At 35.6% G+C, this 288,358-nt stretch overlaps 3 protein-coding genes across 41 annotated transcripts in view; 2 read left to right on the top strand and 1 right to left on the bottom strand.

Moving 5' to 3' along the window:
- Nucleotides 1-3,422, bottom strand: part of TMEM71 (transmembrane protein 71) — a 61,597-nt gene extending 58,175 nt beyond the window's left edge. The window contains exons 1-3 of one of the 3 annotated variants that reach the window (XR_008917496.1): nt 3,217-3,384; nt 2,911-3,034; nt 792-867 (exon numbers count right to left, since the gene is read on the bottom strand). Coding sequence is in view for 2 of the 3 variants with exons in the window: in XM_007488352.3 (XP_007488414.1) it covers nt 792-867; nt 2,911-2,976 (142 nt within the window). In the remaining variant the exon portion in view is untranslated. Of the gene's footprint in view, nt 1-791; nt 868-2,910; nt 3,035-3,216 lie in introns of all 3 variants that reach the window. The other 2 variants (XM_007488352.3, XM_007488353.3) reach the window with 2 other exon arrangements.
- Nucleotides 3,423-80,936: 77,514 nt separating this feature from the next.
- On the top strand, nt 80,937-189,736 carry PHF20L1 (PHD finger protein 20 like 1). 37 transcript variants are annotated; one of them, XM_007488354.3, is made up of 21 exons: nt 80,937-81,075; nt 83,347-83,465; nt 108,782-108,953; nt 109,095-109,179; nt 110,973-111,061; nt 111,304-111,381; nt 120,675-120,882; nt 121,526-121,651; nt 128,676-128,761; nt 132,321-132,573; nt 135,001-135,186; nt 135,393-135,596; nt 143,075-143,131; nt 144,804-144,911; nt 158,684-158,848; nt 166,496-166,677; nt 170,795-170,894; nt 173,221-173,416; nt 178,113-178,476; nt 186,004-186,166; nt 187,769-189,736. In XM_007488354.3, exons 2-21 carry the CDS (start codon nt 83,383-83,385, stop codon nt 187,909-187,911), a joined length of 3,048 nt encoding a protein of 1,015 aa, XP_007488416.2. In that variant the 5' UTR covers nt 80,937-81,075; nt 83,347-83,382; the 3' UTR covers nt 187,912-189,736. The 37 variants fall into 37 exon arrangements, with proteins under 37 accessions (XP_007488416.2, XP_056679021.1, XP_056679017.1 ...); XM_056823043.1 differs by having other exon boundaries at nt 121,523-121,651; XM_056823039.1 differs by having other exon boundaries at nt 120,675-120,918; nt 121,523-121,651.
- Nucleotides 189,737-205,966: 16,230 nt separating this feature from the next.
- The window catches only part of TG (thyroglobulin), a 384,892-nt gene continuing 302,500 nt past the window's right edge, over nt 205,967-288,358 (top strand). Inside the window, exons 1-20 of the mRNA XM_056821020.1 lie at nt 205,967-206,030; nt 206,888-206,996; nt 210,000-210,097; nt 213,265-213,468; nt 214,031-214,190; nt 221,077-221,183; nt 221,966-222,109; nt 222,796-222,981; nt 228,433-229,521; nt 233,839-234,426; nt 235,792-236,031; nt 239,738-239,875; nt 245,494-245,571; nt 246,420-246,532; nt 248,352-248,463; nt 251,013-251,213; nt 262,881-263,090; nt 264,710-264,864; nt 269,435-269,591; nt 282,145-282,369. Coding sequence (XP_056676998.1) covers nt 205,967-206,030; nt 206,888-206,996; nt 210,000-210,097; nt 213,265-213,468; nt 214,031-214,190; nt 221,077-221,183; nt 221,966-222,109; nt 222,796-222,981; nt 228,433-229,521; nt 233,839-234,426; nt 235,792-236,031; nt 239,738-239,875; nt 245,494-245,571; nt 246,420-246,532; nt 248,352-248,463; nt 251,013-251,213; nt 262,881-263,090; nt 264,710-264,864; nt 269,435-269,591; nt 282,145-282,369 — 4,378 coding nt within the window. The remainder of the gene's footprint in view (nt 206,031-206,887; nt 206,997-209,999; nt 210,098-213,264; nt 213,469-214,030; nt 214,191-221,076; nt 221,184-221,965; nt 222,110-222,795; nt 222,982-228,432; nt 229,522-233,838; nt 234,427-235,791; nt 236,032-239,737; nt 239,876-245,493; nt 245,572-246,419; nt 246,533-248,351; nt 248,464-251,012; nt 251,214-262,880; nt 263,091-264,709; nt 264,865-269,434; nt 269,592-282,144; nt 282,370-288,358) is intronic.

Below are 288,358 nucleotides of genomic sequence, written 5' to 3'. Positions count from 1 at the left end.
ATATTCAAAAGAGGAAAAACACACCAAAGCAGATGGTATTTACTAATTGCAGCTTCGGCAACTTGGACATCAACTGGCTTCAATCTATAAGATTCAAGACAGAAGACTGGATCGGAGGAGCTCTGGGATCCTTGCCAGTTTTGTGATTATGCAAAAGATGTTCATTCCACTATAACTGCAGATAGAGATTGTTTATAGGTATAAAGTGATTTGTAAAGTAGCAATGAGGAAAAAAAAGAGAGAGTGAGGTACATTTTAGGTGGAGTCAGAGTAAATTTCTTAACTTACTTTCAAGGTTTAACCTGCCAAAGAAGAGAATCTGAAGACTCAAATAAGGCTGGTTAAGTTGGAAGGAACAAAATTGGGGGTGGTTTAAGGGAAAAAAAATAAGAGGAAGGAAGAGAGAAACTTGAAACAGCCACCATGTGAACAACGCCCTTGTTTTTGCAAGTAGCTATCAAAATCATTCATCATTTTCCCCATACTTAGAGTTTTGCATCTTAATTGTTGCTGATAAACAATCTCCTTTCTCATTTTTATGCACAGACATGTAAAAAATAATGATTTTTTCATTGAAAGCAAAAAAAAAAAGAAGCACACCCCATAACAACAACCAACCAACTTGCATTTCTTTCAAAGAAAGAAATGAAGTCAGATTCATTGCCAAAGCATACCCAGGCATTTAAGAAATGCAAACCACTGACAGATGGTTAATGGCACAAGTATCAGCAAAATCAAAGCAAGGAATCTTTCAAGAGGTAATTGTGCTGAACAGAACTAAAGACGTTTACTTGCTACTGGTGTGGATGTGAGTTGAGAGATTCGGTACATGCTGGGAAGGCCACTTGTACAAACTTCGCAGATTGTCTGCAAAAGAGGTTAAGAAAAGGTAGATCTACATTAAAAATAGAACAATCCTTAGAAAAACAGATGGCCTTTGCTAATTGCTTTAGAGTAGATTTGGACATACAGTAATAAATATATGACTGGCAGCTAGGAATGGACCTGGAGGATGTCTGTTGCAAACTTTGCAATTCTATAATAAATTTCCTATGGCTTTGCCCAATTCATGAAAATGTTGCAGATTTTTTTCTTTAAGCGATAGGCTGATTCAAATTGTGACAGCTTCTCTAAATGTATTCACTAAAATGACTCCATGCAAGCCCATATGATATGATGGACAAATATTGAAGATGGTAAACAATACCTGAAAAATATTATTTTTTTCAGTACATCCTCGCTATAAACTGTCAAACTGTATTTGGATATGGGCCTGTGTTGTTTGTACAGCAACCCAGATCATGCATACTTCTATATCAGAAGATGCCAGGGCCATCATGTATTTTGTGTCAACACAAACATTCATAAGAGGCCTGAGCAATGCTGTCCTCCTAAGAATAAGGATGGACTTGATACATGTTCCAGGATGTATTTATAAATCTGGTTCCTACAGGCTTATATTTTATTTTTTCAATCATTTCAACCACTACTAAAATATCAGTAAAAGGATATAGATGATAGGAATTTGCAGTGATATTCATATGGCAAACATTTCTACATGCTGTTGGCTGTTAAATGTAGTATACTTTTACTGTCAAAAAAAAAAGGCTGAGAAATAGAAGGGGCTTTAGGGATTAATTAGTCCAAGCCCCTAATTTTATAGATGAAGAAAGTGAACTTCAGAGGGATGGTATAATAATAAGGAGGAAGGAGAAGAGGAAAAAGACAAAAAGGAGAAAAGTTATAGGTTTCAAGTGGAATGAAGCCTTGAATGTCATCTAGTCTAATTCCCCCATTTTAACAAGGAAGAATTGAGGCTTTGGTGAATATTCTATTCAGTACAAAGATAATAAGCAAGATACGACCCCAGGTCCTTTCCATAGGGCCATATTAGTTCTGGGGAAACATCTGTGTCATCTCTTTGTGACCCCATTTGTGTTTTTCTTGGCAGAGATACTAGAGAGGTTTTGCCATTTCTTTCTCCAGCTCATTTTATAGATGAAGAAACTGAGGCAGAGTATTAAGTGACTTGCCCAGGATGACACAAGTAATATTAAATACCAGAGCTGAAATTTGAACCTAAATTTTTTAGTATTTGTGATTTCAAGTATATGAAGTTTCTCAGTAACAAACTTCATCCTGCAATGAAATTTAGCAACTTAGCTGTCCCTTATCATTTTTGAGAATTGCCTACTATACTCAGAGGTTATGTGACTTGCATCAGGGACAGAATTTGAATCCAGAATTTCTTCACTCTCTATTCACTTTGCTACCTTGGCTTTCAGTGTAACATTGTAATAGTATCAATAGTTTATTTTTGTTTGTGTGACTGCAATGTATGAAAACAAGCAAAGCCCAACAGTACCAGAAATAATGTTTTGAAAACAACAATAATAGAACTAACATTTATATGTCTTCATATTTTTTATCTTTAAAGTTTTCTCCTTTGAGCAAAGCAAGTCAAGCAATGTAAATGCAAACTTCTAATTAATTCCAACAGTAACTGAACCCCCTGAAATTCCTTTAACATATTTTCAATTAAAATCAGACATTAATGAGTTTTTTAAAATGCTGAATATAAAAATAAAGCTATCATCTTGGTTTTGGAGCAGCATAGTTCTAAGCATGCACTTTTCAAACTGTAGCGGCTCTTCCTCATTAATAACTCATTTGAATTTTAAGGTAACAACTCAGCAAGTAGCTAGCAAGCAAGCTGCTCCAAACACTCCATTCTGTAGTCATGAAGTTACACTGACATACGTTTGATCTAGAATTGGTAACCATTAAGTCTTCATTTCTAAATTCATTCAAGTCAAAAAAAAAAGAAAGAAAAAAAAACACCCAGCAACCTAACATCTAACGGGCTCATCAAACAATTAAGCCTGCCTCTAAGAAAGAATTGTGTCATACGTTGTAAGGCTGAAGGGGATCCCGAAGGTCTTCTTTCCACTGAGAGTGACAAGAGATTGACTGCATTCAAAACTTTCCAGATCTGACTGTCAGGGAAGAAATCCTAGAACTGGCTGTTTCTCTGCTGAAAAAAGCATCAGAATGTCAACAGGTGCCGACATTTTGCAAGCAAGATAAATGCACTCTTCTCTGCTATTAAAAGAAACACACACACACACACACACACACACACACACACACACACACACACACATTTCGAGGCACTAGTGCATGCCCACTTGCACACACACGTACACGCACACGTACACTAGAGCTTTCCTTTCCCCAAAAGCTTCTCTTGGGTCTGTAACATTGTTCCCTCAGTCGCTTCCTCGGACAGAACAGCTTGAAGGTCTTGGGAAAGGAAAGAGAGTTCTCTGACCCCGCTTGTTTTCTTTCAAAAACTACGCAATCACAAGGCAGAGAGACAGAATGAGGTCACATTTCCTGTCAGGGCTCACATCACAAGCATTGGCTTTGAAGAGCACACTCAAGTTCATTATTACGTTCCTGAACAACCCAGAAAGAGGATGGAGTGGGGGATGGGGAGGGATACTGCCCAGGGACTGGGAGGGGGTGGGGTGGTGCTGTCCAAAGGCTAGGCTAGCTAGAAATAGATAGAACTAGAATTCTCTCTAGCGTATAGAACTAGAAATACAATCCTTCTAATTAGTGGTTTGGGAACGAATTCATCATCCCTTCCACTTAGGATGCAATAAAACGGACATCTCATATTTCTGATCCTCTCTACTTACTCTGATTGTTACTAGCCTTCAGATAATTTCACAGGTTTTTGTTTTTGTTTTCATTTTGGAAAATACTGAATGAGGCGGGCTGGAGCCTCACTAGCTTGGTCTTTTGAAAATCCTGATGACCATTGACAGGATTGAGCCACACAGCCCTGAGCTTTACAAAGAAAACCAGATGCTCATGTTTTTATATTTCCATAGTAATTCCAATTAACACCTCGATGTATGTCAAATAATTAGGCAATCTCATTTTTGTGAACAAAAAAAAAATAAAACCTTCATTTAAGATTTCTAGAATAAAATACTGAGGTAGTTGCTAATTAATGAAACATACAGAATAGTAAACATTTGGGGTGGAGGCGAGTGATGATATAGATGTGTGATTTTTGTCAGTTTGGGGGATTCTGTGTAGAAATGTCCTCTACTAATCCAGATTGTCAACTTTTTAACCAATTATTCAATAAGCATTTAATAAGTGCCCAATATATGTCAGTCTCTTCCCTGGAACTTACATCCCATTGAGAGATCACATGTACACATTTAAGTATAAACAACATTAATTACAAGGCAAATTTTGGGGCAGGGGCAATTGAGTAGTGAGTGGTATAGAGAAAATTCTCCTATAGTAGGCAATGTATGAGTTAGATTTAGAAAGTAAATAGGGATTCTAGGAGACAAGAAGATGGAATGAATTATTGGCACAGGGAAATAGTCTCTTCTGTGATTTATACTCTTAGAAAGTTTCCAGGGACGACTAAGATGATATGTCACTTGTTGATGGTCACGTATGTGGTTTATGTCAAAGTCAGAACTTGAATTCATGTCTTCCTAACTCCATGGCTACGTTGCTTTACACTGGACTAAGCTACCTTTCATGTATATTAAAACTGGCAAATATTGATTTAATAATACCTACCCTGTACAAAGTCCTATTCTCATTATTTTGAGGTATACAAAGATAACAAATATTAAATGCCATTTGAACATAAACCACTATGCTAAGGCACTGAGGAAGTTATAAAACTGAAATTAGATGTGATCCCTGCCATTGAGGACTTGATAATAGAGTAAAGTGATTAGAGGGCAAGATGGATAGTTCTTATACAAGTGTATAAGTAAATTACAGTATTATAGTACAAGTATAAGTATATTACAGTAGGACTTTGTTTTACATGACCAATACATTTTGAGACCCTTCACATAAGTCGAACATTCATGCATAATAGCATGCTCCATAATTCAAATAAATTGGAGCATATGGTTGTGATGGAATATTACTGCACTGGAAGAAATGATGAGCAGTTTGCTTTTGGAAGAATGTGGAAATATCTACATGAAGTGGCAAAGAGTAAAACCAGCAGAACCCAGAGAACAGAATATACAGCAACAGAAATATTGTTTGAAGAATGACTTTCATATGTCTACTTCCAGAGGAAGAAATAATAAATAGAAATAAGAAATAGTTATATATATATATATATCTTTTGTAAAATTGTGCCTTATCTAATGGGGGAAGATCGGGAGGGACTTAACTGAGTATTTTAAAGTAATGAATAAAACTTAAAAAATAAGTATCTCTTATATGAACATATCTTCATACTTTTAAAATAAAATAAATGCAGTAGTGTTAATGAAACAAAAAGAAGCACCACTCTGACTCTGAAACAAACTATTTATAAGTGAGAACTCCAAAGACTGATGTAGTAGGGGCTAATGTTTTGGAGCAAAACAGTGTAATGACTCACACTAATGCTTCTTAGAGTGAGAATGAGAGTGACTGGATGAGATACTGTGAGACTTTCAGATTTAGTGCATAATTAGACTTTTAATCTTACTTATGTTTTGTTACTAATGATGTATACTTGAATTCTCGTGTGTTGAATTAGTGTAAAATGAGGTCCTCCTGTATATAAGTATGAGAAATAGTTCCGAAGTGTTGTGTGGGATGCTAGGGGAATCTGGAAAAACTTTCTGATGGCCATAGCTTTTGAATTGGATTTAAAAGGAAGGGTGAGTTTTCAACAAGTGAAATGAGGAAGAAAGGACACTCCAAGCAGAGTGAAATAGTTGGGGAAAAAAGCATAATGGAAAAAAAATTGGTGCATGTTGGGAGAAGAGGGAAAGAGGCAGAAAGTTATCCTGTCTGGCTAGAGCATAGAGTGCATGGGAGGAGGGGAGGCAGATATAGTGGGTATCACATAAAATAAATCTGTAAATGTGGGGTGGCAAGATAGATGGCAAGTTAGTTGGGGAGGGCCTTGAATGCCAGACTGGAGAGCTTGAATTTTATTTGGTAGGTGATAAGGAGCCATTGATATTTTTAAGCCAAAGGTTGAAAAGTAAATTAATCAAGGAATGTTTATTAAGCATTTACTAAGTGCCAGATGTCATATAAGGGATAATATCTTTTCTTGAGAAGCATTAGACCAGCTGGGAATGCAGAAAGTACACACACAGAAAGATATCTAACATTATATGGCTATATAAAGCTAAGTCCCAAATCAATGATACAGAGCACTTTAGGAGTTTAGAGAAGGGAGATACTGCTCTGAGCTAAGGTGGTTGGGGAAGAATTAACAGAAGAGGAAGTAAGTGACCCAGTTCCTGAATGCAGTAAAGCATTCAGATGGGAAGGGATGGGGGTGTTACAGATTTCAGGTAAGAAGAAAAGAATATGCGAAAATAGGAAAATAAGAGCATTAGGTACATGGAGGGAACGAATGATACATAAGTACAATAGTATGACTGGAACAGAAGATTCATATGGGACAGAAATTTTGGAGGAGGTTAGAAATATAGGTTCGAGACAGATTTTGGAAGAACTTGTATTCCAGGCTAAATAATTCAGACTTTATCTTATAGTCAATAGAGAGCCATTGAAGCTTTGGGGAGTGATAGAGCATTATAGCATTATAATCATTAATACCAATAGCATTTAAAAGGTTCAACTTTCTGCATTACTAAAGTAGAGTAAATGCTAAACATGTGGAAGAAATTGCAAGCTATAAATGGACTTGCAATTGTTTTAACTGGCAAACTATTCTCTTTTATTGGAGATTGCTTAATCCTAGTTGGGTATAATCATCCCTATGCTTTTAATGGGAAAGACTGACTCTAAAATTCCATGATGTCAGATTGGCTCTTAGAAATTATCCAGCCCAAATTCCCATCATAGGGTTAACTCATCCTCATCATAGTGATCTAGAATTTCAATTTGTAGTTTCTACAATTGATTCCATAAGTTTACTCCCTATATCATAATTTCCCAGATGCAATCCATAGCATTTTCTTCCTTCTTTTCAATTCCAGGTCCAACTCAATGTAACCTGAATTATCTGTCTAAGATATATGTATGGGTGGACTAACTCAAAGACTATCTGTCCAACAGTAGATCATAATTTATATTTTCCAAGTGTATACAAGATGATAAACTGCAATATAATATAATTAGACCTCAAGAGATCATGTTTAGAAGCAGCTAAACCAGTTAGCCATGGTCTTTCCTGGGACACCATAGCCTCCTTTCCTTCTACCTCTCCAACACCCCATTTTCCACTTCTTAGTCTGAGAATTGTAAGAAAGTCACACTACCATTACCTCTCAAAAGGGTATGCTATCAGTTGACTAATTGTTTCATTCATCTTGTTGGTCACTTCTTATGTCATATCTCTCTTTCTTGAGCACCACCTCTCCTTATATGTGATTTCTCTTCCTTAAAAATAAAATAGCACATGTCCCAAGTCCTTATATATGTCCACATCTTGCCCACCTAGCCAGAAGACTTCCTATATGGAGATAGGATCTTCCAGACTTAAGTCTGGTAGTATTTAAGTTTATTGAGTATCCTTTATATACTCAGGTAAGTCAGCTTTCTTCCCTTAACTACTAGGGAGATAAAGACTGAGTGGGATGGCAGGTGCCTTTCACTACTGCTGGGGAGGCCAATATTGGTGGATTACTTGAGTTTAATAATTCTCAGCTGTGATAGGACTAAAGTGATGGAGTATTTGCACTAAATCCAGCACAAAGACAGTGAGTCGGTGTGCATGAGTGTGGGAGTGCTGCATAAGGAAGACCAAACTGTCACAGGTTGGAAAAGGAACAGGTTAGTCTTCCTGCTGATGAGCAATGGGATAAGACCTATAAATTGACCACTTCACTTCCAGTCTAGATGAGTCAGGACTCTGGGGAGATTCCAGTCTAAGGAAAGAAAAGAAATAAAGAAGAAAGGGAGGGAAGAAAGAAAGAAAGAAAGAAAGAAAGAAAGAAAGAAAGAAAGAAAGAAAGAAAGAAAGAAAGAAAGAAAGAAAGAAAGAAAGAAAGAAAGAAAGAAAGAAAGAAAGAAAGAAAGAAAGAAAGAAAGAAAGAAAGAAAGAAAGAAAGAAAGAAAGAAGGAAAGAAAGAAAGAAAGAAAGAAAGAAGGAAAGAAAGAAGGAAAGAAAGAAAGAAGGAAAGAAAGAAAGAAGGAAAGAAAGAAAGAAGGAAAGAAGGAAAGAAAGAAAGAAGGAAAGAAAGAAAGAAGGAAAGAAAGAAAGAAGGAAAGAAGGAAAGAAAGAAAGAAGGAAAGAAAGAAAGAAGGAAAGAAAGAAAGAAGGAAAGAAGGAAAGAAAGAAAGAAGGAAAGAAAGAAAGAAGGAAAGAAAGAAAGAAGGAAAGAAAGAAAGAAGGAAAGAAAGAAAGAAGGAAAGAAAGAAAGAAGGAAAGAGAGAAAGAAGGAAAGAAAGAAAGAAGGAAAGAGAGAAAGAGAGAAAGAGAGAAAAAGAAAGAAAGAAAGAGAGAAAGAGAGAAAAAGAAAGAAAGAAAGAGAGAAAGAGAGAAAAAGAAAGAAAGAAAGAGAGAAAGAGAGAAAAAGAGAGAAAGAGAGAAAAAGAAAGAAAGAGAGAAAGAAAGAGAAAAAGAAAGAGAGAGAGAAAAGGAAGGAAGGAATGAAGGAAGAGAAGGAGGGAGGGAGAAAGGAAAGGGGTAATGAGGAGTGGAAGGAAGGATGGAGGGAAGTTTGCCCTGTAGAAAATCCTATAACAAAAATATTAATGAGTGGTCAAGTTTTGTCAGCCAACAAGCATTCATGAACTGTATGCTATATGCCAGGCACCATGCCAATATTTGGTGATATATTTTCTATTTATCAAGAAGAAAGAGTACATGTATATGCACTTTATCTCTTCTACCGTCTGTCTATAGCATGTCTTGCACATAACAGGCTTTCATTTCAGTATGTGCTTGTTGAAGATGATGATAGTGAGTGTGATGGGAGTGGGACTTCTTTTATATGGGCTACAAGGTCCAAGATCCTGGGCTAGGGCTCTTTGTCATGAGTTGCAGAAGGTTCATGCTGTCCAAATGATACACTTTCCTTCTGTTGCTGCTGCTGTTGTGGCTTCTCATCTCTTTTCTCTTTCTCTTTGATCCCTTCCCCTAGTTTGATAGAGGCCAACAGAAGCATGTACTGGGGAACATATACTGCCTCTTGAACCTTAAAAAGACCCAGCCAAATGGTAATTGATTTCAGAGAGCATATCTGAGTTTCAGGGCAGGTTAGTAGGAAGATGGAAGGGAAAATAGGGGAAGAGAGAGAGGAATGTTTTCTTGAATTCTTGTCTTCATGACTATATGCAGAAGACACTAGTATTTTATATCTTTTTTCTTTTTAAATTTGAAGTTGATTCTTTTAATCTCTAAATTAGTGAAGTGGTTTTTATTTTATTCTACGGTTCCTGAGTGTCTCATGACATATTAATTCCTGAGGCTGAATCATTGGATTGGTCTAGTTTAGAGCTGGGCCCAGAAAAGGGAGGAGATGGAAGGAGCGCTATCAAAATCATACTTCTTCCAGTTCAAAACCCAAAAGATGATTCAAATCACAAGAATACAAAACACTCTTCAGAATGCATCCTGGTCCCAATATAGCCCACTTCCCATCTACCATGAGGATTTTGCCTTACCCCAAATCAAACTCAGAATATTCTTGGACTGAAGGAGTGTACTAACCAAATTTGACAGTAGCTAAAGTTATAAATGCCCATTGGGAATCATACAGAGCAGAAGTGAGTGCCCCATTAAGATCTGGCACTTCCTAGAGGATGCTGAATCAGCAGAACCCTTGCTCTAAAGATATCCCAAGGATTACTTCTGACTCCATTTTGGTTCATGTCTTGCTGATCTTTGGGCTTTTTCAGTTCTGCTCTTATTTGGTCACCAGACCCCCCAAATTCCAGAATCCTTTCCTTTAAACTTGGTTCTTTCATGTGAATCCCCTTTTCTTTGTTCAACTTTCCTGTTTTGATGAGGAGCCTTGGACTGATCTTGATCTGGAAGAACACAATACTATGACTCTGAGTTTGGGTCATCAGAACTAAAGTAATTATAACCTAGTATCATAACATTAGAATTGGAAGGGGAGGCATCTAGGTGGTTCAGTGGATTGAGAGCCAGGCCTAGAGATGGGAGGTTTAAAGTTCAAATATGGTCTCAGATACTTCCTAGCTCCATGTCTCTGGACAAGTCACTTAACCCCATTGCCTAGTACTTACTGTTCTTCAGCCTTGAAACCAATATACAGCATTGATCCTAAAACAGAAGGTAAAGGTTTAAATTAAAATAAAATGAAATTAGAATTGGAAAAATTCTTAAAGATGAAGAATACACCTTACATTTTATATATGAAGAATCTGGAGTCAAGAAAAGTTCAGAGACTTGTCTAGGTTCACATAGCTAATATCTGGATGAGATTTGAAGCCTTATATCCCTTGCTCCAAGTCCTGTGTACTATTTACTACATAATTCTTTAATTCTGTTCTTTGGATCACTGGGGATCCCTGAGAATTCTAGTAGATCAATGAGGTCAAAATAATGCTGAGATATTATTGTCCATTAAAATATTCCTCCTTTTTCCAATTACATATATGTGTGAAGCCAGATTTTCTTCATATGCTTCAACCAAAATAATATATCACAAGAGATTAAAAGAAGAATCCAGTTGTCTTCTATTAAGGCAGAGATTAAAGAATATTGCAAAAATAAGTAAAACTGTCACTCTTATCACCATTTTTTAATTTTGTAAAATACTTATTTTCATAAAAATATATTAACATGCATTGAGTTTATTATCATTTTAAATAAAATTTTAAAATCAATACTCAACTTTTATTATTTTTAATTTCTAATATGATAAATATTAATAGATATAAATGACATAAACCAAAGGTTTACAGTTCCTCAATAATTTTTTTTAAACCCTTACCTTCCATCTTAGAATCAATACTATGTATTGGTTTCAAGGCTGAAGAGTGGTAAGGGTTAGGCATTGGTGGTTAAATGACTTGCCCATGATCACACAGGTAGGACATGTCTGAAGCCATATTTGAACCTAGAACTTCCCATCTGTAAATCTGACTTTCAATCCAATGAGCCACCTAGCTGCCTTCTGTCCTCAATAATTTTTAAGAGTATAAAGGGGTCCTGAGACCAAAAAGTTTTAGAACTGCTGGACTATACTTTGCTGCTTCTCAAAATAATGCAAATATTTGATCAGATCTGTGAATTCATTAATATGGTGAACCAAACTTTCTACCATGCAGATCAGTTCTTATCCTTAAACAGTTGTCTAAGTACTGAAAAGTTCTATCAATGAGTCAATCAACAAGAATTTTCTTTAAACTCTTTATTTTCTGTCTTAGGATTAATATCAGTTCCATGGCAGAAGAATGGTAAGGCCTAGCAATTGGGGTTAAGTGACTTCCCCAGAGTCACACAGCTAGGAAGTATCTGAGGCCAGATTTGTACCCAGGACCTCCTTTCTCCAGGTCTGGCTCTCTCTCCACTGAGCCACCTAACTCTTCCAATGAATAAGAATATTTAAGCATTTTTCCCCTCTTCAAAACCCTTACTTTCTGCTTTAGTATCAAGTCTAAGACAGAAAAGCAGCAAGGGTTAGGCAATCAGGGTTAAGAAAGTGACTTGCCCAGGGTCACAAAGCTAAGAAATACTTACCTAGTTGCCCCAATTTTTTTAGCATTTTGTATCAGGCACTGTGATAACTACTGCAGATACAAAGAAAAAAAATGATTCCTGCTTTCAAGCAGTCCCCATTCTAATTTTGGAGACAACATAGAATTCATTGTAAATATTCAGTGTATACAGTGTAAATGGAAAGTAATCTCTGAAGGAAGCCACTAACATCTGGGGGGACCCCTCCTAGATCTCCAGCAAAATGTGGGCCTTGAGATGAAGTCATCAAATTTAAAACCCTTATTTCAGATACTGAGACTCAGAGAGCAGGTGATTGACCCAGAGTCACCTAGCCAGGATAAGCAGAGGGTCTGAGCCATGTTGCCCTAACACTTAAGATGAGATCTCTGAATATTCAATTTTTTATCACCCAAGCCCTACCTGAATGTGATGGGGATGCTCTTGGATGAATTCTGCCATCTCAGGCTGTCTAAGAATTTACTATCCTTCTTTGCATTGCCTCCCTTTGCCTAGGGACCTGCCATGGTCCCCAAATCTGAACATTTATAACCAATCATTATATATATATATATATATATATATATATATAGTTGGCCTGGTTGCCTATAATTTTCCCATCTGGCCAAGGAAGGGAGCTAGAATGACAGAGATGGCTGCTCTGATCCTCCTGGTACTCCCTTCTAGTTCATCCGAGTAAGCATCTGACAAAGCAAGAATTATCCAAATAGCTCTAACACCTGTAGCCTGGCCTTGGCCTTGAAGATGCTTTTCTTTCAAAACAATAATAAAAGCCTTTTAGCCTAACCATCAGCCAACCCCAGTAGAGTAGATTCTCAAGCAGATTCCAAAGACCCCTCAGTCAAACCTATCTGAATCAGATTTAGCTGTCAAAATGAGGAAAGAAACATATACTTTACTCGATGCTGGTAGACTTCAGATCTCTATTATGAAATCCTATACGCCATACCTGTTAATTTCTCCGTAATTTACATTTCCCCAGAATTTTACATATCTCCTCAAAGAAAATGTAATGAAAAGTTTGTTTTGGACTGTATTGTATTACTGTTTTTCCCCAATAAATTTTACTGTGGGGTCTGTTTTGCACAAATATTAAAGAGGAAGCAGCAAAATATGGCAATCCTCTGTAATAATTGTTGACTAGGGCAAAACTGAGGTCACATTAATGTGGTTAAAACCCCAGCTTCACACACTGTAATCACCAATTCTCTCATTTTATGATTTATTTTTCTTACATGTTGATACAATTTTAATAGCCATTTTCAGACATTTTACAATCCATATTTTCTCTCTCCATCCCTCTTCTCTCTGCTCCTGAAGACAGCAGGTAATTTGATATAGGTTATACATGTACTATCATATAATATCTATTTTCATGTTCATCATGTTGTGAAAGAAGATACATATTACTTTATAGAAGAAAAAACTCATAAAGGAGATAAAATTAAAAATGGTATGCTTCAACCTGAATTCCGACTCCAGGAGTTCCTTCAGTATGGTGGTAATCTTTTTTGGTCATGAGGCTCTTGGATTTGTTATTCATAGCTGATCATTGGACATTATTTCCATTACTCTACAGTGTTCTCTGATTCTTCTCACTTCACCTGGCTTCATTTCATATAAGTGTTTCTAGGGTTTTTTTAAATGATTGTTCTCTTTCTCATTTCTTATGTCACAATACTATCCCATTATAATCATATACTGCAACTTGTGCAGTCATTCGCCAATTGATGGACAACCCTTCAGTTTCCAATTCTTTGCTGCCACAAAAAGAGCTACTATAAATATCTTTTACAAATAGGTCCCTTCCCCCCTGCCTTTGATCTCTTTAGGATACAAACCTAGTAGTGGTATTGCTGGGGCAAAGAGTATACACACTTTATGGCCCATTGGGCAAGGTTCTCCAGAATAGTTGAATCATTAATCACTACTTCTCCACAGAATATGCAACCCATCTAGCTTATATGTTGTAGACTTAAAATGCAATTTTTTTGCATTTATTTACACAATTTCATATAGTTATTAAGATATTTCATACCTTATAATTTCACATAGTTATTCTATACTATAGTTTCATATAGTTATTAAGATAAAATGCAGCAAATAAAGCCACAGATTTAGACAGATAGAAGAAACATTGGAGATCATTTATTTAGGAAAATCAAAATTTTGAAAATTTTCTATTGATATTGCCTGTTTTTATTTTACCTCCATTTTCACAAACTTCCCTTGGAGACCTCCCTTGTAACTATTTCAATTGAATTTGAATAAAATGTTAAACTGAGGTAGATCTCATAGCAATATGACATTTATTAACAGGAGTGATTGTTTATTAATAGGTGTATATAACCTGTCAATAAAAGGGCCACTGGCTTTCCTCTATTCAGGCCAAAGACCCTCAGCAAAAATCTAGGTCTCTTTTTGCAGGTTTTTGGAGAATTTGTTTAGTAAAAAAGTAAAATGCATGGATTTAATAGGACTTTGAGGCCCATGTATAGAGAAGCAGGCAAGAGTGGGAAGATCCTGTGCTGGCAGTATCCAAGAACACTTGGAAGTTACGACAATTAAATGAATGTGTTCCTCGAGTCAGCATTCTTCTCTGGTGATCTAGTAATGTCTCTGGGAAGAATCATCCTTGCAGACAGCAGCTAACCTCTTCATTAGCCTACCTTCATCATATTCCAAGCAGACTTGGTCCTCAATTCCATGATGTGATTTAAGATTCTGTTCTAGCATCCCTGAGGCACTCCAACTGACCCAGACCAATCTTGACCTCCCTGGGTGACTCCAGTGGCTGGATACTGTCATCCTTGTCTCTTGACAGGGCCAGAGGTAGATGTCATGTTACACTATTTCTCCAGCTGGGAAAGGGGCAGTTGGATTGAAGGAGAGAAAAGCATGTAGGAAAACCCAGAGGGCCAGAACCAGCAGACAACCAAGCTTTGGAAAGGCAGCTTCCAAAAAAGCTTTTGTCTCTGTAGATACCACAGTCCTGAATTTCACTTCCAAAAATAAATCCGAAAGCATGACATCAACCTGAGAATATAACTGGAACCCTGTGCTTCGGATGGATGTTTATTTATCAAATCTTCACCTCACAAATCTTTGACTAGCTTTTAAAATTAAAAGCAGCTTCTATATCTTCACATATGTGGGTAAAACATATTGTACAGAAAACTGTCCTTTAAGATTTTTAAAATTGGAAACTTTGGTCAGCATTTGGTACATGAATAAATTACACTTAAACTGAAAATCTCCCCATAAGTTTTGAAAATCTGGAGATAATTCATAACTTGAGATATTTTCACCTTAGAATATTACACAAAGAATGATTTTGTCAATGAATACAGAAAAGTGGCCATGTCTGATGGTTAGAGTATAATAACATACAATACTATTAGCTTCTGATATTGGATAAAAGTAAATCATATTTTCAAAGTCCATATTATATGTGGCATTCTGCAACCTAATTAAAAATTTATAAACCCAAAATTCTGATAATATTTAGTTTGAATCTCTTCTGAAAGTAACTTCAAGCTTTGGCAAAAATGTATTCATACCAGCCAAAAGGATTTGAGGATTGTCTGTGTGTGTTCTTATATGGAATTCCATCAAAAATGGTGACCTGATCTGCTAGATAAGTGGCCATGATAAAGGATCATGCTTGCTTGATTGCATAAAGATATTAGGCCCAATTCTATCTCCTTCTTACACAGTTCACAAGGTTAGTAAAATTTCTTGAAACAAGAATAGATCAGTAATTAGCAGGAGAGCCAGATAGCTAAACTTAACCCATTGAAGACCAGCTGAATTCTGAACTAAACTCAGAGACAATGAGCCATGACTTAAATAGTTAGAGAAAAAAAAAAACAGTTACAGGATAAAATCAATTACTGTGAAATAGGATTAATAAGAAAATGAAACAGGACCAATTTTAAGCCTCTTACAAAAGAAATAAGTAAAAAAAAAAGTTGGCAAGAGGGCATATCATTATAGCAAAATTAGCCAACATATCAACTATATTAGCAGAAATATATATACTATTTATGTGGTCAATATAAGTTAAATATCAACATAGTTCATTGCCGGTGGTTCCTTTAAGTACAAGCTCTTTTCCCTTTTGAGCTACTTGAGGGCAGAGATTTTCTTCATTGTCCTTTTATATCCCAGGTACTTAATAAATGTTTGTTGTTTGCTTGATACATTAATTTCTTTTTATTATGATGATGATTTTTTTGTTTTGTCTAATAATTGAATCTTCTTTTTAAAAAAAATTCACCTTTTCATAGTAATATTGTTCCAGCATCTCATTTTCAGTTATTGTTTTCTTCACAATACAATAGATTATTGAGTTTTATTTTCTTTTACATTTTGTCATTCTCCTAAGTTGTTTAATTCATTTAGATTGAAAGTTATTATTATTAGATTTGTAAGCTTCTCCATATATTTTGTACTAAATTTGCATTCTTATTCTTTTAAGTAACTTACTTTGTGCCTGTGATTAATTTTGCTCACACTATTTTAACTTTAATTGTTCATCCCGTTAGGTTCTCCCCATTGTCCCAGCTATTGTTTGACCATCTTATCTTTGAATTTTTTTCAATTATTCATTTCTGTCTTTATTTTACTTAATTTTGTTACCGTTTTCTACCCTTTCTTTTGTCCCCCATCCCCACCTATTTAAGTTTAAACATCGGCTCTTTTCCCTTTTGAGCTTCTTGAGGGCAGAGATTTTCTTCACTGTCCTTTTATATCCCCAGGTACTTAATAAATGTTTGTTGCTTGCTTGATAAATTGGTTTCATTTTTAAACTCTTACCTTCTGTCTTACTTTCAGTTGTAAGACAAAAGAGGAGCAAGAGCTTTCCAAGCAGTGTTAAATGAATTGCTTAGAAAGCTCACAGGTAGGATGTATCTGAGATCAAATTTGAACCCAGGTCCTTCTGACGACAAGCCTGGTGCTCTAACCCCTGTACTACCAAGCTACCCTCTTATTTTGTATAGTTTCTTTTGGCTGTTCTTAAGAAGTTTTTCTTTAATTTTCTATATTTTTGTCTATTCTGAATTTTTTCTCATGATATACCTTTGTTTATTTCTTCCTAATTCTCTCTGCATGTACTTCTGGATCACATAAGCAACAAAAAGGTGGACTAGACTTTTTTATGATTCATAATATGATATTATATGCTACAGATAAAGTAATTTCAGCTGTCTCCATGATATGACACTAAAAACCCAAAGGAAAAGATAATATGAACAAAATGTACCTTCAAAAAGACATCTCAATTTCTATGCAACAATAATAAAATCCAACAAGGAATAATAGAAAAAATAAACATCATTCCAAGTAACTACAAGAGGCATAATGTTTTGGGGATCGCTCTACCAAAGCACACAAAAGATTTATTTAGATTCAATTACAAAATGCTCCTTAAAAATAAAGACAAAGATCTGGATGAATATTCAATGCTTATGGTTAGGCTGTGCCAACATAATAAAGATTAACTTACTACTAAAGTTAACATACATTTTAATGCTCCATCAATCAAATTACCAAGGGGATGCCGGGTAGAACTTGATAAAAGAATACAAAATTCATCTGGAAAAACAAAAGACCTAAAACATCAAAGGAAATGATAAAAAGAGAGAGGGGCAAAAGGAGGATAGTACTTCCAGACCTCAAAATATGCTCTAAAGCAGCAATTGAAACCATCTGGTACTAGTTAAAAAACAAAGAGATAGATTAATGAAATAGACCAGAAAAAGAAGAATCAGAAACAATGAAATTCATCAACCCAGTATTCAATACTTTATAAAAAATAAATTACTTAGGGGAGAACTCCCCATTTAATAATAATGGAAAAACAATAATGCCCCCTGGCAGAAAGAAGCCTTGCACCAACATCTTACACAGTATCAAACTTTCCATTCTAAATGGATACAGGACCTTAATATTAAAGATATTATATAAAAGCATTAGAAGATAAAGTGATCATATATATGCATCTTGCTGATATGGAAAGGAGATGTATTCTTAAACAATAATGGATAAAGAACATTGCAAAAGATAAAATGGATAACTTTTATTACATAAAACTGAAAGGCTTCCCCACAGACATTAAAATATCAAGGAAAAGAAGGGAAGAAGTCAAGTGGAAAATAACCTTTCTACAAAATTTCTCTGATAAGGATTTGCTTCCAATACATATAAAAATTAATAAAGATAAAGTAACCAATGGATATGAACATAGTCCTTAAAGTAACTGCAATGTATTTATAACCACATGAAATTCAATCACTAAATAAAATTCAATTGAAATCACTAATAACTGGAGAAATTCAAATCAAAATAATTGCAAAGTTGCACTTCATACCTAGAAAATTGTCAAAAATGTTTTAAAAAATAGAACTAAGGGGCAGCTGGGTAGTGCTATGAGAATTGGGGTATTTGGTTAAGTTTAATTTAGTAACATAGTTAATATAGTTTAGTTAGTTTTTAAGAATAAGAATAAGCATATCCCTATGCCCTTATTCCTTTCCCTTCCCAAACAATAAAGCAGAAATATTTATATGTTTCCCTCTTGTGATTGCGTTACCCCAAATCTTACCCAAATAGTTTCTCGGTGTATTGAAAGCCAGGTCTAAAGACAGGAGGTCCTAGGTTCAAATCTAGCCTCAGATACTCCCTAGCTGTGTGACTCTGGGCAAGTCACTTAACCCCCATTGCCTACCCCTTACCACTCTTTTGCCTTAGAACCAATATACACTATTTATTCTAAGACAGAAGGTAAGGGTTATAATAAATAAAAATGGAACTAGTCAAGGGATAATTGAATGCTTTTATTCATAGATCTTTGAACTGATACAAACATTTTGGAAAGTAATTTGCAATTATGTAAACAAAGTGACTAAAATGTATATATACTTTTGATCCAGATATTCACTTACTATACTTCTATCACAAAGAAATCCATTGATAAGAAGAAAGTCCCCATTATATACCAAACTATTTATAGCAGTATATTTTGTATAGCAAAGTGAATGCCCATTCAGAGGAGAATGGCTAAACAAATTGTGGTCCATAAATGCAGTGGAACAATACTATGATGTATGTGATGAACACAGAGAAGCATAGAAAAATCTACGTGATGAAAAATGAAGTAAGCAGAACCAAGAAAAACAATATACACAATGGATTAAGCAATGTAAATGGAAAGAACAAACACATACAATTGAAAAGTGAATGTAGCCAAATTATAAAGATCAAGCATGACATCCCAAAAGAAAGAAGTAAAAGGAAACTTGCAACCCACTCCATTATGGAGGTGAGAATATTGTATCAAGCTGTTGCACATGCTTTTGTACTTTTTCAGCGTATTAATCAGTTGTACTGACTTTTTTTCTTTTTCTATAAAAAATACTATATTTATCATATGGAAAGATTCCCACAGATGGCAAAAGATCCTGGGGAAAACTATGAAGTTGTAAAAATTTTTGAAAATTAATAAAACCTTAAAAAAATCTACAATCATCCATCTTGTGGATAAAGCTTCCTTCTTCTATACAGCTCCTTATTGGTTTTTAATATCTTACTCCATTCTCTCTCTCTCTCTCACTATCTGTGTGTGTGTGTGTCTGTGTGTGCGTCTCTCTCTGTGTCTCTCTCTCACTCTCTCTCTCCTCTCTCTTTTTGTTACATCTACCTAACTCTAAGAAGTATCAATTTAAGAGGAAATTTCACTTCTCCTCCATTGATATGGAAATCTTTCACTTCTGCCCTCTTAATTTCCACCTTGATGTAAACTCTTATTCTGTTATCTCCTCCCACAAAAACAAACAAACAAACAAACAAATAAACAAACAAACATTTATTTCACCTGTAGGTGATCAGGGAATTTAGTCTGTGTTCATTATTTCAATTTCTCCATCTTCATTTCTCCTAATCCTTCCTTTAAATATTTAGCTTGTTAGGTTTTTATAAACAAATATCCTAATTGTCCCTCTTTACTATGAAATGATCCTATTTTATTTCAATTGTCTTTCCTTCATATTGAAAGGTCTTTCTGATCCTCACATAAATTAATTCTTTTTTTAAAAGACCTATCAGTATAAATTCTTTTCCTTTCTTTTTTTAAAATGTATATCTTGTCTTGGAACTGATACTAAGACAGAAAAGTAGTTAAGGGCCAGGGCACTGTGGTTAAGTGACTTGCCCAGAGTCACAAAGCTACAAAGTATCCAAGACCAAAATTTGAATCAAGAACCCTATCTCTAGGCCTGGTGCCTGGAGATTGTGCCATTTGGCTACCCCTTAAATTAATTATTAATTTCTTCTTTTATGAATTTCATTTCCCTCTTGAACTATTTTGGATATCTGAAGAATCCACAGAAGTCTGCCTTTCATTAGTTAATATTATTTTACTTTCTTTCTTATTTTATTATTTGTTTAATATGCTTTCCTTTCCTTTATTTATTCTTCCTTTTGTATTTTTGAATTCTTTCTGTATCTGCTTTTGCGCCAGGCTTGTTCAAACTTTTATTCTTGATAATATGGTTTGATAATCATTCCCTCATATTTCTTGTTCTTTTCCCTCTGCCAGTAATTGCTAGACTACTTCAAGCTTATGTCACTGAAGGAATTTGGGTCGAAACAGGTCAAAGTCTCTGCACTGAATCCCCCAGGGGGAGCATGCTAGCTCCGGCTGAGTTTCCAGGTCTCTTTCTATCATGTTTGACTGGTCAGAGTGTGGTAATTCATGAAGTTTTTATCTTGTTTTATGGTATTCTGTCTTCCTATCTTACTCTTTATCTGGCCCATAATTCTTTTTGTTTTGTGGTTTAGATTCAGAAGCAACTTGCACAAAACATTTTTAATATGATCTTACTTTTTTAAAAAATCCTTGCCTTTCATCTTAGAATTGATACTGAGTATTGAGTCCAGGGCAAAAGGTATGGGCTAGGCAGTTGGGGTTAAGTGACTAGTTCAGAGTCTGATTTGAACCCAGATTTTCTCATCTCCAGAACTGGCTCTCTATCCACTGAGCCATCTGGCTATCCTTGACTTTACATTTTAAAAAAAAGAGATACATTTATATACCATAATTGCATGACACAGTGGAAAGAACTTTGAAACTGGTTCCAGTTCCTGGCAGTTGCTACCAGTATGACCTTGAGCAACTCATTTTATTTCTCTAGGTCTCAGTTTCCTCATCTACTAAAAGGGGAGATATTTTCCTGGATAATCTCTTCCAGATACATTTTTTATATGTGGTATGATATGATAAAGAGGTGTTATCAGAAGGAGAATGAAAAGAATAAATTGGGGGCTGTTGGGTGGTTCAGTAGATTTAGAGTCAGGCCCAGAGAGGGGAGGTCCTGGGTTCAAATCTAGCCTCAGACACTTCCTAGATGTGTAACCCTGGGCAAGTCACTTCACCCCCATTGCCTAGCCCTTACCACTTCTGCCTTGTAACCAATAACCAATTTTGATTCTAAGACAGAAGGAAAGGGTTTAAAAAAAGAATAAGTAAATTTTATTAACAATGTTTAAAATTTGCATAAGTCTTTTGTTTGAGGTAGTTATTTCACTATCTTTTGTAAATAACACTGATACAAATATTTAACAATTGTACCATTTTGTTTGGGAATGACTGGAAACATTGCCATAAAACCATAATACATTCAAAATTATTGTGCAATACTTTTTCTCATTAACATATGGGTGAATTGACCAGATACTCCTTCTTAAGGTAAATTACTTTTTCCACAAAATATCCTTATTAGTATCTCAGTAACAGCAAAGGTTATACTTTGTAGTAGTGTTGGCAATTGTGACATCGTTGGTTACTAGTTTTTGACAATGCCTAAAATTCTGGCACTTGCTACCATCTGTTGGGCCAGTTAGTGAACCCATGTCTAAGGTTTTAAAGTCTTGTCTGGCTTATAAAAACACCTTAATATCACCAGTCCAATAAAGGATACCTTCCAGAATGATAGCAGAGTGTTTTAGGAGGAAATAACCTGCCTTCTAACAGGTTACAATTTTAGCCTCTTTTCACCCCAGAAAACCATCTTGACAACCAGGTTAAACCAGGTTGAAGGTAACCGATAAGCCATTGGTGAGTTAGGGGAATGTCTACTCTAAGCATGTGAAGACTTCTCAGGGCAGAATAGATTTGGATGAAAACAATTTGTTCTAAAGGCTATGAAGGCACCTGAAGCAGGAGCTGTGGACTGCTTAGAGCCTAGTCAGACATGCATGATGCCAATGTCCTCCACGGCATTCTGGGCCATTGCCAGTCATCCCAACATCTAATCTTGCCATTGGACTTTGATGACTAGTTGAGGGTGTGAGGATGACTCATTCATGTAAATCTGCTTCTTAAATATAATTCATGTGCAAATCCAGACTTCCTCTTAATTAAAAAACCCTGTGATGTTTTTTGGTCCTCTTCAAAAATGAAGGATGAATATTGTTCTATTATCTTTTACATATGAAGAAATTAAAGTCCAAAGAGAACTTTTAGGAGGTTATACAAGTAGCAAATGACAGTCAGAATTCAATACTGGGTCCTTGGATTCATCACCCCTAATTACCCCTGAAGACTCATCCTCAAAAAAAGCAACCCCAGATTTGCTTCAATCACTTTTCTCCATCCAGGCTTTTTCATTTTGTGTGGTGATGCAGACTTCCTGATCACTCTTCTTGAGATCAGTAGGTTCTTAATTATTTTTCATTGTATTGGGAACTCTTTTTTTTTTTACTTTCCTTGGTCCTCTGGTAATCATTTATTTGAACAATACTTCTTTTCCAATCTCATTGTTCTTTATTTCTTTTTTTTAAAATATATTTTATTTGATCATTTCCAAGCATTATTCGTTAAAGACATAGATCATTTTCTTTTCCTCCCCCCCCACCCCCCATAGCCAACGCATAAGCCCACTGGGCATTAGATGTTTTCTTGATTTGAACCCATTGCTTTGTTGATAGTATTTGCATTAGAGTGTTCATTTAGAGTCTATCCTCTGCCATGTGGGAACTCTTTTTGAATGACCTCACAGTTAAATTCTTGTTATTATTGGAAAAACACTGGTATGATTGCCTTACACCTAATTCCTAACAACAAAATCTTTGTCCCAAGAACACTGATCTTGCTGTTCATGAACAAGATACACTATCTCTCAGTTCTGGGCATATTCTTTGGCTGTCCTCCATGCTTGAAATATTTTCTCTCCTCTACACCACCTAATAACTTCTCTGGCATCTTTTAAGTCTCAACTAAAATCTCATTTTTCCACAGGAAACATTCCCCATCTCCTCTTAATTCAAGTGCCTTCCATCTCCTAATTTTTTTTCCCCTTTTTATCCTGTAAGTAGATTGTTTCTATGTATTTGCTCGCTTGTTGTCTCCCAATTAGATTGTGCTCTCCTCAAGGGCAGGAATTGTCTTTGTGCCTTTTTGCATCTTTAGTACTTATCACAGTGTCTAACACATAGTAGTGTAAAATGGAGATTTGAACCCTAGAATTCAATCCCCAGAAGTCCTTGGTATTTCCCAGAATTCCCTGTAATCTCACCTGAGTCTCCACCTGGGCGAGATCACAATTAGTATTTAACTGGTGGTAATGCCTATCTCTCCCTCTTCTCCTTCCTGCTTTTGCAAGATGTAGTAAGTAAGCTTTGAATGGGCTAATCAGCCCTAGGTACATGGTTTTCTTGTTTTGTATTTTTTTTATTCCTTGATTTCTAATAATCTTTAATAAACCTCTTAAAATATAACACTTCTATTACTAGAACTAATTTAATTGTTATAGTAGGTACTCAATAAATGTTTTTACTTTGGTTATCCAATGCCATAAGCTGTAGACAAGTCTATCTGTCTGCAAACTGAGTTATGGGTCCTATTTCTATAGCAGTAGTAAGTACCCTAAGAGAGGAAGTCCAGATACTCTGTTCTGGGCAAGTTTTCTGATCCATAAGAGCAGCAATTTCCCTTACATTTCTACCACCCTCTTGAATCCCTCCACAATCACAGAAAGAAAATAACTTCTTTCATGAAATTGCTGGTGATATATTATAGACCCTTATATAGAGATATCACAATCATACTAATCTCTAAGTCCATTTGCTATTCTCATTCAATGTGGTATTTTGTTTTCCTATGTGGAAACTACAAGCTGTAGCAAGCAAGTTTGCCATTTAGACATTTTATCTACTGGAGGGTCTTCATTATTCTGTGGATAATAGAATCACTTTCTGAGGAGGAGAATAGGACCTAGCAGGCATACAGTCTGATAAGTTAGCTGCACAAAATGGTGAGAGTCCACTTCCATGTGTTGTCCTAAATCGACACTTTTCTCATTCTTCTTATTAAGTTTACCAAAGGAGCAAACCCAACTTACTATGGATCTGCAACCAGAAACAGTCCAAACTGCATGGCCTCTACCATCAAACACTTCATTGACTCATACTAACTCATAGGCACACTTACCTTCTCTCTCCTCTTCTGACTCATAACACCACTGCTTCACTGCTACTGAATGTAAACTCTTCTTCCAGGCTCCGTTTCCTGTATGTTTCCTGTCTGTTCTCTACATACTCCATCACAAAAAGCCAGAAGCTAGATCTCTTAATTCCACATGAAACAATGATTATCCACACCAAGCAAATACCTTAAAACACTCATGATACCTGGGAAATTATAGATGTCTGCATTCTGAACCATTATTTAGTACAAGACTCTCCTTTTCAACTTTGTGATTCATAGAGTCTAAAACAAGAGAATGGCAATTTTAGAGAAAGCATCATTCAGAATATCACTTGTCCCAGAAAAGGGCAAGGGCAGAAAAGTGGCTATTGTCTTTAGCAATAAAGAGAGTATTGGGGAACTTGGAGAAAATTCTTTCACTTTTAAGCAAACCTACTTTGTCTACTACTTAGAATATACTTAAACATTCTTGCTAAATTGAAATGAAACAAATGCAGCTAAAGGTACAGATGAAAAAGTTAATCTTAACAAAGAGAATGGTCACATATTTCTCTGAGACTGAAAGAAAGGAGAAAAAAGGATGCATGAGGAAAACTGAGACTATCAGGAGGCAAGTTAAAGGGACATGTGCTATGTTTACTTGGGGGAACTGCATCTCCCCAAAACCTGTGCTCAATCTAAATAATTGCTTATGTGCCCAGTTTAAAACAATGATGGAAATTTTATAGAAGTAGGTGAGATGTGGGAGAGTGTATTAAAGGAGAAGTCAGGCACCTGAATAGGGAAATCTAGAATCGAAGAAGTAAAAATCCCAGTTATGTAAAGGTTGAACTAAGAGGTGATGTTCTTGGTTCTTGGTTCTTGGTTTTATTCACTTGTCCCTAACATGGCCACTGTGACTCCATCACTATTGAAGGTGACAGTGACATAAATTTCTGCCTATGAAAGTCAGGCCAATCCATTTACTACCAAATTATCATACATTGAAAACCCCAGAGCATCCCTTATTTGAAGAGATTCTCTTAGTGAAAGAAACACTTTTAATTAACTGTAGTGTATTCTAACTCTTTCTGCTTGCAAGTTAAGAATAAGCCATTATGAAGGGCTTTGAATGTCAAAACAGAGTCTTTAGCATTTGCTCTTGGAGGCAATCAGAGTTTATTCAGAAGCAGGGGTGACATGATCAGACTTACATTTCAAGAAAATCATTTTAGTGGTTAAATGGAGGTTGGTTTGGAGTGGGGAGAGATTTGAGGCTGGCAGACCTACAAGCAAGTGATTACAATAATCTAGGCATGAGGTGATAAGGGTCCGCCCTAGAGCAATGACGGTGTCAGAGGAGAGAAGCTAGCACATTGGAGGGATATTGCAAAAGAGGAAATCAACAGGTCTTGGCAACACATTAGATAGTGGGGTGAGAAATAATGAGAAGTCCTGGATGACTCCTAGATTGTGAACCTGGGATACTGGGAGATGGTCTTGCCCTTTACAGTGCAAAGAAAGTTGGAGGCAGGGAGGCTAATGACTTCTGTTTTGGACATTTGAGTTTAAAATGTCTGCAGGACATCCAGATCTAGATGTCTGAAAAGCAGTTGGTGATGTGAGATTGGAGGTCAGGAGAGAGATTGGGGAAGGATAGGTAGATCTGAGAATCTTCAGCATAGAGGCGGTAATAAAAATTCATGGAAATGAGGGATCTGGGAAGGCCAGGAGAGATGCAAAGAAAGAGCATTCTAAACACAGGGACCAATCAGTGAAAAACCACAGTGAGGAGCCTGAGTGTCATCTGGGATAAAGAGCCGACAGACCAGTGTGGATAGATCAGAGAGCACATGTACAGGAATAAAATATAAAGAGAATGGAAGGGTGGGAAGGACATGGTTGTGAAGGACTTTATGTATCAAATGGAGGATTATATAGTTAATCTTAGAGATAATAGAGAATCACTGAAATTTATCATCTAGTGGGGATAATATGGCAAGACCTGTCTTTCGGAAAATTACTTTGGCAGTTGAGTAGAGAATGGGTTGTGTAATGGCAGAGATTTCAGAGGATGATCTTTTAGAAGGAGATAGCAACAGTCTGTGAAGCTGTTTCTTTCCAGACTTCTCTCCTGACTCTGAACTTCCTCCATCATACTGGAGAAGTCTCTTCTCCCTAGAAGTTCACTTCACTCCTGGATTTCTCACATTAGCAATACTTTCTACAACCACAGCCACTTCCTCTGATTTGTTGCTTTCTCTCAGAACTACCATTTTAAGGAAAGTATGCAGGCCAGCCATGTCTTTGTTTCTCCATAGGGTCTACTCTTGACTCTGGACTTTTCTACCATGTCCCCAAATCTTCTTCAACCTAAAATATTTTTTTCTTTAGCAAACAATATTGGTTTTATTTCCACACTTCATGATGAGAAAGGATAGCATTTGCAGGTATAAAATTCTAAGAAACATAACTATGTCCTTATGTACATAATAAGAAGTAGTTATGGAAGCTATAGAGGTTAGACATTATGGAAAACATTGCTTTATGGACCTTACCATAAATGTTCTGGTTCAATGTTAATAACCAATGTGATTTTCCTGGTTCTGCTTTTTTGGAGCTTAGATTGGGTATCCCTTGCAGCATCAAACCATTCCATATGATCAGAAGTGGTCACTTGAGCTTAATATGTTTTTTTTAATTATAATAATTTTGTATTTTTTCCAGATTACATGCCAGTACAATTTTTTAGTATTTTTTAGGCTGTACTTATATTATCACATAATATATATTTCTGTATTCAACATGCTATGAAAGAAGACAACATATTGCTTACCTAGACAAAAATTCATGGTGGAAATTAAGTAAAAAATGGTATTACATTCTGTCTCCATCTGTTCCTTCTATGGTTGTGAATATCCTCTTTTTGTCATGTGTCTCAGAGTTGTCCTGGATACTTGCGTTGTTGAAAATAGTAAAGTCTGTGGTTTGTTTTTAAGGTGAACTTGATTAATCAGTTTTTATCTTTTACAATTTTCTTGATATGTTTTTTATATTACAAAAATTTGCAAATTCTCCCACTTCATGAGAGGTCTTTTGTCACAAAATTTAAAAGTTAATTACATTTAAAACTGATTCAACATTTCATCTGTTTTCCTCCTCTCTATTTTAAGAAAACAGTAGAAATCTATTTTCTCTCCTCACCCTCTACTCAACTGAAAAAGAAAAAAGTGACTTCCTTGCATCAAATATTTATTGTCAAGAAAAAGAAATCTTCCCCAATGGCTATATATGCAAATATGTATATGTGGGAACATATATATACACACACATGTGTATATATACATAACATATGCACATATGTATACATAAAATACATTTGTAGAACAAGACATATGTGTGTATGTCTCATTCTACACCCTAAATCTATCACCTCTTTGAAATGGATAGAATATTTCATCATCAATATTCCACATTCACAAATGGTTTATGTATCGGTCATGGCCTATATATTTCAAATTTATTTTTACCATATTATTGTTGTATTATTCTTCATATACTGCAACTTATTCAGCCATTCCTCTAATTGTTGGGACTCCTTGCAGTTTCTAGTTTTGTGCCATACAAAAAGAGCTACTATAAATATTTTGTACATATATGAACTTTTTTTCCTTTGATCCCTTTTGGGTATAGATCTACTAGTGTTATATCTAGGTAAAAAGAAAAGCATTGTTTAGAAACATTTTGTGTATATTCCAAATTGCTTTCCAGAATGATTGTGCCCATCCATGGGTCCATCAATAGTACATCAATATGGATGTTTTTCCATGCCCCCTCCATCATTTATCATTTTCCTTTCTTGGCATCTTTGTCAATTTTATGGGCATGAGTTCTTAACTTGGAACATTCCACTCCTGAAGCATACTTCTTCTGATTAGCTTCTTCCTCTCAGAATATGCATTTTAAGGAAAGCCTAATGGTCAGCCATATTTTTATTCCTCTTCAGGCTCTGTTCCTGAATCTCTGGACTTTTTTCCCTGCATGGGAACCTTCTCAACTTCACCTTGCCCAACCCCTTTTCTGCTTTCTTTTATGTTTTATATGCCCTCATTAGAATGTAAGATCCTTGAGGGCAGAGATTGTATTTCTTTCTACTTGTATTTTTTGTCATCATATAGAACAATGTTGACACTTAGCAAGAGATTAATAAATGTTTATTGCTAGTTAACGTAATTTGAAAGGTTATGAGAGCCTATGCTAAGGTGGTGGATGGGTGAGTAGAGAGAAAAGTATGTATGATAGATATTGTATGACAAAATACAAGTCCACAAGGCTTCAAATATTTTAAAGATGTCCATCTGTTGACTATACTTCTACACTGTGCTCATGAAGCTGATACTTTGAAACCATATCCAAGATTTACCCCTCTATTAAATTATATCAGATGGGGATTAGGCCAGTGTTTTAGTCTGTCAAGACAGTTTTGGATCCTTACAATCCTTCTTAGCTTTGTGGCATCTGCAAATTTTGTAAGTATGTGGCCTATAACTTCATCTAAGTGACTATCAGAATCTTATTACCAGAAGCACAATACAAGAGGCTTCCTTATCAATTGACATTAAATCATTGAACCAGGTTAGTTAGCCAGTCTCAAATCTTTCTACTTGTTTTATACTCATGACCAAGAGTGTCAAACACAAAGCCTGTGGGCTACATGCATCCCACAATTCTCCTTAACTAAATCAGACTGAGATATAATTGAGAAATATTTAATAAAATAAATAAAACTATAATAAAACAAAGATAATATTAATGTGATTCTCCAAGTGAATATGCAGCATATAATCCTTATTTATAATTTAATTATCCCTGTTTTTATTTGAGTTTGACACCTTTTATTTTGACCACATTTCTCTGTCTTTTCCACAGAAAAAGCATTAGTAATTTTGTCAATTGCTTTGCTAAAATCTTGGTACACCGTATCACAGCTTTCCCCTTAAACTTCTAAACGAGCAAGACTCTAAAAAAAGATGTGAAGTTAATTAATATGGCATGACCTGTTCTTGAGTAAGTCATCTTGGCTCCTTATAAGTATTGTGTCCTTTTCTAGATGGATGAATAAATAAAGCATTCATTATACACTCACAATGTGCAAAGTACTATGCTAAGTGCTGATGATACAAATAGAAAAATAAGACAGCCATTGCTCTCAAGGAATCCACATTCTAATGTGGGAGACACACATGAAAGGTCTCAGCTGCAACTCAGATAGAAATATCTAATAATCCTTCAGGTTCAGAAGAAAAACAAATGGTAAAACCCCTTCTTCAATGTCATTTCTACTGAAAAAAAAAATCACATGAATTTCTTATGTTGAACCGTCTGGCAGTGTCAAGATCTTTGATGATGAGCATTTTCTCTTCTAGGTCTTCAGTAGATGCATCTGTAGCATATGATGGATCAGTTGCCTAACTGAATTTCCTTAGGGGTTGCTTTCTAGGGTCATAACTGCTGGTCACAATCTGGAAGCAATGGTTTGCCCAAGTCTCTTGGGTTCAAAGTTCTAAGTTGTCTCCATAAGGGTTTAAGGGGAAATGATGGTCAATATGATGTTGGTAGTTTGACCTGCCTGGCATAGGCTGTCTCCTATTTTGCCTTCAGGGTGCCATGCTGCTTTATCTAGGCTGGTTTGATAGTCCTGTGAAGAGTTATAAGTCAGTGAACATGGTTGGCTCCTTTTCAAAGGATGCTATATCCCAAGATAATGGCCATGAAGACTTGGCTAGAAGTATGAATGATAGTTATATTCCAGAGGGTGCTGCCACTTTTCTAAAACATGCTCATTTACTTTTTGGTAGCAGTCAGTCAATGCTTGTTGCTTAGGGTGGTGAGTAAAGTGGACCCCTTCTCTACAATGATTTCTCTCTCTTCAATGATGGTACTCTCTTACTATTATCCTACTTGTCTTGGACAAAAACTCCCTATCAGTGTTTCTGGATGTCTTCTTATCCTTGTCATTTAGTCCTCTCTGGCTTTAGATGTAGAATTCTTCTCCCTGGAAGAGAAAAGTGAAGCAAAAAGAAATTTCAAAAGTTATTTCTTTTCTCAATATTCCAACACTGTCATCCTGCTCACCCTAAACACTGGTCCTTGTATTTATCTGAACTTTTTCTTTTCCCTCAATATAATTAAGAACAAAAGCAAATAAATAAAAACATCATTTTAGGTATCACAAAGCTTTGCTTACCAGCTTCAGATTATTCTGAGTTTATTATTCCTTACACTTAGACATTATTCACTGAAATGCTCAGGTATTCACTCTATTTCTTGCCCTTGTTTCCATCATCTTCTGTACACGTCAGTTTAAAAAAATCTAATTTTATTGATGAGCTCCTGTGGATCAACATTACTTTTTTAAGATGATACCATCTTTTTTACCTCATTGGAATTTTTTTTCATGTCCAATTTTTATTTATTTATTTATTTTTTAAACATTATTTTATTTGGTCATTTCCAAACATTATTCATTGGAAACAAAAATCATTTCTTTTCCTCCCCCCCCCCTCCACCTCTTCCATAGCCGGCACATGATTCTACTGGGTATCACATGTTTTCTTGACTCGAACCCATTTCCGTGTTGTTGGTATTTGCTCTAGAGTGTTCATTTAGAGTCTCTCCTCAGTCATATCCCCTCCGCCCCTGTAGTCAAGCAGTTGCTTTTCATCGGTGTTTTTACTCTCACAGTTTATCCTCTGCTTATGGATAGTATTTTTTAGATCCCTGCAGATTGTTCAGGGACATTGCATTGTCCCTAATGGAGAAGTCCATTACCTTCGATTGTACCACAGTGTATCAGTCTCTGTGTATAATGATTTCCTGGTTCTGCTCCTTTCACTCTGCATCACTTCCTGGAGGTTGTTCCAGACTCCATGGAATTCCTCCACTTTATTATTCCTTTTAGCACAATAGTATTCCATCACCAACATATACCACAATTTGTTCAGCCATTCCCCAATTGAAGGGCATCCCCTCATTTTCCAATTTTTGGCCACCACAAAGAGCGCAGCTATGAATATTCTTGAACAAGTCTTTTTCCTTATTATCTCTTTGGGGGTACAAACCCAGCAGTGCTATGGTTGGATCAAAGGGCAGACAGTCTTTTATCACCCTTTGGGCATAGTTCCAAATTGCCCTCCAGAATGGCTGGATCAATTCACAACTCCACCAGCAATGAATTAGTGTCCATACTTTGCCGCATCCCCTCCAGCATTCATTACTTTCCATAGCTGTCATGTTAGCCAATATGCTGGGTGTGAGGTGATACCTCAGAGTTGTTTTGATTTGCATCTCTCTGATTATAAGAGATGTAGAGCACTTTTTCATGTGTTTATTAATAGTTTTGATTTCTTTGGCTGAGAACTGCCTGTTCATGTCCCTTGCCCATTTATCAATTGGAGAATGGCTTGATTTTTTGTACAATTGATTTAGCTCTTTTTAATTTGAGTAATTAAACCTTTGTCAGAGGTTTTTATAAAGATTGCTTCCGAATTTGTTGCTTTCCTTCTGATTTTAGTTACATTGGTTTTGTTTGTACAAAAACTTTTTTAATTTGATGGAGTTGAAATTATTTATTTTGCATTTTGTGACTCTTTCTAAGTCTTGCTTGGTTTTAAAATCTTTCCCTTCCCAAAGGTCTGACATGTATACTATTCTGTGTTCGCCTAATTTTCTTATAGTGTCCTTTATGTTCAAGTCAATCACCCATTTTGAATTTATCTTGGTGTAGGGTGTGAGGTGTTGATCTAAACCTAATCTTTATCACACTGTCTTCCAATTTTCCCAGCAGTTTTTATGAAATAGTGGATTTTTGTCCCAAAAGCTGGGATCTTTGGGTTTGTCATATACTGTCTTGCTGAGGATGCTTGCCCCCAGTCTATTCCATTGATCCTCCTTTCTTTCTCTTAGCCAGTACCAAATTGTTTTGATGACCTCTGCTTTATAATATAGTCTGAGATCTGGGACTGCAAGGCCCCCTTCCTTTGTATTTTTTTTCATTGTTTCCCTGGATATCCTTGATCCTTTGTTCTTCCAAATGAACTTTGTTATGTTTTTTTTCTAAATCAGTAAAAAAAAAAATTGGAAGTTCCATGGGTATGGCACTAAATAGATAAATGAGTTTGGGTAGGATGGTCATTTTTATTATATTGGCTCGTCCTACCCATGAGCAGTTAATGTTCTTCCAATTGTTCAAGTCTAGTTTTAGTTGTGTGGAGAGTGTTTTGTAGTTGTGTTCATATAGTTCCTGTGTTTGTTTCGGGAGATAGATTCCTAAGTATTTTATTTTGCCTAAGGTGATTTTGAATGGGATTTCTCTTTCTAGTTCTTGCTTCTGGGCTGTGTTGGAAATATATAGAAATGCTAATGACTTATATCGGTTTATTTTGTATCCTGCAACTTTGCTAAAGTTGTTGATTATTTAGATTAGCTTTTTGGTTGAATCTCTAGGATTCTTTAAGTAGACCATCATGTCATCCCCAAAGAGTGATAACTTGGTCTCCTCCTTATTTATTTTAATGCCTTCAATTTCTTTTTCTTCTCTAATTGCTACTGCTAGTGTTTCTAGTACAATGTCAAATAATAGAGATGATAATGGGCATCCTTGTTTCACTCCTGATCTTATTGGGAATGCATCTAGTTTATCCCCATTGCAGATGATATTAGTTGATGGTTTTAGATATATACTGTTTATTATTTTTAGGAATGACCCTTCTATTCCTATGCTTTCTAGTGTTTTTAATAGGAATGGGTGTTGTATTTTATCAAAGGCTTTTTCTGTGTCTATTGAAATAATCATGTGATTCTTGTTGGTTTGCTTGTTGATGTGGTCAATTATGTGGATGGTTTTCCTAATATTGAACCAGCCCTGCATCCCTGGTATAAATCCTACTTGATCATGGTGAATGACTCTTCTGATCACTTGATGTAGTCTTTTTGCTAGTATCCTATTTAAGATTTTTGCATCTATATTCATTAGGGAGATTGGTCTATAATTTTATTTCTCTGTTTTTGCCCTGCCTGGCTTTGGGATCAGAACCATGTTTGTGTCATAAAAGGAATTTGGTAGAACTCCCTCTTTGCTTATTATGTCAAATAGTTTGTATAATATTGGGGTTAGCTGTTCTTTGAATGTTTGATAGAATTCACTGGTGAATCCATCAGGCCCTGGGGATTTTTTCTTAGGAAGTTCTTTGATGGCCTGTTGGATTTCAGTTTCTGATATGGGATTATTTAAGAAATCTATTTCTTCTTCTGTTAGTCTAGGCAATTTATATTTTTGTAAATATTCATCCATATCACCTAGGTTGGTATATTTATTGCCATATGGTTGGGCAAAGTAGTTTTTAATGATTGCCTTAATTTCCTCTTCATTGGAGGTGAGGTCCCCCTTGTCATCCTTGATGCTATTAATTTGCCTTTCTTCTTCCCTTTTTTTAATTAGATTGACCAGTACTCTGTCTATTTTGTCTGTTTTTTCAAAGTACCAGCTTCTAGTCTTGTTTATTAGTGTAATAGTTCTATCACTTTCGATTTTATTAATTTCTCCCTTAATTTTTAGGATCTCTAGTTTGGTTTTCTTCTGGGGGGTTTTGATTTGTTTGTTTTCAATTTTTTTGATTTGCATTTCCAATTCATTGATCTCTGCCCTCCCTAATTTGTTAATATATGCACTCAGGGATATTAATTTTCTGGAATTTTTTTTGTATTCAGAATTTTATTTTTTTGGAATTTATTATCTTTCTTGACTTTTTTGACATTTTGTTCATGGAATCTTTCCTGTCCTTTCTCTGAACTCTTTTTTAAAAAATATTTATTTATTTTTAAATTTTATTTATTTATTTAGAATATTTTTCCATAGTTACGTGATTCATGATCTTTTCCACCCCTCTTCCCTCCCCACTCCCGGAGCTGACAAGCAGTTCCACTGGGTTATACCCATATCACTGTTCAAAACCTATTTCCATGTTATTCATATTTGCAATAGTGTGATATTTTAAAGCCAAAACACCAATTATATCCCCATCAAACTACATGACCAGTTATATGTTTTTCTTTTGCATTTCTGTTCCCACAGTTCTTTCTCTGGATATGGATAGCATTCTTTCTCATAAGTCCCTCAGAATTGTCCTGGATCATTGCACTGCTGCTAGTAAAGAAGCCCATTACATTCAATTGTGCCACAATGTATCAGTCTCTGTGTATAATGTTCTCATGGTTCTGATCCTCTCCTTCTGCATCAATCCCTGGAGGTTGTTCCAGTTAACATAGAATTCCTTCAGTTCATTATTCCTTTGATCACAATAGTATTCCATCACCAACATATACCACAGTTTGTTCAGTCATTCTCCAATTGAGGGTCACCCCTTCATTTTCCAATTTTTTTGCCATTATAAAAATATGGCTATGAATATTTTTGTATTCTTTGTAATCTTGAAGATCTACTATCCCGTTATCTAGGGCTCATGTTATAAATTGCCTTTCCTCTTCTAAGAAGTGGTAATTCCTCCACAATGTTCCCAATATTTTAATATCAGCAACAGGATAATAATAACAATAATACCTACTACCTGCTAGGTACTATGGTAAACACTTTGCAAATATTGTGTCATTTGATCTTACAACAAAGTTAAGGGAAGGGCTATCATTATCCCCCTATTAGAGTTAATGAAATTGAGGCAGACAGAGGTTAAATGGCTTGCTCAGGGTCATACAGCTTAGAAATATCTAAGGCTAGGTTTTAATTGAAGACTTCCTGACTCCTAGCTCAGTGACCTATCAATTTTGCTACTTACTTTATACTGTTATTGAGATTCAGATCCAGAAGAGAAGATCCCTTATTGCTTTGGCCACTATATGAATGTTGAATCATCACTAAGAAAAGACAAGAAATTATCTGTTCTTTTAGGGCCAGTAAACTCTAAGTCAGGGGTCCCCAAACTATGGCACGCGGGTCACAAGGCCACAATGAGGCCATTTATCTGACCCCCATCGCACTTCTGGAAGGGGCACCTCTTTCATTGGTGGTCAGTACTACTGGAAAAGGAAAAATATCAGAAATATCATAATCAAAATCAACTTAAAAAAACAATTATTTCAAGCAGTCAGAAAGAAAGTATTCAAGTATCAGAGAACAAGAATCCAGACCATGAAAATTCTGGCAGCTTCTACAATAAACTAGATGAGATCATGGGATAAAGCAATACAAAGAGCAAAAGGCATGATCTTACACCAGGGGTCACCAAACTACGGCCCGTGGGCCACATGCAGCCCCTGAGGCCATACATCCAACCCCCACCACACTTCCAGAAGGGGCATCTTTTTCATTGGTGGTCAGTGAGAGGAGCACTGTGTGTGGTGGTGCCACAAAGCGCAGCATCGCTCACGTATAGCACTACTTCTGGTGACATAATCCTTTGTGTGGTGCCTTTTTTGGAGAGTAACTGAATGAGAACAAGGCTCTGCACAAAGGATTATGTGGCTGCACAATGGAAGATGTCAGCATGGTGAATGGCAATCTGGGGGAGGGGATTCCTCACTGTGTATACTGCTGCCTGGTATAGTGTTGGCAGTGATGGCACTGTCCAAAGTGTGACAGGACCATCACAGTAAGCACTGCAGTCTCTGCTATACCAGACAGCGGGATACAGAATCACAAGCCCAGCATCGCCTCCAATACTGTATACAGGTATGGGACAGCGATGATCTGGCTTGTGACATCAGCGGTGGGCCTCTACTGTGAGAAGCCCACCACTGCCACTGGGTGTTTTATAAGACACTCCCTGTTTTGGGGGGACAAATTAATATAAGACAGTATCTTATTTTCAGGGAAACATGGTAGTATAATGGCCCCCATACTTCCCCAGATGCACAACATAATGCCCCCTATTATAGGAGTCTTACCCATGTGATCAGATTCCTGTGTGAGTTCACAGATTGCAGTGCAGTTCACACAGGGTAGTGTGAACTAGAAAGGGGTGGAGAAACTGGTTCTGTTATGCCAGTTCCTGCACCACACAAGTATAAGCCTGAGTTAAAGTGGAATTCCACCAATATGGCCACTGGTGAGCCTGAAATGATGTGTACTGGCACAGATGCATTGATGGACACACATCAGACTGCATTGATGGGTAGTGCAGTCTATATACCTGTGTGGGCAAAATTATTGTTGGTATATTGTTTTTGTAGGGCTGTATATATATTGTGTATATATATATATATATATATATATATATACATACATATCCAATATGTATGTATGCATGCATTTTACTAATAGCAATTTAGAATCACTAGGAAACAATGACAACAAGAAAGAGAAAAATTGACTCAGAGTGTAGGATATTCAAAGAACAGTGAACTTATGATTACTTTTTCATGCAGTACAAGGAAAGAGCTGTGTGTTTGATATACCAGAATATAGTGTCTGCATTCAAAGAATACAATTTGCATTGACATCAAACTCAACAAAAGATATATGATTGTTTGGTTGGAGATGTGAGAAAAGATAAAATATTAAAACTGAAAAATACATTGACAACTCAACAAATTACTTTTGTGAAGCAGAAGCAGCTAAATATTTCATCCCTACAAGCAAGTTTTCAATTTGCCAAGCTAATAGCAGGTATTGGCAAACCATTCGTGGAAGGAGAATTTGTTAAAGAGTACCTTCTTTCTGTTGCCAAAGAGATGTGTCCAGAAAAGGCAGACTTATTTAGTACAGTCTTTCAGGATCTCCAATTACATCAGAATTGAAGAAATGGGAGTCAATTTGCATCAGCATTTGCAAAACTCCACAAGAAAACTTTCCTATTTTTCCTTGGCACTCGATGAGAGCAATGATGTTTGTGATCCTGAACAACTTCTAATTTTTATTCATGGGACGAATGATAATTTCAAAATCACAGAAGAGCTTGCTGCACTGCAAATAATCAAAGGAACAACTACAGGAGAGGATATCTATGAAAAGGTTTCCCAAACTGTGAAGGATTTGGAACTGGACTGGACTAAACTAACCAATGTGACAACTGATGGTGCTCCTACCATGGTGGGGTCTAAGAAAGGAGTAATTGCTCACATTAACAAAGAGATGGACAAACAAAACCATTCTCATCTAATAGTCATACACTGCCTCATCCACCAACAAGCTCTGCTATGTAGTAAATCACTGAAGTGGGACTCTGTTATGAAAATTGTTGTATCTTGTGTTAACTTCATTAGAACTAACTTTCTAAACCACAGACAATTTCAGGAATTTCTGTCTGAGCTGAATGTTGCCTATGAAGATGTTCTGTACCACACAGAAGTCCACTGGCTGAGTCAAGGGAGAGTTTTGAGACATTTCTATGACTTATTGCCACAGATTACAGCTTTTATGCTTTCAAAAAACAAAGAAGTACCAGAGCTCACTGATGTAGACTAGAAATGGCACCTCACTTTTCTGACAAATGGAACAGAACTACTCAATAGTTTCGATGTTCAGCTTCAAAGAAAAGGGAAGCTCATCTGTGATATGCAATCACATGTGAAAGCATTTGAAGTAAAATTAGACCTCCTTATCAAACAAGTGAAGGAGGAAAATTTCTGCCATCTCCCCTTAACTCAAAATCTATTAGTGGAAAAAACCCTTGATTGCATTCCCAAAAGAAACATGTGTGGATTCACTGGAAAAGTTGCAAAAGGAGTTCCAATTCAGTTTTAAAGAGCTTCATCTCCATGAACAGGACATACAGCTTTTCCATAACCCATTTTCTATTGACATTGAAAATGTGGATACAATTTACCAAAAGGCTGAACTGCAGAATTGTGACTCTCTGAAAGACACATTCAAGTCAAGCATCTTGTCTACTTTCTATCTGAGACATATCCTAATCCCAGGAACCATGCACTCAAAATGGCAACCATCTTTAGTAGCACTTATATCTGTGAACAGACTTATTTCAGAATGAAACATCTGAAATTTCCAACCAGATCTAGACTAACTGATGCACACTTGCATCACTTGTTATGACTAGCAGTGACAACTACGGAACTGGACATTGACCATCTCATTAGCCAAAAGCAGGCTCATAGTTCCCATTGAAATACTGGTCAGTTTGTTGCTTTAAATTAACTTGTTCTTTATTTAAATATTGTATTTATTCCCATTTTGTTTTTTTACTTTAAAATATGTTGTAACAATTAAATTAGTTTCTCTACTAAATGTATTATATTTTTATAAGGTTTATTAAGATTATTAGAAATCAATGAAATAAGAAAATAAACCACATGCTATGGCTGATTTAGCCAAATTCAGAACCCCCCATGCTTAGTTTACTCACTACACCCTTGCAATCTCTGAGTACAGGAAGAGCCCGACATAGGCATTACAGCCAGTTTAAATACAAATTGTGCTCTTGCCCAGGTGGGGATCTCAGGTGAAATTATAGGGAATTCTGAAAAGTACCAAGGACTTCTGGGGATTGAAGTCTGGGGTTCAAATCTCCATTTTTACATTTCTCCCTTTGATCATTATTGGGAAACCAGTTTCCCCAAAAGGATCATGAAAACATAATCAACTTAAAGATTACAATAATTTGGGAATAAGAGGAAAAAAGAACAAAACCAATAATTGCTGGATGCATTGACAAAAACAAACAAACAAACAAACAAACAAGCAAGCAAACAGTTAGGGGAAAATCCCCTTTGGCATGAAAGTATACATACAAATAAATGTTCAATCAACCACACCCAAAGTTCATTCTTGATCTTCTCATGCAGCTTGTGGTCTGGAGGCATCTTCATGGTGTCTTCTCCAAACAGTTCAGTTTCTGGATTCTGAGAGGTAGCATGGTTCTTAACCTAAAATTCTTCTCAAAAGGAATTTAAACTTTGCAATTCAAAATAATAATATTTTTACATTCCCCCCTTGAAGAGAGTGATTGACACAGGGATCATTTAGAGATGCATGGCTGAGTTATGAGGTATATGAATCAATTGGCAAGAGAAATTAAAAAGACATCAGAAAAATCCAAATAAAAAAGATAATTTCTGGATGAAAATAATAGATTATCAATGTCTTATGTGTAAAAATTCTAAGTAAAGGAAAAATAAATTTATAACAGGTCCTTGAATCAGGGCCCTATTAAAATGATATAAGCAACTAAGCATTTACCCAGTCAATAGCCAGGACTACAGAAAGTTGCCACGTTATAAAAGACAGAAAAAGGGAATATATTACAGGAGCCAGGTAGGAGGCAAATTAGGGATACTCATCTGTAAGTATTTTCAGAGTGTGGATACAAGGAAGGCCTAAGCCTTAACATATGTTAAACGTCGCCACCTTGAGTCTTCACATTAGGTTCAAGTACTTTGTATTGGCTTAGAAGTTCATCAATCCTTCCTGGATTGGTTTCTCTGGCCCTGTGCAATGACTCTTTTATGTATCTTGTCTTGCAATCAGACAGAATCATTAAGCAAAGTCCCATAAATTTTTTTAACAATTAGTGGCATCATTTTTATAGTCTCAAGCTTTTGGGGTATGCATTGACATTATAGCAAATGTATTTTAAATTTATATTATTGCAAAATCAAAAAAGCTACAGAAAATCTTAATACTGGTGACATGTGTTTCAAATATAAAAAGGAGAAAAAAATAAAAAACTGAAATAGTATATTGCATATGCAAGAAAAATATAATAAAAGAGTTTTAAAAATAAAAATATAGCTTATAATCATTGACACACTGTGTCAGCTAAGAAAATAGAGAATACAAAGTTTTCTCACCAGAAATGAGATCCATTTCCTCTTTGTGCCTGGCCATGATCTACTGTGAGTACAGGCAAATGAATTTTACAAGGTAACAGTTTTTTTTTATAAAGAACAATAGTAAAAATATGTAGGTATCAATATCCCCAAAATTCTCAATAGTCCAGTTAATTACAATAACAAACAAACCCACTATCATATTTCATATAAGTTGCTGTCTGGCATTTTAAAAAGCCTATGAACTGATGGATATTTGACACAAGTTTTTACAGACATAGCAAATATTTTAACCTTGGAAAACATATTTTTAAACAAAGGAAAACATATTTTGGGTCTAGAACATCATCAAGAAATCTAGATATCATTACAAAAATGTGGCAGAGGAGTCTAGGAAAAACTCAAACCCCTGTATTGTTGATGTTGGGTAAAGTGAGCTGAAGAGTTAGAAATGAGAGATGCTCCTCTTCTGAGAGTGCTCCAGGGGTACTATATGCCCTGGGATTAACTTCCCAGCTCCTTGGTATGAGATTGTAATGTCCCATCCGTTCACATTGTTATAAATATGGGAGGTGAGGATTAAATTTGTATTTCATTTCAGCTACTAAAATGGACCTTACCCCCTTTTAGGGGCAGGCAAAATTACCAGAGATTGTTAAAAAAAATTCTAAAAATCATGTCTAAAGACCCCTTAAAATAAATTTGAGATTCAGTTCATTAAATCTTCCAAAGGTTGTTATAGAATTGTAGCAATGTTCTGATGGAGTCAATCTATCCTCTATGTGACAATTTACAAAGTCAAAAACTGTTTTTACATATGGGCTTCTTCAATAATGTTTGTTCAGTGTAGTTTATAGGAGGAAAGCAACAGAATATAACAGTAGTTATAACCCAGTACATTAAAACAATTCAGTGTAACAGAATAGTATTAAATACATTAACATATGAACTTAAAAGCAACAAAATTAAATCTTAAACAAAACAATCAGCAAAATGCAATAAAATACAGAGATTTTTATGAAACATTGGAGTCCAAAATGCCTTAAAAATATAACCTCCAGTCTCTTTAAAGTTAATTGGGTTTTTAAAAATTATCTATTTAGATGTCTTTTGTCAGAAGACAGAAGATTGATAAGGGGTAGGCAATGGGGGTTAAATGGCCTGCCCAGGGCCACACCACCAGGAAGTGTCTGAGTCCAGATTAGAACCCAGGACTTCCCATCTCTAGGCCTGGCTCTCAATCCACTGAGCCACTGAGCTGCCTCCCCATAGTAAGGGTGGGTTTTTGGAATCTCAAATTGGGCCAAAAATTGCAGGGAGCTAATTTTTTCCCCTGAAGTAACAGAATCAGTGCACTCAAAAGATATCCTTTGAAATACCCCATACTTGTAATCAACTTCCTGTTTGGAAAAGTCTCTTTCTTCTTCTCTTTCTCCCCCTTTGTGGTCCCCTGTCTCCTGCCCCCTGCCATGTAGAGGCTAATTGTAGCCTAAAGAAAAAACACCCCCCGTTTTTACCAGCTGGTTTTTGATCCTGAAGAAATTGGGGCAGCTACCAGCAAGCCTTCTGGGTCGAAGGACAGAATTGCTGGGGCTGGGCTAGGGCTGGGCCAGGTGAGCAAGATGGCTGGAGGCCAGGAGCCGGAGTCAGAGTCAGAGCCGGGGTGGGTCGGGACTGGGAGAACAATCTGGGTCCAGATTGCAGGAGCACAGAAGCAGGCAGGCAGCAGCCGGGCATGGGCAGGGCTGGGGCTGAAGCAGGAGAGTGATCTTAGGAGGAGCAGATGGCTGCAGGCAGGAGCAAGGCAAGCAGGCAAGCAGGCTCAAGCTGATTCAAGAGGCTTTGCTAAAAAGCCTTAGAGAAACATGGCTTAGAAATCATTATCTAGGCTATCTTAAAAAAAAATTTTTTTTTGAGTTCTTATCCAATCTAGTTGTTGCCACTAACTGTAACAATTAAATTAGTTTCTCTACTAAAAGTATTATATTTATATGAGGTTTATTAAGATTATTAGAAATCAAGGAAATAAGAAAATAAACCACATGCCATGGCTGATTTAGCCAAATTCAGAACCCCCCCCCTACCCCCCGCACTTAGTTTACTCACTACATCCTTGCAATCTCTGAGTACAAGAAGAGCCCGACATAGGCGTTAAAGCCATTTTAAATACAAATTGTGTTCTCACACTCAGGTGAGGACTCAGTTGAGATTATAGGGAATTCTGGGAAGTACCAAGGACTTCTGGGGATTTAAGTCTGGGGTTCAAATCTCCATTTTTACAATGTGAAGTGTGCATAGGGATTTGCTCATAGTTTGTTTGATTTTTTATAGTCCAGCCCTCCAATGGTCTGAGGGACAGTGAACTGGTCCCCTGTGTAAAATGTTTGGGGACTCCTGCTCTAAATGATCAAAATCTCACTTCTGCCTTCCCAGACTTGTAATCTGTTTCATAAAGTCCTTATCTGTTTCTTTTTCTGTCCAGGTGGTTTGTGGTATATTCCACTGACAATAATACTTCTCTATCTTGTAGCTATTGAATTTCCCTCAAATGCTCTCCACTCTGTGGATTCTGTATGGTTCTTTGGTTTCCTTACCTGAGTGAGCATAATTTCTTAGGACCCACTGCTAGTAAGCATCCTCAACCCCTCTAACTTTTTCAATTTTTTAAAAACCCTGAACTTCCATCTTAGAATCAATAGTATATATTTGGTGCCAAGGCAGAAGAGTGGTAAGGGCTAGGCAGTGGGGATAAAGTGACTTGCTCAGGTTCACACAGCTAGGAACTATTTAAGATCTGATTTGAACTTAGGACATCCTTTTCCAGGAATGACTTTCTATCTACTGGACCACTTAGCTGCTCTCTTTTTATGTTCCTTATGAATAAGGCATACCTTTCAGAGTCATGTTCCAGCCATAGATCCTATCACATCTCAGTTATACCTCTGAAGTCAACTTTATCTCCTTTTGTTAGAATATCTATTTATTTTCTTGTTATATATACTATTTGCATTTATACATAGATATCTGAAGTCATGGGCTTTATTGTTGAATCTTTTTTCTCATTTTGTTTCTGTGAAATTCCAATCATCTCAATTGCTGTTTTTCTTACTCTCTTTTACTTTTTTTCTATATCTACCTTGATGATTATATGTTAATGGTTTTCTTTAATTCCCTTCCTTTTCTGTTTAAACTTATATTTGATTTTCTGGACTTTAGATAACTATCTTCTAAATAATATGTTCACTTTCTCACTTCTTTACTTTCACATGGAAGCCTTCCTGTTTTAGTTTGATGGGTTTTTGTATTTTCTTTTCTTTTTTTGCTTTTTCTCCCCCTCTGTTGAAGAGCTGGAACATTAAGCACTAAACTCTTTCCAAAGCTTTATTTTATAGATGGCTGGGATATGAACTTTCCACCTTACTATCCCCTTTCCAATCAAATAACTCTCTTTGTTTTGGACTGGACAAAACATCATGCTCTTGCCAGATAGCTCCTGCTAGCCTACTCCAATCCCCAATCCCAAACCCCTCAGTTTGCTTTTCAGCTCTTTTTTTAGCCTGATCTTCATTATTAGATTGTAAAGGTCTTTGAGAACAGGAACTCTTTCTTACAGTAATTTCTATTTCTTTTGTACCCCCAGTACTTAGCACAGTGCTTAACACAAAGTAGGTACTTAATAAATGCTTATTGTACTATATTGCTCTGCATTGTATCGTATTAAAGGTCCAGTTTCTTCTCCCTGATAAACTAGAAAGAAGAAATTTGTTACTAGAGACTCTTTAACTTTTCTTCTGGGAAGGAACCCTAATTTTATTTTTAGTATGAATAATAGTCCCTAAGCTATGGCAGAAATTCCAATCTGACACTCTATGCAGGTTACTGCAAAATTATTCTACTTTTCATATTTGCTGAATGATAAAGCTTCAGTCTAGGGTCCTGCAACCATGAAAATGTGGGTTTCCAAGACTGTGAATTGCCAAAACTGTAAAGGTTTAGGCCAAACTGTAAAGATATTTTTAGTGTCTTGATTTATATTAAAAATAAAAATTTTGCCATGGGAAAATTCCCAAATATGAAAATACCAAGTCAGCTGGGTTTTATGGAGATTTTAATTAATACAAATGAAGGAATTTAAGGGAAGGGGGAGAGAGAGAGAGAGAGAGAGAGAGAGAGAGAGAGAGAGAGAGAGAGAGAGAGAGAGAGAGAGAGAGAGAGAGAGAGAGAGAGAATAGTATGAAGGCCCTAGACCTGAGCCTTAAGAGAAACTAGTCAGTCTTTTATCACTCACTACAAGATCGTCCTAAAGCAAAACTCCAGTCCTTCACTGAAATCCTCAACTCCTGAACTGTGACAAGGAAATCACTTTAAAAGACTGACATATATTAATTTAAGGTCGCCAAGGAATTCAGCTATGTAATTCCTAAATGAAAACTCAAGTCAGCAGTCAACCTTTTATGGAGTTTAATTACAAACAGGATGAAGAAAGGTATTAGAGATAGAGAGAGAGGAGAGAGAAAGGAGAGAGAAGGGAATAGGGCTTAAATACCCCTTCTGTTTAGGCTGGGCCAAAAGGCCCAAGCCCTTAGATAGCTGGGGCAAAGAAAGGAGATCAGTCCCTATTACTCACGTTACCAAAATGGAGAAACAGTCTCAGGGGCCTCCACCTCCAGCTTCCTTCAGAGCCAATCCTCAAAGCACCACCTCTCAGACCAAAAACCTCTCCAACCAACCCCCCTCAGTCCTCAGACCCCTCTATCTTTAAGGAAACCATCCAAGTTCCCTCCCCTCAGTTCTCACATCTACCAATCACTGTCCATGTCTTCCCTGTGCCAATGGTGGCTCTAGCTTAACCCAGGACCGCCCAGAGGTCTGTGGCTTTGCACATGTCTGTTGAAGGCCATATTCTCAAATAATTAAATCTTGATCCTTTGCCGCAGCCCTTCCTAAATCCTGTTAGGTCTGAGTGGGGTGAAAATTGTATTTTCCAAGACCTGGTTCTGTCATTCCAAGTATCTCTATTGTATCAATTCTAAAATCAATCATGACTCAAAGAACTTCCTGTTCTATGCTTAAGCATAGGTCAAAGCCCTTTCCATTGTTCAGCAAAAGGTTTCTGTCCTAAAGTAATCTTAAGAAGGGAGGAGGAGGAACCTCCCATGCCAATGGGGTTCACATTCCAATAGAGTTCCCACTATCAATAGGAAATTTTTCAAGTATGAAATTTCCCAATGGTGAAATTTCCAACATTTATAAATCTAAGAAATTTTTAAGGTTTACAGAACTCAGTTCAGAGACCCAGCTCCTCCAAACTAACTCCAAACTCCAACTAGGTTCAGAGAGCCTGAACTCCTGACCTCCTTTTAAAGAGAATTTTCTCTTATGTCACCTCCCCCAAAATTTCACATCTACCAATCACAGGAGATGCTTTTCCCCAGGACTGTCCATTGTTAGTTCACATCTTCTTTTGTTATCACCTTCTCTGATTAGATTATGTCTTCTGAGTATTTCACATCTCTTTGCTAAGCTTGCCCTTTGTAAGTTGCTTGACCATTTAATGATTAATTGAACCTTTATAGGTACTTATCACCTTTTTGTATTATATCTAAAATAGACCACCTAACTTAGGATTTTTGTTTCACTATAAGTATGAGTTGGGGACTTTTCATTGCACTAACTACAGATGTATACAATATTCAATTTTCTAAGAAGAAATTACAGTAGTTAGGGAGGAATAGAAAGAAAGAAAGGAAAACCAATGTTTTGCCAGGTGCATTGACAGAAAGCCAAATTAGGGGCAGTCCCCTTGAAATAAAAGTGTACATTTACAATAAATGTTCAATTAAACTTTTTCAGTTCACTCAACCACACCCAAAGTTCATTCTTGATCTTTTTGCTATAGTGTAGGTTTTCTGGCATCTTTCTGCAACAGTTCATTCACTGGATTTAGGAGTTAGCAAGCTTCTTCTTTGAAGATCTTTTCTCAAACAAAATCAAAATCTTGGATTTTTTATAAAAACTCAGTCTCAAACAAAAAAATAAAAAATCTTGGATTTTAAATTAAAATACAATCCCCCCTGAAGTAGGACTTAAAATACATCCAGTTCAGCTCAGGATGCAATTTTGAGTTATGGGGGTGTATGAGTCAATTATCAAAAGAAGAGAAAAACACAACCAAAAACACAAGGAAAAAAATTACAAAATAGGCCCTTGGATAGGTCCAATTTGAAGTAATTTCTATACCACAAGTCTGCAGGACAGAATGCAGTAATATTTCACTTCCCATTTGCAGCCAAGACTACAGGAAGTTGCCATAATATAAGAAGGAAAGGAACTAGAATTCTATTTTGATAGGGAAGTGTCATTCCCTTGTCTGATTTTTGACATTCTCGGGGATATAGGGAGACAGCATGAAAGTCAAATTTTGTACTTGTATGAGTACTTCGCAAGGAGAGTAGATACAAGGAAGTCCCACGACTTAACATATGTCAAATGTTGCAACCTCGAGTCCACATTAGTATTTCATGTGTGCTCATTTTGGCACTATTCAGGTTAAGTCTGTGCTTGTTTTTATCCCATTTCCTGGAATCAGATACAAACATTAATCACAGTCCCATAATATTTTATCAATAAATGGCAGATTTGCATAACAAAGCTTTTGGGTATGCATTAATATTATAGCAAGTATATATATATATATGTACATATATATATTAAACTTGTATTACTGCATAAAAATTATATTAATTATATGTACCTTTAGTATGAGAAATGGGAAAAGGGGAAAAAATCAAATATTCTAATAAAAATTTTAAAAAAGCAATAAAAATGAGTGGAAAAATCAGGAATTCAATGTGTTCTCAAAAAAGAGAATCCACTTGTCAATGGATTATTATCTCCAATGCATGTGATAGGGTAGAGTCAACCAGTCTCAACAGAAGATGCTCTCTTTACATGTGAGCAATGAATCCAAGAGTCCTTTTCTCCAACCTTTATAGATATTGGATTAGTTAACCATATTTGGAATAGTCCTTCCCAGGAAGGCTGAGTTGCTCCAGTAGGCTTGAAATTCTTAATATACACTTTGTCTCCTGGTTTCAGGTCATGAAGAGAAAAATCTAGTGGTCCGGCTTGTACTGCAGCTCCAGATTCATGAAGTTCATGTAGTTTGTGCTATAATTCCTGTATATAGGAAGCAATAGTAGTCCCTAATGGTGATGTATATGCAGGGGGAAAAGGTTGAGCCTGTATAGGTGGATGTCCAAAAAGCATCTCAAATGGTGAGATGTGTAGTTCTCCTCTAGGCTTGCTTCTAAGATAAAATAAGGCCAGAGGGAGGATTTCAGGCCATTTTAAATGTGTCTCATAGTATAATTTTCCAATCATAGTTTTAAGTTCTTTGTTCATCCTCTCAACTTGGCCTGAGCTCTGGGGATGATATGGAACATGGAACTTGGGAGTTATCCCCAAGCAAAATATATCTGATTTAGGACAGAATCAGTAAAATGGCTTCCTCTATCTGAATCAATATGTGATGGCAGCCACAGCGAGGAATAATTTCTTTTAAAAGTACCTTAGCAACAAAAGCCACTGTGGCTCAGGTCACAGGAAATGCTTCAGGCCTTCTGGTCAGTTGATCTACTATGACTAGACAAAGTTTATAATGTCCAGCCTTTGGCATTGTTATGAAATCTATCTGTAGATATTCAAAAGGTGTGTAAGCCAGAGGATGCTCACAAAAGGCTTTGCCATGAAATGCATGTTGGTTATATGCTTGGCAGGTAGAGCAGACTGAACACACTTTAGAGGCTATGGTAGTTATACCAGGGGCTATCCATACTCTTTTAACAGAGTCCACGATGCCCTGACTGCCAAAGTGACCATTTTTATGAATAGATTGGAAAATTTGGTTATAGAAACTTTTAGAGAGCAGGGGTTTTCCTTCAGATCACACCGATACTCTATGAATCTGTTTTACTTTGAATTTTTGTTTCCATTTTTCCACTTCCTTTTCATTATTGGAAAATGATAAATTTAAATCATCAGTGGTTGTTAATGTTAAAATTAATTCAAGCCCTTCTATGGCTGTTAGCTTTGCAGCGGCATCTGCTGAATCATTTCCTCTAGAGACAGGGTCAGTGCCACCTGTATGGGCCGAGCAATGAACTACTACAGCTAGGGCTTCAGGCCGCTGGAGAGCAGAAAGAACTTCATTAATAATTTCTACATTAGCTATAGATTTTCCAGCTGAAGTTAAAAATCCTCTTTGGAGCCATAGCATTCTGACTAAGTGACAAATGCCAAAAGAATATCTAGAATTCGTATAAATTGTTGCCTTTTTATCCTTGGCAATTATACAAGCGTGCTTCAAAGCTATGAGTTCTGTTCCTTGAATGTGAATATTAGAGGGTAATGAAGCTGACCACTCAGTGGCAAATTCTGAGACTACAGCAACTCCAGTGTGGCATATGCCATCCCTCATAAAAGAGGAACCATCAGTAAATAATATCAGATCTGGGTTGTCTAAGGGAGTGTCCAAGAGATTATCTTGAGGCTTTTCTGCCATGGACACTAATGTTTCACAACTGTGTAATGGTTCTCCTGAAGTTGGTAAATCTGGAAGCAAGGTGGCAGGGTTAAGGATTGTACAGCATTTCAAAGTAATGTTTTCACTATTAAACAAGGTTATTTCATACCTTGTAATTCACTGATCTGAGAATGCCTGTGTTCTATGCCTTAGCAACAATGCTTCTTTCTCATGTGGGCACATAATTGTTAATGGGCATCCCAATACTAGATCAACAGTTTTTTCACTAGCAAGACTGTAGCAGCTACACCTCTAAGACATGGTAGTGCTCCTGATGCTACTGGGTCCAGTTGGGCAGAATAATAAGCAATTTGGAGCTGAGAAGGTCCCAAAATATGAGTTAAAACACCTGAAGCTACCCCTCTTCACTCATGTACATACAAAGTAAATGGCTTGTTGTAATTTGGGATGCCTAGAACAGAGGCAGTCTGTCTTTTGGACTTGAGTTTTGGAGCAGACACGTATATTCCATGATGTGAGGTGATCCTATCTAGGCCTCTCTGGCCTAGGCATGTGTTTTCTTATTCTGTATTTTCTTTAATCCTTAACCGTTAATAAACCTCATAAAAATATAATACTCCTTGCAGAGAGAAACTAATTTCTTCCTACCTCAGTTTCCCAAAATTTTAATCTTTACAGTTGGTGACCTAATGGGAGAAAAGACTCTCAATCTGCTGATTCTTTTCTGATCTTTAGTTCAGCTTTAATAGCTAGTGCTTAGAATTTTTTTAAGCCATGTTTCTCCAAGATGCTTTTTTAGAAAAACATCTTGATCAGCTCCTGCCACCAGCCATTCAGTTGAGACTTCTTGAGCCCTTCCCTCCCACTGGCTCGGCCAATTCCTGCCTGCAGCCCCTATCCTGACCTCTCTCTGTCCTCACCTGGTGCTCCGGCTCCCAGCCCTTCGTTCCTGCCCCGACCCACCCCAGTGGTCTCTCACCTACCTGACCCAGCTGATCCCAGTCCAGCAAAAACTGGCCTCCGATTGAGCCGGCTCATCACCCAGATCCTTGGAGCAGATCACTCAGGACTGATTTCTACCAGCTGGTAACAGTAATGGCCATGTGGGTGGAGGGGAGAGACAAGAGGGAAAGGAGAACAGGTAATTTTCCCTTAGGTTAAACCTCCACGTGGATGGGGGTATTGACCACAGGGGGATCATAACAGGGGAGAGAGAAAAGGGAGAGAGAAGAAACAGACTTTTCCAAACAAGAACTTAAAAGCAATGGGCTATTTAAAAGGATACCTTTTGACTGTTCTGGTAATTTCATTGATTTCACCTGTGTGTCAGAAGAAAGATTCAGCCCAAAGATTCAACTTTGAAGGGGCAAATGGGTGGCTCAGTGAACTGAGAGCCAGGACTAAAGACATGCAGTCCTGGGTTAAAATCTGGCTTCAGATACTTCCCAGCTGTGGGGCCCTGGATGGGTCCCTTAACCCCCATTGCCTAGCCCTTACCATTCTGCCTTCGGACAATAGACATTTAAATGGATAATTAATTTTAAAAAATACACCTAAGGAACTTTAAATACTGGAGTTTATATAACTTTAAGGCATTTCAGACTCCAGTGGTTTATACAAATCTCTGTATTCTACCTTATTTTATTGTTTGTTTTGTTTAAGGTCTAACTTTGTGATTTTAAATTCATATATTACTGGATTCAATATTATTCTGTTATGTACTGAGTTTTAAAAATTCTGTTGCTTTTCCCCTATAACTATTGAACAAATATTATTGAATAAGCCCATATATGAAAAAAAGTTTTTCTATTTTTGCCTTTGTAAATTGTCACATAGAGGATAGATGGATTTCAGAACTGGTTACAATTGCTATAACAATCTTTGGAAAATTTAATGTGCTAAATATCTCAAATGATTTTAAGGGTTTTTTAAATATGATTTTTGAAATTTTTTTTGACAATCTCTGGTTATTTTTGCCTGCCCCTAACATGAGGTGTAAGGCCAATTCTAGCGAAGTGAAATACATTTTATAACTCCCAACCTTCCTGCATTTCTAAATATGTGAATGGAAGTTGGGGCAGTTAAACTCAGGGCATTTGTACCCCTAAAAGAGCCTCCAAAAAAGGAGCAGCCTTCATTAATACTCTTCAGCTCACTATTTTACTTCCACCAGAATGATATATAGATTTCTTGATTATATTCTTAACCCAACATGAGTTTTACTTTGTTTAAAAATATGTTTATACAACAAGGTTGAAAGATTGCTATGATTGTAAAAAATTGTGACAAATATCCATCAATTCATAGGTTTTTAAATACCATACAGCAACTCCTGTAAATATGATAGTGTGTTTGTTTGCTATTGTAATTAATTGGGCTATTGAGAATTTTGGGGATATTGATACTACATATTTGTACTACTATTCTTTAAAAATGAAAAATGTTACCTTGCTCACTTTATTTGCCTTATACTCACAGTGATCATGGCCAGATAGAAAGAGGAAATGGATCTCATTTTTGGTGAGAAAGCCTTGTATGCTATATTTTCTTAGCTGACACAGTGTGTCAATGATTATAAGCTATATTTTTAAACTTTTATTATTATATTTTCCTGCATGTGCAATATACTATTTCAGTGGTTTTTTCTATCTTTTTTATATTTGAAGCACATGTCACCAGTATTAAGATTTTCTTTAACTTTTTGATTTTTCAGTACTATAAGTTTAAGACACATTTGCCAATGCACACCCCAAAAAGCTTGTGACTATAAAAATGATGCCATTACTTATTTTAAAAATTATGGGACTTTGCTTAATGATTCTGTCTGATTCCAGGACAAGATATACACACAAGAGCCATTGCACAGAGCCAAAGAAAACCCAATCCAGGATGGATTGGTGCACTTCTAGGCCAATAGAAAGGTCTTGAACCTAGTGTGATGACTTGAGGTTCCTGTGTTTAACATGCTAGACATAGGCTTTTGTTGTGTCCACACTCACTCTGAAAACACTCACAGACGAGTATCCCCAAAACCTTGGCTCCTATAATCTGGTCCCTTTTCTGCCTTTCATAGTGTGGTAACTTTCTGTAGTCCTGGCTACTGACTGGGTAAATGCATCATTGCTTAGATCATTTAATTGGGCCCTGATTCAAGGACCTGTTATAGATTTATTTTTTTTTACTTAGAATTTTTACACATAAGACTGATAGTCTATATTTTCATCCAGAAATTTTTCTTTTTCATTTAGATTTTTCTGATTTCTTTTTTATTTCTCTTACCAATTTTGATTCATATACCTCATACCTCAGCCATGCATCCCTAAGTGATCCTATATTTTTCAATCACCCTCTTAATGGGGGAATGTAAAAAATATCATTATTTAAATTGCAAAGTTTAAATTCCTTTTGAGAAGAATTTTAGGTAAAGAATGATGCTACTTCCCTGAATCCAGAAACTGAACTGTTGGAGAAGACATCATGAAGAAGCCTTCAGTCCACAAGCTGCACAAGAATGAACTTTGGGTGTAGTTGATTGAACATTTATTTGTATGTATACTTTCATGCCAAAGGGGACTGCCCCCTAACTGGCTTTTTGTTAATGCGTCTAGCAATTATTGGTTTTGTTTTGTCTTTTTCCCCTCTTATCCCCAAATTGTTGTAATGTTTAAGTTGATTATGTTTTCATGATCCTTTTTGGGGAAACTTCTTTCCCCAATAATGATCTAATGAGGGAATGTAAAAATAGACTTGAATCCAGGACTTCAATCCCCACAATTCCTTGCTCTACTTCCCCAAAATACTTTGTAATCTCACTGAATTCGCACGTGGTTCGAGATCGAGAAAGTATTTAACATGATTGCAAAGGCTTTTGTCTGTCTTTTGGACTTGAGTTTTGGAGCAGACGCGTATATTCCATGATGTGAGGTGATCCTATCTAGGCCTCTCTGGCCTAGGCATGTGTTTTCTTATTATTGGCTTTGTCAGATATCATGATTGTGACTCTTGCCTTCTTTTTATCAGTTGATGCCCAGTAGATTTGGCTCCATTCTCTTACTATCACCCTATGCGTATCTATCTTACTCATGTGTGTTTCTTGTAAACAGCATATGGTAGGGTTTGGGATTCTAATCCACTCTGCTATTCACTTATGTTTTATGGGTGAGTTCATTCCATTCACATTCAGAGTTATGATTACTAGCTGTGTATTTCCCAGCATTTTGATTTCTATTCCTGGTCCTGCCTTTTCTTCTTTCACTATTTCCTTCTACATCAATGCTTGTTTATAATCAGGCCCCCTAGTTCCCACCCTTATTTTACTTCCCTTTCTACCCCCTCCCTTCTTATTCCCCCCCTTATTTTCCCTGTAGTCTTTCTAAAATTTCCCCCCCACCCTCTCCCTCTCTTGTACTGCTTCTCTCCCCACCAATCCGTTTGTTACCCTTCTACTCCCCTATAGGGTGCAAATCTATTCTCTGCCCCAATGGATTGGATTGTTCTTCCCTCTATGGGTCAGTTTCAAAGCACGTATGAGTTGAGTATTTCCTATCTCCAACCTCTTTACCCTTCTGGTGTATTGATGTTCTCCCCCCTCCTGCCATGAGCTTCTTTGTGACATATAAATTTACCCCCATTTGTTTCTTTTTCCCATTTCTTTTAGTATTAACCTTTTTTTTAGCTCTAGTTGTATATATATATATATATGTATGTATATATATATGTAGTCTCTCTCTCTATATATATAGTCTAGTCTAGTCTATATATATATATATACATACACACACATGTATGTGTATTTATGCATGCATATATCTATATGCCTATTTATGTCTTGTCCTTTCATCCTATACAGTTTGTCACTGTTCCCTCTAAGTGTAATTCTTCTAGCTGCCCAGGTGATAGCAACAGTTTTTAAGAGTTACCAATGGCTTCTTTTCTTATAGGGATACATATAATTTTAACTTATTGAGTCTCTTAAAATTTTTTTAGTTGTTCTTTTGTTTTGTTTTTCTTTTCCCCCTCTTTTTAAATTATCTTTTGATGATTCTCTTTAGTTCTGTGCTTGGACATCAAATTTTCTATTCAGGCCTGGTCTTTTCTTTATGAATACTTGGAATTCCTCTAATGTGTTGAATAACCATACTTTCCCCTGTAAGAATATAGTCAGTTTTTCTGGGTAGTTGATTCTTGGTTGTAGACCTATTTCCCTTGCTTTCTGGAATATCATATTCCATGCCTTTTGGTCCTTCATTGTGGATGCAGCCAGATCCTGCGTTATCTTCACTGTGGTTCCATGGTATTTGAATGACTTCTTCTTGGCAGCTTGTAATATCTTTTCTTTGGTCTGATAGTTTTTGAATTTGGCTATAACATTCCTGAGTGTTCTCAGTTGGGGATTAAATACAGGAAGTGATATGTGGATTCTTTCAATCTCCACTTTTCCCTCTTGTTCTAGGATATCGAGGCAGTTTTCCTGAATAATTTCCTGTAGTATTATGTCCAGTCTTTTTCTTTTGTTGTGGTCTTCTGGTAGACCAATGATTCTTAAATTGTCTGTTTTGGAATGATATGCTTCATATTTTCCACAATTTTTTAATTCTTTTCGTTTTGTTTTATAGTGTCCTGCTGCCTTGTGAGGCCACTTAATTTCAGTTGTTGTATTCAGGTTCTTAAAGATTGGATTTCATCTCTGGATTTTTGGTCATCCTTTTCCTTCTGGTCTGATTTTCTTTGGAGGTCATCTTTCATCCTGTTTACCTCATCTTTCATCACCTTTGTCTCATCTTTCATCTTCTTTGCCTCATCTTTCATCTCCTTTGCCTCATTTTCCAGCTGGTTGATTTTGGCTTTCAAGACACTATTTTTATCATTTTAGTTCAAGTGCCTTTGTTTCCAGATGACTTATCTTAATTTTTAAGTTCTTTTCCCAATTGTCTTCAGCCTCTCTTAATTGTGTTTTGAGTTCCTCCATAGCCTGTATCCAATTAGCTGGGATTTCTGATTTATCGTTTGCTGATCTCTCCCCCTCTGTTTCATTTGCTGAATAGAAGCTGTCTATTGTAGTTTCTTCTTTTTCTGTTGTTTGCTCACATTGACCCTTTCTTTACTCCCCATATTTTTCTGTGCTCCTTCTCCTCTCATTTTATTTTTGGTTTTGGGGGCTTCTGTCAGTCTCCCCTCTTAGAGTTTTAATAGAAGATCTCTCGGTGTAGTCTCTGGGGGAGGGTTGTTGGGGGGTTGAGCTTCCTTGCCCTCTGGAGGCTTTTTATTGTATTAAAGTCCAGTAGTCAATGAGGATGGGTGTAGAGCCTGGGGTTCCCTGAGTTCTGGAGACTTTTAATGGGATTAAGTTCAGTTTAGTTGGGCTGGGTGTGCTCTGAGTCCAAAACCTCCTGGAAGGCTGGAGCAAATATGGAGGATCTCCACAACTCTGGCCAGGCTGCCAGCCCTATTATCCCTCTCTAGCTCCTTCCCTGCCATCTGTGTTGGATGCTCTGAACTTGGCATAGCCCTGCCCAGAAGGTACACCCTCCAGACCAGCACCTTTGCCTGCCCAGAAGTTCCTGCTGCCGCTGGAATCTCAGTGCTCTGGGTGGGAGGGGGGATGGGTCCTGTGGTCTTCCTTCTGTCTTCCCCTTAAATCTGAGTGTTCTTGGATTTTGGCTTTTTTTTGGGGGGTGTACCTTTTGAATTAAGTCCAGCAGGAGGGTTCCTTGGCTTTGTCTGGTTGTTAAGTTTGATTTTCAGTCTCTTAGGAGCATTCAGTTTGTGATCAGTAAGGAAGGGTATTCAGAGGTCTGAACTTCTGCTCCTTCTAGGTCGCTATCTTGAATCCACCTCTCCTCATAGCCCATTTTGGAAGGGGGAGATATGTTCAGCAGCTAAGTCTGGGCCTGTTACTACTAGGCCTGGTGCCAGGGAACATGTAAGCTTAAGAAAATGAGAGATGTTAGCAAGGAGTTAATTTTGGGGTCCTGATAGAGGGTAAAAGGATAAAAGAAGTGGGAAGGTGATAGAAGGGGAGGCAAATTGAAGAATGTTGAGATAAGAAGCAAAACACTTGAGAACAGACAAGATGAAAGAAGAGAGAATAGAATAAATGGGGAAATGGGGAAAATAGGATGGAGGATAGTAAACAATAATCATAAAGATGAAAAAATATTTCACATGTTTCTATAATAAAGGTCTCATTTCTCAAATATATAAAGAAATGAGTCAAATAATCATTCCCCAATTGATAAATGGTTGAAGGATAAGAACAGGAAGTTCTCAAAGTAATTAAAGCTACTTATAGTCATGTGAAACTGCTATAGCTGTTAATTAGAAAAATGCAAATTAAAACAACTCTGAGGTACTTATTCATGCATATAAGATTGGCAATTATGGCAGAAAAGGAAAATTATATAAGTTGAAGGATATGAGGAAGTTGTGAACTGATTCAACCATTCTGAAGAACAATTTGAATTTATGTCAAAAGGACTATAATACTGAACATATCCTTTGACCCAAAAAATACCATTACTAGGTCTGTATCCTAAAGAGAAAAAAAAAGAAAAGGATCTATAAGTACAAAAATATTCATAGCAGGGTTTTTTGTAGGAAAATAATTAGAAAATGAGAGGAATCCCATCAATTGAAAATGGCTGAGTCAATTGTGGCATATGATCAAATGGAATACTATTGTGCTATAAGAAATGATGAGTAGTAAGATTTCAGAAAAATCTGAGAGGACTTGCATGAATTAATGCAGAGTGAAGCAACCAGAACCAGGAGAACATTGTACATAGTAACAGCAATACTGTAGGATGAACAATTGTAAATAACTTATTCTCAGCAATATAATGATCCAAGACAATCCCAAAGGACTTGCTTAAAAATGCCAGCTACTCCAGAGAAAGAATTGATGGAGTCTGAATCCACACCAAACTATACCATATTTCATTTTCTTTCTTCATTTTTTTGTTCAAGTATTTTTCCACAAAACGATTAATATGGGAAAATGTTTTATATGATCTCATATGTAAAATCCTTATGCTTTAACAGAGGTGCCCAGTTTGCTTGGGACCTTACTCTACTACCAAGCCAGTGGAGTCACCACAGTAAAAGAAGAAATAATAATGAGTTTGGCATGGTTGTTGGCTAGAAGACAAATGTTTCCTGCTAACACATTATAACCTGGGTTCTCAGCTTCCTCACTTTAAGCTCACTCCTTTCCAGTGTGTTTGGCCCTCCTTCTGCCCCTGCTTCTTTTATCCAGATGGTTGTTCATTTGAACCCTCATATCCTGCCAAGACATGAATGATCAGATGTCATTCTAATAGCCTAATATTTCTCCACTTGGATTGTTTTTAAAACATGTCAGTTGTCACCATCTCTTCCAATTCTAAATGGACATTCATTGACTGAGTTCATTGATAAAGGAAGCCAACAACTTTTTGAGCTGCAAGCCTATGCATGAAAAAATTTTAAAATGTTAAAAAAAAACTCTTGTGCTGAGAGTGCCACAAACTACTTCAGATCTCTGACAATTGTCCTGTCTCCATGAGATCTTAATTAACAGTGGCCCCTCTCACTTTACCAAAAATTAAATATACTTCAGAATGGACCATTGAGAAGCTTCCAGATGGGATTTTTATTATTAATTTGCAGAGGTACAACTCAGGAAGGCCAATGTTCATTACCTATGTTCTAGAATGTGGGAAGAAACCTTTGGTGGGGTACTTCCCCAGCTAGAGTGACACCATCATTGACTGGTCAGATTCTGCAAGATCATCACTGGAGTCAGTACTTTTTAACACTCCCATGTTCCCAAAATAGGACTTGATCAATGAGAATGAAGAGCACCTCAATTTTGCTGGAGAAAAGTTTATAAGACTAGCCCATTATCACCTCTATTATTTAACATTGTACTAGCAATTGTAGTAGAAACAATATCAGTAGCTATTAGAGAAGAAAAAGAAATTGAAGGTATTAAAATAAGTAATGAGGAAACCAAGCTATCACTCGACTACGATGGTCTACTTAAAGAATCCCAGAGAATCCATCAAAAAGCTAGAAAGCTAGTGGAAATAATGAACAACTTTAGCAAAGTTGCAGGTTACAAAATAAACCCACATAAGTCATCAGCATTTCTATATATTTCCAACACATCTCAGCAGAAGAGTTAAAAAGAGAAATTCCATTAAAAATCACCCTAGACAACATAAAATACTTAGGAATCTATCCACCAAGACAAACACAGAACTATTTGAACATAGCTACAAAACACTCTCCTCACAATTAAAACTAGATCTAAATAATTGGAAAAAAATGAATTGCTCATGGGTAGAATGGGTTAACATAATAAAAATGACAATGATACTGTGATATGGAAATCACTTTAAAAGACTGATATATATTAATTTAAGGTCGCCAAGGAATTCAGCTATGTAATTCCTAAATGAAAACTCAAGTCAGCAGTCAACCTTTTATGGAGTTTTTAATTACAAACAGGAGGAAGAAAGGTATGAGAGAGAGAGAGAGAGAGAGAGAGAGAGAGAGAGAGAGAGAGAGAGAGAGAGAGAGAGAGAGAGAAAGGGGAGAGAAGGGAATAGGGCTTAAATACCCCCTCTGCTTAGGCTGGGCCAAAGGCCCAAGCCCTTAGATAGCTGAGACAAAGAAAAGAGATCAGTCCCTATCACTCACGTTACCAAAATGGAGAAACAGTCTCAGGGGCCTCCACCTCCAGCCTCCTTCAGAGCAAGCCCTCCTCTCAGATCTCTCCAGGAGCTCTCCCTCCAGGACCTCTCTCCTCTCAGACTCCTTCAGAGCAAAATCTCTCAGAGCAAAACCTTCTCCTCCTGTCCTCAGACCCCGCTATCTTTAAGGAAACCATCTAAGTCCCCTCCTCTCAGTTCTCACATCTACCAATCACTGTCGATGTCTCCCCTGTGCCAATGGTGGCTCTAGCTTAACCCAGGACTGCCCAGAGGTCTGTTTCCTTTGCACATGTCTGTTGAAGGTCATATTCTCAAATAATTAAATCTTGATCTTTGCTGCAGCCCTTCCTAAATCCTGTTACTCTGAGTAGGGTGGAGATTGTAAGTTCCAAGACCAGGTTCTGTCATTCCAAGTATCTCTATTGTATCAATTCTAAAATCAATCATGACTCAAAGAACTTCCTGTTCTATGCTTAAGCATAAGTCAAAGCCCTTTCCATTGTTTAGCAAAAGGTTTCTGTCCTAAAGTAGTCTTAAGTAGGGAGGAGAGGGATCCTCCCAGGCCAAGGAGTTTCACATTCCAATAGAGTTCTTACTATCAGTAGGAAATTTTTTCAAGTATGAAATTTCCCAATGGTGAAATTTCCAACATTCATAAGTCTAAGAAATTTTAAGGTTTACAATACCTAAACTAATTTACTTATTCAGTGCCATACCCATTAAACTCCCAAGAAACTTTTTTACTAAATTAGAAAAAAAAGGTAACAAAGTTAATTTGGAAAAATAAAAATAAAAATAAAGAGTATCAAGAGAAATATTGAAAAAATATGTGAAGGATGGTGACCTAGCAGTACCAGACCTCAAACTATACTATAAATCAGTGGTCATCAAAACAGTATGGTATTGGCTAAGAGACAGAAGGGAGGATCAGTGAAATAGACTTGGGTTACGTGACCTCAGCAAGACAGTCTATGATAAACCCAAAGATCCCAGTTTCTTGTACAAAAATCCACTATTTGACAAAAACTGCTGGGAAAATTGGAAAACAGTATGGGAGAGACTAGATTTAGATCAACATCTAACACCCTACACCAAGATAAACTCAGAATGGGTGAATGACTTAAATATAAAGAATGAAATTATAAGTAAATTAGGTGAACACAAAATAGTATGCTTGTCAGATCTTTGGGAAAGAAAAGATTTTAAAATCAAGCAAGAGTTAGAAAAAATTACAAAATGTAAAATTAATAATTTTGATTATATTAAATTTTAAAAGTTTTTGTAAAAACAAAACCAAATGCAACTAAAATTAGAAGGAAATTTAAAAAATTGGGGAAAATATTCATAACAAAAAACTCTGACAAAGTTCTAATTAACAAATTTATAAAGAGCTAAATGAATTGTAAAAAATATCAAGCCATTCCCCAATTGATAAATGGTCAAGGGACATGAATAGGCAATTTTCAGATAAAGAAATCAAAACTATTAATAAGCACACAAAAAAGTACTCTAAATCTCTTATAATCAGAGAAATGCAAATCAAAACAACTCTGAGGTATCACCTCACACCTAGCAGATTGGCTAACATGACAGCAAAGGAAAGTAATGAATGTTGGAGGGGATGTGGCAAAGTTGGGACATTAAGGCATTGCTGGTGGAGTTGTGAATTGATCCAACCACTCTGGAGGGCAATTTGGAACTATGCCCAAAGGGTGATAAAAGACTGTCTGCCCTTTGATCCAGCCATAGCACTGCTGGGTTTGTACCCTAAAGTTATAAGGAAAAAGACATGTACAAGAATATTCATAGTCATGCTCTTTGTAGTGGAAAAAAATTGGAAAATGAGGGGATGCCCGTCAATTGGGGAATGGCTGAACAAATTGTGGTATATGTTGGTGATAATATACTATTGTGCTCTGTACTAATGGGGGATCAGGAACCAAAGTTTGACAGGTAATTGAGAGGGAGGGAACAGATAAAGAGACACATAACTTCCCTCCCCAGCAGAGCTGTCACAGAGAAAAATGGAGTTGGATCTCTGAACAAAGCTGAAGGGTAAGAGAAAATTCCCTTCAATCTCTGTTTCCATTATCTTCTTTATCTAATTGTCATCTGTGATCCCCTTAGTACACTGAAGAAGAGGTCCAGTTCCTTAGTAAGTTGAAAGATCTATGTATTAGAGGATGGGTTTGCTATAATAGGTTAGGGAAAAGGGAACAAGAAGTCCCTAATCTATTTCCACCTAGAGTTTCTGCAGGGGTTAAAGCTCAAATCTGGGGACTAAGTCCCAAAAAACTATAAGATCTTTATGTATTCAAGATGATATATTTTCTTGAGACTGAGATATAGCTTTTGAAAGAAATCTTCTGATGGATAGGCTATTTTCTTCCCCAAAAGGAAAAAGTCTCTATCCAACAACTATAAAGAAAGATGGTTAGTCTGGATCTCTTCAGTTCAATAAGGGATTTGAGGCCAAATAAGCTCAGTGAGTTTATGTTCCTTTCTTCCTCAATTCAGAAGGAAAAAAAACGTTGTATCCCCAACTACTCACTTGTTTTTCTTAGCTGGAGATTCCATTCCCATCCCCGTTGGCAACCAGAATTCTATTTCCTTCTTGTATGAGAAAACACTGCAAAATCCAGTATCTCTCTCTCTTCCACAGCTAAAAAAAAAACCAATAAACTGGAGGGATTCTATGTGAACTGGAATGGCCTCAAGGAAATGATGCAGAGTGAAAGGAACAAAACCAGGAAAACATTGTACACAGAGACTGATACACTGTGGTACAATTGAATGTAATGGACTTCTCTACTAGCAGCAATGCAGTGATCCAGGAGAAAGAACACCATCCACATTCAGAGGAAAATCTGTGGCAGTAGAAACACAGAAGAAAAACAACTGCGTGATCACATGGATCAATGAGGATATGATTGGGGTTATACACCCTAAACGATCACCCTTGTTCAAATATCAATAATATGGAAATAGGTCTTGAATAATGAAACATGTAAAACCTAGTTCAATTGTGTGTTGGATATGGGAGGGGTTTGGGAGAGGAAGGAAAGAACATGATTTTTGTAATGCTGGAAAAATGTTCTAAATTAATCAATAAAATAAAATAAAAAATAAATTAAAAAACAACAAAAAAAGACTAGCTCATGTCAGGTGTACTTTAAAATGGAATGGGCTCAAAAGGCATTTCTTAAAGGTGATACTTCTTCTGGACTTCAAGGCACAAAATCATGGAGATGTGTATCTTAATTACAGTGTCCATTATGCCTGAACCTTGGGGTAATTCAGCATTATTACTGTTTTACTTTGGGAAACATGCACTCTACTTGTACTCCTAATTCATTCCTCAGGAGCCAGAAGCATATTAAGGAGACACAAGATCACAAGTTGTGCTGGTTTTATTGCATTTATTGCATAGCTGTGTTATTTTTATTACACTTCTCAATGCAATAGTTTTGTTTTTCTACTTCGCTATTTCTCTTTCCCATCTCTAATTTGATGTGGAATGATAGCTAGTTTGAATACACTAGAAATTGCTTTGTTACTACTTTCTATTGAAATTTGGCAACTAATCACAGCCTAGTCACAAGCAGAACCCCACCCCCCAACCCAGCACACTTTCCTCTTACTTTAGAACAAAAATAAAATGGAGGTTTTAATATCAGACCAAGAAATTCCCACTCCCCATTTTATTCTAACTAGACTTCATCATATATTTTCTTCCTCTGGGTATGCCCAAGGTCCTGCCCTAGACCTTCATCTTTTCTCCTACATTCTTTCTCTTGATGACCTCATTAGCCACCCGTGGATAATATTATTCCTATGTACAGGTTTCCCAGATTCATATATCCAAACATATTTAATCATGATTAGTTATATGAAAGTTGATAGATTAGATTTTTTCCCTCAAGAAGTGCTAGTCCATATCTTTTGAACAGATAGCATTTATGTAACACTTTCTTACTATTTATCAGTTCTGATTATTCATCTATTAATATAGATATCTTTGCTTTACTCAGATTTTATTGGAGACTTCTAGCACTTCTCTATTGCATATAATGCTAACTCTTGGTTTTAGGTAGATACTATTTACTATATTATGGAATGGCATGTGTAATACTATGCTTTTTAGTATTTTCTTTTTTCTCAATTATATCCTAATTATAGAAACAATACAAACATGAGAGCAATGACACTGCAGGAGGAGGAGGAGGAGGAGGAGGAAGACAAAGGGGGTAGTGGAGGAGGAGAAGCATTAATTATGTTGGGAAAAACTTCTTTTTTGACAAGAATTGTTGGGAAAACCAGAAAGATGTTCGACATAAATTAAGCTTTTAGTCACTTAATTTCTTAGCATCTCAATTTCCTTGTTGATAAAATGAAAAAGTTGAACTAAATGATCTCTGAAATCCCTTCCACTTCTAAACCTATGAACTTGTGATTTCACACCATAGTCCACAATAAAATAAAAATAGATAGGAAAACTAAACATTAATTTTTAAGAAAACCTGATCAAATGCCTTTCAGAGCTATGACTACAGAGAATTCTTAGGAAAGAAGAGTTATAGATTACAAAATACAAAATAATCTCAATTACATGAAATTGAAAAGCTGATGCAGTAATAAAATCAATGCAACTAGGTCAATAGAGGAAGGATATATATAGAAATGACTTTGCAGATTTTAAAGTACTATATAAATGATAGTTCTTCTTTTCTTTTAGTTCATTTTTCTCCTCCTTGTTTCTCTTCTTTGCCTTCTATATGATTAAAGGTTCTTCTAGCTCTTCTCATTATTGTTATTACTATTCCCATTGCTAAATGACTTTCCTTTTATATATCAGCTAAATATAGTATTCCTGAAGAGAATAATCTAAACATTTAATAAAAAGATAAGTGACAAAAATATGAAAAAATGTTTTTAAAAGAACTGCAAGTTATTAATGACCACTTCAAATTCTGCTACAATAGCAAATAAAAAGAAAAATATAATTTTAAAGAATCTCTGAGCTTTTACCTCATAGTTGGTAAACTAGCAAAAATAATATGTTGGAGGGATTGTAGGAAAATAGGTACAGTGATCCATTGCTCATGAAGTTAAGAATTAGTCCAACCATTCTGAAAATTGATTTGGAATTATGCCAAGAAATCCGCTAAAATGTTTGTGTTCTTTGGTATAAGCACCCCATTTTAAACATACATTGTCAAGGAGTTCAACTATAGAATTAAAGGGCCATATTTTTGTAGTAATAAAGAATGGAAAACAATGTAGATGTCCATCAATTGTTGTATGTCTAACCTAGGTACTACATTAAGGTAGGATTCAAACTCAATTTTATTTTTTTTTTCAAATAAGTGTAATGAAATGTTACTGAACCTTAAGAAATGATAAATATAAATATGACTTCAAGGTTTGGGAAAAATTATCTGAGAGGATCTAAAATCAATAAGAAAGCAACACTAAAACAACATACACTGTGACCATGGCACTATAAGTGAGAATAACAATTGAAATGCTAATATTAAAACTGAATGCATAACTATAATAGTTAATCTTGGCCCCAAAGAAAAAAATTTGAAAATATTCTTCCCTCCTTTGCAGAGGCGGGAAACCTCATTTCTTTTCTATGCCTTGTGATAAGGAATATCTATGTATTAGAGGGAGAGAAGGAGAAATATGTGGGGAATAAAGTTAATATAAAAGTTAGAACAATCTTTCAAATTCAGACCAAGGTCTTCATTTGTAGCCATCACTATTTTTATTCTCATCAGTTACTTAATCTCTATCTGCCTCAGTTTCATCTATAAATTAGTACCCACCTACCAATATTGTTATAAAGATCAAATGAAATAAATATTTGTATTTTGTAAACATCAAAATGCTATATAAATGCTAGCTATTTATTATCATTATTATTATTTCCATTATTAGGTGACTTTCCTTTTAGATTTCAGTTAATTCTCTTATTCCTGAAAAAAAAAAAGAAATTAGCACTTTCTCCATTCCCTCTGTTTTCTTTTCTAAGGTAATTTAACTCAGCTATTTTTTTCTTTTTCAAAATGCATTTGTTGGGACTTTATCAACAACACTTGAAATAATTTATTAGAATTCTCATATTATCCAAGGAAACAAACAAAAAATTTAAAGATTAACCCCAAATTACTCATTTTACAGATGAAGAAACTAAGGCATAACAAGTTTAAAAAACTCAGCCAGAACCATATAGTCACATATTTGAGGCATGATTTGAACTCAGGTCTTCCTGGCTAAGTCTAGTACTCTAAGTACATTATGCATCACCTGATTATGTTTCAAATTAACTACAGAATGCTGAGGAAAGCATGAAAACTAATTTTCAAATGTATAATTTACTATACATTGCCACATCTCTGAATTACATGTGATAGCTAAAAGGAATTGGGAATTATGAGGAAGTGATAGACACATTTTGTATTAAGAGCAATAAAAAAAGACCCAACACAATCTGAACCTGCTAAAATATACATTCTCCCATGCTTCGTGTTCTATATTAAGCTTTAAGGTCATTCCACAAAATGTAATCGCACATGTGTAATTTTTGACAATTTTTTATGCCACTACCAATTGTTTATAAGTTTTGGCTGAAAGAAACAATTAACTGCCCTGGATTTCCGCATAATAGTAGACCTATAAGAGAATGTCCTTCACTCAAAACAAGAAAAAAGAAGGTCTTTGTGCTCTCTGACAACTGACACATTAGAGTGATCAAATTCTGCAGGGTCAGCTAGCTTGACAATAACATTCAAATAATTTGTCCTAATACAGAAATTGCTTTGGAGACCTTTTTCAGACTAAAAAAACTTCATTGTGTCACAATATAAGATATTATAAAATTCCAAAGCTATGAAAAAAACTGTCAAATTTGAGAAATACGAACTTCTTTTCACAAATTTCATAATGTTTTTAATTCAACAAACATCTAATGAGCACATATTATTTTCAGTGCTGGGAGGTCAGAAAGCTGAATATAATGATCTCAAGGAACTACAGTTTAGTCGAGTAGATGACATAAAATTCAAGTTAAGGAATATTTCTTAAGCATCTACTATGTGCACTATGCTAAGCACTGGAGACACAAAAAAAGAAAAAGAAATATACAGGGATAGATAGATAGATAGATAGATAGATAGATAGATAGATAGATAGATAGATAGACAGACAAAAACAACCTCTGCTCTCAAGGAGCTCACAGTCTAATGGGAAGACAACATGTGAACAACTAAGTATATATCAAAGACAGGATTAGTTGGAAATAAACTCAGTGGAAAGGCTTTAAGATTAAAGAGGGCTAAACTTTCAGAAGGTGAAATTTTGACTGACAAAGTCAGGGAAGCCACGATGCAGAGATGGGGAGAACTGCATTCCCAACAGGAGGAGACAGCTCATAAAAATGCACTGAATTGGGAGATAGAGTGTCTAGTAAGAAGAACATCAGGAAAACCAGTGTCACTGGAAAGTGACAGTAGACATGGAAAGTAGTAAGATATAAGCATACATAAGTGATTTTCTTGGGCCAAAAACTCAAGATGAATCAATGATTTGACATCAGCCAATCAAAACTAATGTAATTGTTTAATGACCTTGAGAGAACTGGTGTGAAGCATAGTGAAGCAAAGCATTGTGATCTTTGCAGATCTAATGTTCCTGCAAGAATGGCTTCCTGAAGAAGTGGAACTAAAAGGCAGATGGGATGTGTGGGTCTGTTTGTTTCAGTGCCATGTATTACTATTATCTCACTGTTGGCATTTTGTTCAATAGAATTCAGATAGAAGTGGTTCAAGGACAAGTAGCTCTCCTAGTATTCTTTTATATCAAATTTTCTTCAGGCTACTGCACAGATGGATAGAATAATTGCTTTTTTATATTTGAATAAAGGCATAAAAATATAAGATCACTTTCTATGGGCTCAATGAAAGCATCCTTTGTACAATTCAAACAGTAGACAGAATAATGTGGATGATGTGCACCTTAATCTATTCTATTTTTTAAAATCTCATCACCTAGGTTTCTTTACATTGATAGCATTTTATTCTACATAACTGGAAGAATATGAATGTTTGGGATATTAAAAACTATTTCAAACACTTTTTCTTATGGATCAATGCTATGCCTGTTTGATTGTAAAAAAGAGTTCAGACTGTTTCAAATTTATTGGTTTAGTTATGTGAGATAATTCGGGGTCCACTATCATAGTCCAGGAAAGGTGTAAAACTGTTGATTTATAATTCTAACCATTAGTCCATATCATACTATTGTAAGGATAGGAGTTTTCATCTCTTCTACCAATTAATTTATCACAGAAGGCTGAACAACTCAATTGGATCAATCAATCAAAACAAACTAAATTTGAAAATCCTTTAATCAATTTGATGCAGAATAAAGAAATACCTTGTGATGATATGAAAAACTAGAGTCCATGTCTCTAGGACTAAGTATAAATAAGCAAGATAGTTTGGAATCTCATTATCCAGTGACTGGTCATTTTAATGGTGAAAGAGCTTCATCCAAAACTCTGAGAGGGGATCACTTGGGAGGAGAAAAGAGTTTCTCACCCTTATTTCCTCCACATATCTTTCTCAGGTAACTATTTGATATGTAGAAACCTCATTAGAGGTCTTTTTAGTGATGAGAGGTTGTGGCAGATTACCAAAAAGGTTGGGGGTGGGGGCTGAAATAATATTATTGAAGGGGCTTTAGGGAAGAAACATAGAAGGAACATATAAATATTTTAATTTTATTAAACAAGGAAGGGGAAGGTAAAAAGGGAAAAAAGGGAAAGGGAGTGATCTTAATTATTTTACCCTCTAAATTATAAGCTATCTGACTACAACTATCTTATTTCTAAGTACTTTAAAGACAAAGTGTTTAGTGTTTAGTGTGCCTTCTTTTCCACAGCCAAAGATATTTCTAGGCTTGTAATTTGAATGATGGTTTCTCAAGCTGCTCCAGGAAAATGTTCCTCCTTCTTTATCCAGGTCCAAAGAGATTGTCAGTTGCTTAACTGTTTCTCTGGGATTCTATTCCACCAGCTCCAGGGAAAATTCTAATCCCATGCCCTGTCAGTCACTCATGTCCTAAGTCTTATTTCCTATTTTAACAGTCCCCCCTTTTCACAAAGCCTAAATCATGTTGAAAACACTATTTTGGCATTTGTGTACAACCTAAATTACTTACAGATTACTTACACTAAGATATCTACCCAAAATAACAAACAACCTACACTCAACTATCTTAAGCTAACTAATACTAACATATTCTAAGGATTTTATCAAGGAAAGGAAAAAAGGGTTTTAAATAAGAAACAAGTAAAATTTCAAACATATGCAAAAGCACAACAGGCAAATAACATCAAAAGCAAAAGATAAACACAACTTCCACACAAACACTAAACTCATAACCACTACTCTTATCAGCTAATTCAGAACATTCTAATACTATTGTAATACACTAACATAAAACTTAGAGAAAAAAATTTGAAAATTACAATAAACACATTGCATAAGTTTTACATCGAAATTAAACCAAAACATTAAACCCACTTATGCAAACTACATGTAACAATAGACATAAGTGAGCTATTTACACACATATATATGCACATAGCACATACATACAATATATTGTAATGATTAAAATAGTGGAAGACTTAAATTGTGGCAGATAAAAGAGTGGATGAGTAAATTGTGACCACAGAAAATATGGTTTCAAGACAGTTTCTTGTTTTAAATCAAAATATATCAGGTTGTCACCAGGGAAATATTCCCAATTATGTACTATACCCAAGTCAGCTGGGTTTTATAGAGATTTTAATTAATTCAAATGTGGAATTAAAGAAAAGGAGAGAAAGAGAGAAAAGGGGAATAATGAGAAAAGGATAGGCCGGCCCAGGGCAGCCCTGGCCAACCCAGGCCTAAGCCCTAAGAGAAAGATCAGTCAGTCTTTAATCACTCACCACAAGATCTGTCCAAGCAAGGATTCTAGTGACACCAGGCCAGCTTCATCTCAGCTGACTACACCAGCTCAATCCTGAATCTGAAACTCAATGTCAATCTGAATCAGAATGTCCCTCAGCTCCCTTTCTGAGCTCCTTTTAAAGGGAAATTTCTCCTATGTCACCTCCCCTAAATTCTTACGTCTACCAATCACAGTAGATGTTTTCCAAAGGACAGACCATTCTTAATTCACACCTAAGTAGACTAAACTTTTGAGTAATTCACTCCTGAGTAAGTTCTCACCTCTTTGCCTTTTGCAAGTTCACAAGTTGCCTGACCTTTATAGGTACTTAGCACCCTTTTGTATTAGTTCTAAAAATAGACACAGCCTAAGAACTTTTTGCCTCATTATAAGTATGGGTTTAAGTACTTTTCATTGTTCAGCAAAGAGTTTACAACTTTATCTTCCTCCTAAAGTATGCTTAAGTAGGGGTGGAGTAGAGGTCTTCACATTCCTGATCTAAGTAGAAGTCTCACATTCCTGATCTAAGTTCCTTCATTGTTTAAAATGGGGAATGGTCTTAACCCAACCTTATGAAGTAGGGTCTGAGAATTTTTAAGGTTCACAATATGCATGTATGCTACACATATGTACATATACTTCATATTTATACATATGGTACATTGTGTTATATACATATACACACTATAACAAAATTATTAACAATCCCATTATACACACTATTTATATATGTTTAGATCTGTATTTATAATTTTGCTTGATATGTGATGTTACATGTTATCTGTGTTATGTAATGTATGTTGTAATGTAAGTAGTATTTAATCTTATTTTATATACTTAATCCTATCTAATTAAATCTCAATCTTCAAAATTCTTCTGTCTACCTAAATTTCTATACTAAAACTAAATATCTAAATAGCTATAACTACATTTTGTTAGTAACTAACTAATCTATAGCTAATGTTAGTACTATAACTATACATTGTTTCACTCATTTGAGTAGTGATTCAATGTAACCTAACCATGTTAATGTTTTGTGTTTATTTTGTTATGTTGTTACTTTGTTATGCCATTTTTTTTGCTAGAGTAATGTCTGTGTTACTCTTATGTTAGTGTTATGTTACTGTTGCAAGCAATATACTCATCACTACTTCAGCTCTTTCCTTCTCTTCTCATCTCATCTTGATTGAATAATTCTTCTCCAACCCCATGGTAGTAAATATATTTATGTCTGTTTGTGTGAATATGTGTTATGTTGTTTTGTGTTATAATACATTACCCCAAATTTTAATTAATTAGTCCATTAATCCTGTGATTCTCTTCATTGCAAATTTTTCAAAGTCTTTAAATTTATAAGTTTCCAGTCTTTTAACAATGTCCATTAGTTTCTTGAATTCTCCTTTTGATCTGCATTATCCTTTTCTATCCTCTTCCACTGGAATTGTCCTTTCCTTACTGATCTTTTTGATGGCAGACTCAATTTCCCTGATGATTCTAACTTTCTATGATATCTTCTTCGTTTTCTTCTTTGATGATTTTTACATTTTCATTATTTATACCATGTGCTAATTTTAAATGTGAACACTGATACCATATTAAATTCTACCAAAAACTTTAACTGAAGATGAAGAAACTAATACAGTGGTGTAAGGACTTCCCCAACTCTCTTATGTTGCTGATGTTTTAACAAAACTTTTGATATATGTAAAATTAATATTAGTCTTTAGTAATAAAAGTATTATGGGTATGAGGTTTATTAAGGATTATTAGAATTAAGGATACAAAATAATAAACCACGTACCTAGGGCTGATTAGCCCATTCAAAACCCCCACATTTAGCTTACTCACTACATCCTTGCAAATGGAAGAGCAGAGAGAGAGCCAGTTAAATACTCATTGTGATCTCGCCCAGGTGGAGAGGGACTTCTGGGGATTGAAGTTTAGGGTTCAAATCTCCATTTTACACATATACCATATCTCCTGGTTTGAAATCATGGAGAGAATAATCCAATGACCAGATTGAATTAATACTCCCATATCATGTAATTCTTTGAATCTTTGTTGTAAAGTACTTAAATAAGAAGCAAGTTGACAATCTCCACCTAAGAGAGATGAATAGACTGTCTTACAAGTTTTTTCTTGTAGTGGAGCATGTCCAAAGAGCATTTTATAGGATAATATATGCAAATCTATTCTTGGTGTCTTATGTAAGTAAACAGAGCTATGGGAAGAATATCTGGCCACTTGAGATGAGTTTCAGCACAGATCTTCTCCACCATAGTCCATAGTCTTGAGTTTCCTATTTACGCATTCCACCTGACCTGAACTTTGTGGGTGATAAGGAACATGATATTTAGGTGTTATTCCTAGATTCTCATAGACTCTTTTCAGGATATCTTGGGTGAAATGAGAGCCCTTATCAGATCTGGTCTATGGTAAGAAGTACTCCAAATCTACGTATAATTTCCTTAATCAACACTTTTACCACAAATCTAGCTGTGTTTGTATTTGATGGAAATGCTTCAGGCCACTTAGTTAATCTGTCTACCATTACCAGACAAAACTTGTGTCTTCAAGTTTTTGGCATGCTGATGTAATCAATTTGCAGACTATCAAATGTACAATATGCTAAATGTCTACCACCTAAACCTTTCTGTCTGAATGTCCCTTGATTGAATTTTTTTGGCAAACAGAACAGCTTGTAAAGATCTTATTTGCTACAGTATTTATTCCAGAAGCTACCCATTGCCTCTTTACAGAGTCAATTACAGCTTGAGTACCAAAATGACTTTTTGTGTGGATGGCCTGACATAAATAGGTATGCAATTCTTTTAGTAACAGTGGTTTTCAAGTATCTGCAACCCATAATCCATGCTCTTTCCTTGCTCCAAACTTCTCCTTCCATTTCTGAATTTCTGAGTCTACATAAGCTTTTTCTAGATCATCAGATTTAATAGTTAACAAATTCATTACATGTACTGAAGCATTTCTGGCAGCAAATTTTGCAGTGATATCAGCTCTATGATTTCTTTTAGAGACTGAATCTCTGTCATAAGTATGACTTCTACAATGGATCACCGCTAGCTGTTTAGGTTTCTGGATAGCATCCAACAACTCAGTTATTATTTCTGCATGAGCAATTAGTTTTCCCAATGCAGTAATAAAACCTTATTTCTAGACCTGTCCTGTAGCAAGACAAACTGAAAAAGCATAACGAGAGTCTGTATAAATATTTACACTTTTACCATCAGCTAGAAGACATACTTGCTTTAAAGCTACCAACTCTGTATCTTGAGCACTAAGTTACTAGGTAATGATCCATACCACAGTATTTCATATTCTGTGACAACTGCAACACCTGTACATCTAATTTCATTACACAAATATGAAGAACCATCAGTGAATAACACAAAGTCTGGATTTTTGATTGGAGTGTCTTTTAAATCCATCCTGGGCTACTACTACTACTAGATCTACTACTTCAACACATTCATGTAATGGTTCACCATTCTTTGGCAAACCAGGAAGAAGTATAGCTGGATTTAAAACAGTATACCTTCTTAACTTTATGTTTTCACTACTTAGAAGTATAATTTCATACTTAGATATTCATCCGTCTGAATATGCTTGAGTATGAAATTTCCTCATTAGTGCTTCTATTTGATACAAACAATATACAGTCAATGGACATCCCAAAACTAAATCAGCTGACTTCTGAACTATCACAGCTGTAGCTGCTACACCCCTTAGACAAGGAACTGTACCAGCAGCTATTGGATCAAGCTGACAACTATAATATCCACTTGGACAATAACTTTGTCCTAAAGTCTGTGTCAGCATACCAGAAGCAATACCTTTTGTCTCATTTACAAACAGTTGAAATGGTTTTGTATAGTCTGGTATACCCAAAGCTGGTACAGATAAAATCACTTCCTTAAGCTTACTTAAGGCTTGCAGATGTTCAGGTTTTAGTTTCAGAGGTTCTGTTTCTATATTCCTGGTTAGATCTGTTAAACATTTAGTAATTTCACTATATCCAGGTATCCACTGCCTAAAGAAACCAGTTGTTCCAAGAATAGCTCTGAGTTGCTTCTTGGTCTTAGGTGCACTCAGTTTCAGGATGTCTGCTATTCTTTTCTGTTTATACTTCTGGAACCCTCTGACAACACAAATCCATGATATTCAATGTGAGGCAAAACCCACTATAATTTTGCCTTGGAGATTTTATGGTCATATTTATATAATTAAATCAAAAGAATCTTGCAATCTCTTGGATGCACTTTAGCAGATGATGATATCATCAACAAAATGTCCTATTTTACTCTCCATGAATGTTATGGTTTTAAGGTCTCTATTGAAATTTGTGGAAATTGGCTTAGGGAATCGGTGAATCCCTGTGGAAGAGGAGTCCATGTCTACTGCATTTTCTCCAGGCAAAGATCTTTTGAGAATCCTTGTGGATCATTATTGAAAAAAAAAAAACACTGAACATAAATCTATCATGGTGAAATATCTTGCCTGACTTGGAATGGAAGAGATTATAGCAGCTGGGCTTGGTACAATAGGATATGTCTTTACCACATAATTGTTTATAGCTCTCAGATCCTGAATTAACCTGTAGACTATTTTACCATTCTGATCAAGTTTTGGCTTTCTTATTGGAAGTATAGGTGTATTATGTTCCGAGAAGCAAGGTATTATTGTCCCTTGTTGGATTAGGGACTCAATAATAGGTCTGATACCCTCTAGTGTTTCTATTTGAACTGTACCACCCTCAGAAGGTCTTTAGAATGTTCCACTCTAACTTCCTTATCTCCATACACCCCTTATAAAATCACTAAGAAAACCATAAAATTTAGGTTTTACAATCTAGCTGACTCAGCCAACTTAAATATTATAATAGGATTGAAGGGGTTTTAGGGAAGAAACATAGAAGGAACATAAATATTTTGATTTTATTAAACAAGGAAGGGAAAGGTAAAAAGAGAAAGAAGGGAAAGGGAGTAGTCTTAATTATTTTACCCTCTAAATTATAAGCTATCTGACTGCAACTATCTTATTTCTAAGTGCATTAAAGGCAAAGTCTTTAGGGATTAGTAATCTTACAACCAAGTCTTTTGGTGTGCAAAGTCCAAAATCCCAAGAGAACTATTCAAAGGTGGTCTGTTCTATCTGTCCAGAATGGAGACTGCCTTCTTTTCCACAGCCAAAGATATTTCCAGACTTGCAATTTGAATGATGGTTTCTCAAGCTGCTTCAGGAAAATGTTCCTCCTTCTTTATCCAGGTCCAAAGAGATTGTCAGTTGCTTAACTGTTTCTCTAGGATTCTATTCCACCAGCTCCAGGGAAAATTCTAATCCCATGCCCTGTCAATCACTCATGTCCTAAGTCTTATTTCCTATTTTAACAGGGCTCAATGAAAGGGAAAGCAGTTACAGATAGATGTGGAATGACAGTCACTCAATAATTATGACCATATAAGGAGGTAAGATTCCTCATGACAGAGAGATGTCAATTCTTTTTAAAAATCACTGATCTTTGGAGTTCAGGACAGAGTTATGCCTAAAGAGAACTTCATGAAACCTCTTTGAAGAGAGAAAACGAATTCCAATCAAGTTTTGAGTTGGTCCTTTGTACACATGTGTGCTCCCCTACCATTGTACATTATATTTCAGTATCTCCCAGATACCCGCTTAGATGTTCAAAGGGAGACTACTCCTGGTTTGGGCAGAAAGTTTTATACCAATTATTCTTACTATGGTACCAAATTAAAACTTTTTTTCCTGAAAACAAAATGAAGCCCTTGTCTGAAAATCAATAGAAGCTCATTGAAGGGGATTTGAAAACAAGAGTATTAGTCTCAATTTCATCACAATCCCTCCAACATTTATCATCTTCCTTTTTTGTCATACTAACCAGTCTGAGAGGTGTGAGGGGGTACTTCAGAGTTGTTTAAATTTTCATTTCTTTAATAAATGGTGATTTGGGAGCACTTTTTCATATGATTAAAGATAATTTTAATTCCTTCAACCTGAGAATTGTCTGTTCATATCTTTTGCCTATCTGTCAATTGGGGAATGTTTTGTGCTTTTATAAATTTGATTCAATTCTCTCTATATTTGAGAAATAAAGCCTTTGTCAGAGACACTTGCTATAAATTTCTTTTCCCAGTTTATTATTTCCTTTCTGACCTTGGTTGCATTGGTTTTGTTTGTGCAAACCCTTCTTAATTTAATATAGTCAAAGTTATCTATTTTATATCTCATAATGTTCTCTATGTCTTATCTGGATATAAATTTTTCCTTTATCCATAGATATGACTGGTAAACTATTCCATATTCCCCTAAATTGTTTAAGGTATCACACTTTATTTCTAAATCATGTATCCATTTTGACTTTACCTTAATATATGGCATGAAATGTTAGTCTGTGCCTAGTTTCCATATACTGTTTTCCAGTTTTCCCAATAGTTTTATCAAGTGAAATTTTTAAAGCAATAATTCTAGCCCCTCAGGACTAGTCCTAGAACTCAGAGAAATAGCAGTCAGTCAATCTCTGGGAATTAAGCTTATGATTATAAGTGTCCAGTTTGGGTAATGGGCCCAGAGAGAGTGCTATATTAAATAAATTTGATAGATGTGAAATTTATACACATTTTATTTGTGTTTTCATTTCTATCATGTCCAAGTATAATCTGTGTTTATCATTAAAGTTCTAACCCCTTAAGGATAATCCTGCTATAATTTCTGGTAGCAATGACCTAGTTAAGGAATTATATCATAAACCCTTCAATTTCTAAATGACTCAGGTATTTGTTTAAGGCTTCCTTATTGACCTATTGTTGGCTGGATTCATGTGAGGTATCACCCATTGAAGGTCTTGATTTACTCTTGGATTTAAGCCCTTATACAGACTTTACTGAAAAGTAAACTACTTTCACTTGCATTCAACAAAACCAATAGTATATATGTGCTATCAATTTTTACTATCAGTGAAATCTTATTACAAAAACATTTCTATAGTGTTTTGGGGTTTTTTTCACTTGTCTTTCAGATTCACTAAGAATTTCAATCTTCTTTTTTCCTTTTTATCAAGTAAATATTCTTTTTTCTATATATTTATTTAAGTTGTTCTAGACATTGGTGGCATGCTTTAAATAGAGAATGTTATTCTACATGGACATCAAATATCCTCTGTACTTGTGGCTGTTTTATAAACCTGAAGAACTGAGTCAAAGATTTTTTGATCATCAAAAAAGACAGTAATAATAATGATAATTAACATTAATACAACACTTATTATATATCAAGCAGGACTGGTGCTAATTTTACAATTATTATCTCCTTTGATCCTGATGGTAACTCTGGGTGTTAGATCTAATATTATTGCTATTTTACAGATGAAACTTGACATTTTACAGAGAAAACTGAAAAAACAGACAAACATAATTTAAGTGATTTGCCCATGGTCACACAGCTAGTAAGTATCTGAGGCTTGATTTGAATTCTGATCTTCTTTACTGTTGGCATGGCACTTTATCCATTACTCTACCTGGCTGCTGGATGTTATGGTGCTTTGGGATAGATTAGTTTTTATATTTGTTTGTCAACCTTTTTTGCTCTTTAGACCATGCACAATTTTTTATTTTTATCTAGTTAATGCTAGAAGTTTTAAATGTTTTGTACAAAGTATACAAAACAAAACAAAATTGATTTATATTAGTTTTGCTCTTCTCGTTTCTTGTGATGAGGTTCAGATGGAACTATTCCAAGGACAATTGGCTATCCTCCCATTAACTTATATTTAATGTTTTACGATCTATTATGCTGGTGGATAACATTGTTTCTTTATTCAATTAGTTAAAATGGAGGGAGGAAATGAGCATAATTTTTGTGTTTACTATGTGCCAGGTACTACACTAAATATTGCTTTCAAATATTCATTTGATCCTTTCAATAGCTCTGCAAAGTAGGTGTTATTACTATCCCCATTTTACAGTTGAGGAAACTGAGGCAAAAAGACATACTCAGGGTCCTATAGTTAGTAAGTGTCTGAAGTTGGTTTGAACTGGACTCTAGGTCAAATATTTTATTCACTGCTTCACTAGCTGCCTCAAACAAAGTATCAGGATATTAGATCATCATTAAAAGTCACATTCAATGTTTCTTTGGTTCAACTGCAACAGAATATATAGTACAATAGGCTATATGTACTTTTATCTATTCTCACATGATTTTGACCTTTTACTAGACCTCTGAAGCTTTTTGCTACAAAGACCTTAAAGATCAAAATTATTTGGAATGACATCTATTAAAATATTTTTAAGATTTTGAGGATCAATTTTATATCCAAATAATTATGGGTAAAAGTTTAGTCTGTTTAGTCCATGATAATGGTTTCCTTATGGAACAATTTACTGGCTAAGTGTTCCAGAATATTCTAAGTCTGTATTTGTAATATGGGGATTTGTCATTTGTCCATGAAGAATTGTGAACATCTGATGTATAATTTTAGTCATTAGATAATATCTTGTTATTTATTAAACATTATTATTATTTTTTTAAACCCTTACCTTCTGTCTTGGAGTCAATACTGTGTATTGGCTCCAAGGCAAAAGAGTGGTAAGGGCTAGGCAATGGGGGTCAAGTGACTTGCCCAGGGTCACACAGCTGGGAAGTGTCTGAGGCCAGATTTGAACCTAGGACCTCCAGTCTCTAGGCCTGGTTCTCAATCCACTGAGTTACCCAGCTGCCCCCTAAACATTATTATTATTAACTGAAGAAAGTAGGATTGGTTTTTCTTTCCTTTTTCCTTTGTTAGAATACATCTCTGTTATTATGTTCAGCCCTGAGTGTCCCATTTAGGAAGGATATTGACAAACTGGTCCACATATCCAAAGGAGAGACTATGATCCTAAAAGACTTCATGATCAAACCAGTTGAGTTCTGGATGAAGAAATTGGCTATATTTAGTCTGGAGAAGAGAAGAGTTGGGCTGAGTTGTGGGAAGATAGTTGTCTTTAAATATATGAAATTGTTTTGTGGAATAAAGAAAAGATTTCACCTGTGTTTTTCCTGTGGGAAGAGCTAAGATCAACAGGTCTAAATTTCTGAGAGTCAGATTTCAGCTCCATGTAAGAAAAAAACTTAGAGAAACCGAGCCAGCAATAAACAGTGCATCCAAATCAAGAGAATTCAAACTTGATACGTGGAGTGGAACCTTTTTGAGGAATAGAGAAGTTTGGTTCCAAACTCTAGAAAGGTACTCTAGGATTTCAGCAGAACTAGGCCTTATGGGAAATTCACAAAGATTCTACAAATCAAAGAGTTTACATTTAGGTCATATGTATTTATTAAGCTGAGCCCACTCTACTTAGCTATCTCTTACAAGTAAGGGGAGATTGAAATAGTGTACTATGTGCTGGGGGTGGGTAGCTATTTCTGTAACAATTGTCCTTGCTAAACCTGTTTAGTAAATCTCCCTTAATAAAATCTAATTGATATCAACTGGTTAATCAGTTTTGGGGAACATACCAGATAGGAGTTCAAGACAGTATTAAAATCTCTCCTCCACTTTCTCAGCATAAACTCTGATGCTGAAGAGAAAAGTAGTCAGTCATTCCCTAGGGACCTAGCATGCTAATCCCATTGAGACCTGGGGAAAGTCACCCAGGAGAGGTTGCTATACAAAGATGAGTCAAGGGGCAGTTTGGTGAAAAGGATAGGTTATTTTGAAGTCAAATAGATAGATTCAAGTACCATTTCTAATTCACACTAGCTATGTGATCATGGGCAAGCCACTTAATTTTTCAATGACTAGCAATTTTCCAAGATTATAAAAGAGAAAATAGTTGTTGATCTGAATTAATGGAGATTTTAAATTAGAGTTTCCTACACTACTGAAATCACAAATCTGGACCCCTTCCCTGAAAAAGAAACATTAGTCATTTAATACCAAACCCAAGTATAATTAACAAAATTTCCTAATTACTATTTATACTTTAATTAATTTTAAAATATGAAACATCATAATTTGTCAGTCACTTTTCCAAAGAATATCTATTCTTTGACCATTCTCATTCATGGTTCCAATTATTAGGTCATAATATTTAGTCCACTATTCTGATTCTGGTTTTGTTGCTATTGTTTTATTTTGCTTTGTGTTTTCTCAAAGAGTTTTTATGATTTTTAATAGTTTTTATGCTTATTCCATTTAGAGCATTATATTCCATCACTGTGCCACAATTTATTTAACCATTTGAAGGGCTTATTCTATACCAACTCTTTTCAGATTCTTCCAACTGCTAGTACCCTCCTTTCCTATAATACCTTGTCATTAATCTGTAGATACTCACATCCATGCAACAGTGGCCAGCCAACAGAGCATGTGTGGGGACAGGCCAAGGAACAGAGTCAGTTTTACATAGAAAGTAGAGAGGTACTCAAAGTAAGTTAGGTATAAGGCAGCTTTTTATTACCTCTATACAAAAGTGTTTTAACACAAAAAAGACTCATAAGTATACACTGACAGGAAAGTAGTAGCAATTCAAAACTATCAATACACCCTTGAGATGATACTTACAATATCTTAACGTGAAGCATTTTGCTGGACTGAAGAATTGGCATTTCAATTTTGTCTCAGATGGGTACTATCACTTTCATGTCCATGTCTATTTTTTGGTAAGCCAGTCCAGAAGTTGGGCTCCTTTTCTTTTCAGTAGTCATTTTTTTTTTCCAACATGTACTCTAAAATTGCTGTAATATATACAATTTAGACAGCAAACAATTGAGCAATCCAGTAACTCCTAAACACTCCCAACCTATTAGCATCTGTTTTAGGATCACTGATCAGCCATCTATGATCAGTGAAAGAAACAAAAAGCTGAAGAGGCAAAGAATGTTGTGATATCCACGATTAAGCTTCTCTAGGCCAGTATAAGTGCTGTGTGTCATGTGCAAGTAGTTTGCCATTTCAGTTGGTGTTCTCAACCATTTTCTAAATTCAGGGAAAAATTTTTAAAAGTTCCAAAATAATCAGTGATAGGAAGAAAGAAAAGTCTACAGGAGACAGTCATTTCTTTCAAGTTCTACAGAGTAGGCAGCTTTTCCTAGTTTAGTGGACACTGTCATGGGAAGAGAGGAACATAGGGACCATCCAGGGTTTGCTATTTTATTCCAAAGGACTAAGTCCTTTAGGCCTAAGCTAGAATTGACCAGCTCAGAATTTAATGAAAATGGCTTAAACAGAATACAGGTGTCATAGGGCCTATTTCCCCGCATGCTAGTTGGGATGTCCATAGGCTCATATGTACATGTTATCCTCTATCAGAACTATGTCAATGATCCTATGAAAATGTTCATGTTTAGTGGGCAGCTAGTTGGCTCAATGGATTGAGTCAAGCCTAGAGATGGGAAGTCCTGGGTTCAAATATGACCTCACACTACCTAGCTGTGTGACCCTGGGCAAGTCATTTATACCCTCCATTGCCTAGCCCTTACTGCTCTTCTGCCTTGGAACCAAAACATGGAATATTGATTCTAAGCCAGAAGATGAGTTTTGTAAAAATCTTAATGTTTAGATTTTTAAATATTAGACTCCCAGGAGATTATAAAAGCAATCATAAATTGATGTTGCCTATCTTTGTCATTCCACATTTGTAATCCTTTTATGTGTTAAATATTTCTTCTATGAAGAGAAACTCAAAAGCTGACCTAAATATTTTTATTTACAGGACCTTGCACATTGCTTGGCAAATAGTTGGCACTTAATGAGTTTGTTCATTCTTGATTTACCTTATTTTCCCATTTGGGGTGGAGTAAGTCTTAGCATAATATCATATGTTTGGAGGATGGTATGTCCTTCAGAAAAAGTTGAGGACCTTGGGAGAGAGTAATCTGACCATTTATGACCTTGGTTTTGTGTTTTTGTTTTTTTTTCTCTTCTCCCTCCTTTGGAATGAAATAAATCATGTCCTATGTAACCTTGAGTGACTGTTGTGGGGAAGCTGAGAACCCTTTTAACGTTTCTGTGAACTTAGGAGCCACTTTCAGATATATCAGGGGTAGGATTCGATTCAAATTCAAGTTTAAGATATCTTTTAGTAAGCAACTCTGCTTTAGTGTCCAGGTCCACAGATTAAATATCTTACTAGGTCATATAAGTGGTGGGGGAGGGCTACAGACGTGGGCATCCTGAAGAGGTGACCCTTTCAGTTGATCCTAGAGAGACGGACCCTAGTTAAGAGAAAGAAGCCCTCAAGATTAAGCCCAGTGTTTCAGTTCTGGGCCCCAATGTTACACTAATATGGGTGGGAGTCAAGATGGACAAGGGCTTATGTATAACAAAATAAGGGTTCAAAAAAAAAATTAGGCTTTTACTGAGCTTGCTCCTTCCAACCGCCACAGTGACAACTGTCAAATCCCCACAGACTAAGCAACGCCCTTCCCACCAATTGTAGAATAGTGACAAGACCTCTCCTCCATACTGCCTGCGCCAATGTCCCCCGCACCCCACCCCTCTGAGCGTCACGTGACCGGGTCCAGACCGGCTTCCGGCGCGGCGCACGACGGTGACATCACGCAGGCCCGTCGTCGCGTCAGGGTCGGCCTCCCTGCTGAGGGAGGGAGGGAGGGAGGCGGTGGCTGAGGCTGTAGGCGGAGGCGGCTGTGGGCTATGTGGGGCTTTGAAGGAGACTGAGCCCGTTTCCCTCCTCCCCCACACCGGACACGGCGCTGTGGACACAGACTCGCCCTGGTTCCTCGCCCCCGGGGCTGAGGCAGAGACCCAGGCAGGCTGTCCTGCTTGGGCTCGGGCCCCGGCGCCGGCGCTGGCCAGGCCCAACCGCTGGGAACGGAACGGAGCGGAGCTGAGGAGGCCGAGTCGGTAAGAGGAGGGAGCGGCGGGGCCTGGCCGGGGCCCAGGTTGGGACGGCCCCCGGCGCCGGGTATCTGTCTGTCTCTCCCTCCCTCCCTCCCTCCTCCGCTTTCTTTTCTCCCTCTCTCCCTCCCCTGTCTCGCCTCGTAACTCTCCGCCCCCTTTGTCCAGACTCAGCCGCTCCCTCCCTTCCCTTGCCTCCCTCCTTTACCCCCTGCTGAGGTCCCAGGGAATGTCAAACCTGGCAGTCTTGACACTGATTTTTCTCTGCCTTTTCTGCCAGCCTCTCTTTCCCTCTTACTTTAGTTGTCATCCCTTATACTTTAATTCCTCGTCCGTCATGATACCTTTTCCTCTCCCTGACACCTTTTCTGTCTTGTCCTTTTCTTTCTTTTCTGACCATTTTTTCCTAGTCTATCCCCTTGTCTTCCGTCCCTCCCCTCCCCAAGCTTTCCTTGACTCTCCTCTTGGCTTCCTTCCCCCAGCTCCCTCAGTTTTTCTTACCTTCCAGTGTTTCTTATAGCCTCCCCTTCTTCTTTGACTCCCTCCCAGTTTGCTTCCCTTCCCACTTCCACTCTTGCTTGCTTGCTCTTCCTTCCCCCACATCATCTTTCAGGCCTCCCCCACCTTTTCCTTAGTCCCCCATTTTCCTTGCCTCCCTTCTCTTCATTGCGGTCAATCTTCTACGATTTTTTCCCTGATTTCCCCCACCCACCCTTTATTCGCTCGTGAGTGTCCTCCACTTAATTATCCCACTCTTACATTCCCTCTTGCCTTGCTCCCCTGCCTATATTTTTTGAAGATTCAGTCACCTCTTGGGGTCTACAAGTACATAATTTCCTTTTTTCCCTCATCGAAATTTTTGTAATTGTTTTGTAACTCCTGCTTCAGTTTTTTTGTATCCTTGACCTTAATTCATCTTTCTCATGACATCTTCCTAATTTCTTCTATCCCTAAGTATTTCCATATACTAGGTGAGTTTTTATTTATTACTCAGCAGTATAGTCTTGTTGTGAGCCTTGTAAAACTTAGCATGCTTCCATTTGCTGACTATTTACACTGTGCACTCTGGGAGGAATCTGACAAAAGGTTAAAAATATGTAATTATGTATCTACTTAAACGTTTCAAATGTTGTCACATATGTAGCCATTGCAACATATATTCTTGAGTCTCCTGTGGCCTCCCTCCCCCACTCCCCGCATTTCCTAGCAATGTAAAAGCAATGTAAAAAAAAAAAGAAAAAGTATCTTTACTTGGCTTTGATCATCCCCTTCTACTCTCCACTAATTTTGAGTATTCAGTTTTGAATTCGGGGCATTTAATTCTGGCATTAAATTTTGTTACCACATATATGATCATTTTTTCTTTTTACTTATTGAAAGTAAGAATGAGAATGATAGCTGATTAGAGATTTTTGCTCATTTTTGGAACTCTTTCCAAAAAAAATTTGTATTTATCCAAAAAGTTGCCATTCAAAATAATAATTGGAAAATTTTATATATTATATTGTAGAGGTTTGTTTGTTTTGGCTATTTTGGCAGAAGTTTAACTTTCTAATTGCATTTTGCTTAGGATAATATAATCTGTTTATATGTCCCTAAGAAGCACATACCAGCCATAGGGAAGAGATAGTTATAGGGAAGCAAGATTAAAATTGAGCAGTTTCCAATACATTTCTTATCTGAATTGAATCAACAAGGCACACTTAACTCATCTCAATTTTAAAAATTAAAATTTTTGTGTTATCTTATATTTTCCACTTAACTGGTAGTTAATGTGAAACTTTGATACAAAATTCTTAAAATTTTTATTAAGGTAATGGTACTGTAGCTGAAATTGGACTACTTTTTAATCAGATAATGTAAAATTTAAAGTTGATTTTTTTTGCATGGATTAAAAACTTTTTAGGGATCAACATAAAGTATTTGGATTTGTTATGGCTATTAAATTCCATTTAAGATTTCAGGTGGTTCATTTATTTCTTAGCAAATTCTATTGGTAGATCTCTTCACCCTTCAACTCAAAATTATAATACATTTTATCAACTTGAATAGTATTTATTATATATACTCTCCCTTCGTCATTCAGTTAACTATAAATTGAACAAATCTTAAGTGTTGAAGTATCTTTAAATTTCCTCTAAATTGTCACTTCTGAGTGGGCAAATATTATAATTTCCAGTTTTAGTTTTAAAATATTCTATTTGAATTTTCTTGTTTATTTTCCCACCTACCCCCAATATGTCATGCTAGAATCTAACAATTTTTTTTCTCTTGAAGTAGTGAAAAGAGAAAACTGAAGAACAGACTCTCAAGATGAGCAAAAAGCCCCCAAATCGTCCTGGAATCACTTTTGAGATTGGTGCTCGTTTGGAGGCACTGGACTACTTACAAAAATGGTATGAAAAACATAGATTTTGTTCACCTTAAAGTATGTGTAGCATGCAGTTCTATGTCTTAACAAATTCTGCCCAAACATATGAGCTTTTACTTTTTTCCTTGAAAATAAAAAGTTGCAGATTTAAAATTTTAATGTAATTTGGTTTTTTGCTATAAAACTATTTATTAAACTTTTGTTTAGGTATCTATGGAATAGAAATAGATACAAAGGATTTGAGGGATTTAGAATACTTTGGACACATGAAGCCTATTTTAGTATGTTCTCTTATAAATATGTAATTAACTTTCTTCTTATATTTTAAATGTGCAGGTATTATCTGATGGTTTTCAGTCATATGCAGCCCATTAATGATAAAAATTATACTTTTCCAAATGAGTCATGTGTTTAAAATTTGCTCGTATTTTATTTTCCTGAATGAACATAATTTACCTCCTCCAACAATATGTCCATGTGGCCAGTGGATAAGTGTCTTATCTTTAGTTTACCAGCATTTAAATTAATATTTTTAGATGATCTAAAAACTATGATTCTTTGCACTGTTTCCTTTTCTGATGCTCTTCTTTTAGCATTGCAGAAACAGGAAAAGGATACACAGGACTGAATGGCATTATGTATTTTTTTTCTGTTTAATTAGTGCTTGTGGCCAAATAATTTCATCACTAAATGACCAGCCTAATTGTACTGAATTTCTCTGATAGCTGGCTGGTACTTGGTAAATATCTTTGATTGGTTGCCAGGACCATACCTGAAGCTATTCTATCATGGTACTGTTAAATTTTATCCTCTTTTGGGCATAGCCTTTGAGAACCCAGGGTTACCTCCACAGCATGATGAGGCATTAGAATATGACTTTGTAAAAGACTAGAAGAAAGAAAGAAGTTGCAACTAAACAAAAGGGTGACTCTCAGGTACTCTTTGAAAAGACAAAGAAAAAAGTATTTTTTTTAGATGACATGAAATTTATTTAGAAAATCCTAGAGATTTAGCTAAAATTAATTAAAACAACAACTTTAATTAAGTAACAGGATATAAAATACACTCACAAAAATAATCATCAGACTTTCTCTATATTATTAAAAAACAGAAATAGAAAAAATTCATTAAAAATGGAATGCATAAAATAACTGGGAATCTACTTAACTATGACAGGAATTATGTGTATATAACTATAAAGCACTCTGTGGAAATAATAGATGACAAATAATTTGAGAGACATTAATTGTTCATATTTGGACCTTGCTAAAAAAAAAATCACAGTGCTGCCTAAATTAATTTTACTGATTTACTGCCATGCTGAACAACCTATCTACCAAAGGATTTCTGTATAGAACTAGATAAAATAATGGCAAAATTCATTGAGAGGAAAAAACTGTAAAGAATATCAAGAAAATATAATTTTTTTTAAAAGTGAGAAGGAAGAGAGTGCATAACAGTAATAGATTTCAAAGCAGTAATGACAAAAATAGAAAAGTTGTTTGATGAGTATACAGTTTGAGTATGTATATAAGACCTAGAAATGATTTAACATGATTACATAGTACTCCATAAACCCAGTGGCACCAACTGCTGAGGGAAGACCTTGCCATTTGACAAAAGCTCCAGAGAAAGTAGGAAAACAGACCAATAGAAATCAGATTTAGACAGAGATCTCATACTTTTTAACACAAGCTCCAAATAGATGCATGATCTAGATCAGTGGTATTCAATTCAGATAAAAACAGACAGTACTGCTCTATATGTAGGGATCCCCATGGTCATATTTTGACTTAGTTTTGAAATGTAATATTATCTGCTTTTTATTATATTTGTATTTATTTTGTAAATATTCCCCAAATACATTGTAATGTTTCCGACCACAGTTGGGTGTTTTGAGGAACACATGTGGCCCATAACTCATGTGTTTAACACCTCTTATTTAGAAATGATAAAAGTTATTGATTATAGATAAATTAGAGGAAAAGGGAAAAGTATTTTTCCAACTGTGGATGGGGGAAGAGTTCTTTATCAAGAACAGATAAGATATAATCACCCAAGAAAAAGTGGACAATTTTGATTATATAAAATTGAATCAGGAAAAGTTAGCTGTAAAAAAATATCTGCAAAAAATCTTTTTATTAAAGGTCTACCTTTCTAGATAGATAAAAAGTTGATACTAATATATAAGAATAAGAGCCATTCCCCAGGAGATAAATGGACAAAGGCTGTGAATAGGCAATTCTGAACTAATGAAATGCAGGCCATTAACATCCATATTAAAACACTCCAGATATCTAATAATATAATTGCAGTTTAAAAGAACTGATGTTCTACTCACACCTATCATATTGGCAAAGATGACAGAAAGAGTAGCAGTTGTTAGAGGTGAAGGGACTATGAGAAGGCAGATACACTATGGTTCTGTTGATAGAGCTACAAATTGTTCTAGACAGTCTTGAAGGCAATTTGGAACTATACCCTAAAAGTCTCTAAATTGTGCCCTCGACCCAGCAATAATGTTATTAGGTGGTATTATTACTAGGACAAAGAATATGCAAAAATGATCTCCCCAGAGAGGTCAAATGGAGAAGGGACTCAAGTGCAAAAATGTTTTTAGAACTTTTTTTGTAGCAAAAAAATAAATACTAAGTGGTTGCCTATAAAAATAGGTATAAATTATACTATGTGAAAATAATGGAAAGAAATGACTAAAGGGACTGATTTAAAGAAACCTGGGAGAACATGAGTAAATTGAGCAGAATCTAGAGAAGAGAAGAGTTTATACGATTATTATGATACTGAAAAGCAAAACAACTTTGAAAGACTTTAATAAAAACACTGATGAATGAAATGATATTCATGATACTTTGAGGCTGCTGAAGTATTCCCCTACCACCTCATATAGAGGTCATAGACAGAATGAGAAATGCATTTTGAGATACCACTAGTGCGTGAATTCATTCGCTGGACTATGTTTGTTCCAGGGGAAGTTTTTAAATTTGGAAGGGGGGCAGAGAATTGTGAGTGGGGTGAGAGTAGTGACAGTACTAGAAAAGAAAGAAAAGAACATGAAAGAAACATTTAAAAGTACATGGAGAGGAAAATGAAGTTCAGAAGAGGATATAGACAAACTGGGAAGTTTTAACATCATGTTAAATTTAATATTAAAAGAATAAGCTGTAGGTAAAAGAGAGTCAGTTTCAGTCCTTTTTCTCTTTTTTATTTTATGGAAAAATTCCTGTTGGATGCTCTATCAAGTTCATAATTTAAAAAAGTTTATTCCAAAAAGGCACAGGAAGGAGATAGTACATTGGCTATATCATATGTCTGAAGGCAACAAGAAACATTATTTCATAGAGCATTATCCATTACATACCATAGTACTTATATGTATTAGCAAAATGACAGCTAGAAAAATAAATGTGGTTGGTGCACTGACATTCAGGAGGTAGAGAAATTCTATAAAGACATCAGTAAGACCTAAATTCAAAAATATATTTTAGGTGGAGATGGTGAAAAAATGTGTCTGAAGGTATAAGTTAGGAAGAAGATATTTGAGAGTACAAATGTTTGTAAACTTCACAGCAGAAGGCTCACACATTTACATCATGGATACTTCAAAAAAGAATTGTTACTGTATCAAGCACAATATGACATCACCAAAAAAATAGTATTTTAATAGATACAAAAGGACTCACTTATGCAGGGAGTCATCCTTGTATTAGCAGTCTTTGTAGTTAAGCAATGACTTATAGATCAAAGATCAGAATTAGCAAAAAAAATTTCTGAAAGAATAGCAAAGAAAAAATATATAGTCTATAATTGACATCACTCAATCTTGAAGTTTTTAAATGAATGATTAATAATGTTATAAATGGGTGATAGAAAGGAAAAGCAGCATCACCATTCATAATTATATATAACTTTTAATTAATATAAATTAGTTGTCATAACAGAGCAGTGAAAGAAAAGTGCCAAACAAAAGAGATGGTGGCCCAAGGCAGCACCAATTAAGGATATAAACTTGTTTATAAAATTTTATTCTGAAGGTATGAAAATAATTATGAGCTATAATCACTCATACAGCAAAGAGAATCATTAGAGGATAAAACTACTACTTTAAGCTTGGTTAAATAGTCAACAAAACAAAATCATACCAAATACAGGTAAGGATAAAAATGAAAGAAGAGAAACAAAAACATTGAAAAGATATACAGTTTTGTTTTTTTAAACTGACTTTTCATCATGAAAAACAGTAGAGCTACCACACTTAGACTCTAGCGTCACAGCCTCCTAATGAACTTATAGAGGTAGTAGAAATGGCATTGAAGTGAATAAATATGGGAATTGAAGAAATCCATCCTGGATATAATAAATATGATTGTCTGGGCATGGAGAGATTTATTCACAAAGTATCTGAGTTAGTGGTATATCCCAAAGGTATAGGGGGAAAAAAAGTAGGATTGAAAAAAGATGACTAAGAGAAAATTAACAACTACTAACCTATATGCCTTTTTTATATAAAATTTTTGATATTCATCTATAAATATTTTGAGGACATTCTTGATGAAGGTATATAAATAGAGAAGAGGCAGGATTTTGCACATGATATTCTAAAAAAGATTATATGTTTACTATTATGCAGTTAATTGACAGATGTAGAGAATACAAGATCCCATTATGCTTATTGTTGATTCTGAAAAAGCTTTTGATTTTGTAGAGCAAAACTCTTAAAGGTGGCTTTCCAATAAAATATCTCCCCTACAACAAAATGTTGATGGTTCCTTAAATGAATAATAGAATGATCAGAATTATCGTGTTCTACAACTCTATAATAAATAATAAAAATTCAGTTGAGGTATAAAACAAGAAGTATTTCCACCAAAATGTGTTCACCATTATGCTGGAAAAGAACCAGTTGCAGAGAATTATTTGTGTATTATGAGGTCCTATAGGTGCTTCTTTTATATAGATGACATTGTGCTGATATCAGCAAACACTTTACATTGCATAGCTTCCTGAAAACACCTATAATCACTCATATAATCACTCAAAAGAATTTGACCTTATTTTCCTTACAGGAAAGGCCAAAAGAGTGAAAAAAAATGTTTATTTCTCAGATTATGACATGCATTTGGATAGATTACTTATAGTGTTTGACTTGATCTATCTACCTACCTACCTATCTATCTATTTGGTACAGACAGTATATGAATAGACAAGTAGTTGAGACCAGAATTAAATGAGAAGAGTAGGCTGGGCTGCCTTCATGAAAACCTCGATTTTTAATGATTCTAAAGTTCTTCCTAAAACAAAGACCCATCTTAAAATTACTAATATTCTACCAATGTTGCATGGTAGACATAGACATATGACTCAAGACATAGAACACAATAGTCTTATAACTGTTAAAAGTGAGTATCACACTGAAGGCAATAGAAAGGTTCATGTTAATGAGTAGGCTGCAATGCATAACCAATAAAAACTTTAAAATAAGAATGGGATTAAGAAATGTCAGGGAAATTTATGGTAGGAAAAGAATGTAGGCTAGTCAGGAATAGTTGAGCTCTGCTGAGTGAAGAAATGGGTATTTAGCATTGGCAATACTTCATTTGGTACCCCATTCCTTGATAGTTTGACTGTGGTTATTTATTTATTTATTTTTTGCATTAACTATTACCTTAATTGACATCTAGGATATATACTATTAATGATTACTTAAAAGTGCTTAAATATAACTAACATTTCAACTTTTTTTTTTTCTTTTTAATTTTGGAAAGCCCTTTGATAGCCAAACATGTGGACACGGTTGCATCAGGAAAGGTTTGAAAGAGGGTAAACCTTGCATCAGTCTTAGAACTGCCATATTCCTTGGAGAAATGGGTTTTAGGGAGCTGTTGAGCAGGGGGAATAGGAAAAATAGGTATCTTAGCTACTTCTGAGTTCATATGTTTTGTTTGACATTAATTCAATCTGTAAGTGCTTTTGTAGCTGAATCTGAATACAGAAACATGTTTGAACCAAATGAAAATGTTTCTTTTAAATGGTCTATGTTTCTATTTTTTACACAGTTAATGAAATTTTGATTGTATTATGAAATATGCTGTGCATGTATTCTCTTGAGTGCTAATTGTATTCTTGCTATTTGTTAATAAAAGTTATCCTATTTTAGATTAGTCAATAATTGACCATCATTGATCTCTCTCTTGTTCAGAGAATGATTTTTTTATCATAGAAGAAACATGTGATAGAAAGGAAATCTATACATATAACAATACTTTAGGTTACACTACTCACTACATGACATTGATAGATTTGTCAAAATTTGCAGACTAGGTTAAAGGTCAGAATTTAAGAATTAATTTAATTTAAAATAATTCATGTTTACAGAGATTTAATCCTGTTACATAAATAGTACAGGTGTTTAGATTTTTGTTTTATAGATAAAAGAACTGAGGTTCTAGAGAATCAGGACTGGAATTGGAGTTGTCTAACTACTGAATCCAACGGTTTTTTTTTTTTTAACTATATGCTGCTACCACTCATAAAAAGTGAGATGATTCTGATTAGTATTATACTTATGTGTGTATATCTATAAAAATATATATATATACATATATATTATATTCTGTATATATGGTATAGAAGAGTGATAAATCTTTTCTCTGGGTATATACTCAGAGAAAAGATTTATCACTCATTCAGTATTATTGCAAAGTTATACTGACTTAGCAACTTAATTAGTGTCTAGTGTTGGGAGAGCATATAGTGTTATTTGTAATTTTCTTTCCAGTACTGTTTATATCATCATTAATTTTGCATTAGAATATGTTCACTTTTGATGTCCAAATATTTACTGAATGAAACAGTTTAAAATTGCTTTATATTGGAAAGATTTTAAAAAGTATAAAAAATAATATATTTTAAAAGCAACTTCATGGGGAGAGGGAAGGGAGGGAAAGAATATGATTCTTGTAACCAAGGAATAATATTCTAAATTGACTAAATAAATAACTTACAATGAAACAAAATTAAAAAAATAAAAAAAGAACAGTTTGCTGCTAAAAAAACCACAACTTCAGAAATCAGTAGCTATTTTATATTTTTAATGGAGTAAGAGTGAAAAAAATTAAACCCAAAATATTGTATAATCTTTTCAAGAAAATTGTTAGTAGATTTTATATAGGATCATTAAAATTTATGAACATAATTAAATTTTTATTCTCTTATCTGCTCAATTGTTTTAACCAAATATAAGGAGCTGTAGTCAGTCATAATAGCTAAGAATTATATAGTGAAAGCTGAATTGCTTTAGTTTTATCTGATCATTTTTTTCTAGTCTAGTTTGAGTTGAACAAAGTAACCTTTCCATAATTGAAAGAGACTTAATATGAGTGTTTTGTTAATTATTGTTAGCAACAACTTTAGTCAACATAGTATTACATATGGCTAACTTTTTTTGCCTTGTGCAGTTATGGATAGACTTTATTATTTTATAATTATTCAATTCATACATAAAGTTGTTTTTAATATTTTATATTTGTAGCATCTGTGAAATTATAGATGTCTTGTTTTTAAACAATAGAGTTCTATATGTAATTGTCTGATTAAAGGCAATCCACTTCCCTTGTTGTGGATTTATTACTTTATATCAGCAATTTGAAATAAAGTGCCTTGAACACAGCAAGCACTTAATAGATGTTTGCAGTATTGAATAAAATAGTTCTTATGCTTAAGTGATAGTAAAGTCTAATATTATATTCTCAGTGTTCCTTTAGTCATTAATATTTGTTATCCAAGATTTGAAACATCAAAGAAGTTCTGTGGCACTTTTTGTATTTGGCTCATGTGGTATGTTCTACTTGATATTAGAAATGTTTTTTGTAGGTAGTTGCTTCACTAGCAATAAAAGTACAAAATATTTGAATCCTGAGTATTTTCTGTCTTAAATGTCTAGAAATAATTACTTTTCTTCATTTTTTTAGACCTTTTATATTCTTTATGATATAGTAATTATTTTAGATTTACTAATTCAGCTCAACAAATATTTTAAAATATCTACTATGTATTTAATACTATTCTAGGTACTGGGGATATAGAAGTTTAACCATCTCTTCAGTGTTTATATTTAGTTGAGGGGAGATAAACTGTGCTAGCTTGTTTTAAAAAAACAAAAACATTATTTCTGGATATATCTTTCATATAGTCATCCTGGGGAAAAAAAAAGATGCAAAACCCTCTAATGATAGCGTTACTGAAGGGTCTAGTATTATTTATCTGGAAAAGGTTTTTATGATTGTAAAGAAGAAAAATGTTCTCCATAAATAAGTTAAATTTTAAGTTCAAAAAGCAGAAAATTTTCAAGTTCTTAAACTTTTCATTTTAGGGTAGATTTACTTTTAAGTCAAATCTGTTTGAGACACCAAGTTGAAAGACTTGATTAACTTAAATTTTTTACCTTATTTCTTAATCTGACTTTAGTATATTTTCTTCACAACTCAGAAAGAGATGTTGGCTTCATCTCCTAGAAGCTACTTTTAAAATTTCAAATAGTGATTTGCTTTTGATGTTGAGAAGTGATTTAACTTCAATTTGCAGGGTTAGTTAACTTGAATGATTGAGGATTTTTTTCTGACTAAACCTAAATCCTCTTTAGAGTGTTTTAATTTATATTCTCTTAATCCATAAATTTGTTCTGAAAACACCTAGTAATTTGACATGTTGAATATTAATTTATTAACAGAAACAAATTACATATAGAAAAATGTTTACATATATATATATATATATATATATATATATATCACCTATCTTTTAATCTTGATTGCCACCTCTGTTGCCACTCATTAAAAATCTATAAAAGAAAATCAGGAAAAAATTTGATATTAGGACATAACAAAGAACTCTGATTCATTGGTTGGAAAACACAGATTTGGAAGCCCCTATTTAGTGAAAGAAAAATCCTTAATTTCTGTTCTCAAATTGAAGTCCCTTTTAGTTTTCTATGTTTGATTCTATAATTCTTTGATTGAGTGAGATAACTTTATGATAAAAATGGATCTCTTGGCTAAAACTCATGTAACATTTTTTGAGTAGAAAAATAATTCAGCATGTTATTGTTTTTAATAATGACTTATATACCCTATACATTTTAGGAGAATTCCATGGTTCTATACAACTTTTACATAAAGAAAATAATTATATTGTCTTTTTTAGTGGCTATTTAAATTCCAATATGTTTTTATTTTAATCAGAACCTTCTTTTTTGTAAGCAAACTTATGATTTAAAAAATACACAAGTGGATTTTAGAAAGCATATTACATAAAATTCATAGAATTTATACTTTTTTTCCACTTCTGCATGAATTTTCCATGTAATTTCCTTCTGATTCTGAACAAGAAAAGAATGAAAGTGACATAAAGCTAGTGGATGTTTTTGAACATTAACAGTTAGACAATTTTGTTAGAGTAATCTAAATTCTAAAGTAGCAAATGCTCTGTATGCATTTGGAGTTTTTGAACTGATAATGAAACATTTACAAATGTGCATCTTAAAATAATTACTTGCATAGGAATGAAAGTGATTTGGACACTGGGGAAATAGTAATAGACTGTGTAGGAATAAGGGACACCTTGTTGAAGTAATGCAAGTATCAGTTATTTGATCAATAGTGAGTGCTTTCTATGTGCCAGATGCTGTGCTAAGCACTGTAGATATAAAGAAAAATCCAAAACAATTCCTAGTCAAGGAGCTTACATTCTAATGGGAGAAGCTGCTTCTACATAGAATGCCACATACAAAATAAAGACCTTCTATTCGTATATGCAGGTATTCTTCCTAGAATAAGAATGTTTTACTTTAAATTCTTCTAAACTATACCTAACAGTGTGGGTAGTAAATTCCTTAGTGTTTTGGATTAAGTCATTGTGATATATGTGGGGTTGGATTATTCGCTATCTGGAGAGTCCATTTTTGAAATTCATAGACTATCTCTCTAAAAGATGAGCTACTCTTTTTTTAAGATACCTTTATGTGGCAAAAACTTGGTTCTTACATTATCCAAGGAGTAAGTTTTTTCCCTTTAAAGAAAAAAAAGTTTAAAAAGAAAGAATCCTTGCAGTAAAGAATAAATGCCAGATTTTCATGTTAAACATTTTTCTATAACTAAAAAATAAGGTTGGAATTAGTTTAGGTGTTAACAAAAACACAATTTTTTTCTCACCTACATTATATTACTTTTGTGACATCCTGTTGATGCATGGTTTGACCGATATTTTTCCTGATGTCTAGTCTCAAATAATTTTGCCATTGTTAAAGCCAATATCCCCTCATCCTATCTTTTTTTTTGAAAGATGAATGACTGAGTACTGTGGAAGCATATGGAACTGGGAGTGAGGAAACCATAATCCAATCTCAGTTTCCTTTAATGTAAAATGAAAGGCATGAACAGTGGTTCTAAATCTTGTGTGTGTGTGTGTGTGTGTGTGTGTGTGCGAGAGAGAGAGAGAGAGAGAGAGAGAGAGAGAGAGAGAGAGAGAGAGAGAGAGAGAGAGAGAGAGAGAGAGAGAGAGATGGACTCCTTTGGCAATCTGGTGAATGAACCTATGTATCCTTTCTCATAATAATGTTTATGAATGCATAAAATATATATGATTACAAAGAAATCAGTTATTTAAAATAAAGGTGTACCCTTTTTTTTTTCCCTTCCAGTGGTCTCTGACCTGAAGTTTATATATGAAGATTTAGGAATCTGAGATTCCCATAGTAAGAACTTTTGGGTTAGATAGTACCTAAGAACCTTTTAGTTTAAAAATTCTACATTCTAAGATCTCTTTAATACCATTATATCAAAAGTTAGCAACATTTTAAATTTTGCCACCAGTGTGCAGAAGAAAGAGAAAAAAGACAGAGTATAGAAGTAACTTATATAGATATTTACTTAATGCCTACTATGTCCTTAGAATCAACTTTTATGCAAAAAAAATGCTTAATGTATAATGAGTATCCTTGAAGAGAGAAGAAAAACAGAAAAAGGAAGAGAAGAAAGACTTGTGGTCAGGAATGGTGCAGTGCCATTGACAATTTCAAGTTCATAGAATTGTTTTCTTATAAGTGGCTTATGTAAGATTCTTAATACACTGGAAGTTAGACTTGGTGATTTAAAAACAAAACCCCCCTTTTTTTCTTTTTAATAATTATTATTGACAGTGCCAATTTGAAAACATTCTTTGATCTATATAAATTTAAAAATAATTGAAGTGAAGTCTAGTGGAAAAACAACATTGGAATAGGAATTGCCTGAATATAAAATCAATTTCCAGTTATCTTGCAAGTGAGTTAAAGATGAAAATGACTCTTGTTCAGAAGTCTTTGAATATATATTTACCTGTGTGATATAATCTGAGATGTACTTACAAACACACACACACATATACATAGACAAATGCTTAAACTTCTGAATGGTCAGTTAATTGATGGTGGAACAATAGTCATTCTCCTGTCTCATTTACATATGTAATTAAATGAGATGTGTTGTCTTTGTACTATGTATGTATGTATTGTCTTTGATTCAGAAAGCCCTGCATTACTTAGTGCAACATCAGATCATTATTGTTTTAGGGAGCCAGAAAATCTGCAGAGAGAATGAAAGGGTAATCTTTTAATGAATATCTTTGGGATAGTTCTAGAGTCAAATGCTCATCTGAGAGATCCTGGCTACTTAGAATCCTCACTAAATTGGAACCATACCACAGTTTGCAGGAATGAAAAAAGAAATGGGATTCTTTTTGCCAAATGGACATTAGGCCTTTTATAGACACAGTATCTTAGCCAATGGCAATGCAGTTTCTCCTTTTTTAACTTTTTCTTGAAATTCTTTTTTTGTCATTAATACAAATACCATTAATCTATTTTATGTCACTACTCCTTTCATGGATGCAAATTTTTATAACTGAATCTTCTCCAGAGTTGATTTGGCCAAAAGATTTGTCACTATAGCAAAATTCATGACCCTTTCAAGACTTTTGTTCCACCACAAACTCATTAACCATCCAAAGTTTAAGCTTCAGATACTGACTCTAGTCAGCATTTTAAGCCCTTTCAGCTTTGTAGGACCTTCCAGAATTCAACACTTATTTGCCACAGCCTATTAGAAGCCAAGGTTGCTTTTATGCCACAGTGTATTCTCATTAAATTTTGGATGATCATATACAAGAAAGAATTTAATTTCTTAGTGGGGAAGAAGCACACTAACAATATTTTCTCTTTGTTTTAGGCAATTATATTAAGAGGAATTCTTTATTTTGGATAGGCAAAATTTATGTCTTTATAGAACAACAGTATTATTTTCACTTTTTGGCTACGAAAAGTATAGTTTTTTATTTTTAAATATTTTTTAAAAGTACAAAGTTTTGTTCTAATTTTGTTCTATTTGTTCTAATATTATTCTAATATTGTTGTAATATTGAATTTACAGGAGTAAAGTATCATGGAAAAATAAAATTTTAAGAGACTGAATTTGAAATTTTGAAATATAATTGAAATTTTGAAATATAATATCTAGGGATCTGGGCAATATCACATCATTTTATAGAGGAACAAATTGAGGCCCACAGAGGTTAAATGACTTGATTCAATGAAAGATCTAGTCAGCAAGCCTGAATTTATCATGTACCTACTATGTGCCAGATGTTGTGATAACTACTTGGGATACAAATTAAAGCAATAAACAGTCTGTTCCCATGGAACTCTTGGCTTAATGAGGAGACAACATGCAAACAATTATGTATTAACAAGTTATCTAGGAGATAAATTAGGATTAGTCTCAGAGGGAAAGCACTGGTAATAAGGAGGCCTGGGAAAGCCTTTTTGTAGAATGTGGGACTTTAGCTGAGAAAGGAAGGAAACCAGGGCAGTTGAGAGGCAAAGTTGTGAATGAGGGAGAACATTTCAGACATGAAGGACAGTCAGCCAAATGGAGTCAGGAAATGGAGTATTATATACCAGGAACAAGGTTACCAGATTGCAGAATATATTAGTGGAAAATATGTATAAGAAGAAAGAAAAGGTAGCAAAAGTGTTGGTAATAGATGGCTTTAAATTCAAATGATTTTATGTTTGACCTTGGAGATAATACTGAACAATTGAAGTTTGTTGAATGAGTTGGGGGATAATTTAGTCAGATCCACTTTAGGAAGATCAATATGATTATTGAGTGTAGGATGGTTTGGAGTGGGGAACTGCATGAGGAAAGGAGACTCATTAACTAGTAGACTATTGCAATATTTGAGGTATGAGATGAGAAGAACTGCACCATAGAAGCTGCAATGTCAGAGAATAGAAGGCACATGTAGGAAGGAAGTTACAAAGATAAAAATGATGAAACTTGCCAGCTTATTGGATATGAGGAGTGAAAGAGTGAGAATTATACCCAGGTTGTGAGCCCAAGTGAATATCCTTGACAGTAATACAGAAGTTGGGAATTAGGGAGACTTTGGAGGGAAAGATAACAGGTTCATATTTGTCCAATAAGGAGTTGGAGATTTAAGAGTATAGCTTAGGACAGAAGTTGGAGCTTCAAAAAAAGATCAAAGAGTTATCTGCATAGAGATGATAATTGAATCCAAAGGAATTGATGAGGTCAAGAGAAATAGTGGAGGAGGAGGAGAAAGGCCAGGACAGAGTCTTAGAAGACCTATACTTTTAATAGGAGTTACCTTGATGAAGGTCACAAGGCAAGACTAAAGTAGAGATAGAATAGAGTTGGTATGCAGGTTTTTGGTTCAGAGATGATTGTGCAACCTCTGAGTCTGAGAAGCAACAGAATATGGATTGATTCTCTGCAGCTTGTGCTAATTTGGGCCTGACAGTTAACACCAAGAAAACAGGTTCTCCACTAGGCAGCACCATACTATCTGTAGTCCAGACATGGAACCATCAGTTATAGCAGATAAAGAAATTTTGAATGTGGTGGATAAGTTCATTTGTTTTGGCATGGTAGTACTTTCTAGGGATGTCCACATGGATGGTGAGGTTGACACATGCATTGCCAGAACTGTATCTTAATGTTTAGGAGATTCCAAAGGAAAGTATGAGAGAAGAAGTCTTAGGGTGCCTATCAAACTAAAGTTCTACAGAGACATTGTGCTGACTTCATTGTTGTAAGCCTGTGAAACCACCATGCCAGGAAATTGAATTGCTTGCATTTGAATTATCTTAGGAAGATTCTGAAGATCACCTGGTAAGAGAAGGTACTAGATATTTAGGTTCTTTCTCTATCTGGGCATTCAAACTCTTCTGCACAGAGCACAGCTCCAGTGGACTGGCCGCATAGACTGAATGCCTAAAAGACTTTTATGGAGACAAGACACAAGACAAGCACTCACATCAAAGTCAGAAGTGAGACAAGGATGATAACAGTCCCTCTGAAGACGTTTGGTATTGATTGTGAGACATGAAACACTTACACAAACCCTCAGGATGAGATGCCTACATAAAAAAGGAACTGTGCTGTCTGAGCAAAGCAGAATTGCAATAACTCAGAAGAAATGTGAGAAGCAAAATTTAAAGAGACATTTCCATCCCAAATATTCATATGTGTTAGTTATTCCCAACTCCTGGTAGAGCTTTCTGAGCTTGAGTTGGTCTGATCAGCCATAGTTAGACACACTGTACATTGACACCGACTTAGTGATGTCATTTTGGAAGTAGCAAAGACAACCAAATGGATGAAGATCCAGTTAAGGTAACAAAGAAGGAGTTCTCTGACAGGAGAAATAGGAAAGAGAAATGTCAAGAAAACCTAGAGGGAAGAGAGTATCAAGGAGAAGAAAATGATAGTGTCAAAGTCTGCAGAGAGATAGAAGGCTGAGAATTGAGAAAAGAACATTAGATTTGGCAGTTAAGAAACTGGAAAACAAATTGTTGAATGGTAAGGTAAGAAACAAGACTGAAAAATTAAGAGTAAGGGGAGTGAAGGCAATGATTGTTGATGCCTACACAAAGAATTTAGTCACAAAGGGAGGAGGTATGAGTTTTTACTAGGTGAGGGTAGAATCAAGCAAAGTTTTTGAAGATGGAGAGGGAACACAGGCATATTTTTAGATAGGGAAGCAGCTAATAAATAGGAAAGTATTGAAGAGTAATGAGAATAGGGGTGATAGGGCAATTTGCTGGAGAAGATTGGGTGGAATAGGGTAAAGGGTTTGTCTTTGCAAAGAAATGAAGGAGGTGAAAGAGAAGAGAGATTTCTTCATGAATGGCCTCGTGTTTTTGTTTTGTTTTGTTTTTCACAGTAAAATAAGGCAAGCTTCTTAGCTGAGAGGGTGAGGGAAGGGGTTGCTGTGGAAGGTTGTGGAAAGGGAAAAAATATTACCGTGGTGAGTGGTGTATTGAGAGTTAATAAGGTGGATATAAAAGGGTTGCCCTGCTGCAGTTAGGGCCCAGTTAAGATTATGTATCATAAATTTGTCATGGATTCAGTAAGCATGGTTTTGTGATTTTTCTCCAGTTTCACCAGCACTATTTGTAGGAGTGAAGACAGTGGATGGTGGAAATAATCCAAAGATGGGATTTAGAGGGGCAGGATCTTCAATGGAAAAAAGGGGCAACAGATTAGATAGAAGAGGATAGTGTAGAGTTGAACTGATTAACCTGGGGAAGGGAAGAGTACATGGTTGATGGCTTAGGAAAGAACTAAGGAGTGGGGAGATTGGATTATACAATAAGACAACAAGGTTGCTTTTGCAAGACAGTAAGGGAGGTAGAATTTTAGAAACACTGATGTGGGATGGCAAGATCAAGGATATAATATAATTTCCTTGGAAAATGGATAAGTTGAGGAGTTTTGAGGTTAGGGTGTTCAAGGAAGTAATAAGATGTATGTTGAATTCCATCAATATGGAGGGGAGAAGTTGGGCAGGAGAGATAATGATCCAGGTACTGAACTCCTTAAGTATCCTTAGATCTTTAGAAAACAGATACCAAAGTCTTGAATGTGATAAATTGATTAATATATATGATAGCTGATAAATATGGACTTTTTGAACTCTAAGTAGGAAAGGTGTTAGATAGTAGGAAGAGCCTAGAACTGACCAAGGGGGAGCAAGGCATATTCCAACTCCCCAACAAAAACTAGTGAGTTAGTGGATATGGGTGAAAGTGTAACCAGTACTGGAAAGGGTATCCAGGGAAGCTTTGTCATCAGGAGAGAGTCATATCTCAGTGAGGGCAAGAAGATGGAAGGAATAATAAAGGAAATTGTTTAAAAATACAAGCTAGTTATCTATGGAGCAGGCATTCCACAGAGAACAATGGAACTATTGGGTAACTTTAAACTGGGAGATTGGGGGTTAGGGAGCTGGGTTGAGTGGAGATGGAAATAAAGGAGTGGTTATCAGGGGTTGGAGAATGGGATTTGAACAGTGGAAGAAGGAGGGAGGGGGGATCAATTACTGGGATGAGGTTGGTGTGGAAATATTTTAATCAATGAAGAATGAATTCAGGTTGGTCTCTAAACATGTTTGGGTTTAGAATGAAGCTATATTTGACTGAAACTCAAATGGCCATTTCTGAAAATGATGGGGCTTTGCTTAAATATTCAGTATTTAAAAGTCAGATGCATTCAATCCCCTAGCTAGATTAAAAAAAAATGGCAAAATTTGCCTTTCCAATAATTGCTTGTTAAATAAAACCAGTTGATTTGGTGATACTACACACTATAACAGTTGTCATTTAGTTGTGGCAAATACAGTTGTAATTCTTGTAAAGAAAATGAAATACAGCATTTAATAGTCCAGTTTGGGGTTTGTAAAAAATGCAGAATTTTTCTCTGATAATATGCTAGATTTCATGCTTTTTGAAAAAAATAAGGTTAAAAGAATATAGTAACAATAACCTTTTAAAGTTGATTCATGCCTTGATCTTCTGTAATTGTGCTTTCAATGTATATGCTGTTTTTTCTTCCATTACTTTTTAATTTAAATATCTTTTCCCTCATATTTAGATAATTTATAGGTATCTAAAAATCTTAGAAAACATTAAAGATAAGACAAAAAGAAGAGATTTTGCCCATGCTTGTCTTGTATTTTTTTGAAGGGAGTATTTATAGAATTTAATAATTACTACTTCCATATTCCTTATTTAAGCAAAAGTATAATGTTTGCTAGATTTTTTTTTTATTTTGAGAAATATGATTGAATCTGGGCTTACAAAAGAAAATAGATTTTTTTTTTCCATGATGTACTTAGTAGTCCAGAAAATTTGAGTGGCCACAGTGTTGGTAGTACTGTAATGTCATAAGGACTTAAAAATAAAGTTAAGATAAAGTCATTGTTTTTGACAAACTTGTAGCATAATGTAGGAGAAAAGTGATCAATTCCAAATCTGTTCTGTCATATCTGCAACTGTAACCTTTTCTTTCTCAGTAAATGGTTTTCTATCATTATTGAGAAGAAAGTGGCTATCTGACATGACTCCCCTTTCTCTTAAATCTATCAGTGTTCTCACTTATCCTTTCCCTTCCCTCCAAGTGTTAGAGGATGAAGTGGGCCTTCTTGCCATGAATACCATTTATCTCATTTCCTTTGTTTTTTTTTCCCCATGGCCTTGCTCCATCAGTCTTTACCATTCTCATGCATGTTCAGTCTCATTCTATTCTGCTTCCAACTTCTCCTTAACCTGAGCTCAAGGTTCCTCTATCCTTCAAAATAGAGCATAACCTTCAGTTGACTTTGTTATTCCCTTCAGTTTGTTTCCTTATCTTTCTCTTTTCCCCTATTCAACTGTTTTCTAGAAAAATAAATACATATGAAGACTACCATCACCTTCTTAAATTATTTCCCCTTTGTAATACAGTTTCTATGCTTACCACACCACTTTCCAATTCTTAAAAGCCAAATGACTTTTTTCTTTTTCTTTTTTAAGTTTATTTAATTAATTTTGAATATTTTTCTATGGTTGCATGATTCATGTTCTTTCCCTCCCCTACTCCTACCCCCTACTATAGCCAATGAGTAATTCCACTGGGTTTTACATATGTCATTGATCAACACCTATTTCCATATTATTAATATTTGTACTAGGGTGATCATTTAGAGTCTACATCCCAGTCATATCCACATTGATACATGTAATTAATCCTATGATTTTCCTTCTGTGTTTCTACTCCCACAGTTCTATCTCTGGATGTGGATAGTGTTCTTTCTCATAAGTCCCTCAAAGTTGTCCTGGATCATTGCATTGCTGCTAGTAGAGAAGTTTATTACATTTGATTGTGCCACAGTGTATCCATTTCTGTGTATAATGCTCCTTTCATTCTGCATCAATTCTTGGAGGTCATTCCAGTTCACATGGAATTCCTCCAGTTCATTATTCCTTTGAGCACAGTAGTATTCCATCACCAACAGATACCACAATTTGTTCAGCCATTCCTCAATTGGAGGGCATCCCCTCATTTTACAATATTTTTACCACCACAAAGAGCGTGGCTATACATATTTTTGTATAAGTATTTTTCCTTATTATCTCTTTGGGGTACAAACCCAGCAGTATCATGGCTGGATCAAAGGGCAGGCAGTCTTTTAGCGCCCTTTGGGCATAGTTCCAAATTGCCTTCCAGAATGGTTGGATCAATTCACAACTCCACCAGCAATGTGTTAATGTCCCAATTTGGCAACATTTATTACTTTACTTAGCTGTCATATTAGCCAATCTGCTAGGTGTGAGGTGGTACCTCAGAGTTGATTTGATTTGCATGTCTAATTATAAGAGATTTAGAACACCTTTTTCATGTGCTTATTGATAGTTTTGATTTCTTTATCTGAAAATTGCCAATTCATGTCCATTGTCCATTTATCAATTGGGAAATGGCTTGATTTTTTTGTACAATTGATTTAGCTCCTTAAAATGTGAGTAATTAGACCTTTATCAGAGATTTTTGTTGTAAAGATTTTTTCCCCAATTTGTTGCTTCCCTTCTAATTTTGGTTGCATTGGTTTTGTTTGTACAAAAACTTATTAATTTAATGGAGTCATAATTATTAATTTTACATTTTGTAATATTCTCTATCTCTTGTTAGTCTTAAAATATTTCCTTTCCCATAGATCAGACAGGTATACTCTTCTATGTTCCTCTAATTTACTTATAGTTTCCTTCTCTATATTCCAAATGACTTTTTAATTCTATGCATTTGACATTGTTGATGTTCCTAATTCTGATATTCTTTGTTCCCTTTCCTTCTATAAAACTGCATTATCATGGGCCTCTTCCTAACTTTCTTAACTCTCTTTCCTTTACCAGTTTCCTATTTTTCTGCCCTTTAAATCATGGGTGTTCTCTGACTTCTGTGCCTTGGTCTTTGGTAGTTTTATCCATTTTCATTTTTTGACTTCTAACTTCTATTGAAAAATCTTGTAAATCTGTATCTATAACCTTTGTCTCATCACCAAGTTCCAGACCTACATTTCCAACTTGCTACCTCAGTATTCAGCCAGTACCTCAAACCCAAAATATCTAAAAAATTGAGCTCTTGAGTGTTTCCCTAAAACTTCTTTCCTAATTTTATTTCTTTTCATAATACAGTCAGCCCTTCTCTCAGTTACCCAAACTATTCATCTTGAATGCTCACCTTTCTCCCATTCCTTTTGTTACTAAACCCTCTTGTTAATGTCTCTGACACCAATTCCCTACTTCCTATACAAACAATAACTACTTTGGATATTCATTTCCCTTGGGTTCAGGTCTCTTTTCTATGTATGTAGTTTGCTTGTCAAATATAATGTAATTTTAGCTCTCATCTCTCTTAAACATGTTAGAGTAGTTTCCTAATTGGTTGTATTGCTTTCAACCTTCCCTCTCCTCTTTGATGTTGTTCCTAGCAGTTGAGCTTTTGTGATTCTTTATGTTCAATTTGTAGGTAGTGTTTAAAATATAAATTATCAGTTTGAAATGATTATTTGAATGCTCTTCACATTTCAGAATTGGCAATTTCTTTATGAAATGGCCCAAATATAGTAGCTCACAGTAATGCTGCATTTTATGTTTATTTGCTGCTATAATTTAGGTGATCTTTAATTTTTCAGGAATTATGGTATTCCCTGTCTCACAGCTATGTAACAGCAGAAAAAAATATTGTTGTTAAAAAAGATGTGTTAGTTTTTTTTTCCCTTAAGGTGAAGCTTGATATCATGAAATACTGTCTGGTTTCTGAAAGATAGTTTACCCCATTTTCCTCCCATTCAGTTCTAAGCCCAGTTCTTTGTCTATGCACAGTATCTGTACAAAAAATAAGTACTGATTAATCAACTCTGGGTAATTCATCCAACTGTGTTTTGCCTGTACAATAAGTTTTTCTTCATTCATTTGGTTTTTCTTGTATTTTAAATTAGGCGGAACTTCTTTGAGGGATTATTTTTCTCATATATCAACTTAATTTGCAAATAATATCTGATAGATCTCATCATCTCCAGGGAACCTTTCATCCATTTTATTGAATAAAAAATTCATGACATAGCCAAAGCTACTGATTTGTCTTCACAACACCTAGTGATCTGATTCCTAATTAACTTTTCTCTACTTGTCAGTCTTAATTTTTCTGAAAACTTCTAGAATTTAGCTCTCTCAAGCAGGAGGATATTCCTTTAATCATATGAATGAGTTGTATATATGATAAATGTTAAAAGAATATAGAGAAGGAAGAGAATTATTCCTTGACTGCTCATCTTTTTGTGACTGTGTTAGCCTGTAAGATGTTACTATTATTACCTAAATAACTTTTAAGATTTGGGCTAATTGACTGAAAGGACTAGAATAACTCACATAGAGCTATCTTTGAGATGTATTGGGACATAGTTTAAAGAGCTGGCATTGAAGTCAAGAATACCATGGTTCAAATCCTACGCCTGACATTTACAAGCAATATGTGTATGGGCATATCACATAACTTCTTCCAACCTCAATTTTCAACTTTAAAGTGCAATTATTAACAATAATTAAATGGCAATTATTGTTACACACATAGTTCTCTTAATATAAAGAACACTTTATAGTTTTATATGTGAGAAAAGTGTAAAATGAATATAACTGTATATAATCTATTTTTTTGGTTAAATCTTCTAAATTGATCAAAAGTATTCACTAAATATATATATGGGCTAATTGACTGAAAGGACTAGAATAACTCACATAGTATTAATATAAAAAGTGTTCAATGTGGAGTGAGGTGAACAAAGCAAGATAAATTTGAAGTAACTTCTACTTCATTTTCTATATCATAGCAGCTGAGAGTACTTAAGCAACTCTTACTCTAGGTATTTGTTAGCATTTAATAGCAGATAGTAAGGGAGTCTTTTTGTGAACCATATGTTTTTGGAGACAAAAACCTTGTCAGAAGATTTTTTATCTTGACAGAAACCCTGTCCTTCACATATATCCTCACATTTATCCTTTTGGGATATTAATGCCAATGTTAAAACAGATTCATGTTTGCAATTTTAGCTTTTCCTTACACAGGGTCCTGTTTTATCCAATCTATGTCTAGTTTCCAAATAGTTATTAGTAGGTCAGAGTAAATCCATTTTTTCCATATACCATGTAATTTTATAAAAAACTTTTATTCTGTATTCATATAGAACGAAAGCAGGAACTATAAACAATTCCCTCTAAATACCATTTTATTGGAGATGAGTTACTTAATTAGCAGGGACATGTGAATGCTTCTATTCTACAAGGTTTTTTTTTTTCCTTTGAGAATTCAGTGAAACCAAAATGGTCACCTGAGCAGGAGGCAAGCTGCTTAGCTCTCAAAAAACCTGGCATTTATATCAAGTTGAATAATAGCTTAAGAAATCCATTGAGAAACTATAATAAACAATATTTTCTGCCCTGGAGCTACATGCAAAATCAACCAGAAGCCTATAGGCAATAGGGAAAAGGCCATCCAGAAAAACTAATACCAACCCATTCAAAGAAGGTCAGCCTACCAGCACTACTAGAGATGTATAAAGAAATGTATAGCCATCAGGACTCTGGGTTTTGGGGCAACAGAAGAAGAGGACTTTATGAGAACAATCTAGGGAAGTCAGAAAGCAGCAGGGTGGTAAGAAAGTCCAGGATGAGCCCTTAGAAAGCTTAGTGGCAATGACAATAGTGGTATGATAACACATAATCTGTGACACCCCAGGCCCAGAGTCTCTGAGGTCCCTTCTCTAAGATGTCATAGGGGCCCTTGAAGATGTAGTATTCTGAATCTGAAAGATCAAGGGGTGAGAGGCTTAAAATTAGAAGTTGGAGATAAGCATAAGAACTCAGGATATACAGAGTAAGATCAAACGAGGCTGACCACCCCAACACGAACATAAAACCATTGAACACAAAACAGTAATCCAAGAATTTAAACAGAAAAGATGAATAAATCAAAGAAAATAACTAGTATGAAAAATTACTGCAAATCTAGAGATCCCTCCCATGAGAAGAAGCAACTTTGTAAGAAGAGCAAGCAGTGGATCAAAGAAATCAAAATGAGCTACATGAACATGTAGAGGACATGAAGCAAGTGATAAAAAATTAAAAGCTTTCAAGGAAATAATTAGAAGGAAAATGAAAAATTTGTAGAAGTGACAGCCTTATCTAAGAATCAGGCATCCTATAAACCAGAATATACAAAACAAATCATTGACTCTGAGTTAGCAAAATATATTAGAACAAAATCAAAAGATTTTAAAAATAGAATAAAATGTAAGATATCTAATATAAAAATATTTCCCAGATTTGGGAAATAGATTAAGCAAAGATAATTTAAGATCTATTAGACTTAAGATATTTAAATAAATTATATACAACTGACCAAATGTATTAGAACCAGGACAAATTAAACACAGAAGGAATCCATTATTTGCCTCCTGAAAGAAACTCCAAAAGGGAAGGTCCAAAGAATGTCCAGGCAAAATATAAAACTCCTTCCAAAAAGAAAGCAAAGGAAAAAATACTGCAAGTATTCAGAAAGAAATAGTTCAAGTTAACAAGAAACTACAGTCAACATCATACAAGACTTAGTTGTTTTTATGCTTCATGAAAGGAGATTTTGGAATACAATATTCCAAAAGGCAAGGGATGGGCTTACAATCAAGAATAATGTACCTTGCAAAAGTTGGTACTCAGGAAGGATCCTGTAGGGAGAAAATGTATCTAATAGAATAGAGGAGTTTCAGGAATTTCTGATGAAAAGACTAGAGTAGGAACTCTTAAATACAAGAGCCCAGAGAAACAGATAAATTTATTTGAACAACTAGGAGTTGAGTGTATGAATGTAAACATTCCAATTAGAAGAGAAGAAACTAATATTTTAAGTCTTTAATTTTCTTAAAGGACATTGAGTGAGTTAAATTAGGAAAAAAGGACTTACAGAGAATGGTTTTGTTCTGACAGTGATCTATTAGTTTAGTATACATATTAGAAAAGTAAATTATGTCACCTGATATAATCTCTTCCTAATTGTTCTATGATTATTCTTTGTGAATACTGTTTCATCAACCTCTTTAATGGTCAATTGTAGAATTTTCCCAAGAAGAAAAGTCAAGCTCACTGGTCTATAGTTTATAGATTCTGTTGTCTTAAAAAAAAATACTTAAAAAAATGCCCTTCTCTAAACTGGTGGTACCTTGCTTGTTTTCCATGATCTTTCAGATATCACTGACAAGCTTAGTAATCACACCTGCTGGTTCTTCCAAGAAGTCAGATTGCAAATCTTTATCTCTGTTATCAACTACCTTTTAACTATTTTTGTTCTTTCATTTCCAGTAAAAAGGTAATTTTCCTTTGCAAGGAAAAAAAAAGATTAAGTATCTGTCAAAACTTGTGGGTCATATGGATGGGTGGGCATGTGTATAAATTAGGATAAAGCTATATATAAATATTTCAGTTACTGCTAAATATTAAGCACACTGAAGGAAGTGAAGATCCTTCGTAAGAGCTCTATAGTATTGCTTAATTTAAACCTTAGTTATCTTTTATAAAATTTTAATGATACTTGCTTTTCTACCACCTAACTACTCCCCATAACCTACAAGAGATTATTGTATCAAAAGATTTCACCTATCCATCTATATCTATCTATTTGTATATATGCATATGTGTATAAAATGACTTACTCTATAATAATAGTTTGTATTTTATCATAGGTAAGATTGACAACATGCTTTTTTCACAATCTGATGTGGTTAAATTAATACTAATATCAATGTCTATTTTACAAATAAACACACTGAGGCCCAAAATGATTAAATTACTTATGTAGCATCATGCAACTAATAATTGTCAAAAACAATGATTCAAACACAGGTCTTTGAATTCCAAGATCAGTTCTTTTTTTCCCCCATGATACCACATAAGCTTCTATTATTACCAGTTACTCACTTATATGTAATTAATGCAATATATTTTAGATAACCATAAATCAAAAGTTATGTAATTATTGGTTTTAATTTGTTAGTTTCATGGTTAACTGAATTTTTAAAACCTTTAGGTTACTTCAGTGAATATGTGTGTATGTGTGTACATGCATGCTACATATATATGTATATAGGAATATATGTGTATCTTCTCTGGAATTAACTAAATTCAGACCATAGCTCTTTACTGAAGTAAATTTTGTTCTAAAAACAACTGAATACAATTGTGAATTGTCTCTATAATTTTTTTTTAAAACCTTTACATTCCATCTTCGAATCAATATAGTCTACTGGTTCTAAGGTGTGGTAAGGGATAGCCATGGGGGGATAAGTGACTTACCCAGGGTCATATAGCTAGGAAGTGTCTGAGGTCAGATTTGAACCCAGAACTTCTCATGTCTAGGCCTGTTCTATCCACTGAACCACCTAACTACTCCCCATAACCTATTAAAATTCAGGACCATGTTTTGACTGTCTTGGTGATTCTTTTTTTTTTTTTTAAGTCTCTTTAAAAAAAACTACCATTCCATATTAAAAAAAAGATTCTCTATTTATCAAAAACTAGCCATACTTTGAGATCAGCTAGAGCCAACTACTCATTACTTTTATTGATCCTTTTAGATATTGCTTTATACCTTAATTGGAACAGTCTAATAATGTGTTTGATATGACAGCTATATAGTGAGGAAGAGATGAAGTAGTTTCAGTATTTTTATGTGAGAAACTTGGATTTTAGTACAAGATAAAAACCACTCAACCCTATACTGAGATTGTTATGCCATGTTTCTATTTTTAATGTTAAAGAATTCTTTTTAGTTACAATACTCTGCTTCATGATTTGAAGGAATAACTTTGAGAAATCTGGTAGTATTGAGCCTCCCTTTTGGTTTTAAGGTACCCATCACGAATTGAAAAAATAGACTATGAGGAGGGTAAGATGTTGGTCCATTTTGAACGCTGGAGTCATCGTTATGATGAGTGGATTTACTGGGATAGCAATCGTTTGAGACCTTTGGAAAGACCAGCACTACGAAAAGAAGGACTGAAAGATGAAGAGGAATTCTTTGTAAGTAACAAATTTTGATATATTTTTTCTCTTTGTTAGCTACATCATTAAAAATTTTTTTAGATCTCACAAAAATTAGGCTTTAAAATAAATGTCTTATTTTTTGCTTAAGTTATTGATCATTAAAGTTGTCTAAAATAGGACTTTAAAGCTGGAGAAGAAGTTCTAGCGCGTTGGACAGACTGTCGATATTACCCCGCCAAGATTGAAGCAATTAACAAAGAAGGTATGTATTTGGAAAGTACAAGGACTTCTGCCAAAAGTCAACTTCACCTCTAGTTCTAATTTATGTAGTATCTCCATGTAGTTTTTACTTTTACTAGCACATTACCTACCATTATTTCATTTTTTGAAATCTTTATTGTTTGAGTACTTGAGAGTAATAAAACTATCTGATTTGTTGCAGATAAGCAGAATGAATGAATGGACAAGTGATTGTAATTACTTTTAGTTGGTAATGGATTATATAGTGCCTTATTTTGACTTCTTTTTTTTTTCCTCTTTAATAGCTTTTGGGCCATTTTACATTGGAACAAGCATATTTTCAGTTAAAGAAACATTAACTATATGTTATTGTGCAGGCGTAGGTCTTATGTTTGCAGCAGGGAATAGAAAGGGGTAAACAAAAAGTTATTATTTTTTAGTCTTTTAAATAAGATTTTTGGGGAATGAGTTTCAAACCTCTTTTTTTAGCCATTTATATCTTTCATTTTTTGCAGCATACTCTTCTTATTTATGTAGATAATTGAGAATAAAATGGATTTTTCTATTTATTTTGGGGGTATTTGACAAGATTTTAAGAGAAGGGAAAATATAATGGAATGGTTAGAGAGATTTAATATCTCAGTTATTTAGGTTATTTAGTGTTATCAAAGTGCTTTTGTCACACTAGCCCTGCTATCAAGTAGTTCAAGAATTATCCTTATTTTACAAATGAAAAAACTAAAAGATTCAATGACTTGTGTCAGTAACATGACTAGTTAATATCTAAGGCAGAATTTGAGTCCTAATTTCAGTCTATCAATTTTTTTCTTGCCATCCTATTTTTCAAGTTTTAGGACTATGAGATAACATCTTCATATTGTTAGAATATGAGAGATGGTATAAAATATTAAGAAATTAATTATTCAAAGGAAACTTTTATTTACAAAATAAACTAGAAAGAACAATATTTGTCATTAGGAACTACTAATGATAAATATAGAGCCATGTGCAAATTAATGAAAACCTTTTCTAGAAAAATTCCAACACAGTCACTGGAATGGAGATTGAGAGAGTAGAAGGACATTTTCAAATACAGTGAACTTATGATTATAGATATGTTCCATGTAGTTTCTGCATAATACTATTTCATAGATATATACTTTAAATATTTTAATGGAAATTAACTTTCAAAATACAGAGTAATTCTTGAGAAAATTCTATCAGACATATTTCATACATATACCTATAGATGCATGAAAGCATATACATATATTATCATAATTTCATAATGATTATCCAAATTACATGCTTTAATTATACTTAAAGCAGGATATAAAGCTTATTTTTTTTAAACCCTTGCCTTCTTTCTTAGAATTGATACTAAGTATTGATTCTAAGGCAGAAGAGTGATTAAGGGCTATTCAGTTGGGGTTAATTGACTTTCCTCCAGTTTTATAGCTAGGAAGTGTCTGTGTCCAAATTTGAACCTAGGATCTCCCATCTTCAGGACTGGTTCTCTATTCACTAAGCCACATAGCTACTCCATGTCACAGTACTTCTTCAGAAAAAAAAATTAACTACCTCGTTTTGACTTATATTTGTCCTAAGAGTAAATTTATAGTGTTGTCTTTAGTGGGCCTGAGAATACAAACTTATTAAGCTATTCTACTCTGAGTGTTGTTGTTTAAGTTGGATTAGGTAATCTTTAAGGTTTCTTTCAACTTTTGGTTTTGTAATTTCAATATATAACTGGAAGTAAGGGTTGTTGTACTTGAAGGTTAAAATTTGTAATTAATAAAATTAATCATGTTTCAGGAACATTTACAGTACAATTCTATGATGGAGTTATTCGATGTTTAAAAAGAATGCACATTAAAGCCATGCCAGAGGATGCCAAGGGGCAGGTAAGAATGTTCAGTATTCCTAGTTAAATCAGTTTTGTCTATTGAGGACCAAAAAGGCATTCATGAATGGTGACCTATAGTTATTTAATTTTAAAGAATGAACTAATTGTAGGGTTATGTGCTGATAACCCCAAATAGCAGCACGTAAGTGAGGCCTTGAATGTCACAGAAATTATACACATGATATTTGCTTCTTTGGTTTTAGACCTGCTAAAGTTATAGGTCACTAGTTTCTGTTCCAGGTGAAATCCCAGCATCCACTAAGCTGGTGTTGTCCTATCGACCCAGCTGGAGCGTGGAACCAGTCTGTGGGAAGTCAGGTAAGTGCCTCTTTTTACAGTATATAGTGTGGCTTAGAAAGTTAATTTTTACTATAAAATATTATATTGAATTTTCTTTTTATCCTTTCTCCCTACCCCAAGTCATACTAATGTAGTTTTCTTAAAAGGCGCTTACCTGACCCTCTGTAGGCTGTTTTCTGATAGGTTACTGTATACAATATAATCAATTTAATTAATACTTTGTCACAATTCAGAACAAGAGTGAATATTAAGCATCAATAAGACAAGATTTAAAATCACTTATCCATTTGAAAAATATACTTCTTGAAATCCTGGAAAGAAAAGGTGCCAGTAGAAGTTTAAAATACTTTTTATATTCTGCTGTTATTTGGGATTTTCAGCACCTGGACCTACAATTAATTTTAAGCATTAGAAAGTAATTTTTAAAAGTGTTAAATTTGAAAATTCGGTAAATTATTACTTTGGGGTTCAGAGATTGTCTAGTGGTCTAATGTTTCTTTGTACTTTGTGGAAAGTAATAGTTTTTGTAACAGACTATCTGCAAGGACAATGAACAATAATTGTGTCAGTTTATTGACATAAGATAGTAAGTTTCAGTCAGCTAAAGATTTTCTCTTAAAATCTTTTTTTGGGACAAGGAAATTATGAAAATTATTTTTTGAGCAACTAGATATTTTTTACTCTTCAAAGATTTGTGAAATGGGATAATCAGACAGTTCCCAGCAGCAGATCTTCCCTTACTAATTTGAGAGAATGTAAAATGTATTCATTTAAAGGACAGACTTAAAAATACTTTTGAAGCAGAACATTGGTGCATTTGCAAGTGTGCACAAAATATTTTTTCAAAACTCATTTAGAAATTCAGTATTTCAGAAGTGTTGTGAATTCTTGGATTTTTGCATGGAAAAATGTAATGTAGGAGTGCAAAAATACTTTAACACTTGTATATTTAATTTGTAAAACAAAGCTCATTATTGATAACCCCTAAAATTAGAATTTTATTATCCTGATTATTCATATGCTTCCAAAAGATAATAATATCAAGTGGAGATTTTTTTTATACAAATTGAGATAGTTACTCCAAAACACTAAGTAATTATAGAATTACTCATTGTAAATATTACTGTATTTAAAAATTAGTTTTAAAATTGACTACCACTTTTTGTATTTGCATCATAAATTGTGTGTTAAAGATAAAATTATAGGAATTCTTAAGACAAGTTGTTTGGAAGGAATTTGGGTATGACTTTTTTCTTCAGTTCTAAATTTCTTCTGTGACTTTTCATTACATATGCAAGGAAATACTTCTGAATGAAATGTTGTGTTTAGTACTTTGATTTCATGCATGCTTTTTTTGAAGAGTTTAAGACTCAGTGAGGGCTGAGGCATGCCCATTTTGAGATTAGGAAGCCCTGGTTGTTTATAGATTTTATGTAGTGTGGCACAGTGCCTCTTTTCTTTGTTATCACTTTGGACCTGGGTTAGAAAATAGCTTCACATAGGATCAAACAAGAAGTGCTTTGTAAAGTGCATAGTGCAAGGCCTGACATATAGTAGGTGCTATGTGAATATTAACTATCACCATTGTCACTAATTAGAGGAGGTAAATTTGAATCATGATGCTTTTTTTATCTTTGGGTTATGTGGGTCTGTCTTTAGAGGAAGGTAGTAAAGGAGTCCTTATATTTCTCTTTTTCTTCTTGTGTTCCTTGTGAGAATGTAACTACTTCTACTTCAGTTAAATATAAATATTTTTGAAGATCAATTCAATAAATATTAAGTGCCCATTTCACAAATTACTTGATACCAGACATAACAAAACAAAAAATAATTCCTGCCCTCCAATAGTTTGTATTCTACTGGGGTGAGGGGAGAAAGTATGTACAACATAGGTAAACATTAATATGGAGTGAAATTAAGAAGGAGAGAACCATAACTAACCGGAGGATCAGGAGATAGTGCCCAAGTTGTGTTGGGAAGGAAGCTCAGGATCCTAAGACACTGAGAAGATGAGAGAACGTTCCTGACCTCGGGACCCAGCCGTGCAAAAGCCCAGAAGCGGGAGAGGAGGAGGAATGTGTTCAGAGAAGAGCTAGTAGACCATTTTAACTGGAACAGTAAGAGCATGCAGAGGAGTACTATAATATGAAATGAACATGGAAAGGTATGTGGAAGCTAGATTGTGGAGGACTTTTAAATGTTACCTTAGAAGCACCACTTACAAATCTAGATGACTCATATCACAGACAAACCCTTAAACCGATTTTGAATACTATGAATGTATTGTTACTGAATCTCCTTTCTTGATTGAGAGTTCTTGTTACAATATAGATAAATCTGACCAATCTTCTGAGTCCAGACCAATTTATCCTTCATATCTATTTCTTTGTACTTCACTTCTCAATCCTAGTTTTTTGCTAGATCTTCCCTTAGGAAGGCTATTCTGTGTTCTTTCAAATTGCTAGTAAGTGAACACAGTTCTTCAGAGAAAAGCATTGAACACGCTATATTCCTGAAGATAAGTAAAGAAAACTATAACCAAAAGGTTGTTTGTATTACACAATTATTAAACTCTTATAAATCAATGATAAGGTCTGTGCTTTCACAGAATTAAACTATATTCACAACAAAGACAGATCAAATTAATTCACCTAGTTGCTTCAGATACATGAAAGAACAGAATTATGTGACTACTTGGTATTTATATAGCACTTAACATATATTCCATTTGATTCTGATAAGTTCTGTGAAGTAAGGAGTACAGCTGTTATCCTGTAAGTTCTCTGCAAGAGGGAATTTTTATTTTTTATACATAATTGCCCTGTGTCAACCACAGTGCATGGCTCAGAAATAGTTGTTGATTGATCCCACTTTTATATATAAGGCAATGAAGCTAAGAGAATTTAAATGATTTGCCTATGCTAAAATAGGTATCAGGTAGGATTTAGACCCATGGCTTCTGCAATTGCAGTGCTTTTTCTTTTTTAAGCTTTTTGTTGCTAAGTTGTGTCTGACTCTTTGTGACCCTATTTAGGCTTTTCTTGGCAAAGATACTGGAGTAATTTTCCATTTCCTTCCCCAGCTCATTTGACAGATGAGGAAACTGAGGTAAACAGAGTTAAGTGACTTGTCCAGGGTCTCACAACTAGTAAGTGTCTAAGGGCAGATTTGAATTTAGAAAGATGAAACTTTCTGACTTAAGGCCCAGTACTCTGTTCTCTATGCCACCTAGCTGCTCATATTTCTTCTATGTGAATATGTTGCTCAAGAAAAGAGAAAGTAATAATAATACTGATAGTTTTTCAAGATTTTTAAGACTATACAGATTCTTCTTAACCACCTGTTTTCTGGGATTTAAAAAGTTCAAAGTCACTGGCTTATTAATTGTCCTTTTCTTCCAGTTTCTAAAAGAATGGGGTTGTTGGAAAGAATTTTTTTTTTACACCCAAAGGCCACATGTCTTGATCAGTTTTAAAGTTAGAAGGAACTTTAGAAATAAAATGTAGTCCAACCCTCTCATTTGATACATGATTAAACTGAGGCCCTGTACTTCCTCTTTTAGATCATTTATTTTGAAGAAACAATGTCCAAATTAATGACTTTTTTTCTGAATCTAGAAGTTAGAGAACTCTTGAGAAGACTGGCAAAGACTCTTCTGATCTGCCTTTCTGCTTTGCACCAAATGTTTTTTATTTCATTACTTTATCTACTAAGTCTCTGGAAGTTAGCATTTCCTTAGCACTAGTTATTAGTGTTGAGGAAAGTCTGTCTCTATTATGTTTGCCATCCTAGAATGTACTATCACCTCACCATTCTCTTTCTCTTATCTCCCCAAACCATTTACTGAAAAATTTTATATGCTAACTATTTTTTAATCTTGCACCTCCACTTCTGTTTACTGTGTTGTTAAAATTGTGAATTGTTTTCTGATTTAGTGGCCCAAACCTTAGGGTTCCTTATGATGACATTTGGTATCTAAACATTTTCTGTCTCTGTAGATAGGCATGCAGATAGACAGACAAGATAGATAAACAATTTAGGTATTCTTCAAGATGGTCTCTTAATTCTCCTTAGTAATGTAAACCAGAATCAGACTTTAATTCAGATAACTCTAAATATGATCAGAGTATTATTTCAGTTACCACTTACTATATTTCTATTTTAGGGGTGGCTAGGTGATACACTAAATAGAGCACAAGGTCCGGAGTCAAAATGCCCTGAGTTAAAATTTGGCCTAAGACACTGGGCAAGTCATTTAACCCTGTTTGCTTCAATTTCATCATCAGTAAAAAGAGACAAAGAAGGAAATGGCAAAACACTTTAGTATCATTGTCAAGAAAACCTCAAATGGGGTCTTGAAGAGTCAGACACAACTGAAAGGACTGAACAACAGCATGTTTCTAATTATGCATCCTATTTTTGCATTGAGCTTTTAAACTAGTGTATTGTATTGTTGTACCCATGGTACCTGACACATAGCAGACACTTAACTGCTAGCTAATAGACTGAATAACTCATTTCATGTGTTATTCATGCTCCTTCCTAGGCAGAATTTGGCCATTACCTGCTTATCAAATGGTTAAACATTTATCTGATATATTTTTCTTTACAGTTTGCCTTTCTACTTCTTTTTCTACTAATTAACCTTATATAGTTCCTCTTGGAAGCAACTTCCTCAAACAGGTGTTAAATAGCCTACTCCTTTAGTTTAGCCACTTGTTTAATAAGCAAGAATTATAGTTATATATAATTAGAGTTATATTTGCTCAGTATGTACTGTTATTTCTTAAAGCCTACAGGTGCTGAATTTACATGAAAAATATCCAAGTTCAAGTCCACTTCTTTTACTTTCATCTATTTGGTTTGGATTGTTAGGCTGATCTCTCTTCAGTGGTCATTAATGTTATTATGGAAGGCTCTTTTCTTATTCTGAAGCTAAGTGTAGTTAGCACAGTGTTATATGCAGACCAATTAACAACTGAAGGAGTTTTATCTGGCAGAGGAAATCCTTCTTCTAATTGCATAAGCTGTAGGATATTCTTCATGACAAAGGCAAACAAAGCTTTCATGAACTTAACAAAGAACACCTTTTTTGTTCTTCACTTGATTACAAGTGCCATAGAAAGGATGCTAGGTTTGAAACAATAACCTGTGTTTTATACCCCGCCTTGATGAGGACAGTATTAGTCTGTGCCTACTACTGTTGGTCATAAAATAAATATTCTGGAAAATTTAATATGGGGACTTTTTATTTTTCTCCCCTCATTTTCATCTGTAATGGCCTTGGGATGATTTGGTTTAGTTACATCTTATGCCAAGCCTTGTGTAAATTCATTTTCACCTCTACCACTTTTCCAGGATTTTTTTTTTTAAACCCTTACCTTCCATCTTGGAGTCAATACTGTGTATTGGCTCCAATGCAGAAGAGTGGTAAGGGCTAGGCAATGGGGGTCAAGTGACTTGCCCAGGGTCACACAGCTGGGAAGTGTCTGAGGTCAGATTTGAATCTAGGACCTCCCATCTCTAGGGCTGGCTCTCAATCCATTGAGCTACCCAGCTGCCCCCTTTTCCAGGTTTTAAAAGGAAATACTGCTCAGTTTTCCACGATCCTCTTCTATAATTTTTCCAGATGATTTGATATTCCAAATTATTGTTGCCTTTGGCTGCTGTGTCTTTTAGCTTGACAAAGAGGCCACATTTTTTGGCTGAGGCATTTTCAAGGCTTTTTGGCCTAGATACTGTAGTAATTACATTAGATAGGCTTCTATGGGAAATAATGGTCAATCCTAGTGTTGCTTTTTTAAAGAATTTTTCTTTTTCTTTTTGCTTGGCATTAGTATCTTTGTTTCATTTGATCAATTTGGAGATGTACTAATTGCCTGCTGTATTGTCTTGCCATCTTTACCTTTTCTTCAAGCTTATGCTCAATCTTGATTTTTTAATTAAAATTTCAATGGCCTGACCATCTATCTGACTATTTACAATTGATATCTTTATCAGTAGCTAGTCATTTCTTTTTTAATTGCTATCATAATTTTCATTTTGGGGAGGAGGGTGTTATCCTAGTATATATTATTTTAATGTCTGCCCATTTCTGACTTGAAAGAAAATCATGGTATCAGGCATTCTAAGTAAACTTAGTCTATAGCTTTTGATACATTTTAATTCTTACTTTGAAATATATTATCAAATATTTTTGGTCTTTTCCTATGTCAGCCTTCATTCAAAAAAAAAAAAAACCCAACCCTTATCAATTCTAAAGCAGAAAAGTGATAAGGGCTAGGCAATTGGGGTTAAGTAAGTTTATCTACTTTCATATTAAAGTCATTTAACATCAATGCATTTTTTATATATGGTGACATACTGATTCATGAGCTGCAGTTAATTCATGGAAGTTTTTTTTTTTGCTTATGCTATTACAAAACAAAATGATCATTGTCCCATGAAATTATTTTTTAAAACATATCTCTCCATGGAGAATCTGTGAGACATACCTCTGTTCGTTGCAAGTTCATTTGTAATGGAATGTGTAACAGTGATATGGCTTAGTTCCTTATTCTGTTGACTTAGTAGTTTTTGGACAAGGATTTCACATCACATAGATTTTTTCCCCCTCCCTTTTTGCCTTCTCCAATGATTTCATTAGTGTTGGGTAACACTTGGTGTGGATATTTTGTATGCCAACTAGTAGTTGCCTGGGTCACTGAGAAGTAAAATCATTATTTGCTCAGTGTCATACAGCTAGTATACTTAAGAGACAGGACTTAATACCGGTCTTCTCAAATCCAGAAATGATTCTCTTTCCCCTATATCACAAGGTCTCTCCCACATTTAGAGAGCCATCAGTTAAGTCAATGATTATAGAGAGACTAAAAATTGTGTTTTTCTTAACATTCTCTACTCTCTTTTCTTTTATCACTTTGTGGTGATCAGTGAAGAATATAAGAAGTCTGTTTAGGAACAATGTCCCTTTTGTATTTTTTCCCCATTGTATGCATTGCACAAAAAACTTGTCATCTAGTGATCAAGCTACCATACTTAACCAACTAGACAACATTTTTCTCCTTCCAACATATATGCTACTAAAGCTTATACTTTACTTGACTAGCCTTTGAGAATTCAGGGCTTTCTTCATACTGCAAATGAAACATCAGAGGAGACAGCTGGGTGGATTGAAATGGATTGAAATGGATTGAAATGGATTGAAAGCCAGGCTTAAAGATAGGAGGTCCTAGGTTCAAATCTGGCCTCAGACACTTCCCAGTTGTGTGACCCTGGGCAAGTCACTTAACCTCCATTGCCTAGTCCTTACTGCTCTTCTGGAAGTGAAGGGTTTAAAAGAAAAGAAAGATTAGAATAGGTGTTTTGTGAAGGATCTGAGTTTTAAAAAATCCTCAATTTCTGTTTCAGGTTTCACTTCTTTGTCTTTAAGAAAACTCCAGATTACCTGAAAAATCTTTCATTTTCACCTCCACCTGCCTTTTATTAAACTTCCTTAATTAATGAATCTGGGCAGTACCTGCTTAGCAGCAAAAATGGTCATCTGGGGTGAAGGGAGTGGATTAGTATTATTTAGTGAAAAATACCTGTATAACTATCTCACATTCATGTAGTATTTGGTGATGATCAGTTGTATCTTCAAACTGAGCAAGATATCTCATCCTATTGTACCCTTTGTCATTTCTCAAATGTCACACTTTCTCTTCTTAGAAAACTAATGGGTTTTGATATCATTTTCATTTTGAATCCTTCCCTCACCTAGAGAGCTAGCACTCATAAATATGTAAAAAAATAAAAAAAGGCAGTTTAGGAAAATTAACCAGCTTATCAACCAAATTCAACATTGCATGTGGTATTCTATTCCTAAAATCCCTAATATCTATAAAAAAAGGAAGGAAGTATATTTCATATCTTCTGGCTAAGCTTCTTGTAAAATTGTTTATAGTGTATAAAAGTCAGTTTCAGGGGAGATTTTAGTCCTTATTTTTGTTTTTTTTCCATGTTTACTGAAATCATTATATAGTTTTCTTGGTTCTCTTTATTTTGCATCAGCTTTATGTATTCTTTTGCTTTTTGATTATATTCATAATTTTTGCAATGTAATACTATTTCATTACATTTGTGTAACAAAAGTTATTTGGCCATTTTCAATCAATGAGCATCTTTCTAGATCAGAACAAAAAGTGCTGCAATTCTTATATATGAGACATTTCTGTCTTTAAGCTCTTTGGATTAAAAGTTAGATATTTTAATTACTTTTAAAATATAATTCGCAATTGTTTGCCCCAACAATTACAGCAACATTAAGATTTTTGTCATCTTTACCTATTTGCTTGGTGTTAGGAGAACCCTGAGAGGTTTTTATGAATTTTGTTTTTCTTATTTGTAGGGATTTGCAACAATCCTTTATATATTTACTAGTAGTTTGCAATTCATTTGAGAACTCATATCTTTTGACCATTTATCCACTAGGGACTTACTATCATTCTAAAAAATATGAACGTATAGAATACTGGTGTTCAGTAGTTTTTAATGGAAAATTATAAGTTAATTAAAAAAGAATGTACCCATAATCATGGCATAATATATAGCCACTTCAATTTTGAAAAAAAAGTTTATTCTTCTAGGAAGAGGGATAGAATTCTACAGAATGTATTTCATTTTTCTACTTTTGAATAAAAAACATGTGTTGCTTCCTTTTTTCTTCTTCTCATGAACTGAATTAGCATCACAAGGTAGATTCAGAGCATTTTTTTTATAGTTCCCAGGTACCTTAGAAATCATCTAGACCCATTTCTCTCTCTTTACATATGAGAAAACTGAGGCTCAGAGTGGATAACTGGTAACATAAATAATAAGAAGCAGGATGAGGCTACAGCCACATATTATTTGACAACAAATCCATTATTCTTTCTTTACTGAGCTTCCTTTTACACAGTGGAAGTGAAATCCAGCACTTAAAAAAAACCTTACTACTTTTACAGTTTGTCATGAAATTTATAACACTTTGATTTAGATTTCCTGGATTTTTATGTCAGATTATATCCTTGTTGAAACTTTATAGTAATCTGAAGGCTCAGTGTAATTTGGGATCTGATATTTTTCTACTTTATGGATGATTATGTATTCAGCTTAATAGGGAATTATTAAATGGAGGACCTGCACAATTCCTGACTTTGGTAATATGTCAAAATATATTTCAACAAATATTTTTTAATTTTTCTTTTAAATTATTTTAATTCATAAAACTGTTTGATTTTTCCTGAATAATTTTAAATATTTTACATATTCTTTGTTTTTCTTTTTTGGAGGATTGGATAGCTTTAGTCAAAGCAGCTGCTGCTGCAGCAGCCAAGAACAAAACAGGGAGTAAGCCTCGAACCAGTGCAAACAGCAATAAAGATAAAGATGAAAGAAAATGGTTTAAAATACCTTCAAAGAAGGAAGAAACATCAACCTCTACAGCCATACAAGAAATTGAGAAAAAGGAAGAGCTCCCAACATCTAGTGAAACATTTGGTACAAAAGAATTCTCATGTTACTCTGTCCTTGGTGGTAAATTCATTTTGTGTACTCTAGTCAATATATATGTTGAGGTATTGCATTTGGCCACTTTTTCCCTTGACACAATAATTATCAACTTATAACCCTAAATGCATAGCAATTGTAAAAGGATCTTAAAATACTTATCTGGGTGGCTATATGATGTGAAAGGAAGTATCTCCCTGATTTTCTTGACCAAGAAATTAATTTCTTATTAACATTTTATTATCAATATATAGCATACTATTAATTATTTTTACCATAATTTTTGAAGTTTATTATGCTTTTTCATGACAGTTTTTTTTTTTACATATTTGGACTAGTCAAAGTAATTCAGATAAGATAACCATGATAATCTAAAATTAGGATTCTCTTTTTTCCTGCTTTTAGAATATGAGGAATGAATACTGGATTCAGGCATGTGCCAGGTTCTGGTCAGTTGTATAGGATTGGGTATACTATCAGAAAATCCTGATGCCTTTTTTTAATCTCCTCAAGAAATATTAAATTTATGTACAAAATGTTCTTATTGTATTTTCATTAAAGAAATGAAATGTTTGTGTGCTTTGATTTTTAAATTTATAGATGAACTCATATATGTGTATTTCATTAAAAGTAGGACTCCACGTAGAGAATGTTCCAAAGATGATCTTTCCACAGCCAGACAGCACATTATCACACAAGAGGAAAAGTAATCAAGGCAACTCATTTCAGGCAAAGAGAGCTCGTCTAAACAAGATTACTGGTAAACTGTGATGATTTTTTTTTCCTGGGGTTGACATAGGGTGGGAATTAAAGTTTTCTTGTATCTACCATTTATTTTTCAGCAATAATTCATATAACATTTTAAACTATTTTGCATATTTTGTCTGACCATGATACTTATGTAATTCGTGAAATCCATTTCTACTGTGGTTCTCTCAGAAATGTTTGTCATATGTTTGCCTTTTGACTGCTGTATTTTTCTTTTATAAATTTAGTAAACTACCACCTACCTCACAGGGATGTTGTGAGGGATTTGGGTTAAATTTTATAAAATGCTACTGTAATATTCTTTAATCAGCTAATAAGTAAGAATTTCATGTAATTTCAAGTAATATCACTTTTTTTAAAAAGACTTTTGTGGATTTATTAATTGTGGTTTTTTTGAGAGATGTGGGTATTTTAATGAAATTGTTCATTCCTCAATCTAGTAAAAATGCTATCATTGGAAAGATAAAATTTTGTTTCTAAATTAATGTTTTGTCAACACTTCAGATAATGTAGCTTTGTTACTATCTATTCTTTACTTAACTGAATGATATATAGTAATTCACCCAAGTGTTAGAAGTGTATTTCATTACCATTTCCACTTAATTAATGAAATAATAACATTATTTTGAAGAGTCTAAATCTGCTTTAGTACTCTTAAAAAACAAAAATGAAAAATAATTTCATTGTATATAAAATTTTTTGTTTTTAATAATTAGAAGCCACTAATCTTATTTTAAGGGCTAAATAAGTTTTTGTTATTTAAAGTTTAAAATTACTAATCTTTGTTTTAAATTGAAATTTTTATTTCACTTAGTAGAGTTCTAGATTTGCCATTGGAGGGTGAAACTGTTGTATATGGTCATATCCTTTATAAGGTTACACTAATAAATGTTTCTCATTAATGTCTTAATGCATTATTATAAACACACTCATATAAATTTGTAAAATTTCACTGATCCTATTCAGCCATTTGCCAAATTCATAAAATATGCCTGTGAAGGTAATCATCCCTAATAATGCAATTTTACCAAAGTATTTTTACCTTAGGAAGAATAAGCTCTTTGAAATCATGAATTGTTTTATTCTTTTATTTGTATCTTTAACACTTAGAACATTGTCTGCCATAGAGTTAGTTCTTAATAAATGCTTATTGAGTGATTTAAGCTAAATATAACATGATTTGAATTGTTGAATACAGTAATTAATATTACCAGAGTTTTTCATGAAGATGTTAACTTTATTGGATATGTGCTGTGTTGTAGTTGGAATTATTCTTTATAGCATAATTAGCATATATAAGTGCTTTCAGGCTTACTAACATATTTACAAATATTTTCTCCAATGTCCATTTTACAGATGTGGAAACTGAGGCAAATATATATTAAGTGACTTGCTAGTAACTGAGTCAGGATCTGAGTCAGTTCTTCTTGAATCTAGGTCCAATGCTGTATCCACTGAGCCACTGAGAGTAATGAAATGAAAAGTACTCTCTAGTATACCTCATTGTAACATCCATTTTGTGATTTTTCAAATGATTCATAAAAATGGAAATTTTGAATACTTTTCTTTAATTTTATAATCTGCTTGTTTGTTTTCCTTAAAAAATTTTTACATATATATTTGATATTTAGGAAGGACATTCTTTTTATTCTTTCCCCTTTTTTTTAAAAAAGAACTGTCCTTTTTACTTCTATTCTGTTCTTTTCTGTTCTCTTCCTCTCTCTCCTCCTCCCTCCTCTTAACTTTTGTATTAGGATCGGCTATGTATTGGTTCCAAGGCAGACAAGTAGTATGGGCTAGGCAATGTTTGTGTAGGGGGGCTGGAGGGTTGTTAAGTTACTTGCCCAGGGTCACACAACTAGGAAGTATCTGAGGTCAAATTTGAACCCAGCACTTGGATCTCAATCCATTCTTTTATTTCTTAAGCATAGAAACACTAGTGGATTGAGAGAGAGCCATATTCTTACCCTATTAGGAAATATGGTGCCATTTTCAGGCTCTATCCTTTGTTAGAATTAATAAAATAGTATTGTATCATATGGCAAGAGTAGAACAGAATTGTTCTAACCTGTGATTTAAAGACTAAAATAGTTCTATTGCAAGAGCAAGAATTATAGAAGATGGGATTGTTGTGCTTGCGAGACATAGGCCTCGTTTTCCCTATACCATGTTTTTTTCATCTGAATTATATGGTTTTGATATTAGTCAGCACACAATTTTTCTGGTACTTTACTGGGAAATTCATATGGATCTTCAAAGAAGATGAAAAAATGGACCGGGATAACAATGTAATACTGGCTGAACTCATGAGGATATATTAATCATAACTGAATTTGAGAGTGTAGTGGGATAAAATAGAGGCCTTTTGCATTGTGCCTCATGGGAGGCCCATTGATGGTTGCTTAGTAATAGCCTGTGCTTATTGTGGGAGCCACTGTGGTGCAACTCTTTCATTGTCCCTTGGGAAATTCGAGTGGATCAGTCAACCTTTAGAAGAGGTAGCAGCAGCAATAACAAAAAAGCATGAGACATAATACACTATCAAAATAATATGAACACTTGGCCAGACTCCTTTCTTTACTCAGAAGATTGATTTCTTTTCCTGTTCTCATGTAGATGCATATATTCATATCCTCATGTTACAACCATTCTGTGTATAAAAGAAACAAATACTTAAAGTTCATGGCCTTGATTGAATCACTTATATATGAGCTTATACTCATCTAAGTTTTATTTATAATTGAAGGGAAATAGTGAAAAATGCAACAAACATTGCAATACTGTTTTTTGTCTTTGAATATGGTATATTTGAATTGTACCATGTCCATTGTTTCACTGGGAATATGTATATATTCATAGCTAGTCTGCTCTGAATTATTTCTCTGAATCATTTCCTATTTATACATCTTTGAAACCAGAAGCATACAAGTGGATCATTCTCAGAGCAATATTAATTTTCACAAACTTACTCCTTTCCATAAGTTGTACACTTTTTGTTTCAAGCTCCCTTCTTTCCATCAAAGGTTCTTAAGCTTTTTTTGTATTATAGACCCTTTTGACAGTGGTGACACTTATGTACTCTTTTCTAGAATAATGGTTTTTAATGAATAAAATGAAGTACATAGATTGGAAAAGTAAACAATTATATGAAAAACAGTTGCCAAAGTATTTTACAAAATGAATTTGTGTTCCCCAAGTTAAAAACCTGCTTTATAGGGCTTAGGACATAGTATTAGGTGAATTGAGGAAGCAAAAGTTTAAAAAATAGTTCCATATTTTAATTCAACTAATAGGCATGAACCTGTAAATAACTACTTTTTTTTATACTCTTTTGACATTCTTTACTGTTCAATATAGATCACAACCTTATAAGTCATAGTACTTGCTTTAAGGATAGTTTTTGAAGGTTAATCATAGAGTTCACTTAAAGACATAAAAATTCTGTGGTCCATTCTCTAGGGTCAAGTAATTCATAAATTGTATTTTTATTGATTAAAATAGAACATAATTAAATATTAATATTTAATGTATTTTAAGAAATAATAGATAAATATAAATATAAAATAATAAAAATAAAACTTAATAATTTTGAAAATAAATTAGATTAAAATTTAAAAAGAAAACAAAATAAAATACAAATTGAATAGCCAAGGAAATAAGAAAAGACAGCAACGATTGTCATGTACCTTCTTCAGACCAATTGTTTAAGACTATGTTTGGTAAAGTAGCTCAATATTGTATATGTTTTTAAATACTCAAAGTTTAGAATTGCCAGCTCTTTGTTGTTAACTTATGACAAATGAGACTTATCTAACAAATTTACTTAAAGAACATATAATCATCAATTTAGAAGTGTAAGAGACCTTAAAAAACCATCTAGTTGAACTCTGCATTTTGCAAAAGAAACTTCCCTACATGACACAGGGAACAAGCAACAGAACTAGATCTTGAAAACAGGCACTTGACCAGAAATCTACCAACACCATGTTGAAAAATTCTCTCCATTCCCCTAAAAAGGTGAAAAGGCTTAGAATTGTAGAAGATTTTAAGTACTTTGAAATCTCTGGATAAAAAATGATGGTGTAATTTGAAAATTATTTCATTTCACCCCTCTCTTAACTTTTAGTGTTTATAGATATAGGTGGAAGTTAGAAATACTTTAGCTTGGAAAATTTGTAGATTGGGATGGGAATGAGAGAAGCAGGATTTATATTTACATACATATGTATATATATATACAGTACTTTTATGTATACCCGTGTATATATTTATATTTATTTATATGTATATATATACACACATACATATCTTTTACCAATATAGGGTCATAGATTTAGAGCTGGAAAAGGATAGAGGCCACTGAATCCAATCCTCTCATTTTACAGATAAGTAAACAGACACAAAGCAGACAAATATAGCAACACAAATAACACATATGTAATCAGGGTCACATGTATGTATATTATATGTGTGTGTGTATATATATATATATATATTTAGCTGAGAAATAAATTTCAGAAAATTATTAGTGCTAGCCTATAATTGCCTCTATACTCTACCTTCTTGGAGGAACAAACATTGACAGTAATTTAGTTAATAATAATGATAATACTCATTCCAAAATTAATTTATTTCTTCTCAATACTTATAAACTTGTTTTTCAAGAGAACATACTATGGTTACTGAAATAATTTTTTAAGAAAAAAGACTTAATTTAGACAAGAGCCACAGATAGACCTTGAACTACTTTTCAATGCAAAAGTAGTAACTCTTTTTTCTTCAAATACTCATTTGTTTTCTAATTCTTCTTTTGTCATCCAGTTTATGTGAACTTATTATGGGATATGTAGTGTCATTCACTCTAAAAATGAAATTGTTGAGGTATGGGGGTTTCTGGCCACAGTTAACTTCAGAAACCAAAGGTTGATAACGTCTGATTTTTCTTTGTATTATGTGGTTTTAATTTTCCTTCATAGGTCATTAAATGAAATCACTCTTTTAAGTGTCTACAGTATCTGAATGATGTAACTTCACATTGAATCATAGAAATTATTTAGATTTCCATTGAAAACTGTTGCAGTACTTATTGGTTTTATTTTGGAATTTTTTTCAGATTTACTTACATGGTATAAATATTTATGTTTAATTTTCAATTATTTATTGATTTTCAGCAATACCAAATAATGAAATAAAAGTGATTTTTAATGATGTTAGTATGACATACTAGAGATATCAAAAATATAACATTAGGATTGGATTTGAGATGAAAAATGTTTATTTCTCATTGTGATTGGTTTTTAAACTTAATTGCTAAACATAAAAAATTAAGTAGGTTATTTAAAGCACAATCTTAGGCATAATAAAATTAAATAGATTTTTCTATAGAATATTTTCAGTATTAAATGAAAAGCATGGTGGGTCAAATAATATTTCATTTCAGAGTTATTGCTGTGTTTAAGAGTTCTGTTTTCTTGAGCCTTCTAAGTTTGTTGTACCTGCAAGTTGCTAGAATTCATCTAGATATTGCTATCTTTAGCATTTTTTAGTGCCATTCAGATCAGACTAAAGCTTGATACTATTTGATTTTTCTGAGAGCTGATACTTGAAATGTAACTTTGATAGCATAGTCATTGGGAATAAAAGTGACCTTTATATAAAAGAGCCAAAATGTTTTATTATCTAATTCAGGTTTTGTGTTTCTGGTGTATCTTTATAGCATATTGTGGATATTTCTGGCTATTTAGTTCTGAAGAATGATGGCAAGTGATTGTTGCATAGCTGGGGTTATTTTTCTGTTTTTACAATGGTTTCCTTTGTACTTCTTAGAAGGGGTTATAATTTTGAAACTATAACCCAAACTTCTTATGATTTTTACAGATGCAGTATGGTTTTAGCCAATACTTGGGATATTCTTTAATGGCACTAGACAAAACAAAAAGTGTCTGCCTCAAAAAAAGACTGTGAACCATATTTTCAGTTAGCAATTAAAGAAAGGTTTTTAACGTTTAGTAAAACTTCAAGGTCTTCTTTTAGATGGCATAATTTGGATCCAGACATGAAAACTGGCAGCATGCATAGGGTGAAAAGTATAGTAGCCTTATATAGTTTTTATCATTTGATTTAGAAATGAGAATGAGTTGTAGATGTTAACTGCCATTTACAAGTTAGTAAAGATCAAAGGCTTCTGGAAAGGATATAGAGAATTGGTGTGATGTTAGTGTTAAAGTACTAGACTTGGAATCTGGAAGCCTTGACCCTTACCATCTGTGTGACCCTGGGCAAGTTACTCAGCTACTCTTCCTCAGTTTACTTAAATTTAAAATGAGAGAGTTGGATTCATGTTGGAAGGCATATAATATATGTGGGAAGGTAGAATTATATTAGGAAATACATACAAAGGGAGGTTAGGAAAAGAGCTATGCCTAGATAAAGTAAATTGGAGAATCAAGACCAGTTTTCAGCCAAACAAAAAGGCTGCTAACTTTATATGCATATTTCAATGGATTCTCCACCCCCTCATTAAGTTAATAATGCAGCTATAGGTGATCTCCAAAACCCCATAGCATTTCTTAGTTATGTGATTGAGTTTGATCCTATTGCTGTCAGTTCTCCATTTTGTTTTGTTTTTATACAGCTTGTGATGCGATTACAAAACCAGAAATTTGGAGGGGGGGAGGAATTCTTCATTGTTTCTGGACATTTAGAAATTTTTCTTAAAAGAACATTTTTTCTTATGTGTAGGAAGTTTGTTCAAAAAATTAAAAGGAGAAAGAAACTGAAGCAAATAGCATTTAATTCTTTCTACATTGTTTCTTCTGACCAACTGTCAAAGGTCTCTGGTGGTGATAATTAAGTCTTTCAGGTTGTTCCCTCTTCAAAGCAGTCAAAATCTACTTCTTCATACCTGGCACAAAGTGTGGGAAAAGGAAAAGACAGTTTTTGTACTTTAAAATAAATTAAATTGGGTGAAAGTTAACATTTTTCTAATAAGCCATTTCTGTGCAATTTTTCTTAAGGTCTGTTGGCATCCAAAGCTGTTGGGGTGGATGGTGCTGAAAAAAAAGAAGACTGCTGCAGTGAAACGGCTCCAATGCTGGAGCAGGTATGAAATGGTAGCCTTTGATTTTTTGCCAGGTTCCCACTGGAGTGAGACATGGAGATAATAGTGTCCACGTAATTGAAATTGCCCTTTTGTTCAGAAACAGGAATAGGAAACATTGTTTGAAGACTTTTTTTCTCTGCCTTACCCAGGTTATGAAAGTAAACTCCATAAGTAATTTTTCAATTTTCCATTAGACTGACTTTAAAAATCACTGTCTCCAAAGAATTGAAGGCCCAGGAGTCAGGCATCCCAGGGTATATATAACTTTATAGCTGGAACCATACTTCTCACCGGCTTAGAAAAGGACCCTTACACAAATACTTTTAATTTGTGAATTAAAACAGGGTTGTGGACAACTAATAAAACTTCTTTTGTAAGAAGTTTCTTTTCTATTGTAAGAATTGATGTTAGACTGTGTATGTTTTATGAACTGTTCAATGAGCCATACAATTTTGCTAGGATGTATATTTTAGTAAATACAGAAGAAAGTTAAGATAGTATTAAGGTTTTGACTTAACTCTGCCCCATTGATAATTTTAAAATTAAAGTTGCTAGATTTTGCCTTGGTTTCCTTCAAACTCCCACAATTCCTGTACATAATGAACTGTGCATGCTTTTACCTACTCTTAAGGGCTTAATTTCCTAGGCACAGTATGATTACCAGGACACAGTAATAGCCATAACTCTGAATTTCCTTGGTTCTGCTGTTTTAAAATCTGAGCCTTAATGTAATTTTAATATAGCTTATTTGTATTCATTTAGTTTTCTTTATTAGTAACTTAATAAGGAAAATTTTAAAAGGAGTAGCAATTTCCCTTATTAGATACACACTTTAAAAGACAACCCAACTTTAATTGACATCCTATTGGGTTTTTCAGGGTTTTTAAACATAATTTGATGAGGTTGCATTGTTTTGGTGCCTCCGTTGATACCGTATTGAATCAGTGCTCTTTCAAACTGATTGTTATTTTATGGTCTCTTCCTAATTTTCTATATCTACCACAACGGTCAATTCTTTGCCGTTCTGATGTCAATATATCAACCAAATTTTGTGTGATATTTTTACTGTGTTATGATATTTAACATCCCAGATTTTAAATTACTGTGTATTTTTTATCACTGTTTATACTATTCTCAGTATGCAATAAATCAGGGACATGGTTAGTAAAACATTTCTGGAGGATTCATTACAATGTCAATCTTTTATTATGCAGAACCCTATTGAGGTGAATGTGATTGTATAGATTACCTACACTGTTTTATGTTTAAGATAATAGTGCTGAAAGCAATGCACATTCCTTAGATGAGCTACATGAAGTGGCTTTTAGACTAACTCGGCTGTTTACATTTTTATTGTTTACAAAGTAATCTGGGAGGCCTTGCAAGTTTTGTAAAAAAGGATGCTCACTTAATTTAACAAAAATATAAGTTAGATTAGTTTCTTTAAAAGCATCTAAAAGAAGTAGTCAAGCTGTTTTCCCCCTTTCCTTATCCAGACTTATTTAAATGGGAAAATGTTTCATAGCTAAGCTTATAACTTTTATCCCAAGTGCCACCCCTAGTGGAAATTAAAATAGCCGAGTTATAAAATCCTTAAATATGAATTTTTTTATCAAAATAGCTGATAAGCCTAAAGTAATTAGGCATTATCAGCTACTTCTCTTGTATAAGTGGCTAAGGTGTAATGAAGAGTTCTTCAAATTATGTGAATCAAGATGCAGTAGAGATTCATAGGCCAACAGCTGAAAAATAGTGTTTTAATGAATTCTATTTTATTTATATTAATTTTTTTACAATCCATTGTCTTGATCCCAAATTATTAGTTACAGATATTATAATTTATTTAACTGTACTAGGGATATGTTATGTTATATTTACTTTTGAACAAAATCTGCATTAGATGAATAATAATTCAGTAAGGTTTTATAATGTTAATTTGTCCTTGTTAGAGCTTAAGCACCTTATCAAAATATTAATTTAAGTTTTTAAATCTTGTTTTAAATAACTTTGTAACTTGAGAGTACTGGATGCTGTAGTAATGTCTTTCACATATGTGAAGATGAACAATAAAATTGTTTATTTACAAGCTATGGCTCTAATTAATTTTCTGACAATGCCTTCTATAATCAGCATAGGGATTCTTTCCAATTTATGAACTATTCATTTAAATGACTAGCTTGCACTTATAATTCACATCTATAATGAGCTGATTCAATGATAAAATTGGTGACAACTGAGTGGGACACTTTACAACGGACCTTTAATGTGTTATATCCAGCATGCCATTAGAACACTCAAAGATGCCCCTTTTAATACATAGAGTACTTGCCTTCATATATTTACACTGAAACTTGGAGCTCTTGTGTTTCACTAGAAAAGGAAAATTATTCTATCCTCAAATCGTGACCTTCCAAAGTTCCGAGGTCTGCAGACCTGATTGATGATCATCCCTTACAACTAGTCATGGGAGTGAGAGACCGATTGGGAAGAAGCTGTGGTTCATAATCCTAATAGTTGGGCTGTTACAGAAGCCTGTGCTGGTAAAAAAAAAAAAGTAAATAAATGCATAGCACTATGAATATAAATCACAATAGAAATATAGGTACATCAGACGTCTAAAAATAGTAATTCCATTCTAATACAATAGAGTCCACCCAGATCCTATGGCGTCTATACTATTTCAACATGGATGCAGATTATCCAGCATGGAGGACATTTTGCAGACAAAAAATAATTAAATACTATCTCTGAAAAATCAGAAAGCATTTGTTTTTATTTACCACAAACATAAAATAGAGTGAAGGGGAAAACAGTGTTCTACAAAATGTGATGTATTTTATTTTCAGATAAGAAATTTTAAACTTACATTTTATATCCTTTTTTGTGTGTTTGGTTTTTTTTGTCTTTTTTTTTAAGTCTATTAACTCTACATTGCTGGTAGCTCTGATTTCATAATGCCTTTTGCTTGTGAAATTGGCTTCCAACACTAAAATGGGTTAAAGATAGTGTGCTCAGTCTATTAATTTGGTCATCGTTTTCTGTGTTGAGATCTTTCCTTAAAGGGAACCTGTCAGACACTTTAGACACCAAAATTCATCCTAGATTAAATAATTTTTGCAATGATACTTCCTCTAATTAAAAATCAAAATTCACTGCTTTTGCAATGAAACAAAAATAAATTCTACTATTTAATCATATTCTCAAGAGCATTAGTAGTTACACTTATACAAGTGAATAGAAAAATTTTACCAAATTTAAAAGAAAAAATCTCATCAAACTATAGGGTAACATTTTAAAGTTTCTAAGGTACTATACAAAGTAGTAATTTGATGGGAAAAAATATAGATCCAGAATTGACAGTGTCCCTTTAAAGACGGCCTTTTCAACTTAAAAAAAAAATGTGGGGTTCTTTTTGGTTTTTCATTTGTACTAGAGAGATGTTATGTGTTGCTTAACAATGTTTTTTTGGATACTAAAGTTGCTTAACAATCAAAGTAGAAAACAAGAACAACAGTGAAGAAAACGAAATAAAAATATCAATTTTTTATTATTTATTCAGGAGATTTCACCTAAACCTCAAAGTCAGAAAAAAAATGAAGCTGACATTAGCAGTTCTGCCAACACTCAGAAACCTGCACTGTTATCCTCAACTTTGTCTTCAGGGAAGGCTCGCAGCAAGAAATGCAAACATGAATCTGGAGATTCTTCTGGGTGTATAAAACCCCCTAAATCGCCACTTTCCCCAGAGTTAATACAAGTCGAGGATTTGACGATTGTATCTCAGCTTCCTTCTTCAGTGATTAATAAAACTAGTGAGCACAGATTTTTTAAAAAATAGTTACTTATCCTATAAGCAACATAATTTTGATTGTAGTTTTTAATATTGCTTTTTATGAGGTTGCTCTTAAAAAATCAGTCTTAAGGGGAATGATAGAGAAGTTTAAAATTTATTTTAGATGTAAAACTGCTTATGTTTCTGACTTATTTATGGTACAGAGACTATTGTGTTGGTTGAGAAATCATGTCATTCAGTGACACAAATTTCATTCTAATTTGAATCTCCACAGCTAATAATGTAAACACTCTGAAATGCCTGATTCATTTAAATGAGAGACAGAGACAGAGACAGACTCATCAATGAAGTTTATGGTGAATCTTTTTTTATATTTTATCCAGAAATTTTACCTTGGATGTATTAATGTACAACAGCCTCTTCCCCACCAAAAGACAGAGATAGACAGATACACACACACACACACACATATACATGTGCACACACATACCTCCTTTAGTTCACCTATGCCCTCCAAAATAAAAAGAAAAAAGCATCAAAAACTCTATGCTATTTTTTCTGTATTCATGAACTTCCACTTACCTCACTGGTAGAAAAAAGGAAGGAGCCTCCTGAATAGAATTGAAAAAGCATCTTAGTGGGCTATTTCTAATCCTTTAATGAGTTAGAACAGGATTTTTAAAGAGTACCTTAGGGTGGTAGTGTCAAAAATGGATCCGTTTGGGCCATAGAAAACCACAGATTAACATTATGTTTTATATTTATTTTGTTAAACCTTTCTCAGTTATATTTTAATCTTGTTGGGGCTGTGCTCTGGAGTTTTGCAGGCCACATGTGGTTTGACACCTCTGCTTTACAGCATAGTCAAAAGCAGTTGTGCCCCTAATGGATTTCATGTGTTTTCTTAAAAATTATAAGATCCACATATTTTCTAGGCAAAATAATTATAATGCTACCTGAACAACACTATGAAAAATATTTTTGACTTTTGCTCACAGACTGATTAGTAATCATAATTACTAAATGAAAATGACATGTCTCTTTTGAATACCCCATGTCTTACATATCTCATAATTGTAAAATTTAGGTTTTAAGAGGTCTACTGTTTTAAACAGATGTTTATCTTTTCTTCCATTCACAGTTGCCATCTAGTTTTATAAAGGGGTATTTAAAAACTTAATATGTGATTTAAAAAAAAAAGACACATTGGGTCAGTGACTTTTTTTTTTGGAGGGTGAATGGGTAGAAAGAGAGGGGGGGGGATGAGAATGGGCCACGAATTCAACTGTTTTCTACATATTCTTCATTTTGTGACATTTCTCATAAAAACAATATCACCAGTATCCACTACAATGTCACATAACATTGGTAAGTATTTTTCTTTTGAGGATTATTCATATCTTGGACTTCTAACTACATAATATTGTAGTAATTTAATTTTATATCTGCATTTTGATTTATAAATTGATTACCATGATGCACTATGCGTTGTACAATGCCTTGCATATAGTAGGTACCTAATAAATAATGTTTTTTAAATTTGAATTTGTGGTGGGGCATTGTTGGAGTGTGAGAGAGTACTTTTAAAGCAACCATAGCTCCAACATTTTAAACATCTTTTACACCTTCCTTATAACCCACACTATTAATATTATAAGTTTATATGATCCTATCTTTTCTAAATAGACAAACCTGTTTATACACCCAAAAGAGCCAGTGTAAGATAAAGGGAATAAAGAAATTTTTATTAAAATTGTATTATTCTTGAATAGGAAAGTTGCAGAGATTACCAAATCACATTTGCAAAACATATGAAAGCTGGTATATATTTATATACCTTGTACCTTGAATAGATGCTTAATCAATTGTACTTTGTTATTTTTAAATAAATCATACCCCAAATGGTCACAAAAATTAATGTAAAAAGTGAAAGTATAGATAACTAAAGGAAAGCACACAGTATTTTAGTATCTTATAATTACTTTTCTTAACCAGAAATGATAAATAATATTCCTTTTGTCATATTGCATATTTTTAAAAAAAATCTAATAAAAAGGAACTGTTCTCCCCAAAGTGAGGAATACAGATATTCACTCAGGTAACTCCTGTTACTGAGTTAACTATATTAATCTTCTTTGTGAATAAAGAAGATACACTCAAGTCAGTGTATTCATATTACTCAAAATAGACAACCCCCCAATGGTTTAAACTCTTGATAATACTACATTTTAGAAATGAGTACTTGATACTTTACTTTTTGCCAATGAAGGTTCAAATTTTACCCTTTAATAATTCTCATTTTGAGGGTTCCAATTCCCATGGCTTTTGGAACATCAGATAAAATTTGAGCATACTTTTCAAGCATATCCCTTCTTTAGTCACTAAAATAATATAAGATGAGCCTGGCATATCTCTGCTTCATGAACATTGAAAGATCTTTTTTTAGGTCCATCACAACCTGTGAATCCCCCTAGACCTTCCAAACATAGTGAGCGGAGAAGAAGATCACAACGTTTAGCCACTTTGCCGTTGCCTGATGATTCTGTAGAAAAGGTTTCTTCTCCCTCTCCAATCACTGATGGAAAAGTGTTCTCCATCAGTTCTCAAAATCAAGAGCCATCAGTACCTGAGGGTAATGTATTCTAATTTAATATAGAACGCAGAAAACAAAGAAAAAAATCTGAATCATAAAGAGTTGAAAACTAAGACATTTCTGCTTTTTTCTACTGACATCTTTTGGACTCAAACACTTACTTGTGTAACACTTTAATCCAAATTGATATTCATTGGATTGGTTTTTCTCTATTAATATTTTATTACATTCTTTCTTTTATGTAGTACCTGATGTTGCTCATGTGTCACTTGAGAAGCTTGGACCCTCTCTCCCTCTTGACTTAAGCCGTAGTTCGGAGGTTACAGCACCCGTAACCACAGAATCCTCTTTTAATGAGTACCCCAGTACAGAAAAGGAAGATATACAGATGATTTCATATCATTCTTCCAAAGCAGTAACTGATGGAAGAGTAGCTTCAACAGTGTCAGGTAAAAAGATTCAGTTTATAAATAGTTAGGTTTATAGCTATAGGGTATAGAAAACTGCATTATCAGTTTAGAATTGTTGACTTTAAAATACTAATAGGTTTGTATTTGTGGAATAACATATGGGATCTCTCCCACTTCCCCTCTCCCCCTTCAATTTTCTGGGGTCTTTCTGGATTTTCATTTATCCTTCAAGTAATTTCCACGTGGCCAGTTTCCAAATGCCATAACTTCTGCCCATAGTAAACCATATTGGAAGATGTAGCAACTATGAATTTAAAAATAAGTCATCAATGCAGCTTCCATTATTGTTTTTCTTGTTGTCAGAAGAATGATGCGTTTTATTACATAATTTTTAACAATTTTGAGACAAGTAAACATTTGATTTAAAATATTTTTATCTGTGTTCCTTATTTCAGGGGCAAATGCAAGTCATTTATCCCCCCTCCCCAAAATCAGTTCATTTTATAAAACAATTCATTATGTAGTTATATTTATGTAAAACTTAAAAGTTATTTTTTGAGGGGAGATAGGGTCCCTCTGTCTCTTAAAAATTGTTTTTTGTAAGGCTTCTTTACTGTCTAAACTTGACATTCCTGAGCATGAGCCTTACTTTCTATAACAATCTATTTCATGTCTGCTTTGTGTTCCTATTAAATAAAGCTAATCCTTGTTTGTAAAGGAGTTGAAACTTTAGATGGAAGATGTAAATCAATTATTGAGAATTTCAAATTTAAGTAAATCAATGAGGGCTAAACTCAAGTTTAAGTGAAATATCAATAATTCAAATCATGCTGCCCATTGAGGCTTCTCTTCCTTTCCTTTTATCCCAGGATGATTAGGTTTTTTTTTTTAACAAAAATATTTTGAAGTTTATTCCATAATAAAGATTAGATAATTGGTCTCTAAATCAGTCATAAATTAGAAAAGTATTTTTTAAATTTATTTTAAATCAGGAGAATTAATATTTTAATTTTTAGGAATTTAAATCATGAAAAGCATTTTTTAGTATAGGTGAGCTTTTAAGAAGAATTGGTTCAAGTGTACATAATATGGATTTAGAATGATCAGCTATATTTTTTAAAACATTTTTTACCTTTATCAAGGTCATGAAAATTTAAATCTTAAATGTAGTTGTCTTAATAATTTGGGGATATAAAATCAATCAAAGATTATTCTTTTTGGTTTATCATATAATAATAATACTTAGTCTAATTTAAAATCATGAGTTATTTTAAAAGTTTTTTATATTTTTAAAGTCTTATCAGATATTATTCACTATTTCTTTATATATTAGTATTAACCATGGTTTGAAATTTTGTGGAACTCTTATTACTCAAAGTAATTTCATCTGCTAAATTTCATAAATCAATTAAATCAGGTTAAAGTAGTGTAATGCCAATAAAGGATTAGTTTGAAATTGGATAGCCAATTTCTGACTTTTTTCAGTCAATTCAATAACAAATTAAAAGGTAGTTTCTTGGTTTTTAGACATGAGTATTTGAGGGAACTTTAACAAAATAAATTCTCTAAAATTATTCACTCTATTATCTGTCTTAGAGAAAGCATATATCTGAATTTTTCCTTTATCTATTGGCTATAAAAACTGAAAAGAAATATCATAAAGTCATTTCCTGATAATCATTTTTAATTATAATAGACATTGAGGGCAATTAGGTAGCTCCATAGACTAAGAACCAGTCTTAGAGACAGGAAGTCCTACATTTAAAACTGACCTCAGATGTTTCCTAACTGAGCGACTCTGGGCAAGTCACTTAACCCCCATTTCCCAGTCTTTACAACTCTTCTGTCTTAGAAGGTAAGGTTTAAAGAAAAAAAAAATAGACATTATAAAGGACATCTTATCTAATTCCCTCAATATCTCTTTTGTTAATTTGAAATCAGTTTTAACATACTGTTAACCTTAAATTTACTTAAATTTCACTTTAATCTGTAAAAGTTGAAGTTAATTATACATTAAATTACCATTGCATCTTTTCTTATGTGGTATTAAATAATACTCTGTTCCTTCCCTACTTAAAAAATGTTGGGAAGTTTCTTAAATTCATAAAATATATTAAAATTTTGAAGACTTCCTACTTGGAAGGAGTGTGGTATAGATATAGTACTGGCTTCAAGCCATAAGACCTATGTTCAGATCCCATCCAGATATATTCTACCTAGTCATTTAACTTCCCTCAGCTTTAATTTTCTAATATGTAAAATGGCACAGTTGAACTAAATGGGCTCTGATGTCTCTCCTAGGATTACATTTTTAATTTACTAGCATTTACTATTCTAAATGCAATAAAATTATAATTTGCCTTAGAGTATAAATATCAACAAAAACCCTTTTAGGATATATTTTTACTTAATAACTTTTTTTCTTTTTCAACTCAGACTGATCAGTTCATGAGATCTCCCAAAAATGGAGATTTTCCTGCAATGGAGAAGCCCATCTATAACACTAAAAGCTTAAATACTTGCCTAGGGTGTCAGAGCCAAGGCTTGATCCTAGGCTGACCTGATTCTAAGGCTTTATCTATTACTTTCTACCTTCTTCTCAAAGAACCTTATATTGTAATAAAACAAATAATAAAGCTATACATAAATAGGTAATGTGATTGTATCTGTTAACTTTTGCTCAGTAGTATATTCATATTATTAATTATAAATCTTAAATTTATTGCCTATGATTCACCATTCTCCCCTACTCCTCTTTTTTTTTTAATGTAAGCGTGTTAGAATTACTTATTATCTGGATATCAGCCTAGCTGCCATTTCAAAATACCAAGTCAAGTCCTAGAAAAGTAAACATAAAGTTTAATTGTTTTCAAATTATGTCCTTACAAATACCAATAATATGACTAAACTAAAACTAGTTTGAGCTTGATATCCTAGAATACTGTCTAAAATCTCAAAATTAAATATATGGGATACTTTCTCAATCAATTAAAAATATAAAAATAAAAGTTTTATAACATTTCTGGTTTAAGAATCATTTGAAAACATTTCTTCTCTAAAAGGAGGATACTTTTTTCTTAACTGTTAAAGTCTTATGTTACACCTCATTTTGTTATTGATTATAACTTTATTGTTTCCCCCTCATTTGTCTCCTATTTAGGTATATCTTTCTATAATAATATAGATAAAAAAAAAAGTGAAATCCTTTTGTAGATACTTCTTTGGAATTTTTTTTTTTAGTAGTGGTGTTGGATATGTACTGGTCCACCCACTTTTCTCACCTAATTTCCTTTTGTGGCAAAATGGCTAAGTAAGGTTTGGCATATGGTCTTTTGGCCCATTGTGGAAAAGGCAGTCACTAAAATTGGGTGAAATTTTAATCTATGGATTTCTCTGAAATGGGATTAACAAGGTTATTGTGAGGATCAAAGTGAGATAATGCATGTAAAGCACTTTGTTATAATCTTACTACTACATAAAGGTCATTTTTATGTGTTCTTCTGTAACCAGTTTTCATGGGTTTCTAACTCACTTCTTGAGTTCTTCGTGAATTAATACAGATCTTGAAATAGGCATGTCTCCTAATATTACTTATAACTCTTTTACTAACTTTGTGACCTTATACATCACTTAACTTGTTTCCTTTTGTACTTACAAAATGGATACAGTAATATATGCTTCTTTCACTGTTGGATATTAGAAAGTAGATGATTGATTAATTATCCATCAGCTATATACTTTGGTTCAAACCTGAAAATTTTTTCCTGAGAAAAACTTTTAAAATTATATTAGTGAAATTAATATTTAAAAATTTCAAATAATCCTGTTGGAAATAGCCATCTATTATTAGTAACCATTGTAAAGATAAAATTAATAACCTTGTTTGAAAAGCTTTTGTTTTTCATATCATAAAATCATAGAATATTTCTTTCTAGGAATAATTTCTTTTCAGGTCTTTATTCCTTTATTTCAAATAGAAATTGTTATTGAAATGTCAGAAACTATTTATCTTTATTCAGTTTCAGAATATTGCAGTTGATAAGGAAATGTAGACTCATTTTCTTTTATAAGACTATTTTAAATCTCTGAGTAGGAAATTTATGAGGTCATAGGATATTGATAGATTAAAAATGTTCAGCTACTTTGAGGTATTTTTCATTTCTAATGAATTGATGATCCCTCTAAATGTTTGGTGACCAAAATCATAAAGTCATTGTTTTAATTAATTTATGCCTTGGGAATCTTCTCAGTGAAACTCCCTAAAGAGAGAGACCGATAATTTAATGAAACCTGTGAATTTTAGCCCTTCCAGAACCAAAAACAGAGTAGTGCAGCACTAAAGATTTTGGAGGGAGAAATTGTTCTTACAGCCTAGATAGGCTACTATGTATCTGATATTAAAGATTTCAGGGCTTTAAGTAAAGCATTGTTTTTAAAGAAGCAGAGACAGCTAGATGACATAGTGCATAGAATGCTGGACCTGGAATCAGCAAGACCCAAGTTCAAATCCAGTCTCAAATGGCATATCATGCAAACTGCTTGCCCAAGTTTACTCAACTGCAAAAATGGTGAGAATAGTACCTGACTTTCAGAGGTGTTGCTTGAGGCTTAAATAAGATAACAGTTGTAAAGTGATTGGCACAGAGATTTAAAGTACATATTTCTTTCCTTTTATTCCTTAATGTTAAGTTTCTTTTTACTAAATCAGGAAACTTCATAGAACTTAATTTTATTAACCTTGTTAAATAACAAAAGAAAAAAATCAGAATCTGTCCTGCCACCCTGTAATCTCCTCAATTGATGTGGACTTAAATTACCAAGTTTTCTGCTATTCAAAGCATCTCATAAGACAGAACATTTTCTCATAAAGTTATCCTAGGCCAAATAAAGAAATTTAACCAAGTACTGGCTTATCCAAAAGTATAACACCAACTTAAACTTTACGCTATTATGCCAGCACAGTATCTGGCATATAATAAGTGATGAATAAATTTTAGCAACGATGACTATGAAAACAAAAAGTAACCAATAATATTAAATTCTGCCTATGAATGTGGTTGTACTAAACAACAAGGAATCTTATAGTCTCAAGTTTCGAAAAGGCAGTTTAAAGTTAAAAAAAGATTGGTAAAGTAACATTTTAATCTTTACCTTTTTTATATTTAATATCCATAGACTCTTCAAAATAAGTTCTAAATATTTATATTATAATGATGGGCTAAAGATTGCTAATTAAGTTCAAGTATTCAATCACCAGGATATCTACAGGTTATTGAAATTTTTGACTACAGCAGCTCTTATAGATAACATAAGCTACAAAGGCGCTGTTACCAGTGTCAGTGGAGTGAGCCCCCACATGAAGGAAGTCCTGTATCCTTGAGGTACTGAAGTAAACCTTAGGAAATGGAAGGGAGAGTCAGAGGCTGCAGCATTTTGTTTCTGTTACCTTCTCATCTTAGTAGGGAGTCTTGACCGATAATTTATCTTTGCTTGGATTTCTCCTGTATATTTTTCCCAGAGATTAGATTACCTGAAGTCATTTCCCCTTAAATTCTTAACCATTTTTGGACAATTAATTTGGTGCTATTATGTTTTTGTGTTACCTGTGGATTTCTATTTTTAGCATAGCTAATGAGGTTCAAGGTAAGATAAAAGAAATATCATCTTTTATGCTTTCTAAATATGTGAAATTGTATACCTATTGCTTTTAAATCATGAGTTTTTAAAAATAATATATCTTTAGACATATTTATCTTATATACATCTGTCTTATATACAAAAAATTCTGGGTTCAATCTCAGCAAGATTTCTAAGCTGTTGTATGAAGTGAGTACTGAGCTTATGTAAATGAGGGATCTTGAGAGAAGCTGGATTCAAATTCTGCCTTTGATGCTCACTACTTGTATGACTGGGCAAATTTGATTTTTCTGTACTGCAGAAAAGTGAGAGTCTGATGAGATCTTTAAATTCTCTTTTAGGGCTCTAAATATAATTACTTTTCTTTGCAGCTCTGAATGCATATTGATAAAGTTATTCATCTCAACATGTAATAATTTTTAAAAATATATTTTAGATTTGGGCTGTTTATTACTACCAAAAATATCATAATATAAATTATGACACATAGTTAAATGTGTTTTAAGTAATTGAGGTTCAATTTCTTTTGGGGGGAGAGTTGGAAGAAATAGCATTTGTTTTCAGATTTCAGTGGTAACACTTAGTAAAGAAACTGCTCTGTCAATGCAAATCTGCATCTGTTCAAACTCATGTTATAAGGAAGTTGCCTGGGGGCGACTGAGGAGCTATGTAATAACTTGGATTTAAAACCAGTTCTTCCTAGTTCTAAGTTATGCTGTGTTCACTATGCTATGGCTGCCTCTAGTTATTCAATATTTTCCCTTAAATGTGACCAAAATATATTTGAAATTAATTAAAGCTCAGGATTCAAGAATAATAGTAATTTTAGCACACGAAAGTGAATTTTTTGTTGTTGTTTGTATTTTTTTAAAGAGGTAGTGTAAATTGATTTCAAAGATCACCATTGAACTGGGGTTTGAGAGACCTCTTCCCTATGCCATTACTTTGCTTTGTGATATTGAGCAAGTCACTTCATCTCTTTAGGCCCCAGTAATAGTTTTAACAGTTTTTACATCTGAGAAGTAATGCAGAAATAGTTTATTTGTCGAATAGTTCTATCTTAAGAAAAATTGGCACATAGTGGAACATTCATATTAAGAGACTGAAAATTCATTTTTGATTGAAAATTCAGATTTGTTTTTGGTGTTTATAGACTAAATTTTCATTTAGTTTTGGAATGGATTTTAAAAAATATGTACATTTAATTATTAATATATTAAAGTTAATACTTATTTTGGATGATCTGAGCACCCATACTCAATCTGTTATAAAAGGCAATATGCATTTCATACTTAAACATTAAATAATAAATTAAGTATCTTACATTTCCCAAACCAAATTCCTAAGGACAATGAATGTCTCAGTGCTTACTTGTGCGTTCTCTCTTTTTCTTTCTCTTTCTCTGTCTCTGTGTCTCTGTCTCTCTCTGTCTCTTGTCTCTCCTCTCTCCTTCCTTTCTTTCCTTTTCTCTCCTTTATTCTCTCCTTTCCTTCCTTCCTTCATTCCTTCTCTTCCTCCCTCCTTCCTTACCTTTCTCCCTCTGTCTCTTTCTTTCAATCCCTAAGAGCATCTCTGTATGTAATCATGCCACTAAATTGAACAATTTTAAATTTGGTAGAGGAATTTTCTGTTTAAAGGAATTCTATGATGAATCCTTTTGGTAAAGCTTAATAATTCTATAATTTTTAAAGCACACCCATATTTGTTTTTGAGTAAACTGAAAAGATATTTGTTGTTAGTGCTTATGCCAGTAAAATAAGGTAGCACTTTTTAAAAGTTCTCTGTTGATAGTACTGTGAAACATTGCAAAGAAAGAATTCTTACATCATTCTGTCCCTCTAAACTTGTGTGTTGTTTTTCCCCCCACCCCAAACCCACAGGAGTATTGAAAACAGAAAAAAAAGTGAAATTGGAAGAGAAAAGTTCAACGACATTTGGTATGAACAGAAAATAATATTTAAGCAAAAGGCTAAAGCTTGAGAGAAAGGGAGAGCATAGCCTGCCCCTTACTTTTTACCTGTTATGCTCTTTTAGGTGTAAGTTCTCATATATTTTAGTATTTTTTAAAGAGAAAAAAAGTTTAAAGAGTGGGGATGGGGAATTTTATCTATCTTGATATGGGCCTCCATCATTGGAAATGAGTAGATATGATAGAATAATTTAGAAAAGGCAGTATCAACTAATCATGCAGTTTCTCAATATGAATCGGCTCCATGTCCTACCTCTTATACTTAACTAACCTGTTCATTTTTCAAGGACATTTGAAGTAATAAAATGGCATTTTGATACTCTCCATGAAGTATTAGAAATAGTTAAGGTAGGGAGCTAAGAGAAATAATAAGATATACTTTAGCTTTTATTTCTAACGATATGCATAGAGATGAAAAGAAAAATGAAATTAGAGGGGAAAGCAAGTAGCTTTAGATTTAGATTTAGAGATTTAAATTTAGAGAAAAAGAATAACTTCTACTCCAAATATTTGTTTTTAAATAAATATTGTATAGGTACTTATTAAATAACAAATCTAAAGCTTTTTTTCTGCAGACAATTGATAAAACACAATCATTTTCAGGTTTAACTATGATTGTGAACTATGAAAGATAGTGGCTATCTTAACATTGGAATTTCAGGTGCCTGAAAGAGTATAAGTAATGAGATCCATAGATATTTCCAAAATCCCATTTTAGCCACTTCCTCCAGCATTTGCCTACACTAAACTTTTTCAGATAAGAGTTAACTGCTTTGAGATCTACCATCTTTTTCTACCTTTTTTTTTGTCTTGTAGTAGAAATAATACAGTAAGCCAAAAGCAGGGAATCAAATATGAAATGAGAAGACAACTAAATAAAATGCAAATTAGGTAACCTGAATAACTGAAGGTTGGTGGCTGTGTTGAACTTAAATATAAACTAAAAACTAGTGAATTCTCAGTTGCAAATTTCAAAAATAGCTTTAGTGTAGAAAAACTGAGCAGAATCTTACCAGAACATCATCTTTCTCTTTTAGCATTCTCATGGAATTATCAGTTAGATTTAGTATATTGCATTAGAAGAATCCTGTTAATTTTCTGTGAAAGACCTTCAAGGGGAATGTAAATTTTTCCCATGTTCTATTTGTACACCCACTAGAAAATATTCAAAGATTGTCTAGAAAGTGACCTAATTTTGTTTTTCTTAAAAAGAGAAATGCATACTTTTTGTGTTGATACATTGTTGGGTTTTCAAAGAATATCTTTTTGAGAATTTTCTAATTAAAAAATAAATTTAGAAATATGGAGCCTACTTAATATGTTCTCTTAAATTGGGAATCTTAATTTATTGTGATATCAAGTCATTATTCTTTTAAAGATTTACACTAGTATCTTTGTTGACTTAATGGTTTTAAGAGTTGGTAATTCTCAGTACTGCTAATGAACATCCCCTCTTATTTTTCAATAAGTTAGTTAAGAAGTCTAGACTTATGGCACCAACATATTAATTTAATTCTTCTTTGGGCAGGTGACTGGAATAGCTGATTTAAACTCATATATATGCTACATTTAGGTTAATCATAAAAGGAAAAATTCTGGGACTGATAATGACTATTAAAATGTTCTATTATATCATTCAGGTAAGAAGAAAGAAAAGGATAAAGAGAGAAAGGAGAAAAGAGATAAGGATCATTTCAGGCCAAAACAAAAGAAGAAGAAAAAGAAAAAAAAGAAATCCAAACAGCATGGTAAGTTATATAAAATGGGCATAAAAAAATCTAGTAATTTACTCATGTATCACATTTTAGAATTCCCATCTTGTTAAAAAGATAAACATCTGATACATATATTTTCATTTATTTAACTCATTTAAAAATCAGTCATCTCACCTACAGCCTCTTTAAAATCATTTGGAAATTTCTCTTGGTCCTTTCTCTATCGAGGGCTCCCAAACATCCAAAGAAGAATACCTTCAAGGAGACTGACTGGAAAGGAGCCCTTTGAGGTGGCTGCATTCTCTCTGAGGTGGCTACATTCTTCCTGTGTTGCTTCTTTTTTCTAATCCTTTCATTATCTTTTAAAGGCTCTAGGTCAATGACACATTGGAGAAACTGTTAGATTAATCAATAATTAAAATTCACACAACTACTTTACACTATTTAGATTCTAATATAATAGTAGAAATGAGATTTTTGAAGTTCTTCAGGTTGTTCAAGTTGCTTATACAAAAAGTGGTTGGAGCTTAAATGCATGGTCTGAGTATCCCTGTTGTAGTTATTCTTAAACAAATATAGGGTTATGGAGGCTTTACTTAGACATGTTTCCCCAGCAGAAAGAAGTCAATTTGGACATACTCTATCAGCTAATTGCCAAACAACTTATTTTCCAATGTTCCCAAGAAAGCATGAAATATCTACTAGCATTTAAAAATACGCATTCCATGGAAACTTGGTGGGATTTAGTGTCAGTAGAAGTTCTGTGAGAAATTTTCAGTTCTGATAACATTTTACTTTCTAAAATTTTAAATATGCAAGTGTAGAGGTATTGTATTACATATCAATTTTCTCATTTTGAATATAGGCTTGATATTTTTCTGTTCCCTTCAAAATTTCCATGGCTGTTTGACCAAGGGCAGTCTCCCCAAGTAGCCTACAATACCCTTTTATGGATTTTGTCCATATATTTCGAGCCCAAAAGTGTTCTGATGCCAAATTAGTTTGGAAAAATGCTTTCTTAAATTGTAATGCTTTAAAGAAGTGGAAAATGATAGAAATTTGGTAAGAACAAATTACCAAAGACCATTTGTAAATAATATGATCATAGTAATTGATGTTTTTTGTAATCCTCAGCATACTTCAAAGTCCCTTCAAATGCTCTAGGAATAGTTCTTTGATCTCTCAATGCATTAGAAGTGATTTCTTTCTCTGAACCCTTATAGCCCTCTGTCTTTGATATTCAGGATACTCTCTTATTACTGTGATTATTTGGGTACATGACTTATTACCCTTAGCAGATTGTAATATTTTTGAGGATAGAAGAGAGATGGTTACATTTATTTTTGTATCTCCCATACTGTTTTGTTTGTGGTAGTTGCCCACATTTGTTTAGTGTATTACTCAGGATAGGATGTCCCTTAGAGAGAGCCTGGTGTTGACATAGAAGAAAGGAGATGAGTACTGATATTATTGACCTGCTCATAGAAAGGAACTTAAGCTAAAGAATTGTGAACAATTTTGGGTCACCCCTTTCTATTAAGTGACAAAAAATAACACCTTTATATACATAACACTTCTTTTGAAAACAACCATAAATGAATTTCTGAGTTCTTTAACAAGGTACTAACAATAAATATAAAATATATGGACATACTTTTTATAAATATTCTAAGTGTTCAAATTGTATTTTGTGTTACTACTAAGAGCCTTTGTAATTATTAAACTGAGGCAGTTCTGATCCATTACCCATTCTTTTCTTCAATTCGTAACCTGAGAAGTGATCTTCCCAGATAATAAATGTATAAGAGTAATCTTGAAATGAAACTTTAAAATAACATTTTAAAATTTCAAAGTAAATATTAATTTAAATATTTTTAAACATGAAGTTCCTAATAATCTGACGGTTTTAGCAAATAGTACAAATCACCTACTATTTATGAGATACCTGTGCTGGATACCAAGATTTTAAGATGAAAAGATATAGTTTATTCCCTCAAAGAAAAAACCAGTCAAATAAAGATGATAAGGAAGTAATCCAAGTAATTTAATAGATAATAGAATATAAAAAGTGCACAGGATAGACATTGAATGCTGTGAAACATCCAAGGAAGATGACATTATTTTCATTCTGGGGGGTGGGATGGGTAGAAAAGGATACTCTGTGATCATTTCATAGGTTTGTGAAGTAGTGTGTCATTACTATTATTAGTACTAACAACAGGCAGTAAGTGGTAGTATCTTATATATAGCAAATTCTTATTAATAACTTGTATTGACTGAGCTTACCTTTGAAGGGGATAGAAATTTCAGTAGGTAGAACTGAGTGGAGAAAGGAGGAAATGTGAATGAATCCAGGCTTGAAGTATAGCATGTATAAGAGCACAGGGATAAGAAAAGGAGGTCAATTTTAGGGAATGTTGAATAATTCATTTTGGTCCAAATGGCAGGTTCTTAAAGAAGAGTAGAATGAGAATAGAGAAATAAAATGGACCCAGACCATGTTAGACCAAGAGATTTGAACTTTATTTAGAGAATAAATTGCCATTGATGTATTTTTTTTGGATGGGAAAGCAATGTGATCAGAACTATAAATTGGGAACATTACTGTGGAATTTGTAGATAAAATGGATTGCAGACTAGAGATAAATAAGTTTCAAGACTATTTTAATAATACAGAACAAATGGTAATAAGAAACTAAATCAGTCTGGAAGTAGAAGTCATATACAAGAAAAACTTGTAGAAGGAAAATCCAAAGACTTTGCAGCTAATTGAATGTGGGATAAAGTAAGAGAAAGGAGTCAAGATTTCAAACTAGGCTGAATGAAAAAATAATGTCATTAATTAATAGAAAAAATCAGGAAATAAGGAGTTTGAGAGAAGATGAGTTTGACTTTGAATATGTTGAATTTGAGGTGCTAGCAAATATCTCAGTAACTGGAAGTGCTCTTCTACACCTTAAACAGTAGAGATTTGGGGATTATTAACATGAAACCAATCTTTGAAACTCCAGAATAGGACAGAATTTTGGGATGTAGTCATGCTTTAGGGTATTTGGATAATGATTGAAATATGTAAAGAAAAATTCAAAACTTTTTTTCGCTTAGCGTTGCTATGATATTGTCCCCACTTCTCTTCATAGCATTTCTGATATCTCTGCAATAGTCTCAGGTCCTTTATTTGGTAAAATAATAAATAGACATAAAAGAAGGACCTTACTTTCATATGTACAGATTGTAAAATTAGCCATATTTTTCTGGTGTGTAAGCTCTTTCCAGGGGAGGAATTCGGCATTATATGCTTTCCCTTTGCTTTATTAACTCCTATTTAATATCTTTAATGAAGCAATTTATTTGAATAAATATTACCAGCACACAAAAGTGGAAAACTACTTTGATTCCTAAGATACAACAAGTTATAAAAGAGAAGTATTTACTTTCTACTTCACTATTTCAAAAGATAATACCTATTAACCAAATTCCTGATGAGGTACTTTTGTGCAGCCTGCTAGTTGTTGTTCCATCCTCTCTTTGTTACTCCATGGAACTTAGCATGCCATTACTTTCCATGGAGTTATCTATGCAGAGTTACTGGAGTAGTGATTAGCCATTTTCTTCTTCAGTGTATTAAGGCAAATGGAAAGAGTTAAGTGACTTGCCCAGGGTCTCATCTCTAGTTAATGTCTAAGGCCACATTTGAACTAGCTAGGCAGGTCCTCAAAAACCTAAACTTTTTAGTCTAGTAGGACTTTCCAAAGCTTGTGTTTCATTGCTACAACTATAGAAAATTCTCAGAGAGAAGTTCTTCCAAAACAAAATAAGTATTTGGAGTACAAATTTAGTGAAAATATTATATAAAGATATTTACAATTTTTTTTTCATTTTGTGGTACCATAATATGTTACCACTTATGATGGTTTTCAAAAATTCATATGAGATTGAAGAATTGGTCTGATAGTTTTCAGATTTTTTCCCAAGAAAGAACACAATATTAATTGGCTGGATATTGATATAAACTGACTCACTTCCTTTTTGGCTTTAGTTGTGATATAGCTATGACTTGTTTCAACACATAAATTCAAAATATACTCTTAGTGAAGTAAATTTGCATCTCATAAGAGGGCCATTTCTTGCTTATTTTTTTGCTCTATACCTTATATTCAGATTTCCCTCTTTTATCCTTAAAGAAGCGTATTGATAGACAGAAACATATATTCTAGGATTCTGTTTTCCCATTTTCTCATTTCCTTCTATTAATTGACTCTTTTTATATCACCATGGAGATGCGTCATAGTACAATAGATAGACTAGTACATTTGGAATAAGAAAGACTTGGCTTCAGATTTCTCCTCTAATACTTAAATAATAACAGTTCATGTTTATAGAACAGTTTAAGGTTTGCAAAGTACTTTATATGTTATATCATTTGATCCTTTCTACAACCCTTTGAGGTGGTATCCACATTCTGAAGACAAGGGAACCAAGTCAAAGAAATGTTTAGTGACTTACCCAGGCCATCCAGTTATTAAGTGTCTGAGGCTGAACTTGAGCTCTCTTCTTACTAACACCAAATTCCACACTATTCCCTGTGCTACCTATCTGCCTTCAAAATAACTAACATTTATATAACATTTTAAGGTTTTCAAAGTGCTTTACATGTTATCTCATTTAATCGTATCAATAACACTGTGAGGCAGGCACTATTATTTTCTGTTTTATAAGAAAAGAAACTGAAGCAGAGAGGTTAAGTGACTCAGGGTTATACGTAAGTAAGTGTCTGAGGCAGGATTATAACTCATATTTTCCTAACTCCAAATTCAATACTTTGCCCATTACAACACCAAGCTTCCTATATTGGCTCTGTTACCATGAATCAAATGACTTAACCTTGCTGGGCCTCAGGAATAACTGCAATTTTCATCACAGTCTTCATTGCCTGAAGGAGTTCCCACATCCTTGAAATCACGAATATTTGACCAGATCATAGATCCTTGATGCATTGATGTATTCTTAAATTGTTTCATATGTTAATATTCTCCCCTTACATGAATACTATATTCTTATTTCATATTTAATATTCACTATAATCTTATTGATGAAAATACTTCCTCCAGAGGTGCAGATTAAAACCAACTGATGCACTTTGATCCAACAATAACACTACCAAAACTTATACAAAGACATCAGAGAAAGAGGACCAATAAGCACAAAAATATTTATAATAGCTGTTTTTGTGGAGACAAAGAATTGGAAACTGAGGGAGGTGCCTATCATTTGGAAAACAGTTGAACAAGTTATGGTATATGAATGTGATGTAATACCATTCTGCTATAAGAAATGATTATAGTTTTAGAGAAATATGTGAAGACGTATGAATTGATGTAAAGTGAAGTGTAGAGAACCAGGAGGATAATTATATGGTGCTAATAATATGTAAAGATAAACAACTTTAAAAGACTAAGGAACTCTGATCAATACAATGACCCACCACAATTCCAGAGGATTCATGATGAAGTCATGCTCTTTATTTCTAGCTAGACTCATTGTGAATGCAGATTGGAGCATTTGGGGAGGGGGGGGGGGGGGTAGGGGAGGAATGGCCACTGTGGGGATTTGTTTTGTTTGACTAGATATGTTTGTATTATTTGTTTGTTTTTTCTCCTTTCTCACTTGGTGTGAGAATTGGGGTGTGGAGTAGGATGGATCTTGGCTGATTAAAACAAAAATTAAAAACAATGATTGAAGGGGAGGTAAGAAGGAAAGAATTTTAACCCAACTCATGAAAATATATTGGTTTAAAAATGTGAACCTTTGTTTACAGAGAAGATTGGCATTCTCTTTTTTTTTTTTAAACCCTTACCTTCCATCTTGGAGTCAATACTGTGTATTAGCTCCAAGGCAGAAAAATGGTAAGGACTAGGCAATGGGGATCAAGTGACTTGCTACACAGCTGGTAAGTGTCTGAGACCAGATTTGAACCTGAACCTAGGACCTCCCATCTCTAGGCCTGGCTCTCAATCCACTGAGTTACCCAGCTGCCCCCAAAGATTGGCATTCTTAAAAGCCCTTCACTGTTCAAATTTAGTGAGTTCCTGTTCCTTTTTTTATTCTAATTAAAATTTGGATCTAGTTGTTACTCTAAAGCTTCTTTCTCAGACAGAAGTACTTGTATATTTATATGAGATATATAAACAATTTGATTATTGGATGTATGGATTGGACTAGCAATCCATACCAACTATCATTTTCTGAATAATACATAGCTAGAATAATAAAAATGTGTGAATGCAATGTGACATTAAAAGTCTCCAACTGACCTATTTAAACTATGGATTCTGAAAATTTTTAAATCAATAAAAGAATAGTTTCTTGTCACAGATTATCTCTGTTTCCTAAGGGAGTTTAAAACAACATGATTCAATCACTACAAGGAGCCTAGAAACACTGGATTTTGCCAAATAGAGACAGAACAGCCAGTGGCATCATGGATATTAAATATAAATGTGGTCTTTAGTTTTATCATATACAGTTGTTTTAATGCTTAAAGAATATAAGCAGTGCTTTCTAATTAATACTGCAAAAAATGGTAGAAGCAAAAAAATAGTTTACAGCAGTATTGTCAAACTCAAATAGAAGTGGATTCCTGCTGGCTGTTTACAGAATTAGAAAATTAACATTATCTATTTCAGGTTGTATTTTTATTTTGTAGGCAATGTAGAAATAGAAATGTTCCTCAAGGAAACAAAAAGAACAGCTAGGATAGCAAGTGACCTTCCTTCTGACTTAACTAACACAATCAATGACTGTCCTTATGATTGCATTAATCTTCCTTATTCTATATCTCAAAAACATATTTTATTTTTACTTGTTATTGTTTCTCTAAAATTCTCAGAACAAAACTATTCTACCTCCAGGACCTCTATTTTTCTTTTTAAGAGAAGGCATTAAAATTTTCAATTTTAATTGATCAACACTTGTTTGATCTCTTTATCCTAGAATGTTAATACTGTGTCATACAATTCCTTTCAGTTAAAATAAATTTACCTTTCTTGGTTCCTCTGGCCTTTCTAGGTCCCCCTGAATCTTTGAGGTTCAGAGTTTTGAGTCTTAAGGGCTTAGTGTTACGAACTTCTGAGTCCATTGGCCTGGATTTTTGTCATCTAGACACTGTAGCACTATGCTGTTTTATACCTCCATAGTCAGTAGTTACTTTCAAGTTTGCCCACATGTGCTTTCTGACCACCTTTGGGCTTTCTCAAGGGATCCCTCCACTGTTGTAGCCTTTTGAAATAGCTTTATAGGCTCTGCCTATCTCATATTTGGTTGCTCTGGCACTCACTGCTGTGGTCCTCCCCCCCCCCCACACACACACACCCTAAAAAAAGTAACTTTTTCCACCCCAGTACTGTATGTAGTGTACTTTTCATATAGTACTGGGGTGGGAAAAGTTACTTTTTTTAGTTTATTTTTAAATATTGAAATATTCAGTCTGTTCTGAATTTCAGGGTATGCTTGAGTAGATATACTGGAAAGTCTGCCTCCCGTTCAGAAGCCTTCTTTGTTGTAAATCCAACCAGTGATCTCTTAATTGTTAAAGCTGATTGTCTTTTTTCAATTCTAATCCTTTTCTGTCTCTGCTTCATTTGCCACTTTTGATTGCCTTGTGAGTAGTCTATTTTCTGGGTTTTCTTAATGCTATTCTTTCTACTTGTCTGACCAGGCCTCCTTTGCTAATTCATCAAAAACATCATACCTCCAAATTATGGGTGTTACCTAAAGTTCTGTACTTAAAGTTCTTCTCTTTTATGTCTATATTCTCTCTCTTGAGAGCCTCATAAACTTCCATGTGTTTATTATCTTTATGCAGTTCATTTCCTGATCTATATTTCTATATTTTCTCCCCTCATCACCAGTTACCTATTAGACATTTTAAACTGGATAATGCTGAAATGCAGTATTTCTAAAATTGATCTAATTCTTTCTCCCAAAATACCTCCTTCCAAATTTCCTTGTTTGTGTCAGTATACAACCATCCTTCCAGTGTCCCAGGTACATAATCTTATCATTAAGTTGGTTGCTCATACTCTCTCACTCCTTGGATCCAGTTAGTTGCCAAATCTTGCCATTTTTACAATGACAGTTTCTCACTCAAATGAGTTCTTCTCTACATTCATAGAGCTGCCATCTTAGTTCAGGTCCTCATCACTTCTTCCTTAGATTTTTACAAGACTCCTAACTGTTGACAAGTGCCAGAATAAGTGTTGACCATATGTATTCAAAACCCTCTAGTGGGTTCCCATTGCTTTTAGAATAAAATATAAATTTTGCTTTAGCTTCTGAACCCCACTTAAGCTTAAGCCCATCTTTCCAACCTCACTGGACATTACTTCTCCTTCTGATACTCTTCACTCTAGTCAAACAGTTCTTTTCTGTGTTCTTCAGAGAGCATTCCATTTCCTATCCCCAATCTCTTTATAGCACTGTCTGTCCCCTATGCTTGGAAACATTCCTTCCTTACCTCAGCCTTATCTCATTTTCATCTGTGTTTCATATACAGCTCAGGCATCATCTTTTGTCTTTCCCTGACACCCTGAATTGCTAGTGTCATCTCTCCCAAATGACTTTGTATTTGACTACTTTATGTGTATACCTGTATTTATTAACTTTACATTTGTGCTGTATATACATTTTTACATATACTTGACTAATGAATTTAAATCACAGTGCTAATAGGAATTGTTTCATTCTTTGTACTTGCATCCCCAGCACCTACCACCAATTGGTACTTAGAGGGCAATCTGTAAATATTTCTTGATTGATTAATTGATTGTTGTATTATCTGATTATCTCTTGCAGTTTGGCTTTTGACTTTCCATTCTAAATAAACTGCTTTCTTAAAGGTTATTATTGATTTTTTAAATGCTCAATTTGATGAGATTTTTTCCAGTCTTCATAATCTTCACTTTCACTATAGCATTTGACACCATAAGTCTCTCAATCAGTAAACACTTATTAAATGCCTACTATTGCTTGACACTGTCTTTGAGTACTGTGGACAAAAAGAAAGGTAAAAAAATAGTCTTTCTTTTCTCAGGGAACTTGATCTAATGGGAGATACAGGATGAAAAAAGCTGTGTATTAAAAAAAAATTATCCATGATGAATAGTAATCATCAACAGAGAGAAGGCACTGGAATTAAAAGCAATTAGGAAAGGGTTTCTGTAGAAAGTGAAATTTTAGCTGAGACTTGAAGGAACCAGGAGGTAGAAATGAGGAGAAAGACCAATTCTAGGCAGTGGGGGCAGCCAGTTAAATTACCCAAAGATAGGAGATGTAATGTCTTATATTAAGAATAGCAAGGAGGCTAGTATCACTGGAAGTGAGATAATAGTGTCAATGGAAGGGAAATACTAATGTCAGTAGAAGAGTACTTGAGGGAAAGGGTCGTATAAGTTGTAAGAAGACTGGAAAGATCAAAGGGTTCAGGGCAAATATTATAAGGGGATACCAACCAAAGGATTTCTGTTTACTACTGGAGGTCAGGGAGAGCCACAGGAAATTTATTGATTAGGCAGAGAGGTTGGGGCTGCTTTAATAAAGTCAGGTTTATGAATTAATGGAGGATAGAATGGAGTGGGGAGAGACCTAACGACTGGCAGACCAACTAGCAACATATTATAGTAGTTTAGGGTGGGATGGAAGCATCAGAGAAGAGGAGCATATGTGAGAGATATTATAAACTGAAAATCAATATTTCTCAACAGAAAAATGAGTATATGGGTTAAGAGATAGTGAAAAGCTGGAGGTACTCCTAGGTTGCAAGTTTGGGGACTGGGAGGATGGTTTGGAAGCGGGGAAGGTTTAGGAGAAAAATGATGAGTTCAATTTTAGACATATTGAATTTAAGATTTTTTACAGGACATCTAAGTTAAGATGTTTGATAGGTACTTTGGAGGTTAACAAGGAGGTTAGACCTGGATAAGTAGATTTGAGAATCATAAAAACCCAAAGAAAAGAGAGTATCAGGAAGGAAATCAACTGTGTGTCACAGACTGCAGAGAGTTCAAGAAGGATGAGGACTGAAAAAAAGATTTCGATTTGGCAGTTAAGAAACTATTGTAACTTTGCAAGGGAGAAATTTTGGTTGAATAATGAGATAAAAAACCAGACTGTAGAGAGTTAAGAAAAGAGTAAGAAGTGGAAGCACCATTTGTAAACATCCTTCTCAAGGACTTTAGCCCCAAAAGGCAGGCGAGAGATATGAGAAGATTGAAGGAATGGAATGATCAGGAGGGAGCAGGTGAAAGAGAGAGCTCTATGTGAATGACCTCAGTTTTTTTTTTTAATAAAAGATGAGATTCTCACCTGAAATAATGGAGGGTGTGGAGCAGAGACTCAAGGTTTGAGATGGGATAAAAAGATCTGGAAGTGCTACTATGTTGAGTGGGATAGTGAGTTAATTTGTTAAGTATAAAAGGATTTCCTGGCATCACTGAGGGCCCAGTATCATAAATCTTAGTAATCCCAGCCAGAATGATTGTATTATTATTTCCATCTTTGTTCAGCAAAATTGCTGTAAGCTTGGAAGCAGTGGATGGCAGGAGTGATCCTACATGTTCCTTCTTTCCTTGTCATACTTGACATTCCTCTTTCTTGATTGTCTTCCTTCCTGTCTGACCACTTGTCAGTTTCCTTTATTGGATTACAATCTGTTTCCCTGTGCATATATATAGAGATCCTCCAAGGATTTGTTAAAGTACAATTGGAAAATAGACTTAAGAGTTGTAAAGGATTTTAGAGGACATCAAGTCCACCCCCATTTATTTTACCATAGAGGAAATTGAGACATGAAGTTAGAGGGCTTTTTTAGAGGTCACACAGTTACCAAGTATATGAGCTGGGATTTGAACCCTGATCTTTCTGACCTCTAAGTCCAGTGACCCTTACACCATGTTCACCTCTTCTTGGAACCTTTCCTTTTCTTTCCTTTTTCCTCTGTGATCTCATTGTATATTTAGCTATCATCATCAATTCCAGTCCTATATTGCTAGCTGCTTGCTGGATATCTACATCTGTGCTTCATGGGTATCTCAGGTTGAATATACACACTCCTCCCCCATTTTAATCCCTTGTTTAACCAGTTCTACTTAACACTGTCTTTTATACCTGAGTTTCTTGCCCTATTATCATATCCTCAATCATGCCCTGACCAAGCCACAAATTTACGTTATTCCCACCTTTGGCTTTTTCTTCTATTTTTTGGTACTCCTGAGTGTAGCTGAAAAAAATTATGAAACCATATTAAAACTATTGATTTCAAATTTATGTTACATAATCTCAGCTGATTGCTCACTAAAGCAAGGCAGTTCTTTTATACCTCCCTTATTGATTCACTTTCCCCCTGCTTTGTTTTGCTCCCCCAGCAGCTTTTCCAGATTTTTTTCATTCTCCTTCAAGTTTCCTATCACCCTATCTGCCCATTCCCCTCTACTCTTTCACTTGAGGAACTTGCCTTTCATTTCCCCAAAATAGTAACCATTTGCTGAGGGCTGCCTCTTCTTCCCTCCTCCCACCCTCCTTACATGAAGAGTGACCCTTCTTATAGAGGAAAATTTTACTCTATACACCTTTTATCCCATTCTATCCCATTTCTGGAGCAGATTGCTCCCTGTATCATCTTACTCACAACAATCTTCAGTCTCATCTGCCTACTGGCTGTTTCCCTGCTATATCTATAAACATTTATGTTTCTGCTTTTTTTTTTTAAAACTCTTACCTTCCACCTTAGAATCAATACTATGTATTGGTTGATTCCAAGGCAAAAGAGTGGTAAGGGAAAGGCAATGGGGATTAAGTGACTTGCCCAGGGTCACACAGCTAAGAAGTGTCTGAGGCCAGATTTTAACCTAGGACCTTCTGTCTCTCTACACCTGGCTCTCAGGCTTCTGAGCAGCCCCAATGTTTCCTCCATTCCTAAAATCCTTCACTTGGTCTCACCCCATTTGCTATCATCCTATAACTCTTCTCTTTGAGAAGATTGCCTTTAAAACATGCTTTTGCTTCTTTTTCTCTCACCTCTAAATGCTCTATAGCCTTATTTCTGACCTCATCCTTTAACAGAAACTACTCTCTTCAAAGTTATCAGTGAACCTCTTACTTGCATATCTAATGAACTTTTCTCAATCCTCATCCTTCCTGGTGTCTCTGTAGTCTGACACTGTTGTTCACCCTGTTCTGGATACTTTTTCCTTTCCAAATTGCCTTGATACTACACATTCCTGGTTTTCCTACCTATCTAACTGCTTCTCAGTTTTCTTTGGTGTATCTTTATCCAAGTCACCTACTTAAACTATTTCTCCTGAATTCTCTCTTTTCACTTTTAATTGGTGATCTTATTAGTTCCCATGAACTCAGTTATCATCACTATACAGATGATTCTCATTTATCTAGTTATTCTAGTCCTTACTTCCCTGCTTCTTCTAGACTCTCATCTCTTAACTACCCACTGGAAATCTTGGGCTGGATTTCTTACAGACAGTTTAAACTTAACATATTCAAAATTGAACTCATATTTTCCCCAAAATATTCCTCTCTTCCTAACTGCCTCATTAGTATTGAAGGGTACCACCATCATTCTAGTCACTCAGACTTGCCACTCTCACTCTCAACTCATATCCAGTCAGTAGCTAACTTTACAACATCTCTTGTTTTCTTCATCTCTCCACTCAAATAGCTACCACTTTATTATATTACCTTATATTTTGGCTGTTAGAGTAATTTACTGTTTGCTTTCCTTGCCTTAAGTCTTTTTTCATATCAGTTTATTCTTTCCTCAGCTGTAAAAGTTATCTATTTAAAGCGCAGACTGTATCACTCCCTTGCTCAATAAATTCTACTTTGTCATTTCTAGGATCAAATATAATACCCTCTCTTTGGCTTTTTAAGCCCTTCACTCTGTTTTTAGTCTTACACTTTATTTCCCTCTACATATTGTACAGTCTAGAAACAATAGTTTTCTAGTTCTTAGCATACAATACTCTGTATTCTCAGTTTTCACCAATTGTCCCCTATGTTTGAAATGTTCTTTCCCCCTCACCTTTACTTCCTGGATTCCTTGATTTCCTTCAAGACAGCTCAAATTCTATCTCCTTCAAAAAGACTCTGTTCTGCTTATGCCTTTCCTCTGAGATTGCCTCCTATTTACACTGTATGTATCTTGTATGCATGTAATGTTTACATATTATCCCCCCAATTAAAATATGAGTTCCTTTAGGACAGAGATTTCTCTGAGCTCAGGTCATTTTTTTGTTCCTAGACAAAATGCCAGTTACTCTTAATAGCATTTTCCCTAATTACCAAAAATTTCACAATACAGAGCTTTTTTTCATGAGTACTAAACAGTTAATGGTTTCCATTTTCTTCATTCCATTAGAGTATTCTCTAATCTAACCCTAAATTATGGAGAAGTTAATGGTAGCATTCCTTAGAGTAAATTTCTAGGTGGTTTGGAGCCACATATTTTCTTAGTCTGCTCTGCTTAAAGGCAGTTGCTGATGACAAAAAATTTGGATCCCTATTAAAATTTATTATATCTTTGGACAGAATGCTTCAGAAGCCCTTATTCCATGCCTGATCATTTGGTAAGTGATGATCTGATTGCTCATCATTAACTAGAGAAAGTTACAAAATTATTATATTTCTGTTTTATGTGACAATGACTTGAGCACCTACTTCATAACATCATTATGATGACTCTTCTCGGTTGCCTGAGAGTTTATTAAATTATTTTTTGATGTCTTATGTTGCAGACTATTCAGACTATGAAGACAGTTCTCTAGAATTTTTGGAAAGGTGCTCCTCTCCACTCACTCGGTCCTCTGGGAGTTCTCTGGCTCTGCGAAGCATGTTCACGGAGAAAAATACGTCATATCAATATCCAAGAGCTATTTTATCTGTTGATCTTAGTGGAGAAAGTATGTTCATTTAATTGTAGGCTGATTTTTATTTTAAAGCTTAAAATTACTATATGTAGAATTGGGACTAAAATAAATAAGAGTCTATTAATTTAATGAATTCAGCAAATATTTCCCGAGTTCCTATTGTGTGTAAAGCACATAATTTAAAAAGTGAGGATCTAATATATGACAATAATAGGCCACATTTATATTAGTACTTTAAGGTTTGCAAAGGAATTGTTGTCTGCATAAGTTAATTTGTACTAATTGGAATAAAATTTACTTTCAAATTATATAATGCATATAATAATCTCCACTAAGGTCCCTATTTTAGCACCTCATTATGGCAAGATTGTGATCCTGTATTCCAAAATAGGTTAAAGTCTATGAGATCCTTTCATACTGTTGTCTGAGGAAAAGCTTAATTAAATTGATAGAAGAACCTTCACTTAGAAAGCTGACCAACTTCTAATGGTGATAACTATTTGGCCAGAGCTTTTCATCATAATTCTAGTATAAAGTATGAAGGGATTTTAATCCCTGGTCAATAGAAGTTGTATCCACACTGATAAAACTAGCTTTTTTTTTGATGTTATGAAGTATATAGAAACCTGACCATGGATTCTAAAATTGTTGATGCTGATGTTGTGAAATGATATTTTGTTGGATATGTGATCAAATCAGATACAAAATAAGAGTTAGGAAAGCCTAAAATAGCCATCAGAATTTTAAATTCAAAGGAGAAACTATTAGGAGGGACTCTAAAACTTGAACTCAGAAATGTAGTCTGTCCCAGCTCATATCTAAACCTTGCATCTTCTCTACAACAGCCTCAGAAATGTCCATCTAACCTCTGCTTGAATGCCTGCCAATTGTCAGGGAATTTGCTACTTTTTCAGGCAGTCCATTCTAATTTAGGTTATTTCCAAATGTTGGGAAATTATAACTTGCATTGAACTGAAGTCAGCTTCATTTCAACTGCCAGCCATTGGCCCTTGTTCTGCCCTTTGGTGTCATGTAGAAAAAGTCTTATCTCATTCACATGGAATCCATTAATTTTACCCTTCCATCATCTTTTCTCCAGGCTGCATGTTTCATGTTCCTTCAGCTATTCTTTGTTACAACATAGCTTTCAACTTGTCTGGTGGCTAGGTGGTGCAGTGGATAGAGAGAGCACTGGACTTATAGTCAATGCTGAGTTTAGATCCTACCTCATCATTTATTAGTTTTACAACCCATGGCAAGACATTTAACTGCTTTCAACTTCAGTTTCCTTATCTGTAAAATAGGGATAATAATAATACCTAATTCAGGTTTATTATGAGAATCAAATGATATTACATAAATGTAAAGCACTTTGCCAACTTTAAAGTGCTATATAGAAATGTCATTATTGCAATGAGGACCAACTGAACACAGTATTCCATATATCATTCTAAAATTTGTTTTCTAGTAGGTGCTTAATAAATATTTGTTGAATGAATAAAAGAAAAGAATCAGAAAACATAGAAGTAGGTATCTTGCTTAATCATATAAATTAATATATTTAAATCAGATTATTATATATTTCCATTATCTCATATGTGGCATATTCTGTTGCCTGAGTAAACTCTTTCCTGGGTACTGAATTTCTGGATATCTTTTAATTCTTTTAGGTTATTGTATGATTTAGTACACCTGGAGAGTCAGACCTCAGGGCCTTGAAAAGGTTATACTTCTACTATTTTATTTATTATCAAATGAACCCCCAAAAATCATTATTAACAGATAAGTTAAAATGTGGGAAACTCAACTTCTGCTGCATTAATTATCTTACCATAATTCTGTCTCATAGACAAGTAAATTGCTACCTGAGTTAAGGTAAATATTTTAAAGCTTCCAGGCTACTGTGTCATTTAGATTATAGGAAGTCCTGAACCTACTTAAAAATGGGTCATAGTACAGAATTTCATTTTTAAGTTGACAGTTTGGAACTCAAAACAATTCTCAATTGAAACTCAATGATAGATGTAGTGATTATGTTCACTGTCCAAAAAAAATCCATTTTAATCCTTATTACAGCCAAATGATAACATTTTATTAGTCATTCTATACAACTCAATCATTACATGTACCAGGGTTTCCATGGGTAAAGGAATTATAACATTTGCCAGAAGTCAAGTTAGTAAACATTTATAGTCATTCTCGATCACCGAGAGACTACCACTACTATTAAGTGCTCACTGTATGCCAGGAACTATGCTAAGCACTGAGGAAACAAAATGCAAAAACAGTCCCTGCTTTTAAGAAACTCACAGTCTAACAAAGGATAAGAACACAACTATATACTAATATGATATATACATAAAATATTAGAGATAGTCTTAGAGAGAAGGTATTAATATTGGGAAAGATAGGTAGATTTTAGAGTTTACACTTGAAGGAAGACAAGAGGAAAAAATGAAGAGGAGGAGAATTCTGAGCCTGAATGCCCTCTGTGAAAATGCATGAAGTTTGGAGATACAGTTCAAGGAACAGTAGGAAGGCCAGCATCATTGGATGGCATAATGTGTGAAAGGACTGGAAAAGTAAGCAGGATCCAAGTTATAAAGGCATTTAAAAGTCAAACAGAAGATGCTATATTTAATACATGAAGTAATAGGGAGCTATTGGGAATTTATTGAGTAAAGGAGTGTGACATGGTGAGAACCTCATCGTGCTTCCCTATGAGTGGCTTGGAGAGGTGAAGGTAGAGTTGGAAGTTCCAGAACTAAATTAGTGATGAACTAAGAAAGAGCCAAGGCATTCTCCCTGTGTAAATCTTCAGGCATGTTCCATAGTGCATGCTAATATACTGCTACGTTTTTTCTTAAAACCCAATGCATTGACCTGCTTTCTTCTTGTTCCACTGCCTCTACTTATTTATGATCAATTCAGTTTAATTTAATTAACTTTTATCAAACACTTCAAGGTATTTTCCAATGATTCTCTCCTTCCTTAGCTCAATAAATAGAATATTCTCATGGTTGCCCTTTCCTATGTCTATGGAACAAACACATAGGTCTTTGATATCTTCCCAAGTTTTGTTTTGTTTTGTTTTGTTTTTTTACTATTAATAATAATGACAAAATAGATTCTTTAAAAGGTTTTTTTTTCCCCCTTGTTTTTTCACTTAGACTCTGGGGAAAAAAAGCAAGGTTTAGTTAGGTGATTATAGTGCACAGAAGCATCACCATAGTTGATGCTTCTCTTGAGCTATTTATTGTCCACAAAAAATGAAGTGGATGCTCTTGGTAGGAAGGGGAATGATAGGAAATGCACTGAGTCTAGGGGTTCTTTTTAAAAAATTATTGAGGCATCTTATTCTTTCCTACCATTAGTCTTGCCACAGAAGTATCTTGAACTACTATTGGTATAAGGTGATAAATAAGACCAAATTTCAGAGTTGGGATTCCTAGTAACAAAGGGTTCTATAGCATCAAGGAAACATGATAAGGAAAGGAGAAGGGAAAAGAAATTCCAAGCAATAGGAGATAGGAAAGAAGAAGAGTTCCTAGAATAACCTATGAAAGTTGGCTTTCAGAGACAATATAGATTATATAGTCTGTGCATAAGGGGTCCATGCAAACTGATAATAGCTAAGTTAGAGACATAATTCTTGCCTAGCTTACAATGTAGGAAGTAGTTTGCTTGTCTAATAGAATTCACAATATTATATAATTTTATAGCATCAATGGTTTTACAGATGGAAGAGACATTAGAAATCAGATGATCCAACTGATTTTGGTGAACAAACAGACCCAAAGAACTTACAACTCATTTGAGATTACAAGGCTCAATGTTACCAAAGAATCAACTCCAAATTCAGTACTCTTCATTATGTATCACATTACTTCAAAAAAATTTAGTTTGAAGGTCCCAATTAATATTCTCTGACAGTAATTTTAAAATTACATATAGATGTTGGTTGTTGGTTCTTTCAACCCTCTATGGGAAATGTTACCCAAAATATATTTAAAAAGGGGTTGAGAGTGGTAGTCCCCAAGGTCTGTTTGTCCCATCTTCCCTACCCCTTCCCTACCCCTCCTCTACTTTTGGGTCTTCTCTCCTCACAGTTTCTCTGGAAAAGCACTTGACTTTCTTGTTTTCCCCATGGCACTTCCTACATGGCTTTGTATTATTACCAAAGATTAAAGTATCTATGTGCAGTGTGCCATCTTTTGTATAGATGAGTGAGAAAAATGTAGTGGATTATAGGAGGAAACTTTTTGTCCCTTATTATTTGACAATATTATTTTCAGCATTTGTTTCTATATAGGGGAGGAATTGTGAACCTTTATCTTCTGTCCATGAACCAGAGTGGAAAGAGAGAGTTTTGCTAAGGAATAAACAGTTCCCAGATTATTCCCAACACAGTGGCAGTACTGATCTAGACCTTACATTTTTGAGTTTCTATTTATCACTACCAGTTCCTCGATCCTCTTGTACCAGGGCACAGGAACTACAGACATTGACAGGGAGCAGAGAGTCCCTTTTCCAACAATAGAAGGGAAAGAAGGATGAGAAGATCTGTCCAAGGGTGGATCAAATGGTTCTGTAGTGTAGTATGGTACTTTTGTGGGTTAGCCTTGCAACCTTGTTAGTATGTATAATACTGTTTTTATGAAAAAGTGCATTCTTAATTCTAAACAGCTATAGTTTTACAGAGTATATAAATTGGTGATTATATGTATTGATACCAAGTTTATGCTGATCAAATGAGGACTTATTGGTGTTCTGTCAGAAATTCAAACTACTCATACTGTTAACACATTTTGCTGTTTTAAAGTTGCATTTATCTGAAATTTTATAAATGTATTTGCCTTTAGTTCAGGATTTTGGTAAGTTAACACCATTTTGTTTTCTCCAAACATCTCAGTTTATGTACTACTTTTTTAAAAAGGATCAACAGAAGCACAAAGTAAAGCATGCGTGAATTTTTAAAATATATAACAAAATTCAGCTTCCTAAAATGAAATAAGAAATACTGTAAAAAATTGAGAGCAAGAAAACAAAAATTATGACCCTCAAGATATTTTAGATAAAAAAAGACTGATGTATTTGAAATGTTGGCAACATGACTGTTAATTAGTTTCACTTCAATTTCCATTTTATATTCTTAATAATGGGATGAGAATTTTATTTATACCTTGGGTAATCCCAATTTGAAGGACTATATAATGTGTAAAAAAGTGAGTTAAACTCCACAGAAAGATAAAGGGGAGAGAGCAATGCTATGTTATATGTAAAGTATGAGAAGTGGTATGATGTGGATTGATAGCCAGTCTTGAAACCAGGAAGCCCTTCTTCAGATCCCCCACTGTGACACATACTAGCTCTACGTCCCCTAAAGAAGTCACTTGACTCTCAGAGCTAGACAACTCTCTGTGATTATAACTTGTAGAGAATATGAAGTTCCCTATATCATTGAAATAACAGATCCAATCCCTAAATACAGAAGAGAAAAAGGTGGGGAGTGGGGGGGATATCCTTTCTTGTTTAGAGAAAATACCATTATCTAATATTAGGCAATTTTAAAAGGAAATTACTTTTTTTTTAATTAGAGATATTACATTATAAGGGCCTCATACTCCATTCCATATAGTAATTCTCTCTATCATATAACCTTTTAGCAACAAGGAATCAGTATGCTATATGAGTCAGCACAGTTCCATTATTGATAACTCTGATTGTTAAAGAGTTTTTATGTGTTTGATTTGGAGTTAGAAGACTTGGGTTTGTACCCTACTTCAACCAGTAGCTGTGTGACCACAGGCAAGTCACTTAACCAGTCTACCTTTTTCTTTATCTTCAAAATGAGAAGATTAGATTAGACTTTAGTGAATGATTATATCAGGTAATATAGTAAATTAGAAGTAAAAGGCATAAAACATAATGGTATATGTTTTGTAGCTGTGTGAGTGTATGTTCTTGTCCCTTCCCCAATTAGTTTCTTCTTTAGGGCAAACAATCCCATTTTTTTTTTATCCTCTTGTGACATGGTTTTGAGTTTTATTGCCATCCTCTTGATAGGCTTCAGTTTGTTAATGTCAGCATTAAAATTGTGAACCCAAGAACTGAACACAGCAAACTAGATAGGCTCTGATGGCACAGTAGTACTATGGAACCATATGCTTCATTAAGTCAGTTACACAAGAATGGAGAAGACTTAACAATAGAAGTTTTTGAAAAAAAAAAGACTTGGGGGGGTCTTCATTAACAGGGCAGTCTGTTTGAATGTTTAGTGCTTTATCCAATTTGTTAGTTATCTCATCCTCATGCCATACTCAAGATTGATATTTTCAAAGTCTAAAAGTTACAAATAAAAATATTGAACAAGTTAGTAAAGAGTTCTATTGAACAACACCAGAGATTCCTTTTCTCCCTTCAAGGTTTCTATCAGTATGACTGCTCAGTATTCTTTAGGTTGTTGTTTAGCTAAACACTGATATTCAGCTCATCTTTCACTGTTTTTGTTTTTTTCCACAAAAATATTATGAAATATTTTGTCAAAATCCTTACTGAATTCTGGATGCCTTATGATTACCACTAGCATTGTAATGACAATTCTAAGGCATCCAGAATTCAGAATTTACCAATTTAATAAGTCTAAAGCTCTGAGATTACTTCAGTGTGGCTATTCCCTCTACCTGCTCCCCTATAACTTGGTACATGGTTTTTAAAAACTGCTACAATCAAAGTTTATTTATTTGTAGTTAAACTGGTGGTGAGACTCTCTCATTGTAGATAGACTGATCCTTCAGCAGTCTGTCACTAGACTTATTCTTCAATCCTTTCTAAATAGGCTTTATAAGACCTTGTGCTCTGCCAGCCTAGTTTTCTAAAACACTGGATCATTTCCACATCAAGATGTTAGAGTAGGGCTTTAAAGGACCACCAGCCTAATAATCCTAACATAAAAAATAAACAATGTTAGTTTTCGTTGAGCCAATGCTGGCCTCTGTTATATACCATGTCCTTCTCTAAGGAATGAAACTGCCATTCTAAGAAGAAAGTACCTAGACTTTTAAAAATCAATGGTGGCATCATTTGTTCATTTTCTGTTTTGATTCCTTTCCCATTTTTAGGTTCTTTGATTAAATCTATAAATTATTTTAATATTCTGAGAAATAATTCTAGATATTTGAGTCTAATTAATGCTTTTTAGTGCTCCTTATTTCAGCTATCTCAGGTTTCATTTCCTTCTTAAGTAATCTTTATTCTATAGTTAACATTTTGAAAATCATGGTTCTTGCTAGAAAAGACAGTGAAAAATCAAGTTCTGCTTTCTGACTGTCACCTTTCATACTATTAACTCAAGACAATGGATCTATTTCTTCCAACATTATTGTTTTGATTATAATTAGTCTTTTATAAAGATAGATGGTCATTTTGTAGCAGTACCATCATTTTGGTATCTGAAGAAAAGAAAATTAAATCCTATTTATAACCAATGTGATCAGATACGTCCTATGTGCTCCTTTCTCATTGTTTACCTTATATATGTATATATTTATTAGTTTGTTCACTTTCTATTCTTCCATATTCCCTTAAAACCGTTACTCTGTGAAATATTTAGGTGTTCCTGGAAAGAACACTTCTATAAAAATGGAAAATATGCTCATAGACCTTTCCTATATTTTTTAGACTTATCAGATGTTGAGTTCTTGGATGACTCTTCAACTGAAAGTTTGCTTCTAAGTGGAGATGAGTACAATCAGGACTTTGATTCGACCAATTTTGAAGAGTCTCAAGATGAAGATGATGCCCTTAATGAAATTGTCAGGTGTATTTGTGAAATGGATGAGGAGAATGGCTTTATGATTCAGGTAATTAGTTGCTTATATTTCTCAAAATCCTGAATGTTCCTTCAGATGTTTGTTTACAAGTTTATTGCAATCATCTTTTGCTAACTATTATTTTGTGTATGTATGTGTGTGTATGTATGTGCATGTATGCATGTATGTTTATATTTCTAATTAAATATTATACAAAAGAAAAGCAATAGAATCAAAGACATTTCTTCCATCAGGTAAGTAGAAAAGTCCCTTATTTATAGCCACAGACCCCACAGGGTGGAGTAATAAATAGATAAGCAAACTTGAAGGTAGAAAGACCTAAGTTCAAATACTGCCTCTGTGAGAAGGGAATTTGTATTTTGATTTTACCAATCAGGGATTTCAACTTCCCTTCCATTTTTTTAATTTGGGTCAATAAGAAACCAGGGAATTGATCCCACAGACACTGCCTCTCTGGGTGATTCCAGGCTAATTGAGGAATTGTGATTGGTTCCCTGGGGTTGGGGGGAGGGGGGTAGGGAACAGCATATAAGGTGAGACCCAGCAGGGAAGCAGGGGAGGTTATTTTCTGAAGCTGAGATTCAGAGAGAGACATGGAGTTGTTATGCTCTGGATTATTAGGCTAGGAAATTCTTCACCTCCTTTCTATATTACTCTCATTTTATTTTTCTTACTAATAAATCTAACTATTAACAGTTTTGTGACTTAAGGGTTAATTACAATTTTTGGTGACCAGCCATTCTAACCATTACACCTCTAAAACTTACTAACAATTTGATCATGGGTGAGTAAGTCAACTTTTCTAAATGTACCTTTTCATCTGTAAAATAAGCATTTCAATATTAACTTTTGAGGTTCAACTGAGATAATGTGCATGCAGCAGTTTACTAACTTTGAAGGTCTACATAGAGGTCAGTTGTCGCTTTTGTTACTACTTAGCATTTTAAATCTACATTTTTAGTGAAGGTTGCAACTGAAGGTATTAATACAACAGCATGGCCTATTCCTGTAAAATTAACTCTCAAGTGCTAAAGTGCAGAAAGAACTAAGGATATCACAAAGGCCTTTTAAAAATATATATAATTTAGGGAAAAGAGGATCAAAAAAAGGATCTAATAACTGCCCAGGGTGAATGGCATGATAACATGGAACAAAGGCTAGGCAGAAATGCTAAGTACTTATTTTTCTTCTGTTTTCTCTGCAAAGGAAAATGATCTTTGGGACCAGAAAGAATAGAACAAGAATAGAAAAAGAATGACTAATGGGCAATTCATGATTAAGAAAGGAACACAGTAGTAAGAAGGATCCTAGCTGCACTTGATGAGGTCAAGTTACCAGACCCAAAGGAATTGCATCTTAAAATATTTATAGACCTGACAGATGTGATTATTGAGTTATTGTCACTGTCTTTGAAAGATCATGGGGAAGCAGGGAAGCACGACAGTTTGGAAAAGAATAATGACCTGCTGTGTAAAAATGGGGTGATAATGGAATCTAAAAATTCTAAACAAGTAAGCTTGACTTCCTGGCAAAATTCTGTGATACAATTTGACAAGGTTACTTACTAGATCAGGGGAATTGTGGAAAACATAATTTATCTTATTGGTTGGTTTTAGTAAAGTGATTTGACAAAGCCTCTTCTTGCTATTCTCATGGTTGAGATGTGGGTTAGAGAATCATATAGTTACATGAACTAAGTACTAATTGAATGGCCAAAATAATTTGTGGTTTTGTACTAACTGTAGAAAAGAAGTACCTTGTGGAATGCTACAGAGATCTGTTCTTGGCTCTTTGCTGTTGAACATCTTTATCTTTGACTTGGTTATAGGCATAAGATCAAGTTTTTTGATGACATAAAGCTAGGAGAGGTATCCAACATATTAGGTGACAGAGAAAGGGTCCAAAAAGATCTTGGTAAAATAGAATATTAACTGAATCTTAATATGGTGAATTAAAAAAAGATAAATACAAAGTTTTACATCTAGATTCCACAAATTAGACTCCAAAAGCAGGGCTAAAAAGCAGTTGAAAAAGATCTGGAGATTTTAGTGAACTGCAAGGTCATAATGAGCCAGTAGTGTCACATAGCAGTCAAACAAGCTAATGTCATTGTGGGCTTCATTAAGAGAAGTCTCATGCCTACGAAGGGATGTTAATCCTTTTAGATTCTGTCAAGATCTATAGTGTAGGGTTTTGCAGGCCACATTATAAGAAGTATCTTTAGAAAGAATAAAAAGGAGAGTACACAGGAAAATGGCAGGCATCTAGATCATGCCATATGAAAATTAGGTGAAGACTTGGTGAGAACATAATAGCTATATTTGAAAGAGTTTTATGTAGATGAGAGATTAAATGTGTTAGTCTTAAACCCAAAGGCCAGAATCATATGCAGTGTAAAGTAAAAGTAAAAGTAGGAAAACATATCATATACTGGTTCTGATATATGAGAGGGAAGAAATCATACCAATTAGAGTTACCCAAAAGAGGAATGAACTGCTTTGAAGGGTAGTACATTATCATGTGATAAGTGGAATACTTTTATCTTTCATTGGGCAGAACTCAACAAAACATCTCCCAACATAATTAGTAAATAAAAGGAAAGAGAGAAGGGAAAGATTATACTAAGAAAGAAAAGAGGAGAAATGAAGGCACTTAGTAACTAAATTTAAGAACTTAATTCACATAATTGAAGAGTATAAGTAGATATATACAAAAAGATAAAAGATATATATACAAATAGGAAGAGAGTGGGAGGAGTGGATGAGTAAAGTGAGCAGAGAAGCAGGAGAACAAATTATGTTACTATATTTTAACTATAACATAAAAACAAACTTTTGAACATCTAGAACTCTGTTTAATGCAGTGATCAGCCATGATTCCAAAGACCAGTGATTTGCAGTATTGCCCATAGGCTGACAGAGGCAGTGGATTAGATATGCAAAATGAGATATGCATTTTTGGATATGGCCACAGTAGAAATGTTTTTTTCTTTGTTGAAGTGGTTTTCTTTTTTCCACTGAGGCTTGGGGGTGGGGGTATAGGAGAGAGAGAGAGATGGTAGAAAGTCTTTTTTAAAAGGTAAAGTACAAACAGAATAAAAAAAACAATTATTCCCTCCCCCTCACTTTTCAATTATAGATTTATCTGGTATTAGTTACCTTACTTTAGTTTTTCAAATAAGAAAATTGAAACATTTCAGAAGAAGAAAATTTCAAAATAATCATATTAATTAAATATAAAAATTACCAACTTCTTCCATATGGTCATATGGTTATTAGGTGATGAATTAATTGGCCACAATGATCCATGAAACAGATAAAAATAGAAAATGGCCATGCCTGACACCTCTGAGGCCTTGCTCTACTTATACAAGTGATGGCAGTGGAATCCTAGAAAAGATAGTATAAGGTACTAAGAATGACAGTTTTCAGACCACTACAAACATTAAATATTTAAGCTGCTAAATATGATGTCTTTGATAAGTAACAAATAAATTTATACATAACAAGAGAAACTGAACCACATCAATGTTTTTACTTTTCCCCTATAAATATAGAAAACCAGAAAACATAAAGAACTGATTGCCAAATGGAAAGATTCCTCACAGACTTTCTTCTCTTCATGAGACAAATGTGGTAATTGGCAGAATTTCAGAATGCAAATGACTTCAGTGGCCCATCTATTACACTTTATACTTCAAAAGAATCCCTTTCACATCATAGCTACATGAAGGAAATCACAGATTAATCAAAGTTTCTGCACTGATGGTACTTCAGTGTTCTACTGAATACTTATTTTTTTGTTTCTAATGTGTATATGTTTTGTTTTTTTAAAAAAACTTTAATTAAGGAACAAATCCTAAAAAGTCAATGTGATTTAAATGGAAAAAAAAATTTACTTTTTAGTTGAGCTAATATTTAATATATCACTTGCATAACTTTTACATAGAAAAATTGCCAAATAGGCAATTCTTTCAAAATTAAAATGAAATTTAAATTATGTTTCATTTTGGCTACATGAAGAATAAATTTAATTCTTGGAGTGGTAGAACCTAAACTGGCTAATTGGAAGGGAATAATTTTTTTGTCTGTTTATTTACAAAGAGCAGAGCCTGTAGCTACAAATCCTTTTTTTTTTTTCCTAACAGTGTGAAGAGTGCCTCTGTTGGCAGCACAGCGTTTGTATGGGGCTACTGGAGGATAGCATTCCTGAGCAATATATCTGTTATATTTGCAGGGATCCACCAGGTAGGAATTTTGTTGTTTTGTTTGTTTTTTAATACAAATATAACCTATCAGGTTTCATTAACTGATTTTATGAAGATATAATGTTTGCAAACCAATAAAGTTAATTCAGTAGGAGCTATATTAAAAAACAAGGAACTTCCCATACAGGAAAAATTCTTACTTGTAAAAGGTTAAATTAGGTCTTTACAGAGAACTGAGACTATATAATCATTTTCATGATAAAAGCAGATTCTCCTCCTCCATCTTTTCCTCAGAACTTGTGTAGACTTGAGGCTTCACTGTTAGACATGACAATGGCAAGGGAGAAGTTATTTCTCCACTTGCTCTCTGAGCTGCAGTTTGGGAGGGGTTTGGGGGAATGGATATTAAGCTATTAGGCCAGTAATAAAGGCAAATCTTTAAACCATGTTGCTTCTCACCTACATCATCAGAATATCACACCAACTCTGTCAGTATCTCTCAGTCAGGCTGCCATTCACATGCAATTCCAAGTCCAATTCCCTTTGCTCAGCCTCTCCTAGAAGACAGTAGCTTGTAGTGTCTACAGTATCTCCCCATTCAGCCCCCTAAGTGCCAATGAAATCTGCCTACCTAGAAACTTTAGGAAAGAGGCATGCCATGGTGAGACACTGGTCTCTTAGGTATTCTCCTTTTAATTTGCTGTCATGATCCCTGATTTGCTCAACAATCATTTTCTAATTCCCAATATCATTCTCCACCAATAATTATATAGATAGGATTTCCTTAGTATAGCTGGAGAAAAAGTATTATTCTGAATGATGTTAAAGTAGGGTGGCTTAAGATGAATTTTATGGATAAGATATTTCAAAATTACCTTGGTGGAAGCAACAATATTTGAGCAAATGTATGTATTCATTATTTGTAACTAAATGTCCAATATGTAATTATTCCATGATATAGATTTTAATTCAAAATTTCTTAACTATAAGTTCTTTAAAAATATTCTAATAGGGGGCAGCTCGGTGGCTCAGTGGATTGAGAGCCAGGCCTAGAGATTGGAGGTCCTAGGTTCAAATCTGGCCTCAGACACTTCCCATCTGTGTGACCCTGGGCAAGTCACTTGACCCCCATTGCCTGGCCCTTACCACTCTTCTGCCTTGGAGCCAATACACAATATTGACTCCAAGACAGAAGGTAAGGGCTTTTATTAAAAAAAAAAATACATATATATATATGTATACATATATATATTCTAATATTTCTTTTTCATGTTATTTTATGCTAAATAATAATACTTTACATTTATAGATTTTTGGTTTTTAAAGTGCTTTCAAAACTGTTTTCTTTGTTTTATGATGCTTAAATAATAATAAAATAAATGTAAATGTAACAACATAATTATCAATATTCTGGAAAGATAGATTTATATCAATGACTATGGAATGAAAAAGAGCCCTCTGTTTCCTTTTCCATGTATTTCATCCTATACAGTTTCATGATTCAGTGTTTTATATCCATATTCGTGTCTCAACAACTAGGAGCATGCCCATTGTGCTAATACACCTGAACCAAACCCATAGAGGCTGTATTTCCTACTTATTTGGAGCTTACCTTACTGTTACCAGAGCTATTCAAAGATATACTACATTTATTTCTGGACAACTACAAGTAATAGGTAGATGCAGAAACATGAAATAAAAGAATTTTAGAGTTAGAAGGGACTTTGGCTCTGTAGTACAACTCCATCATTTTATAGATAACTCAACTGAGGCCAAAAAGAAATAGGCTTATTTTTTCAGTGCCACATAGCAGACCTAGGGTAGAATCCAAATTTATTATTGGCCTATCCTATGCTTTTTTTCATTACAACATGCTACCACTGTTGATTAGGAGTAGTCCTACCTGCTAAGCCATAGAATACTGTCCTTTCTCTTATTTTGAAAAGGATAGCTAAGCAACAAAAGCAGTGCACCCAGTGTATTTCAGAATTATCACTCAGGAATATAATGTTATAGAATTTTGAGCTAGAACCGAGTGACAGTTTTTAAAGCAAAAGAGAAATGAGAAAAAAAGTAAATCAATGTGACTTCCCTTTTCTCTCATTCAAAGGTTTTGTTGGCAGATAGATAATGGTATTTAGAAACAGACACTGGCTCCAAGTTCATTGATTGTTGGTAATAACTATATCCTTTCTAGTATTCTTATGTACCTACTGTAATTTCTCCAAAAGGAAACTTGCTTTCAGGGTGTCAGAATTCTACCCCTTTGAAGCTACTGTTCATGTACAAGCACTAGAGTCAGTGGAAGATTTGAAAGGTAATCTAAGTTAGGTCATTTGTAACTTGCATGATTTCATTATTTACAGGTCAGAGATGGAGTGCAAAATACCTTTATGATAAGGAATGGTTGAACAATGGGCGAATGTGTGGATTATCATTTTTAAAGGAAAATTACTCTCACCTCAATGCCAAAAAGATAGTTTCAACACATCATCTACTTGCTGATGTATATGGTGTGACAGAAGTGCTCCATGGGTTACAACTAAAAATTGGGATTCTAAAGTAAGTGGAAATTCATAGAAAAGGATCAGATTTTAATACTGATTTAAACCAAAAAAAAAAGAAAAATATATGAAGTCAAGCCCTTTTTTGTTATATACTCTGATATAAGAGGGTTTGAATGGTATAGAATAATTTTTTGAAGTACAGGTTAGCATTACTTTCTAATAGCTTAGAATAACAAAACTCTGAGGAAGGTTACTAGGTTTCTTTGGGTCTCCGGTTGTTCTTTTTATCTCACATGCCATTAGACATTACAGAAGTAGCAAAGTTACCTATATAGCTGTTGTTCTGTATTTTTGGACATTCTTTATCCTTCAGAAATCCTCTGAAAGTGGTAGATTGTCCAAGTGCTATTATAAGAAACCTTATCCCCTCATTTCTCTCTTTCTTCCTAAGCCAATATTATAAGTAATTTATACAATTTATGAGGAAAAACACAATGTAAATAGCACTTTACTTTGATGAATACAGGAAAAGTTGATTTTTGTCAGCCTGGTGAACTCCTGTAGAAATTCCCTCCACCAGCGCAAATTTCAAACCATATATTAGATCCTAGACAAAGTTGCTTGGGGCACAGAGATTATGTGATTAGCCCAGGGTCAGAGGAGGGATTTGAGCCAAGACCTTCCTTACTTCAGTCATAGCAGTCTATCCATTGAGCCATTCATCCTTTGATTGTCAAAAGAAACTAAGAGGAAAAATGAAATGGCCCAATTAAAAGGGAGTGCATATGTAAATAAGTATACCTTGATATCTAATTTGGGCAATAGCTCATACATTTATATAATACCTTTTTCACTTTATATCTATTCCTCCACCTTACCTTAACCACACACAGATGTATTACCTTTTTCTTTTTTTCTTTTTTCTTGCCATCACTCACAATTGTATCACATATACTTAAGATTTCCAAAATTTCCTTACCTGACTAAATTGGTTTTCAGTTTTTCCCTCTGCTTTCTCTTACTAAGCCCTGTTTTTTGTCCATACTGTGACCTTCAGTCCCTTGACCTCTCACTTCTCTCCAAAGCTCTCTTCCCTTTAGTGATCACTTTCCTATTTTCTTTCTATCCTGACCACTTGAGCTCTTAGGTGTTCTGTTCCCTTGATCCCCTAAGCCCTTTTTCATATTACCAAAACCTCAACCTTGGTTCTCAGCTGCTATCCACTGACTCTGCTTCATTGCACTTGCTGCTGAATAAAAGTACAGGAAATCATGCAACTCTTCTGATTGTATCCATTGCAAATTAATGTTACCAACCTCAACTGGGCCCTCACTGCTTCTTCCTCATCAATTCAGTATCCCAGTCTCCACAGTGACCCTTCAAAACCTTTTCATCCCATCCTAGACCTCCCATGACTCCTCTATGAAGTAATTTTCCTAATTTGTAGTTCTGACCAGGTCACACCTCCCTTCTTCTCCCTCCCTCACAATAAACTCTAGTGGCTCCCTGTCACCTTTAGGATCAGATACAAAATCCTCTGGAGTTCAAAGCCCTTAATAATCTAACCCCCTCCTACCTTTGCCTTCTACTCACACCTTACTCCCAGCCCTTTACTATTTGGTACAGTGATACTGATCTGGCTATTCCATGTACAAGACATGCCATCCTTTGGCTCAGGGCATTTTCTCTGGGTGTACCCCGTGCCTAGAATGCTGCTCTCCCTCCTCATCCTTGTTTCCTGGCTCCACACAGTATCTTGCACATAGTTCCTTGTGCTTAAAAAATGTATCATTCTAGAGGGACAGCCTTTAAAAAAAATTATTGGACTCCTTAAAACAATACATTCTAATGTTTGAAACCCATGCTGGTAAGAAAGTTCTTACTAATGCCTAACCTAAATTTCTTTTCTTTTGTTTGTTTGTTTGTTTGTTAATATTGTTTCCTTTTATTCTATTTTATCTAAGTTGCTTACCACTTCCATCTTAGTTTCCTTTTGAATCTATCATCTATAAGTTAATTTCAACTCAACTCTTTTTTTCTCCCAGGATAAATACATTCAGTTCTTTTCTTCCTTATTGTCTCATTCACTTAAGTTTATAATTGTTTTATTTTATCACCTAGATCCTTTATCTTTCTTCTTTTTTATGTCCTAACCTGAACAAAGATCCTTTGACAAACATGTTATTAGCATTAAATAGAAAAGTAGGGATTACATTGCTTTTCCTGTTGCCTTTAATTTAGTTTCTTTCTCACTGTCATGTCTTCTTCTTTATTCGTATTCTTACTCACATCATTAGTGATTCTTTCCATTTTTGAGATTTTTGTGGATTATTCCTGCATCAAAACATGACTGTAACCAGATAGCTGCCTTTTAAATAATATTTTCAGTGTTGTTCCAGACCATTATAAAATTCAGTAGAAATCAAAAGGAGGTTGTTAAGGGAATAACTTCAGAAGCAATTTATCATTAAGGAAAAGTTATTTTGATTAATTATTATATAAAAATCAGAAAATAAATAAAATTTTTATATTGTCTTTTTTCTCCAGAAAGCCCAGCTATGATAAAATTGACTCCTGCTTCCTTTATGAATTGGAAATTAACCTCAAAATCTTCCATGAAATAATCTTAGAGTCAATCAACTATTTTGTCTCCCTTGACCACTATATCTAATCAGATGATAAATCTAATTTTTTTATTTCCATAAAATCTTTCATATCTGTTTCCTTCTTTAGACCCAAAATATCTGCACTAGTTCAGGCCCTCAGATTTAATAATTCATCCCACTTACATACACTCAGAATATGTAATAGCTCCCTATTACCTCTTGAATAAAATATAATCATATTACTGAAAACTTTCTGTATTCTGTAGTCTGACTCTAGCCTAATTTTGTGGTCTTATTTCATATTATTTCCCTTCATACATTATACAATCCAACCAAATTGACATGAGAGTACTTCTTAAGTGATATAAGAAGTTCTTTTTCCTGCTTCTCCTTTTGTCCAAGTGGTTCAACCCATTCTCTTTTAACTCCACTTCATAGAATCCCATGCTTCATTAGAAGAACAAAATACCTAGAATATCTAGCTGTTCCAGATTTCAAACTGTACTGTAAAGTAGCAGCCATCAAAACAATCTTGTTCTGGCTAAGAAACTGAGTGGAGGACCAATGGAATAGATGAGACACTCAGCATGCAATGGCAAATGACCATAGTAACCTAGAGTTTGAGAAACTCAAACAGGTTTTTTTGAAGAACTCACTATTTGACAAAAACTTCTGGGAAAACTGGAAAACAGTATGGCAAAAATTAGGCATAGACCGGTGCTCCATAGAATCCTGAGCTTCCTTCAAGGCAGCGCTCAGGTGCCAGTTCCTATACAAATTCTTTCTTGATTCCCTGAACTCTGGTGTTCCCTGTTACTTTCAGGATCAAATATAAAATCTGTTACTTGGTTTTTAAAAGACCTTCATGATATGATTCTTTCCTAACTTTCCAGTTTTCTTATACAATACTTCCCCTCCCTCTCTGCTCTGTGAACGGTAACCCTGGCCTCCTTGAAGAAGGCATTCTTTCTACCATCTCTGAGCATTTTCTCTGGCTGTCCCCTATACCTGGAACTCTTCCTCCTCATCTTTGCCTCTAGACTTCCCTGGCTTCCTTCAAGTCTCAGCTAAAGTCCTATCTTCTGCCAGAAGCCTTGCACCGTCTTTCTTAATCTTAGAGCCTTCCCTCCAAGACTTCTCTCAGCTTATCCTGCATATATCTTGATTCCTCATAGTGATATGCTATCCCCTTCATTAGACTGTGAGCTCCTTGGGAGCAGGAAACTGCTTTTGTTTTGCAGTTCTTTGGTATCCCTAGTATTTAACCACAGTGCCTGGTACATGGTAGGAACTTAATAACTACTAATTGAGTGACTGGCTTTCCCTCTTGAAATTACATTTTGAAAATTTTTTGTATATAATTTGTCTTTACTTGTGCTCAGATTGTATTTCTGCAGTGAAATGTACATTCCTTAAGAATTCTTTTTTTTTTTTAGAATAATGCCCAACAGTAGTAGTAGGGGCTTAATAAAATTGTTAGATAAGTTAAACTAAAATTGAAATTAAAATGAAAACCTGATGCTCAAGGGAATATTTTCTAGATTCTGCTATTATAATGAATAGATTGATGAATAGATCATAATAAAGACACAGGGTTAGAGTAGAGAAGTGGTATCACTACTAAACAAAAGATAAAAAGTCATATGTTGGTTGTATGTTATCCCTCTTTTCAGTGCCTGAGGCCTCTCCCTCTTCTAATGATGGAAGCCTTACTTTGGCTCAGGTTGTGATCAGGCAGAGAATGTGTTAGATACATAAAAGAGGCCCTTGCCAATTTTGATAATCCACTGATGAATAAATAATGTAACACAATTATAAATTTCATTATAATGTTTTAATTGATTATTAATAGAGAAAATTATCTTAAAATTAATCAAAATTCCTCAATACAGTGGTTTTCAAACTTTTTGGTCTCTTTAGACTCTTAAAAAATTTGAGGTTCCTAAAGAGCTGTTTCTTATGTGAGATATATCTCTCAATATTTATTGTATTAGAAATTAAAACATCTTAATATTATTTTGAAAATAGTTTAGATCTCATGAATCCTCTGTAAAGATCTCAGAGACCCACAGGGATCCTCAGACCACACTGAAAAAAAACCCATTATTTTTAATATCACAATTTCTCTTCCTACCTTCTTTCAAGGAATAAGCATCATCCTGACCTTCATCTCTGGGCCTGTTCAGGAAAGCGAAAAGACCAAGATCAAATAGCTGTTGGGGTAGAGAAAAAAATGACAGTGCAAGACACTATTAATCTAGAAGAAAGAACATGTTCTGCACAGAATCATAAAGAGACTCCTAGCTTGCCCAGAAAAATGGAAGGAACATATATTACAAGTGAGCACAGCTACCAGAAACCACAAAATTTTGGTCAGGATTGTAAGTCATCTGATCCTGTGAGCTCTGATGATGAAGATATTAGTAGTTTTGAAGAGGAACAGGAATTTCACACAGAAGATAAAAACTGTTTACAATTTTCCATAAAAGAAGATGGCATGAGTGAACAGGTAATTTTTTTCATTTGACTATGACTTTGAAAAAATCAACATTAGAAAAATTCTGTGAAAATTCAAACTTAATGAAATGAAGAGATTTGGGTTGTCTTTACATGGCTCTTTATACACGTAGAGAATATACAGAATGGAGTTTATTTACCAAAATTAAATTGATGGTAATTTGTTTAGAATACTAAGGAGAAAATATTGTGGTTCTAGTCCTGGACATCTGAAAGAACCACACAATTGTTTTTTTTTTTTTACATAGAGTTTCATTAGTTTTCTTTAAAGCTACATTGCACATTAAATTTATAATAGCATACCAATTCTTGAATACCTTACAAGGAGAACACTAATTGTATTATATTTGTATGAGAGAATTCTTTTCCTGCATATACTGAGATACTTACTATAAGAATGCCCTACCTAAGAAACTTTATTGATTTCTTTGGAAATGTTAAAGAGATAAATTAATAATATAGAAGTGAAGTTAGCCATGGATGATTGGCCAAATAGCTATATAGCAAGGGTTCTGAGATGACAGGTGACATTTGCTTATACTGTATTAATGTTGTTGCAAAATCACTTTCGTGTTATAATTTAACAGAGTAGGCCTTTCTTTCATATCCTGTAAGCTGGATTTGTAGAAATTCAGACATTATTAAACCTAATCAGCCATCAGAATACAGACGATGGCTTCATCATAGGATTGTTGATATAGAGTTGAAAGAGATGTTAGAGACAATCCAGTCTAACCCCCTCATTTTATAGATGAAGAAACTTGAGACTTGTCAGAATTTAAATAACTCACCCAAGGTTACATACCAGGTGATAGAACTGGGATTTGAACCTATATCATCTGACTTCATCATACACTTCTGACATCTGTTGATTAATAAAAGGTAAAGTCCTTGGGGGCAGAAACTTTTTATTTTTATCTTTTTAGCCTCAGAAATAATTAGCCAGTTTTACTAGGGGCAGTTAGTTTTCCAGAAACATTTGATGAAATAGCAAATGTGACCATTGTAGTAGTGAGAATATACAATTTTATAGTGGGATTTTATTATAATGGTGCATTTAGATGTTATTGGCAGATGTTATCTATAAATGTTAGGTTTAATATTAAGATTCTTATGGTAAATGAAATAAAAGTCATGATTTAAGGGTCCAAACTTTAGTACTTTGTGGTTTTATTTACAAAAAAAGGAAATCACCTTGCTCTTAAAATAAGGTCAGTAGCCTTTAATGATTAGAAATAAAAATGTTTATATTCAGTGAAATAATATATTCTTTGTTATTTCAGACAACTTATGATTGTCCAAAGCATGATTTGAGCCTTTTCCAAAACCTTAATATTGCTATTCCATCAATCAGTGGAAGTAGCAAAAGACATTTATATATAGAAAACAATCAGTAGCCAGATTTAAATTAATGTATTGATAAAGGGGACTGCCAGTTGATGTTTGTTAGGTAGGTAGATATTAATAGATAAGTAGTTAGATATTGGTAGGATAGATTGGTTGAAAAATAGGTTCATGGCAATAGGTAAATAATTAATAATAGACAGAGAAGCAAAGTAGTTCCCCTAGAAGAGAAGAACCATTGATAGAAATACCTAAATATATGATGACTCTATGAAGATAAGCCCTGAAACCAAAGAAATAGTACCAAGTTCTGTGTGTATCTTTGTCATATCTCCTCATGATCCACGTATTTAAAGCTGCTGAATGTCTGTTTCCCCTAGAATGGCACATTCACGACAGGTTCTGGCTCCCTTTGACAAACTCAGTATATACCAGCACAGACTTTCCCCATCTCAGGTCACCCCAAATTGTTTCAGTTGTTGGTCAGGGAGGGTTCTGGGTAGTGGTTTGTATGTACAGCTTATTTTCCTTGAATCAGACCAAACCAGGCACCCAAGGGTGGAAGTAGATAGAATTGTATGTTTTTGTTCCTTGATGCATCAGAAATATTTCATCAGGTAAAATAGATTTGCTGGTTTTCCACCCCTGGTATGTAAGTTATTAATAATCACTGTTGCTACATTAGAAGATGTGGCTGCATTTCTCTTTCTTGAAATCTCAAACTAGGTTATTACAAGGTGGTAGGTAGATGCTGCTGAGGTAGAGAATTGCTGACAGTTAATGAGAAGTGAAGACATAGGTTTTGGTATATACTAATAGAAACAATTTTGCAGGCCACATAACCCAGTCTATAGGCAAATGAGTATATGTACTTTTTCCTGGATTAGTAATTAATTAGCCTTAAAAAACATCAAGTAAATTAGTAACTACTATAGGATCTGGTTCACAATAATTATAAGGACATTTTTTTCCTTTCATTAGCTCCATAATGATTTTTCTGCAACTTCCAACTCCTTGTTCTTTCTAGGGCCAAGTATAAGAAATCTAATCCCATTTCTACGTGATAGTCATTTTAAAATGTTAAGACAACTATCTTATCTGCACTAACTTCTTTTCTGGAGACTATCATCTCTTAAGTGCTTTAACTCATTCCTAATATAATATAAATAAATATTAAAATAATATAAAGGAGCATCCTGACACAGTAGAAAGAGCCCTGGTTCTGTAGCCAGAGGGCTGGAATTCTAATCCTGCCTTACATGTTTATTACTAATGTGTCCTTCTGCACTTGTCTTAACTTCTTTAGACCTCATATTTCTAATATATAAAGTGAGAGGGTTCGACTAGGTAACTTCTATAATCCCTTCTGGATTTAGATCTATAATCTTGTGACTTCCTTAGATTTCTTTCCAGTTGTATCAATGACCTGCCTAAAATGTGGTGTTCAAAAATTAACACAAGGCAGTACTTCTTTTATCTAGTAGGTGCAGTTGATTTTTTTTTTTAAACCGTTACCCTCCATCTTAGAATCAACACTATGAATTAGTTCCAAGAGAGAAGAGTGGTAAAGGCTAGGCACTGGGGGTTAAGTGACTTGCCCCAGGGTCATCCACCTGGGAAGTACCTGAGGTCAAATTTGAACACAGGACCTCCCATCTCTAGGTCTGACTCTCAAGCCACTGAACCACCCAGCTCTCCAATGCAGTTGATTTTTTGAACTCATGGGTAAGACTTTACAATAATTCCTATTAAATTTTTATTTTATTAGGGTCAGTACAACATTTTTACTTGTGTCAAGATCTTTTTGGGTGCTGACTGTTTCATCATATGTTCTATTCATCACTCTTAGTTTTGCGTCATCTGCAAATTAATAAGCTTTTCATCTCTGGTTTTTCCCAAGGCATTGATGAGATTATTAAATAGCATAATGCCAAGCACAGATCTTTGGGGCTGTCCAGTAGATATGTCCTTTCTAGTGTATACCAGACTATCAATTTCTCTTTTGAATCTGGCCACTCAAATGCTTCCCAAACCATTGAACAAGTACTATTTTTTCTGTATTTTCCAGAAGAATAGAAAGAGTTAGGGGATGGCCAGATTGCCCAGTATATAGAGAGCCATGCCTGGAGATGAGAAGTCCTGGGTTTAAATCTGACCTCATACCTTTCCTGGCTATGTGACCCTGGGCAAGTCACTTAACCCCTATTGCCTAGCCCTTACCACTCCTTTGTCTTGGAACCAATACGCAGTATTGATTTTAAGATGGAAGGTGAATGTTAAAAAAAAAAAAGTATCAAAGGTTGGTCTAAATCTCCTCATCCCCTATAAGTGAGTCATTGTCTTTTTTTATGGGAAAGTGTAACAATGGATTGCATAGTGGGAGAAGGGAACATGGTGTACCTCTACCAGGTCAATGGGTGAATAGTGAAGGGATCCTTATTCTTATAACCGATTGACTATTTGAGAATAGGTTAGAGACAGCAGAAAGGAAGGAAGAATTTTTTATCTCCTACTATTTATTGGCCACTATGCTAAACACCTTACAGATATCTTGTTTGATTCTCACAATCCTGAGAGATAAGTATACTTGTTATCCCTATTTTTTTTAGTTGAAGAACCTGAAACAAATAGAAGATCAGAAATTAAATGACTTGCCTGAGGTCACACTGCTACTAAGTATCTGAGGCTGGATGAACTAAGTCTTTCTGATTACAAGCCTAGCACTCTATCCATTCTGCCACCTAGCATGAAGAATAGGAATGAGTCTGCCTTCTGTGTGGAGTATCATTGGAAAATAATAAAAAATAAAAATAAAGAATAAAAATAACACAACTAAAGAGCTTTGTAGTTTAGGATTTTCTTGGCAAAGTTCCTGGAGTGGTTTTCCTTCAGCTCATTTTATAGATAGGGAATCTGAGGCAAACAGCATTAAGTGACTTGCCCTGTGTCACACAGTGAGGAATTATCTGAGGCTAGATTTGAATCCAGGACCTAATGGTATCTAGGCATGGTGCTCTATCCACTGAATCACCTAGTGGTTCTTTTTAATGACTTTCTTGAAAGCAGTTTTTAGTAGAGTCATAAAGACAGAATCCAAACTATAAGTGGTTGAAAGTAGTAAGAAAATGAAAATATATTTAGAAAACTTCTTTAGAAAGGGATGAAAGACACATGATTGGATGAAATTTTAAGAAAAGATTGTTTAAGGATAAGAGAAATCTAAGAATGTTTTTAAGCAGTCAGGAAGGAGTCAGTGGGAAATTCTGAAAATACATAAAAGAAGGAAATACAGCTTGTTTAGTTTCTTGACTAAAGTAGTACACATTCTGAATTGTACTGTTTGAATCAGTAGAGACTTCAGAATGCAAATGAACAAGTCTACTTGAGCAGATAGGCATGGACCCACTAGCACTGATCCTCCCATACCTCGTCTTCAAAAACTGCAGTCAGTTTCCTTTACTGGCAAGTTGAACATTTTGTACATGAAGCTTATAAAGGATTTTCCGTGTATGCGGAGGCATCTTGCTGATTTGGGCATGTAATCTAGTTGACTATTTTAGACAGAAGGTGGTGCTCAAATCTTCCTTTTTCTAAATAAAACTAGTAATACTTGGAATTGTAAATGTAGCTATTACTCTTTATTTTTTTATTGTTTTAAAACCCTTACCTTCCGTCTTGGAGTCAATACTGTGTATTGGCTCCAAGGCAGAAGAGTGGTAAGGGCTAGGCAATGGGGGTCAAGTGACTTGCCCAGGGTCACACAGCTGGGAAGTTGCTATTACTCTTTATACAACAGATAGAAAGAGAGATTCAATTCATGAACAGTCTTTGAATGTCTACCCCATAAGACTACTGTGCTAGGCAAGTTGTCTAGAAATCAGATTTAAATAAATTGATGCATTTTTTCCACTGACTAAAAAAAAGAAAAGGTTCCTTCGTTTTTGATCAGTACTTAATAAACAGTGTTTCCTTATACTTTTGACAATGACTAGGTGAAGAGTCGCTATTTCATAGAATACTCTAGTGAATTGTATAAAGTGCCTTTTAGTAACATCAAACACATGCAAACTTCTATAGTGGTGATACCTGACTTTATACAGCACATGTTGTCACATTTCATCTTCACCACGACTTTGTGAAATAGCTACAATTATTTTCCCTGTTTTAAAGATGAAGAAATTGTGAGAAACCAAATGACTTGTCCTGTGTCATGCAGTGCTGTAATTGTCCAAGATAGAATTCAGGCTCATATCTTCCTGTCTCTAAGTGCTACATTCTAAATGATGCCACCTAAATGTCTTGGTATCTTACACTTGTGGTATCTACAGTATAGTATCTTACACTTTAGGGATTTTACAAATTCAGAAAGGTTGTATAAACATATATTTAACAAGAAAGTCTAATACAGTATTACAAGGCATCTGTTTATGAAGTACATTGGTTAGCACATTATGCAAGGTGATGAGTCTCTCTCCTCCAGCAGTGCTTATGGTCCTAGAGAGGCTTAGTGGTGCTATAAGCTAGGGGATTTGTGGCTCAGTCATGATGTAAGAGGAGTTCAGCAGTGTAGTTCTTCCTTATTCCTAGCTCTCTGAACACTTCCTGGTGCTGGACATACAGAGAAAAAATGAAAAACCATCTCTGTTCTCACAAAGCTTATATTGTCTTGGGAAAGGGAGGGAAGGGCATGATAATTTCCCCCCCTTTGTATTCTTTATATTCATTCACATTGCCCAAGTATTTTTATAGTATTACCATCTGAAGAAGAATGTTTGTCTGAATTAGTGAGAAATGTAAATTAGAACTAGAATTAGTCATTTAATTCAGAAAAATGTTTAATGAATGATTTCTGTGGCTAGGCACTATGGGAGTGGGGGAATATCAAATGTCTGATAATGATCTTAGCTTTGAGAACCTTACAGTCTAGTTTGATCTTAGACACACACAGACACACATCTTAAGTCTGAAAAGTTTTAAAATGCTATTCTTAGCTTTAATAAGTTAACTAAAGATTATAACTGCACTGAGACTTAGAATACCTTGTATTGCAAAATAATAAATCTACATTTAGTCAGTGTTTCTCAAAATATTTTGAATGAGTTTTTAGCAAATCATAATAATACTTGGTTTTATGTGATTTATGCTTTTCAGAGTGCTTTCATATTATTTTGTCATATGCAATAGGCAGTGCACATCAGGGAGCCAAGTATTCTCATCCACATTTTATAAATGAGTAAACTGAAGTGATTGCTCATATGATTTATCATAGTCAAGACAGTTTTAGAAGCCAGGTTTTCAGACTCTTAGTTCAATACTATCTACATTCTACCATAGCACACTTCCACTCCAGGTAGTTCAACTTTATATTATATCTTATGTTATTTGTTATCATATTAGTCCAAATATGGGACACTTCCTACAAATCCAGCTGACATAATAAACCTGTGCTTCCCATGATTTATGATTTCATTGGGGTGGATGCTACCTCTCTGCGGATTCTAATGGTTTTATACTTAGTAGGTTTTGCAAACTGGGAGTCAGCATTTTGGTAAGGAGTGTGAACTTAGCTTGCATGGTCTTCAATCAATAGGAGACATTGTTGGGACTCAACTCTCAGCCATTTCAGCTCAGTGGAACTTTTGAGGAAGATTAATTAGTCTGATTTAAATGTTACTTCATATAGCAAAGTAAAATCAAAAAAGAAAAACTGCTTTACCTGCTAACTATAAGTAGATAAAATCTGGCTAATTTAACATGTATCTTTTATTTTGTGATTTTCTCAATGAATTCTTAAATCTTATATTCATCCATTGGAACCTAATGAGTGAATAGGGAAGATTTAATGTTTCTTTCAGCTCCTAAAATGAAGCTGTGATTTAACTACCATTTAAAAAAAATTATTAAGTTTGGGAAGCCAGACTGGGAAAACATTTTGGTAGGGTAATTTTTTTCCCTCTTTGTATTGCAGTGTTTCTTAAAATGAGTTGCATTTCTTCTCCAATTTTTGTTCAGAGACTACGATACCCAATAGTGTTAAAATGCACATTGCTGAGGTATTTTTGTGAGTTAGAATGATACTTTAGGTATTAGAATCAGAGCTAGAATTAAAATAATAAAATGGAAGCTATTTTTAAAGGTGTCATTTTTATTTCCTCTTAATGATCCTATGGAAAAGAATTCAGCAGAAGGGAATACATTATTCGTCTATAATGAAAAAAGAAATACAGAAGAAAAAGGAGACTCTCATCTTCAGTGGCAGCTCAACCTTCTCACACACATAGAGAACGTCCAAAATGAAGTCACCAGCAGGATGGATCTGATTGAAAAAGAAGTTGATGGTAATTTGAGAAAAATCTAAATATAGCAAATTTTTCACCAATTATTTGTGTTATTACTAAGGAGTTATTTTTCAATGTCAGCAGACAGTAGATTTTTGCATAATTTCTTTTATAAGCACCACTGTCACACACTATACATAGTAGGTAGGCTTTATTGAATTGAACCAAAATAGCAGTTCAGTTATCAAGATGAATTTTATAGGTCTGAATATAATGGTGAAACATCACAACTTTTATCATATTGTTTTTATTAATATCTGTCAAAAGTTAGCATTTGCAAATATTTTACATTTTTTGTCTATAATATCTTTCATCTTTTCCTCATCTTTGTATTGTTATTATCAGAAGTTTATTTTTAATTAATTTTTTTTTAAACCCTTACGTTCCGTCTTGTAGTCAATACTGTGTATTGGCTCCAAGGCAGAAGAATGGTAAGGGCTAGGCAATGGGGGTCAAGTGACTTACCCAGGGTCACACAGCCAGTAGTTTATTTTTAGAAAGAAGAGAACTATACCAGAAATAAATAACAAAAAGATATTTGGGTTTTTTTTTCTTTTTATTGCAGTAATGTTGATACTACTATTACATGGAAATGAATGGAGGGTCTTATTATAGCTAAGAAATAATATAGTGATAATACTAACCCATGAAATTTTCATGTTTATTTTTAGTTTCTCAAGTACTTTAACATGCATTTTATTTGATCCTCACCACAACCCACAAGACAGTTATTATTAATTAACCGTGTTTTGTAGATAAGGAAATAGAGCTTGGAATAGAACTTGAATATTGTGATTCGTAATCCAGTGTTCTTTCTACAATGCTTTACCTGTAATACAAAACCCTATAGATGGTGTTACCAAGTTTGGAAAAGTATACTTCCTGGCATTTCAAAAAATCACCCCTTGTATTTTCCCCTTTTTTTATTATAATTATATCCACGCACAAAAGGGACTTTAAGATAGTGTTAACTAAAAGTGTGGAGACATAGACAGTATTGAACTGAATTGTTTAATAAGTTAGAGAAGATTACAGATATTCCCATTGTAACAGCTATGATCTGATTCTAGCAAGGATTTTCCATTTATTTTTTCAATGTAACTTTTAGTCTTAGAAAATGTGAATTTTTTTGGACAAAGTACTATTGATGAGAACATGGATTTTTATTCATTTTTTATAGTTTAGAAAAGAGATCATAAGTAAAGGAGCTGAAGAAGACTCTTATGACATTTTTAATTTCTTCTTTCTTCCATTATGAAATTTTGGGGGGAATGGGGAGATTAAAGGATTTGCCTTGATACCAAATTAATTAAGTATAATGCAAGCCTTCAAGTTTGTGAAAGGTTTTGAGGATGGTGATGATTTTCCATTTCAGCTGTAACAAAGGAAAAAGTTAAGATGCTTATTTGTGGCTTTTTTCCAATACTAAGATACTAAGGGAAATTGCAGTCATTTTGGACTGGGCACCATTTGAAAAATAGAGTAAGCATATCTTTCTTACTAGGGTGTTAGCTATGTAACTAAGTGACCTATCTAACATTTTAATTCTCTGATGAATTCTTCCTGGTGTCATTTAGGTTTCTTTTTTTCTTCTTCTTTTAGTTCTGGAAAGCTGGCTTGATTTCACAGGAGAGTTGGAACCACCAGATCCTCTTACAAGATTACCACAGCTTAAGCGCCACATAAAACAGCTTCTGATTGATATGGGGAAAGTACAGCAAATTGCAACTCTTTGTTCTGTATGACAAAAAGGAAGAAATAAGAAAAAGAACATGATTGTGTACAGCAAACTATATTATCTGCCAGTCTGACAATGAATAGCTGAAAGTAACTTAGTAACTTTTTACTAAGTTTTGTAACTAAAATTTATATTAATATGATGGAGCTTCAGAGAGAAAAATAGTTACTAATCCAGTCAAAAAGGTCAATATCTAAAATTATCAAAGTATTTCCTGTGCGAAACCTGCAAATGGTAATTATACATCCTGAGGATTGGTGATATGGAATATGATCAATACAAAGTAGAACTAGTCAACTGGATCTTTCAGAATTCATTTACCTGAACCTCAAGATACCCATAAAAATAATATTTTTCTAAAGTTTTAGTAGAAAGATACAAATTTACAAACCAACATTTTACCCACAACAGAATTCTAGAAAAAAATCAGAATTCTTGAAAGAGTTCTACTGGATTGCTAATATGACACAGATCTAAAAAGAACTGTGTCTAATATGTGATTTATTCAGCCACACAAATGCTTTGGGTCTATAAATTCATACAGGATCATGAACTGTTTTCCTGAGTGATGAATCACAATCAGTTAAGACACAAGGTTTACTTCTGGGCAGGATATAGAGGGGCGGTGCTAGGGGAATGTCAAGAAATTGTGGAGTACTTATTTTTCCAAATGATATATTTAAAAAAAAACAAGAATGGAAATCCTCATTGTAGTCATTCTCTAAAAAAAAAACAAACGTGAGAGGCCTATAGTGGTAAAATGTGCCAAAAATGATGATACCAGTGGAATGAGAATTTAAGACTTGGAAATTTTGTTTCTCCAAAATCTGACAGTGCTTGCAGTCCATCCAAAATGTTTCTGTATTCACACACACAAACACACACACACACACGCACACACACACACACACACACACACACACACACCCCTATGTTTATGGAAACATGCAGATGTGTGCATGTTTCATTGTGTTCACATGTGTATATGTGCGTATGCGTATGTACATGCTTACATACATGCACTCACACCTATTTCTGTTGCAGTATTCAGGGTTCAAACTATTTTGGTCCTGAGTCAGTGTGCTTGGTATTAATCCTTAGGAACAAACTGAATGACCTCAGCTGGGATGAGGAACAATGAGAGCATTAAACCAGTTTGTGGCTGCGGTTTACTAAACTGCTAGATTAAATATGGGGCAACTTGGTTGTTGAAGGTTATTTTTATTTAAAATCTTTTAAGTTTTGGTCATGAATGGACAAACTTCAGAAACCAAAGGCAACTTAGTTGTCATTTAGCTCTTGCTGGATTTTGAGCCTAGGTCTACTGTGTGCCAGTGCTCATACACATTGTTTGCTGCACCCAGTGCTACATATACATGTATGTGTACCTGTGTATGCTTGTTTTTAAACATACACTCACATGCATATGTATATAACATATACATATTTATATCTACACATGTCTAGTTTTATTACCATAGACTATAAGAATTGATGGTTAACATTAAATGTTGCCTTTTAACAGAAAGTTTCTAAAAATTAAAAATGTATGTACAGGTTTTGAAATTTGTAAAAAAAACTTTAAAAGACTGTTAAAGGGAGGCTGTTTAACTAATGCTATTAAGATACTTGAACATTTCATGCCTCACTACTGTTTATCAGTTCTAGTGATCTGTATAAATGCATTTTAGAACCGATAGATGGTCAACTTGAATTTACCTTTGAAAAGAGTACACACCACTGTACATTCAAAATATATTTAAATTTGCAAACACACTGTTCTATATGTAAGGTACTGTATGTAAAACTCTTTATTAAAAGTATTCCACATATTCTCTATTTTCCACTTTTCGTTTTGCTCTCATATTCTGATGTAAGGAGGTGACTAAAATGATGTGCAGACAGTCACAAAATGTTTTTGTTGCCTTTTGAGATTATTCAGTTTGAAAAATGTGCCAAAGATAATCAATCATCGAATATGTGTTTCAGTATGATGCATTAACTTTGTCATAAAGCTGTTACTGAGTAATTAATAGCTTTATCAGAGATGGCATTGCCAGTTAACTGCTGGAAAAAAAAAGTGTTTCTATTAAAGTAACATATTAGTGCCTATCTTCTATGTCTGGAGTAAATTGCTAGTATTAGCATTTTAAGACTAATCGTTTGTGTTTAAAAAGTAATGACTTGCATCTTCGTCCTTTGGGGGCTATATTGCTGAAAGCATGTATTTTACGGCATTATCAAATCAATACTGGTTGCCCTGGACAGCTGAGAAGACCCAATTGGCTATCAAATTAAATCTTCCCCTTTCCCCAGTGAAACTCGAAGTGTAGTTATCCTCTTCCTAATTCTTTTCTCTCTCTCTCTCTCTCTCTCACACACACACACACACACACACACACAAGCCTCTCATACAAATAGTGAAGCTCATCTTCATCTCCAGGTTAAAAATCCTACTGCAATTATGTAGCCATCTGACCTAGCAATTAGGGAAAGAAAAATCCCATTTATAATGAATAAGAACTTTTTTTGCTGAAAATTATCAAAATTCCAAGTTGGGCTTTTGAAATTGATCTGAGTCGGTCTGTAAAGCCATTCATTCACTGAACAAACATTTATTGAGAACCTACTATGTGTGAGGCAGTAGGCTAAGTTTGGGGAGAAAAACAGGTAAATAATATATGACATTTCTTCTGAAGATGCTTCATAAGTTGGTGAATTAAGCTATCCAAATAACAATAGTGTAAAATCATGTAATCGAGGTGCAAGTAGTTAGTAATGAGAGATCATGAGAGGATTCCCTTTGTGCTGGACATCTAGGAAGACTTACTAGAAAGGTTTTTGATGGAACCATGCTTTGAAGCCTGGACAGAATTGCTACAGACAGTATTCAATGAATAACCACCACTTGAAGATACAACGTGTTTCGTAAGTATTATATCTTCATAAGCCTGGGAGGTAGTTGCTATTATTTTACAGATGAGGAAACTGAGGCAGAGGTTTTGACTCCCCCAAGGTCCCACAGTTAGTAAATGTCTGAGGCCATATTTGAACTTGGATCCTCCCAACTTCATCCTCTCTCCACTATGAATGCCTCTGAAAGCACAGGGAATGGCTTAAGCAAGAGCATGGAGATAGGAAAGCATTGGGATGCTCTGGGACCAGAAAGAAGTCTGAATTCACTCTGGCAGAGAATAGAATCCAGGAGGAGAAGCATGACAAGGCAAGTCTTAGAAAAGTAAGGGGCCAGATTGTGTCAGGTTTTCCCACCAGAAAGTAGTGGGGAGCCACTGAAAGATTTGGAATAGTATAAGAATTGGGAATTGGGAAGTCTAATGTGATAGTGAGAGGCAATGCAGAGAGCATGTAGAGAACTGGCCTCAGAGCCAGCAGGAGCCACATTCAAGTCCTCTATCTGAACGTACTAGCTGGCCATCACAACCTCTCATGTTCTGGGCAGTTCTATTAGACTAATTTGCAGAGAAGATGCCAACCTGCACTGGGAGAGGAACTTTGCTAATCCTATCACTAAACTTACAAATCTGCTTCCCATCCCTGTTCCTAAGGTGATAGCATAAAAATGACTAATTGCTGCAGCAACTGGTGGCTGCCTTACTCTGGATGCATCCATCATATTCTTGGAAAATAACCTTTCTATAGGATCAGATTCAGGGTATTTTAAAGCGTTTTAAGGATGCTCCATGTGTTAGGGGAAAGAATAAAACAAATTTCTGAAACCTTTGTACAATGGATTACATTTTCTTCATTTGTTTCTGAACTTAGCGAATATGAGTCTATGGAGAACATTGAGTCATTTTACACGTTTTACAAATAACAAGTCATGAAAGATTTCATACCCTTTCCTAAGCCAGTAAATAGTAGCATGGGCAATTAAATACAATAGTTAAGTGTTTCAAGTTGTGGTTAGAATGGGGCTTTTATATATATTTTCCTTATCAGTTAATCTTTTAAATAAGACAAGCAAAATCTCCTGAAATAGTCTTAAAGTCAGGAAGTTTTTTGTTCTGGACCTTCCAACAGACTACTGGAGAACACTGGAGAGGATTTAACCCTACATGTTACCGATAGGTCACATATATGGGTTCTAAGAGTAGTCATTCATTTTTTAAACTTACAGTGTTAAATTTTAACCCTTAACACTTCACAATATTTCAATAAGTTCATCCATTTTTGTGGCTTTAAGAGTCACCCTTCCCCCTAACCCCGTATGTTCAGTTGTGAGTGCCACATATTACAAAGGGCATTGAAAAGCTAGAGAGCATCAAAAGGAGGACAGGTTGTTGAAGATCCTTCAGATCATCCTATTTAAAAAATATTTAAAAGAACTGGGAACGATTAGCTTAGAGAAGAGAAAACTTAGGAAAGACACAATTGTTCTCTTCAAATATCTAAAGAAAGATCTATTTCACTCTGCTTGCCCTTGGAAGAAACAGATGCAGAAAGTATTAACAAAAAAGGCAAATTTAGGGGGCAGCTTAGTGGATTGAGAGCCAGGCTTAGAGATAAGAGTTCCTGGGTTCAAATTTGGACTCAGACACTTCCCAGCTGTGTGACTGGGTAAGTCACTTGACCCCCATTGCTTAGCCCTTAGCGTTCTTCTGCCTTGGAACCAATGCACAGTATGAATTCCAAGATGGAATGTAAGGGTTTTAAAAAAAAAAAGGCAAATTTAGTCTTTACAGAAGGAAGAACTTTCTAATAATTAAAGCTATGCAGAAATGGAATTGCCTCCTTTGGCAGCTTTTATTCTCTCCATCACTGGAGGTTTTCAAGTGTATGGTAGAGGGAATTCTTGGTCAGCTGTGAATTAAATGACTACTGAGGTCCCTGTAAGACTCTGACTTCAGGTCCATCTCTTCAGCCTGAGATTTCTATCTCAGCCTGGCTATCATGTGAAGTCAGCATCATAAAAACTGAAATTTTCCTTTCTAAAAAGTAAACTCCCTCAATTTCACTGTCAGTGGTACCAATTGGATAGTAGACACACCTCATCCCTCTGTACCCCATATGGAATACATGATAAAAATTCTCAAGACTGGGTGTGTTTTTAGCCATTTTCTCCCCATCTTCTACTTCCTTTCAATATTTTATTTCCCTATACCTCTTATAATAGTTGTTTAACCTAACTGTAGGGCATTCCTCCACACAGAACCTCAGAACAGTTATCCCTTCACTAGAATCCCTGAAAGATGGTCATCCACTCTTTTGAACCTCTCCACCTTCACTACCTGAAGCCATGCATAGAATGCTGATTTTTAGGAATTTTTTTTTCTTACACTGAACTGTTTCCTTATAAATTCCACCCATTCATTGATCCAATAGCTGCCCTTTGGATCCAAACAGAAAAAGTCTTAGTTGCTTCTCCACAAGGTAACTCTTCAAGGCAGCTGTTCCCCTTAAGTCATCCTTTTTTTAGTACAGTAGGAGACATACTGGCACTGAACTCAAGAAGGGAAGATGACCTTAGGGGAGACTTTGAATTTTACCCATGCTATTTACCTAATCTCCCTAAATCTGTTTCTTCATCAAAGTAGCAGGATTGGTGATCCAATGATCTTACAGCATGGCCTCAATCTCCTTACCATCTTGATTGTCATCTTCTGGATTTTGCCAATATCTTTCTTAAAGCATGACATGCAGAACTAGGCACAGTGTTTGTGATGTTTTCTTGGGCAATTATTTCCCTCATTCATGCTACTTAAGAGCATGACCTGTGTGTCTGTTGAAAGCCATGCTCTTTTATTATTTAACTTTTTCAGTTTATTAAAGCTCTCAATCTTTCCCACAAAATTTATCATTTACCTATTACTCTCCTCCCATTCATTTATTTTGTACAATTTGATTCCTTGAACTTAAATGTGGGAATTTAGATTTGTGCTTAAATGACTCTCATACATTTTCATTCATTCCATGGATGCAGACTGCAACTCATTGATTTCTTCTCATGATTCTAATCCAGGCCTTCCTTCCTGGTATTTTTACATTTTCCATGTTGATGAGTGCAAGTGTGTCCCTCAGGCTGTTCACTTATTATCCCTTGCTACAGCTGCAAGACCAGTCCACATTTTCTCATCATTTCCCTTCAACAATGTGCCTTTGGTCACTTCTAGAGAGTAAGTCATCCTTGAGAATAGGTTGCAGGCTATTTGAACCCACAGCCTGTCTCTGTTGCTCTTCAAATCATCCACAATTTTGATTTTCTGAAGACTATGGTCAGCTAAGACAACTAGGTGACTCAGAGGATCAAGGGCTGGGACTAGAGTCAGACAGACCTGAGTTCAGATCTGGCCTCAGACACTTCCTAGCTGTGTGACTTTGGGCAAGTCACTTATGATTGCTGACAAAGGATCCATTGAATCCATTGGAGAAAAAAAAAATGGCAAACCACTCCAGTATCCTTGCCAAGAAAACCCCCTGAATAGCGATGGTCCATGGGCTTGTGAGAGGTCAAGCAATGACTGAACAACAATGTGGTATGCCAAAATACGTAACCACAGAGGACAATGGGGAAAGCATTTGCTTTTAAAATATATCTTTTTTTTTTCTTCTTGTAGTCAGAGAACTTCTTAAATATAGTTTAAATGAATTAGTGATCTAAATCCATGGAGAAAAGTTCCATGTTGAAAGTGCTCTATGCAAAGGAAATCACATGTGCAGATCAAAAGAGTATATGAATATGTATATGTGTATTTGGTTTCCATAATCTTTTCCATTCTTTAAATATATTCCTCTCCCCCAGATATGTTGTAAAGTGATCCCTCAGTGCTTTCAAGATTGTGTTGCCTCCATCATGATTTTCTTTGGTATGTACTTGTACATGAAGTGGTCCTTCACTTGAGATTAAGTGTCATATAGTACACTGGGAACCAAAGTGTTCTCTGCTTTTTGAGAGCAAGAACTGTTTTGGTTTTGTCTTTATCCTCAGCACTTAGCATAGTGCCTAGAAAATAGGCTTTCAATGAATTGAAATAGGATTCAAATATTGTGTTTTTAACCATCATTAATAAAAGAAATAGATGATTACAGAAAATGACACATAGATTCCATGTAATGCTGTTTAGTTTCATCTTTACTCTTAGAAAGATATAGCTCAGTTGAATCTCATAATAAGTTTTTAAAAATTTGTAAATATTTATTATTTAACATTCTTGTCTCTTTAAAATGAATCCTAAATTCTATTTTTAACTCCAACACCTTCCCCACCCAACGAGAAGGCAAGCAAAACGATATTAATTTTACTCATGAAATTATATAACACATATTCCAGATTAGCCATATTGGAAAAAAATTTGTTTTAAATTAAGACATACTTCACTTTTCACACAAAGTTTATTAGTTGGCTCTCTGGAATTCATCTACTTCTTCTAGTTCATCAGTTCATCTAGATCTTACCACATTTTTTCTTAACTACCTCCTCTTCATTTCTTATAGCACGATCATATGCCACTACTTGTTCAGCCATTCTCTAATTGATAAATATCCTCAATTTCCAATTCTTTGTCACCACAAAGCACTGATATAAATATTTTTGTACATTTAGATTCTTTTCCTTTTTCTTTGATCTCTTTGGAATACAGACTTAGTAGTGGCAAGAGTTTAGAAACTAAGGATAGAACAAAATTTATTAGCATTTGTAAGACATTCACATTTTTTTAATCCTCAAATCTAGCTTACACTGTTAATGCAAACAGATTACCACTTTCTTTCAGAATTCATTCCTCACATTTTTACTTGCTTAGAATTTGGACCATATATTTACTCCACCAGGCTTTAATTAAAAGCTCTTTCACTTTCAAATGGACTTTGAATAAAGTCCCTTAACAACTTGTTTTCTCCATATTGTGATCTCCTATTTAATTTCATGAATTATATTTCAGAATGAACTTTGTTAGAGCCTAAAGGGGGGAGAGAGCCCCAAAGGCTCAGACCAGGGGCCTAGGGTCCCTTAGGTAGGAGTGAGAAATAAAGACCAGAGAGATTAGAATATTTGGGGTCATTAGGGCTGCACAGCTGATAGCTAATGCCAGCAGGATAATTGCCAGACCTGGAATATTATTTACAATGTTTGGACCTTTGACTAATTTCTTAGACCCCAAACTTGGTTTGTCTCTGTCAGAACTTCATGCCACTAAGTAGTATTACTTTTAAAATGTACCCAATTAGACAACATCAGGACAGTGATCTCTGAGAACTCAATTTCACAGTAAAAACAGCATGATCCATTGCATTTACAAATTAAAGTTTCAACAATTTACATAATTCCTTTAAAGTTATAATCCAAACCCAAGAGTCTAGGTTTTAAAAAGAACTTATGATTTAAATATTAGATTCAATACAGGTATTTATCAAATGTGTATCAGGCATTAATTTTATCCATCTTATATACATTGGAAATATGAGATAACAATTAACAAAGTTCCTAATATATGCATTTTGTACAAATTACATCAAAAATTTCATATGGAATTATCTCATATGAGACTTTTACCTCCAATTCATGAAATGAGAGGACAGTACATATGTTGTAACTTCTCCTATTCCATTCAAATGAAAATTCCTTGAGATCAAGAGTTCAATCCAATCCAACAAAAACATTTATTAAGCATCTACCAGGCATTCTGCTAAGTGCTAGAGATAAAATTAATACAAAGAAAGATAGTCAACCTTATGGAGCTTCCAATCTAATGGAGGGAGACAACACCTAAAAAGATATAGGAAAGTGGAGGGGTACATGGGATTGAAACCTGGCAGAGTAGCAGGTGCAGAGTGGAGTTGTCTATCTCCTTGGCTCAGCTCCTGAGCACATAATAGGCTTTGGGGGTTTTAACTGAAATGAATTAAGCTGGGCTGAACTACTCCATTTTGACTTGGTACCTGTTGTATATATGAAAGAAAAGAAGTCGGTGGGGGAAAAAATTACTGGAACTGCCAGGGTACATACAGAAGAAATCTGACCAATAAGGTATGGATGATGTTTTTTGACTTGTGAAAAAATTGGATTTAAGTGAGGCAGAGTTGTGTAGAGTTATCGGTCTTACTCTCTCTTCTAAGTTCATCCAAGTCTAGGGGCAAGACAGAAGTCAGAATAACTGGGGATGACCTGGGATGCACTAGATGATCTTAGCATCCTTGATGTCTGAATAAGCTCTCTAGGCTCTGCAATACCTACCTTCATGGCCTTCATTGGAGCAAATTGTTCATATCTGTCCATTCTGCCAAGAAAAGGCAGATAAGAAGGAAATCTCAGCCTCTTGGAGCTTTCTTTTTTCGAATCTGCAAATCAGAAATGATACTTGCACTGCCTACCTCACAGGGTTGTTGTGAGGAATGTGCTTTGTAAGCCTGAAAATGTTTTATGGTTTACAATGTAAGTTATTAATAAATATGAGTTAATTTTAAGGGGGAAAAGGGTGCTTCTGGTAGACACCCCCCTCCACTCAGGTCACTGGTGGGTTTGAGGACTGTCAGTTACCTTCAGCTTGGTTTTATGGGAGTGCTGCTGTGCAAGCTACAGCTTCTTAGAGCCACAGGTGACAGTTGGATGGTAGGTAGACACCTAAAGTGGGGGAGCAGCCTTGAAAAAAGAGTTTGGAAGCCCTCATGGCAGAACTACTAGTCTTTCCTGATCACTCGTGCACACAAAACTATGTAAAAAACTCAATGCTAGAAGATGATGATGTAAAAATAAAGACAAAACTGGTCCTGCCCTCCAAAAGGAATCATAATTTACTAGAAAGCTATAGGATGTACACAAATAAGAACACACAAAATAGTTAAAAGTATAATTTCAAGAGGGAGAGGACTCTTCCTTAAAAAAAAAAAAGCAACCCTTATCTTTTGTCTTAGAATCAATACTAAATATTGGTTCCAAAGCAGAAGAGCAGTAAAAGCCAGGCAATTGGGATCAAGTAACTTTCCGACAGTGAGATAACTAGTTAGTGTCCAATGAGCCACTGAGCTGCCCCAAGAGTATTCTCAATAACTTTGAAAATCAAGAATGGCCTTGCTATTGTTTTTAAGAAAGCCAAAATCCTGGAGATGCTTCTGCCTTACATGAAGATGAGTTCCCCATCCCTAGTGGAATTCATGCAAAGATTGGCTAATGAGTTGTCTGGCTTGCTGTGGAGGAAATTTGTATCCAGGTTGGACAAGATGGCTTCTGGGTCCCTTGCAATTCTGTGATTTGAGATGTGAAATTCTGAGAGAGGAATTTAGGGAGGGTGTCACCAGAAATCTGCTGAATCATCTTGAGATGTTGGTTTTCATGATGAGAGGCTATGCCCAGGCTCTTTGCATCACATACGCATGAATCCCATGGTTTTTACTCCAAATCTTTGGGGTGGTACATTTCTATGTAGTCAAGAGCCTAGAGTTCTGTGGGGCATGTTAAAGAACTCTTGAGCCAGCCAGGCTGTCCAATTTTGTTGTTTTAATCTTATACACAAGTGCATTGGAGCACTGAGATCTTTGAATCTGTGGCACTCATTCTATATCTGGTTCAATAGTGTGGCGATATTAGCACAGGAGTCCTTCTCAAAGAGTCAAGGACAAAATTTGAGAATTACTCCCTCCCGCAGTGAATATATGAACACAATTTTACCTCTTGAGAAATCTGAATTCCCATGCAGTAGAAGCACTATTCTAGCCCAACCTCGCACCTGAGTTCTTAAGCTAGGGTCCGTGAATTTGTTTTTAAAAAGTATTTTGATAATTGGATTTCAATGTAATTCATTTCTTTGAGAATTCTATCCATTTTATTTTGTGTATTTGAGAACATTATTTTGACCAGGGGTCCAGAGACTTCACTGGACTGACAGAGGAATTTAGGACACCTACCCCAAATGGAGAACTTCCAGCTTCAAAAATTTCAGGAAGATATCTTTTGTTATTCTGTTTTTGAAGGAAATCAACAGGTACACAAACTTACTTATGAAAAGTCAAATTTTAAAGTATTTCTCATTGTGGCACCTTTTTGTTATGCTGTTGAGGACTTCATATACCACCTATTCATCTCTATTTCAAACTGTATATAAATGTAAGAATTAATAATTTAAATGAATAATTTTAGAATCCTCAAACATTAGAAAAGTGCAAGTGCTGTATTATTGTTTCTGACTACTTAACTATCTGAGTGTGAATTTTTTTTATTTAGGCCATCAGATTTTTATTTCTCGTTACATTTGTTGGTAAAGAAACTTGCCTGGATAGCTGGGAATAGTTTTCAGTAGGACTCACAAAGTCCCTTCTCCAAAAGATACAGATCTCTCTGTCTCTGTCTCTCTGTCTCTCCTCTCTTATCCCATTCTTCCTATTCTGCTCTCTTCCTCTTGTCTCTCTGTCTCTTTCTCTCTCTGCTTCTCTCCTCCTTTCTTCTTTTTCCCTTCTTCCCCATATCCTTTTCTCTTCTTTTTCTCTCTCCTTCCTTTGTTGCTCTTTCCATTTCTCTTTTTCTCCTTCCACCTTTCTCTTTTGCTCTCTCCCTCTCTCCCTCTCCTTGTTTCCTCCTCCCTTTTTTTCTCATTCTATACTCCCCTGACCCTCTCCTTACTTTTTCCTTATTTTTTCTCCCTCTTTCAGCATGATTTTTTCTTTCAGTTCATTTTCTTATTATGATCTAACCTATGCTTAAGAAAGATCAGCTCTACACCTGAGTAGAAGATATATTGATATGGGAAGACATCTGAGTTAGGGAAACCAATCAAAAGGCTTTTGCAATAGTTCATATGTAAGGTGATGAGTGTCTATACCAGGATAGTGCCAGTGTTAGAGGAGAGAAGGGTGTGTACACAAAATATTCTGAAATGGTAGAAATGACAAGAATTGATAATGGATTGGATGTGGAGGGTATGTGAGAAAGTAAGAAGTTGAGGATGACACCCAGGTTTTCAGCCTGGGTGCCTGAGAGGATACTGGTACCCTCAACATTAATAGGAAAGGAAGTTCAAAAGAGGGGAGGGTTGGATCATAAGTTCAGTTTTAGATTTGTGTTTTCTGAGCATTCAGTTCAAAATGTCCAACAGACATCTTTGGCTCACTTGGAAGTGAGAATCTAGAGATTAAACAGAGAATCATCAGCATAGACATAATCATTGAAATCATGGCAGCTGATGATATCACCAAGTATAATAGTTTGGAAAAAAGATGAAAACCTTGGAGGACACGAAAAGTTAGCAGGCAGTGACGGGTTAAATTTGAGGGGGCAGGAGTTTGATCAAAAGCCAGTAGCAATTTATTAAATGCAAAACATTTAGTTGATTATTGGGAAATAGGAAGGAGGAAAGTAAAAGTAATATTATAATAGATTATAACTATACCCAAGATCCCAATCATAACTAAAAATTTCTAGAAAACCCCATCTATCTTCCTCAGAGGGCAATATCTTCTGCTAGGTTGAAGCCCTCACCTACTCTCCCAGCCTCTCAATATTATAATATAACCACTATCTACCTTATCTACCCAAGTTAATTGATAATCAGTAAGGCTATTAAGGCCTTAATTCAGTTCTCTGTCTCCAACCAGAGAGATTGCTAGCAACACAACCTCTCCCCAGGAGACCCAGAAACCAAAGTCTTTTCCAATGATCTACAACTTACAAACCACACTCAGCAACACCCTTCTAACTGTTACCAACTGCCCAACTGCATAACAGGGGGTATCTTACTGAAAAATATTATTTCTCCTTTTCCTCTTAAATATAAAAAAGGACAAATTAATAAAAACTCTTTTAACATATTCTCCCTGAGATCCATTGGGAGACATATCTTCCCAATGGATTTTTCAAATAAAACTATCCTATACTCTATACTACATACAGGGAGAAGTAAAGAGAGAAAGTTACAAAAAGCAAGACAATTCTTGCAACATGCAAGTCTCAAATAATATAGAATTCCAAATATTTATAGTTACAGAAATTACAATCACAAAATTGATATTATATTCTACATAAATAAAACCTATTATTATACTTTACAGAAATAAGAACTTAAAGATCTTAATTCAAATATACCTTACAATTACTATATTACAAAAATTACAAGAAAATAAACAAGAACCTTATATACATATTAGGTACCTCTAAATATAAACAAGAACTATATATGCACAATTATTATACATCTAATATTTACCTTATATATGCAATTTAAACAGCTAATATATATATATCTAACATTATACATCTAATATATTCTCCCTGAAGTGAATCTAATATCAATATATACATTTATACATCTAATATATATTCTAATATGTTATACATCTAATACATCTATGAATTTTAAAACTACTCAGACTCTACTTTAGAAGATTTGAATAAACTATTCCCCATTTTTAACAATGAAGATACTTAATCAGGAATGTATTGGGAACTTTTAAAATTTCTCCACCCTACTCAGACAGTGCCTTAAGGGAAGATAAAGTTGCAAACTCCTGATTGAACAATGAAAAGTCCCTAACTCATACCTTATAGTAAATCTAAAACCTTAAGCTAGGTCTCTTTTTAGATCTAATACAAAAGGGTGCTAAGTACCTATAAAGGTTAAATTAGTACCTAAAAGGTCAAGCAACTTACAAAATACAAGCTTAACAAAAGAGGTGTGAAGTACTCAGAGGATTTAATCTAACCAGAGAAGGTGAGAACCAAAGAAGATGAGAACTAAGAATGGGCAGTCCTGGGGAAAAGCGTCTACTGTGATTGGTAGACATGAAATTTTAGGGGAGGTGAAATAAGAGAAAATTTCTTTAAAAGGAAGGGCTAAAAGGTAATTGAGGAGTGGGAGTTCGGAGTTGAAGTGAGGTGTTATTGAATTTGAGTTGAACTGAGGTAGTTGGAGTTTGGAGTTGAAGTGAGGACATTTTGAATGGAGTTCGCAATTGAATTCAGTATGGAGCTAGACTCTGAACTCAGTTCAGGAGATTCTGTGGAGGACTGGAGCTTGCTTGGAGATGATCTTGTGGTGAGTAATAGACTGACTCACTCTCCCTTAGGCTCAGGCCTAGGCCATTTTGGCCTAGGCCCTTTCCTACTGCTTGGCTATTCTCTCTCTCTCTCCTTCCCTTAATTCCTTCATTTATATTAATTAAAATCTCCATAAATCCCCAGCTGACTTGGGTATTTTTTCATATTTGGGAATTTCCCATGGTGACCACTTATTTAGATTTTAAGTCAAAAGACTAAAATTATCCCTTATAGTTTGGCCAAAACCTTTACAGTAGTTTTTGGCATTTACAGTTTTTTAACATTTACACATCACCCTGACTGGCTTTGGTCAAGTGGAGTGGGAGCAATTCATCATGTGAGGCAGGGGTGACAGAAGTGATAGTGGCAGAAAGTTTCTGAGATATGGGATAAGGAAGAGGGGGAAAGAGGGAGCTCATGGTGAATGTACTCAATACAGTGTAGTTTTCAGCTGAGAGAATAAGAGGAGAGAAAGATTTGATGAGGGATGACAAGGTTGGAAATAGCCACTGTGGAGAGCTGTATAGTGATTTGATAAGGGAGGTATACTAAGATTGCCTAGAAGTAGTGAGGGCTCCATTGATGTGTAGCATAAGTTTGAAGTAGACTCAGTCAGAATGGTTGTGTGATTTTCTCCACTTTTATTCAGCAATAAATGGATAGGAGCATAGGTAGTAAATGGTAGCAGTGAGCCAAGATTCAGGCTTGTTTGGGTATAATTGGCGATATGGTAAAGGATCTAGGGAGTCAAGAGAGAAGTTTATTTGCCAACCAGTCAAGATGGGCAAAATAGAGAAAGTCTTTAGTGCAAGGAAGATGGCCTGGTAGGGAACTGAATAGTCAAGGGATTCAAGGTCATAATATGGACAAAATAGTAGGATTTTATAAAGGAAGTATGAAGATTAAATTAACTGTCCCTGCCCATTTTTAAATTTAATCACCAGAAGTGTAAACACCCCACTCACAATTGAGTGGGGGAGGTCTATGACCCATGTGTGCAGTAGTGGGTAATGAATCAGAATTGACTGACTGTCCCCTGGACAGTCCTAAGCAAAACTTTAGATTATGATTTGTTCATGTAAAGTAGAGGAAGGCACAGGAAGTGATGCAAAGAAGCATCTTTAAAAGGAGTTACAACTTCCTGTGAGAGGGGGTTCTTCATGCTTGCAACTTCTGAGTGCTCTCATTCTTTGGAGTTCTGAGTTTGAGTTGGAGGCTGATGAAGAATCTCTGACTGGATCTGAGACCCTGATCCTGGTGAGACTGTCCTTGAATCTCTCCCTTTGGACTGACACGTGGTGAGTGAAAAGAGCTGACTCCTGGATTTTCTGAAAAGACTAGCCTCAGGAGTGACCTATCCTCTTGAGAGAGGCTCCCTGCTTCCCCAGGTCCTCAGAGCAAAATACTTAGTGCTTAGGCTAGATATCTTACTCTATCCTCTCTGATTTCTTACTTTACTGTTTCTATATTTTGTAAACAAACTGTTAAAATAAATCTCTTTGGAATTAATTAAATTCCTGGAGACCCTATTCTCAAAAATAATCCAGACCAACATTTTATAACACCCACCTTCCACTTTCTACCCTTACAGAAAATATAAGGAGAGGCAAAAAAAGTCAATAGCTAATAGTCAAATGAAGGAATTTTGGAATTCTTGAACACAGAGGTGCTACAATAGAGAGTTGGGTCAGTAGAAGAGAGAAGATAGAGAACCAGCATATACCTGGATCTCATAATAGAGGAAATGACTGTACACTCCATTGTTCCATTTAATGGTTACACTTTTATGTCATAGTATCTAGTTCCTTCTAAATATGCTCCAGTTTCCTAAAATCTAGCACCCACAATATTATATATACAGCCTGATTAGAGCAGAATACAGCAAGGCTATCACTTTCTTCTTTCTGGACACTGCACCTTTCTGAATGCAGCCTAAAATCACACACACACACACGTATGTATATATATATATATATTTTTTTTTTCTGTAAGTAACACTGTTGACTTCTACAGAGTATACAATCATGTACTACCCAATATTATCATCATCTAAACTTGTCTAGCTATGCTTCTTCCACACTATATTCATGAGTTTGATTTTTTAGTCCAAGATTAGGGCATACTTCTGTCCCTATTGACTTTAATCTTTTTAATTTACCCCACCTTTCTAATAACTCAGGAAAAATGGATATCAAAATTATTGTCTGATTATAAGAATAAGAATAATCATTTTATCTGATCACAGACAAGATAAGAATTGGGTTAGTGGCTAAGGTGAGACCATTCACAGAGAGGTCCTAGAATCTGAACCTAGAAGCAAGAGAGGTAAAAGGAAACATGTCAAAATTAGGTTAAAAAGAGATTTTAACTGCTTTTTTTAAATTATTGTCACTTGTCAAGCAGATTTGTTGCTTGAAATCATAGAGTGCTCTCTGCTTCTACAGGACTTTGAGAAGAAGAAGCATTAAATAGATTATGTTAATTTTCTATAACTTGTTGCAGAGAATAAGAGTTGAAATAACACTCCTCTAATGTGATTATTTTTTCTGGGAATAAGAAAAGACAAAAATATTTCCCTGTGTTGTTGCTTGTTGCTGAGAGTTGGAGGAGAAGAATCCTAAAAAGGACCAGAATTAGAGAAACTTTTTTCAATTTTGAATCAAGGTCAAAATAACCTTTTCCTAAAAGAATATAACACAATTTCAGCTAAAGGCAGCAAGTAAATCTGAAACTGAAAGCGATGGATACTACAGTTGCTATAGAGGAATGAATTAAGTTAATCAGAGCAAGACTTTGGAAGTAGAAAAGCAGAAAGGTCACAGGAAGTTTGCTGAATTATCTTTACTAATGAAGCGTTGGGCAAGCATGGTAACTACACACCACATACACTCATATATATGCACATGGTATACTTATGTGTATATATTTATGTGTACACATCTATACCTACATTTCTATATGTATACACATACATTCTTGTGTGCTCACATAAATATACCTTTGTGTATATATGTATGTATGTATATACATATGTACCTATTCCAGTTATGAATTCCATGCCATCAAATTCCAATGATGCCTATTTGGCCAAATTTGTCTTTTTGCATTAGGCTTTCTAGCTCACCCTACTTACTACTGGGACAATTATTTCAGTGGTATAGGGAATTTCTGGTTGAGACTAGTGCCACTATCACTGCACTTTGATGTATTCTCTCTCTCACACTTGCTCTCTTTTAAAAAAAATCATACTAACCCTTACCTTCCATCTTAGAATCAATAATGTATATTAATGCAGAAGAGCAGTAAGGACTAGGCAATGGGGGTATTCTGAGGCCAGATTTGAACCCAGGACCTCCTATCTCTAAGCCTGGCTCTGGTCCTGATATGTTTTCTTAAAGAGTTGTCTGGATCATGGAGAAATTAAACAAAATTACCCAGGGTCACACAGTTACTATGTGTTAGAGATAGCAGGTTTTCCTGGCTCTAAGGCTGACTTTCTATTACAACATGTCACCTCTGCTCTTATTCCATACACATTCTCTTTTTTCCTTGATTCCTATGGGTTAGGTCAGTAAGGCATAATGGATAGAACTGGGACAACCGGTTTCAAATATTGCTAAACTGTGTAATCCTAGAGAAGTTTCAACCTCTTTGAACTTTGGATTCTTCTGTAAAATAGAAGTAGCCCTATGAGGCTCAAATGAAATTATATATGTAAAGCATATTACAAACTTTGAAGTGCTAAATGAACTGAATGACTATTATGTCCTTGGCTTTAGTTTTAGGAAGTCATGGTTCTTAAACTGAGCCCTCAGAGCGTCTGTTCTCTCTAGTCAAGTGTTCTTTCAGCTCCTTGGCTACCTGAGTGCCTCTCTGAGAGGGTGGGAGCTCTTGAGGAGGAGACAGGTGGGGTTTGTGCCTCATGATTGGGTGAAAAACATAACAACGGTGTCTCTTGCCCTTTAAGTGCTTGATGTATCAGTGAAGCAGGAGCAGCAACAATTATATATAAGGCTTATAGGAGAGAAATTGGATGAGGCTCCATTCCCTTCATCCGAGGAAGGGCAAAGCACTTCTTTGGAAAATGGAGGTGCTGCTCCTAGGCAGCCTACTGTGTCTTGCCAGTATAGCATCAGGCAATATCTTTGGTAAGTTTGTGCACTGATTTTTTTAAGTGTCAAAGGGGAGGACACACATATAAACTTCTCATGGAAATTGTAATGGGATTAAGATTATGCTAAATGATTTGAACAACAGTTGAACTAAGTGCTCCAAACAGGAATTCGTCTAGAGAAGGAGTTCTTAATCTAGATTTCACAGATCCCTGGATAGATTTCAGGAAGGGTTTTTAATTGGTTAGGGGGAGGATTGCATCCTTATTTTCCTGAATCTCTTCTGTAAATTTAGCATTTCCTTCCTTTACAAATGTAGACAGCAAACGTTATTCTGAGACGGGGTCCATAGACATCATGAAATTGTCAAAGAGATATCTATGACACTGAAAATGTTTAGAACCCCTGGTCTAATCATTTTAACTACTTCAGTTTCACAGATTACAAGATAAACTTTAATTAAGCAACTGGACAGTAAAAAAGATGCAGATAATTCATCTTATACAATGAGTTAAATTATACAATTTATACAATGAGTTTTATACAGTTTATACAATTTATACAATTGATTATACGAGTTAAATAGTACAGAATGGAAATGTCAAAGCAATAATCCTTCCTGCTAAGTTTATTAAAGGAGGATGAAAAAACTGAGTCCCAGAGAAATTAAATCATTATCTTACAATTAATTAGGCAGCAAGTCACAGAGCCTGGATTTTTCTGGCTCCAGATCCAAGAAACATTCCACCATCTTTCTATTTCTCTAAAACATTGGAATAGTTTTCCTTATTTAATATTTATTTTTATTCAAATTGATCTTGGCTTCCTCATTAGTCTGAATTGTATGAATTCTATCCATATTTCCTACTAGCAAGACTTTCATCTTCTTACAGAATATGAAGTAGATTCCCAGCCCTTGCGCCCTTGTGAACTTCAGAGAGAGCAGGCATTCTTGAAGAAAGAGGATCACATCCCTCAATGCCTAGCAGATGGCAGATTTCGGTAAGGTGACAAGGTGGCTATTGTTCAGTTGCTCAGTCATGTTTAACTCTTTATATCTCTGTATCTTTGAGGTTATCTTGGCTGGGATACTGGAGAAGTTTGCTATTTGCTTCTCCAGTGGATCCAGTAGATCCTTTTGTCAGGCAATAAAATGTTAAGTGACTTGCCAGGGAATACACAGATAAAAAATGTCTGAGGTCTGATTTGAATTCAGGTTTTCCTGACTCTAGGACATGTTCACTTCAGTTGACTCAAGGAAGGATAGGAGAAACATTTTCTAATTTTAGTGATAAATGTGATTGTTCTAATTACAGAGTTCACTTTTTGTTGTTTTTACTGTTATTTCCATTTATATTGGTATAGACACTGCATTCCCTCCCCCCACCCCCCAGTTCTTCTTTTGCTACCTGAGAGGGTAGATTTATGCCTGTTACAATGTGTAAAGGTTTAGAATAGACAGAAATTCTTTAATGAGTCTCAATTGACTTAGTAGCAATCCCTACAAGACTTCCCATACTTCTCCAAATTCTTTGTATTCATTAACTCTTATACTGTTGTTGGGTTTGTTGAATCACTTCACTCATGTCTGACTCTTTGTGACCTTACTTGGGGTTTTCTTGGCAGAGACATTCCAGTGGTTTGCCATTTTCTTTTATAGCTCAATTCTACAATTGGTCCAGCGTTTTCTCATTCAATGGATTAAATTTATTTCTAATTCTTTTCTATTTATGAAAATGGCTAAGAAAATAATTTTTCATAAATAATGAAAAAGAAACTTGAGTTTCCCCACTTCTCCCCTTGTTTTCGGCTCCATCAATTTCATTCAGATTAACAAAACTTTCCTTGTCTTCTTCCTATGAAAAATGACACAAGCATTTATATAGGAGTCTAGAGTCATAGGGAGGGAAAGGAGAGATAGGCATTGAATGATGTGCTACAATAGCTTGGGTTTTGTTTTTTTATAGGAGTTAAGGCTAGGAAGGACCTTAGAGATCATCTAACTGATTCCTTCATTTTGTACACAAGAAAATTGAGGACCATCAAGGTGAAGTGATTTACTCAAGGCTACACTGCAAGTTATTAGCAGAACTAGGATCAGAACCCAGGCCTCCTTACTCCAAATCAAACGGTTTCCATGTATACCAGTGGGTACTTGGGTAGCATTGAAACTAGGGATAAAAATTCAGGCAGTCAACTTATTTTATTGAGTCTGGAGCAGGAGAGATATTTAATAAACACCACAAATATTTTCTGTAGCACTTACTAGTAAGGGTGTTGTGCCCTATACTTCTTGGGAATCAATGCTCCATACACATCTTCTAATCACTGGTTCTGTTAGTTGAGCCCCACCAATTAACAAAGTAATTTTGATTGAGAGAGGAGAGGTATTTAATGTGGATCACTCAAGAACTTCTACAATAGGAGAGATTCTTAGTTCAAAAATGAACATAATAAATTATTAGTTGAGATTTATCAAGTACATGGACTTTTAAGGGTAAATTCAACATATATCTATCAAAAATAATTCACATAAGACTAAATTGGAATAGAATTCTAAATAATAATTCTAAAACATATAAAGCAAATTGTTACTTCTCAAAGGAGGCCAGAGACTTTCATGAAGAGAAGGGTAATACAAATGTGAACTTCTTAGGTAAAGGCCTTGAAGAGTCTTATTTTTGTCTTTAATTGTGGGACTTTAGGCAAGTCACTTCTTTATGGGGCTTTGTTTACCATTAAAAAACCAAACGAACAGAGGATTGTACTTGATCACCCCCAAAGGTTTCTTTTAGCTCTAAAATCAGTGTTCCGTGATTCCTCAGCTATCAGGCTAAGATGCCAGATGCCAAGCGACTGGACCAGATTCACAATCTCACTTAGTATGGCTCCAATTATCTCAAGAATTGTCAATAACATTTACAAAGTAAAATTTACTTCAATAACAAATTAATTTTTAGTTTACCAAAGTTTTAGCTTATTTTATTAAACAAAGCAGGATAGGAATTGAGATGAGATAATGGATGTCATAGTCATAGTCATGGTAATATAATTGAATAATATAAGTTAGAGAGAATGACAGGCTGGGGGGAGAGAGAGAGAGAGAGAGAGAGAGAGAGAGAGAGAGAGAGAGAGAGAGAGAGAGAGAGAGAGAGAGAGAGAGAGAGAGAGAGAGAGAGTCTGAGAGAGAGACACACACAAAGACAGACAGAGAGACACAGAGAGACAGAGACACAGAGAGACAGAGACAGACAGAGATGGAGACACAGAGATGCAGAGACAGAGACAGAGAGACAGAGTCAGAAACAGAGACAAAGACAGAGAGAGGGAGGGAGGGAGGGAAGGAGAGGGGGGAAAGAGAAGGAGGAGGGGGAGATAGAAAGATCTGTGTAGTTGAAGCCATATGAGTGAAAGAGATCTCCAAGGGAGAGAGTATAATATCATAAAGAGAAGAGAAAAGGGCAAAGAAGAAAACTTTGTAAAATATCAACATTAAAAACATAAGAAGGAATTTGTCTTTCCTGATTCCCAGTATGGTGTTCTCTCCATAACATGTTCTTGCTCCTGTTACATCTTCTTTATTCTCTCCTTTTCCTATCCCTCTTTCTTCTCTTATTCAATTTAAAACCTTGCTAATATACAGCCTTCTTTCTCTCCCCTTCTCTCTTCTTTCTTCTCTTGACCTCTCTTTTTCTTTCTGTCTTTTTCCCTGTCTCTGTCTCTCTAAGTCTACACACACATATATACATCTTAAATTATATATATATATATATATATACATTTCTCCTCTTCTCTCCCTTCCCCCTCCTCCCCCTTTTTCCTTTCCTGTGTCTCTTTCCCTTTTTCTCACTTCCCCTCTGTATCTATGGGTCTCTCTGAACTGTTGTGAGGGAATTTTTCCCTTCAACCTCAACATTTTTCAAAACAACCAAAGTCAAGACAAATGCTCTCGTGGAATCAAGCTCTGAAAAGAAAACTCCACACTCATGGTTCTCCCTCCTCCAGGAATGTACAATGCAGCAACAATGGCCTTTCATGCTGGTGTGTGGATGCTGAAGGAACAGAGGTGCCAGGCAGTAAGCAGGCTGGATTGCCAGATGCCTGTAAGTATGAAAGCAGAATCAGAACACATAGAAAAAGAATATTTCAGGCAATGAGAAGGATTTTCAATTTTTTACATCAATCAATCAACAAGCATTTAATAAGTGCTTACCATGTATAAGGCACTGTGGTAGGTTCTGGGGCACACACACAAGCAATTAAACTATCCCTATTCACAATGAACCAACATTCTAATGGGAGAGGATAAATGCATATTAAAATATAATCACCATAAATATAGATAATATAATTATATATGCTATATAATTATGTATTATGTAATATATATTATCTAATTATAGATAATATAATATTAAAAAGATATATAATAGATAATACAATTAGTAGATAAATATATGCATACATACATATAAAGTAGTAAAATATAAAGTAGCTTGGGAGGAAGGGACTAGCAACTGCAGGAATCAGGAAAACTGCATGCCGAAGATGGTGCCTGAACTGTGTATTAATGGAAGAAAAAGAGTCTATATGCTTAAGGGCTTTGGGAACAGATATTTAATTTGAAAATGACTAGATGTAGTCATCTACATGACATTCATTGTAATGCATGTGTTTCATTCATTTGTTCAACAAATATTTGTGAAATGTCTACAAGGAGAAGAACCCTCATTCAGGTACTGAAGGGCAAAGTTTAAACGGTCCATGTGGTACAGCCAAAAGAACACAGATTATGGGGCAGCTAGATAGGTCAGTGGAGTGACAGCCAGGCCTATAGATGGGGGCTCCTGAGTTCAAATCTGACCTCATACATTTCCCAGCTGTGTGACCCTGGGCAAGTCACTTAACCTCCATTGCCTAGCCCTTACCACTCCTCTGCCTTGGAACCAGGACCTAGTATTCTAGAATAGAAGATTTCAAAAAAATTAAAATTAACACAGACTTCTAAATCAAAGGACCTGGGTTCAAATCTGGATGGGAATTGGTGGGAATGAAAAGTATGAGTCAAAAAATCTCAGTGCTGTAAAGATTCTCAGTACCTAAGCATATGTCTTTTAAGGTATCTGTGACTGATAGTCATCTAGTTTTTGCTTATATACATCTTCATTGAGAGGAAAATCACTACCCCTAGCAGTTTGCTCTACATTGTTAAGTCTGTTCACATGGAGCCCAAGTCCTTGTATCTTCTGCTCATTTCCCCAAATCTCTTTCCTCTAGGGATGAGTAAAAGAAACCCTGTGCCTCTTCCCCTATTGCACTCCTCTTCCCTCTTCATCCATAGTCACTTTATTCACCATTCCCATTCCACCAGCCCCCCATCTCCCAGGTGATCTTTTCACGACTTCATTTCTCATAAATATTATTAGTTGCTTTATGCAGCTGATGTCACCTCCTATTGGGAAAGTTCAGTCCAAGGGGAATCAATATGATCGCTCAGGACTGTTCACACCACTAGAGAGATGATCCCGGACCCCATGATCCCTTAGAAACAGCCCTGATGCTAGTAAATACATTTAACAATGAACTCACTAGCCCTATTGAAAAACACAGAACTAGGAAGAATAGTTTTTCCCCTTAGTTTTCTCCTTTTACAAATGAAAGAAGTGAGACTCTGAAAGATCAAATTGCTTGCCCAAAGATACAGAGCTGGTTAATGACACAGCCAGGGTTTGAAGCCATATTTCCCAACTCCTAAATTATATAGATAACTACTAGTGCAAATTTACAATAGCTTTGCCCTTATTCCAAGGACCTGAATTTAGGCCATACAAAAAGCAGGCATAGCTGTTGGCATAGCTGTTTGCTCCCTCTTTGGAATGTGACTCAAACAGAGCTGGTCTTCTGGTTTCTATAGAAGTATCTCCTGCAGGAGAAAACAATGGGCAGGAACCCCGAATTTATTCCCTCACATAAATCATCTTCCTCTTCTGGCCTTGGTTTTCTCATTGGCAAAATGAGGGCAGGTGGATTATATGATCTCCAAGATCCCATCCATTTCTAATTATTTATGTATGATTCTGTCCTTCAGGAATGGAACATAGCAAAGACCCCCTGGGATATGGAGGAGTAAGGAAACAGGAGGGGATCTATAAAAGGACAGTTGGCAAATGCCAGACATAATTGTGCCTGACCTGCCTTTGCTTTTTTTTCCTTTTTTTAAACATTTAATTAATTAATTTAGAATATTTTTCCATGGTTACATGATTCATGTTCTTTTCCTCCCATCCTCCCACTCCCCTCCCCAAACACTCAATTCAACTGGGTTTCACAAGTGTCACTGGTCAAAATCTATTTCCATATTTTTAATATTTGCTGACCTGCCTTTGTTTGAGAGAATTAGACAATTAAAAAAATGATTCTCAAACCACAATTGTGTCAAGGATCAGAATAAAGGCAAAGAATCAGAAGTCAATCAATTACTAGGCACCGTGCTAAGATCTTGAAATACAAAGAGAGCAAAAAATAACCCCCTGCCTTCAAGGAGCTCCTAATCTAAGGGGAGAGACAACAGGCACGTAAATAACCGTGTACCAATGAGACATATACAGGATAAATTGGGGATAATCTCAGAAGGAAGGCAGAAAAGTAGAGGAGGACTAGGAAACGCTTCTTGTATAAGGTCATATTTTAACTGAGGCTTGAAGGAAGCCAGAGAAACTAGGAGGCAGAGAAGAAAAGAGAATTCTAGGCATGGGGGATAATGAATGAAAATATTTGAGTTTGAGAGATGGATTTTGAGTTCAAGGAACAGCATGGAAAGTAGCATCATTGGATCAGAGTTCCTGGATGCAGTTAGAACTTTATTGCTGCACAGCTACTTTAGAAATCAATGCACCTTACAACTATGGTAACCCAAAAAGCAAAACAAACAAAAAACTTAAAGAACTAAGAGATTGAAATCACTACATTGAGTCACATATATAACATTCTCTTTTGCCAACTTTTTCTCTAGCTCAAAAAAATCAAAGACATCAGGATGGATTAACATGAATTTATGGTTCTTCATGGATTTACCCATATGGTAAACTTGGAGCAAAGAGACTTGATTCATGACTTAACTTTGCCATGTTCTATAATTATGTGGTCTTGGAAAAGTCATTTAACTTCTCTGGATCTCAAGTTCTTTTTTACCTGTAAAATGGGAATAATGGCCTCATGTAATTATAGTTACTGTCTTCTTCCTCCTCCTCTCACCTGCTTTCTTGGTTAGGTCTATCCTTTTGCCAACTCCACAAACAAAAGATCTTGGTAAGCAGCTACATCAATAGCACTGCCACCTCCTACCTCCCTCAGTGTCAAGATTCAGGAGAATATGAGCCAGTGCAGTGCGATCTGGCCAGGGTGCAGTGCTGGTGTGTGGATTCTGAAGGAATGGAAGTATATGGTACCCGGCAGCAAGGGAAGCCAACAAGATGTGAGTGGTATTTAGCACCATAGGCTAAATGTGTTTGTATTTAATGCCTCAGTCTTCAAGGTTAATAGTTTTGTTAGCTCAAATCAGAACTTCTTCCTGTTTTCATGATAACGCAGTAGCAAATGAGAATGGGTTTTCTAGTGATACTCGGAATGGAGAGTGTTCCAAAAGTCTAGATGCAGCAGGAAGCCACCTGAACTATGTCTTTTGGGATACTCCAGACATGCTTTTTTTTTTAGCACATTATCAAATTGTAAAAATTCAAACAGCAACTCATTTTCTAATGCTCACTGATTGAGGGAAATTATTTTGCTTAAATTAATTTTCCTAACCTGATGAACATTCAATATTTGACTGATAAAAATAAAACCAGGATTCTAATAAATGAATTTGTTGATTATCCTTTCTCATTGTAGATATTCATCATTTTTTAAAAACTTAATTAAAAGTTAAGATTAAATTTAAATACTACCACATATGGAGTTGTATATATTTGCTTATAATTTTGATTTCAAGGATGCATACACTTAGAAGTTTCTTTTCTTTTAAAATTTCCCACCAGGCCCAGGAAGCTGTGAGATCAGGAATCGTCGTATCCTTCATGGCGTGGGAGAAAAGTCACCTCCTCAGTGTTCATCTGATGGAGAGTTTATGCCAGTCCAGTGCAAATTCGTCAACACCACAGATATGATGATTTTTGACCTGGTTAATAGCTACAATAGGTAGGGGGAGTTTGTCTTAAAAATCTGGTTGTCCAGATTGTCTCTTTACCTCTAAGAAGTTTTTTTTTTTTCAGTAATGACCCTAGGCCAAAAGATTAGGTGATATATCACATATTCAGCTTTCAATATAAGGATTATTGTTGTTCAGTTGTTTCTGGTATATCCAACTGTGACCCCATTTAGGGTTTTCTATGCAACGAAACTGAAGTATTTTGCTATTTCCTTCTCCAACTCATTTTACAAATGAAGGAAATTGAGGCAAGCAGGGTTAGGTGACTTGTTCAGGGGTCAGAGAGCTAGAAAACATCTAATGTCAGATTTGAACTCAGGGCTTCCTGATGTCAGGTCTGGCACTTTATCCATTTCAAAAGGAAGAATTTGGATGAAAGTACCAAACATAAAACACTTTTCCAGGAAACTAACATCATAGATATAAAAAGTAGCATGCTGAGCTAGTGAAAGAGGATTGGGTGGGACATTCACACTTATGGGGTCCCATGAAGGAAGAGACCTTCAAAACCATCTCTTCCAACCTCTTCATTTTACAAATGAGAAAACAGAGGTCAAGAGAGATAAAATGATTGGTCCTCCAGAGGAAGGAGGCAGCAAAGCTATGATTCAAAGCAAAATAGGAACATTAGCCTTATCCTGTGCATTTTAATCAAGCACATATTTATCATCTGCTTTGTGCCAGGTACTATACTAAGTATTGGAGATACAAAGATGACACATCACAGTTCTAGATCTCTAGGAGCTTACAGTCTAATGAGGACTGCAGATGGGATAAGCATGATGGAAAAATAAGCTTGCTATAGAATGCAACTAGGACAAGCAGAAAATTGATCAGAGCATACCAAGAGCACACAAATATTTTTAACTGAGTATGTCAGTTGCTGGAGGATGTGAAACCATAGCTGGACCCTGAAAAGAGAAGGATTTGAATAATTAAAGATTAAGGTGAAGTTGATGGGGAATGGGCTGCCCAAATGCATGGAGGTAGAAGGAGGTAAGATGAGATCAGAGAAGAATTAAGAATTTAGTATTCCTGGAAGGTAGCATTTATGATGGGAAAGAACCTGAAAGGTTCTGACAGGTGAGTTGGAGAGAGACAGTGGAAGATCCTGAGTGCAAATTTAAGGAGTTCATGTTTTATTCTCAAGGCAGATATATGATCCTGAGCAAGTCATTGCATTCTAAATCTTGGTTTTCCTATCCATAAGAGGAAAAGGTTAGGTCAGATGAAGTCTGAGGTCCCTTTTCTACTCTAACATCCTATGAAAACTAATACAAAGTTTTTCTAAGTCCCATTCAATTCCAATGACTATTAAGAATAGCCTTAATTTATTGTAGCCTACTTTATTATTGAAAAGGCTTTTTTATTGTATCCAAGATCTCATTTGATCCTCACAACAACCTGGAAAATCTTGTAGGTAACAGCTTATTATTATCCTTATTTTACATATGTGGAAATCGAGGCATGTAGAAGTAACCTCAACTTTATCTATTGAAGTTAAATTAATTTCAGCAGTAGACCTAAATGAGATGTAAAATGCAGGGGCATGTACGAACCTTTAGAAACATTCCTATCCTATTAGTGATGTGGATTGATTAAAACCTATTACTAGTTTTCTATTAAGCTATAAATTTAAAGCTTTGCTAACCTCTAAAGTCCTTTAAATTGTGTGGTGACAATTTTAACTACTGGCCTCACTGTCTTCCTTTAATTCTCAATTAAAGTCCCACCTTCTAGGAGAAGTCTTCTCCAACCTTTCTTATTTCTCTGGATTATTTACTATTTCTACTGCATATAGTTTGCTTTGACTAAATTTGTTAGCATGTTGTCTCCCCAATTAGGTTGTAAGCTACTTCAGGGCAGAGGTTGTCTTTTGCCCTTTTTTGTATCCCCAGAGCTTAGCACAGTGCCTGGCACATAGTAGGTACTTATTAAATGCTAACTGATTAATGATTTGAATGAAGAAGATAGCTTTCACCAAACCTAATCTGGTCCAGAGACACTTTCTGCCTATTTCCACTAGGGGGCAGCCCAGGAATTAGAATGCCTCTACCATAATTGAGACAACACATTCAGAGTAAAAAATAAAAATACATTTTTATCTATATCTACATATATATGTGTCTGTCTATCTATCTATCTATACATCTCTATTCATCTATCTATCTGTCTTTCTATCTACCTATCTCTATTCATCTGTCTATCTATCCATCCATCTACCCATTTATCTATCTATCTCTATTCATCTGTCTATCTATCTGTCTGTGTCTTTCTGTCTATCTCTATCCATCTGTCTGCCTATTCATCCATCCATCCACCCATCCACCCATCTATCTATCTATCTATCTATCTATCTATCTATCTATCTATCTATCTATCTCTATCCATCTGTCTGTCTATCTATATATTTTCTTTCTTCAAATGTGATCCTTTTTGTTCTTTGTATGTTCTTGAATAAAGTTTCCTTTCAGGTAGGAAGTCATGGGAATAACCCTATAATTCTAGGAAGCCCAACATAGTAAGCAGTAATTCTGGCAAGTGAAGGTTCTGAAGTTGTTGGCCATTGTATGCCCCCAGGCTCAATAGAAAGCAGTGATTCATCAAGTCAGAAGGGGGTATGACAAAGACATGGGTAGTTTTCTCTTAAGTGTTGCCCATTTGAGTTTTGAACTTACTTCTTGTGGAAATAGTATTGGGCTCAGGGGAAGGAAAATGTAGGCTCCAGTCCTACTTTCTAGTTGGGTCAAGGGAACTTCATTTCTTGAGCCTTGCTCAGAGAGAGTAAAATCAGTCATAACTGTATGTAACTGAATTGCATGGAAATCAAATGCACACAGCACGTTATAGTCACAAAGCACAGTGTAAGCCAATGTTATACAATGGGAAAAGTCCACGATCTAGAATTAGAAAGTCAAAGTATGAAATCTGATTCTATTAGATACTATTATGTGCCTTGGGGCAAGTTATCCTGCTCCTCTGTCTCATATTTCAGCTCTGGACAATGAAGAGGTTGAATTAGATCATCCCTTAGATCCCTTCCAGTCAGTCAACTAGCTTTTATTAAGTACCCCCTATTTATAAACACTGAGCAGAGCTCCTAGCTCTAAATGCCATGATCCTTTGAAATATGAAGTTATTATTATTTTATCTCTATCTGGAATGTTCCTTTCCTTCCTTTCTTGCCTAGAGAAATTATTCATCCCCAAAGTCTTAGGTGAAATCCCATCTTCACCAAGAGACTTCCCTTGACAAGTCCAGTTAGAAATGATCCTTCCCCTCTCTGAACTCCTGTGGCAGCCCAACACTATGAACATCACTAATCTTTCAATTTGTTTTTAGGAAACCAACTTCTCTGTTGTCATCTTACTCAAGTTCAGCCATTGCTTTAGGGGGAAATGTTATTTATAAGGCAACAAATCAGTGATTTATTTCATGATTGGAGGAAACTATTGATATTGGAACTTTACTTACATTTAAGCCTTGAATAGTACACATCCAGAGTCACATAGCTAGTAAGTGTCATGGGTGAAATTTAAGCCCAGATCTTCTTTTCTTTAAGCATGTAGTACAGTGCCATGGCAGCTAGGTGGTAAAGTAATTAGAATGCGAGTTCTGGAGTCACCTTCCTGAGTTTAAACCTGGCTTCTGATACTTTACTAGATATGTGATCTTGGGCAAATCATTTAACCCTGTTTGCCTCAGTTTGCTCATCTGTAAAATGAACTGGAGAAGGAGATGGCAGACCACTCTGGTATCTCTGCCAAGAAACCACCAAGTGAGTTCACAAAGATTTGGACACAAAATAAGTGAACAGCAACAACAATGCAGTATATATGGCAGGAGACTTAAGACTCAGGACGACTTGTGTTTAAGTTCTACCTCTAGAACCTATTAAGTGATCACAAGCAGTCAAAGGCTCTTAGGTCTAGAGCTGGAAGGGACCCTGATCCAAGCCTTCCATTTTACAGGTGAGGTAGAGAGGTCAGGGAGTTTAACTTGCCTAATGTCACTCAGGTGGCAAAGCATCAAGAAAGGTGGGATTCAAACCCTGGTCCTTTGACTTCAGAACCAGCTGAGGGTTCTCTGAGTCTCAGGAAACTAAAGAGAATAATTCACATTTACATAACACTTGAAAGTCAATAAACCACTTTCTCCACCCTGAGCTTTGCAACAGCACTGTAGGCACTCTAACTAGAAGGATCTTGTGAGGGAACAGACCCCATTACTTTAACCCTAGTGAACTGAGTGAACCAACCATTCTGCAGCCTCATTCAGCTCCCTTGGTAACCAGCCTCTTTCTGGTTTCCTTAGCAATAGATCTCATTTCAGCTGAATCCTTATTATTCAATTTAAAGGCAACGAAGTATTGGTTTTGAAAACAGAAGTCCAGGCTCTGATAATTAAGATCATTGTCTCTGTCATCATTTCCCCTCTTGGGACCTCACTCAGTTTCTTGGAAAATAAAGGAGTTGGATTAGATGATTTTTGCTTCTATGGCTAGGCATATTAAAGTCTGAGTATCTTTGCTCACCCTAGAACCAGAAGTTGACTTTTTTGGGGGGCGGGGGCGGAATCTAGAACTATGATTTTATTGGTGTGGATTGTTTCCAATGTGGAAGTTCCTTCCATTGAGGCAAGTCAGCAATCTATTTGAAGTTTAATGTGACTCAGAGAATTGCCTAAGGCTCTTCTCTAAGAAGTTTAATGAGGTTTATGGTTACACAGCTAATATGTGTCAAGGGAAGGACTTGAAATTGGGTCTTCTTGACTCCAAGACTTATCTTCTCCCTGCTATATCATTTCTTTAATTGCCACAAGGACTAGATAAACATTTGAATGAATGAATGAATGATACTCTAAACAACTGACTCCTCTCTTTTCTGGCTGCTGTCTTCTGCTAAACCTGGGTCCTATAGTTGGGCTAGGGAATCCTCCTACCCTCTAACCTCATTGTGCCATACCAATGGTCTTCCTTCTAGCTCCAAGCCTCAAAAAATTGCCAACTTTGCTCAACCCCATCCCTCCTTTTCGGTTGTAACATCGTCTTTTGTTATCTGGGTGTCCTAAGACTTTTGAGATAGCTGAAGTTGTTTTGTCTGTGACACATCATTTCTTCTTCCCTTCCTCCCTCTCTCTTCTCTTTCTCCTTCTCTCTTGCTCCCTCCTCCCTTTAAATTACTCCTTCCCTCTCTCCTTTCCTCCTTTTTCCCCCTTCTCTTCTTCCCACCCTTTTCCCTTTCCTCCCTGCTCTCTCTCTCTCTCTCTCTCTCTCTCTCTCTCTCTCTCTCTCTCTCTCTCTCTCTCTCTCTCTCTCTCTCTCTCTCTCTCCTCTCTCTCTCTGTCTCTCTCTCCTCTCCATAACCAAATTATCATCAGTTTTTATCATCATTATCATGGAATGCTAACCTCATTCAAAATGTGTTTCATTTATTAGTATAGAGGGACAGCATGGCAGGATGATAAGAATGCTGGACTCAGATTCTAAGACAAAGACATGCTTAGATTGTGAACTACACAGGAAGGGAAAATTCCCACAAAATCACAGGTCCTTGACATATTGGCACATTTGTATTCCAAATTTACATTTTAACATAAGAATACTGGGAACAACAATATTGACTATGGTTACTGTAAAAATTAGAACATATCTCCTCTCCTGATATGAACATATCATATTGGGTCATAATTTTATGGATGATTTTTTTTGGTTTGGACCTGTGTTTTCATTGGGGTGAGGTGCTCCTATCACCCTCCACTGATGCATATTGCTTTGATGGCTCTAACTTTATTGTCTTTGATAGATGCCAAAAACTCTAAAAAGTTCAGTCAATTGTCCATAGTTGTAACATCAACATGTTTCATGGGCAAGATTTGAACCCAGGTATTTCCACTGCCAAAGTCAGCCTTTTATTCACTACACTATTCTTTCAATTTTATCTAAAGATGATATCGTGAATCAGTACACAGATAATATTGGACTTTGCTGTTTGTTGTTTAGTTGTTTTCAATTTTTTGTGTCCTTGTATGAAGTTTTCTTGGCAAAGATACTGGAATGGTTTTCCATTTCCTTCTCTGATGGATTAAGGCTAAAAGCTTAAATGACTTGCTCAGGGTCACACAACTAATGAGTTTCTGAGACTAAGTTTGAACTCAGGTTTTCCTGACTCCAGGTAGGCAGTTGATCCACTGAGCCACCGAGCTGCCAATATTGGAGGACTTAGGTTCAAATCCTGTCTCTGAAGCTTGTTACCTGTGGGAAGTTAGTTTGCTTTTCTATAAGATAAGTGGGGTGAATTAGGTGGCCTCTAAATTATCTTGCACTACATGTTTTCAATGATGATTCTGTAAAATTTTCATCTTCTGGTTTCCTTGGGTGGAATCTGACTCCTCTCTCAATCACAGAAATTTTAATGCTCCCATGATTGTTCATTGCTCAGTGGTAAGAGTCTATACCATCTAATGTATGTTTTCAAAGCTTGCTGAGGTATAAAATCTCCTGAGTTATAGTATAACTCAGAAACAAGTGATAAAGATCTTCATGATCTGTTTCTAGCTGGATTTGATAAAAAAATATTTGTAGGGGAAAAATAACTCAAACTCCTAATGAATATGTAATTCTGTCTGGGAAGAGCCAGATATCACAGATTTATTTTATAATGGACAAGCTTGATTATTTCTTGACTGTACTTTCATTAGGAAATAACAGATTTACTGGAGTAAAGATAAAATGAAGGCCAGATCTATCAACATCTATTAAATATGTCATTCTCAAATGGCTCACATTAAACTGGGCTTATTTTATCTGTTTTTCCAGAAAGATCTCATTAAGGCTGAACATAAGAAATGATCACTTTAAATAAAATTTCTTTTTAGGTTTCCAGAGGCATTTTTGACATTCAGTTCCTTCAGAAGCAGATTCCCAGAAGTCTCAGGATATTGCTACTGTGCTGACAGTCAGGGACGGGAATTGGCAGAGACAGGTAAGGATACTTCAAGCAAGAGAAAGAATAAGGAGGGACTATACTTAAAACTTAACTGGTATAAATGCAAATCTCTCCTAGGTTCAAAAAAGCAATTGCACAAGTACAAGATGATAGTATTATTCTATTACATTCCCTTATTTGCCAATCAAAAATTTGAAAATAAATGGAAAAAAACCCAATTTCTGTCCTGAGAGAAAAAAAAAATTCATTTTCAGGACAGGAGAATCTAGGGCTAAGATGAGTGGGTGGGAGAAATGGAGATCCTTTGAAGACACAATCAAATGAGTGGCAGGAGTGAAGGTAGGTACTTTTTTTTTTAAGACAGGACAAATAATTGTTGTGATTTTAAAGGCATCAAAGGAGTTAAGGTCAAAGACTACTGATCTGATATTTGGTTCCTAAAGAGAAGATAACAGTAATTATAATCATAATCATAGTTCACATTTATCTAGTGCTTAGTTTAAATATTTACAAAGGACTTTATATCCATCCCTAACTAGCCCAATATTAGCATCATCACCCTGGTGTAATTGATTTGGGCTTAAAAATACATGATCTTACTGATAATATCCCAGTATCTCTGGTATCTCAAGAACTCTGAGATTCAGAAATTTAGTAAAATCTAGGTAGAACTGGGTCCTTTTGTTATGGCCACGAGTCCCTTTTTAACTTGGGATAGTTTCCTCTTAGAAGATTCTCTTCTTCTAAGATGTCCTTGCCAAAAATTGGGAGAATTTTCTTTGAATCTTCATCTTCAGATGTGTATTGTTCTTTGTCAGGATTAGAGTTACTGCTGGATGAAATTTATGACACCATTTTTGCTGGTCTGGATCCTGCTTCCACCTTCACAGAAACCACCCTATACCGGATACTCCAGAGACGGTTTCTAGCAGTTCAATTAGTCATCTCTGGAAGATTCCGTTGTAAGTAATATGCTAATGAAAGATGTGGATATTTTTACTTTGGAGGTCCAGAAGGGACCCATTTGAATATGGAGGTAATTGTAGGCTTGATAACTCTTACCTTTTTAGTTGGTGTTTATGCTGGGGATTTAAAAGCTTCCTGTAAACATAAACCTCCAAACTTTCCAAAGAGTTGACATTTATAGAGAGCTTTTCTGTTCCTTACTTTGGAGGTTAAGGGTTTCAAGTATTGTTTTCCCTAATACAGAGATGAAAAGATTGAGACTTACAGAAATGAGTGGATTTGTCCAAGGGGACCCTGAAATTACGGGTCAGAGGCAGAATTCTAACTCGACTCTTTTAACTCACAAATCTAAGCCTTTGCTGAGTACCTTAGGATGACTCCATAGAGGAAGAGTTGTGGATAGAGCTTGATAACCCAAAGATAGTGATTGAAGTTCTGCCTCTAACTATACTTAATGTTTGAGTGAGGGTAAATCATTTAACCTCTTAATGTTCTCTAAGACTACAACTTGCAGTAAAGGTGCTCACCTGGCTTGATAGAGCTAGTTTCCTTCTCTGAGAATTCCCTATATTGATGAAAGCTCTGGTCTGGTTCCTTTCCCTGGGATCTTTTCAAGGACAATGTAATAAGAGTTGAAACTATTTCCTTAGTTTCCTTCATTATTTTATGGATTTTTTCACAGGTCCAACAAAGTGTGAGGTTGAGAGGTTGGCAGCAATTAGCTTTCAACATTCCTATATGCCATCCTGCAAGGACAATGGCGAATACCAACCTGTACAATGCCAAAAGGAAAGACTATGCTGGTGTGTGGATGCCAAAGGAAAAGAAATCTCTGGGACACGACAGCAGGGGAAGTTACCATCCTGTGGTACATTTTTCTTCTGATTAAATTTCATTTCTGATTGAATTTAGCCCTATTAGGTTATGTCTATTTATGCCTGTTACCTTATCATAGATTTGAAGGTCTGGAAGGAACTTCAGAAGTGATCTCGTCTAACCAATAGCCAATAAATACATAAATATCATCTACGTAGCATCCTGGGAACAGTAGCTATCTAGCCTCTAGCATGATGGATAGGGCTTAGAGTTTGGAATTGGGAAGACCTGTGCTCAAGTGATACCTCAGACATTACCTATGTAACTCAGGGCAACATTCTTTGTGTCTCAGTTTCCTCATCAATAAAATGACTTGATGGCCTCAAAGATCCTACAGTTTTAAATCTATGATTCATCAATACCCAATGATGAGGAAATCACTATATATCTGAGGCAGCTTATTCCATTTTGCATAGCTTTAAGAAATTTCCAGGGTGAGCAATCCTTGGAGGATAATTTATTATCCCTTTTTATTGAGCAGTTGAGGAAACTGAGTCAGGCAGCCGTTCAATGACTTAACCAAGTTGACATAGTTAATAAAGTTGATCCTGGGCCCTTTTCTCCTTGTATACTACCTCACTTGGTGATCTCATTTACTCCTGTGAATTTAATTACCATCTCTATGCTGATAATTATCAAATCCTGCCCCAATCTCTCTATTGACCTCCAATCAAGCATCTCCAACATCCAGACATCCTGAACTTGATATCCAGTAGACATCTTAAACCAATATGTCTAAAACTGAGCCCATTATCATTACCCCAATTCTTCCCTTCACCATCTTCCCTATGGTGTTAGGAGGCATCACTATCTTCCTGGTCCTTTGAGCTAACAACTCAGGGGTCATTCTGGATTTCTCACTCTCTCATCATCCCCAGCACCCCTCAATCCAAGCTGTTGCCAAGATCTGCCGATTTCACCTTTGCTTCATCTTTTCAACATATCCCCCTTTTTTCCCCTCTGTTACTGCCTTCTCTGTGTAGGTGCTTCATATAGGTCCCCACATCACTTTATACCCAGACTATTGCAATAACTTGATGGTCCATCTGCCAGCCTTAAGTCTTTCCCCATTCAATTCATTCTCCATTTAGCTGTCAAAGTGATTTTCTTACAGGTCAAATCCAATCATGTCATCTCCCCTACCCATTAAATTCCATTGACTCCCTATTGTCTCCAGGATCAAAGACAAAATCCTTTTTCACATTCAAAGGTTTTCACAACCTAGACCTAATACAGGGTATATACTGTGATCCAGTGGCACCCTCCTCCTGGCTGTGCCATAAACAATCCCTCAGATCTATGTTTTTTTTTTCTGGCTGTTCCTAATGCCTGGAATACTCTCCTCAATTTAAACTCTATTTAAAATCTGATCTTTTTATAGGAAGGCTTTGCCAACCTCTCTAAATTCTAATGCCAAACCTCAATTATTTTCTATTTATCCCATATATAGTTTATTTGCACATATTTGTTTAAATTTTATGTCTTCTATTAGATTTTAAGGTTCTTGAGGACAGAAACTGTCCTTTGCCTCTTTTTGTATTCTCAGTGCTTAGTATAGTACCTGGTAAATAATAGACACTTAATAAATGTTTATTGATGAATTGAAAAGTGTTTGAGTCTGGATTTGAACACAGGTCTTCCTGACTCCAGGTCCAGTGCATTATCCCTTGTACCACCTAGCTGACTGTGACCTTTGAGTAACTAAAAATACATTTAGGGAAATAAAGCTAATACAGGAAACAAAACATGGTATAGAGGTTAAAAAGGACTGGATTCAGTGTCAGAGGGTTTGGCTTTGAATGCCAGTGACAGTATTAATTCACTGATCTTGGGCAATTCACATAATTTTCCTTGCCCTCAGTTTCATCATATGTAAAATTCAGAGTTTAGACAAGACTCTAATGTCCCTTTGATGTGTACTCATACTAACTGATAACCACGATAAATTGTTTATTAGAGTCATGATCCCTTTCCTGCCCCTCTCCTTTATACTCTTCTCCCTCCCCCTTCTACCATGGATAGTTATGAACATATCTCCCCACACATTTAATTGTAAGCTCTTTGAGACCAACATCTGAAGGGTTCTTATCAAGCTCTAGTGTGATTCACACAGTAAACACTTCCAATGTGTGTCAGATTGGATTGCTGAAGCACTTCTGATAATTTAGCTCAATAAATATTTATTATGCACCTGCATTTGTTCTTGATGCTAGAAAAGGAAGAGAGTTTGAATAGTCCATTATTCAGGGCAACTGACTGGCATAGAGGATAGAGTGATAGGATTGGGGTCAGGAAGACTCATCTTCAGTTGGCCTCCAACACTTAATGGCTATATGACCCTGGGCAAGTCATTTTACCTTGCTTTCTAAATTTTCCCATCTATAAAATGAATCATTCTGTAGAAGGAAATGATATACCACTCTGGTATCTTTGCCAAGAAAATCCCCAAAGGAACCATGATTGGAAAACCATCAACAATAATAATAAGCTAATAAATTAATATAATATATTATATATGATTACATATGAAATAATAATATAATATATTATAATATGATAATATATTATATAATATATGTACTATTAAATATGTATAATATATTACATATTTATATGTTAATTTTGCTGCAAAGGTAACAATATGTATATAATATTATATAATATTTGATATATTATAATATGTTATAATATATTATAATACAATAAACAAATATTACAAAATAATAAATAAACAAAATTAATAAACAAATATAAATAAACAAAAATTAATAATTAAATATTTGAGGTTACATTTGTCAGCTGGTGGTATATATAGCACTGGGTCTGGAATCAAGAAAAGTTGAGTTTGAATCCACCTTCAGACACTTCCTAGTTGTGTGACATGAACAAGGCACTTAACTATTATCAGCCTCAGTTTCCTTGACTGTCAAATGGTACCTGCATCCCAGGATCGTTGTGAAGTTTGAATGAGATAATATTTGAAAAAATGTTTAACCTAGCACCTAGAACGTGGTAGGAGCTACTTTTCCTCCCTCCACTTTCCTCATTTATTAAGTGCCTACTATGAGTCGGGCACTTGGGCTAAGTGCTAAGAATATTCGAGACAGGCAAAAACCACAATTCCTGCCCTCAAGGAGCTCAAAGTCTAGAAACAGAAAAGATGATGACGTCTATGTAGAAAATACATATAGAAAGAATAAACTGAAGATAATCAACAGAGGGAAAGCATTCACAGGAAAGGGGACAGGGAAAGGCTAACTCACAACATGTTCCCTCATGAACATTAAATGGGGACGGGACTTATACATAAGTTCTACCAAAATCATTCCAAGAGAAGTGTTAAAGAAAAGGGTGACTTGATGGGGAAAAGGCCATTGTCAACACTGATCAAGAAAGGCTTCTTGGAGGAGGAACCCTTTGAGTTCCATCTGAAATCATGGATAGGAATAGGACTGGAGGGAGAAGTGAGAGTCAAAGGTATTTCAGTGATAAGGAACAGGTCGATTAAAGACAAAGTGCTCCAGAAAGTGTAGCTTGTAGAAAGGAAACAGTGAGGCATCAGATTTGACCAGAGAAGGAAGTATGGACAAAGACAGAAAGTTAGATTTTGAGCACCTTGAATCAGGCTGAGCTTGAGCTTTATTTAGGAAGCAAAACAGAGGGAACCATTGATGGGTTTTGATGAGGAGAGCAAAAGGCCATATCAGTGTAGAAGAAAGAGAAGTTTGGTGTTGTAATGAGAGATAATTTGGAATAAGGAGAGAATGAATGGAGGCAGGATAGAAGGTGAAATCAGCTTTCCTGGGGTGGTAGCTATGGGGTTGAAGAGAAGGGGAAAGAATTGAGCTATTTTGGAGGTTGAATCTATAGGATATAGAAACCAGATATGAAAAGTGACACAGAGAGGAAAATATAAAGTTTTCAAATGCAGGAAGTTTCAGGATGCCAGAAGTAGGGTGAGGTATAGGCTAGGGGAGGGAATGGTAAAAAGCCAAATCTAGGATACTTTGAGTTTCAGGAAACAATGATGTTTCTAGGTCAAGACATCCTTTAAAGTTTAAGGGATGCTCTTATGACAGCATAGAGGCTAGAGAGAGAGATTTGGGGCTCACAATAATAGTCAAGTAGAGAGGTTCCAAACAAGCCCTTTCTTTCAAAGATAAGGAAGAGGGGCATCCAGGTAGCACAATGGATAGAGCACCAGGTCAGTAGTCAGGAGAAAATGGGTTCAAATCTGGCCTCAGACACTTTGTAGTTGTGTGATCTTGGAGAAGTCATTTAACCCCAATTGCCTATCTCTTGCTCCATTTCTGTCCCAGAATTGATACTCAGACAGACAGAAGGGAAGGGTTTCAAAAACAAATAAAGATATGGAAGAAGACAAAGGGCCAGTGCTACTGCAGATCTAGGTGGTCACAGACTGGCATACTAGTTAGAGAGCTGGCTTTGGAGTCAGGAAGAAGACTCTTGTTCAAACTCTATCTCTATAGGGAGGGGAGGAAGGGAGAAAACCTGAATTCTAAAATGTCAAAAAAAAACAGTTGTCAAAATGTTTCTATATGTAACTGAAAAAAATTAAAAATTGGAAAAAATTCATCTCTCATACAAACTGACCACCAACTGAGCAACATATCTTAAGGACCTATTCTGAGCCAGAACCTGTGCTAAGTACAATAAGGCTTTGTCATTTAACCCCTGGGTAAGTCACAAATTCAGCAAGGAGAAATGAAAGGTGGTTAAAAAGCAACAAGGACCCCTTGAAATTTTGTGTCATAAATTTAAATTTATCCAAATCAGCTCCAGCTAGTGTCTTGTCTTCAGTATCTCTCAATAGTTCAAGGGATAAAGGGATCATTGTGAAAAGAAGATTCTTCCTAGTGTTAAAAGTAGGGAATATGAAATGGGGGATTGAGATAAGTCTTCTGACCACTGGATAATATTCATGAGAACTCACTTTGGAACAAGGTAACTTTGTCATTAACTAAGGCACAAATCTTTAAGATTGAAGAGTAGGAGGTCATAGGATCATAGGCTTAGACCTGGAATGGACCTCACAGGCTTCTGAGTTCAAGTACCTCATGTATCATTGTTCATGTGAGGAAACTAAAGCCTTGAGAGATCAAATTAGTTGTTGAGATCACAGTAAGGTGAAGAGTCAAAATTTGAACCCAGGTCCTTTGACTCCAAATCCAGTCCCCTTTCCACCATGAAATATTTGTCATGGATGCAGACAAAATGTAAAAACAATCTTGGTGTTAAATGGAGGAATGCCCCTCTTACTAATTCTCTGGCAGTACACCCTGCAGCTTTATAAAAGAAAGAACTAAGATTGTTTGGAATAATGGAATAATTGAAAGGCTTCCCAGAAAGGATGTCTTAGGAGTGAAGGTGATGTTGGCCATCCTAAGACTTGTTTTCTCCTCTTTTGTTTGTCCTGGTCCAGGTGCAGAAAGATCTTGTGTCTCCGAGAGGCAGCAGGCTTTGTCCAAACTCTTCTTTGGACCTGGTGGACACTTCAGTCAACACAGTTTATTCTTTGCCCCAGAAGAAAGGCAAGAACCTCAGAAGGTTGCTAGGTTTGCCAAGACCTGTCCTCCTTTCTTCAAAGAGCTGTTTGTAGACTCTGGGCTGTTGCTCCCTTTCACTGAAAGGGAAGGTGCTACTCAATTCTTCACCTTGGAAACTTTCCTCAGTGAAGCTTTTGGGGTGCTGTTTCCCTCCAGGGACCTAGCTCTGCTTGCTCTCCAGTTCACCACAGACCCAAAGCGACTCCAACAAAACCTTTTTGGAGGGAAATTCTTGGAGAACATAAGCCGATTTAACTTATCGGGGGCCATTGGTGCCAGGAGTACATTTAACTTTACCCAATTTTTTCAGCAAATTGGTCTACAAGGAATCAAGAACAGAGGAGATTTAGTTGAACTGACCCAACAGCTATCAGCTGGCCCTGATGAGGTTCTTGCAAATTCAAAGGAAAGGTTGACTCTGAATCAATCAATTGTGGGCAGTTTGGGCCAGAAGGTTAATTTACAGGATAACCAAAACAAGTTAAAATTTCTCTCCTCTATTATGGAGCTGCCAGAGTTTCTTCTTTTCTTGAAGGGTGTGATTTCTGTCCCAGAGAATATAGCCAGAAGTCTAGGGGATGTCATAAAAATGGCCCTTGAATCCCAGGCCTGTGAACAGCCATCCAGAGAGCTGTTTGTTCCTACATGCACTGATGGGGGCAATTATGACCAAGTTCAGTGCTTTGCTGGAGAGTGCTGGTGTGTGGATCCCCAGGGCCGAGAGCTCCGAGCTTCAAGGATCCGAGGCCAACGACCCAGGTGTCCCTCTGAATGTGAGAAACAAAGGGAATGGGCACAAGTTTTCATGAGAAGCCTGCCTGCAGGGTCAAGTCTTTCTGTCCCTTCCTGTTCCAGTGATGGAAGTTTCCTCCCAGTTCAGTGCTCTGATTCAGGTTGTTACTGTGTTGATTCTGAGGGTCAAACCATTCCTGGAACTGAAAAGATGAATGGAGAATCCAAGCAATGTAAGTCATCAGTTTTAATAACTACAGCTTTTTCAAGGCATCATCAACTTTAGAGCTGCAAAGAGTCTTAAAGATCATCTGGTATATTTTATAGATGAGGAAAGTAAGGTCTAGAGGGGAAAACTGCCTTTCACTGAGTCATTGTTAGTAAGCAGCAGGACCTGGAACTGAAAAGATGAATGGAGAATCCAAGCAATGTAAGTCATCAGTTTTAATAACTACAGCTTTTTCAAGGCATCATCAACTTTAGAGCTGCAAAGAGTCTTAAAGATCATCTGGTATATTTTATAGATGAGGAAAGTAAGGTCTAGAGGGGAAAACTGCCTTTCACTGAGTCATTGTTAGTAAGCAGCAGGACTAGAATTTCCTTCCCTCCTTCCTTCCTTCCTTCCTTCCTTCCTTCCTTCCTTCCTTCCTTCCTTCCTTCCTTCCTTCCTTCCTTCCTTCCTTCCTTCCTTCCTTCCTTCCTTCCTTCCTTCCTTCCTTCCTTCCTTCCTTCCTTCCTTCCTTCCTTCCTTCCTTCCTTCCTTCCTTCCTTCCTTCCTTCCTTCCTTCCTTCCTTCCTTCCTTCCTTCCTTCCTTCCTTCCTTCCTTCCTTCCTTCCTTCCTTCCTTCCTTCCTTCCTTCCTTCCTTCCTTCCTTCCTTCCTTCTTTCCTTCTTTTCTTCCTCCCTTTCTTCATTTGTTTCTTTCCTTCTTTCCCTTCATTTCTTCTATCCTTCTTTCCTTTGTTTCTTTCCTTTCTTTCCTCCCTTCTTTTTTCTTTCCTTTCTTCCTTCCTTTCTTCCTTTCTTTCTTTCTTCCTTCCTTTCTTTCTTTCTTCCTTCCTTCCTTCCTTCCTTCCTTCCTTCCTTCCTTCCTTCCTTCCTTCCTTCCTTCCTTTTATTCTTTCTTTCTTTCTTTCTTTCTTTCTTTCTTTCTTTCTTTCTTTCTTTCTTTCTTTCTTTCTTTCTTTCTTTCTTTCTTTCTTTCTTTCTTTCTTTCTTTCTTTCTTTCTTTCTTTCTTTCTTTCTTTCTTTCTTTCTTTCTTTCTTTCTTTCTTTCTTTCTTTCTTTCTTTCTTTCTTTCTTTCTTTCTTTCTTCTTTCTTTTTCTCCCATTTTTTAAATACTCTGTATTGGTTCCAAGGCAGAGGAGCAGGAGCAGTAAGAGTTAGACAGTGGAGGTAAAGTAACTTGCCTAGGGTCACACAGGTAAGAAGTCTCTGAGATCATATTTGAACTCAGGACCTCCTATCTCTAGACCTGCCTTGCATGCTTCTTTAAAATCCTGTTAAGGGGGTAGCTAGGTGGCTCAGTGAATAAAGAAGTGGGTCTGGAGACAGGAGGTCCTGGGTTCAAAGCTATCCTCAGATACTTCCTAGCAGTGTGGCCCTGTGTGAATCTCTTGCCTGGCATTGTCTAATCCTTACTATTTTTCTGCCTTGGAACCAATAAAGAGTTTTGATTCTAAGACAGAAGGTAAGGGTTTAAAAGAACTAACCTTGTTATGGTTAATTTGGGGCCAGCTAGGTAGCACAATGGATAGAGTGTTGGTCTCAGAGTCAGGGACATAAGTTCAAATCTGACCTCAGACACTTACTAGCTGTGTGACTTTGGGCAAGTCACTGAACCCAGTTTGCCTCATTTTCCTCATCTGTAACATGAGCTGGTAAAGGAAATGGCAAACTACTTCAGTAACTTTGCCAAGAAAATACCAAAAGGGATGACAAAGAGTCAGCAGTACTTGAAAGCAACTAAACAAAAGGTTAATTTAGAAGCCTTGGCAGACCTACCAAGCTGAACAAGATTGAATATCAATCTGCAAACATTTCTTAAGGACCTACTTCAGACAAGACACTGTGCTAAGGTCTGGGGGGACAAAAGAGATAAAAGATAATCCTTGCCCTCAGAGAGCTTATAACCTAATGACCTTAGGGATAGATGATTAGTATTAATAATTATTATAATAACACTTTATAATAACATAACAGTTTTCCTAGTGCTTTTAGGTTTACACAATCCCTTACAGAAATTATTTCTGTATTCTCTAATAACGATATAAATAGGTGGCATTGTGCCTGACTTGCCACAGGTTATACAGCCCATAAATATCTGAATTGATACTAGAACTCAGGTCTTCCTGACTATCAGTGCACTTTATCAGGGTGCCAGTCATATGATATTTTTTGCCTTTTTCCCAAAGGCTAGTCTAGTAAATTTTGTGGGTGCTCCTCACCACATTGTTGGTTTCAGGGTAGGATGTTTTTTTTTCAGTCATGGCAATTCATGAACAAAACAGTCAATAAACAAACATTTCTTAGGTTTGATTTAGAGGAATTGCAATTTATAATAATGAAGGAAGGATCTAAAAATATCCCTGAAATACTGATATACAAAAGTCCAGCTTAGTTCCAGAATTCAACTTCTATCACAATCATTTACCTGAATATGTGATTGAGAACTCTAAAAATTAAAAAATTAAAAGGAAAAATGCAAGGAAATGTTTGCTCATTGGCTTAAGTATAGTATCACCTATAGATGTATCATCATCATCATGAAAAGTGCTAATTTTCTTGTGTGTGTGTGTGTGTGTGTGTGTGTGTGTGTGTGTGTGTGTGTGTGTGGTGGAAATTCCTGAGATTTAATTTGGGACAAATTCTTCTGACTGATGTAATGATTTTTTGAAGTTTTGACAGCTGGATCTTCTGGTCTCGTTTCCTCTTGCATTTTATGTTGTTTAAACTCTTCCTTCTTCCATTCATTTCTCTTTTCCAAATGGATGCTTATGGATCTGGAGTAGATCTCTGTCAAATATATCTTTTTCACTTTTTATTGCTACTTTGAGATCCTGTCATATAGCAGAAGTAGCACCAGATTTAAGAATCTGATGACTTAGATTCTAATATCAGTTCAGTCACTAAATGCCTACCTGACTTAAGAAAAATCATATAATCTCTGGAATGTCTTTTTCCTTTGCTAAACAGGAATAATAATCTTTGATTTGCCTAACTTGAGCCAGTGATGAGGATTAAATGAGATAAAAGAGATTAAATGCTTTGTAATCATGAGAGGTCCAAGCTGCTAGCTGACACAGTAGTTAGAGTGAGGGCCTGGAATCACAAGATATCTTCATGAGTTCAAATCTGGCCTCAGATAGTTACTGGCAACCCTGTTTGCCTAAATTTCCTTATCTGTAAAATGAGTTGGAGAAGGAAATGGCAAATTACTCTAATATCTTTGTCAAGAAAATTTTATGTGGAATCACATAGAATCAGACATGATTGAAATAACTGAACAACAACAACAAATTGTCATGTGTTAAATGATCACGAGTTATTTTTGTTATATGATCCTACCATAGCCTGAGTTAGTGAGAGATCATACACAAGTCTTTTCCTGAATAGTTAGTTAGAGAAATCAGGGAACAAAAATCATTTCTGGAGACAGAATAAAGTATAAATGGCTCCCTGATTCTCCTTGATTCAGAGTCTTTCTTTGACAAAAAGCTCCCTATTGAATCTTAGATCAAGACTTGTTACATTAATTATCTGTAGGACTCTGAATAAATCATTTCCCCATATGAGCTTCAGCTTCCTTATCTGTAAAATGGATACAATATTGGAATGGGTTTACTAATTTTTGCTTTCTCAATAGTTGGGAGAGGGGTGGAGTGAGGAGGAGAATTTGGAATTGAAAATAAAATAGAACAAAATAAATAAATGGATGGATGAATGACTAAATGAATGATTGAAATGGGTAAAAGTACTTCAGGGTTATTGCAAGGAAAGCAAAAAAATTATAGGGCATACCTTATAAAACTTAAAATATGTGATATACAAAGACAGGTAATAGTAAATAAAGTGCTTGACCTGTAAGTAGGAAAAACTGAATTAAAATCAAGTCTCAGATATTTACTGTATGACTGTGGGCAAGTCAAACCTCTCTCTGCCTTGGTTTTCTCATCTGTGAAGTGGAGATAATAATAGCATCAACTTTCAAGGATTGTTATGAGGATAAAAGTCATTAATTTTTAAAGTATTTTACAAACCTTCAAGTGCTTTTAATGATAAGTATAATAATAAATGGGATTTACTTCCACTAGTATTTTTGATTGATGCTTGATCTAGCATCAGTATAATCTAGGGATGACTGGTGAGTCACAGGACATAAGGAGAAATGAACTCACCATTTATACAAATCTGACTTACCTAGTTGCATTCCTTTTCCCTTCCTTCCCTGTTTTGTTTTTCCTTCCTCCTCACTAGTTCAGAGACTTCTCCTTGGTCCTTCATGTTTATGATTTCTTGAGCTGACTCAGTTGTTCTTTCTTCTCCCTAGGTCCAACTACTTGTCAGTTGGCAGCAGAGCAAATGTTCTTATGGACAGCCCGGACTCTCCTGGGTGAGCCCAGCCTGTTGCCCCAGCTCTCTGACATCTACATCCCTCAATGTAATTCCAGAGGTCAGTGGAAAAGGGTGCAGTGCAATGGGCCTCCTGAGCAAGCCTTCCAGTGGTACCAGCGGTGGATCACCCAGAACAATGGTGGCCAAGAGCTGCCCCTAGCTGAAGTAATCCAAAGGATGATGAGCTATAAAGAAGCATCCTCTGAGGCCTTCAGCATCTTCATTGAAAAACTGTATGAAGCTGGCCATCAAAATATCTTCCCAATACTCACTGATTACTCTTCCTTCCAAGCTGTGCCAATTGAAGTGTTGGATGGCAATGTGACAATGGCTGGAGATAACATTCTTTTTGACCCATTCACATTCTGGCAGCTACTGACTGGGAAGCTCAGTCGTTATCCTGGGCCCTATACAGATTTCAGCTCCCCCTTGGGCCATTTTGAGCTCAGAAATTGTTGGTGTGTAGATGAGAATGGACAAGAACTTAAAGGAACTCAAGTTGAAACCAACAAAGTCCCTGCATGTAAGTAACCAGAGAAGAAAGACTTAAAAATAGGTGATTGGGGAAGTCACTTAAGGTTTCAGAGTCTTAATTTTCTGATCTGCAAAATGGGTCTAATTTATACCTCAGTAGTTCCCCCAGAGAGCTGTCATAAGGATCAAATGAAATAATGTATATCAATGAGATAATATGCCTTAAGGGGACAGCTTTTAAATGGCAAAGGGAATCTAACCAAGTGAAGAGCTCTTGTGTTCTCTCATTTCAATGCATAGTTTGGTAATAGATGTTCTGTTTTATTTCACTCTTTTGCTTTTAATAAAGGCCAAATACTAGAGAGCAAAGGATTTATATACATACATATATGACCTCAGTTTTCTGGGGTACAAACTATTACTATTATTACCTCTGTTTTACTGATAGAGAGATGGAGAATCTGAGGCTAAGGTACATTCGGTGGCTTGTCTAGTTACTAGTCACCTAGTAAGGATTAGATATAGCATTAATTGCTCATCTCTTGATTTTTATGTCTCTATTAAACCACAATCTCTCAAATTCCCTGCTTAATTTTCCTTCAAAATGGGGTACCCAGAACTGAATGAAATAGCAACAACAATAGTGTAACAGAATGAACACTGAGATCAAATGAGATACTCTAAAATGCTTTGCAATCCTTAAAGCTCTATCTAAATGTGAGTTATTATGTGAAAATTCTTCCCATCTTTCAAGGGAATTCATATAGAAATAGCCCATGGATGAGTTACAATCCTTATTTTTATTAATTTTATTATTATATCAATTATAAATATTAATGTATAATTAATATAATATGACACAATATGATAATTATAAACAACATAAATATATTATATAAATATGTAATATATTATTTTACTTATAGATCTTAAATTATTATTACATAGATATGCTCATATGTATATAAACATATATATGAGATATAATAAAACATTTTACATATATATGTTTTTCACAAATATCTAAGGTGATATAATATTTCATATATATATATATATATATATTCCAGATCTGTCATTTCATTGGTGCTGGGAATTCCTGGTAATAAAATCTCTTCTATCTAAGGAGATGAGTAGCTGTTCTATGATTTATGGTCTTAGAGACTTGGCTGGGGCACTTGAAGGTGAACTGACTTGCTCAGGCTTGGAGTGCTAAGATATGTCAGAGGCAGGACTCAAACTGAGGTCCTTCTGCCCTGAGACCAGCTCTCTATCCACTATACCCTATTATGCTTCTTCATTAATAATATTAATATCAATAGCACAATGTGTGAGAGCTCTTTACATTCTTGGGAAGCGTTATAAGGTATTTGATATCCACTAAATCTACCCTTTGTTGGTGGGATTTCTCCAGGTCCTGGTGCATGCGAGGAGGTGAGACTCCAAGTCATTCAGTTCATTGAGGAATCAGAAGAAATCATCAGGGCTTCCAACAGCTCTCAATTTGCCTTGGGGGAGAGTTTTCTGATGGCTAAGGGAATCCTGCTGAGTGATGAAGAGCTGTCCCGTCCTCTCTCCTTCCCATCCAAGGAGACATTCTCAAACTCCATGTTCCATGGGAGTGATTATGCCCTCCGAGTAGCAGCACAGTCTAGTATGTTTTGGAATCTTTCTTTTGCCCAATTCAATACTCTCAGGCCAGTGGCAGAGGGTGATCTTCTCTAATCTGCTTTCCTCAGTTCTGGGGTGGATTTGGCATCCCTTCTTCCTGTGAGGACTTGCCCAGGTCCAGCTACTAAGGATCTAAGTTTGAATCCAACACTTATTAGTTGTATAGACGTGGGCAAGAAATTTAAACTTCTTGTTATTCAGTTTCCTAATCTGTAAAATGGAAATAATAATAGCCAAAATATTTCCTTCACAGAATTGTGATCAAGAAAGCATTTCACAAATGGCAAGCTATTATAATGATCAATTAGCATGTACTAGGTGCCAGGGACTGAGCAAACAAATACAAAAATAAAATGGCCCTTGTTCACAAGGAGGTTACATTCTATTGAAGAACACAATGTTTATCTGTAGAAAAGTATACAGGATAAAGAAAAATAAAACAATATAGATTAGAAAGGAAGGGCACTAGCAGTGGGAACAGGAAGGCTTCATGTAGAAGGTGGGGCTCTAGTTCAATCTTGGAAAAAAATTCTTTCTCTGAGATAATGGTGAGAAGACAATAGATTCTAGGCATGGGGTCAACCAGTGTAAAGGACATGGGAGATGGAGAGCTGTTTGTGAGAAAGAGAAAAGGAAATCATTTTGGGAGGGTCACAGAATACAGAAAGGGAATAATATATAATAAGACTAGCAATAATAATAATTATAGTTAACACTTCTATAGCACTTACTATGTTGCAGACACTGTGCTAAATAAACACTTTACAATTACTGTTTCATTTCATGCTCACAACAACCCTGGGAAGTGAGTGCTGGCATTATCCCCGTTTTACAGATGAAAATTGCAAGATGACTCACCCAGAATCAAACAGCTAGTAAATGTCTGAGGGTAGTGATGTTCCAACCTATGTTTAAACTGCTCAGGATGGGACAGATAGGTCACTCAGTAGAATAGAGAGCCAGGTCTGGAGATCGGAAGACCTAGGTTTAAATCTGGCCTCAGACACTTCCTAAATAGATGACCCTGGGCAAGTCACTTAAGCTTAATTGCCTGTCCCTTACCACTCTTCTGTCTTGGAACCAATACTTGGAAATAAGCCTCAGATACTTACTAGCTATGTGATTCTGGGCAAGTCATCTTGCATTTTCCATCTCTAAAATGGAGATAATAACAGAACCTAATTGCCAGGGTTGTGTGAGGATAAAAGAGATGATAATTGTGATGTGATTAGCATAGTGCCTAGTACATAGTAAGTGCTATATAAATGCTAGCTATAATTATTATTATTCCTGTATTGATTCTAAGACACAAGGTCGAGGTTTAAATAAATGAACAAAATGATGAGGACATGAGTAGTGACTGTGTGAGAGGAAGAAAAGTGATGAATGTAAAAGGAAATATGGAAGTAGAATTAAAAAGATTTGGCAACCAATTAGATATCCAATCCAAGAATCCAATCCAATAAACATTTTTTATGTACCAGGCATTATGCTAAGTGCTTGCAATTGATAAAAAAGAACAACAGTCCCTGCCCTGTAGGAGATTACAATCTGATGGATATGGAGTATGAGGAACATTGAGAAGTTGAGGTAGCATTGAGATCACAAACCTAAGAAACTAGCAGGGTATTGTTCTCCTTGACAGAAATAGGGACATTCGGAAAAAGGATGGAGAATAACGTGGTCTGTTTTAGTCACTGATTGAAGTGTCTACAGGACATAGTCTGAAATGTCCAACAGGCAATTGGTGGGGAGAGACTGGAGCTCAGAATACATATGTAGACTTTGGTGTTATGTAAATGGAGATGATAAATGAAGTTGTGGTAGCTGCTAATGTTATCAAGAAAGAGATGAGGTCAGAACTTTAAGGTTTATCATAGTCAGGGGATGATCCATCAATGAAGATTGAGAAGGAATGGAAAGATAGGGAGGATGAGACCTTCTTGTGCTTGCACAGCCTATCCTGAAGAGCTTGTGTAAGGATTAAATGTGGTTAATTACAGGAAAGTGTCCTGAAAAATACATTGCTATATATTATAATCTATAAAAATATTCTTATTATGTAAAGCTGTCAAAAGAAGACCAAAAATATCTTGCCACACTGTCCTTGGCAAAGGGTGCTGAAGTCCTTAGTCTCTTTTTTATTATATCATTTGAATGTTCAGAGTCTTAGAAAGTTGGGAGGGGAAGGATCTTCATACCATCCAGGCCATTTACCTTGTTTTAGAGTTGAGGAAACTGAATTACGGAGAAGGAGAGTCATTGATCAAGGTGGCACAGACACAGTCAGAGTCACACCAGTCACACACACATCTTGGTTCTTTGTTCAGTGTTCTTGCCTTGCCACTAAGGTGTTTGGCCTCTCAAGAAATAATAGAATAGAATAGAATAGAATAGAATAGAATAGAATAGAATAGAATAGAATAGAATAGAATAGAATAGAATAGAATAGGATAGGATGGATAGATAGACAGACAGATAGATAGATGATAGAGATAGATAGATTTAGCTATAGAGAGACAGGTAGATAGATTGATAGATGGATAGATATGGGTGGGTGTAGATAGATGTAGATTTGGAGATAAAATAGATATACATACACACATGTATCTAAACTTTGAGATTAGCACATTGAATTTATTGTGTATGTAGAAAATAACTAGTTTCCAATTACAGAACAAATACTTATTTTTAAAATTATGGGTATATTTTGTTTGTATATCTCCTTCATTTTCATTTGTCTACCTTCCTTTCTCAAAAAGGAATCTTGTAAAGCAAAGAAAAAAAACATAGAAAGAAAGGGAAGAAAAGCAGTTCATGCATACAACCATATGTCAAGTTAATAAGCCAACAGGGCCAAGATTTCTTTCTTCTTTTCTTTCTTTCTTTCTTTCTTTCTTTCTTTCTTTCTTTCTTTCTTTCTTTCTTTCTTTCTTTCTTTCTTTCTTTCTTTCTTTCTTTCTTTCTTTCTTTCTTTCTTTCTTTCTTTCTTTCTTTCTTTCTTTCTTTCTTTCTTTCTTTCTTTCTTTCTTTCTTTCTTTCTTTCTTCCTTCCTTCCTTCCTTCCTTCCTTCCTTCCTTCCTTCCTTCCTTCCTTCCTTCCTTCCTTCCTTCCTTCCTTCCTTCCTTCCTTCCTTCCTTCCTTCCTTCCTTCCTTCCTTCCTTCCTTCCTTCCTTCCTTCCTTCCTTCCTTCCTTCCTTCCTTCCTTCCTTCCTTCCTTCCTTCCTTCCTTCCTTCCTTCCTTCCTTCCTTCCTTCCTTCCTTCCTTCCTTCCTTCCTTCCTTCCTTCCTTCCTTCCTTCCTTCCTTCCTTCCTTCCTTCCTTTTTTAAGAGGATTGTCTGGAATAGATTCTCACAGATGTATAATTAACACAGGATCACCAGATTCCCAACATTCAGGGGGTTGTGCTTTCCACTGGAAACCAGCTACCACCTCTGGACCTCATCTTATAGTCAACTGCAGAATCCTATTACTGCATAACAACCCATTCCTCTTACTTGTCTTCTTTCTAACCTTCCTGGACTCTCTGGGAATATTAACTGCCGTATCTTTCTGGGAACTACACCCATGGTTTTCTGCTGTTGCCACCCCTCTCCAAATGACTTTGACCAAGGTGCTATAATAATTAATGATATCTATGAATTTTCACATTGATCCTAATATAGTTTTTTCTTTACAAATTTTCCAGCTTTATCCTTTTATCAGAGAAGCCAGTCTACTCTGGGAGACCCTGTGAATGAAGCAACCATCCTGGGATATCATCCATATGTCCCGCAGTGTGATGGATTTGGTAACTGGGAGCCTCTCCAGTGCTCTGAAAGTACTGGTAAGTAAATAAAATATTGCTGTTATTGCCACCATGGTACCCTGGGTCAGTGATGTGATGGAAAATTTCATGTTATTCATATGTCAGAACCATTTGGTCTGAGTCATCCTGAATTGGGAGTTCTGTGCTGCTTCTAGATGCGAAGTCAACTGCTGGGCTGCTGGAGAAAGTTAAGAGAGAAATGGTTCTACAACATGGTAGAAGACCATAGACTAAATTCTAGGTGGCATTCATCATGACCATTCCCCTCTCTACATTTCAATTTCCTTTAATGTAAACAGGTTTTATATAACTCTAACCCTCTAGGCTTCTATCCAGGTGGCATGGTAGATAGAGTGGTGAAACTGAGTTCAGACTCAATCTCAGATACTTATTAACTCTGTGACCTTAGAAAAATCTCTTAGTCTTAGTTTCTTCATCTATGAAATGGGACATATTATCTATTTCTCAAGGTTACTATGAAGGTCAAATAAAATAATATTTATAAAGTCCATTGAAAATCTTTAAATGCCTTATAAATTCTAGCTATTACTATATACATATGCATTCATGCATACTTGTATACAATAAGAAAATATAACTTTCCTCTTCCAACATACAAATATAGCTTTCTTATACCAGACCCATTTCTGGGTGTAAGTAGAAAGAAAGAAGGGAGATGGTTTCTAATCTTCCCCCAATCCAGAGTTCATATTAGGTCAAAGTAGGCAGCCAGGAACTGTGCAACACGCAAAAGACATAGAGAAGAACCATTTTAATGATTTTTTAAAAATACAAATACACACAATTTTATTTTACTTATCTTACTTTTATTTAAAATTTAAGACATTAAAATATTTTATTTTTTCTAAATATTGATGTCTTTATATCAATAATCAGTATAAGATGAATATTATATATTGACATTGGATTATTATATTTTCATTGTGAGTATTTACAGTTTAGAAATTGGCAAATGCAACAAATGGTTGAAGAAAATGTTAATGCAGATGAAACTTATAAGTGTGAATATTTTTTTCAGAGAGCCAGATATTAAATATTTACCAGCACATCCCTTACTTCTACCTCCTTTACTACCAACCAGATTTTTATGTTATCTTACCCTTTTCAAGTGTTTTAATTTAAGAATATTAATACCGTTTGTTTTTATGTCACCTTTATGGTGAAATATATGTCCCTGCCCTCCTCAACCCAGTGAGCCATCCACTTTTAATGAAAAATAGAAAAGGAAAAATAAAACAAAATACAGATTCGTAAAAAATAACCAACAAGTCAGCCAAGTCTGACAATATTTGGAATGGTCCATACCTACAGTATCCCACCCCTGCAGTGATGGGAAGGAGGGAGGTTTTCTCAGCTTTTCTCCAGGACCAAACTTGGTTTTTATAATTGCAAACTCAATTTCATCAGTTTTGTTTTATTCATTTAGATTAATGTGGTACTTGTATATATTGTTTTCTTGGTCCTGATAACTTCACTCTTCCATCAGTTCATCTCTCTTCTAATGCTTCCCTGAATTCTTCATAAACACTATTTCTTACATGGTAATATTTCATTATATTAATGGACTAAAATTGATGTATTTATCTTTCAAATGAAGGACATTGATTTTGGTTCCAGTATTTGGATATTACAAAAAGTGCTGCTACCTTTATGTTCAGATTAACTTCATTATATTTGGCTGAGAACATCAGAAAGGGTAGGAGAACATTCAATGTGATATGTCCTATACCTACATCTGCATTCAACAGTGATTGGATGTATCCATCAAGAATTACTCTAGACAGGCCCCCTTCTTAGGTATGGGTTGGACTTTATGGTTTCTGTGACCCCTTCCATATGTGAGATTCTCGAATACTTCTGAAACAACCAAGGTGGAAAATGATTTTTAGACATAAGAGCCAATATGATTCTGAGATTCTGAGTCAAGGCATAGATATTGACTGAGAACTAGTGATTGAACTTTAAGCTACAAAACCTTCTATAACTAGGCTTATGATCAAGAGCACCCCTTTTATATTTTACTCCAATCACTCCTTCTGTGAATCCACCCCATGTCCAATGTTCCCTGCCATATTTTGGAATGATAGCATAAACTGAATGCTGTCCTACTTCTATTTAGTCATAGAACCATAGAATTTGGTCTAGAAAGGATTTAAGGGTCATTTACTTGAATCTTTTATATTCTGATGAGGAAACTGAGACCTGGGGAAATAAATGCCTAGACCAAGTTCATAGAAATAATTAAAGGCAGTGGAAGGATTTGAACTCAGATCTTTTAATCCTAAAATCAGGTTTTTTTCCCCAATTCAATTTTGCTGTCACATACCATCTTCCTATGGATAACTGGCTTTTGTAAAAACGTGCTAAGAAAATAAAACAAAACAGGCTTATGTGAGAATAGGAAAACAAGGTCTTTTCCACCTGGTTTGGTATTTAATTATCCTCAAAGCTAGGCTCAATTCTGGACATCCTGGGGAAGAAAAGGTCCATTTCTGTCTACAGAATCAATCTGAAGGGCTTTCCTAAGGCTAGAAAGAGCACCCCAAGCTGTGGTCTGAGACTTCTACAGAACTGATCTCACCCATGGAGAAAAGAAATAAACCCTCTTGGGTCTCCCTTCACACTCCCCTTAGGGATGCCTTTGGCATACCAATGCTCTAGACAGAAAGGGTGCTGCCATGTTCCTGGCTGTGAAAGGTTAGAGCTGGTGATGTTTTCTGATGGACCAAATGCATGGGCTTCCCATTCAAAACTTCAGACATGATTATTTCTGATTCAGTGTTGGCATATTGGCCCTTCTTTAAAACTAGTGTATAGTTGACTAACACCAGGAAAGCCCCTATTGGTCATAAAACTACCACTATGAAAGCAGTTGATTAATTAATTAATACTGGATTAGGAGGCACTGCCATGAGATTGTATCTGGCACATACATTTTTAAAAACCCTACCTCATGTCTTAGAATCAATACTGAATTTCTATTTCAAGGCTGAAGAATGGTAAGGGCTAGGAAATGGGGTTTAAGTGACTTACCCAGAGTCATACAGCTACATAGTGTCTTGAGGCCAGAATCTATGATCTCTAAGCCTGCCTTTCAATCCACTGAGCTATTTAGCTGCCCCCTCACACATACTTCATGATGCTCACTCATTCATCATATTCTTGTCCCTCCCCCTAAATGCTTGATAGTTTATTATTGTTTTCTTAATAAAATTTAACTCAAAATCATAAAATCAATAAATTTGAGTTAGAAAGAGCCTCAGTGGTCATCTAATCTGACTCCAAAACAAGTCAATCTCCTCTGTGTGTAGTATACAATCTCTGTGTTGAAGACTGTCAGGAATGGAAGCCAAACTCAATGCTTTAGATTTCATTCAGTTCTCTTTCCATTTTCTCTCTCTCTCTTTTTTTAAAGCTGGGGCAACAACTGTACTTCTCCAATTTCATGGTACCTCTCCTGTTTTCCTGATATTTTCAAGCATCATTGACAGTGACCCAGCAGTCACATCTATCAGTTTTTTCAAGACCCGATGATAGTCATTCATCTGATAACTTGAATTCATTAAGGGCAATTAGTTTCCTCCTTATCACCCTAATTATTTTGAGTAATAACTCTGTTTATCATTTCCCCACTAAGATTTCCGGTGTAAAAACCATTCATCTTTGTGGAGAAAATAGAAACAAAATGAAAATTGAATTGCTTTACTTTGGCTCCAATGGCAGTTATTGTTCAATCCATCCCCAAAAAAGATCCTATCCCTTTTTTAATCCTTATTTTTCTTCCACTGTAGCTTTAAAAAAAAAAACAACTTATTTTGTTGGCCTTGGCTTCCCTTGCCAGCCTCAGCTCATTTTGAATTTAGCATTCTTGAAACTATTTTTACCATGCTATAAAAATAGTTTACTACTATGTGTCATGCTGTCTGATATCCAGGCTTGCTTCTGTCTCCTGTATATTGCTCTTTAAAGTCTAAGTTGCTGATGAATCCTTTTTATATGTATGCACAGAGGTGTCCTCAGATAAATCCCCTTTTTCACTTTCATTGGAATTGTTTCCCTTTCTTTAGAATTTTATTCTTGGCCATATCCCATCCCTCTTGGACTGACTTCTTCAAGTATTTTAATCCATAGAGAATCCACATTTATCTTTTCCCTGGCACCTTTGAAGTCTGATTATCCCAAATCTAGGATATGGGTCAGATTAAGCTTGGATTTCTTATCTTAAATCTTTAGCCTGGCAGTTAAAGTCCTCTGTAATATGGCTCACACAGTTCTTATAACCATTAATACCTCAGAGTGATGCAAGAGAAATAATGGTGATTTTGAAATCTTGGACATAAGTTTGATTCCAGGCTCTACCACTATGACTTTGGAAAAGTCACAGCCTATACACCTTAGTTTCCTTTTCTGTAAAATGAAAGGACTAGAATAGATGACCTCTAAGGTTCTTCCCAGTTTTAGATCTATAATTTCATGATGATTTCTCTTTATCTCTGCAATTTGTGTCTGACTCTCCATGACCTCATTTGGGGTTTTCTTGGCAAAGATATTGGAGTGGTTTGCCATTTCCTTCTCTAGATCATTTTACAGATGAGGAAACCGAGGCAAACAAGATTAAGTGACTTTCCCAGGGTCACATAGCTAGTAAATGTCTGATATAATGCAATATCTACTCATCTTAAAAAGTCAAGATCTAATGAATAATGTTGGAAAATGATCAAATAAAATAAATGTTTAAAAAAAAGTCAAGATCAATTCTTTCCTTCTTCCTAAAACTTTCCCTTACTATCAGTTAAGATGTTTTTTGCATATTACATATTTGTGCAAGCTGTCTATTCTATGAGAATTTAAATTCTTTGAGGGCAAGGACTGTTTTTCTCTTATCTTTGTATTCTCAGAGCCCAGCACAGGTTCTGGCATACAGTATATACTTGATAAAGGTTGTTTATTGATTGATAGATTATATATATATATATATACATACATATATATTATGTCATTTGGGAGATCTCTTTCTTGCTAGAACCCTAATAAAATGTTCAGGGAACATGACATGAAGCCAGGTGACCAGGATCTAGGATCTGGTTACCCTAGTTATTTCTTGGGGCACTTTGAGCAGATCATAACTATAAAATGGTAATCAGTATTTATCCCTAGGGTTGTAGTGGCACTCAAATGAGATAATAAAGGGGTGAAGTTCCTTGTAACCAAAAACAAATGTTGTTAAGTAGCTGATATAAGCACTGTTGTTCCCATTTTACAGATAAGGGAACCAGGGCTCAGGAAAAGTAAGTGATTTATTTACCCAAGGTCATATAGTTAGCAATAGGTGGAGTCAAGATTTGAATTTAGTTCTCCTGATTTCCAGGCCAGTGCTACCTCTTATATAAATCTGTAAAAAAGGGATATCAAGGTATTTGTGAAGGTAGGGGATTGGGCTAAAGGCCCCTTTAAATACTGGAACTATAAATTTTTGAGAAGCTAGAGGAAAGAAGGTTCAAATGGGATTTCTTCTAAACTGTACATCTAGAAGAAAAGTCAGAGAATCGATTGACTTATTTACTGGAAAGCACAAAGAAGTTGTTAAATCATAGCTTCTGTTGGTTTTTCTCCAGGACACTGCTGGTGTGTGGATGAGAAGGGACAGTATGTTGCAGACTCCTTGGCTGCTCGCTCCACAAGATTGCCACAGTGTAAGTAACAGTTGCTGGGATCCAATATCTCATCATGATTTAAGTGCTATATCAGTCAGTTCAGTTCAGTTGGTTCAATTTAAAGCTAATGTCAAATCTACAAATATCCAATTAGTTGCCCACTATGCGCCACGGCATGGTACAATGACTGGAGTCAGCTCTGGATTTGTCCTCTGAGGACCTGGGTTCTCTTTTTGATTATTCCCTTCCTCCCTGTGTGACCTTGGTCACATCCATTCTGCCTCTCTTAGCTTCAAGTTTTCATGATAGATAAGTATTTGAAGGACTTTCAGATGTAAATGGGATTCAGTCTGTTCTGTTTGGCCAAGAATCAAGTGTCATGGGAGGAAGTGACAAAGAGGCAAATTTATGTTAGATAGGATGGGAGAGAACTTCCAAACACTCAGAAGTCTTGGAAATGGACTGGCCTGACTGAGGTGGTGATAACCATTTGTGGATTATGTTTTACTGAGGGAGTCCTTTTGGGTATAGATTGGATTAGATGGGGCCCCTTCCAATCTTGAACTAACATGACCATAGGAAGTTCTTCATAAATGTCTATTGACTGGAATTTTATCAAAATAAGAAGGTCATTGTGGGGGAGGGGACAATTTAGCCCATTTTAGTCAGCCATGTTACCCTCACAATGGAAAACCAAGGTCTTTTTTTTTTCTCCACTTTAGTCATTGGTAGAGTGGTTTTCCAGTATCTGAGGAAGGTGGATCCAAAGGGAAAAGGTTTCATTTTATTTAAAACTTGGTAAATAAGGCATCAGTTCTTTTTTTTAGTTAATTAATATTTCATAAGGCATTAAAATTTTATGAAGGATACCTTTAAATCTCCAACAGGTCCCTCAGTGTGTGAGAAATCTCAGACTAATGGGTTGATTTCCAATTGGGAACAAGGTAGTGCTGAAGGCAATGCTTCTCCAGGAGACCTATTCACCCCATCCTGCCTAGAGGTAAACCATGGGATTGGAGGAAGGGAAAGGTACTATAATTGGCCATTTTTCCAATAATTTTAGAGGTTTTCTAACTTCTCTGAGGAAATGCATAGTGTGGGATAGTGTGGAAAATGCTGCATCAAGAACCAGGAGAAGGAGGTTCAAGTCCCAATTTTACTCTTTACTCTGCACCTCAATTTCCTTATCTATAAAATGGAGATAACAATTTAAGTGCTGTCCATCTTGCACGATTGTTGTAAAGCATGACCTTTATATTAAATGGTCAATCTCTAAGGTACTTTCAAGCTTATAAAACATTTAGTTCCTAATAACCCCATTGGGTACTACTACTGTTATTATACTCACTTTAACATGGAGGCTTAGAGGTGGAAAGACTTTTCCCCACAGCTTGCTAGTCTCAGAGTCTGAATAGGAACTTAAGTCTTCTGACTGTGAGTCTACTTCTCATTCTATTATCTCACATGGCCTTACTCTAAAGGGCTCTATCAGTGTGAGGTGATTTTACGAGGGAAGATTAATAGCCCAACTGAGAAAGCTTGAAAGAGGAGAGTCAAGAGAACTGCTGTCTGATAGCCCCAGCTCTGCTACTTGTGTAAGAAAATACTCTTCTTACAGATAATATGCTAGGGTGAAAGGGGAGAGAGTCATGGATGGACACCTCAAGATTTAGGGTACTTGAGGTTACAGAGAACCTTCTCCCCTAAAAAAACCCTTACTCCCTTCAGGGTCCCCTCACCCTTATAAAGATTATCTGACTGTGTTTATTTAACTAAAGATTAATTTAATAACAAGTTCAAACTGGGAAGGTATCAGGGTAGAGGCAATAGGCATTTGCCCTATTCTTTGCCACAGATTGGGTTTGAGTCTCTCTCAGCTTTTGAGCTGAGGCCAGGCCTTGAAGGTTTGTGGAGGGTTTCTTTTATTCCTGTCCATGCTATATCTATGCTAGCTTTCTTAAGTTCAAAGTCTTTAGCAGTAGATAGCAAGAGGGAAAAGAGAATCTGACCTTCAGAGCTGGTTAGGCCTATCTCTTCAGGTTAAGGCCTCTAAAGACCCTCCTTACAGTTCAAACCACTCCCCTTAAATCCTTTAGTTCGATGATATGATCTTAGGAATCCAGGTAGAGCAAACAGTTGGGGAAAATCCAGGAATAAGGGTGGTTTCTATTCTGTGAGGCAGAGAGAGCTCCTTCAAGTCGAGGGCCAGGAAAGAATCACTGTCACTCTCCCAGTCACCCATCCCCATTCCAACTGCCTTTGCTGTCCATCAATCTTCACTCAAACATTTCAAACTCTTTCTGTGAAATATTTTCCCCACACTTGCAGACCTGTGACTTTGTAAAAAAAAAAAAACAGTTCTCTTTCTGGGCCTCGGTTTCTTTCTCTGTAAAATCAGGGAGATTGGACAAGATGCTCTCTAAAATCTTTTCTAACTGTGAAAGTTTATGGCTCTGCTTAGGCAATGAAGATTCCAGGGTTCTTAAATTAGAAGAAAAAAATCTCAGCACATTCTATCCTATTTATATTGCTGTAATTCATTTTAATGTTGCCTAAGTCCAGAAAACTATTTAGAAAGCTGTCTTTCTATATGATTTGCTTTTGACAAACAAATTCCCCACATCTCCATTGAAGTGGCACCTCAAATTCCACTGGTATCTCAGGCTGCAGATGGTCAGGCTTCCCTAAGGATATTGCTTTTTTTTCTTTTTTCAATAAATGGTTTTCAGTTCTGAGAAGTCCATCTCTCTTTGCATTGGGCTTCTTGGTAACTGAGGGATCAGCTGAGAAGAAGTCAAGCTATCATGCATTTGTTTTAGACAGGAGAATACAACCGGCTACAGGAATCAGAGAGCAATACCTGGTGTGTCAACCTGGCATCTAGGGAGGGCACCCGACTTGGTGAACTCCCTTCTAACAGCAGCAACCCGTGTAAGTAATTATGCCAGTTCAGCTTCCTAGAGCAGGGCTATGTCATCCAGGGGCTGAATTTAATTTCCTTCTATGTTAGCAAAACAGGGAAGGAAATCAATAGAATCCAAGAATTTTTGTGCCTTAGGTAAGTTCCTCATGTTATCCACCAAAGGCTTTGAATCTTCAGTAGAATAAATATTTATTAAAAATTATACCCCATATCATGGTAAAGAAAAAGTTTAGATTAAACACTGTCTCTAGCCCTTATAGTTTCCCTAGAAGAGATAAGAAACTGACCCAGATCACTTTAATAACAAAACAATGTGATAAGTACATTAATTACAAAACAAAATGCTTTGTAAGACCTGAGGGGGAACAGGAGTTACTGAATGGGTGTTTGGAGAAAGTTGCATTTGAGTTTGACTTTAGAGATGGAGAGAAATTCAACAAAGGAAAAAAAGACTTCCTTGGTTTAGAGAAAGAACAGTCTTGACAAGCACATGGTATTGGAACATATCAGACTCATCACAAAATATATGTCCCTCTGTCATAACAGTTTTCTGACTGGTAATTTAATAATCTGCAGCTCAGAATAATAGTACCAGGCTCACATACATTCCATGTTCTAAAATTTTATGTTTTGAAGCTCCCTTCCAGCTCTAACATTCTATGATTCTCTCATTCTAGGACTGCAATTGATGCCTCACTTTATTTGAAATGAGTTGACATCTTACCAATTCCAAATCCCAAACACTAGAATGGGGAGGAAAAGCAAGATGAGGGGAATGATTGGGATTTTACTGGACAACTAATCTACAAGAGGAATGAAAAAAATGGAGAGAGAGAGAGAGAGAGCGAGCAGAGAGGGAGCAAAATTAGGGAACCAAATCTAAAGAAAGGAAGCCTATTATACTTTTGATCTATTCAAATCATGTATGAGAGTCAGCAGAAAATTATTTCCTTCTTCCCTCTCACCCTTCAGCCCTCCTTCCTTCTTTCTTTCCTTCTTTTCTTTTTCCTTTCCTCCCTCCTTCCTTTTCTCCTTGCTTCCTTCCATCTTTCTTTCCTTCCTCTCCTTATTCTTTGCTCTCTTTGCTTCCTTCCTTCCTCCCTCCCTCCCTCCCTCCTTCCTTCATCAATCCCTTCCTCCCTCTCTCCCTCCCTTCCTCTCTCCTTCCTTCCTTCCCTCCTTCCCTCCTTCCTTCCTTCCTTCCTTCCTTCCTTCCTTCCTTCCTTCCTTCCTTCCTTCCTTCCTTCCTTCCTTCCTTCCTTCCTTCCTTCCTTCCCTCCTTCTTTCCTTCCTTCCTTCCTTCCTTCCTTCCTTCCTTCCTTCCTTCCTTCCTTCCTTCCTTCCTTCCTTCCTTCCTTCCTTCCTTCCTCACTCCCTTCCTTCAAGTCTATCATTCCACCTACTGCATAACACTGCTTCTTCAAACATAGAAGTAATTGATTTATGTCTAAGTCCTCTAATAGATCTTATCATTAAATGGCGCTTTGGATTGAAGGGTATATATACCAGTGTCAAGAACAGATCCTACCTCCAAGTGAGCCTGGTCAAGTCACATTGACTATATGCCTCAGGCAGATACCTACAAATTATCTGTGAAATCATAGATAGTTGAAATTTGTCTTGGTGGAGGGAGTTCTCAGACTGGGAGTTTCCTACACTTGGGACTTCATAGATCTTTCCTTTGGGTATTTAGCTATCTTAAAGAGTTGCTAGTCTGATTTTAAAAAAAGCATATGTATTACATATATACATAATACACACACACATATATACACCAATATATCAGAACCATAAAATAGAAAATTTTAAACAGATATAATATAGAATGTTACACTAGAAATCATGTCCAAACTTATTCAGTCTCATATCATTCCCCTTTATGAAATCAGTCTACTAGTCCTTTGCCAAATATTTCCTAAGTGACAGCCTTTGTGACAGGCACTCTGCAAGGTGCAACAGATACAAACAGAAATAAAGCAATCCTTCCCTCAGACTTAGCTCCTGCCAAATAAGAAAAGCTTCTCCCTGATAAAAATCTGGACATGCCTGCCTCCTTTACTGCCTCTGATTTATGTCCAGAATACACTCTTTACCTGTTCTCAGCCGGTGAATTCCTCTCCAATCTTTAGAACTCAATTCAAATGCTACCCCTTCAAGGAAGTTTTCTTGGAATTTCTCCTCTCCAGGCAGTAATTACTTTACCTTTTGATATGTTATATATATAAAATTTGGTGTTGCATAAGTTCATTAGGAGACATGGAACAGTTTTCACAGTGACTTCTTTGAGGAAGTCTTCTGTTCTTTTTTATGCTATTCTATGTTTTTTATAATATTTAATTTTATTATTTTTATGTATATTAGTTCTTGTATTATTTACTTAACTTTTCAAGTGTATTATTAGTCCTATCTCCCCTGTTAGATTATAAGCTACTTGAAGGCAGCCTTCATGTTTTATGCTTCTTTGAATATTTGCTGCATGAATGAATGATGAAGTAAAAGTTATTACCTCTCCCTCTAAGACTTTCTAAGTGACAATGGGTTGTCTTTTTGCCTCGAGGCCCTAGCACTTGTAACACATTAATGGAAAAAGCCAACTTGAGGGAAGTTGGCAGTGGATATATCCCTACTTGTGAAGGAAGGGACGGACGTTTCTCGCCAGTGCAGTGTGACCTGGATCAGGAGAGCTGCTGGTGTGTGCTTGCAAATGGCGAGGAGGTGCCAGGAACACGAGTCCATGGAGGCAGACCCTCATGTGAAAGTAAGCCATGATCACAATCAACCTGATGAGGGGTGTGAGCCAGGGCTGAGCCTATGGAGGCAAAGCCTAGAACAGATCACTCTTTGCTTTTCCCTGGGCTCCAATAATGTTGAAGTAAGATGGATGTAAGATGATGGATGGATGTGTGGATGGATTCTTTCAATAATTATTTTTATAATTTTTTAAAACCCTTACCTTTTGTCTTAGATTGATCAGTTTTAAGGCAGAAGAGCTTTAAGGGCTAGGCAATTGGGATTAAATGACTTGCCTAGGAACACATAGCTAGGAAGTGTCAGAGATAAAATTTGAACCCAGGACTCTAGGTCTGATGCTCTATTCCACCATGCTACCTCAATAATTGTGCATTAAGTACTTGCTATATACAATGCTTTATGCTTTAAAATGAACAATAAGGATAGATATTCAAGGAAAGTCGATCTTATACAAGAATCATGATGAGCTGGTGTGTAGGGATAAAGGACATTGAGGATTACAATGCTAGTAGAAGATTTAGAGATATTTTACATATATAAATACATATGTGTATGCATATATGTAAATATATGTATTTATAATATGTATTACATGCATGTGTATGTATGCGAGATTCTAATCTTTGTTAGTACAAGCTGGCCAAGCTATCTCTCTCTACCTACATGGCCATCTCTCTGAGTCATTGCCTAGGTACTGCCAATATATAATAAGAGAATGTCTTAAGTAGAGGACCTGGAGCAGTCCCCTCAATTCACTGTAGTCTGGGGAGACCTCTGGTTGGGTTTAGTTAAAACTTGACTGTTGGGCTGGAAAGAAACGAAATTGCATATCCAGGACAGGAAGAAAATAGAGTGTTCTCCATTAATTATTCCTATACAGGTTAATTTACCATCAATGCCAAAGGAGATACAATTTCTAAACCTTCCTCCCTGATCAAAGAGACACATCCGAAGTCCAAAAAGTACCAAATCTGATATGCTGAGGGATCCTGTCCCTTAAGTCATACAGGGTCAGAGAGAAGATGGAAAGGGGAATGACTAGCAAATCAGTGGAAGGAGTTGCCATTTAGGGAACAGAATTCAGAAAGTCCAGTTCCTCTTTCTCTCTTTTCTTTTCTTCTCTGACCCAAATGGGTGACATTGGGTGAATCACATCCACATATGTAAACTGAATGGTGAAGGTCATTTCTAAGATATCTTTTGGTTCTAAAATTGTATCTTAAAGGGTCTTTGAGAGCTGATATTCTTGGTTCTAAGGTCCATTCTATTTCTACCATCTTCTAATGACTCTTGGGTTTAGGACCCTTCTGTGAGTTGTCTACAGTAGAGAGGTAACATGGTAGTTCAAGAGTTTGACTTCAAAACCAAGAAAATCTGGGTTCAAATTTTGCCATGGAAACATATTATCAATCCCCTAGCCTTTTGGTTATCTTAGTAGTGTAAAAATAAAAGAGCAGACTGTAAAAATAATGGGCAATTAATTGATTATTGATTATAAACTGATTAGATACTCTGTTTGCTGTGCTTACAAAGTATCTTCAATTTGCATCAGTGAAGTGAAGCTCATAAGTGAATTTCTCTGCAGGGCCAGACACAAGGATGCTAAAGAGACTCTTATTATAAAAAATAAAATATTTATTGAAATATAAGGATAAAAGAATTTCTAACTCTAAAGGATTATAACCCAACTAAAACTCCCTGGTTCTGCAAGGAAACACTTGTCATTTTTTCACAGGCTACACTGATCCTTCCTGATCTTACTGACCCAAATTTTTACTATTCTAAATAAACTAACACTATTACCTTTATAATTCTTAACTTTGCCTCCAAGTTATAAAAATAACAAAGGCTAGCTGGCTGAGTCTCCACAAGAACCAAGTTAGGACTCGGAGAGAGAGTAACTCCTCACTACCTCTCAGAGAGTAACTCTCAACTCCCTCAGAGTAACAGTCACACCCAGAGAGAATAACTGCCACAGAAAAAAAACATTAAACTGTCAACATTTGAAACTGACACTGTCTCAGTTCTTCTTGAAACTCCAATTCTTTCTCAAGCCAGCTTCTCTACTTCTTATCTCTAAACTAATATAACAAAACCCAATTTCTAATATCATCCTTATAATTTCCCCCTTCAAGCATATGGGAGAGAAAAAATCTCTCCCATATGCTTGCTATTCTATGTAATTTTAAAGCTATACCTAATCTTATTATTATATTTCCCAAAAAATAGTCTTAATCTTTTTCTTATCTTAATTCTTATTGCTACACCTTATCTATGCTATCAAGGAAAATTTCAATGAAAACATACAGTCCATGTCTAAGTCTTCACAATTTGCAGGGAAGAAAGCAAGGTTCATCTGTACCATGCTACTATCTGGGTTCTAACATTTTAGGTTCTGCAGGCTCTTCTAGTGCTTAAATTCTGTGTTGTTACCCTTCTTTGACAGTTTTACAGAACTTGATGGGGACTATTATGATGTGCAGGACTTCTGGGAGTGTATCAGGAAAACAGTGGTAAGGGGGAGGGGTTGGAGCAGGAAGGTTTCTTGAGGGAAATATGTAAAAATTTGCCAAAAAAAAAAATAGAGAGAGAAAGAAAGATTTGTCCTCATTCTCCTGCAACAAAAGGGGCTTCCCTGGATTGCTCTGTTATTTCCAAACCTCTGATTCATGAAGATGCCAGGATAAATAGTAACCAGGAGATCTGCCTGGATTCCCAGAATTTCAGGGGCCATTTCTTCTCACCACTAACTGTATAAGATTCCCCGCTACATCAGGAAAAGTGACCCTCCCCCAGCCTTTGCTTGAAGACCACCAGGCAGAGAAAATTCATGTTCCCTCACAAGAGGGCCCATTTCACTTGTGGATTTTTCTAAATGTTAAATGGGGCCTAAAGTTGCCTTATTTATTTTTTTAAATTTATTCTTTTGTATTTTCAGCAATAACAATAGTAGTCCCTGCTCTGAGGATACAGGAGGCACTTAATAAATTAGTTGCTTTCCTTCTTAGTACAGGTTAACAGCTTGTTCATATTTTTGGCTGCCACATTATGCATCATGACCCATTTGAGACTGTAGTGAACTTGTCAAGACCCATCAGTTTTACCTTTGAAACATCTCTTGAATATGTCCCCTTCTCTCCTCTGACACTGTCACCAACCATCCTGGTTCAGTCCCTCATCACCTCATGCCTTCATTATTGCAATAGTCAGCTGGTGGGTCAGCCTGCCTCAAGGCTCTCTGTGCTCCAATCCATCCTCCATTCAGATGACAAAGAAAATTTCATAATGGATATATCAGATCATGTTTCTCCTCCAATACTCAGTAAACTCCAGTGGCTCCCTATTCCCCTTAAGTATCAATACAAATCCTCTGATGGGCTTTTGAAAACCTTTCTCACTGGTTTCCTATCTATCATTTTTCTAGTATTCTGATATCTTACTCTCTGCCACATACCCTTTGATCCAAGTGATATGGGTCTCCTTGGGGTTCCTCAAAACAATACTTGCTTATTGTCCTTCATGTCGGGGGTTCTCTCCTCTCCTCCATTCCTAAGGCTTAGTACAGATCTTCCAAATGAAGCCTTTCTGTTTCCCTTTAATACTAGTCCTGAAATTATCTCCAATTTATCTTGTCTTTGTCTTATTTGTGCATAGTTCTTTCTTGTCTTCCATTTCATTCTATGCTCCTTGAGGGAAGGAATTGAGTAGTTTTTGTTTTTTTGTTTTGTTTTGTTTCATGTTTGCTTTCTTTATATCCCTGGAGCAGCATCTGGCACACAGTAGTACTAAGTAAATGTTGACTTGATTTGACTAAAACCCCTTGATGGTTTTTTTTTAAACCTTCCCTTCCATCTTAGAATCAAAACTGGGTATTGGTTCTAGGGCAGAAGAGCTGTAAGGGCTAGGCAATAGGGGTTAAGTGACTTGCCCAGGATTACACAGCTAGGAAGTATCTGAGGCCACATTTGAACCCAGGATCTTCCATCTTTGGACCTGGGTCTCAGTCCATTAAGCCACTATTATTATTTAATTATCATTAGATGGTGAAAGTGTCTCCTATCCTGCTTTCTCCTATTTTATTAATAAGAGCTACTTTAGGTATAAGACTACAGAAAGAGTCTTGAGCTGAAATTCAGGAGGTTTGGTTCTTTATTTACTAGCCTCTTGTTTGAAATTCTCATCCTAGCTTTGTGCCTAGAGAACAGTGTCTAGGTCATAGTCACGGTTTAATAAAGGTTTATTGACTTTTGGACTAAGCAAGTCACTTAAACTCTGTACCTAAGCTCCCTTACATCTAAAATGAAGGTATTGGACCAGATGATCTTGCACATCCCATCTGGCTCTTAAACTCTCTGATCCTTCCCCAGAGATGCGGTGAGAGTAGAAGATCTTTGTAAAATACAAAGTAATGTGCCCATGGAAGGGATTATTATTCCTGGGCATGGGGTAGAAATTCTCTCTTATTTGACCTGACATTCCGGTCCTTGTCCTAATGTCTCATGCATCCTGAGCAGGCAACTAGGAAACAGGAAAAGCCATTCACAAACTGTGGAATGTATCACAATAAAGAACTAGGACAGGTCTGAGGTTCAGTGTTAGTGGAACAGTTGCCAAGTGTCCACGTCACTCTGTTCTGCACATTGGATACAATGAGGGTTTTCACGAGAACAGTCTCCACAGATGTTTTCTGCATAAGACTCATAGCTTAGTAGTGCTGGGAAGAGCTTTTATAATCCTCCCTCATTTTATAGATGGAGAAACTGAGGCTCTGAAAAGCTTGCCCCAAACCACAGCAAAGTTAGGCAGGCTCCTAAGTCTCAGTTCAATGTCCTTGCCTTTCCTCTGAGCCTCCTTTATGATGCCATTTTAACATTTGAGGAATAAATTAACCTTACAATTGTATTAAAGCCATATGACAGCCAGTTTTAGGAACAGAGGGTGTTTATACTGGAGAAGAGAACTCTTTAGAGGAGGAGAGGGTGGTTATTATTGCTGTGTTCAATTATGTGGAGAGCTATGAGGTGTTAGATTGGTTCTCTGACTCCAGAACACTGAAGTAGAAACAGAGGGTGGAAGAAATAGAGACATGTTTGAGTTGGTTAAAAAACCGTAAGGGCTAACTAACGAGGTAGAGTGTTTTCAATCATGAGAAGTCTTTCAGTGGACGTCATCAGGAATTTCATGCTTCCCTCCTCATCTCTGTCTTATAAAATCCTGACTTTAAAAAAGACTCTAATATCACCTACTATGTGAGGTGTCTCCTGATGATGCCCCATGTAAATGCACTCTCCTTTAATCTTGGAATTAGATTTGGTATTTCCCATTTCTTCATATGTATATTTGGTGACGTCCCCTAGTAGAACATAAATTCACTGAGGGCAGGGGATGATTAATTTTTATTTTTGTATCTTTTGTGCTTTGAAAATGACATTAATCAATGGTTATCACTCTGAATGGTTGAACTGAATGTTGATGAGGGGTATAGCATAGCATAGCATGTCAGAATTAAAAGTGGTTTACGAGTCATCCAGGCCAATGTCTCATCACAGGTTGGGTTGGCTGTCCTCTGATGCTCCTTTTACTTCTGAGATTCTGTGATTCTTTGAGCCTACTTCCTGGAATGATTTATGAATGCAGGAAAGCAGAAAAGAATTCGATAGGGCTGGTGAAACAGGCTGAAGGACACACTTACTTGACAATATGTGAATATGGATGGAATTATGAGTGCTGGCAGCAAAAGTGTCAACATCTTATGCAATATTTGTAAAAATCATGAGGCAAATCCCTTGACAGCTAATTGAAAACATTCATTATTCTGTTTCCAAAAAAGAGAATCTAGGGAAAACAGCCTTATAAAATCTTTCTCTTTCTTTCTCTCCCTCTCCCTTTCATTCTCTCCTTCCCTCTCCCTCTCTCCTCCCTCTTTTTCTCTTTCTTCTCCCTTTCTTTCCCTCTCCCTCCCACCCTTTCCCTTCCCCCACACTACTCACATTAAACCCATTTCGTCCTCTCAATAAACCTGTAAGTTAGGGAGGGCATGTATTATTAATTCTATTTTTATAGAAATGACTTGCCCAAGGTCACAGTCAATGAGTGGCTGAGCTAGGATTTAAACCCATGTAAGGATAATTTAGGGTTGTGACCTAATTTAAATTTAATTTTTGGTCACCAGGGGATATTCCATATAAAATACTCCATTCAGTTTGGAAATATATGGTGGTTTAATCAATATATAGGAAAGAAATCAAGGAGAAGAGAGGGAAAAGGTATAGGATTTCTCCTGCTGGGCCTGTGCCAGGAGAGTTCAAAGTCCTTGGCCACAAGGTCCTTGAAAATTAGAGGCTTTCTCTAAGAGGATAGTGTTTGGAAGCATCCTAAACACCAAGAGATCTAGGCTTCCTCCAGTATGGTATCAGGGAAAACTCACCACTAAACCCAGACAATAGCTGCCACCACTGCCAAGATGCCGACATGATCAGCAAGCTGCCACCAGCCACCTCTCTGCCGTCAAAGAGGCTGGAGAGAGGAAGAGACGCAAAATATATAGATGGTTTTACATTACTTTCCTGTGTCTCACATAGGCTTGACTTAGGACAGCCCAAGGGTCTGTCAGTTGTTTCTGATTTGTCATTTGTTAGCACATGTCTGTCATAGGCCATCCTCCTAAATACTTAATCCTTAAGTATGGGTGTAGACATTCCTGATTTTTGTTAGACTAAGTAGGGTGGAGTAATCTAAAGTTCACACCCAGAAACAGTGAAGTCTAGCTTTTTTTAATTCCATCTTATCCCCAGTGGCTTGAGAAGGTTCACACAGTTCTAAAGGCCTTGCTCTATATTCCTCATAGGTATCCTGTTGAAGTAGAAGGAACAGATGACTGGGGAGAGAAGGGGGTCAAGAAACTTGGGTTCAAGTTCCAAATATTCTGCTGAATAAATGCATAATCTTGGGCAAGTCCTATCAAATTTAACAAACATTTGTGAAGTACTTCTAATTAAATGTGAAGAGAACTTTGGGAGGTGTTGGGAAGAGATTCAAAGGACAAGTCAACCCTGCCCTCTTGAAGCATAAACTCTATTTATAAAATGCATCCTATGATAATACCAAAAAATGTCACAAAGTTTGAGGGAAGATTGTTAGAGGAAAAAATATCTGAAGCTTCAGGAAGGAGATGGTTTATGAGCTAATGTTTACAGGATGGGAAGAACTTTTGTGAGCCAAAGTGTGGAGAGGGAGTTTTAAAATGAAAAAGAATGAGCAATGGTTTATAGATATGAAAGCATGAAAGGGACTATGAATGGTTTAGTAGGCATGTGGTATAGCTGTGTATGGATTCATGTTATATTAATGTGAGGTAAAGGAGGGAAGACAGGTAGGTGGCATGTTGTGAAAGGCCTTGAAGGAGTTTGGATTGGGGTGGGGTAGACTTTAGAGAATTCTCAAAGGGTTTTGTGCAAAGCCTTTCCAGCTCGATGTGTTTCCATCTGTTGAGGCAGCTTTATAGAGCACATCTGTTTCCAATGGATTTCATATACATTGTTTTATTTATCTAGACTAATTTTTGAGGTGAAAAAAAACTTCAGGGGTCATTTGCCTTAACCCTATCATTTTATGGGGTTGGCTAGATGGTTAATCCAAGGGAAAAGAAGGCTAAAATTCTCCAGAGACCTCTTTCACTATAGTCTCCTTTGTTCCTTGGTAAAACATAAGACTATTAGGTATTCATTGAAACTAGGGTACAATGAATTGCTTTTTCTTCAGCAAAGAAGAATTCAGGAGCCTACAAATGAGCCCTAAAAGTGATCTTTGATCTTTCCCCAATTATTCTCCACTCAATTCCTACTCTAAAACTTCATGATGATTCAGTGGTAATGCTGGGTTCTCTGAGGTTCTACTATATGGCAGGGTAGCACAAGGTCTAGACGAGGCCATCAAACTGGTATGACTTTGTGCATGGGCCTTTAGCCATGGATTTTATGATGGTCATCTGGGGACAAGTTAGACTGAGTTCAGTGAGGCTCCTCACTAGGCTGGTTACAGAGGGATTAATATTTTGGCCACAGAAGCCCTTGAAAACAAGGTGGCTCAATAGATAGAAAGTTGGGCCTAGAGATGGGAGGTCCTGGGTTCAAATATGACCTTGGGTACTTCCTAGCTGTGTGAACCTGGGCAAGTTACTTATCCTCCACTGCCTATCCCTTACTGCTCTTCTCCCTTGGAACCAATACACAGTACTGATTCTATGACACAGAATGCAAGAGCTATAGGAAAGAAAAGAAAACTGTTTACCAAGTGATAAAAAGGTATAATATGCATTTCTGAAGGAAATGCCTATAACAGATGAAATCAGAGATCCTTTAAGTTCTTAGACATGATCTGAGAGAATGTCCTCTCTTTGATGCTTCCTAGACATGTGATCTTAAATCAGTCAGTTTTCTGAGTTATCATTTTCTCATCTGTAGAAGGATGGGGATGAACTAGATTTCTTCTGATATCTTTTCCAGTTCCAAGTCACAGTCTCATTGGATAAGAGGAAAAATCAATCTGATGCAATGAATAGGTCTTGAACAATTGCTGTATTCTATGCTTCATCCTGCTTTGCTCTCAGAGATAAGAGAGGTCCTTCCTGCTATGATGTAGTTTCTAGTGTGGCGAGGAGATAAGACACCCTGTTGAAGTTTCTGGGTTTACATTTTCCTGAGCTCCATTCAAGTAACTTAAATTACATGAACAAATCTATGATCTTAGCTATTATCTAAGGTTGAAAGACCTTTCAGAGGAACTAGAGATCTCTTCTGTATAGAGCAGTGCTTCTTCATCTTTTTTTGTGCCATGAATCCATTTTGAAGTCTGGCGAAACTATGAACCCTTCTTTAAAATAGCGTTTGCTGCCTATATTCATCAATGAGGGAGAGGCTTTATTTCTGTTAAAGATTGACTTTTACTACTCATCCATGACCACTGGGTTTCTTGGAGGTTTGTTGATAAGATTCCCTGATATGGAGAGATCAAGAGGTATTCATAGAGGAGATGGCCTTTAATCTGTGCCCATAAGGGTAGCTAGGCTTTCTAGTTGCTTTAATGAGAATAAAATAATTTCAGGTATTGGGAGAAAAGGATTACTGAAGGGAGGTAGGCAGCACCAAAGACTTATTTGTCCACTTGGTATGTGATAGATGTGACAATATTTATAAAATGATTTAATAGCCATAATAAGCAGCATGAAGTAGTGGATGGAGTAAGGAAGGGCAGTTTGCATCCTGTCTCTGACAATATATGTGTGACCATTGACAAGTCCCATAACCTCTGAGAGCTGTGAGAATTTATTTTCATATACTGTATTCATTCCTACATATTAGGGAAAATACCTATGTATTTCTGTGTCTGGGATCTGGGTCAGAGATACCATCCAGTCTGCTGCTTTTTGCATTTTCTTTGTCCTTGGGAATTCCAAGGAATGACTTCCTTTTTAACAGAATTTTGTTAATAAGTGAAGGGGAGAAGAGTTATTTTCCTCTATATGCGGCATGTCCATCTGTGAGGATAGGGAGGGGTGAATAGGTTGATGGACCACTTCTTAATTAGCTTTTACCAATTATAGAAACTCAAGGGATGGACTTAATCATAAATAAAATAATTTATTTATTAAGCTGCTTGACCCAGTTTGGGTTGTCCCTTTATCACAAGAGAGCCACAGAGACTTATAACATCATTTTACTGGTTATGTTGCTGGCCTGATCAATAAACCTGAAATAACCCATACATTTATATTCTTAACCCCAAAATCATTCTCTTGGGGTAATTTTCATCATAGTAGAGCCGTGGGCAAATATTTAGTTGTTAGTGTTGTTCAGTTGTGTCTGACGCTTCTTGACCCCATTTAGGATTTTCTTGGCAAAGATTGTGAAGTGGTTTGTCATTTCCTTCTCTAGCTCATTTCCAGTTGCAGATGAAGAAACTGAGGCAAACAGGGTTAAGTGACCTGTCTGAGGTCACAAAGCTAATAAATATCTGAGGCTGGATTTGAACTGAGGTCTTCCTGACTGTAGGACCAGCACGCTATCCACCTAGTTGCTTTGGCATCCCTGTGTAGATTTAAGTTAGAAGCAGTTGCTGAAATGTATCAGTTCACACTTGGAAACTCTTTTATATCTATGAAATGATGACTCTGGATCTCTATCTGCACTTGTCTCCCCTTCTCCTCACCCCAATAAGTTATCATGAAACCTAAGGGAGCAGGAATACCCATAATGATTATTGATTTATCAGTTTCCATAATTCCCCCTAGGGTAACTAAATGCTGTGTAAAAGGTCTTGTGCTAGTCATTGGAAGGGGAGGAAAGGTGAGCTGAGGAATACAGCGATGACATGATCATTATACTCAAGGAGTTCACAATCTAATGGGAAAGAAGAGAGGAGGGCAAATGCACAAATACCTATGATATAACAGAAGAGAAGTGAGGAGAGCTTAGAGTCTTCTTTGCTGAAGAGTATCACTTGCTTATGGCCACAGACTTGTGTTAAACCGAATAACTAAGCAAATTTCTTTCCTGGGTTAATTTCTGGGTCTACATTTTCCAGAGCTCTACTCAAGCTACTTAGATTACTTAGAAGAATCTATGATCTCAGCTAGATGGCACAGAGGGTAAAAGTCCTGGACTCAGAGTTAGAAGACCTAAATTCAAATCATAAATCAATAGTTACTAGATCTGTGACTAGACAAATAACTTCACTTCTGTCTGCCTACTTCCTCCCCTGTAAAATGGGGATAATAATGCATCTATTTCCCAGGATTATTGTGAGGATAAAATCAGATAATATTTGTAAAGCAAATCTTAAAGTGCAATACAAAAGCTTGTTAAATTATGATCCATTACACCATGCTATCCAGTATAAAGCCATAGATATTATCATCATCCTTTTTTAGTTAGGAAAATTACTCAGATAGATCAACTGACTTAACTATTGTCACACAGTAAGGATTTGAGGCAGAATTTGGGCACAGGACTTTTCTATTCTTTTTAAACCCTTACCTTCCATCTTGGCCAATATCATATTTCAGTTCCAAGGCAGAAATGTGGTAAGGGCTAGGCAATGGGAGTTAAGTGTCTCTGGTTCTATTTGAACCCAGGACCTCCTGCCTCCAGACCTGGCTCTCTGACACAGGTCTCTCTGATTCTAAATCCTGAGTTCTCCTTCCTCATGTCTCTTGAGGGACTTCTATATTATCCCTCCTGTATGAGTCATTGTTTGCCACATATTATATCCTTTGAGTGTACCCTGTATGCGTTTGTTTTGGGGGTCAGCAACAAATGAAATTCTTTCATGGTTATGGTGTTCTATGATTCTTAGCCCTATACCATCACTGGGAGAATATTTAATTTAAAGAGATGGGCTTTTGAGTCAGCTAGCAGCTTGGAATCACTGAAACACCATTTTCCAAATATGATCCAGCCCTTCATCCTCTCTCTCTTTCCTCCTCCTTCTCCTCAGGTCTAAGCCCAGATCATTATTCATCCTCAGAGCCTGTCCATGATATATGTTCTCATGCTTTGACTCAAGAGATTGCCTTTGCAATTGCATACTATAATCTAGGCAATATACATCTTTCTTCCACTTTGCCCACACTAATACTCAAGATTGCCATTTATTATTTATCTCTTGTTCCCCCTAGGTCCACAGTGTCCTCTCCCATTTAGTGCCTCTGATGTAGTCCATGGAGTAGTCCTTTGTGAGAAGGGGACTGACAAAAGACAGGCTGTTCAGCAATGCCAGCTTATATGTCGCCAGGGCTATCACCTTGCTTTGCCTCGTGGACCATTTGCATGTAATATAGAGAGCCAGCGCTGGATTTCAGAGCCCCCTCTGCCCCAAGCTTGTCAGAGTAAGTAAATGTGGAATTAGACTCTCTTTATAACTCACTCAATCTTGTGGTGTTCCCATAGGGGGTATATGGTTTTTATGAATGTAACATGTTTGGGTACGTATTTGATTTGAAAACTCAACACAGACTTTTGTTAATTAAAGAAATGTCCAAACCATAAACTAGAAGTTTCTAGTAGAATGTCTCATTCCAGATGAGCTACAGACATTCCACTGGGTGGAATGGGAATGTTTATTTGTAGTATCAAGTGATTTTCTTAATTCTACAGCAATCTGTACCTCCAGAGAATTGAAATCTTTGAGGATCATTTCATGATTGCTCAGAATTTCCCATATAGACTTTCTTTTCATTGCACGCCTATGGGCATTCACAGGAATAGGATGGCCAAGATTATTCTGTCTCCTTCTGCTGCAGCCACTTGAGTGGAAGTGCCTCTTTCTAAATCTCGGGAAGATAGCTCTTCATTCTTTTATTCCTCCCATTTGTACTCCCTTCAGTAGCATCACAGTCTCAATTGTCATGCTATCATGTGTAAGAAGGATTAAATTTATTCTATTTGGCCTCATAACTTGTGGCAAAGAAAGTAATTTAGTTTCAATGTTACTTACCACAATTAGACTTATCCCCAAATGGAATGGGTTTTATTGAGGAGTGGTAGATTCTTTCTCACTAGAGCTCTTTGGATAAAGTCTTGGTGATCACTTGTTGAGGATTCTGTGAGGGGATTCCTTTTGGAGGCATGGGTGGAGTTGGACTAGATGGCTTCTGAGGTGTCCTTTAACTATGAAATTCTGAGATTGCCTGGAGTGGGAAGAAAAACTTCCATAGGAATAAGGATTGATGAGAGCATAGAATATAGAGAATTAGGAAACCTTAGGCTGATTATATTTATACATTTTTTTATGAAAACATATTTCCTTTTATTCTTTTAGCACTTCCGTACAAGTCTCATTTTCTCCATTAGATTATAATTTCTTTTGGAGTAATCGATTATTCACCTAAGGGAGGGGCTCCAAATGCTGTAGCTGATTTGTGGGAACATATTGATAAGAATCATGCAGGATGCGAATCTCAGGTGTCATGGAGCTGAAAGAGTGTCAGTTCCTTGTACATCATCCCTGAGAATTGGTCAACCACCTCTTCTTGAAGACCTTCAGCAATGGAAACTCACAACTTTTGGAATCTGTCCATTTCACTATTGGACAGCTCTAATTGTTAGGGAGTTTCTTCTTAACAGTCTTCTTAAGTCTATTTTCTTATATATCTTCACTTGTGATTACTAATTTTGCTCTTTGAGACCCAGGATAAGAACTCTGATCTTTTCCCCTTAAGACTCCCCATTTATGTACTTTAAAATAGCCATAAAATCCCCCCAAAATCTTCTCTCTGGATCAAGCAGCATTATTTCCTTAGAATAATGCCTAGGATTTTTATCACTATCTTTCATATAGGAATTCTTTCTACCAGTGCTGGTTGCACCCATTCCAGGTCTTTTCATATCTAATGCTATTCTTATTCTTCTCTTAGTTTCCAAGGTAACTGAAGGAAAGTTATTTCTAGAAAGCAAAACATTCTTGAGTTACCATGCTGATGGGTTACTCCTTCTAATGTGCTTGCAGAGCTCCAATTGTTGCAGACCGTGCAAACCCAAGTACAGTTCCATCTTCAGCTTCCCCCAGGGAAGATGTGCAGTTCTGACTACTCTGGCTTACTCCAGGCTTTCCAAAGTTTTATACTGGATGAACTAAAGGCCCGAGGATTCTGCCAGATTCAGGTAATTCCCATGCCTGAGCAGGAATGAGAGCTGAACGGCCCTCAACCTGTGACATGAACCAATCAGGCAAAAAGTGTTATGTACCCACCTAACCACTGACACCATTCACGTTGGAGGGTCAGCATTTTTTCCACATGGAAATTTGGAAAAAATCTCCATTACCTGAGGTAACTGGTGATTATGAAGAGTGTGTCTGATTACTTTGAGGGAAGAAAACAAATAAAGAAAGCACTTTATTCAATTAAGAGACAACCTAGAATAACAGAAATAGTGTTGGTCTAGCAGTGAGGAGATATGATTTCACATACCACCCTCAACTCTTACTAGACATAAGACCCAGGACAATTCACTTCACCGAAACTTTAATTTCTTCATCAGTGAAATGAGGATGATCATAATACATTTACTAGAAAACTCATAGGGTTGTGGTGAGACAAACACTACAATTTTTAAATGCCATAAAATGGGATATTTTATATCAGAAATGAACATTATTGTAAAAGGACATTGTTTGATTAAAAAAACTCTGTAAATGGTCAGAGTAATTAATACATTTTGGGCATCATAGCATAACTATAACCATATTGGAATGTGCGGGGATACTATCCCATTTGCTAATGCCCAAGGTCTAACTGGAAATCTTGTTTTCTCTCTCTAGCTAAATCTACCTATCCATCCATCCATCTACTTGTATGTATGTATGTATCTTTCTTTTTCTTTCTTTCTTTCTTTCTTTCTTTCTTTCTTTCTTTCTTTCTTTCTTTCTTTCTTTCTTTCTTTCTTTCTTTCTTTCTTTCTTTCTTTCTCTCTTTCTCTCTTTCTCTCTTTCTCTCTTTCTCTCTTTCTCTCTTTCTCTCTTTCTCTCTTTCTCTCTTTCTTTCTCTCTCTCTTTCTTTATTTCTTTCTTCCTCCCTCCCTTCCTCCCTCCCTTCCTCCCTCCCTTCCTCCTTTCCTCCCTCCCTTCCTCCCTCCCTCCCTCCCTCCATCCCTCCCTCCCTCCCTCCCTCCCTTCCTTCCTTCCTTCCTTCCTTCCTCCCTCCCTTCCTCCTTTCCTCCCTCCCTTCCTCCCTCCCTCCCTCCCTCCATCCCTCCCTCCCTCCCTCCCTCCCTTCCTTCCTCCCTTCCTTCCTTCCTTCCTTCCTTCCTTCCTTCCTTCCTTCCTTCCTTCCTTCCTTCCTTCCTTCCTTCCTTCCTTCCTTCTTACTTCTTTCTTTCTTCTTTCTTTCTTTCTTTCTTTCTTTCTTTTCTTTCTTTCTTTCTTTCTTTCTTTCTTTCTTTCTTTCTTTCTTTCTTTCTTTCTTTCTTTCTTTCTTTCTTTCTTTCTTTCTTTCTTTCTTTCTTTCTTTCTTTCTTTCTCTCTTTCTCTCTTTCTTTCTCTCTCTCTTTCTTTCTTTCTTTCTTCCTCCCTCCCTTCCTCCCTCCCTTCCTCCCTCCCTTCCTCCTTTCCTCCCTCCCTCCCTCCCTCCCTCCCTCCCTTCCTTCCTTCCTTCCTTCCTTCCTTCCTTCCTTCCTTCCTTCCTTCTTTCTTTCTTTCTTTCTTTCTTTCTTTCTTTCTTTCTTTCTTTCTTTCTTTCTTTTCTTTCTTTCTTTCTTTCTTTCTTTCTTTCTTTCTTTCTTTCTTTCTTTCTTTCTTTCTTTCTTTCTTTCTTTCTTTCTTTCTTTCTTTCTTTCTTTCTTTCTTTCTTTCTTCCTTTCTTCCTTTCTTCCTCTCTTCCTCTCTTCCTCTCTTTCTCTCTTCCTCTCTTCCTCTCTTCCTCTCTTCCTCTCTTCCTCTCTTCCTCTCTTCCTCTCTTCCTCTCTTCCTCTCTTCCTCTCTTCCTCTCTTCCTCCCTTCCTTCCTTCCTTCCTTCCTTCCTTCCTTCCTTCCTTCCTTCCTTCTGATGGGGCAAAAAGAGTACTGTTGGCCCAAAGCAATTCATGATCCTATTGGTAGCAGAGTTCAGAGCTAAATTATATCACAGTTGCTTGATTAAATCTTGTTTTGCCATATATAAAGACAATACATGTAAGCATATACATATATGTGTGCACATAGCAAATATAGGCATATGCATAGATACACATATATGTGTATCTGTAGCTAGAGATTTATATATCTATATCTATATAATTGTCGGTGCTATAGGATTGAAAGTGTTGATCATGATGATGATTAACATCACTGAAATATGTACATACATGATAAAAAACCTAGGATTTAATTTGTTGAGGGTTTTCTCATCTGGAAATGTTTTCCTCCACTGCAGGTCTTCACCATAGTTGCTCGGTCACTGTGAAGCTGAGTGACTTGCCCATGATCATTATACGTATCAGTAGCAACCTCTGAATTCAGGTTTTTCTGACTCCAAATCCCACCCTCTGTCTACTATGCCATACTGTCTTCTAAAGATCCATATACTATAACAGTTATCAGTACTAATATAGGTTTTGTATAGAGGTTTAAGATTTGATAAAGAGCTTTATTCACATTGTCTTATTTGACCTTCATCCTCACAGCAGCTCTGTGAAATAGATGCCATCATTATTCTCATTTTATAGCTGCTAAAACTGAGGTTCAGAGAGGCTGACCTGCCTCCAGTTACACCATTAATAAGCATATGAGGTGCCATTTGAACCCAGATTTTCCTGACTCCAAAACAAGCCCTGTATCCATTTCCAGGCTCTCTCTACAATTCCTGCTGCTCATCAGACTAGCACTAATACTGTTACTCGCACTTACATAGACACTTAAGTTCTGTAAAATGCTTACTCCACAGGATGTGAGGTAGGTCAAATGTAGGACCAGAACAATGGAATGAAGGGAACAGCTGCCTTGGTCCCCCAGTCCCAAACAATGCTGTTACAAGGCAGAATCCCAGAACTGAGCAAAGCCAGACAGGAGTGAGGAAAGGAATAAGAAACATCTGGTTGGGTCCTAATTAGGATCTTTCATTATCTACTTCTTTATTTGCTGCTTGTCCTCCAGAGCCCACATGTTCTAATCATTTCCCACATCATTTGTTTTCCTGTTTAAAGTTTACATGTGTTGAATTGTAGCTAAATTATTGCTCTGTTACTAGAAATACACTCTTTCTAAGGAATCTACGGCTGAGTTTCAGAGCCCTGGAATTTTATTAAATTCACTTGTTACTCGATAATACTTGACATATGATCTAGTAGTCCATACACTACAGCCAACTACCCTCTAACCAAGGAAGGTCAGATAATAATTATACTTCATGCATTGATTCATTTATTCTTGAATTCATTCATGCATTCATGCATTCATCCATCCATTTCAACACAATTCTATGAAACATCTGCTGTGTTTCTGCTGTGTGTCTTGTACTGTTAGATTGTGCAATAAACATTTATTGAGCACCCACCATACATTTTCTGAAAGCAGTATGATTCAGTGGCTAGAAGGCCTATGAAGTCAGAAGGTTCTGGGTTCAAGTCCTTCCTCTGACAATATTATTTCTATGGCCATGGATACATCATTTAATTTCTCATTGAGTACAGTCTTTGAGGAATCATGAATCAAAATAACTTTTTGTGAGCTCTGACTAATGTGTATAGGAATATAAAAAAAGCCTCACCTCTGTCTTAGACCCATCAGGCATTTTCCTTAACATGCTAGCTATACTATTTGATTCCCTTTTTCAGTTTTTTCATCCATGTGGATAATGACTGACCAAAAATTTCTCATGATATGTGGAAAGGAAGTCCCCAGGAGATGGGGAACTTAGCACTAGTAATCTGGGAGCTACGGACAGAATGGTGATGAAATCTCTGCTCAGAAATCTCCAGTGACTCTCCATTGCTTATAGGATAAAGTACAAATTTCTGAATTGAACATTCAAGGCTCTCTATGACCTGACCTCAACATTTGTTTTTGCCTTATCTCCCATTACTCCCCTTTCATTCATATTATGATCCAGATAAATTAGGTTATTCTTCTATCCCTAAACACGGTTTATCTTGCACTCAGGGCTTTGGATTCCTATTGCTATATGCCTCATACACACTGGCAGATGAGTAAGGGGGTGGGCTTTCTAATGTCTTTAAAACAATCATTGAAAAGTCTTAAGACCTGGTTTCTACTGTACCACATTGACCAATCCCCATACTATTGATTCAAACTTCTCTATTAAGGCAGAAATGCTATGGTGGAAGGAACACTGATCCTAGAATTCAGATGTTCTGGATTCAAGTCTTACTTCCCAAACCTGCCATCTTGGGTGTTTGGACAAGCCACAAAACCTCCCTCCCTGAGTTTCAGTTTCCTTGCCTATAAAACAAGGATTTTGGATTAGATGGCCTCTGATGACCCTTCTACCTCTAAATCTTTGCTTTTTCACTTAATTAAGTCATAATGCTAAGGTCATTGGAAAAGGACAAAGAAGTCACAGACTTTCTATATTATTTATATTTGCTATTCATCATTACACCTAGGGCACATACTTTGCCGTCATCATAGAATCTATATATATTATATATTAATAGAATGAAATGTATTGAAATTATGTAGCCACGATTCTAGTGACAGAAGTCTCCCCCTTAACCTGAAGGATTTTTTGTCTTGGTCCAGGGGAACACATTTGGGGCTGTTTTCTCTTTTCCCGTCTGCGATGACTCTACGGTGCAGGTGGAGTGTCTGACTGGGGAGCGCCTAGGAGTGAACGTTACATGGAGCTCCCAGCTAGAGGACATCCCAGCAACCTCTTTTCCTGACTTCCATGATATTGGTATGCTCTCTTCATGCCTTAGTGGGTTCAAGTGATGCTGTATCTTTTTAAATGAGCTAGATTTATATATTTTTGTTTAAGGGCAAGTTATAGATGGTACAGTAGACAGGGGGCCAACTTTAGGAGAAGAAACTACTCTCAGTAGCCAAAGTGCTGGACCTGGGGGCAGGAGGGTTTGAGTTCAAATCCAGCCTTAGATACTTAGGAGCTGTATGTCCCTGAGCAAGCCATTTAAGCTGCCTGCCTCAATTTTCTCAACTCCAAAATGGAGATAATAATAGCACCTATCACTGTGCAAGACTCAACTGAGGTAATGGCTGTAAAGTGTTTTGCAAACATTAAAGTACTGTATAAATGTATGTTATCATTATTGTTAGTAGTAGTTCAAGTTCTGATACTGATGGGTACCAACTGTGTCACAATGGGTATGCCAGTTATAGATGTCATTTTGCAGTGATAGAAGAAGTTTTCTCACTGAGACATCTCTATGTTAATGAAATCACACCTGATCAAAAAATGAACAAATAAACAAAACTCAAACAAAAATGAATGCATGTGGGGAAGATAGAAAGAAACTAGAAATCATAGAATGTTTGAGACCTTATTGCATAACAGAGTGTTTAGTAGTAGTTAAATTCAGCTTAGAATCTTACTATTGGAAGGACATTTAATAAATTAATAGATTATTCTGGCCTCTGAAGCATCATCTCTACAGTAGCTTCATTAGCTTCAACAGAGTTCCTCCTGTTTCTGCTTGAACTTCTACAGTGGAAAGAGGAAGGGAATAATCTTTATATAGCACCTACTATGAACTAGGAAATGTGTTAGCACATGACAGATAACTCATTTGATTCTCATAACAACCCTACAAAGGAGGTGCTGTTATCACCCCTATTTTAGAGGGGAAGAAACTGAAGAAAACAGGTTAAGTGACTTGCTCAAGTTCACACAGACAGTATGCTTCTGCAGCTGAATTTGAACTCTGATCTTCTAGACTCCAGGTTCATCTTTATATCCTTGCTACCCACCAGTTGCCTCTTAGCTATGAAGAGTTTGCTATTACAGCATTTCATTCTATTTTTATAAGTTGTCCACTTGCTGCCTAGCTGCCCCCTAAAGTGCCCTTTTAATGAACTACCTAAGTATTTTCTCTCCTATCTTCCCTACTTGTGCAGTGGACGTTTTGGAACACTCTTTCTACTGTTTAATGTCTTAGCTTCCCTCCTGACTGGTAAGGGTATGAATCTCATCTTTTATCTACATAATTTACAAAATTGTTGAGTAGAACGTGGTCATGGTGAAAGTCTTAGACTAGAGATAGAGCCTTGGCTCCATATTGACACTAATCCATTGATTAAAAAAAGGGCTTGGGGCAGCTAGATGGGGGCTCAGTGGATTGAGATCCAGGGCTAGAGATGAGAGGTCCTGGCTTCTAATCTGCCTTCAGACATTTCCTAGCTGTGTGAACCTGGGCAAATCACTTAACTCCCTTTGCCTACCTCTTACTGCTCTTCTTCCTTAGAAATAATTCCCAGTATTGATTCTAGGATGGAAGGTAAGAGATTAGATTTTTTTAAAAGTCACATCTGGTTGCAAATATATCATACTAATATGGCATCCACATTTTCCATCTGGGTCACAAGGATAGTATGAAAAATTTTACCGAATTGCTTCCTGAAATCAAGATACCTCATATCTTATTCCTTAATCCCTCTAATTATTTGTGATTAGTTGAAACAGTGCCCAACATGAAGCAAAGATGATATGGAGAAGAGTTTCTCTCAGATTGCAAATGAGTATCTTAATCTCAAATTCCATTGCCCAGGGTTGAGTCCCTTTAGGGTTGAGTCTCACACTGTATGATTTGGTAATTATACTCTAAATATCACATCACAGACAACATGGGCTAAATTTAACTGGAATGACTATGTCGCTTTAAAGTGCATTCTGAAATGCAAGCTATTCTGAGTTGTTTTATGGCTGCTGTGAGGCACAAAGATTAAATAAATTCACTTTATGCCTTAGCCTCAGGAATTTTATATGCTAAATATTTCTCAGCCCACATAAAAACATAGAATCATAGACTAGGAGATTTGGACAGGGCTTTGAGATGTAGAATATCAGGACACAGATCAGGGCATTCCAGAGCTGGAAGGGATTTTAGAAAAAGTCTTAGAGCTGGTATGTGAAAATTTGAAATAAAGAATAGTAGAACTAGAAGGAGCCTCAGAATACAGAACATTAGAACACAGAATATGGAGCATGAACGTTGGAAGGGACCATAGCATGTTGAATGTTAGAGTGGTATATAAAAACACAAAATATAGAATGTTAAGATTGGGAAGGGACTTCACAAAATAGAACATCAGAACATAGAATTGTTGGTGTTTGTTTCAGTTTCATATAACTCCTGGAGGAGACTATTTTGGATTTTCTTGGCAAGTATACTAGAGTGGTTTGCCATTTCTTTCTCCAGATCTTCTTACAAATGAGGAAATGGAGGCAAACAAGGTTAAGTAACTCATCCAGAATCATATCGTTAGTAAATGTCTGAGACTGGATTTGAACTCAAATCTTCCTGACTCCAGGTCTGGCGCTCTATCTACTATACTACCTATAATCTTCTTAAAATATGGAACATAAAATATGGAATGTTGAAGCTGGAAAGAACCTTAGAAGATAGACTTTTAGACCTGGAAGAGACCTTTGAATACAGAATGTTAAAATCTCAAACACAGAATTTTCGAGATAGAGAGAGCTTTAGAAATCACCTAGTGATCATTCAACCTTTCCTTTTAAGGATGAGAAAACTGAAGCTTTCAGATGTGAATTGACTTGGGAACTAACACTGAGCACCAGAGTCTCCTGATTTTCAATTCAAAGTTTTTTTTTTTCCGATACACTACACTGCTGTTCACGTATTCATGTTCTTCCCTTGGCCAATTTATAATAAGTACAGTAAATAACTAGTTTTATATCTTGGGGAATAACAGCCTCTTGTAGATGTGTTCTAACTCATGAGAAAATAAATTCTTCATGAAAGCTGACCTGTGGTACCCCAAACTGGAGACACGAGGGAGCATCTTGTGGTGGGAGAATGCGGTTTCCCTCTGTAATGGGGACCTTGAAACATGAGCAATGTGCTCAAAATATTGTTAGTTTCCCTTAATGACTGAACTCTGTTTTTGGTTCCTTCATGCAGCTGTTAAAAATAGATATGATTTTGAAATTAAGATGCTTTTCCTCCTGCCTCAGTTCACCCACTTTATACAAACATCATGACTCCATTCACAGCAAACGTTCCCCAGAGTCATTTAGAATACTGTTCTTGTGCTACATGACAGACAACATGGAGTGTGGTAGAAATAGTAACAATAATAACACAATTATGGAACACTAACATTTTTTGAAGCGCCTTCCTTTCAGTAACTCTGTGAGGTAGGAAGGGAGAGAAGACTGGACCAAGATTCTAAAGTCTGGGGCTCTAGTCCAGGCTCTGTAACTTAGTGGTTCTACAACCTTATGTAAGTGATTTCATCAATTTTAAACCTGTTTTCTCATCTGTAGCATGGGAACAAGAGCCTTATGTGGTAGGTAGGGGTGTTATAATTGAAAGAAATTTTATTATCAGTACTGGACATCTCTGACATATTCAGTCTATAAAATATTTGAATTTTCAGTGTCTCTGTTGTATATTAACAATGAATGTTGAAAACCTTATTCTTTTGGATTATTTAATTAATATCTTCTTAGAAGCAATAATATGACCAGTATATAGAGGGTTGATCTTAAGAGTTGGGAAAATATGTGTTTGAACCTTGAATCTGATGCATGCTAGTTGTGTGATCAGGAAAATCTCATCAAACTTTATATTTGAGAAATTATATATATATATATATATAAATTTTATATATATAAAATAATTTTATATATAAATTTATATGAGAGATATTTTATATCATCAAACTCATCAAAACTTTATATTTCAGAAAAGCTACCATTGTGTACTGGTGTTGGGAGTTTTCACATTGGGAGTTACCCACATTAATTAAATCACAGATCCTTATGGATCTATCTCTATGATATCTCCTGTCTTAGCCCACTCCATCTCTACTCCATTCTACAAATTCTCTAGTTTTATTTTTTTTAGGTACTTATTGGTTTGGCTTGAGGATCCCCAATTTCCTAAATAGCTCAGCTCAAACAGCATTTTGTATGTGAAAAAAATGTGTCTGGTTTCCCTGAATGCTGGTGCCCTCCAATTCAAAATTCCTTTGTTTCTATTTTATTGATATTTCTATTGATGGGATAGGAGCTCCTTGGGAACTTCTTTGGGAAACAAGTGTGCTTTTATCTTTGTTGTCCTAGCACTAATACTTGGTGTGTAGTAGGTGCTTAGCAAATGTTTACAATTGACTCATGGATTGGTTGTCCCAGGGGCCAATATTTTCTCCATGTATCCAAGGTCAATCTAGTGATGGTGTAAAAGGTCGCTCATGCTACTGACTGAAGCAGTGTATAGTGACAAGAGTCAGGTGCCTTGGGTTTGAATCCTGCTTCAGACTACTTAGTACCTGTATGAGTCTGGGCAAGCTACTGAAATAACCTTAAATAGTTTTCTCATTTGAAAAGGGGGATAATAATTAAATCTTCATCATAAGGTTGTTGCAAAGATCAAGTAAGATATCTAAAGGAGCTTGCAAAATTTGAAGAGTTATACATATCAGCCATGCAAGACTAGATAATTTCTCAGACTTATAGGGTCATTGTCAGGTTGAGCAATTGTATAAGTTTGTTTGTAATACTCCAATTTTTAACAAAAGCATTCTTCATTATGGCTTAGCTCCACTGCCCTGGGAAGGAATTTCCAGGCTTAATCTTAATCTTGACCAGCAACTCTTTGGATCTTTTTATTGTCATTATTCAGATGTTTCAATCATTTCTTACTCTTCATGGGCCCATTTGGGGTTTTCTTGGCAAAGATACTGGCGTGGTTTGCCATTTCCTTCTCCAGTTCATTTTATATTTGAGGAATTGAGGCAACAAGGGTTAAGTGACTTTCCCAGAATCACATAGCTTAGCTAGTGTCAGAGACCATGAAGATGAGTTTCCCTGTCTCCAAGTCCCATACTCTATCCATTGTACCCTTCAGATCTTTTTCCAAGCAACTAACCAAGCAAGCAAATAAAAAATGGTGGCATGTTGAACCTCAATAAGAGGAGATGGATTTGTTTGATAGGACTTTAGTGAGGATTCAAAAGCTCATGGAATTTTAGGAAAATTTCAAGCCCTAGATAACAATAAACTCATCATGTCTAAAGTTGAAGCTATCATCTTCCAGCCTAAACCATCTCCTTCTTTTAATTTTTCTACCTCTGTTACAGATATCACCATCTTTCCAGCTACCCCATCTTGTAACTTTGGAATCAGCTTTAATTCTTTTCTGTCTCTCACCTCATAATCAAATAAATGAGTTGACAAATCTACAAATGTTAGTTCTTGTTAACATCATAATCTTTCACATGCTTGAAGACAACTACCATGACCTCACTAAATCTTTTCTTTTTTAAAATTAAAAAAGGGGGGGGGGATCCAGTTTCCTTCAGCCTATATTCATCTAGCTATGTATGGGCAGTTAGATTGCACAGTGGATAGATTGCCAGTCCTGGACTCAGGAAGACGAATTCAACAGGTTTCTGAGGATTACTTAGGCTGATTTGCGGTAGGATTTATTTGTTCTTGGACTTGTTTTTCATTCTCAACTATGTTTCTTGCACTTTGGGGAAACATACTTATTCATTGTGGCACTGAATAATTCTCAAAATACTTGACTTGTCTAGATTAATAATATCTTCAACAGTTATTGAATTCAATGTCTTAAAAATCTTTACCTTTTGTTTTAGAATAGATATCAAGTATTGGTTCCAAGGCAGAAGAGTGTTAAGGGCTAAGAAATTGGGGTTGTTGCCCAAGGTTACACAGCTAAGAAGTGTCTGAGACCACATTTGAACCCAAGACTACCTGCCTCCAGGTCTGGTGCTTTATACACTGAGCTATCTATGTATTGTAAATGGTATTTTAAAAAGAGCTACCAGGTTTATATGTTTTCTCAGAATAACACCCATTTTTTAAAACCATAAAATTAAAAACACAAGCAAAGAGAACAACAAAACACGTGTATATGACAGGAAATCCAGCACTCATCTGAAAGAGAATTAACTCAAGTTGGGGAAGGAAATCCAGTATGAAGTCCTGTTGCTAAGGCTATGTGTTGTGAGTTAGCCTAGTATCAATAGAAGCATATAAGTATGTTCATTGCTGTGACAGAATGAAACCATTTCAAAATCATTGCTTGTCCAAAGTAATTTAGATGCCACCAAATACCTGCTGGTGGTTTATTATATTCTGGGATGTGGCTCATATGGGCTCAGTGACTATAATGCAGCAAGGACAGCATGGTGTTCTCTTCTTGTGCCCCTCTCCATCCTGTATTTTAATCTCTTTTAATCATTTTTGTTCTGTTCTTTTCAAAATAAGCACCTCCTTTCTCTCCATTGTCCATTATTATTGTTCCATCTGCTATGAACAACAGATTCATCCCTTTGTAAAAGTACCTCTTTTCCACAATAACAGCCAAAACTAACTTTTGTGGTAAATTTCAACTTCTATTTCAAGAAATATTTATTAAGCATCTAATATTTATGAAATATTGTGCTCAGTTCCAGAGTAGAGAGGATAAAGAGTCCTTGTCCTCATGGATTTCATACTTTTTTTCATTTGTAATAGAAGGTTTGGGGGTATTGACATAAAGTAAGTGGTGAGAATATGGAGCAAATTCACTTTTCTCTCATTTCTGGAGATACTGAGATTATCGAGTTATGAGAACATAATCCAGTAGGTCAAATCTGTCCCCTTCCTTCCATGTTCTCTACGGTATTAGTCATCTGGAAAAATGCATGGGCCTAAGCTATTAGCCCGTTAGTTACTTTTGTAGGGAGAGATCTCTCATTAACTATCATAGACAGGATCAACTTCCCTTCCCCATCAGGCACATTCTTAGACAATTTTAGAAATGTTTTAAGTTAGGATAAAGTAAACTGTTTATGCCTGGCTTTATTTACATAGCTATTTTGGGCAAAAACAACTTCAGTGGGTTTTGGTTATATTACAGTTTTAAATTGGCTTGCAGTAACACGAATGTATATTTTATACCTGTGAGCCAACCCAACTGTTGATATAGTACTTATCTATTTTTTCCTGTAAATGTTTCCAGTTGGACAGCTGGAGAACTTGATTAAGTTGTTTAGTTTTAAGGACAATATGGCCTTACTTAAGGATGGCCAACACAATTTCAGAAGGAGAAAGCTGAACAGCATCTAGTCAAATCTGTATCTGACAAATTGATTAATGAAATCAGCCATCACTTATTAAGTACCTACTGTGTGCCATACACTGTGTGTTATACCAAGATTCCCTTCTAAGGTGCCCCTTGCAAGTGACCACCCCACCTATGCTTGAATACTTCCAGTGGGGGAAAACTTATTCCACCCCTAAGCAATCCATTCTGCTTTTGTTCCTATGTTACTCTTCATGATCCATTCTGGGGTTTTCTTGTTAAAGAAAATGAAGTGGTTTGCCATTTCCTTCTCCAGCTCCTTTTAGAGATGAGAAAACCAAGGCAAAAAGAATTAATTGACTTGCCCATGGTCACACAGCTAGTAAGTGTCTGAGGTCAGATCTGAACCCCCGTAAAGTGGACTTCTGGACTCTAGGACCAACATTCTATCCACTGTGCCACCTATCTGTACTAATCACTTTTTTGATGGCTCTAATTATTAGAAAATTTTTCATTTTATCAAATCAAAATTTGGCTCTCTACAACTTCTCTCCATTTTTCTTAATTCCACCCTTTGAAAACTAAGCAGAATAAGGCTAAATTTTCTTCTACATGACAGGCTCTCAAATGCTGGAAGATATAGAGGTGACACAGTGATTAGTGTACTGGGACTACATCCAGGATGATCTGAATTCAAATCTAGTCCCAGATACTTTTCATCTATATGACCCCAGCAATTCACTTTATCTCTATCTGCCTCAATTTTCTTAACTGTAAAATGGGGGTAATGGCAGTACCTATCTAACAGGATTATTGTGAGGATCAAATCATAAAAGTTAAGTAGGTGCTGAAAATTATTTGTTCCCTCCCACCCCATTACCCCACTTCTTCAACCTAAACATGTCAATGCCTTAGCAGATCCTCAAATGGCATCAATTTATGGCTTTTCACCATCAGACATGTCTTTTTCCAGATTCTCCACCCCTAAACAATGTCCTTCCTGAAATTTAGCAATTATCTGAACACTGTAAATCAGATATGATGTGACTAGGACAGACTACAGAGGGATATCACCTTATTAATCATAGACAACAAATGCTTCTTGATAAGGTCTAATAGTGTAGGCATGGACGAACCAGTGGACTTTGTAGCTGCAAGTGAGGAATTTAAAAGACCTTTCGTAGAACTCTTGACTTACCCACTGGTCTATAATGCTTCTTCTAGCATCCAATTTCTCCTAAATATGCACTACAAAATTCTCTCTTTTTTGCTTCTTTTAATTTTTTTTTACCATTTAAAAAATTATTTTACCTCTATTACATGTAAAAGCAATTTTTAAACATTCATTTTAAAAATTTTGAATTTCAAATACTCTCCCTTCTTCTGACCCTTTTTCCTTCTCTCCCCTCCTCCCTCTGAGGCAGTAAACAATCTGATATAGATTTTATATGAGTAATCATGTAAATATTTTCCAATAATGTTTTCTTTTTAAAAATTTTTATTAAGAAAAATTTTCCATGGTTACATGATTCATGTTCTTTCCCTCCCCTCCTCTCACCCCCTCTCATAAATAACATGCAGTTCCACTGGGTTTTACATGTGTCACTGATCAAGACCTATTTCCATGTTATTGATAATTGCACTAGAATGATCATTTAGGGTTTATAACCTCAATCATATCCCCATTGACCCAAATGATCAAGCAGTTTTTCTTCTACATTTCTGTTCCCACAGTTCTTTCTCTGGATGTGGGTAGCATTCTTTCTCATAAGTCCCTCAGAAATGTCTTGGATCATTGCATTGTTGCTACTAAAGAACTCCATTATATTCTATTGTGCCACTGTGTATCTGTCTCTGTGTACAATGTTGTCCTGGTTCTGCTCCTTTCGCTCTGCATCAGTTCCTGGAGGTTGTTCTAGTTCACATGGAATCCCTCCAGTTCATTATTCCTTTGAGCACAATAGTATTCTATCACCAACAGATACCACAATTTGTTCAGCCATTCCCCAATCAAAGGGCATCCCCTCATTTTTTTTTGCAACCACAAAGAGTGTGGCTATAAATATTTTTGTACAGGTCTTTTATCCTTATGATCTCTTTGGGGTATAAACCCAGCAGTGCTATGGCTGGATCAAAGGGCAGACAGTCTTTTAAAGCTCTTTGGGCATAGTTCCAAATTGTCATCTAGAATAGTTGGATCAATTCACAACTCCACCAGCAATGCATTAATGTCCCAATTTTGCCACATCCCCTCCAACATTTATTACTTTGCTGTCATGTTAGCCAATCTGCTAAGTGTGAAGTGGTACCTCAATTATAAGAGATTTAGAACCCTTTTACATATGCTTATTGATAGTTTTTATTTCTTTATCTGAAAATTGCCTATTGATGCCCCGTCATTTATCAATTGGGGAATGGCTTGATTGTTTTGTACAATTGATTTAGCTCCTTATAAATTTGAGTAGCTTTGTCAGAGGCTTTTGTTATAAAGATTTCCCCCCCAATTTGTTGCTTCCCTTCTAATTTTGGTTGCATTGGATTTGTTTGTACAAAATTTTTTTAAATTTAAGGTAATCAAAATTATTTATTTCACATTTTGTAATTTTTTCTCTTGCTTGGTCTTGAAATCTTTCCTTTCCCAAAGATCTAAAAGGTATACCATTCTGTGTTCACCTAATTTACTTATAGTTTCCTTTTTATATTCAAGTAATTCACTCATTCTGAGTTTATCTTGGTGTAGGATGTGAGATGTTGATCTAAACCTAATCTCTTCCATACTGTTTTCCAATTTTCCCAGCAGTTTTTTGTCAAATAGTGGATTTTTGTCCCAGAAGCTAGGATCTTTGGGTTTATCATACACTATCTTGCTGAGATCATTTACCCCAAGTCTATTCCACTGATCCTCCCTTCTGTCTCTTAACTGGTACCATATTATTTTGGGGACTACTGCTTTATAGTATAGTTTAAGATCTGGTACTGCTAGGCCCCCTTCCTTCACATTTTTCATCATTTCCTTTGATATTCTTGATCTTTTGTTCTTCCAAATGAACTTTGTTATAGTTTTGTTTCTTTTTCTAATTCAGTAAAAAAGTTTCTTGGTATGTTAGTTTGATAGGTATGGCAATAAACAAGTAAATTAATTTGGGTAGGATTATCATTTTTATTATTTTAGCTTGTCATACCCATGAGCAATTAATGTTTTTTCCAATTGTTTAAATCTAGTTTTAATTGTGTGAAGAGTGTTTTATAGTTGTGTTCATATAGTTTCTATGTTTGTCTTGGCAGATAGATTCTTCAGCATTTTATATTGTCTAGGGTGATTTTAAATGGAATTTCTCTTTCTAACTCTTGCTGCTGAGATGTGTTGGAAATATGTAGAAATGTTGATGATATATGTGGGTTTATGCTTCTTTTCATGATAGTTATTGTATCTATACAATCTGGGAGTTGGGAGGGTCAGAGGTACTCTTGTCCTTGCTCATTCCAAGAATTCTCTATGCAACATCCTTGGGAAGTCATGATCTAGCTTCTGCTGGAAGCCCTCAACTGGTGGGAAGCTCATTCTTCCTTTTATTTATTTGATAACTCACAAGTAAAGGTTGTCAGCCTTATGGAAGGGGCTATCCTATCAACTATCCTGTGGACAAGCTTTGCACTTGCCACATTAGAGATTTCCCACATAAAGCCTGGGAAATCAACCCACTCCATTTTCAGACAGCTCTGATTTTTACCAAGATCCCTCTTATATTGAACTGATGTCTTCCTTTGTGGTGGTAATGTGCTTATTCTAACCAGAGTACTACACTGGGATATGAGGGACCTGGGATCCAATCTTGCTTTTACCATTAATTGATGTAAGGGGTTGAAATGTGAGACGTTTTATAAAAGGTCGGACTGGATTATTTAAGAATAGGGTCACCAGGAATTTAATTGATTCCAAAGAGATTTATTTTAATAATTTATTTATTAAATATTGAAAGAGTGAAAGTAAGAAAATCAGAGAGAGGACAGGATAAGATATCTAGGCTACACACTAAGTATTTTGTTCCTGCCCTGGCTCAACCCAGGCAGGACTAGTTAGTCCTTAGCTGGAGGGATGTGGCCTTGAGCTGGGGGTCCGGGGATGTAGGGAGCCTTTCTCAAGAAGGTAGTTCTCTCCTGAGGCTAGTCTCTTCAGAAATCCAGGGAAGGAGCCAGCCTTTTTCACTCACCATGTGCCAGTCCAAAGGGAGAGATTTAAGAACAGTCACATCAAGTCCAAGTTCTCAGGTCTAGTAAGCAGATTCTTCACCTGCCTCCAGAAGAACTCCCCCCAGGAAGTTGTAACTCCTTTTTTAAAGACGCTTCTTTGCATCACTTCCTATGCCTTCCCCCACTTTTACATCTACCAATTATAGCTAAAGCTTTGCTTAGGACTGCCCAGGGGGCAATCAGTCGATTCTGATTCATCACCTACTATTGCACACGCATGGGTCATAGACCTCCCCCATTCAAGTGCCATTAAATCTAAAAATAGGCAGGGGAGAGTTAATTTAATCTCCACACCAGCTATATGCCTTCGGGCAGCATGTAGTCTGAAACACCTGGATTCAAGTTCCACTTCTGACATATGGCTGAGTGACCCAGGGCAAGTCATTAAAAAAAATAAATCTCTCTTTGCTTTGGTTTCTTTGTGTGTAAAACAGGTAGTAATAGCACCTGCCTCCCAAGGTTGTTATTAGGAAAAGGCTAAGCATTATAGCCTGGCACATAGTAGGATCTTTAAAAATGCTATTATTATTGTTGTTATATAATAGTTGTAAAGAGCTTAACACTGTGCCTGAAACATGGTAGGAGGATAGTTAATGCTTCTTTCTTCCTTCCCTTCTAATATCTCACGATTAAAGTCCTCTCTAAGTTTTAGATTCTATGTTTTGATATTATGTGACTTGATGTCTATAGCTAACCAAAATCTACTCTCAGCCAGTACTTTGGTTTTCTCCTTCTTATAGTGGTTAAAATTACAGAGGAATGTCTGGTTTTCCATGAGATTCAGCAGGTGTGTGTCTGTTTGACTTCACATGTGTCTTAGGAAAGGCATAAGCATTTTGGTCTCCCTTGGTAGAAGGGGAAGGGTAGTTATTTTGACTGGTATAGATTTAAAGGCCTCCTAAAGTATCTTTCCTTCTGTAAAAGATGGAAATAGAGTAAAGCCTTTCACATCATTGTCTCTTACAGAAAAGGCCTTCATGGGAAATGACCTTGTTGGACGCTTTGCAAAGTTGATTCAGAGTGGTGGTTTCCAGCTTTATTTGGATTCTAAGATATTCCCAGCAGACACTACCATACGATTCCTCCGAGGAGGTGACTTTGACACATCTCCAGCTATACAATTTGGATGCAAGAAAGGATTCCAAAAGAACTCACCCCAAGGCAAAACGGTTCTGGATTTGCCAGGATGTGGTAAGTTGATTCTCTCTTCTTCTTTAGGAACTAGGGAGCCACAGATACTAGCTCCATATAATGAGATCGCCTTTTATTTCTATCTCTCTTTATCTCTTGTTTCTTTCTCTCTCCTTTTTATCTTCTTCTATACCCCACCCCACTATTTCTATTTTTTCTTCTCTTTTCTATGTTTTCCCTTTTCACTTCCTTCCTCTTTCTCACTCTTCCTGTTTCTTGTCTTCTTCATCTCAGTGTGAATTAAACAAGGCTGTTCTAAAGACAAAATGATATAATTCTAGAACCAAGATCAGTGGGCAGAAAAGGTTGCTGCCTATATGATACAGTTTTGTAGATTATAGATTTTGAAAGGGATTTTGGAGCTCATTTATTAAAATACTTGTAGAGGAACAATGAATAAATGAAAAAGATTTTAGTGCTTACTTTGTGCCAGATACTGTACTAACTACTGGGGATACAAGTAAAAAAAAAAATCAAGACAGTCCCCTGCCCTCAAAGAACATATATTCTAATCAAGGAAGACAATAATTATAGGGAGGAAAAGGGTTTTTGGACTAAAAAGACCTGGGGATGGTGAATGAAGTCCTAAAACAACTGAGTGGCACACTTATTCCAGGTACAGTAGTGTTTGCTTGATTATAGTTCCTAGAACTAGAGGTGGAAGGGGGGTATAAAGTAGGCATGGCATTTAGACATGGTGAAGGTTCATCAGTCAGAAGCCTGGGAACCCAGAGACATTTAATAGTGTCTGGTGTACCAGAGCATAGCAATGAAAATGTCCAGAGAACACCACTATAGGGGGCTGGGTAATGTGGACAGATGATGGTTGGCATTTGCCCTGGTCACCATCATTGAGAGCACAATGGCAAAACCAGAATTTGGTGGTCTTAGGTTGGTTCCCAGTCATAAAAAAGCATGCTGTAAGAAAGTCTAGGCAAGAAAATCCAAGGTTTTGTTTGTTTCCCAAGAAAATCCAAGGTTTTATTTGTTTTTTTTCCCCCCATGAATGCTCTGAGTTATCCCAAGAAAGTCCTTAGCCTCTCTGGGTGTCTTAGTTTCCACCTTCATAAAGTCGGATTAATGATAGTCTACCTCAAAATGCATTGAGCAACCTTAAAGTGCCATAGAAATGGGAACTGATGTCATTATTATTGGTGTGGGTCACGCATTCAGTTTTCTGAGACATTCCTCAGTTTGGTTAGATCAACATGTGGAAGGAGTCCTGCTAACCCCATCTGGGAAGTTTTAGGCACAGTCTTTTGTGGCTTTGGGAGAATCTGATTTTTAATTAAAATTCAATGAGCTTGTTGGCTTTCTTCACTTCATAAGCAACTTTGGAAACCATTTTCTCCAGAATGGAGCTGAAAAAGATTTCCCAGGAAGGCTTGAGATGAAATCTTGATTTATTGACCTTTTCTATATCCATGTAGCTCATTGAATATGCAGGGAAAAACATTTTTTTCAGGATGGAGAAATACAGGTCTCTCTGAGTCCTCCTTTAGCCTAAGGGTCCTTAGCCTTTTTTTTTGTATCATGGAACCCTTTAGCAGGCTGTTGAAATCTACAGATCCCTTCTCAGAATAATGTTTTTGAAAGCATTTTAAAAATCACAGAATTATAAAGGAACCAAAAGATTAATGAAAATTATGATGTATTTTTTCCTAATCAAGTTCATAAGCCATCTGAACTCTATCCATGAACTCCAGGTTTAAGAACCCCCTCTCTAAGCCCTGTTATTCAGGCTCAGGTCTGATTTCCTGTCAATTCCTGAAATCTCCTTAGAATTTCAAATTCCATATAAGGATTAAATTGATACTTAAGCTTGCTATATACAAGAATGAATTCACCACAGGCTCTCAGAGTTGGAGAGAACCTTAGTAGAATGTGAATCCCAGTAGTAAAGGTACAATTCAGAAGACCTGGGTTCAAATCTTAGTTCTACCATGCATTACCTATTAACAAGCCTTCCCCTCTGGACCTTTTTTTTTCTTTCTTTCTAATCTATAAAGTCCAATTCATTTCAACAAACACATATTTGATGCCCATCATGTGTTAGCACCTTGGAAGGCTTTTCCCAAGGCCTTCTTTTACTGCCTCTATGGCTATTCTTGGCCCAGGCCATCCTTCCTGCATTCCCTGGCAGTGACTTCTCCAGTGGATTCCAGGTTCTTCCCTGCCACCAATCTTGCCCTGGGCACCAGATGTTCTAAGAGTATCTCTGGCTGCTATAATTAAAATTTGAAGCTCTGGGTTGGATCTGACCACAGCTTCCTCCTCTAGTCTTGTGGGTGGGCTTTGAAGTAGCTTGAGCATGACCTCAAATGACCAGTCACCCCTCTCACCACGTTATTGTTGTTGTTGAATTATTTCCAGTCATGTTCAACTCTTCTGGGATTGTTTTGTCAAAGATACTGCAGTGGTTTGCCATTTCCTTCTTCAGCTCATTTTAATGATGAAGAAACTGAGGCAAGCAGGGTTAAGTGTCTTGCCCAGGGTCACACAGAGAGTAAAGCTGAAGCCATATTTGAACTCAGATGGATGGTCTTGATTCCTGTTCCACCATGTTGTAAAGGATTAGCTTTGCAAAAGGCAAGAAGTAAAGAGATCCCTTGAACCCTTCTTTTAACCCACCCTGTAACAACCACTTAGCTGTCCTCTCTGCCTCCCATCATAGGGACATCTTAAAGGAAAGGGAGACAGCCCTGAACCTAGCACACACTCCAGGTCACTGCTTTTGCTGAGCCCCCACTCCATTCACTGTCACCATTTACTCTATTAAATCCATATAAGGATTTAAATATATCAGTCCCTTCCCTCTTTCCCCTAAATACCTTCATTGTAATTAGTTGTAACTATTCAGCTCTTTCCTGCAGCTTTGGCACCAAGAAATGGTCCAGCACAATTTCCTACACATAGCACAGGATGTCTTTTGTGCTTCTCCTTATTCTTCCTTTAGTAATTAGACTGTTAGGGAGGATAATGGCAACATCCAGACCTAGATGGAGTACCACAGAGGGAACCAAATGAAAGTATCAGGTCTTTAGAGGATGAAACATCATGGTGGGAGGGGAAGAGAGGTACCAAGATGAGGAAATGAGAGATCTCAAAGACCAACTTTACCTCCTCTGCCATTTTATTTAATAACACAAACAGCTAATGTTTTTAAAGGATTATAGATCTATATCCAGAAGGAATCTCAGGGATCACTAGGTCCCATGATATGAAATTCTAATGTAATCAAGGGCCACTGAACCACACATAAGGATCTCAGTCACATATTGACTTTGTTTTCAAATATTATATCTATGTTTTATTGTGTTTTTACTTATTTTCTTAAATATTTCCCAATTACATTTAATTTTGTGCTCTACTTGGGATTGTTGGGGGCCACCTATGGCTATTTGACACCTCTGCTCTAGTTCAACTTCTCATTTGCAGGTAAGAAGGAATATGAGACCTGTTAAGTTAAAGTGACTTTCCCAAGGCCACATATCAGAGGTTGGATTTGAACCCAGATCCATTTATTCCAGAGCCAACTCTTATTCCATTGTGCCAGACAGCCTCCATGTTTTGAAATGAACAAAGTTCGGTGCCCATATTTACCTTATTTGAGCCTCACAATAACCTTGTGAGATGGGCACTAAGTGGATTTGATTTCCATTATACAGATGAGGAAATGGAAGCATAGGGGAGTTAAGTGATTTGGTTGAGCAAAGGTAGGATTAATCTTGACTCAATTCCTGACTCAGTCTAGCCTTTTTTGACTTTCTTTATGTACCCAGGACTTAGCACAGTGCCTGGCACATAGTAAACAATGTGTTGGGGTTTTCTTTTTAGCTTTTCTCAGTTTCTTTCTATATTCACAAAATGGTGATGCTGGTAACATTTGTCTTACTTATTGGATGGCTTGGGAGAATAAAGTGAAATCATTTATTCCATATACATTCATAATATAAATAATAGTCATGGGGCCTGGAATAGTGGGTTTTTTTAACCTCTTACCTTCTGTCTTGGAGTCAATACTGTATATTGGTTCCAAGGCAGAAGAGTGGTAAGGTCTAGGCAATGGGGGTTAAGTGATTTGCCCAGGGTCACACAGCGGGGAAGTGTCTGAGGCCAGATTTGAACCCAGGGATTCCTTGGACAATGTTTGTTGACTGATCTGCTGACCATATCATTCTGCCCCTAACACTATGGCTCTGTCCAGATATACCCAAGATAGGTCTTATTTCTCATTCCCATTTTCCCTTTAGATAGCTTTCTTCCTCATTGAGAATTAATAAACACACTCTCTAGGCCACCAAGAGTGTAGAACACTCAAGAATCATACACATGAGGAGAGTTAGGCAAAAGATGGCAGCCTTAACCTTTTGTAGGTGTCTGGAGAGAGGCTGGTGAAATCTGGTCGCTTCTCTTCTGTATGGAGTTATTTGACTCTTGTGTATGTGGAGGGACAGGCGGGGAGTGTTCCTACTGCAATATTCACATCTGGAATCCAGCTGTGAAAAAAACAAGCAAATGCATTGTCCTGTGGAAAAGTGTCATCATCTTGGTCTCATCTGCTGGGCTGATCACTGGGGGAGGCCAGCCTGAGGAGGGGAGGGGGCAGCCAGTAAGCCCCGGTGCTTCCCCTGGGGAACAGGGAATGATGGAGGATCAGCTGGGATTGTAGGCTGCGGTTGAGACTGGAATGCCTGGCAGGAGAGGCTGGATAAAACAGGGGAAATGGAGTCTTTGTTTGCAACAGCATTGTTAATGCCTCTGTTTACTTGTTTGCATCTGGTCTGGTCATTGACTGTTCCCTTTTGGAATTACCTGCATGCAATGGGATTCTCAGACTAGTCCATTAAAACCAGAGCTAGAGGAGCTGTTTCTGCTTTGCCAAGGCTTCTCTTCTGCTCTCCCCTTCATTCCTTACTTGGGCTTTGAACAGAGATGCTTTCCTCTTGCTTTTCTTCTGAGCTAGCAGTGGATGTTCCCTGATGTGGGCTGCAGAGACACTCCTGAGTTAGTAGAATACTTTTCTCCTGAAAATATTGTGATCTGAGTAGTGAGAGCTGTTATGCTTCTTTTCTACAAATACATGGATAACAAACAGCTGGCGTGGGAAGCTCCTTTCTCTAGCACAGGTTGCAAACTTTCTTCTAGCATCACAGGATGATAAGAGATTCAGAGTTGGAAGGGACCTTAGAAGGTCTAAGGTTTGCAAAATGCTTTACAGATGTCTCATTTTACCTTCCCAACAACCCTAAAAACTAAGTGCTATTACGGTGTTCAGGTGCAACTGAATTTATGCTCAGGTCTCCTTGATTTCATATCCAGTATTCTACTGACTGGGCCACTTGCTCTCAGCTTGGTATCAAAGATCTTAAATTCTCTGAGGGAGGGGGAATAAAACATATATATATATATGTATATACATATATACACACATATTGTTATATAAAACAAATATAATGCAAGTGTATGATTCTTTGAGAGTAGAGAAGTGTTAGAATTTGAGGGATTGTGAAAGACCTCATCTGAGAGATGGCCCTGGAAGGGAAGCTGGGTTGCTCAGTGGATAGATAGCCAGAGCTAAAGACAGGAGGTCCTGACTTCAAATTTGGCCTCAGACACTTTCTAGAGGGGTGAGCCTGGGCAAGTCACTTAACCCCAACTTCCTAGTATTTACCATTCTTCTGCCTTGAAACTTAATATTGTTTCTAAGATAGAAGGTATGGGTTTAAAAAAATGAAAAAAAGAGATGGCCCTTGAGTTGAACTTTGAGGGAAGCAGAGATGGGGAGGGAGGACATTGTATATATCCTGTGCAAATTCATGGAAATGGGAGATCAAATGAGTTGGGTGAGGGACAATAAGAACACCAATTTGGCTGGACCAAAGAGTAAGGGAAGGGAAGTTGGGTTTAATAAGACTGTAAAGACTTGGAGCCAGATTGCCATGGTCTTTAAACTCTAAATAGAGGAGTCTATACTGCATATTGGAAG

This window comes from Monodelphis domestica, chromosome 3 (genome assembly GCF_027887165.1).
Source record: "Monodelphis domestica isolate mMonDom1 chromosome 3, mMonDom1.pri, whole genome shotgun sequence".
NCBI lineage: Eukaryota > Metazoa > Chordata > Mammalia > Didelphimorphia > Didelphidae > Monodelphis > Monodelphis domestica.
Note: the sequence above shows the minus strand (reverse complement) of the source record. Positions and strands in the feature narration are given on the sequence as shown.

Excerpts from the sequence above, each read along its gene's own strand:
- PHF20L1 (XM_056823036.1), top strand. The coding sequence starts at position 83,383 with ATGAGCAAAAAGCCCCCAAATCGTCCTGGAATCACTTTTGAGATTGGT. Across the intron at positions 143,132-144,803 it reads GAAAAGTTCAACGACATTTG|GTAAGAAGAAAGAAAAGGAT; the intron begins GTATGAACAGAA and ends TATATCATTCAG. Across the intron at positions 186,167-187,768 it reads GATTGAAAAAGAAGTTGATG|TTCTGGAAAGCTGGCTTGAT; the intron begins GTAATTTGAGAA and ends TTCTTCTTTTAG.